Genomic DNA, 288,358 nt, shown 5'->3' with positions numbered 1-288,358 from the left:
CTGCATGCAGACAGAAAGACTTTCATGAAAGCCAAAGTGTCAGAAAGAATTCAGTGAGACTTAAGATAGGAGTAAGGCAATCTGAAACCACTTTCAATTGGGAGATATGTTTTGTTTTATAAGAGAGAGGGGCTTAAAGAATGGGGAGGTCTGAGGAAGATTATTAGTAAAGATGAAAAAATAATCGTTGGACAACATGGGAACCAGACTGTTTTGATTGGTTTGATTTGTTATTGTCACATGAACCAAGATACAATGAAAAGTTTTGTTTTGCACACAGTACAGGTAGAGATCATACCATGCAAAATGCATAGGGGTAATAGACCAGAGTGAAGAATACAATATTACGACTGCAGAGAAGGTGCACAAAGAGTGGCTTATTTGGTATTGATTATAAATTTGCAGAGTCTGAAGGAGAACGAGATGAGAAACCAGGCACATCTTATATCCAAATATTACGCATTTAAAAGATTCAAAGTTTTACAATTGACTGTTGATTCTGGTGGTAAATTGGTCAGCCAAAAGTAAGTGCTAAAGTAAAATATTTACAAGAAGTGGCTAGACAATGGAGAAATGTGGCAATCACAGGTTGAACAGGGAAGGAGAACTGGAAAATATAAAAGGTGGTTGAATGCACTGGATGAGTGGCAGGAGGTTAGACCCAGGATTAAGAACAAAGTACAAAGGTGGAAGGCAAGGAACCTTAGTGTAAGTTCAAAAGTGGGTCAGAGAGCAAACATGGCCCTCAAAAGAGATCATAAACTGTTGAAAAAAACCCAATTAGTAGGAAGGGAAGGTCAAACAGTAGCAGTCCAGAAAGAGAAAAGGCAACATAGAGGGTAAAGTTCATCATAGAGAAGAAATATAATGCAATTCAGGAATTTCTTCCAGCACGAACTATCAGTAGACAGAGGCTGGACTGACTGTCCTGTTAAGGTTTGTCAGCAAACACTCAACACTCAATAGCCAATCGGAGTTCATCCAGCTGAAACGCTGCAGACGGACAGAAGGGCAAGTGAGGAAGTGGGCACATCGAGAAATACAGATGTGCAGCACAGAAACAGACCCTTCAGTCAACACGTCCATGTTGACCGGATATCCTAAATTCATCTAGTCTCATTTGCCAGCATTTGGCCCATTAAAGTGGAGATATCCTGTCACCAACTTTTAAAATCTTAAATCAAAATTTAGCTTCTGTAGCCAGTTGGGGTGAGCCCCTCGATAGCCTGACCTCCCAGAAGGAAACTATATTAAAACTGTTGACGGACTAATATTGGTCTAACTTGTCTTGTCCATTTCAAAATGAAGGTGCAGTGTGACCAGTGCTTCTATTTCCAAGCACATCTGGCCTTTTACTGTTTCGTTTTCCCTCTCCACTGGTCCTTGCACCTAGAACCAAGCAGATACCAGGGAGAGCCTCGAAGCCTGTCTGGAACTGGCCTTTCGGCACAGCCACTGGGAGGCCATCTCTAGACAGTCAAAATATCCACTGTGCCTGAGGAAACTGAGAGGCTTACTGCACTAACCCACATAGTCTCCTTCAGTTGGCTCAAATGCATGCATGCTTAATTTTTTGGATCAGCTTCCTGTCACGATCCACTGGGAGTCCTGCTATTTCCTGTCAACTGCTTACATGAAAGTAGCTCAGGGGAGGGAAAGATAACACATTGGCCAGTGGTGTGTTTTTAATGCCTGCCTGCCTCCATTGTCAAACCCAGTGGGGTCTATAATCAAATCTCGACGTTTGCACTGTGTGGAAATGTGACACTGTTTGAAATTCAGCTGAAGGAAGAGGTACATGCCTTCTGTTAAAGTTAAATGAATCTGGCAAACCAGTAAACATTCTTTCTGGTGTGGAGAAGTGTCTGATTTCATTGAGACAACAGGATTCCAATTGCCGAGCCAACTTCTGATTCATTATCTTCAAAGAGTTCTCATGGGATAGCTTAGTGCAGTGCCACTGAATGTATGCATGAATACAGCATTGTTCAGTGACATCAGGGATCTGTAAAAAATAAGATGGAAATTTTCCTCAATGAATTTGTTCTCTACATTTTACTTATAAAAGCAACAAGAGTGGCCTTAATGCTGAATACATAAGAAATCTGATGTAAAGTACTATAGATCAATAAGCTATGGACAATACCCAGTCAGTCTCTCATTTCATGTGATTTCATGATTCTTCTAATCAGGGAGTTTGGAAAAACAAAAAAAATGGACATAGAAAAAATAATTAGGGAATATGCCAACCCATATGATACAGATCCGTACCAAGTGATTTTGAGAGATGTCCTGGAATTATTTAGTGAGAGCAATGGTAAAATTACTCACATGTCCTCCCCACCAGTTACACAGCAGACCTAACCTCTGCACAATCTTATGCTTGGCCAGCTGACCCTTGCTCCATTTGAGACCCTTCAGTGGCTAATTAATAGCCACTTAAGAGCTGTTCACACAAAAGTTTTCTGAATTATAACAGTTTGGGCAGCAAAATTTAGAACTATTAAAAAATGTCTTTCATTACCAAGTAGAAATTCTGAAACAGTTCAAGGAACAGAGTCATCCTTAATCATAATTTGTTGAGAAATTAGACACATGAATTAACACCACGTTAAATGTAAGATGAAGTTGTAACCATCTAGGAAGCACACTTGATTCTAAGATCTCTGATAAGGTAGAAAAATGGAAGACAACTCAAATTTGTCAGTGCTTTGTTGCACCCTAAGAAGAAAAAAATATATGTGTAAAATACATTCAGTAGCAAATTGGAGGAGGGTGACAGGAAAGAATTAAAGAATCAGGAACGAAGTGTTTACCAACAAGTTGATAGGAGTTATATCTACAGGGCTAAAAAGCCAAGAATGGGAGTGTTTTACTGCAAGTGATGGGCAAAATTGGCTCTCAGCCTCAAACATTTTTATTACACACAGAATATGATTGTCTATTGTATCAAAGGAATGCTTTAAGAATGATAAAAACATTTCAAATGCAAGTAGAATTGCCAGCAGCAGTTTTTATTTCAAAATTGTTGAAATTCTTTGTTTTACAAAATAAGTTGTAGTTTTATGATAAAGTAGCTATGATGATTTCATTGATATCAGCCCACCCAAATAATGCACATGCAGTGGCAATGTAATCCTCAAAGGGCCTGGTGGAAGAAAATTGTAAGCGGACAAATTCCATCATTTGTTTTAAAATAAAAGCAGAAAATATTGGCAATACTCATTGGGTCAAGTAGCATTTGTGTTGAGAGGAACAGTTCTGAGGAAAGGTAATTGACCTGACACAATAATGTAGCGTGCAATCTTCCAATAGGGAGTTAGTAGTCCTTACCTCTGATCAGGGCACCTAGCCAGAGTATCTAGTCCAGCTCATTTAGAAAAGAAAGGGTAAGGCCTTTTCCAAAGGATGCCAGTGGGAAGCTTGCCCATCAGACCTGAGTTACCTGATGTGAGGTTACAGCACAAGTCAACTCCTTTGGTCTTCATTATAGAGACTGGGTCCATTGCAGGAAGAGGAGGAACAATATCCTGTGATCCACCAGAGTAAATAACACTGTCTACTCACTGCAAACAGACCCTCATAGGGACACGCAGTCTAACTATGCTAGTGTAGAGCCATGCCAGATAGGGCAATTACATTTAGGCTTCAGCACCCTATGGATACTGCACACTGACAATGCTGATAGTCTCCTTATGCTGTCAATATTATATCAGTTTCCTCACTGCCACAACTAATATCAAGACTGAGCCAGTTTGGATCTGGTATGGCCATGCTTGCTCAGAAAGTGCTTGTTCATCCTCTACGATCACACTTACCTGCTGGACAAGTTTGTGTACAGCAAGAGGCTGCAGTGGACAGGAGCTGGATCTACAAATTCTCAATGTCTGCTGCAGAGCTAGCAGGAGAACATCATGACTGTAACTGCATTGGCAGAACTAGTAAAGGAAACCAGGGAAGAAGTCTCCAGTCTGGTATTCTCTGATGTGCAAGCAGTGTGAGACAGTGTTTAGAATTTCCAGTTTGTGGGGTTCAATTACCTCCTCTTTACCACAGACATGTAACCCCTTTACACATCATTTTCCATCAAGATAGTCTCAGGGCTGTCCGCTTCTTCCTGGAAAAAAAGGCCTGAACCGTCCTCACCTACCACTGCCCTCCTCTGCCTGGCTGAGCTTGCTCTCACTGTGAGAGCAAGCTCTCACTACCACTGTGAATAAAACATTACCTTCAGAGTACATATTATATACAGAATAATTCTGGCAAGAACATTAATTTCTCCATAGTGCAGTACTTCATTGTTTCTTAAGTTTGTTGATGATTAAGGCATTTTGTTGTATGTTACAGTTCTCCCATACCCCTCTAGTCCAGACTTGATGATCAACAAATAACACTTTCTCTGGCACAAAATCATTTATGTTTCCAAGCAAGTGTATTATTAAATGGATCTTGTTTGATTTTATTATTTGAAATGATCATTTTCAGTTGAAATTTGATTTTGCCCTTTTCTATTATTATCATTTATTTCTCTTTTATTATGGTCAGTTTGATAGTCATGTATTTTTCACCTTCTCTATCCGAAATTCTACGGAATATTTGAATAATTTGGGCTAATTGTCACCGTGAACAGAGTGCAAGCATTCCAAAATCTGTAATCTTCTCGCTAAGACATTGTAGAGCATTAATTATACACACTTTGGAACTGTGATAATCTTGATTGAGAGTGGTTTATCCTTTTACAACTTCATTGTCAATAACTCTTGGAACTGACTTTTTGTACTACCTGTCCCTGAGTTTGACATTGACTCTGCAGCAAGTAAGAGCAGTTATGTGAGACCACTCTACAACACTCTTAAATTGTTATGCACAGTGCGAGGTGATCCATCTAATTTCATTTACATATCCTCCCATTAAAAGTTTATTATTAACTTCAGAATGCATTTACTCAGCACAATTTGGCAAATTAATATGCATGACTACTCAATTGATGATCGATCAGTACTACATCAATGTTTATCAATGAGATATGCAAATAATATTGAAGATACTTGATCAGTATTCTCTAAGAAGTCCTGGATTTGTGATCTCTGCATAGTTTAGGAAACTTGTTTGACTAATAACTCCTGCTGGCGCTTGAAAGATAAATGAGAACAGTGACAATCAGCTTCAGGAACATGTAGTTCCATTATTCATTGTTTACTTATTGGCCTGATTTGATTTTTTGGCCAATAAATTGAGATCTTTATTATTTGATGCATCATCCAGGAATTGTAAACATCATGTTAAAGGTTTGGAATCGATCAAACCAACCATTAATTTACACAAATATAAATTGAGCTACAAACAAATGGAAAAAATAGAGCAAATATCAGCTTTTTAACTCACATTTATATTTTAGGGCATTTTTACATATGGTATGTTTCAAAGGCATAATATTATCATTGTAATAATTTATTTGTAGATGCTGTAAATTAAAAAAAAGCTTGTGATTAAAATCACTAAACTGAGCTTGTCCATTCAATAACATAGAAGATAATTTCTACTCGAGTATTCTTGTCCATTTTACATTCAATTTCTTTTATGTTAAGGAATGGCCCACAAGGGAAAGTGAAAGAATTTCATGCACATTGAAAAATTAAACATTATTGTGCTTAACAAATGGCAGTATATCATTCCATTGCAAAATAATTCAATGGTGTATTTAGGCAGTGTTGGCTTTCTCAATGTATCTCTAACCAATTGACACTTCTGTCTCCGACAATATGAATTGTTGTGATTGTTTAGCATTCTTATATTTGTCCTGATGAACAAGAGATGGAAAACTTCAGCAACACATCTCACTTTTCAGCAATATATAAGCAAAACTTGTATGTTAATATATTTGCGTGTATAAAGGTTTGTGTTGACTGTTTATATGACAGTATAATTACAAATTAACATAGCAGGACATAACAGGACATAGCGAGCAGGGCAGCGGTAGACGTCCGGTACGTGGCCACCGCCATCTGAAGCCTTAAAACGGCGGTGCTCGGACCCGACATAGTGCACCAGTTGGACGACGCTCAGGTGTGCGGTGGGATCCCATCCGCGCTCACCCCGGCCCGGACGGAATTTCACATTGGCCCCAAGGTCCCGTACTTCCCGCGGGAGCCTGTGCCCCACAACCTGAGCCGCCTCCGGAATTTTAATTTTGTTTCTTTCAAGGATATAAAAAGGAAGGCCCTGTATAGACTGCTGCTGCACACCGTCCACTTCTTCTCCCTCATCCACCGTCCGGACACGCCTTGGCGTGCCCATTTGCCACCAGGCGGTGGAGATCCCCAGTGGAGGGCTCTCTACGCAGGAGTCCTCCCCCTTTCTCTCGGGGATCTGGGGTGGAGGGTGCTGCACGCAGCAGTCCCCTGCAACTGCAGATTGCAGTGGTTCACGGACTCCCAGCTCAACTGCTTGTTCTGTGGCGCTGTGGAGTCCGTGGACCATGTATATATTGGGTGTGGGCATTTGCACTCCCTTTTTGATTTTCTTAAAAACCCTCCCCTCTGCTTTTGGCTGCACTTCAGTCCCACGCTCCTGATCTTCGGGCACCCGGTACGGAGGAGGGAGGGTAGGTCCGAAGACCTCCTCGTGGGTCTGCTCCTGGGCCTGGCCAAACTGGCCATCAACAGGTCCAGGCACGGGCTGTGGAGCGGGTCGTTAGGGCCGACTGCCTGCCCCTCTTCCGGGGTTACGTTAGAGCCCGGGTGTCCTTGGAGAAGGAGCACGCGGTGTCCACCAACACCCTGGAGTCGTTCAGGGAGAGGTGGGCGCCGCAGGGAGTGGAGTGCATCATTTCCCCGTCCAACTCTATTTTGATTTAGTCCCTACCCTCCCCTTCACCTTTTTGATCACACAGCATTGCCCTTTGATGTGAAGGGCAGTGCTTGTCACTGGCCACTCAGGTGTTTTTCATATCTTCCTGGTGGTGGAAATTGAATAAAGATTCATGCACTTTGTGTCTCTTACTGTGTCTCACACCTGCACACACACACCATGGGTGCTGGGGGAAAAAAAATAAAAAAAAAATAAAAATAAAAAAAACAAAAGTGTCGGGGCTGGTTCTGCGCAGCGCGGGCACGGGGGTGGTCCTCTCGGCCGACGCCAATGACGTGCTCCTCACTTTCACCGACCCGGCTGACCTGGGGAGGATGCGCGAGTGCCAGGCCGTGTACTCGGCGGCGTCTTCCGCCAGGATCAACTGGGCCAAATGTTCCGGACTACTGGTCGGTCCGTGGCGGGTGGACTCTCTGCCGGAGGAGTTACGGGGGTTCAGCTGGAGTACCACCCATCTCCTCTACCTGGGGGTCTACCTCAGCCCGGCTGAGGAATCCTGGCCGGCCAACTGGCAGGAGCTGGAGGCCAAAGTCTCGGCTCGCCTAGGCCGCTGGACAGGACTGCTCCGAGTGCTATCTTACAGGAGTCGAGTGCTGGTCATAAACCAGCTGGTGGCCGCCATGCAGTGGTACCGGCTGGTCACTTTGGTCCTTCCTCCTGGCTTTGTCGCTGACATCCAGAGAACGTTGGTCGACTTCTTCTGGGACAAAAAGATGCACTGGGTCGCCACGCAGGTTCTGAGTCTCCCTATTGATGAGGGCGGTCAGTCGCTAGTGTGCGTCCGCACCCAGGTCACGACGTTCCGCCTTCAGACCTTGCGGCGATACCTTTACGTCGAGCCTCCTCCTTGGTGGTGCGCCCTGGCGACGTATTTTTTCCGCCAGGTGCATAACCTCAACTACGACACGCAGCTCTTGTTCGTCGACCGCGACGGTTTGGAGGTCGCCCTCAAGGTGCTGCCTGTCTTTTACCAGGACCTGATCACTGTTTGGAACATGGTCAAATCGCGTCGCGCCTACCCTCCGACTGGAGTAGTGGCTGTCGTCAGGGAGTCGTTGCTCAGGAATCCGCACCTCCGTACTCGCGGGTTCGAGTGACTGTTGGAGGGGAGGGCCGTGGCGGCGAGGGCGACCAGAGTCGGGGACGTGCTGGGTGCCGGGGGCCTGGGCTGGATGCTGCCGCAGGACATAGCGAGCAGGGCAGCGGTAGACGTCCGGTACATGGCCACCGCCATCCGATGCCTTAAAACGGCGGTGCTCGGACCCGATGTAGTGCACCAGTTGGGGGACGCTCAGGTGTGCGGTGGGAGCCCGTCCGCGCTCACCCCAGCCCGGACGGAATTTCACATTGGCCCCAAGGTCCCGTACTTCCCGCGGGAGCCTGTGCCCCACAACCTGAGCCGCCTCCGGAATTTTAATTTTGTTCCCTTCCAGGGGGTAAAAAGGCGGGCCCTATATAGACTGCTGCTGCACACAGTCCACTTCTTCTCCCTCATCCACCGTCCGGACACGCCTTGGCGTGCCCATTTGCCACCGGGCGGTGGAGATCCCCAGTGGAGGTCTCTCTACGCAGGAGTCCTCCCCCTTTCTCTTGGGGATCTGGGGTGGAGGGTGCTGCAGGCAGCAGTCCCCTGCAACTGCAGGTTGCGGTGGTTCACGGACTCCCAGCCCAACTGCTCGTTCTGTGGCACTGCGGCGTCCGTGGACCACGTGTATATTGGGTGTGGGTGTTTGCACTCCCTTTTTGATTTTCTCAAAAACCTCCTCCTCTGCTTTTGGTTGCCCTTCAGTCCCACGCTCCTGATCTTCGGGCACCCGGTATGGAGGAGGGAGGCCAGGTCCGAAGACCTCCCTGTGGATCTGCTCCTGGGCCTGGCCAAACTGGCCATCAACAGGTCCAGGCAGTGGGCCGTGGAGGGGGTCGTTAGGGCTGACTGCCTGCCCCTCTTCTACGGTTACATTAGGGCCCGGGTGTCCTTGGAGAAGGAGCACGCGGTGTCCACCAACACCCTGGAGTTGTTCAGGGAGAGGTGGGCGCCGCAGGGAGTGGAGTGCATTATTTCCCCCTCCAACTCTATTTTGATTTCGTCCCTACCCTCCCCTTCACTGTTTTGATCACACAGCATTGCCCTTTGATGTGAAGGGCAGTGCTTGTCACTGGCCACTCGGGCGTTTTCCTATCTTCCTGGTGGTGGAAATCAAATAAAGATTCGTACACCTTGTGTTTCTCACTGTGTCTCACACCTGCACACACACACCATGGGTGCTGGGGAAAAAATAATGATCACTACCGCAGTTAGGCGGTAGTGTGGAGGAAATACAAAACAAAAACATTTTAAAAATAAACAGGTCTGTGTGGAGTGCATTATTTCCCCCTCCAATTAAAAGACAAAAAAAAGGGGAGTATGATCACACAGCATTGCCCTTTGGTGTGAAGGGCAGTGCTTGTCACTGGCCACTTGGGTGTTTTCCTATCTTCCTGGTGGTGGGAATTGAGTAACGATTTGTGCACTTTGTGTCTCACACCTACACACATACACCATGGGTGCTGGGGAAAAAATAAGCACTACCGCAGTTAGGCTATAGTGTGGGGGTTAAAAAAAAAGGTTTGTCACACAGAAAAAAAAAACAAACACGAGTGTAAAATACAAACAAGTCACCTGGACCTTCCAGACAAGAGGAAATTTTGCATGAGACTGATGCAATTAAGTCTGCAAATCTCTTGAGTGAGGAAGGAAATCCAATAAAGAGAGAGAGGTCTGCATTTAACCAGTGTTCTAAGATCAATTCAGATCCGTTAAAGACCAATGAATGCCAACTGTGCAGGATGGATAGGAAAGAGTGTTGTCAAGTTGCATCTAAAAATAATCTTACCCATCACCAAAAGTCACTTAAGTTCCAGAGCCATGAAAAATCAAAATCTTTACATAAGGTCCAAGGTATCTTCTCTAGAAAAGATAAGAAATCTACTGATGTCCAGCAGATAAAAATGTCCAATAAAGACCAATCCAAGAAGACGTCATCACTGGAAAGTGTTTTTACATCCTCTCGTGTGATTCAGGAAAATCCTCATTCAGCAAAGGACACTCAAGGAAATGGTCAAAAGCAACTAAACAAAGCTGTGGGCATAACTAAACACGATAAATCAGCCAGCAAGGTGCAGAAAAGTTCTTCAAAGGACAAAGAAATTAGAGTGTCGGACAAATCGCACGGCATGTCACGAATGACTAAGAAGAGCACAAAGTCTGCAAAATGGAAGATGTTTGTGATTTTGAAACTGAAGAGTTTGAAAAACCAACAATGTCTTTTGAATCGTACTTAAACTATGAGGAACCAAAACAGATATTTTCTGATGCTTCATCAGTTGAGAATATTTTTATAATGCATGTACTTTGTAAATTAATAATTTAGCTGAACATTATACATTTGGCAAGATGTCTGCTTTTGAAAAGAATATAGATGGTAAAAGACTTGTTTGAGCCCAAGCTGAAACTGAAATTCCAGCTTCTGGAATGTTCTTTCAGACTGAACTGCAATATTAATCTTGCTGTCTAACTTCCACTTTTCTTCCCCCAATTGCTTTAAAAGCCCACATCTATTTATGACATCCATAACTCTGGCTGTTATAATTATGTATCAAGTTCCATTAAATTTGTTCCCTGAATAAGTTTGTTTTTGTACCAAAATTTTCTTGATAACAAAGTCTGTTTATTTCTGTTTGCCAAACACTAAAACTCACCTTCTGTAAAGTTGGAATATTTTCAAAATAAATTCTGAAATGTTCAATCAAAAAAAAACAAGAGTGTGCCCATTTGCCACCAGGCGGTGGAGATCCCCGGGTGGAGGGCTCTCTACGTGGGAGTCCTTCCCCTTTCTCTCGGGGATCTGGGGTGGAGGGTGCTGCACGCAGCAGTCCCCTGCAACTGCAGATTGCGGTGGTTCATGGACTCCCGGCCCAACTGCTTGTTCTGTGGCGCTGTGGAGTCCGTGGACCATGTATATATTGGGTGTGGGCGTTTGCACTCCCTTTTTGATTTTCTTAAAAACCTCCTCCTATGCTTTTGGTTGCACTTCAGTCCCACGCTCCTGATCTTCGGGCACCCGGTACGGAGGAGGGAGGGCAGGTCCGAAGACCTCCTCGTGGGTCTGCTCCTGGGCCTGGCCAAACTGGCCATATCCAACGAGCAGCGAAATCGACGTTTCGGGCAAAAGCCATTCATCAGGAATAAAGGGATGCTGCCTGAACTGCTGTGCTCTTCCAGCACCACTAATCCAATATTTGGTTTTCAGCATCTGCAGTCATTGTTTTTACCAAACTGGCCATAAGCAGGTCCAGGCAGCGGGTCATGGAGGGTGTCGTTAGAGCCGACTGCCTGCCCCTCTTCCGCGGTTACGTTAGAGTCTGGGTGTCTCTGGAGAAGGAGCACGTGGTGTCCACCAACACCCTGGAGTTGTTCAGGGAGAGGTGGGTGCCGCAGGGAGTGGAGTGCATTATTTCCCCCTCCAACTCTATTTTGATTTAACCCCTGCCCTCCCCTTCACTGTTTGATCACACAGCATTGCCCTTTGATGTGAAGGGCACTGCTTGTCACTGGCCACTCGGGTGTTTCCTTTCTTCCTGGTGGTGGAAATTTGAATAAAGATTCGTGCACCTTGTGTCTTTCACTGTGTCTCACACCTGCACACACACAACGTGGGTGCTGGGGAAAAAATAAGCACTACCGTAGTGTGGGGGGAAAAAGGGGAGAAAAGCAAAAAAAAAAACAGGAGTGTCAGGGGTCCTGTTCACTCTGAGGGCTGGCTCAAAAGCCAAGGACTGTTCATCCACAAACAAAGGATGATTTGGTGACGGGATACCAGCCTCTGTGAAGTTAATTCACACACCGGTGAACCACAGGGATCAGTGCTGGGCCCCTTATCGTAAAAAAAAACAAACAAGAGTGTCAGGACTTCTGCTCACTCTAGGAGCCGGCTGTGATCTAGCTGGGTCAGTGTCATGTACTATGCACAGATAAATAAAGGGTGAGTTGCTGATGGTACTCACCTTTGTGGCATTATTTAAGAATAATGCACCAAAACTGGCATTTATATAGGAAATTGATACTTAAACAAGATGGCATTTGTGTGGCAGGTACAAAGAGTTATTGTCTACTATAGAATTGGGAACGATAAAATCATAGAGCCTCGTTTATAATGACTATTCTGCATTATTTGTCATTAACCTTTCATAAGCAAAAGGCTAGATTTTCCTGACCCATTGTGGGACTAAGTTGTACTAAGGCAGCTTCGAAAATAGCAAGCAGGGCCTGAATATGACGTTTTACCAATATTCCTAGCACCAGCAACTCTTCAGTGAATGAAAAAGCAGGACAGGAGGCTGCACACTGATGCCCAAACATTATTGGAACCATTGCAAAGTGGTATTTTTGGAATTTTCAAAGTTATGCTGAAATTTACCTGGTGTGATTCAGATCAGCATGAAGATGTCATGAACCATGACCATACCATACTTTGGAGTTAGGAACCATGTGAAGTTTACAACTTCATATCTCACAATGAAATGCTTTTCCATAAGTTAACACAGTAAATGGTTTTACTATCCAAAGGGAAATAACAATGAATTCATCTGGTTATCAGGTTGGCACTTTTGTCATCTGGCAAGCTGTCAAGACAAGGAACACACTATGAAGGCAGAAAGTGTTCAGATGCATTAATCACATTATCCATTAGATAAAATGCTGTTCAGCATCGTGCAATAAGGAGTTCAGGTTGAAGGGAGTACAGAGGTAGAGGGGCTTGGGGTACAAATGCATAATTCTCTGAAGGTGGGGAGATAATTTGGAATAGTTGTTAAGAAAACATATAAGATCTATGAGTTTATAGAGGCATTGAGAATAAAAGCAAGGAAATGATGTTCAAATCAGGAGTCAGGCCACATTTGAAGTATTGTGTTCTGTTCTGGAATTGTTCTTTCAGGAAGAATCTTAAAGGCCTGGAGAGAGTGCAAAGGAAATTTACTGGAATGAATCCAAGAATCAGGGATTTTAGAAACAATGAAAGATGAAAGACATAGTCTTCTCTGTTCCAAGGACAACAAGCCAAAGAGGTGACCTTATTAAGGTATAAAAAAATGAACAATTTTGACAGGGCAAAGAAGGATATTTTGTTTCCATGAACTGGTCTGTCAATAACTAGCAGTGGCCTGAGGCAGGAATCAAACCTGGCTCTCTGGCACTGTGCGACAGCAATGCTAACCACTGACCACCATGCCGCTGTATTTTTCTTTCTGTGTGATTCAGTGAATGTGACATGTGTTCTCACAGAATGAGGGAGTCTATATTTATAATGGGAAGGTCTGGATTGGCAACTTACATGTAATGTGCAGCAAAAATGCAAGGCACATCCATCTCAAACAAAACACAGTTAAATCCATGTTGGTGTGACATTCAATGGCATTACAACAATTGAATCCAATCACCAACATCTTGAAGGTTACCATCAATTGAATTGAACTAGCCTTTACAAAAACTGTGGCTATAAAAGCAGATCAGAGACTGGAAATCTTGCAGTGAATAACTCAACTTCCATTTCCACAAAGCTGACCAACCATCTATAGGAATCTACAAGTCAGCCTCCATTGGACTGAATGAATGCAGTCCAACACTAAAGAAGATTTATGTTGCCCAGGGTATAGATTTCTGCCTGATCATCTCTTTATATAGCTCTGTATATTATTTTTGCTCATCAAAAGACAAAGTTCCAAGAATGGAGTTCTGTGCTGAGACCATGCTGCATTATCTGAAAGCAAGAGAAACAATGCACATGTAGGGCTATGGGTGATGCTAACACCTTTGGCCAGCCTTGTGCAAAATTACTGCTCTTTCATAACCTCTGTGCCCAAGAGTATCAAATTCAATGAGTTGTTCAGCAATGCTTGTTGGAGGAAGGTGTAACATACATGCATTAGAAGGAGTAAGGCATTAGAATCGGCAAGGAATAGGGACCTTTCAGCCCTGTGTCTTGTATTATCCATGAGGTTGTGTGCAAATTTCTTTCCATTCAAAAGCCTTAACATTGGATCCTGCAAACTTCTCCCTCCCATGTCGAGTCACTCAGTCAGCCCAATCCAATTTCATTCACAACCAATGTTTTCCTCATTGCATACATTTGATTTCCAACATAATGGAAGGCACCGATAAGTACTCCTTTGGCAGTGGCTTAGCTGATGAAGGGCTCTTGTCCGAAACATCGATTTTCCTGCTTCTCGGATGCTGCCTGACCTGCTGTGCTTTTCCAGCACCACTCCGATCTAAACTCTGGTTTCCAGCATCTGCAGTCCTCACTTTTGCCTCGTTGATTTTAACCTTACTGTGAATCCTCTTGCAATGGATGCCTACCTTGAAGAAATTCTCCTCCTCTCTCCACAAGAATCTCAGTGAGTCTCTGTCTTACCGCAACCCCCAGGTCACTTCCTCTGCCCTGAAGCTCTTCAACCTATTCCTGTTGAAGGGCTTTTGCCCGAAACGTTGATTTTCCTGCTCCTCGGATGCTGCCTGACCTGCTGTGCTTTTCCAGCACCACTCTGATCGAAACTCTGGTTTCCAGCATCTGCAGTCCTCACTTTTGCCAAAATATACAAATCCCATTCCTGCTATGCCTTCCTACACACCACAGAGACTTCCACAGGTCTCCCACCCAGTCTGTCTGGATGAGCATGAATATGACCAACTTTCACCCACAGCTTCTGGCACATGAGGTGCTGCAATTGGTGTAGTCATTCACTTCCTCCTATCCTCAATCCCGAAGTCAGGGTACACCTGACTATAAACAATATCCCCCCCCAACATGACCCCTTCCCAATCATGCTTTCCTGTAACCCTCTCCCCTGCAGTTACTACTGTTGACCCCTTCAAAGTTGTCGTTCCCCTTTCCTCACAGCTTGATGTCCCCTGTCACAAAGTCTCATTCCATGGCTTTGGTGACCCTTATTGGACCAGGGTCAGGGGACTTTCAGATTGTGTTGTGGTCTCTTGGGTGATTGAAGACTGTTGGATCAGGTTGGGGTGGCATAACTGAGTGGCTGGAAAGCTAGCTGAGTGATGGGGTTTGGTTGGTTGTTTGGAACTGGGTGGTTGGGTCAGATCGAGGGATAGACAGAGTCTGAAGGGTAGTTGGGACTTCAGGGTGTACCCATGTTTGGGCTTGGGTGGTGGTTAGTGTCGGGGTAGTTACAGAGTCAGGAATGTAGTCAGAGAGTCAGGAATAGCTCAGGATTGGAGGCATGGCCAGGTCAAGTTGACGGGGGTGAGGGTGGTATTAGTTAAGGGATTAAGTGATAGTTGGAAAGTGACAGTAGTTGAGTAATTTTATAGAACTAACATTTCCTGGGTAAGTGGGGAAAGTGAAAACTGCAGATGCTGGAGATCAGAGTCAAAAGGTATGGCTCTGGAAATGCACAGCAGGTCAGGCAGCATCCAAGTAGCAGAAGAGTCAATGTTTTGAGCACAAGCCCTTCATCAGGAATGTGGGATGGCCCAAGGAGACTGAGAGATAATTAGGCCAGGGGTGGGGTTTTGAGGGGGTTGGGGGTGAAGGTAACTGGGAAGGCAATAGGTGGATGCAGGTAGGGGGTGATGGTGATAGGTCAGAGTGAAGGATAGAGCGGATAGGTAAGTATTTCTTGGGCAAGTGAGTAAAATCAAACAGGAGAAAGTGAGGACTGCAGATGCTGGAGATCTGAGCTGAAAAATGTGTTGCTGGAAAAGTGCAGCAGGTCAGGCAGCATCCAAGGAGCAGTAGAATCGACGTTTCGGGCATAAGCCCTTCCTCAGGAATGAGGAGGTTGTGCCAAGCAGGCGAAGATAAAAGGTAGGGAGGAGGGACTTGGGGGAGGGGTGTTGGGAATACGATAGGTGGAAGGAGGTCAAGGTGAGGGTGATAGGCCAGAGAGGGGGTGGGGGCAGAGAGGTTGGGAAGAAGATTGCAGGTCAAGAAGGCGGTGCTGAGTCCGAGGGTTGGGACTGAGATAAGGAAGGGGTAGGGGAACTGAGGAAGCTGGAGAAATCTGCATTCATCACTTGTGGTTGGAGGGTTCCTAGGCGGAAGATGAGGTGCTCTTCCTCCAGGTGTCGTGTTGCCATGGTCTAGCGATGGAGGAGGCCAAGGACCTGCATGTCCTTGGCGGAGTGGGAGGGGGAGTTGAAGTGTTGAGCTACGGGGTGGTTGGGTTGGTTGGTGCGGGTGTCCCAGAGGTGTTCTCTGAAACGCTCCGCAAGTAGGCGGCCTGTCTCCCCAATATAGAGGAGGCCATATCGGGTGCAGTGGATGCAGTAAATGATGTGTGTGGAGGTGCAGGTGAATTTGTGACGGATATGGAAGGATCCCTTGAGGCCTTGGAAGGAAGTGAGTGGGGAGGTGTGAGCGCAAGTTTTGCATTTCTTGCAGTTGCAGGGGAAGGTGCCTGGAGTGGAGGTTGGGTTGGTGGGGGGTGTGGACCTGACGAGGGAGTTGCGGAGGGAGTGGTCTTTCCGGAATGCTGATAGGGGAGGGGAGGGAAATATATCCTTGGTGGTGGGGTCTGTTTGGAGGTGGCAGAAATGACGAAGGATGATACGATGTATCTGGAGGTTGGTGGGGTGGTAGGTGAGGACCAGTGGGGTTCTGTTCTGGTGGCGATTGGAGGGGCAGGGTTTAAGGGTGGAGGAGCGGGAAGTGGAGGAGATGCGGTGGAGAGCATCGTCAACCATGTCTGAGGGGAAATTGCGGTCTTTGAAGGAGGAGGCCATCTGGGTTGTTCGGTTTTGGAATTGGTCCTCCTGGGAGCAGATGCAGTGGAGGCGAAGGAATTGGGAATATGGGATGGCATTTTTACAGGGGGCAGGGTGGGAGGAGGTGTAATCCTTCATCATTTGCGCCACCTCCAAACAGACCCCACCACTAAGGATGTATTTCCCTCCCCTTCCCTATCAGCATTCCGGAAAGACCAGTCCCTCCGCGACTCTCTCATCAGGTACACACCCCCCACCAACCCAACCTCCACTCCCGGCACCTTCCCCTGCAACCGCAAGAAATGCAAAACTTGCGCCCACACCTCCCCCTTCATTTCCCTCCAAGGCCCCAAGGGATCCTTCCATATCCATCACAAATTCACCTGCACCTCCACACACATCATTTACTGCATCCGCTGCACCCGATGTGGCCTCCTTTACATTGGGGAGACAGGCCGCCTACTTGCGGAGCGTTTCAGAGAACACCTCTGGGACAGCCGCACCAACCAACCCAACCCCCCCTGTTGCTGAACACTTTAACTTCCCCTCCCACTCCGCCAAGGACATGCAGGCCCTTGGCCTCCTCCATTGCCAGACCATGACCACACGACGCCTGGAGGAAGAGCACCTCATCTTCCGCCTCGGAACCCTCCAACCACAAGGGATGAATGCAGATTTCTCCAGCTTCCTCATTTCCCCTCCCCCCACCTTATCTCAGTTTTAACCCTCGAACTCAGCCCCGCCTTCTTGACCTGCAATCTTCTTCCCAACTTCTCCGCCCCCACCCTCTCTCTGGCCTATCACCCTCACCTTAACCTCCTTCTGCCTATCGTATTCCCAACACCCCTCCCCCAAGTCCCTCCTCCCTATCTTTTATCTTAGCCTGCTTGGCACACCCTGCTCATTCCTGAAGAAGGGCTTATGCCCAAAACGTCAATTTTCCTGCTCCTTGGATGCTGCCTGACCTGCTGCGCTTTTCCAGCAACACATTTTTCAGCAAGTGGGTAAAATCCAACAAAATCTAAGATGAAGTCAGAATTTGAAACTTGTTCAGAGGTTTGCAGATAGAGTAATTAGTCATCAGACGAATCAACTTTGGGAGAAATTCCCAAGGAGTCAGTGCTTTGGGAGTTCAGAGAAGTTCCAACCTTTGGGGATACATTCAGTCTCAGATTTTCGAGTTTCTGCACTTGTTTGAATGGTAGGAACTAGAGAAGGGAAAAAATAAATCATTTGACATTTTTAAAATTAATCTCTATTCTCTCAGGAAAAGCATGTACACAACCATCCAGTTAAAATGGGATCAGAGTTACTTGTCATGTCCTATATTGTTGTATAGTTTAGCAGCACTCAATGGGCTGTGCCATCAGGTGATGCTCAGTTAAAAATTGGAAGGAAGATAAACTCATTGGTATCCTGTTCACTTTTCAAAATCTTCCACTTTCTCAGGACATAGCACAGATATCTAACTAAACTGGGGAGGTCCTTCAGATAGACTTTGATGATGAGATTGGAGCCCAAAGGCCATTCTCACTAAAGGTTGAATGGAGAAATTATTGATCTGAATTTTACAGCCACTCCATGCAACATTTCAGAGGGGAGGAAAGGGTATTTCAAATACGTTGGATTGCTATCAGCAACCCATCTGCCACTTTTCACAAAATAATTAACAGCCAATTGAGCTTGATAACAAGCCAGTTCACTGGAATAATACGCTGCCTGCAGCTTAAAATGTTTCAGCATTGACAGCTGAATGAGATACAGAAGATGACTCTTACAAAAATAACTTTATGGAAAAAATAGGCAAGAACAGGATGCATTTTTATCCAAAAGATGGAAAACTATAGGCCGATTAGCCTATCCTCAGTTGTTGGTAAAATTCTAAAATCTGTTGTTAAGGATGAGGCTTCTACATTCTTGGAAGTGCAGGGTCGGATTAGAACAAGTCAGCATGGATTTAGTAAGGGGAGGTCATGCCTGACAAACCTGTTAGAATTTTTTGACGAGGTAACAAGTTGGTTAGACCAGGGAAACCCAGTTGATGTTACCTATTTAGACTTCCAAAAGGCCTTTGATAAGGTGCCTCACGGCGCGTTACAGATGCTCACCCTCCGAGCTTTGTTTCTGGAGAGCACACAATGCAATCAATCAACTGCAATATCTATTTAAAGCCATATTACTACAATGACAAAGCAATAAATTCTTACCCCAAAGTCCAGGAAGAAGTAAAGATGGCTTGGTATAAGCCTGTTATATGTGAATTGGTACCTGAAGTGACAGCTTTCTCAGTTGGGTACAACTGAACTGGGAAGGCCCACATAATTCCAGAGAGTTGTCCCTTTAAGAGATGTCAATACATCCAGCTAAACTTCTCAACCTTTGCAGTCTGGAAAGTCAAGCTGCCTTTTTTTAATTTGCTGTAGTACTTCCAGTATATACAAAACAAAAGAATGAGAGGCTACTGTTAGTATACCCCAAGAGCCTGCACTTATTGAGATAAGCCTCACAAGTACTAGTTCCATGCACAGTCCCTGGAGTAATGCTATAAATTTACTGGTAACAAGAAATGACCCTGCCAAATAAAATGTTAGCTGCATTCATGCGTCTGCGGTGGTTTAAGAAGAGGAAATGAACCACTCGACCTTTGTTAATGCCAGACTTTAATTCTGAGCAACAGAAGCATGGAGATGTAAAATTTTGAGATGACTGCCATCGATCATCTTTAAACGGATGCAAGAATAAAATTCTAATGAAGTAATTTGCTAAACTGAAGGAGCATTATTTCTTAAAGCAGGACAAAATTCCCACCAGCAGTCCAGGAATCCTGCCTATCAGATCGTAGTGTGATTGACTCCACCAAAGATTCTACATCAGCCTCATTTTTACAATGAAGGCAAGCATCTTACATTGCTGACAAGAATGAGAAGCTGTAAGCATGAGGAGAGATGTGAGAGGAACGGAATCCTTGTCAAACAAATAAGGTAAGTTCAGAAGAGATTTGATGGAAGTATTCAAATTATGAGTTAGTGAATACAGCACAACATTTAAAATCATCAGATGAAGAAAAGGATGTTGGGAGATATTCTTTTACAAACCAGTGGGGCAGTAAAGATCATACCAGCTTTTGACATAAAATGGATCAATATTCAAGAAATAAATATATTATGAACATAGCACAGAGAAAAACTATGGATAGCTGTTTCAGAATGTACAACACAGTGAGTGTATTAATCAAAATTTAATTGGGAACATAAAGCTGATGGGATTAGTTTATAATTGACTTTAAGTGAAAGGAAAATTGTACAGAGTCTATAATCAAAGCCACTCTGCCTCTTGCTGTTTTATACTCTTCTGTTGAATTTTACCTTTAGATTTCATTGGGAAGTTGTCCATTTGGGGTCAGCATATTGCTGGATGATTTAAATGTCTTCAGAAGATAAAACAGCGATTGTAAGTGAACCTAGAACCAGCTTGAGATTGGGACTGCGTGTTTGCAGCTGAGAAATATTTACTCGTTTTGAAAAAGGGTAACCGAGACGATAGAGAGGCAGAAGGAAGGCTTTCTATAGTTGGGAAATATCCATCAGATATTCATCTATTGTATATTTATCGTAACCAAACAGATTTTCTTAACCGAAGAAAGAACATTGAGTTCTGAATATACAACCATTAAATTCCTACACACATACAACAGACAAGACAAATATTATGGATGGACAAAAAAATAGTCATGGAAACACAAGTTCTGTACCATCAGCCCAGATCATACAATCCTTTTGATTCTTCAATGATAACATGATATTATTTGCACAGCAGTGATCAGTTTTTACATCACTGGTTGATTGCTTGGACTGGGGTCTTCCTTTTCCCTTTAGATTTTACAATTATTTCTCTCAGCCATCGAGCACATAGAACATTAGAACATTACAGTGCAGTACATCCCTTCGGCCCTCAATGTTGCGCCACCCTATGAAACCAATTTGAAGCCCATCTAACCTATACTATTCCATTCTCTTTCATATTCCTATCCAATGACCATTTAAATGCCCATAAAGTTGGCGAGTCTACAACTGTTGCAGACAGTGCATTCATGCCCCTACTACTCTCTGAGTAAAGAAACTACCTCTGACATCTGTCCTATATCTATCACCCTCAATTTAATGCTATGTCCCCTTGTGCTAGCCATCACTATCCGAGGAAAAAGGCTCTCCCTGTCCACCCTATCTAACCCTCTGATTATCTTGTATGTCTCAATTAAGACACCTCTTAACCTTTGTCTCTCTAACGAAAATGGTCTCAAGTCTGTAAACTTTTCCTCATGAGACTTTCCCTCCATACCAGGCAACATCCTAATAAATCTCCTCTGAACCCTTCCTAAGCTTCCACATCCTTCCTACATTGTGGTGACCAGAACTGCATGCAATACTCCAAGTGCAGCCGCACCAGAGTTTTGTACAGCTGCAGCATGACCACATTGTTCCAAAACTCAATCCCTCTACTAATAAAAACTAACATACCATATGCTGTCTTAACAGCCCTGTCAACCTGGGTGGCAACTTTGCAGGATATATGTACATGGACACTGAGATCTCCCTGCTCATCTACACTAACAAGAATCTTACCATTCGCCCAGTACTCTGCAATCCTGTTATGCCTTCTAAAGTGAATCACCTCACACTTTTCTGCATTAAACTCCATTTGCCATCTCTCAGCCCAGGTCTGCAGCTTATCTATAGAGAACTGGAGAATGTAACTTTCTGGAGAATGGGATGAAGTTGATGCAGCAAGCTTCAGCAGGTTTCCCCAAGCTTCTGTTTGCATTTCCTTCACAGGATCTGGAATAAGCAGCAGTCAGACTGATTGGCGTTGTTACCATGCTGTGTTGTTCTGAACCCACAAGAGACAAAGCCAATTTGAACTCAAATCCTTCAAATGTGCATTGGTAAGCTCCCGTTCTTTTTCCCACCTGCAAACAACTGCATTTCCTCATTTTCAGTCCAGAGTCCAAAGATTAAAAAATGTCATCTTTATGCTTTCAGGGGTAAAAGCATTGCAGAGGAGTCCTCTTCCTTTCCTGCAGCCTGTACATATCTTCCTTTAAGACGTCTCTCTGTCTACAAAAAAATTATTCTTCTGATCCTCAGAGTTTTCCTTCAGTTGGGTCAGCCACCTCTTCCTGTTGCCTCTTTAGTAACATTAGATCTCAGTGACTGGCACTGGAAGGTCCCCAACTGACAGTGGGAATCCCTACATGCATGAGCTTAAACAGGGATGAGTTGGTCAGGGATCAGTCTAGTGATGTCAGAAGGACATATGGAAGTCCCACAGTAAAAATCTTATTGCTAGGGTGAAAAACACAGGTGGCTCAGTGCTGCCTCACAGCACCAGAGTCCCAAGTCCAGCTTTGGGCGATTGTGCAATCTCCACGCACATTCTCCCTGTGTCTGTGTGGGTTTCCTTTAGATCCTCCAGTTTCCTCCAACAGTTGAAAGATGTGCAGGTAGGTGGATTGGCCACGAAAAATGCAGGGATGGGGTGGGTCTGGGTGGGATGCTTCTCAGAAGGTCAGTGTGGACCTGATGAGCCAAATGGCCTGTTTCCACACTGGAGAAATTCTGTGATCCACACTTCTATAACCTCAGGCTAATATCATTTGTTGGATGTAATATTAAGCAAATCTCATAGTGAAATATTTCCCAGTTTCTATCTCACAGTCACCCAATTAATAGCACAGTGTTTCCAAAAGTAATTTTTAAATACATATAATTAGATGGAGGGTCTTTAAAATTGATAACATTCTAACTTACACTTGAATTTAAGAAACTGAAACAATCATTGTGAGTACAAAAGGACTGCAGCTTCTTTATTGGGATAGAAATCTAAAGCTCTAGACAAATAATCTGGGGAATTTGCCTTTATGACTTTTTAAGTATTTTAATTCAATTTTTAAAATAGCTGGAAATAAAAAAGATGGTAGAGGTCATAGTTAAATGACTGGCTTGCCATGAAATCCTATTATTTCTCTTTGAAAGAAAGAAACCTGATGTCTTTTATGACTCCAATTGGTCTAGCAAGCCCCACTGCACTAGTTGGAGCACCTGGACTGGAGTGGTTCGAGAAAGTGACCACCATTTTCAAAGGGAAATTAAGGACCATCCCACATGAGCAATTAATCACTTTTTAAAAATTAAGAATGATACTGATATTCTAATTAGGTGCTGTTAGTGAGGGGAAATTCTGAATCTAAAACAGGTTCATTAGGGCAATTGTAAGCACTATTACACTCCAAATTTGATAGATTTTTAAATGTAATAATATCAGGACCAGTCTATTTCTATGCTGTATAACTCTATGACTCTAATTTAGGCTTACAACTAGATCATCACAAATCCAAAAATTACACTAGCAAACACCCTGCCACATCCAAACTGAGCACCCAATGCACTGATCTGCTTGATCCCAGTGGGGCCTGGTTCATTGAGATAATGGATTACAACTGACTCTCCATTTTTTAATACTCTGCAAGCAGGGCACTCTACCCTTCTCCAACTCTCCCAGTTTATGTTGACATTCTGGTCCTTGTCCCCTCAAGTCAACTGACAGTCATGAAGTCTGCAATGCAGTTTCAGCCCACCTCTGTCTCCTTCGTTGTTGATTATTACACACTGTTCAGCTCCTTTAGGAATTGCTCGGCAGTAGGTTTCTGCAGCAAATGAGCTGAAGTGAGGCAGAAACAGATGTTACAAGTGGTCTTTGTGATGGAGCTGATTTGATGTCAGCAGCTCATCTCTGGGATCAAGCACAACAAACAGACTGGTTTATTGTGTAAGGCAGTAAGTACCTAAAGGGTTAACTGACATGATGAGTAAGCTCTCCTGGAAGGAATCTCACCATGACAGATGACAAAATGTGAATTCAATAAAATTTTAAAATAGTAAACTTAGTCTCATGTTGACCATGTAACCACTGTTGGATGTCTGGTTCACAAATGTATTTTAGGGAAGGAAATCTGCCATCCTTACTTGGTGTGGTCTACATGTGGCTCGCACTGCCTCTTCGCTGTCCTCTGGGATAAGGACAAGCAATAAATGCTTGCCTAGCCAGAGACTACAACATGCCAGAAAAGTTACGAGAAAGGGGAATGCAATTCGTAGAAACAGCAGATATGTCTTCTTTCCAAGGAAGAGATTGTTCGCAACCTGCTGTGCAAGGATTATAAATTCGGGACTATCAGACTCGTCTGAATGTAACAATGTAGTAATTGAATATACTAAATGAAGCCAGTTGTAAGTCCTGATAAGACAGAAGCAGAAATAAAAGGACAATGCTTCTTTATACTCTCGTAATGTTTGTGCTTCCCACTGGGTGTAGTATCTTACCATTTGTTTTCTGAGACATATTTTCAAATTATACAGGCATCCTGAGAATTTTGTAAACATCTGTTTAATGTTTCCAATATACGAAAAAGAACATACTCCTTTAGACATTTACTGACATGAGAATAAAACTAGGCACCCAGACTCTGTACTCGTATCACGTTAAATATAGGAACAAATTAAATGTGATGCCTTGCTCTTTCTTTGCCCGATTCATTAATATCTATAGAGTTTGTGATTTTACAGGAACAAGCAATAGATGTCAAATGGTTTTCCTGGGCATGTAAAGGAATCTTGAGCGAGCCCAGCACAGACCTCACATGGGCCCACTACAGAGGCGTGTGGAACAAAAACAGAAATCGCTGAAAAAGCTCAGCAGGTCTGGCAGTATTTATGGAGAAAAATCAGAGTTAATGTCGCAGGTCGAGTGACTCTTCCTCAGAACTTACTGTTCCCTTTCCTGTTCTAAGGAAGGGTCACTCAACCTGAATCATTAACTCTAATTTCACTCCACAGATGCTGCCAGACCTGCGGAGCTTTTCCAGCAATCACTGTTAACTCTGCCAATTATCTTAAATCTGTATCTTCTAGTAACTGACTCTCCTGCTTGTAGAAACCTTTTGCCATTAGATATCCTGTCAAAGCTCTAAATCTCCTGTTAATATTCTCTGCTCTAAGGAGAACAATCACGATTTTCCAGTCTGTCCACATGACTGAAGTTCTTCACTCCAATCAAGGAATGTGTGTGTCACAGATAGACTGCAGGGTTGAAATCAAATTTTTTTAAAGTTTGTTTTGAAGAGTCAAAGTGTTCAAGTTTGAGCACTATACTTGGTCAAATATTCAGCTAAACACCAGAGGGGGAACTAGAACATTTTTATTTTAAAACAAAAATCACTGGCTAACTGTATCATTTGTAACAACCTGGGAATTTTCCTGTCGATAAATAATTATTGTGTACAAAAACATATTGCAGGCAGGGTAACAGCTGGTTCCAGCATGCAAAAACAAAGATTTATACCAATTCTTTGTATAAATAAAAATACTTTATCCTTGCACACCCTAGATTAAAAAATCATTCTGTTGCTGAAGAAGAGAATACAGTAAATAAAAACTACTTTCATTTTTACACCTCTCTGTGGAATGGAAGGATTGCTCAAATTGCCAGTTGATCAGATCAGGGCCAACAGCACTGAATTTGATACTCTCTCCACCTGGATTCAGGACCTTTCTGACCTTTCTTCCTCACCTTTCCCTCAGTGAGCCTCACAGTACTCCGGCTCAGATCAGGCTTTGGGCAGAGAACTGAAGAAGGAGAAAGTTGAAGGCCGAGAACTGATCCCTATCATACTCTATCAGTGACAGTTTGCCAGCTTAAAAATATGTGACCCAAATATCCTAACTCCGTGTCTCCTGTTAATCAGTTCTCTAGTCGTGCAAATATATCTCCCCAACATTAAACTCTCTTATCTTGTGGAATTAACTTCTATATTGATCCTTTAAATCCCTTTTTGGAAATTCACACACTTACTGGTTCTTTTTCATTAAACTATTATAATAACATCTATAAGGATTGTAAGTTCAGGGAGGAGCCTCAGCATCACCTTCTCAGGGCAAGAAGGTGAGAGAGATTGGAACTTTGTACTTCATCTAACTTCTGAGAATTAATTAAAAAAAGAGTTTTTGCATTATGACAGAAGTCAGATATATAATTCTGAGTAATTAGCTAGCCTCTTGCTCTCAGAGTGTTACAGATTCGAACTCCAGAGACTTTCCATAGACGGAAGAACATGATCAAGGCTTCAAAGTGTTATCAAGGGAATTTTTGGAGGTGCCAGCTTACCAGTAGAGCTTCCACCAGCCTCCATGAGAATCTGAAAGACTCTGCCATGTTATTCAAAGAAGAGCAGACGAATTTGTCCACATTTGTCCCTCAATCAACATTTAAAACATGTAATACAGTCATTCATTTCAGTGATATTTGTAAGAACCTTTTGCGTGCTTCACAGCAGTGTTACCGGATAAAATTTGACATATGAGCAACTGGGACAGATGAACAAAATCTTGGTGAAGGCGATTCATTTTAAGGTAAAACAAAGGAGAAGAGAAAGGAAGAAAGATAAAAATGGTTAGTGAAGGAATTCCAGATCTTCTTTAAATTTGTTCATGAGATGTGAGCATCACTGAGAGTCCATTTGCCTTCGGCACAGTCACAATGCTTTTAGGGAAGGAGTTCCAAGATTTCCGGAGAGGAATTCGCAAGTCGCCTAGACAATTGAAAACATGACCGCCAAAAGTAGAGTGACAGAACTTGGGGATGTGCCAGCAACCTGGATTAAAGTAGTGCAGAGATCATGCAGGATTGTGGGACTGGAGGAGATCAACAAGATAGAAAATTTTAAAATAGAACTTTTGCTGGATTAGGCAGCAGTGTAACCCAGGCAGGGAAGGGTGGAAGGGAGTTAGTGAGAATAGGGCAGAATAGTTTCAGATGAATATTAAATATATGAAGGGCTATTGGTGGCTGGCCAGCCAGGTGAACACAGATGAGACTGAAGCTAACAGTCACAGTTAACCTTTCTGCTCCTTCTGTTGTTCATTATTTGTCTGAACATATTCCTATTAGAAAGGATAAGGGACTGGCATTTATGAAGCCTCACTTGTCACCTCAAAGCTCTTGAAGTATTTAGTTACGCTTGAAGCTGATTTATCTGACAAGTTCTGCTCCTCCTTGGAATGACACATTGTTGGCTGTGCTTTTAGCTGCTTAGGCTCTGCAATATTTCCTTTCTAAGGCTTCCTGCCTTTCTCTCCACCTTTAACACACTTCTTAAAAGCTTTTTATTTCTGACCTAATAACTTGTATCAGTTTTTTTAAACATTCTTGTGAAACCTTGTGGAATATTTTAGTGCATTAAAGGGATTACATAAATATGAGCTGTTCTAATAACTGGGATTATAGTCTCCACATACTGAGTGGGCATTGATTCTCAGTAGAGAATCTCTTACCTATCTCTTACCTATTGTATGCCAAGGACAGTTCTGGCTATGAGAGCCAGGATTCTGGTCTGGGAGTAGTCAAACTTGTTCAATGCATTAGACCTTAGTCTAAGTGATTTAAATTCAATTTTAATGAGAAGCAAAATTGGATGCAGTATTTGGGCTATTGATTCATCCCACTTTTTTTTGCATTATTGCTCTGGCTTCACTGGCTGCCCAGCAACTCCCTAGCTGCTCTCGAGAATGTGGTGGTGAGCTGCCTACTTGAATTACTACAGTCCAAGCGTTGTAGGCTGATTCACAAAGCCCTCAGAGAGGGAATTCCGGGATTTTGGCCCAGCGACAATGAAGGAATGGCGATATATTTCCAAGTCAGAATGGTGAATGGCTTGGATGGGAAGTTGCAGGTGACAGTATTCCCTTGCCTTTATCCTTCTCGTTGGAAGTGCTCGTGGGTTTGGAATGTGCTGTCTGCGGATCTTTGGTGAATTTCTGCAGTGCATATAGTACATATTGTTGCTGCTCAGCATCAATGGTGAATGGAGCAGATGCTTATGGATGTGGTGCAGTTAAGTGGGCTGCTATGTCCTGGATGGGGTGAAGCTTCTTAAGTGTTTTTGGAGCTGCACCCATTCAAGCAAGGGGGTGCAGTATTCCATTACAATCTTCACTTGTGCCTTGTAGGTGATAGACAGACTTTGGAGAGTCTGGAGGTGAGTTACTCGCTGCAGTATTCCTAGCCTTTTACTTGCTTTGCAGCCACTCTGGCAAATTCAGTTGAATTTCTGGTGAATGGTAACCCTGAAGCTGTTGATAATGAGGAATTCAGTAATAGTAATATAAGTTAATGTCAAGAGGCAATGTACAGATTATCTCTTATTGAAGATGGTCATTGCCTGGCACTTGTTGTGTGTTGTTGTGTTGTGTCTATGTGCTCGAGGATGCAAATATGTGGAAATTTTTTTTTAAAAAATGCTGGAGAAATCTTAGTGAGTCAGGGAACATTTTGGAGAGAACCAGAGTTCAAGATGAGTGTTTTTTCCTCAGAATTAGGGTGAAATGTCACTTAACCTGAAACACCAGGTGGAATCTTCCAGTCCTGGAGGTGATGGGTCTGGACCAGTCTCTCTAAGTATATAGTATCCTGAATCTCACCATCTTTACAGAAATTAGGTTCCTGAATGTGAAGGCCTAAGCTTCACCCTACTGTCAATTAATATCCTCAATTAATGGCCACTTCAGGGCCTATTCCGGCCTGGGCTGCAATTATGCAGCTCCAGGCAGAGTGAAAAAGAGTTAAATCACCCAACTGGTAAACCAGAATGTATACACCAGTTCAGAGATGTCATTTCCACGTACTTCTGAGGTATGTACTTAAACTCCAGTCTTGTGGCTCAGGGGTAGAGACTGCCACTGCGCCAAAGAGCTCTTCTCAAAACTCATTAGCTCTACCAGTACTTGTATGTTATCAGCTGGACAGGGATTTCTTAATTAGCACTAATTTGCACACAATTTGTGGACTGGACATAGGGCAGTTTAGTAGCTACTAAGAGACCCCTTGGCCTTGCTTCTGGCTCCTTTGCCACAAACTCTAGTACAAAGAATAAAGAAAATTTACAGCCCAGGAACAGGCCCTTCAAGCCTGAGCTGATCCAAATCCACGGTCTAAACTTATCCTAAGGATTTGTATCCCTCTGCTCCCCACCTACTCATGCATCTGTCCAGACACACCTTAAATTAATCTACCGTGCCTGCCTCCAATAATCCACTTCACCTCTTCCTCCTCTATGAAGCACTTACTTGGTACATTAGGTCTCATGACCTTCACTGTGTAGTCAGCAGCAGTCCTTGCTAGTCCAGTCCCTCCGCCTTTTGTGGACCTGATTTCAGAGAAAGGCCCACTGCTGCCCTCCAAACTGCCTGATTGGAGAATGATAAGGCAGAGCACGGCTCTGAATAATCAGGTTGGCTCTGGGATGAGCTTTTCAGTAAATAAATGTGACAGCTGATGCAAACAGAAGATTCTGCTCGTGGACTCTTTTCTTTCCACAGATGCTTCCAGCATCTGCAGTACTCTGCTCTTGTATTAGTGTGTGAAAAATGAAAGTTAATGTGAGAAATAAGCTTGGAGGAAGATTTTGGAACTCCACTCTCTCCCACCACTTCCATTGTCAGCATTTCCGGAATCTTCAGAGTCTCACAAAGGAATTCAGCAATCAATGCTGAGAACACCCACTCCTACCACATCATTGGTAACAGGGCTGGGAAAAAATAACTATCATGCAGTCAAACGATAAGATGGCCATGCATTGTAACACAGGATCTAAGAGATGTTTCTGACTCAAATCTCTGAACTAGCAGCAACTAAACATGAGCTGGTGAATATATAGCATGTAGATACCTTATGAGACAACATGCTTGGTGTTTGCCACTTTTCTTGGTTTCAGGACAATAACATTTTTCGGCTACAGTGCACAGTGGCCTCGTAGAACCTGGATGTCCTTGGAAATTGGAAAGTGGATGAATAGTTGCTAGAGAACGTTGCATTGACCCTGAATGACAATCACAAGATATGGACATGAAATACTATAAAGATATTTAAAATATATTAATCAATTATGAAATGTTTCTGCATATTGTGACAAGATGCGTTTTTAACAGGGATTTGCTCTTTCTGTTTCTTGAAGAAGAGTGTTGTAAACCTGGTGGCAAGGTGTCTGCTCCAGGGAGAATAGAGTAAATAGCTTTGGATTTTTTAAAAAGTAGACAAAAGAATTATGACTGGGTGGAGTCAGGCTCACACAAACCAGGATTTTAGTTTTTGCTTTCAGTTGCTGAAGTTGGAGTTTTTGGATTTGATATCTTTCTCTCAATGTCTCTGTCTCCCTCTCTCTCTCTCTCCCTGTCTGTCTGTCTGTCTCTCTCTCTCGCTGTCTGTCTCTTTCTTCTCTCTCTGTCTCTTTCTTCTCTCTCTCTGTCTCTGTCTGTCTGTCTGTCTCTCTCTGCTGCTGCTCCAACATTTGAGTTCTGTCTTGGCTGCCAGAATTATTCTGTTGGTGTTCCTTCTCCTGGGTTGGAGGAGATAGCAAGTGAGGGAATCTGTTTTGCTGAATTTGCCTTTGCCAAGAGTGTGTTTATGGGATGCTGCTTTTTTGGAACAGTTAATGAATCGTAGTTAAATAATATATTATTTTGTTCAAGTGTTTAGATAGAGTTAAAGTTATGCCAATTTTTCTTTGTTTGTATTTTAACTGTGGTGTAAGAATAAAGTGTGTTTTGCTTAAAACCTGGCAGAATCAGGAGCTGGAGAAGTCAATGTTCTGGGTATTAAACCTTCTTCAGTTAATACCCAAAATGTTGACTTCTCCACTTCCTGATGCTGCCTAGCTTGCTGTGTTCTTCCAGTCCCCTGCTTGTCAACGTTGGATTTCAGCATCTGCAATGTTTTATCTGTTTGCTTAAAGCCCTGGTAGTTTGAGCAATGGAATCACATATGGAATCCAGTGCCTTACATTTAACTTTAATCTTATTTATAAATAAGGTCTATGCTATCTCCTTGATACATTTTGAGGTGGTTTGGTCTACTCCATAACAATATACATACTTTAGTACTGACCCACTTTGTTATTTCTATCAACATTGCTCAGATAGTTCTGCTTATTCTTCCAAGAGTGCTCAACACCAAGATTTGCTCCTTGAAACCTCCATGTCACTTTGCAATTGCAAAGTCTGTTATTTTCCAAAAATAGAGTTGGTTCTGTAGTTTGTGACCAAGAGATGTTGGGCCTCAACCTTTCAGTTTCTGATTCCTTTCAATGTAGACCAGAAATGTCAATAATTTGTTTAAATCAATCTCTCTTCTTTAAAGCATGAGGATAGCAATGTGCACTATAGCTGCATGCAATCCCAAATGAACAATGCTCAAGTGTCTTTATGCTAGGATTGAATTATTAGCCTTTTTATTGCAATACCAGTGAACCTTGAAGCATTCACCTTGATAGGATTGTTTTTACTACTTTTTATTTGAAGGCTCTTATTTGATCAAAATTTATGAAATGTGATAAAATATGCCCATATATAACAGTATTTGAGATAATACATTAAAGTAGGTAATCATTCATTACTAATGACTGTGACAATAAAAGATAGATAGGATAGCCTATAGCTACTTTGCAGCAGTAAACTATATACGTTACAATGATAAACATCCTACTGATTACCCAAGTGGGCGTGAGCTAACATCTCCTGGAACCCTAGAGTTATAAAGCCCAAGGCCAGGCACTGTTTACTTAGTGTACACATTTGAGAGCAGCTGCTTTTGCACCAATCTGTTTCTCAGCATGAATCTGATACAAGACCATTGTGGAGCAACAATGAGGAATACTGCTCACAGCCCATTATTCCTATTCACTGTGCCACTGAAGCAGAACTTCATGATGTCACCTGAGGGGGTGCTCTTTACAACTCAGCAGCTTCCAAGCTGCCTCAAACCAGCAGCTGTAAAGCAGAGGATGTAATAATAAGAGGTGAATGAGACACAGCTTTCTACCTTGCATTTAATACGTAACAAGTTCAAGGAATATTCCTCACTTAATCCATTGAGATTTGTCTATTTATGCTGCTTAGATCTAGCAAGAGGTAGGCACTCAAACTGGTCATAAAGTTGAAATATAAAGTTCTCAAAAGCTTGTCATTGTTCAAAGATCCTGGAACATGCCCTTGGCCATATTAAGTCTTTTTCTGCTAACCTATTTATGGCTAAAGTAAGAATTCCCATAATCTATCCACTGTATCAGTATGGCTTATGCAGCAATTTAAGTTGATTTATCCATCTTGCAATGTACATTATTAGCTTAGCAACAGGTAATGGCCTATTATGATTCTCTATGCTAGCAACAGGGAATGATTGTTATGGCACCATTAATTTAGTAACTGTATGCTTCATGATAGACTAGTACTAGACTAATTTCATATTTAATTTGCTTTTAACTCTTTTTACTGCTCAACTTGTACATTTTGTAATAGTGTTGTAATCCTGCATTTCCCATGGCTAATCCATCTGACCTACACATCCCTGGACACTATGGGCAATTTAGCATAGCCAATCCACCCATCTTTGGACTGTGGGAGGAAACCAGAGCATCCTGAGGAAACCCACACAGACACAGGGAGAATGTGCAAACTTCACACAGACAGTTGCCCAAGGCTGGAATTGAACCCAGGTCGCTGAGGGCAGCAGTGCTGACCACTGAACCACCACAATACCCGCAACTTAATGTCACAAAGTAAACAAGCAATTAGCAGATATTTCTTCACAACAACAATAACTTTCAATTTAGTTTTTAAATGATCTTCTTATCATGGAATGTGACTAAGTTCTTTACCAGAGGTGGGTTTGATGGGTGCTCTTGTGGGTTAGTCATTCAGGCCAAAAAAAACACATGAAGTTGGAAGAAGTGAATTGGAAAATAGACAAGGAGTGGGACTTTGTGGAGGTTTGTGTTCTTGTGTAGAATGGGCGAAGTTTCTCAAATTATGGTGTCATGGTGATGGAGTGACAATGTCAGTGTATTGGAAATCTGGAGTTCCAGGGATCGTGGATTTGAATCCCACCATAGTAAATTTGAATTTAATAAAATCTACAAATGAAAATAAAAGTAGTAACCAGGTAACCATTAGCAATTGTTGTAGAGGCAAAAAGATCCTACTTGGTTCACTAATGTCCTTCAGGGAAGAAAATATGTATACATGCAATTCCAGACCCACAGTAAGATGATTGACTCTTAAAGTCAAATGTAAGAAGAAGGTATACAGGAAATGCCAGGATCACCAGGGGGATCTTGGGATACAAATCCATAGCTCACTGAAAGTGGCAACACAAGTGGATAAGGTGATAAAAAAGGCGTACAGATACATGCCTTCATCAGTCAGGGTGGGAGACAGTGAGGACTGCAGATGCTGGAGGTCAGCGTCGAGAGTGTGGTGCTGGAAAAGCACAGCAGGCCAGGTGGCATCTGAGGAATAGGAGAATCGACGATTCGGGCATTAGCCCTTCATCAGGATTCCTGACGAAGGGCTAATGCCTGAAACGTTGATTCTCCTGTTCCTCAGATATTGCCTGACCTGCTGTGCTTTTCCAGCAGCACACTCTTGACTAACATGCAGTCAGGGTACTGAGTATAAAAGTTGTCAAGTCATGGTGCAGCTGTAAAAAAAAATGGAATTAGGCCACATTAAGATTATTGTGTGCAGTTCTGGTTGCCACATTATAGGAAGGATTTGGAGGCTTTGGAGAAAGTTCAAAAGGGGTTTACCAGGATATTACCTGGATTGAACTGTAGAAACATATAAAATTATGAAGGGAGTAGACAAGATGGAGGTAGGGAGGTTGCTTCCACTATCTGGTGAATCCAGAACTAGGGGGCACAGCCTCAAAATAAGGGGGAGCAGATTCAGGAATGAGTTTGGGAGAAACTTCTTCTCCCATAGGATTGTGAATCTGTGGAATTCCCTGCCCAGTGAAGCAGTTGAGTCTACCTCATTGAATGTTTTTAAGGCAAAAATAGATTTTTGAACAGTAAAGGAATTAAGGTGAGCGAGCAGGTAAGTGGAGCTGAGTCCACAAAATGATCAGCCATGATCTTATTGAATGGTGGAACAGGCTCAATGGACCAGATGCTCCTGCTCCTATTTCTTATATTCTTATATATTTTTAGGTATGAGGAGAAGATGAGCAAACTTGAATTGTTTTTGCTAATGCATCGGAGACTGAAGGGTCAACCTGATAGAAGTATATAAAATTATGAAGGATTTGGATGAACGGATAGACAGAGACTTTCCCAAAGTGGAATGTCAAATACTTTAAGATTGAGAAGTGGAAAGTTTAAACGAGATATGAGAGACAAGTTTTTTTCACACAGAGGGTGCTAAATGCCTGGCATGCGCTGCCAGAAGCAGAGACAAGAGCAACGTTTCAGAAGCATTCATACAGACACATACAGGCAGAGAAAAGAGGGATACAGACCTTATGCAGGCAGATGGGATTAACTTAGAATAGCACAATGGTTGGTGGGCTGAAGGGCCTCTTCCTATACAGTACTGTTCTATGTAATTAAGCATATTTGACATTTTAAAAATATCTTAAAGAGATGAGGATTCAAAAACTCAGCATACTAAGAAAGTAATGACCAGTAAAGATCAGTGAACACATGTTAGGAGCCCATTAATGAATAGTAAATGTCAGTTCTAGGGTTCCACACATGGAAGATTTGAGTTTGACAACTTGACTAGACCATCAATTTGCAGAGTGGTAAGTACAATCAAACCATGGGAAATGAAAGTGTTTTGATGGCAAGAAGACTGAGGTGGAGGTGTAAAAATAGCCCATTTAATGATACAATACTTGTATGGTTTGAATCTTAACTAGGGGTCAAGCAGTACACCAATGTTAAGTATTCATACTCCCAGCCTGACTGAGCAGTCCCGTGAAAGAGAATAAGTGTCTTCACTTTAAAGTTTCCAGCAGCAACTGGGAATAACATCAACTTTACAGATAATTTAAAAATTAAAATATAAATAGCAAATACAGGAGATAACGAGTCCACACTTGAAATGCCAATGTTTTGGTTCTTTATCTTTTGACTATTTTCAGCAGTTCTGGATTAGTCTTGATGATTTTGAACTAATCATGCCAACAATATAATAAATTACACCAAATATCTAATGTGTAACTTTTGCTGACAGTAATTCATGGAGAAAAACATAATTGGTCCAGTTTCTCATATTGGCAGCATCAACACGAAAGTATATTCTGGTGCTGCTGGTTAGGATCAGCACATTATAACTGAATGCCTTCTGTTAGCTGTGAAGCAACACCATCTTGTGAAGCTTATTTTACAAGCAGGATATGGTAACTGTAGTTGAACCAGGAAGAAAGATTACAGCTCACTTCCACCAGACAAATTAATATCCCCAGGATATCCTGCATAAATTTGAGGGAAGGAAAGAAAGGAAGAATGCTGAAGTTGAAAATGTTGCACTGGTTATGTTGCTCAAATGGTGACTGTGATAACAGAGTGCTTCTATAAACACTGATAATGTGTGTGGAAAAGCTAGCATTCCAGGCATAAGGAAAGTCAACACCATGTTGACACAGATGTGCTGGTGGTATATGTGCGTGTGATGGTAGAACCTATTGGTGTTGTAAATTCCTCTGAGCTACTTCAGTCTCTCAAACCACCCAAAGTCTACCAGCTGAACTGTTGAATTTACACTGATCTCCCTTGGTGTGGCTTTGTACTAAACAACTGCTGGCAAGCATAGATTTATCTGTAGAAAATGTATTTATGGGAATTGATAGGGCAATTATGGTTTTGGAAGACAGCTGTCAGATTACTGTTTTTATTTCTTGTTGTCATGAGACTAATTCCCTGTTCTAAAGTTATAGCAGCACCTGAATCCAGAAAATAGGCTTGACAACATCTTGAATTATTAAAACAGATGCAGAAGTTCAGTCTGCAATTTACAGAAACCTGGATCTGCACCACACTGTTATCAGTCACCTAGCACTTAATTAGAATTGCATTTAGTACATGTTAACTAATGTGACTAAGCTATAGTGCTCATAAGTCATAGAATCATACAGCATAGCAGAGGTCATTCAGCCCATTGAGTCTATACTGCCAAAAATACACAGCAACTTACAATAGTTCCACTTTCCCGCACAAGACCCATAGCCTTGAATATGATGACACTTAAGGTCATAGAGTCATAGAAATATACAGCATGGAAACAGACCCTTCGGTCCAACCTGTCCATGCCAACCAGATATCCCAACCCAATCTAGTCCCACCTGCCAGCACCTGGCCCATATCCCTCCAAACCCTTCCTATTCATATACCCATCCAAATGCCTTTTAAATGTTGCAATTGCACCAGACTCCACCAGTTCCTCTGGCAGTTCATTCCATACTCGTACCACCCTCTGCGTGAAAACGTTGCCCTTTAGGTCCCTTTTATATCTTTCCCCTCTCACCCTAAACCTATGCCCTCTAGTTTTGACTCCCTGACCCCAGAGAAAAGTCTTTGTCTATTATCCTATCCATGCCACTCATAATTTTGTAAACCTCTATAAGGTCACCCCTCAGCCTCCGATGCTCCAGGGAAAACAGCCCCAGCTTGGTCAACCTCTCCCTATAGCTCAAATCCTCCAACCCTGGCAACATCCTTGCAAATCTTTTCTGAACCCTTTCAAGTTTCACATCTTTTCGATAGGAAGGAAACCAGAATTGCACGCAATATTCCAACAGTGGCCTAACCAAAGTCCTGTACAGCCACAACATGACCTCCCAACTCCTGTACTCAATATTCTGACCAATGAAGGAAAGCATACCAAACGCCTTCTTCACTATCCTATCTACCTGCGACTCCACTTTCAAGGAGCTATGAACCTGCACTCCAAGGTCTCTTTATTCAACAATACTCCTTAGGACCTTACCATTAAGTGTATAAGTCCTGCTAAGATTTGCTTTCCCAAAATGCAGCACCTCACATTTATCTGAATTAAACTCCATCTGCCACTTCTCAGCCCACCGGCCCGTCTAGTCCAGATCCTGTTGTAATCTGAAATAACTGTGTTTGCTGTCCACTACATCTCCAATTTTGGTGTCATCTGCAAACTTACTAACTACACCTCTTATGCTCACATCCAAATCATTTATATAAATGATGAAAATTAGAGAACCCAGTCTAGGTGACATCTTCAGTGCTTGGGAGCCTTCTATGAAGCGCTTCTGTGATCTTTCCTTCAGCATTTGTAGTGGTTTGGATCTGCTGCTGACAACCGGGAGCGGCAGATTCAAACCAGTACAAATGCCGGAGGAAAGATCACAGAAGCGCTTCACAGGAGGCTCCCAAGCACTGAGAATGTCACCTAGACAGGGGATGAAACGTCTGCAACACAAATTCCCAGCTCAGCGAACAGAACCACAACAACGAGCACACGAACTACAAATCTTCTCACAAACTTTGAATTCGAGAACCCAGCATCAATCCTTGTGGCACTCCACTGGTCACAGACCTCCAGTCTGAAAAATAACCCTCCACCACCACCCCCTCTCTTCTACCTTTGAGCCAGTTCAGTATCCAAATGGCTAGTTCTCCCTGCATTCCGTGAGATCTAACCTTGCTAACCAGTCTCCCATGGGGAATCTTGTCGAACACCTTACTGGAGTCCATATAGATCATATTTACCACTCTGCCCTCATCAATCCTCTTTGTTACTTCTTCAAAAAGTCAACCAAGTTTGTGAGATATGATTTCCCAAGCACAAAGCCATGTTGACTACTCCTAATCAGTCCTTGCCTTTCCAAATGCATGTATATCCTGTCCCTCAGGATTCTGTCCAATAACTTGCCCACCACCGAGGTCAGGCTCACTGGTCTAAAGTTCCCTCGTTTGTCCTTACCATCCTTCTTAAACAGTGGCACCATGTTTGCCAACCTCCTGTCTTCCGGCACCTCACCTGTGACTATTGATGATACAAATATCTCAGCAAGATGCCCAGCAATCACTTCTGTAGCTTCCCACAGAGTTCTAGGGTACACTGATCAGGTCCTGGGGATTTATCCACCTTTAAGCACTTCAAGACATCCAGCACTTCCTCCTCTGTAATATGGACATTTTTCAAGATGTCATCTATTTCCCAACATTCAATATCTTCCATGTCCTTTTCCACAGTAAATACTGATGCAAAATACTCATTTAGTATCTCCCCCATTTTCTGCGGCTCCACACAAAGGCCAGCTTGCTGATCTTTGAGGGGCCCTATTCTCTCCCTGGTTACCCTTTTGTCCTTAATGTATTTGTAAAACCCCTTTGGATTCTCCTTAATTCTATTTGCCAAAGTTATCTCATGTCCCCTTTTTGCTCTTCTGATTTCCCTCTTAAATATACTCCTACTGCCTTTACACTCTTCTAAGGATTCACTCGATCAATCCTGTCTATACCTGACATATGCTTCTTTCTTTTTCTTCACCAAACCCTCAATTTGTTTCGTCAACCAGCATTCTCTATACCTACCAGCTTTCCTTTCACCCTGACAGGAATATATTTTCTCTGGATTCTCGTTATCTTATTTCTGAAGGCTTCCCATTTTCCAACCATCCCTTTACCTGCGAACATCTACCCCCTGTCAGCTTTTGAAAATTATTCTGGATTAGTGGTGCTGGAAGAGCACAGCAGTTCAGACAGCATCCAAGAAGCTCCTTGGATGCTGCCTGAACTGCTGTGCTCTTCTAGCACCACTAATCCAGAATCTCGTTTCCAGCATCTGCAGTCATTGATTTTACCTTTTTTGAAAGTTATTGCCTAACACCATGGGCGGCACGGTGGCACAGTGGTTAGCACTGCTCCCTCACAGCACCAGAGACTCGGGTTCATTTCCCGCCTCAGGCAACTGTCTGTGTGGAGTTTGCACATTCTCTCCATGTCTGCGTGGGTTTCCTTTGGGTGCCCCGGTTTCCTCCCACAGTCCAAAAAATGTGCAGGTTAGGTGAATTGGCCATGCTAAATTGCCCGTAGTGTTAGGTGAAGGGGTAAATGTAGGGGAATGGGTCTGGGTGGGTTGCTCTTCGGAGGGTCGGTGTGGACTGTAAGTAATCTAATCTAAACTGTCAAAATTGGTCTTTCTCCAATTTAGAACTTCAACTTTTAGATCGGATCTATCCTCTTTCATCACCATTATAAATCTAATAGGATTATGGTCGCTGGCCCCAAAGTGCTCCCCACTGACACCCCTTAGTCATCTCCTCTGCCTTATTTCTCAAGAGTAGGTCAAGTTTTGCACCTTCTGTGGTAGGTACATCCACATACTGAATCAGAAAATTGTCTTGTACACACTTAAATTCCTCTCCATCCAAACCCTTAACATTATGGCAGTCCCAGTCTATGTTCGGAAAGTTAAAATCCCCTACCATAACCACCCTATTATTTTTATAGATAACTGAGATCTCTTTACAAATTTGTTTCTCAATTTCCCTCTGACTATTAGGGGGTCTACAATAAGATGATCATCCCTTTCTTATTTCTCAGTTCCACGTAAATAACTTCCCTGGATGTATTTCCGGGAATATCCTCCCTCAGCACAGCTGTAATGTTAACCACTACAAAAACGCCACTGTTCATCCAAGTATCTTTTTAAGAGTTTATGAGGTTTCCTGCCTCAGCTAATGTCTCAAACAGTGCATCACAGATTCCCTCCACCTCTGAGTGAAAATTGTTTCCCTCAAATCCCATCTAAACCTCCTGCCTTTCACTTTAAAAGTATGCTCCCTTGTTCTTGACCCTTTGACCAAGGGGAACTGCTGCTTTCTATCCACCTTGTCCATGCTCCTCATAATTGTACACACCTCAGTTAGGTTTCCCCTCAACCTTCTCTGCTCCAATGAAAAGAACATGATCTAATCCGGCCTCTCGTCATTGCTGAAATGCTTCATCCCAGGCAACATCCTGGTGAATCTCCTTTGCACCCTCTCCAGTGCAAGTGCACCTTTCCTACAATGTGGTGACCAGAACTGTACACAATACTCCAGCCGTGGCCTCAACAAAATTTTTGCTTGATTATGGACACATGGCTGCATGGTGATCAGGGATGGAAACTGAATAACAAGGGTATTCAGTTTTCAGAAAGGACAGAGAAAAAGGAAAATATTGTGGGGTAGCTCTCCTGGTTAAAGAGTCACTAACACTATAGTGAGCAACAATATTAACTCTGGTGAAATGAAATCTGTACGTGTCAGAAAATGATAGGGGGTTGTATATAGACTCCAAATGTAGTGGTAAAGTTGGGGGGAAGCATTAAACAGGAAATTAGAGATACAACCAATAAAGGATCATCTGTAATTATGGATGACTTTACTGTGCACACAGATGGAGCAAATCAAATTAATATGAATGTAGTAGAGGAGTAATTTGTGGAATGTGTACTGGATGGTTTTCTGGATTAATGCATTGATTCTTCAATTGGAGAAAAGTTATTTGTGACCAGGTATTTTGACACTAGAAAAGGATAGGTGGCAATCTAGATGAGGCCTCTTGGTGAAGAGTGACCATAATATAACAAAATTCTTCATGAAGAGTGTGAGTAGAGAGTTGATTCTGAGACTAGGGTCCTGAATCTAAATAAAGGAAACTGCAACTGTGTTTAATGTCCTTTTGGCTGTTCACAACAAGTAGAGTATAGACTGTACTCAACCAGTCTGCTGTTACAAAATCCAAAATAAAGCATCCTCTATTAGCTGTGATTCAATGATTGAACAGCAGTTGATTAATAATTCTAAGGGTACAAATATCTACACTAATGACCATTTGTGTTAAACTTATGATGTGATTCTTTTACACTTGCTAGAAACAAATTACATCCTCATACAGGGATTTGTTCTCCACAGGCAAAAGGAATATGTTCAATCCTTGAACGTATTTTAAACTATCAGTGAGCTAAGAAAGTAAATGTTGATTGAGACTTTTAATTTTTCCATGGTCATGCATCAGCTAATCAGTGTCAACTTACCAACCATTCAACAAACTTTTATCTCCTGAAATGTAAGTTATCTTCAACATTGAAGTTTTCATTTATCCTGTTGAGTGCAATACAAAATTACAGCTGCATCAATTCTCTTAAGTTCCTAACCTTATTATTTCCTGCATAGGAACATCGAAGATAGAAGCAGGAGTAGGCCATTTGACTCCTTGAACTTCGTCCTCCATTCATTACGATCATGGCTGATCATTGAGCTCAATACCTCCAATCCCGCTCTCCCTGAGTTATCCTCTGTTTCTGGTATATAGTTGGTGACTTATAGGATGAAAACAGGTCTAAAATGTTTATTTAACAACTCTTGCGTCTCCTCATTCTTCTTTATAATTTCTCTTGTATCTGCATTTAAGAAACGATGTTTAATTTAACTATTTTCTACTAATATTCTTGTAAAAGCTCTTACAATCCATTTTTATATTACTGACAAGTTGAATTTGTTCTATTTTCTCTCTTGGTTGGCCTTTGTAAATTTCTACAACATTTCTGATCCACAGATTTTCTCTACAACATTATAAGCCTCTTCTTGTATTCTAATAGTGTTCCTAACTTCTCTCGTAAGCTATTGATTAAATTTTTGTTTCTTTAATGGGATATATTTTTGGTCAACATTTTAAAATGTTTCTCACTGTTTGCTGACATAACTTTTAGCCTACTTAGGCAATTAACTTTAGTCAGTTCTTCCCTCATAACTATGTAACTGGGAGTTGTTTACATATAGATTCTTATTTGTGATTAGAATATGTCATTTTCAGACTTAACATGGGACTAGCAATGCTTTCCATAAACTCCTACGTATTGCACTTACAGAACACCATTTACCCTGTCATATCTCCTTAATCTAATTTATTTGATAATGAGATGTCAAATACTTAACTGTAATCACAAGTTATAGTATTATGTTTTGGATACAAAAGAATATTTATCATCTACTGGAGGTAAACAAAAAGGATAAAAAACAGCATTATGTTCCCACATCCGCACTGAATTACAATTTGCACCAACTTCTCAACTTTGACAATTAGTGTCCAAAGAATTCTGTTCCCTGATCACTCTATACTTCACATCAGTGTCAGTGTTGTTTTATTGCCATGGGGTCCATTAAAACTCACACATGTTGACCTTTACTAAGATGTGCATGTTTCTAAAGTGATAACTCTGTTGGTCAGTCAACAAAAGGATCTGAAGTAGACAAGCTATTTGGTCTTTATATGTTGAATATTACTCCATTTGCACATGGTTACACAGGACGTTTGAAACATCAATTAATTTATTCATGATCAAAAGCAAACTAAAAGCTGTACAATATTTGAAAGAATCAGTAAAAGTCAATATCAAAATTTTGCTTAATGGTTTTTGAATTGCTTAAAATGTTACAAGTTATGATTTTATTTTGTTGTTGCTGAGGTATGTCTACTTCTGGTGAGGTAATTCTACATTTATCACCTTGGCCAAAACAAATTCATGGTCATGAATGCTAGATATAGGAAAAAGAGATTTGATTTCTCCTTGAGGCAGTTCTTGGGAATGTTTATTCACAAGGTACATACAGAAGAAACAGTGGAGAGGCCAATGATATGAAGACAAGGATTCTTTTTCCATGGCCTGGTGGGGCTGGAGATATACTCGTTCCTGCACCAAATTCACAACTTAGCCCAGTTTCCTGGGTCAGATTCAAATACTTGCCTAGCTTACACCATGATTCCTTTCACCATTTGGAAGCTCACAATTTCTCGGCTACAATTTCCAGTGGTACTGTAGCAGGACTACCATTGCAGCACCAAAACAAACAATGGATCATGATCTCTTTGAATGTCAGAGCAAATGCAGTGGGCCAAATGGTCTAATTCTACTCCTATATTTTATGGTCTTATGGGGCAGTTGAAGGGTCAAAAGAGTCCTGATAATCAGAAATTTAAGGTCTTGGAAAGGTGATGATGAAAATTGCCAGTTTGGCAGTAAGGATGATGGACTTTGGTTATGTCCAAAAATAAGAGAAGCTTAGAAATGTTCTACCTACAATAGAGAAGGTAACAGAAGATTGAATAGACATGCTGAAAATTATAGAGGTTTTAAAAATGTAAAACTGTTTTCACTGCCAAGAAAGACAAAAGGACAGAGGCTTAATTCTCAAAAGAAGAAACGGGAAATATTGAAAAATTGTTTCACACTGCACCAATACCTTTAGCTTCTCTGTGAACTTGACACCAACTATATGATCCAACTACTTCTTCTACACCAAGACCTGACAGCTCCCTTCTAACCCCAGGACCTTTCACCATTCCCCTCATCCCTGGGACCTAATCCCCAGATAGGCTTAGGAGGAGACCTTACAGCTGCTGACATTGTACAACAGCCAAAAAGCACCAAAGCCTGTGATCACTGCTGCTACAGCAGCCTCTTAGATTGGCTTTGTCTTTCCTCTTGCATGTTAAGGTGCAACACTTTATCATAGGTTCGACTTATTCAGGGGAAAGTCAGGATGGTGAAACTAACTTGAAGAACAGAAATAGGTGTGTTCAGGTTAGGTTAGTATTTTCACGTTAGCTTGGCAAGCACAGGAAGAAAATTTGTTTGACAATCTTTATCCCAACAAAGCCTTTGAAAGACATTTCATTGCAAATCCTTATGAGCTATCTGACAGAGGTGATCAGTTTCCCATCAAATTGTGAACAGTTCTGTTCCATAGCTTGTCATGACTAAAAAGGGACTGGATAGGGTCGATCCAAATTAATCTGGGACCTTTATATGAGTGGACAAAAGAGACTTTCGTGATTGTAGGCTGACTCAGTCTCAGATCCCAGCCCAAAATGAGGGATGAAACCTACCTGTGTTACCCAATCTCAGCCAAAGCTTTTAATTTTCCATCATTAGTGCTAAAAATGAAAAATATATCCCAGAAGGAGCTATCTTTAGAAAACTGTAAAGCTATTGTTCTCAGAGAAACCAATCAAAAACCAAGCTGATGAATTGGCTGTCAAAATCTATTCTGCTTCTTGTTCAATTTCAATTTTTTGTTTTGCACTGGATTGTTACTACACTGATATAATTTGTTCATAAATCTTTTAGTGATAAATATTATAGTGGATTTCATATAGCAGAATAACTGATATAGCAATTTGCAGTTTTTTACAACACAATTTTTTTCAAAGTGAGACAAATAATGAATTTGAATTTAAAATGTAGGACTTCTCCAGCTCACAATAATATGGTTAGTATTAGAAATTGAGCAATAACTGCATATTTTACCTAGAGGCGTAAACTACAGAGAACTTGGATGATGAAAGTTGTTTCCTGCAGTCCTGAAACACTCCTGTAAGGTGGGGCTAAAGTTCATATTTGTGGTCCAAATTTGGTTGCTAATCCCAAACTCATTTAGCATGCCTACCTTACCCTAGAGGGTCACAGTCATTTCATTGGCTTTCTTATATGGAATGTAAATGATTATTTTTCAAATTTCAAGTCAAGTCATGTTAATAATGAGAAATTAGAATCCTGACAAGAGCAAGACTATTTTTTTTCTCTCCTGGCTGCCCAACCTATGATTATGTATCTACCCTCGCCAAGACAGTGACTAAGCCAACAAAATTTGTCTTCCAGGATAGTTTTTGAACCAAAACCTAGCTCTTACATCATATATACTTTCATGCCACCTTTCAAAAATGAGATTTTAATTTGCTTCATATCTATAAATTTTAGGATTTAATTGAGTTTTTTTAAACAGAGAATATTTAGGGTACATTTCCACCCCCCCCCTTACTAAATTAAAACAGGAGTGTGTAGGACTGACAGGGATGGGATAGGAAATATAGGAGAGTGGAATTTGAAATGTTATATACTGTTTTCTGAGGCATTCAACTGTCACTAGGCTCAACGGGATTATTGTCTTTTTCTTGTTGGTTGTACTTCATTGTCCAATGAGCTTATGTCTAACCCCAAGTGTTGAGTCAAAGCTCAAACCTGTTGCTAAACTAGCAATTTCATTTTGAACTGGCCACAAGGATGATTGGATTGGAAGGTGGTGTTATTATACTTGTAGGATAAGCTCTTCTGAAATTCAGGTTAAGATATGTTGCTCTGAGTATTGTATCTACTTGCAAAAGCAGAATGAAATTAATAGGTATGAACTCCAATTTACAACATAATTAATGTGCTATATTAATCATATGCAGCTGCTTTTCTTCCTTGAGCTTGCCTGTTTGTTTGAAGAGAAGCTCCGGCTTTCATTACAATAACCTCCTGCTCAAAACTCAATCAGATATTGTGTTCACTTTTTGTTACAATCATTAGACAGTGAGGAATAGGAACAGGAGTAGGCTGTTCAGCCCATCAAGCCTGCTCCATCATTCAATAGGAACATGGCTGATCTGACATTTCTCATATCCACTTTTCTGCATTTTTCCCATAACATTTAATTGCCCGATCAAGAATTTATCTGTTTTAGCTATAAATAAACACAAGGACTTTGCCCCACAGCTGTTTGTGGCAATGAGTTCCAAAGATGCACAACCCTCTGTGGAAAAAAAAATCCTCTCATATCAGTTTAAATTGATGCCCCTTTATTCTGAGACTGCCCTCTGGTCCTAGATTCTCCCATCAGGGGAAACATATTTTCAGCATTTACCCCGTTAATCCCTTCAAGAAGGTATGTTTCAGTGAGATCACACCTAACACTTCTAAACTCCAATGAGGAGAATCCCAACCTGTTTAGCCTTTGCTCATAAGACACTCTCTCCACAGCAAGGATCAACCAACTGAATCTTCTCTGAACTGCTTCCAATGAAATGATATCTCTCCCGAAAAATGGGGACCAAAACTGCTTTAAGTATCCAGATGTGGTTTCACCAGCAACTTATACAGTTGCAGTAAGATTTCCCTACTCTTATATTCCCAACCTTTGAAAAGAGGACCAACATTTCATTTGCCTTCCTGATTAACTGCTGCACCTGTGTGCGAGCTTTCTGTGTTTCAATCAGACATACCTCCAAGTACCTTTGTGTTGCAGCTTTCTGCCGTTTTTCACCATTTAAATAATACACTGTTCTTTTGTACTTCCTTCCAAAATAAACAACTTCAAATTTTCCCACATTACACTCCATTTGCCAACTTTTTGCCCATTTATTCAACCTGTCAAGATCTCACGTTAAACTGTTTGTATTCTGCCTTTCCACTTATTTTTGTGTCATCTTCAAATGTGGCCACAGTACATTCACTTCCTTCCTCCAAGTCATTCATACAAATTGTGAACAGTTATGCTCCTGTGGAACCTCATGGGTCACCAACCTGAAAAATAACTCCTTTTCCCTGTTTGCTGTTTCCTGACCATTAGCCAATTCTATATCCATGTGAGATTACTCCTCCGACAGTGTGAGCTCTTATCTGATGAACTAAACTTTCGTCACATACCTTGTTGAATGGCTTCTGCAAGTCCAAATAGGACCCACCTATTGGTTCCCCTCTAACCAATCTGATTGATACTTCCTCAAAAAAATTCTTATAAATTAGTCAGTTGTGATTCCATGAGGTCATGCTGACTCTGATTAAATTCCAATTTCCAAATGGTCTGCCATTACCTTCTTAAGAATTGTTTCCAATACTTTTCCAACAATTGATGTTGCACTAATCAGCCCATTTGGGTTACCCCTCAGATTCCCATCCTTCTGACCAGTTTAAACTCACCCAAAAATCTCTCTATGAGGATATCAGTCCCTGTCCTGTTAGGATGTAATCTATTAAGTTTATACATGACCTGTTGTCTCAGAAATCTAATGCTCTCCCTCCTACCAATTCCCTAGCCAGGTGATACATCGAATAATCCTCCTATTCTTATGCTCACTAGCACATGACTCTGGAATGTAATCCTAATATTTTTTTAAATTTTCTTTAATTTAATTAAACCTCAGTTTTCTGGATCTCATCCCCCTCCCTATCTTTGTCATTGTTTCCAATGTTAACGATAACTTCTGGTTGGTACCCCTTATCTAGAAAAATATCCTGCAGCCATTCCGTAACATCCTTGATCCTGGCTGCAGGGAGGAATTGCACCACCCTAGGTCATGTTTAATACTGCGGAGATGCCTGTCCAGTCTTCAAACTATGGAGTTCCAGATCACCCTTGCTTCTCTATTCTTTATCCTCTTCTACACCATCCCACAGCTCAGACACTTGTCGTGCTATGGATTTGGTTACGGCTGCATTTACTTGCTTCCAAGTGGAACAGACTCAGCAGACTCCTGTATTTCCTTCCTGCTGCTCCTATGTTGTCTGGCAGCCACCCACTGCCTCCCTGCCTGCATGCTTCTAACCTGAATGTGACCACCTCCCTATAAAGTGCAATCAATGCAGTCGTCTGCCTTGCCAATGTACAACACTGTCTCCGGTCACTGCTCAAGTTCCAAACACTCAGAGCTCAAGCTTGTGCTGTTGCTGACACTTCCTGCAGACCTGTTTATCTGGAACATATGGTATGTCCATGACTTCACACAAACCTCAGGATGTACACTCTACTTGGCCCAGCAATTCTGCCTTCCTGTAAGTCTTTAAAACTATTTTTTACCCTTAGAATAAGTATAAACTTACAAAAAAATTCACTAGTAATTTAATTTTACTTCACTTACATTGGCTTTATTTTATCTTGTTAGTATAGTTACTTTGCCTAGATTTAACTTTGCTTCCATTTTGGTAATGTTCCTCATTTAAACTCAGTAAGGTGCCTCTTTGTACAAATGATACGATTTTCTCATTTTAGCTACTTAACTCACTGCCAAACGCCAGGCTCTTACCAACAAATATACTTACAATCGTTCTTTAATGTCACATTTGGGATTTTTGGCCACACTCAGTCCAGCTGCCGAGCTGCCTCATTAGAGGTGGCCTCCACAGGAACAGTTGTCTCTCCTTGCAGAAGGTGAGTGAAGATCCCTAGCCTCAGCCTGTCTTTAGCTAATACCTGAGTAGAAGTGTCTCTCATAGACTTGGCTGCCTCTGCTCCCAAAACTTTTCAGGTGTCCAGGTTTACCTCTTGTTTTGAAGCGTGTGTTTAGAAGCCAGTGACTCTCTCCAGGTCCTCTTCCTTTTCTGCTGCAGTAAGATGAATCCTTACCACAGCCCCTCATAGTGTGTGATCCACGTGATAGTTTCTGCCACCATCATCTCTCCTGGCAGGAATCTCTAGGATAAAGCAAACATCTGCAGATTCAGGAGATCTGAAACAAAAACAGAAATTGCTGGAGATACTCAAAGGTCCGGCAGCATCTGTGGGAAGAAACCAGCATTAATGTTTGACGTTTGGGTTTGATGAAGAATCACTGGATTCAAAACATTAACTCTGCTTTCTTCCCACAGATGCTGCCAGACCGGCTGAGTTTCTCCAGCAATTTCTGTTTTTGTTTTGGAATGTCCAGGATCTGCTTGACCTAATGTGATAGTAGAAATGGTTCAGAGAAGAGACTCTTCTCTTAAACAGGATGAAATAAGTGGTTGTGTTGAGAATTTATTACTTTACTTTCATTTTTCTCATTTTTGGTTTAGAACTGTGATGTGAATTTGAGAATGAATCTTTGAACTTTGAACAGCAGCTTATTTTAAAAAGGAGAGACCAAATAAACCGATGTTTGTTTATGGGAACTGTCCTGGAAAGACAATTTTAATTAGGATATTGTCCAAAGAAGACTAGACATATTTTTGTACAGAAATGTTCAGGATTGGTAACAGAAAATTGGTTAATCAGGAGTGGATATTTGCTGACCAAACAATCAGAAAGATGTTGGTAAAAGAGAGGAATAAAAGAGTGAACCAGTTCTGGCTGGGTCTTCAATGCCATGAGTTTGTTCTGGACAGTGCTTCTGTCTTTTGCTCTCTCTTTGGTTTTCAGTGTAGTTGTTGGCTTGTTGGTTGTTTTGATAAGAAAATATCTTGCTGTAAGAAATAGCTAAATAATCCTGGAAGACTACTGGCCCTGTTGCATGAATCAATGATTTTAGAATTCAAACAAGACCTACAGTTTATTTCCCAGTGAACAACTCCATTAACAAGTATTTCTGAAGGCCTAGTTCTCAATGTGAGTCAGTTGAACTGATAAATTAGAATTCTTTTTGTCCTTTTAACTTATCCCTTAATTGTGTCTGCTTGTCGGTGTGTGAATGCAGGTTCTGGTTAAAGTAGACTGGACTTAGATCATAGGTATTAAGTAGATTGCCATTTTTAAAATCTATGTTCTGATAAAGTTACATAATTAATAATATGTTGCTCATTTCTATTTATGGTATAAACCTTGTGTCTGATATCTGTTATTTGTAGACCATAAGGTATAGGAGTATAACTAGGCCATTCAGCCTATCGAGTCTGCTCCACCATTTGATCATTACTCATTCCCAATATCCTGACTTCCCCCCCTTACTAATCAAAAACCTATCTATTTTTGACTTAAATACACTCAATGATTTGGCCTGCACAGACTTCAGTGACAATGATTTCCACAGATTGACCACCCTCAGGCTGAAAAAATTCCTTCTCATCTCAATTCTGTAGGGTATAAAGCCTTCACTCTGAGGCTATGCATTCAGATCCTAGTCTCTCCTACTAATGGAAACATCTTCACCACGTCCTCTCTATCCAGCTATCTCAGTAGTTCATAAGTCTCAGTCATAATCTCCTCATATTCTAAACTCCATTGATTACAGACCATGGTCCTCATCTGCTCCTCAGATGACACGCCTTTCATCCCTGGGATCATTGAACAAGCTCATTTATGTGAACTAGTACATGTTCCATATCACAAAAACAATAAAAGATTATTTTATGTTGTGACTTTAAAAAAAATCCATTATGTTTGGATTGGATTACATCACAACCACCAAGCGTTTTGCGAATTCCTCTGGGCCATGCAGTCAGGCTAAACAGATACACTGACGTCACACTCCTCCGCACCATATTGCTCCCCAAAATATAGCGACTTCCCCTTCACCAATAATTGCTGAATTTTCACCCCCACCCCCTCATCTCCATCTTGCAATTCCAGCAAATGCAGAGGAGCAGTTGAGGACTCTGGTCTGTATTCAATGGAGTTTAGAACACGGGAGATTCTGATTGGAATCTGCATCTCCACTCCCACCCTGTGTAGATAGTGGACAGCTTTTGGGGAGAAAGGACATGACTTACTTGCATCAAAGTTCCCAGCCTCTGATTTGCTTTTATCATTTTAGGGTATGTGTAAAATAACCAGATTAGGGCTTGGAAAGACCAGGCAACAAAGACAAATCTAGTAAAATGGTTATTGCATCACAAAGGCCAACTGCAATGTCAAAGAGAAGTCCAGAACTGACTAGACTCAGAACTTTATGCAGAGTTTATAAGCCGCTCTTCCAGCACAAAATTGGTGGCTAAATACTTCAGGATAATTAGGGATCCATCAGTGATGTAATATTTGACAGGCAACATTTCAGCTCACATTGCAGCACAAGCAACTTCCACAAAACAGACTTCAACTATTATGGCTGTTCATGGAGATTTGGAATATGTAACACCAGTCCAGCATCCTATCCTTAAACTGATCGTTAGGATTGCTGAGGCTTTGGCCCAGCAGATTGGCAGTGACTCACTGAGGCATAAATTTGTTATCCCTTCTCAAGTGGTGTTGTGATCCCACCACTCCTGCTCTTTACTGTTACCTGGCAATCAGCCAGCTACCCATATCCATATGATATAGTCTGACAAGGTCTTGTAATCTCAGAGCTGCTCGAGTATCCTCCTAGAATATCTTCAGTGTCTCCCACTGAAAGACAGCACAATCAGCTCTGCTGTAGCCATTGGGCTAGGACTGCTTAAGGGATGAGGACAAGTATGATATGCAAAAGGCTGTCAGTAGGACATTGTGAAATTTAATTAGTTTAACTCTTCATTCAATATGGCACGATTTAATTCTTGAATTTGATTTGGAATCTCTATTTTGTATTGGCCTTTATTTTTGCATAATGGTGAAAAGGACAATGTGATGATCAATGACAGAGGGAAGGTAAGGAGTGTGGGAAAGTTGGAGAATGTGAAATTAGAATTGAAATAGTTTTTCACAAGCAGCCCAGGCAGTCTCAGCATCTTGCTCTTACTTCTTGTCTGATAAGCACTGACAATTACTCTTCAACTGATCCAGCCTACCAGCACAAAGTCAATTATTACTGGGCTTGTTGAAAACAGTTCAGTCAGCAAAATCATTGCTTCAGCTTGCTCATGGTCTGTTCTACCACATTCCTTGTGGCAGCCTGGCTCTCAGTGTATACATGCAGCACAGTTCTGCGTGAATTGTAAACCCGAGTCATTGACAGAAATCGGAATGCAACACTTGAATTGTGACAGACAGGAAAGAACTGTGATGGAAAGGAAATGTGCACTGGATGCATGTTCAATTTCAAAATATGCACTTTTTATTAGTGGCAGTGAACAAGTTACCATCTAGGTATGATTCTATGGGGACTAATAGCTACTCATTGAAGTGTCAGCTTTCTGACCATGAGTCATATCACATTGAACACGTCCATAATCTGATGCTCTGTAGATATATTTTCCTGAAAGACTCCCAAAGAGCATCAGAACCATAGGGTGAGTGGAAAAATTCAAAACTGTTGTTGGGTTGGGATTCCCACAAAACTATCCATTGTTCCAGCATTCTTGAGGGTGGGATTGAAGGAAAGTACACAGACAGGAAAGGCTATTGAAGTTGCAGAGCGTTCTCCCGTTGCTCTTCCTTCTCAGCTTCTCATTGCACTGACAAGCTTCCGCCATAACCTGGAGGCTGCAGGTCAAGATATTTCTTCTCTCAACAAGTGCTAGCACTACTTGGCATATCATTGTCAATGTAATGGAAGGCACTTCACAGGCCGACCACTTTATTCACCTTCAGCTGTACTTGCTGCTGACAGTCTGTAGCACAGCCTGTGCTGCTCTACTTCCACCTCCTGCTGAGAGTTAAAAAGCACAGGCTATACCACCAACACCTCCAGCAGGAATGCCTGCCCCTCCATGGATGGCATAGAGACTCAACCCACAGAGCAGGGTTTACAGGAAGACAACCAGCTTTCTCAACATGTCTGAACACTGATGTCTCAGGAGCTTAGGAATTCATAGCAATACATTGCTGATGGCTGGAGTTTCCTGAAACAAGACCTCTTTCACAAAGGAGCAGGTAAACAGACATTATCAATGGACTATCACTGGACAGTGCCACCTCTCCCAGCCGGGTCACTGCACTCTTGTATATTATATATCAGTAAACCAGCTTCCTCTACTGAAAATGGAATCATTATTCTTGAAGGGAGTCAGCTGAGAAGATTATACCCACACACTCTTTTTTTTCTTTTCCCTTCTGTAATTCAGTGCCTTGAGGCTAATTTTAATGCATCTACTGCTAAAATGACTGAAATCAGTTGCAATTAAATTCCATGTATTTACACAAGATGGAAGGAAAACATACTCCTACTATTTAGTGGAAGAAGGGAAGAATGACTAAATACTTTTGGAAGCTATTAGCAATAGATTATATTGGCCCTACATAATTATCTACACCTACGAGAGCTGCAATGCATTTGATTCACTAGGGAGTCAGAGACACATGACCAAGGAGTTAGTGTAACTGAATTTTGGGGAGACCGGGTGCTGTCAGCAAATTTGACATTTTAATAGTCACCATAAACCTTTTCTTTTACTTTGATTTGATCTGCACCAACACCGATGCTGATATGGAGAATGTCAGTTGCTTTACACTACTGCGTGAACGCAGTTATTAGAGCATTGTTTGTATGAAAATGCTTTTGCGTAATTTTCCATATGAACAAAGCAGAACATCCACTTCTCACTCATTGTACCCACATTCCATTCAGCCACTGTCTTGTGTCCAATTGGCTGACTTGGTCCAACTTATTTCTGGGCTCCCAAACTTCACCTTCAAGCATGTTGATGGTCAATGATACAGCTGGTTTTCTTATGGCTTTTATTGTACCACTATAATTGGGTTCCTTTCAGATGTCATAATGTTCCCTTAACTCTGAGAATCCACTTGATAAATCTGCTTTGAAGGAAGCTGGTCAGGCTGCAGGCTAAAACCGTTGAAGCATCTGACCAGGAATGTTGTGTGCACCTACTTAAAAGTCCTTTTGTGGTTGTGTGCCTGCTTTATATTGATAGAGTGAAAGCCCTTGTGGTTGTTACTTATCTGGTGGTTTCTTAATTGGCACATACATGCAGTCAATAACCCCTGCATCTGTGAGAATCCCATTTCTTTTGATTAGCATTAGAAAAACACAGCAAATGGGGGCAGGTAGACAATTCACTCCTCGAGCCATTCAATAAAATTTTGGCTGCCTCAATGCCACCTTTCAGACTGTCCTTGGTATCCTGGATTGGCTTCATATCATTAAAATCTGTTGATCTCTCTTTGAATATTATCCAAGGACTGAACATCCATAACTTGCTAGGATTAGATTAGATTTCCCTACAGTGTGGAAACAGGCCAAACAAGTCCACACCAACTCTTTGAAGAGGAACCCACCCAGACCTATTTCCCTCTGACTAATGCACCTAACATAATGGGCAATTTAGCATGGCCAATCCACCTAACCTGCCCATCTTTGAACTGTGGGAAGAAACCGGACCACCCAGAGAAAACCCATGCTGACACGGGAAGAATGTGCAAACTCCACACAGACAGTTGCCCAAAGCTGGAATCAAACCCAGGTCCCTGGCACTGTGAGGCAGCAGTGCTAACCACTGAGCCTTCCATAGATTGGAGTAAAAGAAAATTCCTTTTATTAGTCATAAGTGATCAGGCCCTTTCCGTGTTGCCATGGTCTGGCAATGGAGGAGGCCCCGTGGCTGAAATCCCCCCTTACTTCCCTCCAAGGCCCCAAGGGATCCTTCAACATCCATCAGAAATTCACCTGCACCTCCACACACATCATTTACTGCATCCGCTGCACCCGATGTGGCCTCCTATACATTGGGGAGACAGGCTGCCTACTTGCGGAACGTTTCAGAGAACACCTCTGGGACACCCGCACCAACCAACCCAACCGCCCCGTGGCTGAACACTTTAATTCCCCCTCCCACTCCGCCAAGGACATGCAGTTCCTTGGCCTCCTCCATCGCCAGACCATGGCAACACGATTCCTGGAGGAAGAGCGACTCATCTTCCGCCTAGGAACCCTCCAGCCACAGGGAATGAATGCAGATTTCTCCAGCTTCCTCATTTCCCCTCCCCCCACCTTTTCTCAGTCCCAACACGGACTCAGCACCGTCTTTTTGTCCTGCAATCTTCTTCCCAACTTCTCCGCCCCCGGCCCCTCTCCAGCCTATCACCCTCACCTTGACCTCCTTCCACCTATCACATTCCCAATCCTCCCATCCCTCCCCAAGTCCCTCCTCCCTACCTTTTACCTTAGCCTGCTTGGCACACCCTCCTCATTCCTGAAGAAGGGCTTATGCCCGAAACGTCGATTCTCCTGCTCCTTTGATGCTGCCTGACCTGCTGTGCTTTTCCAGCATCACATTTTTAAACTATGATATAAAGCCATGTTCCCTCTAAACTACATGGGTCCAAAGCCAGGCGTCAGTCAGAAAACAGATCCCTTTAAGATTTGCACGTTTCTATCAATTGGTCAATCAGTGCAACAATCAATTTAGTGCAACAAATAGACTGCGCGTAGTAAATAAAAATTAGAAAGAACATTAATCCAAAAACAGGCATAGATGGAAGTAGCGATTTTGACAGTCTACTTGACAACAGACCTTGCTACAGCGGGCTGCAAATGTATGCCACCATTTAATCTAAACCTGACCCTGCTGAGATGCTGATTTTCTGAAATGCCAGGAATGCTTATCCTGCACAGGTTTTGTCCTAAGTATTGCTTTTTAAATACATGTTAGATTAACGTTTTCTTTATAAATCTGCTATACTGGGGGAAGTAATGTAGATGTGAGGTGATGTCATTGGACTAGCAATCTAGAGGTCCAGGGAAATGGGTTTAAATTCTACCATGGTAACTTGTGGAATTTAAATCAACCCTAAATTTGGAAGTTTACTGCAACAGTGGTGACCAAGAAGCAATAATCATTGTTGTAAACAAAAATCTACTTCACTAATGTCCTCAGGGAAAGAAACCTGACATCCTTTTATGATCTGGACAATGTGTAACTTCAGATCTACAATGATATGGTTGACTCTGAACTGCCCACTAAAATGAAGTAGCAAGCAACTCAGTTCAAGGGCAATTTGGTATTGGTAACTAACAGTGGCCTTGGCAGTAATACCCACAAACCGAGAGTGAATAACGGAAGGAAATAACATTTAAGACTCAATATTCAGGTGAGGGTAGGAATACAGAATCCAAAATGCAAAACTCCTCTACACAACTCACAATGGTGATGTGGAATATGCATCTAACTGTTATATATTTTTTTTTTGGAACAGTTGGTGAGAGGAACCTTGCCTGTTAAAATTCCTCTCAGTTACCTTCCACTGCAGCCTACTGCTCCTCTCAAGCAAGAAAGCCCTTCATGGCCTTCCAGCTTTGTGAGCCTGATTACCATCCTTAACTGGACAGGCAATCTCTGACCATGCTAAGTAATGGTCCACCTCCTGAAGAGACATTATTTCCACACCTCCACCTTCCCACTCCACCCCTATTCTCTTTCCCACTCCCTCCCACCTCCTGAGATGGTGTGTTCAGGACCAAGAAGTAATAGTGTTTCAGGTTTCTACCTCTGAAAGTGAAAATTCAGCCCAAAATGTCTACTAAGCCCTTTGATTTGAACACAATGTTAGAAGTAAGAACATGGCTATGGTCTCTAACACTGATCTTTAAATCATCCAGGCCCTCTCCATACTCCCTTACAATATCCTTCAGAGATCATTCAATCCAACTTGTCCATGACAACCAGGTATCATGAACTGAACTAGATCTATTTGCCTACATTTGGCCCATATACCTCAAAATCTTTCTTGTCTACCTGCCCAAATGTTTTTTAAATGTTAATTATATCTACCTCTATTACTTCCTTTGGCAGTTAATTACATATATGTACCACTCTCTGTGTGAAAATGTTGCCCCTCAGGTCCCTTTTAAGTCTTACCCTTTTCATCTTCAATTTATACCACTGTTTTTAGCACTTTAATCAGGGACTTTAATTAAAGATGTCGCCCATTCATCCAACCTGCTATCCACCACAGTAGGCATCATTTATGCAGATATATAGTCTGATTTGTTTTAAGGTTAATTTTGTTTATATTTTTAATCAACTTTTTCATCTTCCTAAAAGGTATACAACATATTGATTCATTGTCTCTTTCAAAACACAACACCTCCAACTTTCCCTCAGTCTCACATAGTGACAGTCTAGATTGAAAACCAAAACTTCTTGAGTGAGAATTAACAATACAATCTCTCAAGTCATGTTATCTATCATTCAACTAGTTATTTAAATGCAATATTTTATGGCTTCATTTGCACAGGTTTTTATGAGTTTTAAGATAAAGTGGCTTGATATAAAAATGTTTTGAATAGTTTTAATGTTTACTTTTAACATCTGCTTTGAAAGGGCTTGCAGATCAGCTTTTGAAGTTAGTATCATTTGATTTAATTGCCTCATATGATGTCTTATAATATTCCAAATTATTGAATAATAACAGATTAAACTCATTGAAGGACAACACCATAACATGCTACAATATTCATTATTTTTGTTTGGCTCAACAATAAGTTAATGTCTATACCAAAGAAATCTGTTCAAATCCATTACTGGCCAAGAGTTTTTGATGCAGCTTAGAGTGTGAGGCTATAATATTTGATCTACTATCTAATCTGATATTGAACTCACGAAGTCTTCACAAAATGTATAATAATACCTTGTTTCCTTCGAGGTTTTGTTGTCAACTCAATGTATGTTTGTGGCTAAAGGTCCTGGACTTGCAGATTCTCCTGTTCGGATGGAGGTGAACCCTCCTCAGCTTGATCTACCACACGGCTAAAGTTACTTGATTCCTCTCACGGTAAAACAGTACTTTCTATTAGTTTTCCTGATTACTTGTTGTACCTGCATACTAAACTTCTGAGAATCATGCATGGGAACACCCAAATCTCTCTGTATCTCAGAGCTCTGTAACTTCTCGACATTTAGATAATATGATTCTTTTTTATTCTTTCTGACAAAATGGGCAATTTCACATTTTACTACTTTATACTCCATTTGCCAGATCTTTGCCCAGTATCTAAAATCCTTTGCAGACATATGAGCTGCACTCACCCAAGCAAGATTTCGAAGGAAACAAGGTATTATTATACATTTTGTGAAGACTTCGTGAGTTCAATATCAGATTAGATAGTAGATCAAATATTATAGCCTCACACTCTAAGCTGCATCAAAAATTCTTGGCCAGTAATGGATTTGAACAGATTTCTTTGGTATAGACATTAACTTATTGTTGAGCCAATCAAAAATAATGAATATTGTAGTATGTTATGGTGTTGTCCTTCAATGAGTTTAATCTGTAAAAGTATTCCATCATACTCCTGACTTGTGACTTGTAGATGGTGGACAGGCTTTGGGAAGTCAGGAGGTGAGTTGCCCATTGCCGAATTTCAAGCTTCTGACATCCTCATGTAGTATTTATATGATTGGTATAGTTTAGTTTTTGGTCCAGGAAATTGATAGTAAGGGATCCAGTGATAGTTAAGCCAGTAAATATCAGGAGGTGATGGTTCAATGCTCTCATTGGGGATGGCCACTCTCTGGCATTTGAGTGCCATGAATATTATCTACTTTCAGTCCAAACCTATTTGCTTCAATAGCTGAGAAATCGCAAATGGTGCTAAACATTGTACAATCATCGGTGAACACCTCCATTTCTGACTGTTTGATGGAGACAGTATATGGTAACGATTGGCAGGTTTCCTTGCCCGTGTTTTAACTGATGCCGTGAGACTTCATGAGATCTGGAGTCAGAGTTGAGGACTCCTAGAACAGCTCCCTCCCTACCACTGTACCATCACCTCTGTCTGTCTGTTCTGCTGGTGTGGTCCTAGTCTCTTCTATCAAGGAAAACATCTTCCCAACATCCATTCTGTCCAGGCCATTCAGTATTCTGTAGGTTTCAACTAGATCCTCCCTCATCCTTCTCAACTCCATCAAGTATAGACTCAGAGTCCTCAAACATTCCTCAAATGTTCAGCCTTTCATTCCAGGGATCATTCTTGTAATCCTCCTCTGGACCTGCTCCTGGGTCAGTACATCCTTCCTAGGGCATGAGGTCCAAAATTGCTCACAATACTCTGGTCTGATCAGAGCTTTATAAAGCCTCAGGGGTACATCCCTGCTTTTATATTTCAATCCTCTCAAAATGAATGCAAACATTGTATTTGCCTTCCTAACCATCAACTCAAATCTGCAAGAGAATCCTGGACTAGAACTCTGAAGTCCCTTTGCACTTCAAATTTCTGAATTTTCACTCCACTTAAAAAAGTAGTCCATGCCTCTATTCTTCTTACCAAAATGTGAAGAATAGAAGCATAGATTATTTTCTAAATGGAGAGAAAATTCAGAAATCTGAAGGACTTGGGAGTTCTAGTCCAGGAATAAGGTCACCTCTCATTCTCTAAAATTGGAATGAGTACAAGCCCAACCTACTTAATCTCTCATTTTAAAAAATCTCTCCATACCCAGGATCAACCTAGTTAACCTTCTGGGAAATGTCTCTAATGTCTCTTTCCTTCAACGAGGGGATCAAAATTGTTCACAATATTCCAGCTGTGGTCTACTAGTATTTTGTGTAATTTTAGCAGGACCTCCCTATTTTTATTCACCAGTCTCTTTGAAATAAAGACTAACATTTCATTTGTCTTTCCTATTAGATGCTGAACATGGTTGCATTTTTTATGATTGATGAATGAGGACTCCCAAATTCCTAAGAGCTATACCTTCCTGCAGTCTTACCCTATTAAAATAATATTCAGCTCCTCTGTTCTTATTGCCAAGAAGCTTGGTCTCACATTTTCCCACAATATATTCAATCCCCTACTCACTTAACCTGTCTAAATCTCTCTGTGGACTCAAGTATCATATTCACTATTCGCCTTCCCACTTTTTTTTATCATCCACAAACCTAGCTATAGTACATTCACTTCCATCATCCCAGTCATTAATACATATTGTAAGTAACTGTGGCCCCAGCACCAATCCATGTTGCACACCATTAGATACTGATTGCCATTATGACAATATCCCTTTTACACAAACCTTCTGTCTTCTATTAGTTAGCTAATCCTCTATCCATGCATATGTATTAGTCCCAACACCATGGGTTCTGAGCTTATTAAGTAGCCTTTAGTGTGATATCTTATCAACTACCTTTTGGAAATCCAAACATACTACATTTATTGGTTTCCATTTACTTATGTTGCATCTTACCTCCTCAAAGAACCTTGATGAATTTGTCAGGCTTAGGATGTATCCCATCGGATTCAGGGGCCTTATCGGTCTTTATCCCATTAGTTTTCCTTATACTATTTCATTAGTGATTATGTTTATTTCCACCTCCCCCTCGATTTGGTACTTTTACAATGCTATTAGTATCCTCTACCATGAAGATGAATGCAAAGGATTTGTTCAACTCCTTTGCGATTTCCTGGTTCCCCATTGTTATTTCCTCAGCCTCGTTCTTGAAGGAGACTTTGTTTGGTATTGAACTGTTCAGTGTTCAACAAAGCCACCCTACCACCTTTCCCTTCCTGCCTGTATTTTCAAAAGTTCACTTAGAGGAATAGAGGGATCTTGGGGTGCTCGTCAGGTAGATAAGAAGGCATACAGGATTCTTGCCTTTAGCAGTCAAGGCATAGATTATAAGAGCAGGGAGGTAATGCTGGAGATGGATAGGCTGGATAACCTTGGGTTGTATTCTTTGGAATAGAGAAGGTTGTATGGGGTTGGAATCTGATCAATGTGTTTAAGATTATGAGGGACATGGACAGGGTGGATAGAAAGCAGCTGTTCCCCTTACGTAAAAGGTTAATAACAAAGGGCACATTTTTAAAGCAAAAGGCTTTCAGTTTAGAGGGGATTTGAGGACAAGGTTTTTCTGCCAGAGGGTTGTGGAATCTCGAATGCACTGGCTGGGAGGGTAGTTGAACAAAAACCTCATAACCTTTAAAACGTACTTGGATGAACACTTGAAGTGTCATAACATGCAAGGCTATAGGCCCAGTGGTTAAGTGGGACTTGTGGAGGTAGAAGTGAAGTTTTGGCAGTACAAACTTGATGGGCCAAAGGGTCTCGTCGGTACTATATATTTCTATGATACTGGATATTCAGTTCCCAACTTTTATCTCCTTGGAACCATGTCTTTAAACCACCAGCAGTCTAACAATCCACTCCCTTAAAACCCACCTTCAATTGCATGATACTGACATTGTGAAAAACAGATTTGTTGTTTCTCTACACTAAATTTCTCTAGAAACTTCTCTAAAAGCAACCTCTCAATATTAAAATCAACATCTGGGAGCATTCCTTGGATATTCTGTAATTTCATCGAACTCAGAATCTCAACCTGTCTGTTCCACAATCATATAAAAAAAAAGTTTTTTCTTTAGCCTTCCTTAGTCTTTGTGCATTGCTCCAATATTTAGCTCCTCAGCAAGACTGGCATCTTAACAATATGGGCCTCAAATATTCAGTGCACAGAAGTCCCACCTCACCATCCTTCTGCCCCATCCAAAGTCATTGCAAGCTTTGTAAGTTGCTCTTACTTGCACAATCACTTCGCATGTTAAATAAATAATATTTAATACGTTTTGACTTCTTCCTCATGTAAAACTCACATTTCACTGCCAAGTATAGAAAATAGATTCATTTAGATAAAATTGGGTAATCAAGTTTTAATAGCCTCTGAGGCCTGATTACCCTTTTCTGATTCACAAGCCTAACTGCCCAGTCTTGGTCTGCTCCTGTCCCACTGAACTCTTCTCCACAAACCTTGATATTGTCCTATCCCTCCTAGTCCAGGAACTCCCCATTTATGTTCGGGATACCACCCACACCCTCCACATCCTCCAACACTTTTGTTTCCCTGGTCCTCAATGCCTCATCTTCAGCATGGACATCCAGTCCCTATACACCTCTATCCGCCATGACCAGGGCTTCCAAGCCTCTGTTTCTTCCTCTCCCGGCGTCCCCATCAGTACCCCTCCACTGACACTCGCATTCGTTTGGGTAAACTGGCCACCTTCAATAATTTCTCCTTTGAATCCTCCCACTTCCTCCAGACAAAAGGGGTAGCAACGGGCACCCCATGGGCCCCAACTATGCCTGTCTCTTTGTCAGTTACATAGAACAGTCCATCTTCTGCAGTTACAGTGGCACCACTCACCCCCTTTTCCACGAGGCGGTTGAACACTTCATCAGCTTCACCAACACATTCCACCCCGACCATAAGCTCACCTGGACCATCTCAGAACCTCCCTCCACTTGCTGGACCACTCCATCTCCGTGACCGACTCAACACTGACATCCACAGAGGATTACGAAGAAGGAAATACACAGAGAAAAAATGAGGTATGAAGGTAAACTGACCAAAAATATAAAGGAGGATAGTAAAAGCTTTTTTAGGTATGTGCAAGGCAAAAAAATGGTTAAGACTAAAATTGGGCCCTTGAAGACAGAAACAGGGGAACAAAGAAATGGCAGAAGAATTGAATTGGTACTTCAGATCTGTGTTCACTGGGGAAGACACAAGCAATCTCCCTGAGGTAACAGTGGCTGAAGGACCTGAACTTAAGGGAATTTATATTTGCCAGGAATTGGTGTTGGAGAGACTGTTCAATCTGAAAGTTGATAAGTTCCCGAGGTCTGATGGTCTACATCCCAGGGTACTGAAGGAGGTGGCTCGAGAAATCGTGGATGCGTTGGTGATTATTTTCCAGAGTTCAATAGATTCGGGATCAGTTCCTGCGGATTGGAGGGTGGCTAATGTTGTACCACTTTTTAAAAAAAAGTGGGAGAGAGAAAGCAGGAAATTATAGACCAGTTAGTCTGACCTCAGTGGTGGGAAAGACACTGCAGTCTATTATAAAGGATGAAATTACGACACATCTGGATAGTAGTAACAGGATAGGTCAGAGTCAGCATGGATTTATGAAGTGGAAATCATGCTTGACTAATCTTCTGGAATTTTTTGAGGATGTAACTCTGAAGATGGACGAGGGTGATCCAGTAGATGTAGTGTACATGGACTTTCAGAAAGCTTTTGATAAAGTCCCACATAGGAGATTAGTGAGCAAAATTAGGGCGCATGGTATTGGGGGCAAAGTACTAACTTGGATTGAAAGTTGGTTGGCTGACAGGAAACAAAGAGTACTGATAAATGGCTCCATTTCGGAATGGCAGGAAGTGACCAGTGGGGTGCCGCAGGGATCAGTGCTGGGACCGCAGCTTTTTACCATATATGTTAATGATATAGAAGATGGTATCAGTAATAACATTAGCAAATTTGCTGATGATACTAAGCTGGGTGGCAGGGTGAAATGTGATGAGGATGTTAGGAGATTACAGGGTGACCTGGACAGGTTAGGTGAGTGGTCAGATGCATGGCAGATGCAGTTTAATGTGGATAAATGTATGGTTATCCACTTTGGTGGCAAGAACAGGAAGGCAGATTACTACCTAAATGGAATCAATTTAGGTAAAGGGGCAGTACACAGAGATCTGGGTGTTCTTGTACACCAGTCAATGAAGGTAAGCATGCAGATACAGCAGGTAGTGAAGAAGGCTAATAGCATGCTGGCCTTCATAACAAGAAGGGATTGAGTATAGAAGCGAAGAGGTTCTTCGGCAGCTGTACAGGGCCCTGGTGAGACCGCACCTGGAGTACTGTGCGCAATTCTGGTCTCCAAATTTGAGGAAAGACATTCTGGCAAATTGAGGGAGTGTAGCATAGGTTCACGAGGTCAATTCCTGGAATGGCGGGACTACCTTACGCTGAAAGACTGGAGCGACTGGGCTTGTATACCCTTGAGTTTAGAAGACTGAGAGGGCATCTGATTGAGACATATAAGATTATTAAAGGATTGGACATTCTGGAGGCAGGAAATATGTTTCAGCTGATGGGTGAGTGCCGAACCAGAGGACACAGCTTAAAAATATGGGGTAGACCATTTAGGACAGAGATGAGGAGAAACTTCTTCATCCAGAGAGTGGTGGCTGTGTGGAATGCTCTACCCCAGAGGGCAGTGGAGGTCCAGTCTCTGGATTCGTTTAAGAAAGAGTTGGATAGAGCTCTCAAGGATAGTGGAATCAAGGGTTATGGCGATAAGGCAGGAACAGGATACTGATTAAGGATGATCAGCCATGATCATATTGAATGGTGGTGCAGCCTTGAAGGGCAGAATGGCCTACTCCTGCACCTATTGTCTATTGTCACTACAAACCCACCAACTCCCACAGCTACCTAGACTGCACCTCCTCCCACCCTGCCTCCTGCAAAAACACTATCCCTTCTTCACAATTCTTTCGCCTCCACTGCATCTGCTCCCAGGAGAACCAATTCCACCACAGAACACATCAGATGGCCTCCTTCTTCAGAGACTGCAATTTCCCCTCCCACATGGTCAATGATGCCCTCCAATGCATCTCATCACTCCCTACACCTCTGCCCTTGAACCCCACCTCTTCAACCACAACAAGGACAGAACACCCCGGTCCTCACCTTCCACTCCACCAACCTCCGTATACATCATCCTCCGCCATTTCTGCCAACTACAAATGGACCCCACCACCAGAGATGTGTTTCCCTATCCACTCCTATGTGCTTTCCATAAGCATACGTTATCAACATGTGTGACCATGGGATGTGTGCTTCTATAACTCTTTCAGCCTGGTACCTTGACCTTCCATCATTTCCACATGATAGCTGTTCGCAAACCCGGCCAGAAGACATAGGAGCAGAAGTACACCATTCAGCCCATTGAGCTTTCCGTAAAGACCGTTCCCTCCACCACTCTCTTGTCAGGTTCACACCCCACAACAACCCACCCTCCCCTCCCGACACCTTCCCCTGCCGTAGCAGGAGTTGCAAAACCTCTCCTCTCACCTCCATCCAAGACCCCAATGGAGCCTTCCACATCCATCAGTTTTACCTGCACTTTCACACGTCATTTACTGTATCCGTTGCTCCTGATGCGGTCTCCTCTACATGGGAGAGGCAGGACCTACTTGCAGAGAACATCTCCGGGATGGCCGCACCAACGACCCATTGCTCCGTGGCTGAACACTTCAACTCCACCTCCCAATCCGCCAAGGACGTGCAGATCCTGGCCCTCCTCCATTGCCACACCCTAACCACCCGACGCCTGGAGGAAGAATGCCTCATCTTCCACCTTGGACCCCTCCAACCCTCGGCATCAATGTGGACTTCACCAGTTTCCTCACTTCCCCTCCCCACACCTTATCCCAGTTTCAACCTTCCAATTCGACACCACCTTCATGACCTGGACTATCTGTCCACCTTCCTTCCCACCTATCTGCTTCACCTCCTCTCTGACCTATCACCATTCCTCCCACATCTGTCTACCTATTGCACTCTCAGCTACCTTCCCCCAGCCCTACCCCCTTCTCATTTATCTCTCCACCATCTGGGCTCACGAGCCTCATTCTGGATGAAGGGGTCTTGCCTGAAACGTCGATTCTCCTGCTCCTCAGATGCTGCCTGACCTGCTATGCTTTTCCAGAACCACACTCTTGACTCTGATCTCCAGCATCTGCAGTCCTCACTTTCTCCGATCATTTGAACCTCCTCTAACTGAAAAAAGAGATGACTAAATGTGGTCACTTTTTCCAAGGGACTGAAATTCAGTTTTCATTATTTGGTGTGATTCCAGTCCAACTAATTCACAAGAATTATATTTTATTGTGACTGATCTGGAGTCCATATTTCCCAACTATTTGTTGCCCTATTTATGTTTCTCTTGAATTTGTTGTAGTGACCTGTATGAAACAAGCTTGAATTACCAAACAATCTAATCAAAGTATCTTTTGCTGTTTTGTAAGAATGTACTCTTTTTGAGTACATTCACAGTACTAAGAAGAGTCAGGACCCCGTTTATTAAAGAAAATATAGATAATTAATGTTTTCCTAATGTCATATGCAAGACAATAAAATCAAACCATTGTGAGGCCTGCAAAACCACATGGTCAGCTGCTTCATTGATTTAGAATTCTCCAAAATATTATTTCCCCAATCTGTCCTTCATTTTCTAAAAACAGAAAACATATTCAGCCAATAAGCATTTGTGGAGAGGACAGATAAGTTAATGATTCACTTCAATGTAAGTGACATAATGGGCTAAATAGCCTTCTTCTCTGCCACAAATGATTTTATGACTTAAGATGCTGTTAAAAAGTACATTTATCTTTTATTCATGAATGTCTTATTGATTATTGAGTGTCACATGGGTGCGTGCTTGACTTATACCAGGTAAGCGGTTTGGTCTGGAAACAAAAATGAATGCTGGAAAAACTCAGCAGGTCAGACTGCATCTATAGAGAAACTGAGTTAGCATTTCAGTTCGATGATATCAGTAAAGACTTTGGTCTGTTCAATGTGGAATAAGCAATGATAATAAATATATATTAATCTGTTTTTACCCTTTTGCATGAGGAAACTTTAAAACAAATATTAGCTCAGATCTTCTGATCTCCAAATAGTCAGAGACTGTCAGGGACTCCCTATTGCCCCCACCAAGTAGAGCTATGGAACCTTGCTCACCAGCATGTGAAACAAGATTATTACGTAAATATTTTAGTGATTTACATGAATCCAAACAATTTTTGGCAGTTAGTTATCAAAAATCCATAAGCACAGGTTATTAACATGTGTGACCATGGCGTGAGTGCTTCTATAACTCTCTTAACCTGGTACCTTGACCTTCCCCTCATTATTGGTGTGATTTCAGTCCAACTAATTCACAGGAATTATATTTTATTGTGACTGATCTGGAGTCCATATTTCCACACGATAGCTCTTAGCAAACTCGGCCAGAAGACATAGGAGCAGAAGTACACCATTCAGCCCATTGAGTCTGCTCTACTATTCAATGAGATCATAACTGATCTGATAATTCTCACCTCCACTTTCCTGCTTTATCCCGTAACCCTTGAATCTCTCACTGCTTAGACATTTGCTGATCTCGGCCTTGAATATACTTAACAACCCAACCTCTCCAGCCCTCTGTAGTAAAAAAAATTCCACAGATTCAATACCTTCTAAAAGAAACAAATTCTCCTCATTTCTGTCATATATGGATCACTAGTTACACTAGGATTAGGCCCTCTGGTCATAAATTTTCATCCAACTGGGGAAATGATCTTTCCACACCTAACTTGCAGGGAAATTTACTAGAGCTGCTCTAAAGGATTTAAACTAGTAAGGTGGTGGGGTGGTGGGACCCAGGGAGATAGTGAGGAAAGAGATCAATCTGAGACTGGTACAGTTGAGAACAGAAGCCTGTCAAATAGTCGGGGCAAGCAGGGATAAGATAGGACTAATAAATTAAACTGCATTTGTTTCAATGCAAGGGCTGAATAGGGAAGGCAGATGAACTCAGAGCATGGTTAGGAACATGTGATTGGGATATCATAGCAATTACAGAAACATGGCTCAGGGATGGGCAGGACTGGCAGCTTAATGTTCCAGGATACAAATGTTACAGGAAGGAAAAAAAGGGAGGGAAGAGAGGAGAGAGAGTGGCATTTTTGATAAGGGATAGCATTACAGCTGTGCTGAGGGAGGATATTCCCGGAAATACATCCAGGTAAGTTATTTGGGTGGAACTGAGCAATAAGGGATGATAATCTTATTGGGATTGTATTATAGACCCCCTAATAGTCAGAGGGAAATTGACAAACAAACTTGCAAGGAGATCTCAGCTATCTGTAAGAATAATAAGGTAATTATGGTAGGGGTTTTTAACTTTCCAAACATAGATTGGGACTGTCAAGATGTTTAGGCTTTTGATGGAGCGGAATTTGTTAAGTGTGCACAGGACAATTTTCTGATTCAGTATGTGGATGTATCTGCTAGAGAAGGTGCAAAACTTGACCTACTCTTGGGAAATAAGGCAGGGCAGGTGACTGAGGTATCAGTGGGGGAGCACTTTGGGGCCAGTGACCATAATTCTATTAGATTTAAAAAAATGATGGAAAAGGATAGACCAGATCTAAAAGTTGAAGTTCTAAATTGGAGAAAGGCCAATTTTGACGGTATTAGGCAAGAACTTTCGAAAGCTGATTGGAGGCAGAGGTTCACAGGTAAAGGGACGGCTGGAAATTGGGAAGCCTTCAGAAATGAGATAACGAGAATCTAGAGAAAGTATATTCCAGTTATGGTGAAAGGAAAGGCCGGTAGGTATAGGGAATGCTGGATGGCGAAAGAAATTGAGGGTTTGGTTAAAAAAAAGGAAGCATATGTCAGGTTAGATAGATAGACAGGATAGATAGACAGGATAGATGGAGTGAATCCTTAGAGTATAAAGGAAGTAGGAGTATACTTAAGAGGGAAATCAGAAGGGCAAAAAGGGGACATGAGAAAGCTTTGGCAAATAGAATTAAGGAGAATCCAAAGAGTTTTTACAAATACATTAAGGACAAAAGGGTAACTAGGGAGAGAATATGGCCCCTCAAAGATCAGCAAGGCGACCTTTGTGTGGAGCCACAGAAAATGGGGGAGATACTAAATGGGTATTTTGCATCAGTATTTACTGTGGAAAAGGATATGGAAGATATAGACTGTATGGAAATAGATGGTGACATCTTGCAAAATGTCCAGATTACAGAGGAGGAAGTGCTGGATGTCTTGAAACAGGTAAAGGTGGATAAATCCCCAGGACCTGATCAGGTTTACCTGAGAACTCTGTGGGATGCTAGAGAAGTGATTGCTGGGCCTCTTGCTGAGGTATTTGTATCATCGATAGTCACAGTTGAGGTGCTGGAAGACTGGAGGTTGGCTAACGTCGTGCCACTGTATAAGAAGGGTGGTAAGGACAAGCCAGGGAACTACAGACCAGTGAGCCTGACCTCGGTGGTGGACAAGTTGTGGGAGGGAATCCTGAGGGACAGGATGTACATGTATTTGGAAAGGCAAAGACTGATTAGGGATAGTCAACATGGCTTTGTGCGTGGGAAATCATGTCTCACAAATTTGATTGAGTATTTTGAGGAAGTAACAAAGGTACTGAGGGCAGAGTGGTAGATGTGATCTATATGAACTTCAGTAAGGTGTTTGACAAGGTTCCCCATGGGAGTCTGATTAGTAAGGTTAGATCTCACGGAATACAGGGAGAACTAGTCATTTGGATACAGAACTGGCTCAAAGGTAGAAGACAGAGTGTGGTGGTGGAGGATTGTTTTTCAGACTGGAGGCCTGTGACCAGTGGAGTGCCACAACGATCGGTGCTGCGTTCTCTACTTTTTGTCATTTACATAAATGATTTGGATGCGAGCCTAAGAGGTACAGTTAGTAAGTTTGCAGATGACACCAAAATTGGAGGTGTAGTGGACAGTGAAAAGGGTTACCTCAGATTACAACAGGATCTTGACCAGATGGGCTAATGGGCTGAGAAGTGGCAGATGGAGTTTAATTTAGATAAATGCGAGGTGCTGCATTTTGGGAAAGCAAATCTTAGCAGGACTTCTACACTTAATGGTAAGGTCCTAGGGAGTGTTGCGAAACAAAAAAACCTTGGAGTGCAGGTTCATAGCTCCTTGAAATTGGAGTCGCACGTAGTCAGGATAGTGAAGAAGGCATTTGGTATGCTTTCCTTCATCGGTCAGGGTATTGAGTACAGGAGTTGGGAAGTCATGTTGCAGCTGTACAGGACATTGGTTAGGCCATTGTTGGAATATTGCGTGCAATTCTGGTTTCCTTCCAATCGGAAAGATGTTGTGAAACTTGAAAGGGTTCAGAAAAGATTTACGAGGATATTGCCAGGATTGGAGGATTTGAACTATAGGGACAGGCTGAACAGGCTGGGGCTGTTTTCCCTGGAGCATTGGAGGCTGAAGGGTGACCATATAGAGGTTTACAAAATTATGAGGGGCATGGATAGGGTAAATAAACAAAGTCTTTTCCCTGGGGTCAGGGAGTCCAGAACTAGAGGGTGACGGTGAGAGGGGAAAGATATAAAAGAGACCTACAGGGCAACTTTTTCACACAGAGGGTGGTACATGTATGGAATGAGCTGCCAGAGGAAGTGGTGGAGGCTGGTACAATTGCAAGATTTAAGAGGCATTTGGATGGGTATATGAATAGGAAGGTTTTGGAGGGATATGGGCCAGGTGCTGGCAGGTGGGACAAGATTGGCTTGGGATATCTGATCGGCATGGACGGGTTGGACCGAAGGGTCTGTTTCCATGCTGTACATCTCTATGACTCTATGAACTTGCCAAGCACCCTAAGAATCATATATGTTTCAATATGATCTCTTCTTTTTTTAAAACGTAAAGGAATACAAACTCTCCACGTAAGAAAATCACTTCATACCCAGGATCAACCTTCATTACTTCTTGATTCAACTACTGCAATGACTGGTCTCTTTCCCATAGTCTGCCCTCCATGAATTTAAATTCATCCAAAACCGTACTGCTCATGTTTGAACCCACAGCTCAATATCGCTCTTTTGTTTGCTTGACTGGGGAACCAGCGAAAGCCAGCAATGTCTTGATTTTAAGATTTTCACGTCTGCCTTCAAATCCCTCCACTGACTTGCTCTTTCTGGCTTTTCTTCAAACCCACAATCCTCTGAAATATTTGACCTTGCAAATAATAAATGATTCACCATTGCCAGCTGTGTGTTAATTTGACAAGGTGCCTGAACTCACAAATTCCCTCCCAAATCTCTTCACCTCACTTTCTTCCATTAGTTCTTCAAGTTTACCACTTTGACCAGACTATCAATGGTCTGATCCAATATCTCTTTATCTGGTGTAATCGTTTGCATTATCATAGCCGTAGACAGCACCTTGGGATATATCATTATGTTCAGGGTGCTCTCTAAATAATTGATGTTGCTGCTATGTAAATGTGGCAAAGGAGTTGCTTTTGCAGAGAATCAGCAGACATGGGCAGGATGGTCTCCTTTAGCACTGAGGCAAAAATGGGTACTGCAGATGCTGGGGGTTAGAGTAGTGCTGGAAAAGCACAGCAGGTCAAGTAGCATTGAGGAGCAGCAAACTCAACATTTCAGGCAAAAGCTCCTTTTTCAGATTCCTGCTTTTCCAGCACTACTCTAATCTTGAGTTCTTTGGCACTAACACTATTCTATGATCTAAGTCATTTGTTTTTCCTGGATAAAGTGCTTTCATCCCTTCATCAGGGCTCTGTGTAAAAAAAACAATTTTCTTGTGGAACTACTGACAAGTGGAGTCAGCTACTAAGCAACCTTGCCCTTCCCTCTTCCTCTAAAGACCTGCATGTGCCACAGCAATTTAGTTAAACTTTATGACAGTATGGAAACAGTCTAACTTCAAAGCTTGCGCAGTGAGCTGCCAAGAATTTTCACTGCTGCCAGGTTTGTTGCAACACTGTGTACAGTTGGAAAATAGGAAAAGTGGAGTACTGTGGGAAGTCTGATGAGTAGCACAGCAGAAGGCTGGGCCTCAATTGCTGAAGGATGTAATCGTCATGGAAAGGGCATCCTTTTTGGACAATTTTTGTGGGCGTTTCGTCTCTGAGGGACACATGTGGAGGGGGCTATTGCAAAAAAAAATTAAGCTCGGTCAGTTCCCTGTAGTCTATTCAACTATAAACTCGGGCAAAAAAAAAGTCTGGCATTGACACTTCACAGAACACAATCCAATGTTTTTCCACATCCTCCGAGAACGAACGGAAATTGGATTTGGATAGAGCAGGTAATTGCCAGTAAATACAAACTTGATAAGGATTTTCCGGTTACGAAACATGCCAGTATGCATCGTGCATTTCAAAATCAGCTGAGACCATTGGAAATGCAAAAGTAGTAACATTTAAAAAGACTTTACCGCAATTAAGATTTTCAAGAGGAAGTTATGATTTCGAGAGGCCATGTTTTGGGGGGGGGGGGGGGGTGGTGGAGAAAGAGAACTGGCGACGAGAATGAAAGTCTTAAACCAGATTTAAATTTGCAAAAGTTCACGCTTCGGGTATAATTAACCCAAGAGAAAACATACTCCCGAGGTCCATGTGGACAAAAAGCTCCCAAGCAAAAATCAGCACGATCCAGGACAGCTGGAAAAGCTATGTTGCAAGGGAGAACATTTTTTTTTACAAAAAAAGCAGAAATAGGAAGCGAGCCAGTGTCGCTGAGTAGACAACTCCGGGAGTCGCCTCCAGCCACACAACCTTTGTTTTGAAGAGCCCAGCGACGTCGACTACCGCCTGCCTTTATATGGCGTCACAAAGGCCGGGCCGCCGGGCGGGGGTAGGGGGAAAAGGATCGCCCACATTCCAGGCACCCCGCCATAAAAGGAGCGCCTGCCTTTATATGGCCGCAACAAAGGAAGCGGCCGGACTTTCAAGGGGAAACACCCCCGCATTCTTTCTCCTGGTTAGGTCAGACGCTCCTTTTATGGCGTCACAAAGGCAGCGGCTGTTGTGCTCACCCCTCCCCCCTCCCCCCACAAGGAGGGGGGCGTGTCCGTTTGGAATTGAGAATGAGAACGCGGTGACTCGGCCTTCCATTCCCATTATGGACCGAACACCCATGTAGGGGGTGCGCGCGGGGCAGACGGAGACAGGGGAACGCCCTGCTCCCGCCTATTCCGTCCGACGATGGCAATCAGAGGAGTTCACCGGCGCTGAGGACCGTCCCCCCGGTATCCCCATATTAGGAGTGTGTGACCTTTTTTGCCGCACCGAGGCGCGCCCTCATTGTAAACAGATAAAGGCTTCTCTTATAATGTACATAACTTCCGTTTCAATGTAACAGTAGCGAAGCGAGGCAGTATGGCGGAGCGTGGTCAGCCACCCGCAAAACGGCTCTGCTGCAGGCCCGGCTTTAACCCTTCCAAAGCGCCGCAGAGGGCGGCCCCGACCGGCAAAAGCTACAAGCCGGAGTCGCTGCTGGACATTAGTGCCAGGAAAGTAGCGGAGAAGTGGCCTTTCCAGCAAGTGGAAGAGCGTTTCACCCGCATCCCGGAGCCCGTTCAGAGGCGAATCGTCTACTGGTCGTTCCCCAGGAATGAACGGGAAATTTGCATGTATTCCTCATTCAATTATTCGGCCGAGGACGGAGGGGACGACGAGAGCAGATTGCCTTTTAAACGGGGCATCGCGCTGCTGGAAAGCGGCTGCGTGGACAATGTCCTTCAAGTCGGTAAGTATTCCCCCCCCCCCCCCCCCCCGCACTCCCCTCACCCCCCTCACCACCTCCCACACACATCCCTCCTCCCTTTTCCCCCCTCGGGCTCTTTAACTAGACCTGAAGCCCAGAGGAGAATGCATTCTGTGCCCACGTCAGGAATTTAAAGAGCAAGCCAGGTGAAGAAGTGTGCACAATACACCCTTTCTTTTAAAGGGACAGCATTCCGTCTGATGACTCGGGACAGCGTTGGATTTTAACCCTGTCGACTCACAGCCTGGTGTTTCTTTCAGATACGGCACGGAGTTGGTGTAGATTGTTTGAAATGCTCGCTGCCACAAAGAATTCCCCCCACCCCTCCCCAAAAAAAACACTCCTGATCTTTCAAAAAAGATGGCGTCCTGTTTTGCAGCACTCTTCTTTTTTTATTATTTGTAAAGATATGTTGTTTTGAAATGTTTGCGAGGATGTGTCACGCTGCTGGACAGGGGGCAATCAAAATGTTTGCTTCAGGAGGGAACTCCAAAATTCCTCTCGTCCCACAGAAAGACGGCAGTCTCGGTAACCTTGCAGATCTTAAAAAAACCAGGATCTGGATTCTGGAGTTCAAATGAAAAGGATTGACAATGGGGTGACGGTGGAGGAGCAATGTAGAATATAATATGCACATATATTTCATTTTCACTTTTATTTCCTCTGAAATGCTTGAGGATGATATGAGGAGGGGGAGTAGCTTTTGTTGGATCCTGGTTGTTATATTTGTCAATTGCGCATATCGAATAGCCTTCAGGCTTTGCCTTCGCACCGCCTCGTTACTTTGTTCCCATTTTCATGTTTATTATTTGTCCTTTTCTGTTTCTATCACCCTCCACCGTCGGACAATGGAGCTTTCTTCACTGCCTTGTTAAAGTCACTGGGGGGAGAAATGTGTGCAGGCTAGTGACAGACTGGCTGCACAGATCCTTTCATACCACGAAGAATTGAGAGGGGGATCCATCCAGGGTGCAGGCGATCGGCTGACCAAACCAGATTTAAGTTTGTTTCCCCCAAGCAACCCACCCCATTTTTCGTCACCAATCTCAATAGTCAGGCTTGTTGTCTCTTCTCTTCTCCCCCCCCCCGCCCCGGTCCATGGTTAATTGGAATTCAAAAGCAATCTGCAAACGTGATTTTCTGCATGATCATTTATTTTCTAGTGGCTCATTGGGCGCAGTGCCCTTCCGCCTAAAGGGCTTTTAGCCCAGTATGTATTTGGCATTCTTCGCCCCCTTTCTTTTTGAAATACTAGCTTTCACATTGGCTCAGCTTTTATCTTTCGCCATCCCTTTTAAAATAGATCAGTTTTGTTCACGCTGTTCTTTCTCTCTATATGTATATATTACACACACGAAATTAAAAATGAAGTGGTGGCCGGTTCTGTTGGGCTTTTGAGCTTTTTTTGCGCTTGATTCTCCGCATGCAACCGATCAAGAATGACAGCAGCGCGTACAGGGAGGGTTCTTGGCTGATTGCATTTAGCCAGGAATTTGCTGTGAAAATAAGCCAAGGGGCGATAAATAAAAGATGCAATCTTCCAGGAGACACAGACGAGCTTTAGTAGCTTTCAGCAGGAACGATGTCAAGGGTTTTAAAGAATTTTCAGAGAGAGGAGGAACCTCTGCAGGATCTGGGCAGCTTTTTTATTTTCCGTGGCTCTGTTAGAGGGAATATTTGGTCCGAGCTCAGTAAATCTTTTAAGATGGAACTTATTTTTTGAGTGAGACAAGTACCTTAGTTTTCTTTCTCCCCCCCCCCCCCAAAATTTGATTGCATAGTTTTGACACAGTATTGTCTCACTCTAGTGACAGGCCTCCCTCAGACATTTAACATTTAAGCTGACTTTCTTTTTGATGTCCTCTTTCTTCAGTCCTGCACATACGTAAACATCTTCCCACCTGGATCTGTTTCATATTGCTCAATACATTGTCAGGATTATCTGAGATGGGCTTTGAATGTAATCAGCTGGAGGCTTGAGGTATTTAAAGGAAAGACAGGTACTTTATGGGAATTGAAGGGGTGAACCCAAAGGAAACATTTCAGATTTGCTTCAAGTAGCAATACAATATTTGGCATGACCATAGTTTTGAGAAGCCATCAATCTTAGTCAAACTTATGGCAAATGTCTTTGGTGGCAATGTGAAGGAAAAATATTTTACGTAGAATCATATATAGATTAATGAAGGTATATACCTGGATATGTGGGTTTTTAATTTTTGTTTTCATGAAAATATTTAGAACTTTCTGCTCTCAGGAGACAGAAATATTATTGAGGCTAATTTTGGGTGTGACTGGTCAGACTGCAGTTTTGTTATAAACCTGTATCAACATGGTAGTTTGTGCAATGCTTGTAAAATATGTAATTATTGTCAAGGTCATCAAGTGAGTAAAACCACTCCTGAGGCTTTTCTTAGTGTAAAGGTAAAAGCTAAGCTGGCAATCATTATCATAATCATATGAAAAATCAAATTATTACTTTTTTGACTTCATTATCGTAGCCTTGTGATAACTCTGACAGTGTGTTCCACTGGCTGGTGTTAGCTGACAATGATGTACAGCATTTATAACTTTGAGAAATGTTTCTTATGGGTTCATCAGTCTCTGTAATGGAGGTGATAATGGGCTGCTGAAAGTGTTAAATACAGCATTTGCTATTCTTTTGAGTTTTATCTGTTTGAATAGGTAGTGTATATATTGGATTTTGGTTACTGCCACACTGCTTTTAACTGGTAGCTCAGGGCCAACTTTATCTATGGCTGTGCTACTTCAGAGCAAATGAAGAGCACAGTTAGCTGCTGGACAGTTAATAGTTGCCTTTTTTAATGTCATAAATTGTTATATCTCTCACTTCATTGTATGGCACATTGAATTAGCAGTATCCCTCACTGTAGGCTTGTGTTGAAGTTAGAGTTTAATGTACTATGCAAGTGTTTGGCTCATTGTAGTCCATGTGGTTTAAACCACATTCCTTATGTTTTGAAGGTATTTGTACCTGCCCACGTCTCCCTGCACATACAATTTAAAGCCCTTGACACTTCTAATACATGCCCACTTAAGCTAGATCCTGTTTTTCAGATGATCACCGTGAAAGTTAGCTTGTGTCGTATTTATTGTTTTGGCACATGTACATATTATTTTCAATAAGCCTTTCTTATACATACATTTCAACACAAAGTAGAAAATTATTTTCAGCTGCTCAGCATTTAAGAATGTAGTTATTTTGTAATCTTGGCCCATGGTTTTTATCTTTAGCACAAACATCTGTACTATTGACTACCAAAAACCAGTTGATTAAAATGTTAAATTTCGAAAACTAACTATTGTTTAAGTTGATGAACCTGTTATGAGATCAATAAAATGTAATTCCATTTGAATTCGCATGCTCTTGAGTATCCAATATTCCTTTCTGCTGTGAAGAATTTGCTCTCTGCTGTTTATAGGAGTTATTACTTAAGTGTATCTGACTGGGTTTATCCAGTAGAATGAAATGCTAGCTTCCCATACTGACTTATTTTTAATTAGTATAATAACAAATTAAAGAACATATCAAAAACAGTTCTTTTAATGTAATTACTCCGGTAGTAGGAAAGAGCGGCAATTATCTTTTATTGTTGTCTTTCCCCAAATTGCTATTATCAAATTACTTGTTTGATGTTAGCCTTTTGTGATCTATTTTTTTCTCCAGTGATTGGTTGAAGTACATATTGTGTAGTGAATTGTAAAAATTTAGTGTGTTTTGATCCATCTTGGTACAATTAATAAAATATAAGATCCTTTTAACTGTTCAACTAAGTTGTACGCTACTATCATATCCCAAATGCAACACTAAGGACCCCTCCCGAGTCTTGGCATACATGAAATGGACTTAAAATGCAAAATTGCAATAAATTTGAATTTACAGACCAAGTATAAATAAGATCTTCATATTATATGCATATTTATATTTGCTAGAAAGCATTAAGTCTGAGTATTCCTGGTAAGGAATATTATCTAATATTGCCAAGCCAGAACAGGAGCTCTTCACTACTTTTTTGGAAATGGAAGCTATGGAAATAAAATGCTTTGTCATGAGATTGTAAAAGCAGCTGTATGGGTATTGCACTGATTGCGATCCTGGTAAAATAATTATCCTTTAGCACCTAAATATCATGGCGAACAATGGTAACCCCTCTAATTGACAGGAAATGAGTGATGTGTGCCAGTTTTTAGGAGAACTGAATCTAAAGGGTTTGAAAGTTCTGTATTATGTTTGGATGAATTTACAATTACAGCAGACTCCCTTCCAAATTTAGCATTTGCAGGGGTTTATAAAAATTTGTTTGCGTTACCATAGGTTAACTCACGTGAACATTTTTATTTTCTCTCCTGTAGCGTTTGTTAATGGGAATAGCATGGAATACAGTGTGACATTTTTGTGTATGTAAGATTTGAGAAATTGTCAATTTGATCATTGATTTGCAATTGTTATGAAAATGTGACTTCAATTAGATGCATATCAAACTGATAAGCGGTAGTCATGTTATGCACTACTGAAATGTGCAATTGCACCTTTCTGTATCTGAGGAGAAAAAGGCACTTTTTAAATCTGTTTTGAGGGTTTTTTGTTGCACAATTTCAGTTGAGAACGCAAAGTCATCTGTTTCTGACTGTCTTTGAGCTATATTGGGCAAATTAGAGAAAGCTGAATTCTCAGTGGGAGAAAAGTGGGAAATATTTGCATTACTTTGACCTTGTTTCCAACTGAGAGCTTTCTGGGGTATGGGGCAGGTGAGGTCTAAAAAGAATTATATATTACAAGTTCTAACAGTGCTACATCAACTTTGTAGACATTCATTCATGAAAAATTCTGTTGAACAATGAATTTTGTGCTATTTGATTTGATATGGAGCTTTCATTTTAGTTTGTGACCAATTCCTGGGAGTCAATTAAGAAGACAGACCCGAAGTCATCCACTCAACTATTTATGTGACTAAAGTTGATTCCTGTGCACAAATAATTCTTTTTTGCATTATATTAATTATCTATAATTTGGAGTGCATATGCATAGTTAAAATACAGTCACAAATGACATTGTAGTTGACATATTGTTTTGCATTAATCTTATTGCAATACAAATCTTAAAAATTTAGTACAGACGCTGGTAGCACATTTTGGATAGAGTAGCTGAAAGAAATTATGTAATATGAATTTTGAAATTGATAAATGATTTTAGCAAAAGTGTTTTTCACATTGCTTTGAAGAAGTCTGACTATAAAGAACATCTTTTATCATTTTTTTAATATGCCTTTAGTATAGTGCGCACAAAAAAATCAATTCTATCTCTTCAAGCTTGTCTGGCTGCAGTCTAAGGTCAACCAAGGTCAGGTTCAGAGTCAGATATGATTGGCAGTCAATCACTTACAATACTGAGCCAATCATAATAGAGGGCTCAAGGTCAGATGTTGGTATCTTCCTGTTGATTCAAGGCATATGGGATCTACCTTTCCCTATAACCACTTTTTTTTCTGCCCCACCCACCCCTCCATAAATGCACGCACACAACAACAAGTAATAATTTTGATAAATTGAACAATGCCTGCCCAATGCTACCACTCAAAACAAGAAATTAACTTGAAGGCTATGTTTCTTAATTATTACTGGTGGACTTATTGAAGTAGATGTCAGCCTTGACTTTTGGATTCAAAAGGTTGGTAACTCACTGCTTCCTCCAGAGATAGAATATAGAATGTTACAGCAAAGTACAGGCCCTTTTCAATGTGTAATCCAGATTGACAGGTAATGTAGTTAGACATAATCTTAAACTAAGTAAAGAAGAGAAGCAGTACACTGCAAGGTTTGTGAAGGTTTGTAGCTCAGGTTGAGGTTTAGGGTGTAGGTTTGCTCGCTGAGCTGTAGGTTTGATATCCAGACATTACCTAGCCAGGTAATGAAACATCAGTGGCGACCTCCAAGTGAAGCGAAGCTGTTGTCTCCTGCTTTCTATTTACATGTTTGTCCTGGATGGGGTTTGTGGTGATGTCATTTCCTGTTTGTTTTCTGAGGGGTTGATAGATGGTATCTAGATCTATGTGTTTGTGTTTGTTTATGGCGTTGTGGTTGGAGTGCCAGGCCTCTAGGAATTCTCTGGCATGTCTTTGCTTAGCCTGTCCCAGGAGAGATATGTTGTCCCAGTTGAATTCGACCGGGACAGCACATCTCTCCTGGGACAGGCTAAGCAAAGACATGCCAGAGAATTCCTAGAGGCCTGGCACTCCAACCACAACGCCATAAACAAACACAAACACATAGATCTAGATGTCATCTGTCAACCCCTCAGAAAACAAACAGGAAATGACATCACCACAAACCCCATCCAGGACAAACATGTAAATAGAAAGCAGGAGACAACAGCTTCGCTTCACTTGGAGGTCGCCACTGATGTTTCATTACCTGGCTGGGTAACGTCTGGATATCAAACCTACAGCTCAGCGAGCAAACCTACATCCTAAGCAGTACACTTTCTGATGTCCTGACTGACAATGATCCCTTGGTCAACATTCCTAAAAGAATTATTACAAATATTGATAACATTGCAGTTATGTGGTCTTTCTGTGCACAACCAAGAGATTCTGCCTTGCAGGATAACTGAACTTGCAGCATTTCACAGCCTGTGGCATATCCGAGGACCTGGAAAAAGGCAATATTTAAATGGAAAATTGCAGAAACTTCAGTTTTGCTGAAGGATTAGGTATTTCTAAATCTTCACTTGTTTTTACTTTTCTGTAGTGGAAAAGAAGGAAGGCCTTGTTGATTCAATTTATTACCTATTGTTGTGACCATCAGGTTCAATCCACAATGCCACAAATTATTATTTTACCCTTGGCTTATATTGACATCACTTACTCCTACATTAGTATGCATGGCATTTGCAGAATAAATCATTCTCTGAAATGTGGCTTGAGATAGCACTAGAGGACCACCCTTTAGCACATTGCTTTTTTGTATTCTATGCAGAAACCTTACTGTTTCACTCTTGTCAATTTTTACTCACTGTGTAGAAATTTTACATGGCCTGTTTTTAGAAATATTTCTGTATGATGCATGGTGTTTGGTAAACTCTACATTTGCAGTGTCGGAGCATTGCTATAATCAAATCTGAATTAGATTTGTTGGTCTGTTCAGTCTTGGATATAACCTAACTTTATTTATATTTTTTCCTGCTTCCTGACCTTAACAGTAAAAGGTCAAGGGCTATATTCTGTGTGAATGGATTTGGTGAAAAAGTATTTTGGTATATTGGCAACCATCTCAAAGACTGCAGCCATGTTACAACCATTTAATAAATATTTTCTTAACTGTGAACCGGTAAGAATGTACATATTTTCTTGATTCTAACAAGAAAGTAGTTTGTTTTTTGTACAATAAAATATTGTGCCCTTCGGAGCAAAGGTTTTGGGCAGAAATTTAAAACTGTGGCAGGTTTTTTTTAAAAGAAGTTACATTTTATTGTTTAACAATTTCTTGTTGAAGGCTTGCCCAAGAACTTGTTGTCATTGTTCTGCTGTGACTTTTGTCCTAAATAATAATTATTCATTTAAACTTGAAATCTCATCAAATGTCTTCAGGGATGCCTGAAATCTGCAGTGAGGCAGCTACCATGGTGTTTTAAGTTGGCTTTGTTGGGGCGCATTAGATTTAAGTGTTTATATGTAGAATTTTCTCCTTCCTAGAAGTGGCAAGGCAGGTGATAAGGGTTAATTTGTTTGACAATTCAGCACCGGCAGGGTACTGCTTCACATCCCATCACCTCAGCAGCCTAGTTTGTAGGCAATTTACAATGCTAAGGCCGCAATGCATCTGTCAAGAAGACAGGTGTAAAATATGGCTACTTTCCCTCCAGAGAAACCAAGGCAGCCTACCTGCTGGATTTTTGTAGGTTGGGGGGCATCTGTTTACCTGAATCTGGGCTAATTGTGGGCATCGATTTGGGAGTGGTGAGCGGGTGGTGACTAATGATAGCTACATCCATATCGTCCACCTGTGCCCCCATTCCTGCTCCCTCGGATTCTCACCTTGCAATTCCTATTTCTTTTAAAATAAATTCACTTACCTTTGCAGCCTTTTATGACTGGCTACAGGAAAGTAGAGTTGGGTTAGAAAAGCAGCCACAGCCACATTGAATAGGAGGCAAACTTTGAGGGGCTTTATGGCCTACTCTCTGATGTTTTTTATGCTTTTATAATTTGTGTATTGTATTCTCATAGCTTAGATTAGCACCTCCAAACTAAATGAGGAATGGAAGTAAGGATTTTATAGTAGTTTTTTTGAAGAACAGGATTGTATAAGACCTTTCAAGATGTTTCAAAGTGGTTTACAGCAAATGAAGTATCTGTTGTGATATAGGAGGAGTTGGCATTCTGGTGGCATGCAGTCAACTCTCTATAATAGCAGTTGTGATCATGACCGGGTAACCTTTTTGTAGGTGTGTTGTTGAGGGTTAAGTGCTCAGAACACTGGAGAAACTCCCCTGTTGACTTTGAAAATTGTGTTGAGATACCTTTTTTTAAAACTCATCGGAAATGTTCAATATCTTAGCTCAGATTACACACTTGCACCCAAGATTTTGTGCTGCAGTCTTTGAGATGGGTCTTGAAGTCAAAGATTTCTGACTTTATATGAGACAGCTCTGGTTCAACTGGTGGCAAATGCAGGGAGTGACTGCCAATCAAGTCCTTCCTTAATCTTGGGGATCTTGAAACCGTGAAGGTAGGAGCAGGGTTAGGTTATCTAACCCCTCAAGCCTACTCTGCCACACATTATGATCACGGTTGATTATTGAGCTCAGTACCATATCCAACCTGTACCTGCATATGAACCAACTGGATGGTAGAACAGGATAAATTCTAGTCTTTAACCAATGTATGCAGTTCTCTGTCCTGATTAAAATAGATTTGGGCAAATGGGATAACTGGTTTTGGAAACAGGTGAAAAGTTAAACTAATGGAGGGTGCTATTTTGAGATAGGAGCTGAGGTACTTGGTACCTACTTTGCATCTTGCTGTACAAGTACTTGATGATCTTCATGCTTGATGCTGAAACTGAAGCCTTAAACAGGAAGATTTAATTCTCCAGTGTGAAAATCTCTTGTGTTCGGATCAAATTTATGCATAATTAACCATTTTCATTGAATTTTCCTATCCCAACCCAATCTAGTCCCACCTGCCAGCATTCAACCCATATCCCTCCAAACCATTCCTATTCATATACCCATCCAAATGCCTCTTAAATGTTGCAATTGTACCAGCCTCCACCACTTCCTCTGGCAGCTGATTCCATACATGTACCACCCTTTGTGTGTGTAAAAGTTGCCCCTTACGTCTCTTTTTTTTTATATCTTTCCTCTCTCACCCTAAACCTATGCCCTCTAGTTCTGGACTCCCCCAACACAATGAAAAGGCTGTCTATTTATCCTATCCATGCCTCTCATAATCTGCCCCTCAGCCTCCGATGCTCCAGGGAAAACAGCCCCAGCCTGTTCAGCCTCTCCCTATAGCTCAAATCCTCCAACCCTAGCAACATCCTTGTAAATCTTTTCTGAACCTTTTCAAGTTTCACAACATTTTTCCGATAGGAAGGAGACAGAATATTGCGTGCAATTCTGAACAGTGGTCTAACTAATGTCCTGTACAGCCGTAACATGACCTCCCAACTCCTGTACTCAATACTCTGACCAATAAAAGGAAGCATACCAAACGCTGCCTTTACTAGTCCAAGAAAAATTTAAATTCACTTTACTGTATTGGCATGGTTATGGCATGGTTATGTCTTGCTTTTCTTCCCTATTGTTGCCCCAGAATCACAATCTTTTTCCAGACAGGAGATTGTTGAGCCCATAATATCATTTGGAGAGCCAACCGATAACCTGTCATTTTTTGCCTTTCTCTAGCCTTCCCATGGAACCCAGAAATTGTTCCTGAAAATTCCTCAAAGAAAACTACCGTCAAACTCTCAGCTATTGCTGGACGCCATCTCATTGCCATGTGGAAAATGTTTTCCTTAAAATTACTTCTATACAAGTTGAAGTATGTGCCTTTTTTCCATGATCCTTTTTATGAATGGGAACATTGTCCTCCTCTTTGTTATGACTCTGATTTTGAAAGCTTCTAACAGATAACCTCTTAGCCTCCTTCTGTCCAAGTTGAATAATCCAAACTTCTCCGATTCTCTTCCTCCTTGGAGATATTTTCATAAACTTGCTCTTCACGTGCATTCACATCCTTTTTCAAATGTGGTGCCCACACAGGACATCGACTCTAGTATGCCAGCTGCGGCTAATGTGTTCAACATAAGTTTCTAGCTCTTGTGTTCGGTGTCCCTCTTTTTAATTTAAAACAAAAACCTCAGACACAGTATATTTTGTTAACTGCTCTCAACATTTCTAACCACCATTCTGAGACTTGTGGTTAAACATTTACTCTCTGCTTCTACACCTCTTTAGAAGTGGGCCCTTTATTTTAAACTCTTTCCATGTTCTTCCCAAAAAAATGGAATGCCTCCCACTTCTCTGACCTCTATCTGTCATCTGCCCATCCAATCCACCAGCTTGTCTGTTTTTTCAGAAGTTCTGCACCATCTTCCTATTAACAATGCTTCCAAGTTAATTCCATTTACAAATTTTGAAATTGTCCTATAAGCCAAGGTCTCGATCAATATATTATCAGGAAAAGCAGGATCCCAACATTGGGGAACTCCGCACGAATCTTTCCTTGCTGTTACAAATCATCTTCCAGCCTGGGGAAAAAACCCATTAACCATTACACTTTTTCAGTTCATTCCAAATTTTGTATCATTGTTGCTACTGTCTGTCTTTTATTCCATGAGCTCTTTACTTCCTACCACCGTATCTAACATATTTTGGAATGCCATCCACCCCATTACCATGAATGAACCCTTTCTATTATCTCAAAAAAAAATCCAGTAAGAAAGTAAAGCATGATTTTGCCCTTGTGGGGAGTCAGGCTGGATTTCATAATTAACCCCTGTTTATTTGTTTGATTATTGACTTTGTCCTGAACTCTCTTTTCAAAGCTTCTCAACCACCAAAGTTATATTGATTTGTCTGTCATTGCTTTGCTTATTCTTGCATTTTTTTTGAACAAGTACTCAGTATTGCAGTTCTCCAGTCCTTTATTGCCATCATGAGTCTAAGTAAAACTGAAAAGTTGTCACTGCCTTTGCAATTTCCATTCTCATTTCCCTTGGTGTCCATGAATGCATCTTGTCAAGCGCAACCCACCTATCCAATCACCACCATCTTATCAATTTTAAACTCTTAAGACTGAATTCCTTCTCTATGGCCATGCCCTGGGTAGAATAGTTTCCTTTGGCAAGGAAGATACAAAGAAGTCAGTTAGTACATTGGCCATGTTCTCTATATTTAAATCACCGTTTTTCCCAAATCCACCTTCTTTGTAATAAACTTTGAGATTCCCTTTCATGTTAGCTGTCAGTCTCTTTTGTTATTTCCACCTGTGCTTTTTCAATATCCCTCTGAACCTTCTGTATTCGGCCTGACTCTCTCCTGTATTTTCTACCTGATACCTGCCCTAAACATGTTCTTTGTCTATTTCTACCTCACCTGTTATCCAGTGAGCTTTGAATTTGTTTGCTCCGCTGTTTCCTCTGAGAGTACATACCTTGCCTGTGTCCAGACAATCACTTCTTTGAAGGGTATCCATTCCTTGGCAAACCTTTTTTTCCCCCTGCCAACCTTTAACTCCAATTTATTCCCAAATCAGATTGTTCTTTGTTGAAATTGACTTTCCACCAGTTAATGTGTGTTGTCCTGGTTTCAGTTATTCTTTCCCATAGTCCTGCCTGCACCTTTTATAAAAGTGATCATTGCCCTAAATACACTCAAAATGATACTTGATTTACTTGGTACGTTTCTTTCCTAAGAATTAGTAGTGCCTTCTTTCTCCTTGGACTGAAAATATTGTGTAGAACATTCCCCTGTACATATTTAAAGAACTCTTGCCATTTCTATTGTCTTGCATGCTTACTGTCCCAAGCAATTCTGATAACTAAACCCCTATTATAATCTATCATTTTCGCACCTCACTGTAATTTCCTTACATACTTATTCCTTCACATCCTTCTCATTAGTTGGTGGCCTTTAGATTATACTGAACAATGTCATTGCACTTTTTTTGTTCCTTAGTTCCAGTGGGATTGATTCTTCTGGACATCCTCTTTCTCCAGCAGTGGAAGGTTCTCCTTAATTCCCATTCATCTCTTATTTTCATGCTTGTTTATGTTACATACATTCCTTTTCTCTAGCAATGTTTAACATCCAGTCCTGCCTCTCAAGCCAGTATCTGTTTTAGCCACAGTATTGTATTTCCACTTGCCAATCACTTTTATCACACCCTGCATTAACATAAGTGCACAGTAACCCTGACTGAGAATGTTATTAATTTTCTTCCAATTCTGACTTCACCTATGAACTTGCTATTCTATTTCCATATTCTGTGCACTTGTGTATTCCTTGCTGACATTATCTCATGGTTTCTAAACTCTTGTTTTTTTTTTCTGAACCATCCTTAACAGAACAGTCATAGTGCTGTATGAGGAACTTGGATTCAACTCTGGTTCAGGTGCAAACTATCTGTCCATGTAGGACCCATCTTCCCCAAAGATGGGCCCAATGTCTCAATCTATATCTTTTCTGTTTGCACCAGTTTTCCAACCATGTAATTGTCTGTTTTATCATCTTGCTTCTAAACTCTACTCCCATTACCACCAGCAGCAATCTTGAGGTCACCTTTGGAAGTTCTACTCCATTTTCTGTTTGGTAAATTTTGATACAGTACCACACGTTCCTTTTTCTTCCAATGTAATTGGTCCAGTGTGGATCAAAGCTACTGGCTGTTTGCTCCTATCCTCTGCAGATGCTCTGCAGCCATTTAGCAATGGCCTTGAGTTTGGCACAAGAGAGGCAATACACCATCCTTGAATCATCTTTCATTATGGTTCTTCCTTGTAACCCACTGTGCAGCTGAGCCACCTGTGATGCCATGAATGCGGTATTGTCTACCCTCCCCAGATGAATCATCATTTTCATCATTTATGTGGAACTTGATCCTGGTTGGAGAGTAGGATGCACTTTAATGACTCCTGTACTACTTACCTACTTGATTTAGCTGTTTGGTGATAGTTCATTCCCTCTTAAAGCATACTTTTTAGCTGCAGAGTTACCACATCTAAACGTGTTCTCCATATAGCTTTCACCCTTACTGAAGGCAATGATCCCAGCTACTGGGTAAGTTTTGGAGCTCAAGCTACTGCAGTGTTTCCTGCACAAGTTGCTTTTCAGGACACGCATTTGCCTTGAATTCCCACAAAGCAGAGGACGTGCATTTTCGAAACTGAAACAGCATGCCATTCCTTTAGTTATTATCACTATTGTTATTTTCAAAAATAACTTAAGACTGACAAACCTCCAACCATTAATGATAAAATTACCAGTACTGCTAAATGCAGCTCATACTTAAACTCTTCTAGGTGCAGTAAATCTTAAGGCACTCTTTTCACCATAAGTAGAGTCAAAATTTGGGAATGTTTACATTATCTGGGTGAACTTTTATTATTCTATAGGTGCTTCCTGTCTATCGTGAAGAGTAGAATAAGACCATAAGGCATAGGAGTGGAAGTAAGGCCATCCGGCCCATCGAGTCCACTCCACCATTCAATCATGGCTGCTGGGCACTTCAACTCCACTTACCCGCATTCTCCCCGTAGCCCTTAATTCCCCGAGACAACAAGAATCTATCAATCTCTGCCTTGAAGACATTTAGCGTCCCGGCTTCCACTGCACTCTGCGGCAATGAATTCCACAGGCCCACCACTCTCTGGCTGAAGAAATGTCTCCGCATTTCTGTTCTGAATTTACCCCCTCTAATTCTAAGGATGTGTCCACGGGTCCTAGTCTCGTCACCTAATGGAAACAATTTCCTAGCATCCACCCTTTCCAAGCCATGTATTATCTTGTACGTCTCTATTAATTCTCCCCTTAATCTTCTAAACTCCAATGAATACAATCCCTGGATCCTCAGCCATTCCTCATATGTTAGACCTAAATGTTCATTAACTGCTTCAAAATACTGTTATGATGAAATTTTTCAAACTTCAATAATATTCTGCTACAGGAATTGAAGGCTAGAGGCTGAATTATTCTGTTTCTTCAGCTACAGTAATCTTAGGTGAAAAGATACACCTTAAAGTAATGTTTGTTGCACCTAGAAGAATTTAAATCGGAGTTGCACTTAGCAGTACTGGTAATTTTTTCAATAATGGTTGAAAGGTTTGTTAGTAAGTTTTTTTCAAAAAAAATAACATTAGTGCTAGTTGCCATATCAGTTTTTTTTCCAAAATAAAAGGAAGGCTGGAGTTGCATGATCCGAATTTATACTTCAATAGTATTTGAAATTTTAATTTAGCATTTGCTGATTTTAAAAAGTAATCCCTGTGCAATGTTAATTTGCCTGGGGAAAATCGTGCATGCCTTTTTAACACGTACTGTCATACAATAAAATGTTAATCCATAGGCCCTAAATATTAAGGGAAAAGTTCATACAATGGCGTAATCATTTTAGTATAGAAAGCTAATGCTATTGCTTTACCTGAACAGTGCACACGTACAAAGTTGTATTCTTGATAGCCTTTTAAAATCCCAAAGGATCTGTTGGGTGTTGGGAGGGGACATAACGAATGGTGGTCTGGATTTTGTGGTTCGTGGCCAAGCAGTTGTATTCCCTGCTGCCCTCCTGGAAATCTGCCCATGAAGTTTGACTAATCTTCTTGACCTGAATTTCTCCTTTTCCAACTAAACTTCAGTCAGGTAAAGGGCCAGGTGTCCAGCAGATATGATGCAAGGTAAACAGTGTTTTTAAAAAGAAAACTGCCTGCAAGTCCAGTCAGTAAAATGCACTGATTATCCTTAGTTTTTGGAGTAGAATTCGATTGTGATGTGCAGTGTAACAACTTAAATAAAAGTGAAAATAAATTACCAAAGGAAAATATAATATTGCACAAAAATAACATTTTGTTTTCTTGGTTCAGAGAGCATAGCTATGAATTCTAACATAGCTTCAACTCCAAGTTTTTAGGAGATTTTAATTTCAAATTTATCAACCTCAATGTTTTGGTTTTGGAGAAAGCTTGGAGGTTATGTAGCAGCACAAACTGTAGAGGAACAAAGAATCACTAATCTTCTGATTTCCACATTTAAGTTTATGTTGACACCAGAAATTACTGTCTGTTTCAAGTGGCACTTCCTGTGTACTCTGTGTTGTCTTCGTTTAGTTGTCTGCATTTTATGAACAGAGTTGTAGCAGGTTGCTACAACCAGTTCAGAGTTTTCCAAACATACCGTGAAGGATTACTTCACATTGAAAACTATATAGAAGACCTGCTTATTAATAACAATGTTGTGCATAGGTGCCTGACCCCCCCCGATTATTGCAAGTTTTTTCACTAATGTGCTGCTCCAGGAAGCTATTGATATTCATACTTGTCGCTGTAATAGAATTCCAGACATGCTGCCATTTTGTGAATTTATATTTGTTGAATTTATGAATTTAGCAAATTTGTTTTTTAATTACTGTGTACACATAGATGCTGTTGTTATGGGAGCCTCTTTAGAGCAGTTTCTTACTAAGATTTTTGTCTATTTTCATGAGAAACACTTGGGATGACCGCTTACCACCTCCCCTTGCATATTTCTGATGTGGAGGTGCTGATGTTGGACTGGGGCGGACCAAGTCAGAAATCATGTGACATCATGTTTATAGCTGAAAATGTGTTGCTGGAAAAGCGCAGCAGGTCAGGCAGCATCCAAGGAACAGGAGAATCGACGTTTCGGGCATCAGCCCTTCATCATGTTTATAGTCCAATAGGTTTGTTTGAAATCTTGAGCTTTCGGACCGTAGTCCCTTTGTCAGGTGAATTAAGGGGTAAGGACACAACACAGAATTTATGGGCAGAGAAATCAAGAGTAGAGAGATCAAAAGATTGTGGAAATGGTGAGTGATTTTTTTTTGGATCTCTGCCCTTGATCTCTTGACCCATAAATCTTTTTGTTTTGTGTCCTTCCGCACCTGATGAAAGGGTTCTGCACCCAAAGCTTGTGATTTTCAAATAAAGCTGTTGGGCTATAACCTGGTCTGTGATTTCTGGCTTTGCATATTTCTAACAGTAGATGATACCATGGCTGTATTTAAATCTGCTTGTAAGGTGCACAAGGAAATTCTTGAGCTTCTATCCCATGCTAAAATTTACTTTAAAATGGAATAGTCTAATAAAACTGCTTTATTTGATCTCCTAGTTGAAAAATCTGCAAATAAGTTCTCTCATTGTCCACTGCAAACCCACCATGCAATGAGATTCCTATGGATTTATGTGCTATAAGATTGGTCTTGTCAATAAATGCTGCATAAGACATTTGCTAAACATTTAAACTTGATGTTGAAATTCTGTGCTTAAAAACTGTCCTATGGGATAATGACCAACTTGATCATTACTAACTGTCTTAAGTAAACTCCCCTTTTGGCACTTAATAGTGTACTGTCTACCTCCTATTACCCTCAATTTTGAGCAATGGATGAAGTTTCATGCTACTGCTATAATACAAGTAGTATTATGTCTGCTAATGAATTGTTGCTTTCAAGTCAGGAAGGCAATCCATTTACCACAAGTGAGTAATGTAGTATCTGTTTGTGTAATGCCAGTCCATAGACCATACGTTCCAAAGACTGGTAGATTGTATCAAATATCATGTCTCCCAACTATTCACAATAAGCAGTGCTGATCATATTCAATCAAAATTCAAAACATGATGTCGTCTTGACAATGTAGGTGGACAGAACCTGTTCAAAAATCTCAAATGTGCTAAGAATGATCCATAATGGTCTTTTTAAGATGATCTGTTTCACAACAAGGTTCTCTTAGTTTGCTGAGTGCTGTATATATTCATACTCTGTCTCCTCCTGCAGACGAGACCCATATAGTTTATCCAGGCGTTGTGCTTTTCAATTAAGCAATAGTGTGAGGTAACTGCATTCCTCTGTGCATTTTCCGTGACAGTGCCTTGACCAGTTAGAGTCCACTTATCAGCAGTAGTTCCTTGTTATTGTCCTGATGAGTAGCAAGCAAAACAGCTTTTGATAGTAGGAAATGTCTACTTTTTTCTTTCTGTCATACTTAAGTTGACTTTTTTGATTAAAAACAAAGTTGTTGAAGCTGATTTCATAAAGGACAATTGGGACTGCCTTACTTGAGGATGGGGACAAAGTGAGTTCCAGTAACTGGAGTTGTAACATCCCAGTGCTCATTGCATTGAATTCATGCAGTGAGCTGACTTCTTGTCATGTTCTGAAATGTTCAGAGAACCATTATTTCATGCAGAACTTGCAGTGAACAGCATATTCTTCCAATGTCACTTGCTAGATATTTTCTAATCAACTGGTTGAGTTGTTATAATGTTCTTCAGGAGCAGGTGGAACTTGAACCCAAACCTCCAGGTTCAGAGATAGGGACACTATCATTGTGTCAAAAGGGCCCTTGTGTTACTTTTCAGAATAACATCTTTGTAAATGAGAGGATATTATACTGTAATTAGTTGCTTGATAAGAGACCATCAACCCATAATAAGCATTTCTTAATCAAACACAGCAATATTCATTCAGTTTGTGCTTACCTTTACAACTTAGAAATCACTTGCTATGCAATATGTTTTCCTGTTTCTCAACCTTTTTAGAATGCCCTTTCATTTACAGATTGATTCAAATGTCCATTTTTGTTCATCTTCCATCTTGATACATAATTGATACATACCTTGTGCATATGAATCTTGGCCTCAGCAAACAAGAATGTTAAGTTGCCCTTTTGAGTCAATTTAAAGTCATAGAGATGTCCACCACGGAAACAGAACCTTTGGTCCAACTTGTCCATGCCGACCAGATATACTGACCTAATCTAGTTCCATTTGCTAGCATTTTGCCCATATCCCTCTAAATTCTGCCTATTCATATACTCCTCCAGATGTCTTTTTAAATGCTGTAATTATACCAGCCTCCATCACTTCCTCTGACAGCTCATTCCATACACGTACCACCACCTGTGTGGAAAAACTGCCTCTTTAATCGCTTTTATATCTTTCCTTTCTCATCCTCAACCTATGCCCCCTAATTCTGGGCTCCCCCACCTTGTGGAAAAGACCTTGTCTATTTATCATATCCACGCCTCTCATGATTTTGTAAGCATCTTTAAGTATAGTTACCCCATAACTTCTGATGCTCCATTCGGCCTCTTCCATTGGCTCAAATCCTTCAACCCTGGTAAGATCCTTGTAAATCTTTTCTGAACCTTTTCAAGTTTCATTACATCCTTCCTATAGGAGGGAGACCAGAATTACACACAATATTCCAAAAGTGGCCAAACCAACATCCCATACAGCTGCAACATGACCTCCCAACTCCTGTACTCACCGTTATGACCAATACCAAACACCGCCTTCACTACCCTATCTACCTGTGATTCCACTTTCAAGATCTTTGTTCAGCAACACTCCCTTTGGCCTTACCATTAAGTGTATAAGTCCTGCTAAGATGTGCTTTCCCAAAATGCAGCACCTCACATTTTATCTAAATTCCATCTGCCACTCCTCCGCATGTTGGCCCATCTGATCCAGATCCTGTTGTACACTGAAGTAACCCTCTTCGCTGTCCACTACACCTCCAATTTTGGTGTCATGTTCAAACTTACTAAATATACCTCCTCTGTTCACATCCAAATCATTTATATAAATGACGAAAGGTAGTGGGCCCAGCACCAATCCTTGTGGCACACTGCTGGACACAGGCCTCCAGTCTGGAAAGCAACCCTTCGCCACTAACTTCTGTGTTCTACCATCAGGTTAGTTCTGTATTGAAATGGCTATTTCTCCTTGTCTTCCATGCTAAACCAGTCTCCCGTGAGCCTTGTTGAATGCCTCACTGACGTCCATATAGATCATGCCCACTGCTCTACTCTCATATTAGTCCTCTTTGTTACTACTTCCAAAAAAACTCGATCAAGTTTGTGAGACATGACCTCCCACGCACAAAGCCATGCTGACTATCCCTAATCCGTCCTTGCCTTTCCAAATCCTGTCCCTCAAAATGTGTTCTTAATATGGAAATTGCCAAAGTACTACAGGTTTTTTAAATCTAACTTCAAATGGCGAATGCTACAAGTAGTGCAGTGAGTAATTGTAAGAGTTAAAAGTGGAATGCACTCTCGCATTGCAGTCTTGGTATGGCACATTACTGTCCCCTTTTTTCTAGGAATTGGATTACAGGCATTTGACTGCAACTAAATTATAGATTTAAGAGCCAAAAAAAACCATTGGAAACAAACATGTGTTCATGGTTTCCAAAGTTATAATGCCAATGATGAGTTAAAGTATTTTATTAATTATAAATTCACCGCAAGAAAAGGCAGAATTGCCATCTAAAATAGTCTTGTCCTTTCATCAGCAAGAAGATTCAAATCTCATCGAAATCACTTTCCCCAAATGGATTAAACTTGATTTATTCTGTGGCTAAATTGGTATATGTGTACAACTAATTGCCCCAAAACTATACACTGAGTTCTGGCCTTGAGTCAGAAAGCTGTTTGCGTCAAATGTCTTTGGTACCTTGCCAATCTAATTTTTATTTATCCTCCTCGTGCTATGTACACTTTTAGTTTGAGGGAGTGTCAAAAACTGTTTATGGCCAGACACATGTCAGTACAGTCCAAAGTCAACCATGTTCTGATTATTTCCTTGCAGAACTTTCAAATGCCTTCCTGTTTCAAGAAGATCGAAATGGAGGAGATGTAATGATGGTTGATTTTCTGAAAGACTGTTTGTTTTTATCTCAGTGATTAAATTAACGTGGAGAGGAATTTTGAGAATGGGTACGTGGAATTTTACAACAAGATTGGATGTTCCTCTGGCCAGATTTGTCCTATCCAAGATCTCCTTATGTTATGTTTTGCAATGTGAATAGCCAAGCAAGTATTGCAAAATACTTGTATCAGAAAAAAGTTAGTATAGATTTGCTGTGAATTCTTCTTGGTAACCAGCTTCTGACTTTTTTTCCCTGATGTGACTGAAAGATGCAATGAGTAGTGCTGAATGTATGTGCTTATTGGCAGGTTATGGTGTTCTTGGTAGTGATGGAGGGGAAACATGGTACAGCAAGTGGGGTGTGGAGTTTGAAATATGCTTTATCTTTCTAGTTAGCAACAAAATGCATGTTTCTTTTCTGTAGAAATTATTTAATTAGAATAAACATTTTTCATCCTCCATATGTTTATGGAATGAATTTGTCATGGCCAATTTTGAAGTGTCAAAAGGAAGAGAGTAGCCTCATTCTTCACACCCACATACAGTGCAGTAAACATGAATCTTGCAGAAGGTGAAAGACTTTGACAGGTTTTGAGATAGCTGAAACTTTATTTTGCCATTAGAAGTGCATGGGGAAAGCTTGACTGGTTCTGACATTAATTGAAAGTATGCAGTGGAGCCTGTCAGCATATCTTAAACCCTCACCAGAGCCAACTGATAGATAAAGCAGAAGTTCATTTACTGAATTAATGTGCTGAAAATTCAGGCAATTTTGCCTTTTGTCTTGGTGTGTTTATCGTCTGCCTATTTACAAAGACTGTTTCATTGTTAATTCAGATCCAGTTTTGAGTTCTGAAATTGTGATTATATTCTACAATATGTAATTCGTCTATGGGGAATAAACAATTTCTGTCCAAAGGCAGTGACTGCAAGTGGTTTTTTGTTATGTTCAGCTGAATGACTGCATATTCATGACATAAATCAGTTTACCATTTACTTTTTAAGGAACATGTCCTTGTTTATTTAATGAGATGCAGACTATGAACTGAACAGAATTAACTGTTTTCTACTATTAATTTCCTTCTCAAATCTAATAAATAGCAAGGCCTATTATTACTTACCGTTGTAAGTTTTAGATGCAACAAAACTTGATGAACGAGGTACTGGTTACATACGTGATGTTTTTGATGCTATTGAATGTTTTTTCTTTGCCAAGCTATTTCATAACATTTACTATGGGAACTATGTACTCCCTTGTTGTTTGCCTGCTACCTGTGCAAGTTTTCAATCAATGCTTCAGTTTGGTATGTTTCATATGATAGCCTCATGCTTGACCTCAAATATTTCTTTTAAAGAATCTACAGTCCACTTTAGTGTATTAGGATATATAGCAGTGCTTCTGGGAAACATTTTCAGGAAATTGTGCATTTTCTTTGCACACCAAATAATCTCTTCATTGAATATAAATCTTTTATTCAGTGCTAACCTAAGGTATGCAGCATCTGGAAGTATGTTATGAAGTCCTGTTTTACTGGTCTGTAAACATACCATAACTAAATATTGCTTCCTAATCTTTGAGGATGATTTTGCTTTTTTAAGTTTCTAGACTTAAGAGTTACAAGAGGTTTGTTTTCTGCAGTCTGACTTCATCTTGGTGGTTTTCATTCATTCCATACAATTAAAATTAACCTTGACAGTGAAAAATGTGGTAGTTTGGAATGAGTAGTTCTCACTGTTTTTATAGACATACAGCATGGAAACAGACCCTTTGGTCAAACCAGTCCATGCTAAATATAATCCAAATTGAACTAGTCTCACCTGCTAGCTCCTGGCCCATATTCCTCCAAACCTTTCCTACTCCTGTGCTTATCCAAATGTCTGAAGTATCTGATGTAGCCACATCCACCAGTTCTTGAGGAAGCTTATTCCACATGCGAACTACCTCTGTCAAAGAAAATGTTTGCTCCTTCATCCTTTTTAAATCTGTCTTTCCACCTTAAAAATGTGCCCCTCATCTTGAAATGCCCCATCCTTGGGAAAAGACAACTACCATTAACTCTATCTCTACCTCTCATTATTTTATAAACTTTTCTATTAGGTTGCCTCTCAACCTTTTTATGCTGCAGTGAAGTCCTGATGGTCTTGCGTGAGAAATGTTGTCTCTCCTGCTCCTCAGATACTGCCTGACCTGCTGTGCTTTTCCAGTGCCACACTTTTCAACTCTGACTCGCCAGCATCTGCAGTCTTCACTTTCTCTTGAAAGAAGTCCCAGCCTTTGTTTATAACTCAAACCTTCCATATCTGGCAACATCCTGATAAGTTTCTTCTGAAACCTCTCCAGCTTAATAATATCCTTCCTATTACTGGGTGTTTTAAGAGGAAACAAAGTACTCATTTTATTTAAGCCATTCAAAGAACATAATTTTGGACTGAGAAGGCAGAGTAAAAGAAATATCTTGCATTATAAACCCCCTTTAAAGATTTTGGGATTTTTCATAGCAAATGAGTTACTTGTGAAATATTATCACCTTTGTTTAGGAGTACATACAATGATGGAAAACATGTTCACCAAAAGGTGCCATAATTTGTAGGTGATTGTAGGCTCAATGAATAAAGTTTGGCATTTGACAAATAAATGCTAGCTCGGGTAATTTTGGAAGAGGCTAATTGCTTGTTTTTCCAGTTTGATAGTGCTCCATTTTGGGAGGAGAGTGTCGTGGTAGTTTCACTGGACTAGTCATCCAGAGGTCCTGGATAATCATTTGGGCCATAGGTTCAAATACCATCTGGTGACATTTAAATGTAATTAATTTATAAGTTTTGAGTCTAATCTCCGTAATAGTGGCCTTGAAACGATCATTGATCATTATAAATACCAAGTTCACTAAAGTTTTTTGGGAAGAAAATTTTGCTAACCGTACCTCATCTGTCCTATGAGACTTCAGACCCACTATCGTGTTGATTCTCAACTTCCCTTTGAAATGACCTGGGAAGCTACTGAGTTCAGGGAAATTGGGAATGGGTGACAAATGCTAGTCTTGGCTACATTGGATATGGGCAATGAAAAAGTTTAAAAACACAATCCTTGGCTTTTATTTGGAAATGTATTGGTTCTTCGGGATGTGGGTGAAACTTGCAAGACCACATGTATGACTATTATTGGTTTCCCTGAGGGCATTGACTCAATTGCATCATCTGGCCAAGGAGTCATAAATGGACCACTAGATTATGGTGGTAGTTTCCCTTCTGAAAAGCACATTAGTTAAATAATTTGTGTTTTTATAAAACTCAAGCTTTAATTGCCATTTTTATTGCATTTTATTGAAATTATAATAAATAACTTTGCGGTAGGTTTTGATCTCTCTCTCTCTGAAATCCTGCATCAGTTTATCTGTCCAGAATATGAAAGGTGTGAATAATGTTTATTATACAAAGCAAGCTATTGGAAGGTTTCCGAAATGTTATGGATGCAGTGTAGTTTGTTTTGGGATGCATATTTATTTTTCTGCAGGTGATTGTGTTCATCTGTTCACGTTAATGATAACGCTTTGCCTGCAGTTTCCTCTGGTGGCATCCCATGATCAAATCATCACCAAAAACATATTGACTATGTTCACAGTGAAATCTAGTTACTTTCTTGGCCATTTCTGTAATTCTACCTCCACCTGCAAGTCTGTTATTGTATTGTTTTAAAAAAAAAGTTTTTATTCTTCGCTAATTCAGTCAAAGTAGTATTTGTTGACCCATCTGTTTGCTGTGTGAAAATGATAATGGATCATCTTGAACTGCTTCAGTCATAGTCATAGAGATGTACAGCAGGGAAACAGACCCTTCAGTCTACCCCGTCCATGCCGACCAGTTATCCCAACCCAATCTGGTCCCACCTACCAGCACTCAGCCCATATCCCTCGAAACCCTTCCTATTTAAATGTTGCAATTGCAGCAACTCACCAAGGTGGCTGTGACACCACCTAATAGACCCTTCGGTCCAACCCGTCCAGATATCCCAACCAAATCTAGTCCCACCTGCCAGCACTCCAAACCATATCCCTCCAAACCCTTCCTAATCATATACCCGTCCAGATGCCTTCTAAATCTTGTAATTGTACCAGCCTCCACCACTTCCTCTGGCAGCTCATTCCATACACGTACCACCCTCTGTGTGAAAAGGTTGCCCCTTAGGTCCCTTTTTATATCTTTCCCCTCTCACCCTAAACCTATGCCCTCTAGTTCTGGACTCCCCCAACCCAAGGAAAAGACTTTGTCTATTTATCCTATCCATGTCCCTCATAATTTTGTAAACCTCTATAAGGTCTCCCCTCAGCCTCCGATGCTCCAGGGAAAACAGCCCCAACCTGTTCAGCCTCTCCCTATAGCTCAAATCTTCCTACCCTGGCAACATCCTTGTAAATCTTTTCTGAACTCTTTCAAGCTTTACACCATCTTTCTGATAGGAAGGAGACCAGAATTGCACACAATATTCCAATAGTGGCCTAACCAATGTCCTGTATAGCCGCAACATGACCTCCCAACTCCTGTTCTCAATACTCTGACCAATAAAGGAAAGCATACCAAATGCCGCCTTCACTATCCTATCTACTTGCGACTCCACTTTCAAGGAGCTATGAACCTGCACTCCAAGGGCTCTTTGTTCAGCAACACCCCCCAGGACCTTACCATTAAGTGTATAAGTCCTGCTAAGATTTGCTTTCCCAAAATGCAGCATCTCTCATTTATCTGAATTAAATTCCATCTTCCATTTCTCCGCTCATTGGCCCATCTGGTCCAGATCCTGTTGTAGCCTGAGGTGACCTTTGCTGTCCACTACACCTCCAATTTTGGTGTCATCTACCACATATGCTCAGATCCTGGGAATTTATCCACCCTTATGCATTTGAAGACATCCAGCACTTCCTCCTCTGTAATATGGACATTTTTCAAGATGTCACTATCTATTTCCCTACATTTTATATCTTTCATGTCCTTTTCCACAGTAGATAGTCTTTTGCATCAGTATCTCCCCCATTTTCTGCAGCTCCACACAAATGCTGCCTTGCTGATCTTTGAGGGGCTTATTCTCTCCCTAGTTACCCTTTTGTCCTTAACGTATTTGTAAAAACCTTTTGGATTCTCCTTAATTCTATTTGCCAAAGCTATGTCATGTCCCCTTCTTGCCCTCCTAATTTCCCTCTGAAGTATACTCACTCCTACTGCCTTTATACTCTTCTTAGGATTCATTCGATCTATCCTGTCCAGGAGTGACATATGTTTCCTTCTTCTTCTTAACCAAACCCTCAATTTCTTTAGTCATCCAGCATTCCCTATACCTACCAGCCTTTCCTTTAACCCAACAGGCATATACTTTCTCTGGACTCTCGTTATCTCATTTCTGAAAGCTTCCCATTTTCTAGCCATCCCTTTACCTGCAAACATCTGCCTCAAATCAGCTTTTGAAAGTTCTTGCCTAATACCGTCAAAATTGGCCTTTTTCCAATTTAGAACTTCAACTTTTAGATCTGGTCGATCCTTTCTCGTCACATTTTAAATTCTTGTGAAGATGATGTTGGAGAGGCCGAACAGGCTCGGGCTGTTTTCCCTGGAGTGTCGGAGGCTGAGGGGTGAGCTCATAGAGGTTTACAAAATTGAGGGGCATGGATAGGTTAAATCGGCAAGGTCTTTTCCCTAGGATGGGGTAGTCCAGAACTAGAGGGCATAGGTTTAGGGTGAGAGGGGAAAGATATAAAAGAGACTTAAGGGGCAACTTTTTCATGCAGAGGGTGGTACATGTATGGAATGAGCTGCCAGAGGAAGTGGTGGAGGCTGGTACAATTACAAGATTTAGAAGGCATCTGGACGGGTATATGATTAGGAAGGGTTTGGAGGGATATGGTTTGGAGTGCTGGCAGGTGGGACTAGATTTGGTTGGGATATCTGGACGGGTTGGACCGAAGGGTCTATTAGGTGGTGTCACAGCCACCTTGGTGAGTTGCTGCAGTGCATTCTAAAATTATGATTTTAGATCTCTACAGCATGCTTGATTGATGAATATATCTAATAGAGTTTAGTGTTAATATCACTGGTTTAATAATTCAGCACCCCAGTTCTGAGCGCATGTGTTTGAATCCTTAGTTTAAATCTTGTTGTGTGGTTCTGAGCATCAAAACCTGGATATCCAAACTTCACTTCTGTACTAGTCTGTTGCATTTATGTAGAGCCTTTCAGCCAATGAAATACTTCAAAAGTAATGCAAGAAACCTGCCTCCCATTCGTACGTTGGAAATTCAGGTTTGCCCAATCAAGCTCCTTGCTGGCTTCATTATTGGATCTTCCACATCAATTGATGAGTTCACTGAAAAGTAACACTACTGGTCTTATGATAGAGGAAAACTCACTGATAAAGGAAACAATGGTGAGGGTCACATGGAGCCCTTTGTTATGGATAATATGATTGGCCATTAACAACTACCCATTGGAGGGCTTTTCCTCTGTTTTCTGTTGATCGAAGTTCTGCTAGATTGCCTTGATTTTTTTCAATAATTGAATGATGCCTTGATATTTGAAAACAGCTGTCTAGCCCCTTTCCTTTTGGATATGGTATCTACTGTTACAGAATGAACATCTAGGCAGTTGTAGTTTCAAATCCCACTTTGGAAAGTAAAGGTATTAAATTCAGTTCATCTGATTATATGTGGACTGACATCTGAAATAGAGTATGACATATGGTGGATTGTTACTAAAGAGCCAACTGGTTTACTAAAGTGCTTTGGAAAGGAAAACTGGAACCCGTATTTTGTTAATGTGATACCTTGCTCCAGTGCCACCTAGTTGATCCTTGATTTGCTGTCTTTGTTGGCCAGCTACCTAGATGTAAAGTAATTACTCCAGCTTATTTTTTAGCCTATGTCTTAAATGTTCTGAAAGTAACTTAATACTGGAAAAATACAATTCACAAGGTGAGAGTGACCCTCTAGTGTATCAACAAAGTCCATCTCAAAGGTACTTGGTGCCTGATCAAGCAACCCAACATTAGGAAAGGAGCCCTCATCAACTCTGCTCTGGTCTGGGTTCCAGGAATGATCTTCTCCTTGGGTGGATGTAATATCATCAGTGGTGCTGCTGGTCAGTAGAGCTGTTGGTTAGCTTATCAGCAAGTAAAACAATCAGGATCCTGATCTTGCAGATGGCATGTTAATGTCCAGTTAAGATGCAGTTATGTGGTGCATCTTCCTTGTAGGGCTCTTCAGCTTGGGATCATTGTCATCTCCAAAGGATTCCGCTCAATTGACTGTTTCTGAATAATCTCTGTTTTAGTAGGCAAATATGGCTGTCCAGTCAGATGAATAGCATTTTGTGTCCTTGGGGAGATGAATAGATGGAATATGGGCTTGTATTCAGTGTGTTGGGAATGTTTCATGTACAAGTGAAGTGGTAGCTAGGACTCTGGTTAATGCCCCCTGCAAAATTGCAACAGGGCACTTCTACTGCACTGAAGACTTAATCTAGATTCGTTGCCAAAATCTAGAAACAGACATTCAAACTGTAATCTTCTGATACCAGGAATGCTATCCACTGAGGCAAAATGAGATTCCAACAATGTACAGTTTGTCAAGTTCTTCTAATACTCCAATGTAAAATTGCATGCTGCACTCACTGTTAATATCCATCCAATCCAGTAAATATGAATCCATAATATCCACTAACCTTTTTTAAAACACATTGGGCTTATAATTCTACCTGAAGCCAAAGGGATGCTATGATTTTTTTTAAGAGGATAATTTTCAAGTGCTGCTTCAAGTGATGCAAAGGTTCTCTTTGCACTGAATGTTAATGAGCTGAGCAGTCTTTCTAAACAGTAGCTGTGCTTCGGATGTGCAATCATGGCATACTAAAAATGTGCCACAGTTTGTTTAGAAATGAGCACTCTCACTCCACTTTATGCAGGATTTGCTTAATTGTCTGAAAAATGGTTTCTAAACAAATTGAGAGATCCATTAAAATAACTGAACATTTCATTTTAATTGAGTTTTGCTAGTGTTTAGTGATGGGCCTATCATTTGTTTTAATCTCTAAAACCTGGGGCCCTGTGAGAATAAGCACATTTGAAAAGCATTGGGTCTTCCTGTGAGGCTTAAAATGATGACCTTCTGACTGAGAAGCCAGAGTCATACCATTGACTTAGAGTTTTTTGTGTTACCCACATTTTTGGAGATATTTTAAAAGAATTTTTTGGAGAATTTTCTCCCTTAGTCCTGCTTTTTGGATGGCATTCAATGTTTTGCCCATGTTATGAAATGTAAATGTGTTTGGGTTGTTAAGAGTACATAAATAACCTTCTTTTCCAAGACTAATCTTGGCAGAAATGCCCTGTAAATGTAGTCATTGGATGGACCATGTTATATGCAAAAGAGTCTTCATTTCAGTTTTCCAGTGGGAGAGGCTAGAGTTGGTAAACTTCCAAGATGTTGAATAATAGAAGATGACACTTAATTCATGAACTGGTTATAGACAAGAGATTAGAAGTCCATTTACAAACCTCTATTGATATCACTCTACTTGTGCAAAAAAAGGAAAGACCGAGAGAGACTATCTTTCTAACCTATACTCTAATTCCGCGCTAACTCCAATTCCACGCATTTTACTCCTCGCTACTAATTTTTCCTTAGTCTTTGATGCTAATAGTTTCTCATTTCCTGGGGAAATGTGAACATGTGAGGCCACTGTCTCATGCTGCATGGTACGTTCGCATTCTGAATGAACTGAATCAACATGTCACCCTCTGAAATTTCTATAAAACATTTCATTTTCATTTTCACTTCTGTTTTGCACCTCTCCCCCTCCACTTCCATTTTATCTCAAACTATATATCCTTCCCCCAACAAGGTGCTTTGAACTATTGGGTTTTGTTTCCTTTTTGTGTACACGTATACCTCTGGAAGTTAACCTTTGAAATATACTGGAGTCCTCAATGAGTTGGATATTTAACTTTCCTTATGTTAAAAATGTCACACTATGCTGGTTTCTGTTTGTGGTTTCAATTTTAAAACAAATAATATGAAATGCTGTCTACAGAATCTGACTTGAGCATTTGTTCAATGTTGACAGTGAGTTGAAAGTGACTAATACTTACAGGTTTGTGGACTGTTGGGTTTTAGACTTGCCAGCTACCTGAGCTTGATATTCACAAAACAAAATTGTATTTAAAGTAGTGACCAGGTTACTAAATACTTCAGGAGGCCAGGCATTCTAACACATTTCGTTTCCTTGGGCGGATATTGTGTGTTAGCAGTTCAGCAGTTCATAGGTTTCAAAACATTCCTTTTAGTTAAGATCTTTGAAACCCGATCATCTCTTCAATGATTAATAGTGCAGGTTGCTTTTCCTGTTTTATTCTGAAATTATCTAATTTTCTCTTAGTAATGGGAGCTAAGATGGAGCCAACTAAGTCGATTTATTGCTTCCCTTCAGACTAGGTGATTTGGAATACTCAGTGTTGATTGGATAGTTTAATTTTCTGAACATATACAAAAATGTGTTTCTAGAGAAGCCTGCTATTTTCTGGCCTTCATTGATACGTGTTAGTCAGTAGAAATGTGAAGCTTTTCACACGAAAGCTTTACAGATGTTTCTCACTAACACACTGTGCTTTCAGACCACCTCCTGGCGTGCTTTGGGAACCAAATCAAACAAAATGTGAAAATGTGTGCAACACATTGGGGAGGAACTGAGTTGGGGGTAGGGCAAGATGAGTGGAGAACTATTTGCACCTGGTTTAATACTTCAACCTTCCTTTTAATACTGAACAGCTTTGCATACACCTCTAAATATATATTAAAACTGTGATTGTAATATTTAATATGTTGGATACTTGTAATTATAGAAGGTTTTGTTTAATTATTAGAAAAGGGTTTTCTGTTTCCTGTTTTTCAGGCAATGACAATTTGGAAGTGTCCTGTCCTCTGAGCTGGCTGTTCAAGGATAGTTGTTCTGTAGGAGGTTCTCATACTATGGAAAAGCACAGTACTGTGATCATTTGTTGTGCTACTAAAATACAAAGGGAATATTTTGTGTCGCATTTCACCAATAACACTGGCACCGTTTGTTTGCAGACAGTGTTTGCTGTATTGTTATACAAGCAATTTCAGTTTTTCATGCTTTTACTTTGTTAATGCACTTTTTTCTAGCAGTGTACTTTTTAATCTCCTTTATACAACATGCTGTAAGTAAATGGCATTTGCTTTGATTTTAAATGTGGGACAAACATGATTCAAAATAAAGATTTGGGTGCACAGCTACAAGTAGTTGTGTACCATGTCCTCCCTGTCTGTTTTCTGCTACAACACCCTTGGCTTTGGAGACATGTACAGTGGATTCCCTGCAATCCATTGAGTTCCCTATGTTAGCTATATTATTATGTAAAAGCTTGAACTACATGGTTTCCCTAGAGGAAGAAAGAAGGCTAAAGGGGGATGGTTGATTTAATGATGACTGGTGTTAGTATCCAAGCACTAATGGCAGATGTGTAAGAGTTACCTGCCCGGCTAATAGCAGAAAATGGAACATTTGCAAGAAAAATAAGTGAGCAAAGGTAAAGAGACCCAGAAAATTCAGCTTTCATGGTGTGTATAATGTACTGATGGTTGTATCTTTAAGCATAGAATCTTTTCTAAAGAATAGACAGATGCAATGCAATTTATTTTTTTCCTATTTTGAAAAGTAAGAAACACACCACTAATGTGTTGAATGTTATGCCTCTATGCCCCATACTGAATGATCAAGCTGCACCATAAAGTTATTGGGGTTTTTTGCATATTGGATGATTCATTTATTTAACTTTTCAACCAAATTATAAGTAATCCTGGGAAATTACTTGCTTTCCATTTGGTCTTGCATTAAAATTGGAAGTGAGAAATTTATTTATCAGGCAATGTTATCATTTAATTCACTTTATTTTGTCACCTTTCTTTTTTCAGTTTATGCTGGTGCCCTGCAAAAGTAATCCATCTAGTCTCACTCCTTCTCCCATAACCCTGTAACTTTATTCTTTTTTAAGCCCTTTTGGTAGCCTTTGGAAAGCATTGATTTGAATATGCCTCTTCCCTTCAGACAGTGTATTCCAGATCATAACTAGCCACCGGAATTTTTTTAAAAAGGTTTTCCTCCTAATGTCCACTTGCCAGTCACCTTAATCAGTGTCTTGTTGTTCCAGACCAGTACTGCTTAAACTTTTCTGGTTGGATGACTTTTTTTAATGTCATTTAAAATAATGTATAAAATCCATTTAATAACTGTACCTGATACAAATGTACTTGCATGCAAAGAGTGTTTTAGTAATAATTTAAGGCAAGTTATTTGTCCACACTGGATTGATGTGTATGCTTCTCCCAGTATAATTTATCTGTCATTTAGTCTGATGTATGACAGTGACAGTCCTACATCATTTTCCACTTCCAGTCTAGACATGTGTTTTGTGTTCAGCATTGCCATAGCAGAAAATGATGTTCCAGAAATGTATATTGTTGAGAAAGGTTGTAATGTTTTGATTATTTTGTTTTTACTTAAGTGTGGATTCTCTGCAGCAACAGGTGGCCAGAGCTGAAACTTAATTTTCAGTGAGCAGCCACAGGATGGTTTCATGCGCTCCTCATCTGTTTTCTATTTGGGCAGCAAAGGACAGGAGTTTTGGCCCTGCATTGTCTCATCACCCAATGGTGATTTGCTTGAAGTTGAGGAAAAGAAAAAAAATATCCTTGGGGCGCTGACCCTTCTGGGTTGTCATTGGCAGTTTGTTTCCATGCATTGGCCAGGACTTGGCTGCCAATTGGTTGGAGGAGATCCAAGTGCTCACTAAAAATTTCATTTAGTAGGCCCTTGCACTTTGCCTGAATTAGCAAACTGTTGCTTGTGGCTGGTTAGCTGTCACCCCCTTCCCCATAACCATCCAGTTTTGAAATAGCCCATTAGTTTGAACTTTTTTTAAAACTCACTCGTGGAACATCGGTGTCGCTGGCTCAGCCAGCATTTATTGACTGTCCTTCATTGCCCTTGGTTAGGTGGTGATGAGCTGCTTTCATGACCTGTTACAGTCCATAAGCTATAAGTTGACCCACCCTGCCTTCAGGGTGGGAATTTCAGGATTTTGACTCCGTAATAGTGAAGAGATGGTGATATGTTTCTAAGTCAGGATGGTGAGTAGCTTGGCGGTGAGCTTGCAGGTTGTGGTATTCTCATGTATTTGCTGCCCTTGTCCTTCTAGATGGAAATGGTTGTGGTTTAGGTGTTCTCTAAGGATCTTTGACTTTTGCACACTGCTGCAACTGAGTGTTGGTGCTGGAGCAAGTGAATGTGGTACCAGTCTATGGGCTGCTTTGTCCAAAATGCTGTCGAGCTTCTTGAATGTGGAGCTGCATCAAGCTGACAAGCAGGGAGTATTCCATCACATTCATGACTTGTACTTTTTAGATGGTGGGCAGACTTTGGGGACTCTGGAGGAAAGATACTTGCTGTAGTATTTTGAGCCACTATATTGATATGGCAAGTCCAGTTGAATTTCTCATCAATGGTGACCCCTCAAGATGCTGGTAGTGAGGGATTTAGTGATGATAACACCATTGGATGTTAAGGGTTGATGATCTGAGTGGAGGTGATCATTGCCTGCATTTGTGTGGTGTGAATGTTACTTGCCACTTATCAGGTCAAACTTGATACTTTCCAGACCTTTTGCATTAGAACAAGAATCTAAGCGTTTACAAATGGTGCTGAACATTGCACAATCAACAAATGTCCCACTTTGACTTTACAATTGACAGAGGTAATGGAAGCAACTAAAGGTTGGACGTAGGACACTACTGTGAGGAACTCCTGCAAACATGTCCTGGAGCTGAGATGACTGACCCTGAACACTGACAGCCATCTTCCTATGTGCCAGGTATGACTCAGTTTGTCCCTTGATCCCCATTGATACCCACTTTTGGTCTGGTGTCTTGATGCTACACTGTCACATGGCCTTGATGCCAAGGACTGTCACTCTCCTCTTTATCTTTGGAATTCAGCTCTTTTGTCCATGTTTGAACTGAAGCTGAGTGGCCCTGGTGGAACCCAGACTGGGCATCACTGAGCAGGTACTGCTTTATAACACTGTCAATGACACCTTCCATCACTTTACCGATGATAGAATGTGATATGATGGTAATTGTCGAGGTTGGATTGATCCTGCTTTTTGTGCTCCGGGCAATTGCTGGGTAGATGCCAGTGTTGTATGTTGGCAAACTGGTCCCTCTCAGCTCTCATTTTTATTGCTGTCCAGTTGCAAATCTCAAATTTTGCCCAATGTATCTAGGAAATGTTGAAACTGGATCTGAACCCAGCTCTACTTCACTTGTTTGTTTACATTATACAAATAAGAAAGAACAACCAACAGTGCAGCACAGGAACAGGCCTTTTGACCCACCAAGCCTGCACCAAAATATGACTCCTTTTTAAACTAAAGCCTTTTTGCGTCCAAGCAGTCTCGATCTCTCTAATCCCTGCATATTTATGTATCAGTCAAGATTGGCTTGAATTGTGCCCCTTATCCCTACTGCTATCACCACCTCTGGCAGCACATTCCAGGCACTTAGCACTCACTGCTTTTTTTTTAAAGAAAACTTCTCTCTCTACTTTAAACTTCTCCCTTTTTATCTTAAATCTATATTCCTTAGTAATATTTCTACCTTGGGAAAATGGCTGACGACCCATTCTATCCATTCTTGTCATCACTTTGTAAACTTCTATCAGGTCATCCCTTAGCCTGTTAAGTGCAACTGAAAACAAACCAAATTTGTCCAATCTCTCCTCAAAAATAGCACCCTCCAAACAAGAAGACATCTTGGTAAACCTTTTCTGTACCCCCTCCCAATACACCTTTCTGGTAGTGTGACAAACAGAACTGCACAAAATATTCCAAATGTAGCCTAACTAAAGTTCTTTACAGTTGCAACATGACTTGACAATCTTAATGCTCTGTGTTGATTGATGGAGGCAGGCATACCATAGCTGCCTTGACCACCACCTGAAAAACACTGCAGTCTTATGTTAACGGAATGATAAAAATGTGATCGAGTTAGGGCCAGAGGCAGAAATGTTCTGAAGCTGAAAGTGCGTCATCTTTGCGATGAAGAGGACATATTAAATTCTTTATTGTGTTGCCACTTTCAGGGAACTGTGGGCCTCTGTTAATGCTTCTAAGGATAGTGCCATTTACTGCATACTTCTCTCCTGCATTATACCTTCTAAAATATATCCCCTCTTGTTCTTTTGGATTTAATTCCATCATCCATTTTTCTGACCACTTCTGCAGCTGTATCCTCTGGCAATCTTTCTCACCATCCACAGCTCTCCCAATCTTTCATGTCAGACCACCTGTATTCTACTCCAAATCGTTTATATATTACAAACAACTGGGGCCCCTGCACTGATCCCTGCAGAACCCCAGTGGCCACAGCCCTCCAGTCATAGAGATGTGTACAGCATGGAAACAGACCCTTCGGTCCAACTCATCCATGCCGACCAGATATCCCAACCCAATCTAGTCCCACCTGCTAGCACCCGGCTCATATCCCTCCAAACCCTTCCTGTTTATATATCCATCCAAATGCCTCTTAACTGTTGCAATTGTACCAGCCTCCTTGACTTCCTCTGGCAGCTCATTCCATACACGTACCACCCTCTGTGTGAAAAGGTTGCCCCTTAGGTCTCTTTTATATCTTTCCCCCCTCACCCTAAACCTATGCCCTCTAGTTCTGGACTCCCTGACCCCAGGGAAAAGATCTATTTATCCTATCTATGCCCCTCATAATTTTGTAAACCTCTATAAAGTCACCCCTCAGCCTCCGATGCACCAGGGAAAACTGCCCCAGCCTGTTCAGCCCCTCCCTATAGCTCACACCTTCCTCCATCCAAGCCTCCCCCATCCTTATTTCTTCCTCAGCACCAATACACGGGCACGCACACTTTTTCATGAGCATAGATTTTCCCAGTTACTATCTGATGAAGAGTCACTGAATTCAAAAACTATAACTCTAGTTTCTTTCCACTGGCACTGCCAGATCTGTTGAGTTTTGACAGCAATTTGTTTTTGTTTCAGATCTCCAGCACCTGCAGTTCTTTGTTTTTATTTCAAAATAGCAATATTACCTCTTAAGTATTGAGATCATGTCACTCACTTTTTTTTTGAGTTTGGTAAGTGTGATGAAGAAGGTGCTATTGAGGACATTGGTCAATTAGAGTCATAGAAATGTACAGCATGCAAACAGACCCTTCGGTCCAACTCATCCATGCCAAACAGCTATCCCACCCTAATATAGTTCCATTTGCCAGCACCTGGCCCATATCCCTCCAAGCCCTTAATATTCATATACCCATCCAAATGCCTTTTAAATGTTGCAATTGTACCAGCTTCCACCACTTCCTCAGGCAGCTCATTCCATACACACACCACCCTCTGGGTGAAAAAGTTGCCCGATAGGTCCCTTTTATATCTTAACCCTCTAATCCTCAACCTATGCTCTCTCGTTCTGGACTCCCTCACCCAGGGAGCCATGCCCTCATGATTTTCTAACCACTATAAGGTCACCTCTCCGCCTCCGACGGGAAAACAGCCCCAGCCTATTCAACCTGTCCCCATAGCTCAAATCCTCCAACCCTGGCAACATCCTTGTAAATCTTTTTGGAACCCTTTCAAGTTTCATAACATCCTTCCGATAGGAAGGAGACCAGAATTGCACGCAATATTCCAACAGTGGCCTAACCAATGTCCTGTACAGCTGCAATATGACCGCCCAACTCCTATAGTCGATACTCTGACTAATAAAGGAAAGGATAACCAAACACCTTCACTATCCTATCTACCTGTGACTCCACTTTCAAGGAGCTATGAACCTGCACTCCAAGGTCTCTTTGTTCAGCAACGCTCCCCAGGACCTTACCATTAAGTGTACAGGTCGTGTTCTGATTTGCTTTTCCAAAATGCAGCACCTCTCATTTATCTGAATTAAACTCCATCTGCCACTCCTCAGCCCGTTGGCCCATCTGATCAAGATCCCGTTGTAATCTGAGGTAACTTCCTTCGCTGTCCACTACATCTCCAATTCTGGTGTCATCTACAAACTTACTAACTATGCCTCCTATGTTCACATCCAAACCATTTATATAGATGACAGAAAGTAGTGGACCCAGCACTGATCCTTGTGGTGCTCCACTGGTCACAGGCCTCCAGTCTGAAAAGCAACCTTCCACCACCACCCTCTGTCTTCTACCATCAAGCCAGTTCTGTATCCAATGTTTCTCCACACACCTTGTCAATTTTCTGCTGATTATGGCACTTATTTTGTAGATCTGAGAGAATCTATGCAAAGCTCGATGGGTCTGTATCCTGTACCTTGGCAACCAAATTTTCTATACCTCTTTTTTTTGTTAACGAGACCAGCTTTATTACTGTTCTGTCTTCCTTTGCCCTGAATCCTCATGGCTTTAACTGTCTCTGTCAAGTTACCCCTTCATGTTCTCTGGCGTCAAGAGAACAACCACAGTTTCTCTGATTTGGATCACCAAGGTATCCACCCTTGACTCAGTTTAAATCTTACTTTGTAACAGCAGAAGGAGGCTCATGTGGTTAATCAAGCCGCCTTCATTCAATAAGATCGTGGCTGATCTGTGTATGTTGTGAATTCCACATTGCTATCCACCTTAGATTCTTGTTAAGCAAGGGAGTTCATCAACCTGTGCTAAAAATGTTCAATGACTGTCCCCACTGTCTGCTGATGTGAAGAGTTCCAAAGTGCATGAACCCTCGGGCTGGGGGCAGGAGAAGAAAAATCCTCCTCTGTCCTGTGACTCTTAACATGAAAACAGCCCCCCACCCCCAGTTCTGGACTCACTCACAAGAGGAAGCATCCTTTCAATGTATGTCTAAGGATCATTCAAGACCTTATACTTAATCAAGTCACCTTCACTCTTCTTAGCTCCAGTGGAAACAAGGTAATCTGTTCAACCTTTCCTCAAAAGACACCACACATATTACAGGTATTATTTTGGTACACCTTTGCTGTATTTATGTTCTGCCTTAAATAGGAGACCCAAACTGCGCACAGTATTTGAGACATTGGTGAGATAATGTCCAAGTCAGGTGAAGTAGAATATCATTTTGTGTTCAATTCCTTACTAAGGCTAGCATTCTGCTAGGCTTATTTTTAAATTACTTGTACCTGCCTAACTTTGACTCCAGCACATGGCCATCTAAATCCCTCTGCATCCAAAAGTTTGCAGTTGTTTTCTGCTTAAGTAGTAGTTTTTAAAGTGCCAAAATGTATTTCACATTTTCCCAAATTATAACTGTTTGCCAGATTTTTGCTCGCTCACTGACCTGTCTATATCCATCTGCAACCTCCTGTCCCCTTCACAATCTGTGTTCCTACCTGTATGTTGATTTCCGATTTAGCCACTGTGCTGTCATTGCATGCAAACACCTCCTTGTGATGACTCCTCATTTCATGACATTTGGAAGAAGATACCTTTTGTGCCAACTGTTTTCTGTCAGCCAACTACACTTATATCCATGTTAGTATATGGTTCTAATTAGCTTCTTGATTGGTCTTGGCCCTTCTTTATACTCTGACCTGCCACTGATCTTTGCACAATTATATGCTTCTTGTTTAAATTGGATAGTTATATTTAACCACAGATGGTGAATCCCCCCCTTGCAGTTTTTCTTTCTACTGACAGCGTGCATATTGTGAAATATCTGCCACTGCACCTCTATTATTTACCTCCGAGCTCAGTATCCCAATTGACTTCAGCTGCCTCAGCTTTCATGCAATATGCCATGCTTACTTGAGTTGAAAATACTAGTCTTAGACCACTCTGTTCCCTTTCCAAACGGAATGTGAAATTCAATCGCGTTATTTATTAATCCTATTTCATGACACCATGGCACACCTAGTATAGTGTGTTCTATGAACTCTTCATCCAGACTACCATTCAGTCTGGTCTTTCCAATTTATTTGTAGATTGATATCAGCAATAATACTTATTACTGTTCTGTTTTTCGCACGCACCCACTAGTTAGTCATAATGTTATGTAGCACTGAAATAGACCTTTTTAGTCCCAACTCAACCTTGCCCACCAGATATTTGAAACTGATTGAGCCACATTTGCCAGCATTTAGCCCATATCCATCTGAACCCTTCTATTCATATACAGATGTCTTTTAAATACTGTAAATGTACTTGTTTCCTTCACTTCGTCTGGCAGCTTGTTCTATACATGCACCACCTTCTGCATGACGAAGTTGTTCCTGAGGTCCCTTTTTAAATCTTCCCCTCTCACCATAAACCTGTGACCTCTAGTTTTAGACTCCCTCAACTCAGAAAAGACCTTGACTATTTACCCTATCCATGACCCTCATGATTTTATACATCTCTGTGTAAGGTCATCTGTCAGCTTCTGATACTCACAGGGATAAAAAGCCCAGCCTATTCAAACTTTCCCTATTGCTCAACCCCTCTAATCCCAACACAGTCCTTGTAAATCTTTTCTGAACCCTTTCAAGTTTAACAACATCTTTCCCATACCACAGAGACCAGAACTGAATATGGTATTCCTAAAGTGGCCTCACCAATGTCCTGTACAGACACAATGTGGTGACCCAATTCCTATACTCAGTATCCTGACCAATGAAGGCAAGCATGCTAAACACCTTCATCAGCAGACCACTCTCATTCGTGACTTCTTTCCATGACTATTGCACAATTCCACTTCAAATTATTCTACATCTTCATTTTCTGAACCAAGGTAGTCTCTATTAGTTGCACCTATAACATCTTCGATTAAACTTTTTGCTGCTATTCCTTTACCAAGCTTCTGCTCTTCTTGAATGTCATAGACTCACTATTTAGGACCCAATCCTTGTCCTCCTGCGGCCACTTCTTCACAATGACTGTCAAATCAGTGTGCACTGACTATTGGTTTAATTCTTTGAATGCTGTGTCTATTCAGATATAGAATCTTAATTTTTGTCATTTTGTTATCATGGTAGCATTTCATCTTGTGTTGCTGTATTATGAGGTTGTTTTCCCTCTGTCGTTGCCATTCTGACTTTCATTTTCCATATTACAATGTTGCTCTTCTGTTTGATTTCTACATTTACCTAAACTGTTTTGTTGTTCATATAGTAATCCAGAATTCACTACCTATTTGAGGTTCTGCTTCACATACTCCCTCAAATCTCTTTGCTCCTCCTAGTCTTTGCCTTTGCTACTGAAGTGGACCACAATCACTGGATCTTCCCCCTCCACTGCAACCAGCTCAGACCAGCTGTCCTGAATCTGGTGGCACAGTAGTTAGCACTGCAGCCTCACAATACCAGTGACCTGGAATTTGATTCTAGCCTTGGATGACTGTGTGGTTTGCATGTTCTCCCTGTGTCTGTGTAGATTTCTGCTAGGTGCTCTGGCTCCCACCCATAGTCCAAAGATGTGCAGGCTAGGTGGATTGGCCATGGGAAATGTGGGGTTATGGGGGCTATTGCTGTTCCCTTCATGGATCACAATACTTTCAAGCTTTGTTTCATTTGCAAATTTTAAATTGTCCTGTAGACTCGTCATTAAAACGTATCAAAAAATGATTATTTTGATGAAGGGTTTGAAACACTAATTCTGTGTCTCTCTACAGATGCTGCCAGACTTGCTGGGTTTCTCCAGCACTTTGTTTGTAGTCATCCTGCAACTCTCCCCTAGGGAACCCATTATGCTGTCTTCCAGACCAAAAAACAAACAAATCCCTTCGAGAACCATCCTTCCTTCCTTCCTTCCTTCCTTCCTTCCTTTCTTTGTTGCTAAACAGTTGATATATCTGGTTATACTCTCGTAAAAGTCATCAAGTGAGAGAGTCCCCAGTTTGAGTTTTGGCATAAGATCCCCATTTGTGATCTACAGGGATAAGTCAGGAAGCCTGTATATGGTCAATATGTATATCTGATGTTGACTTGAGTTAACAATTTTTTAAACTCTAAATCAAGCCAACAACTTCCTAGCAATCACGACTGTCTGCTTTTAACTGACAGCACAGTTCTTGCTTTAAGTCTTTGTGAATATCCTTCCTGACGTGGAGCAAAACTGGGAATAGTAATTTGTGATTTGATATGTTGGCTATATTCTCTCTTTTTTTTTGAAAAAGAAAAGAGAATTTATGGAACTACTGTCAACAGTTATGGCTGATCAGTTTATGCTTCTTTGCAAGTGCTCATTCAGCATGTTTGTGTGGTGTAAACTGAATCATTTCACATTTGAATTTTTTGAGAAAAAGTACTGTACAAAACTTGTGCTCCCTGGTTTGCAGCTGCTGTCATTGAGAACAGCTGAAAAATCCCATGCATGAGGTTTTCAGTCAACAGCCTGTGCTGGTCAGTTGGGAGACACAAAGGCTTTTGGTGTAAAAGTATCCTGAATATCATTGGGGGGGGGGGGGAAGAACAGCCAAATGTGGAAACAGCTGGGAAAACAGCAGAATGACACCAAGGACCTCCGTTTTCAACTCTTTTTTTTGTGTGTGGGATGGGTGATCAGTGAATTGTGTGGAATTAAAAATTAAATTTCATACAGGCAGCTGTGGACGTACAAGTTCATAAATTCTGTCTCCAAAATAATGGACTTCATTGGGCATGCTGATCAACATGCTTTTGACCTTGATGTCAGGTTATTCATAGATTTTTGTTTGGAAGACTATTGCATGTTGTTACAGGTATCTCAAATTGCTGAAGAATTTTCAGAGGCAAGTATTTACCAAAAGCAAAAAAGTTGTGTTTTGAAATGTTTAGGGATTTGAGGCGTGTTGTTTTCTTCTCAAAGCAAGTTATATCCAATGATCGAAACATCAATAGAAATTCTGTTTTGGGGAGCACTGCTGCCTCACAGCACCAGGGACTCTGGTTCGATTCTAACCTTGGGCGACTGTGTGGAGTTTCCACATTGTCACCATGTCTGTGTGCATTTCCTCCCATAATCCAAAGAGGTGCACGTCAGGTGAATTGGCCATGCTAAATTGCCCATAGTGTTAGGTGCATTAGTCAGAGGAAAATGGGTCTGGGTGGGTTACTCTTTGGAGGGTCGGTGTGGACTTGGTGGGCCAAAGGGTCTGTTTCCACACTCTAGGGAATCTAACCTAATCTTAACTTTTTCTCTTGCGTGCGTGCTATCTCGCTGTCACTCCTTTCGATTCATTGTATTCATATGTGCAAGTCTTGAAAAATAAGTGATTTGGGGCAGGTAGTATGGATAAGTATGTTCCTTTTGTATCAGTACAATTTCTAATGGTTCAAAATTCTTGGTTCCATAGTTGCCCCAAAGGTTTTCATTTCGGATTTCTGTAGGTCACCTAGAAGGGTGTACAATATCATCCTGATCGTTGGCATCTGTGGTTTGTATTCTGCAATGATGAACAAGCAACTTCAGTGCCTGTGCATTTTCCAATGAAAATTAATGGGCCACCTCTGATGATTGGAAGAGATTGTGGGACAGATAGTAGAAGTATGGACCGTCTTGTCAGCCAAGCATTCAGCTGATCTTGCATGTTGTCTTCCTGCTGTCATGGTAACCAGTCTACATGCCAGAATGTGCCTTTTTTTTGGAATTGATGTAGGGCTTTGTCTGATGTACCTAAAAGTAAGCAACAGAATAAATTTTTTAAAAATTGTGATAATGTCCTGATTATTAGTCAATGAATAATTGAATGTTTATTCTTTCTAGCTCTGCATTTATTCTTTGGATCTGCAGCTTGCAAATCTTGTATGTTTACTTATAGATTATGGTATGTACTTCATATTGTGCAGGTTTGCTTGATAAAGGCTGAGCTGCTTTTAACTTTCTAAACATCATATTGGATCACTATCCTGTCACCTTGCATTGTCAAAGGAGTTCTGAAGAAGCAGGCAATCTTCAAGCTTTTGATAGGATCACCTTAATGGAATTGTTTTTGAATTCAAGGTGTACAATTGCCTTTTGCCTTGAATGCACATTTTGACGTCAATGACATGAAATCTTAGTCAGATTGTTCCTTGGCCCAACTTCAATGTGGGAGTAAAACCTTGAGGATGGTCTGAAATATCATCGAATTTTAATTGAATTTGGTATTTGGTAAAGTATTTACCAAAGTATTTGGTAAAAGGTCATGTGGACAAACTTCACAGCCAACTCAATTTCAGTTTGTTGTGTTCTGGATTTGCCATCTGATGGGTTTGAGCTGATTCTCTAATTCCTTGAATTGTATTGCTTTCTGGTGAATGACTCATAGTGGCATGTGGACAGACACTAAGGCTGCTCTATTCTGAATTAATGCATGAATATCAACATTACCTGGCTCATTCCCCAACTAATGCCTGATGAAAACAGAGGTTCCTTTTGTGTTCACGGTTTACGGTCAGTGCTTCTCATTTTTGAGTATGTTTATTATTTCTGGTATTTTAACACTACAGTCAGTAATTGTGGTTAGATCAGATTTTCAATGCAGCTGTATTGTTGACATTTCCTTCTCCACTCCCCACCACTAAGATTTCATTTAAAGTGTGAGTAATACAGGTGTGAAATGTCTGTGCTGCGTCCTGCTTGAGTTGCTACATAAACTATAATATGCTAATTAAGTCATGTGACAACACAAGTTAGTTCACAACAGAGTAAAGGCATTGAGAGCAGTTGTGCTCTTATAGCAAGAGCTGTGCATGCACTGAAAGCAACACTACTTTAAAAAAAAACACCTGCACTGGTTAGATATTGTCTGAGGGATGGCACAGTGGCTCAGTTGTTAGCACTACTACCTCACAACGCCAGGAATCTGAATTCAATCCCACCCTTGGGCAACTGTCTGTGTGGAGTTTGCACATTCTCCCCGTGTCTGCGTGGGTTTCCTCCGGTTTCCTCCCACAATCCAAAGATGTGCAGGTCAGGTGAATTGGCCATGCTAAATTGCCTATAGTGCTAGGTGCATAGTCAGAGGGAAATGGGTCTGGGTGGGTTACTCTTCAGAGGGTTGGTGTGGACTTGTTGGGCTGAAGAGCATGTTTCCAGACTGTCTGGATCTAATCTAAAAAAGCTGGTCTTGATGTGTATTTGCTTTGCTCGTTGTCCAAATTCTTGTAATTTTCTGAGCTGCTTTTTGCCATTGGATTGGTTCTCCAACAAAAAAATTCCAAGTACCTCGTTCATCCGTGATTGCTCTCATTTGCTACCTTACAATTAGCTAAGTTTGTTTGAAAACTTTTAACATTTATTCTGACCAATCTTGTTCATAACTTTGTTCTAGTTGTCAGTATTAATCTGGGTTAAGTTTGGAGCAACCTAGTCTTGGATTTAAAGCGAGGATTAGAATGAAACTTGGATATAATCTGAGTGGATATAATCTGAGTAACTCTAATCCAAGTTCACATTTTGGCCCAAGTCTTCCATTATGGAAGACAGCAGTTGCAGGAGCAGTACAGAGCTGTGGAGGCCCACCTACCCCCTACTCGCATCCCGATGCCCCAACCCATCCAGAAATTGTTTGTGAAGTTGAAACTTCTGATTGAAGTCTCCAGAAAAGTCTCCAACGCTAAAACCAGGTTCCGATGTGCTTTCTTGGGAAGGTTTATAGAAACCTCCTTTTTCATTCTGGGTAAGTTTTTAAAACTTCTCTTGTACATTCGTCTCCATTGCCCCAACTTCCACCTGGTATCTCTGCACCAATGCCCCCTTTGCACCTCCCCCATACCCGCTCACCTAATTACCTGCCTACCCAGTCTTCTCTGTCCCTTTTCCTCATCTCTCCGACTAAATTACCTGCTACTGTCATTACCACCAACTTCACTGAATATGGCAGTGAGTGCTCTAATAAAGGGTTGTACTTTTGCCTACCCATATGATTCAGCTGGAATGAAGTTCCACAGATCAATTCTGAAGATGCAGCAGTGGCACGCTGGTACTGAAACTAATGCAGTTTTATGGGAAAAAAGTAGGTGTGACAGCAGAAATCTAGCTTTCAAGGTTAAAGATTTGGGCCTTTATGGCTTAAGAATCCAAAATCTGACAGCACAGAAAGGGGACATAGAATCAACAGTACTGGCATTTTGAAGACTTGTTCAATATGGTCCCTGATCTCAGTTTGTTCCCCATTAATGTGCATCCTAGTTTTCTTATGTCAAATTACCTTTTCAAAACACTCAGCAAATTTAATTCAACCAGTCTTTCAGGAATTGTGTTCTGGGTTACAATAACATTCAAACTTTTTTTTCTCATTTGCAGTCTTTAATTTGCTAATAATTTTAATTCTGAGCAACTTGGAAGAGGAAATGAGCCAGACAAGTAAATAGCTAGCAAAGCTACAATGATGGTACATATGTGGAGACTAGTCTTTATAACAGCATCCTGAGCACAGTAGAGACGGATGACTGAATAATGATTTAGGATAGGAGATCGTGCCATTCATGTCCCCCCACTACCACCACCCCACTCTCCTCATGCTTAGTTGTGGTGTGGTTTAACTGCCTCCCTTGTTGATATCAGTTCACAGCACAACATGGCTCCATAGCTCTGCACCATACCTTTTTAATGTATATTTACCCATTGTGCAAGATTTCCAACCTGCAATCTTATTGATATTGCAGCTCTCTCAATTATTAACAAGAATAGAGGGCCTTTTGCACTTTTTGTGGTCAATATGTGATTATATAATTGCTTCTACTAACTAAGCCCATTCCAAAACTGTAGTCTCTACTGCTTTTGGAGGACCTCCAGGTGAGCTCCGTCACCTGCTAGTAAATGGTACAATTTAGACAAACACAAAGCAGCACTGTGGGAGTACCTTCATTATATAAACTGCAGTGTTTCTAAATGTGACTTGCTGTTGTTTTTCTTTGTTTGAGAGTAACTGGGCATGACGAGTAAATGCTGGCCTTACTACCAAAGTTCATATCAAATGAATGAAGATGTTATAAATTTGAGTTTTTAAACAAATGTGTTGATCAGCTGTAAAAGTGTTGCTACAGTTTATCCTGAGATGGCTAAAAGTACAATAGAACAAAGTAACAGTCAGGGATATGTTTCAAGGGTGAGGAGTATACTAATCGAGGTGGCTCTATCAGCTTAAGAAAAATCTCGTGTGGCAGTTAAGAATTTTGCTTCTCAAGCTTGAGTTCATAAAGGAGGTAATATTATTCAACATTATTTAAGGTAAGGAGCAGGAGGTTTGGAGAGGATTTAAGGAAAATGTTTCTTGCCCAGAGAGTTGTCAGGGACTGGAACTTGCTGGCTGAAAGGGGAGAACATTCTACAAAACAGGCCTTTGGCCAATCATTGTAACCAAGTGTTGTAGCTTTAAAATAAGCTTCATGCATGTTTGTTTGAATCCAACTGACACAAATTATCTGCAATCTACCTCCTAGGAGAGCCAGCAGTTCTGATCACGCATATTTTAAGATGTGTCCTGTGACCACCTGCTTTTGTGCACCCAGTGCCAAGTATTTAAAAGTTTTATCTGTCTACATTCCAGTGAATTATGAATTGGCAGCAAGGGCACTCTGCTTTTTAAAGGATATAGCACTATATTTTTGTTTATTTGCCATTATTTTCTGTTTTGACTAGGCAGTTCTCGAAAGCAATGGTAAGTTGCCAGGATTAATTGTTTCTTGCATCGCAAGTTGGTCCCAAAGAATAATTCATTCCAGGACTTAAGAAAGCAAACCTTAAATTTCATGCAAGATGTGACTTCCTTTGGTCTAAAACTAAATGACGCAGAACCTTCCCAAGAGTCCTTTAAATAGTCTACTTTCCATACTACCAAGCACCATTTTATTCTTTGTCTGTGAAATTTCTGAAAAGTTTGTCTTTCTGCTCTTGTAGAAGTTAAAGTCTGATACACCTCATACATTGCAGTAAAATTTGCATTTGATCTAGTACCCTAATTGAAGTGGTTTGACGGATTAAGCATTATAACCACCTAAAACTTGACTGTCTTTCCATATGTTGTATATTTGGTTCAGCTTGTTATTGAACTTGCAACTAAATTTTCCCTAACTACACATGTCAAGATCATCAAACCTCTCAATAAGAATTCTATTGTGACACACTGATGCTGTTCCTACTCCTAGACATAGGTTCAGGTCCCACCTGCTCTAGAGGTATGTAATAACATCTCTGAACAGGTTAATTAGAAGAGTAGGTTACAAATAGAAAGAGAGCCATGAATGATCTTTTGAGTACTGGGGTAGGTTTCTTGATTGGGCAGATGAAATTTAATGGTAGAAAATGATGCACTGAAAAGCAGAATAAACAGAGGAAATTCACACTGATCTACCGCTTTACAAGGTTCAGTGAAGAAATGTTGGAGAACAATGCATAAATATTTGACAGGAAAGGCAAGGTTCTCAGCCATATGTCTGATGGTTTTTCTCCATATCAAAACACAATATTAAAAATAAAAAAAAATCTCACTAAATAAGAGCTGAGGAAGGTTTCCGAATAGTAACACCAGGCAAACATGTTCAATAGTTAAGGTTCTAGCTAGAAAGAAGCAAGGAACAAGTATCAAGGTTGAAAACTTAGACTATTAGACGAGGACAGATTAAGCTTAGATGGGAAAATTACTGCAGGAAAGTGTATTGAAGCAGGATCAAAATAGGTTAAAACTGCATTGGAAGCTAAAAGATATAACTAGACCTGAGTTACTGAAAGATGTGAAAAGCTATAAGATTAGAGCACTGGAACTGAAACAGTAGTAGATGCGAAAAACTGACAGGTCAGTAGCTTTCGATCTGCCCAAGAAAGCAAGTGCACAAGCTTACCCAAAGCACCATATGTTAAGTGTAATCAGTCATGCACCTACACTAATACTTGGCATCATCAGGCACAGATATCTGCCTCTCTGAACTGAAGTGGCAGAGGAGCAGTTTGGTTTCCCCCTTGGAAACAGTACTATTGTTCATGATGCTGTATTTGTGCTCTGAAAACCCATGGAGAAATAGTAAAATAAGCATGAAGCTCAGCTTTTGCTGTCTCTCATTGCTTTCCCAGGACATGAGATACTGTGTTCTAGGTTCAGCCATCTTCAATTGCTTTGTTGATTACTTTCCCTTTTATAAGGTCAGAAATGGGGATATTTGCAGATTGCGCAATGTTCAGCACCATTTGCTGCTATTCAGATACTGAAGCAGTTCGTGTCCAGGTTGCAGCAAGATCTGAACAACAAGTCTTGGACTGACAAGCGACAAAAAACATTTGTGACGCACAAGTGCCAGGCAATGACCCATTTTCCATAACGTCCAACTTTCACTGCCTTGACATCCAGTAGCATTGCTATGGTGTATCCCCCACTGTCAACATGCTGATCTTGCCATTGACCAGAAACTAAATTGGACACCCTCACAAACACTCCAGCTACACCTTGTAGGTCAGAGGCAAGGACTGGTGACAAGTAACTTGCTTCCTGTCTCCTCAATACCAGGGCACTACCTGCTAGGCAGAGGTTAAAAATGTGGTGGAATACTCTTCGCTAATGCTATAATGCTCAAAACCATGCAAGATAATTGTCTTGCTTGACTGGAATAGCATCTCTTTTACCAATGATGCACAGTGTGCCCTCCAAGATGCACTGCAGCCACTTTACTAAGGCTTCTGAAACAACATCTTTTCAAGCCTGCGATGTCTTCCATCTGCAAGGACAAGGGGAGCACATGCATGGAAACAACATTGGCTTCCTCTCCAAATCACTCATCATCCTGACTTCCAACTACATGAGTACTTCATCCGTATCACTTCTAAACAGCACTGTGGGAGTCCCTGCACCCCTAGGACTGCAGTGGCTCAAGAAGACAGCTCACCACCACCTTTCTCTATGGCAGTTAGGAATGGGCAGTAACTTGCAAGCTATGTCCACACTGCATGCTTTTGACCCTGTCCTGCATATGCTTTCCTTTATTTTGTGTGGCTATTAGAAGATGCATCAAATTTGATGATGGGCACTTGCACCAATTCCAGTTTGAGAGGGGAGTCAAGCAAGGTAATCTTCATTCATGCTGTGTGATGTTGTAGAAAATATGGTGCAGGCTAAGTTCCTGGAGAGATGTGGCTGCATTGTTGGAGTTTAACTTTTGGACTCTCTAGTAGGTAGACAACATTTATACTCTGTGTTGGAATGAAGGAAGAGCCAGAGATTTTGGCATGTCTAGTCTAAATATTTATCATAAAGACCAAAGCTATGGATCTAAATAGGAATGGAATGTGAAAATTGGAAGCACAAATTTAGGTAAATTCAGGTAACTTAACTCAATGTTAACATCGAAGTTGTGTCCCCAAGAACAAAGTCCATGTTAGATTTAGCTACTGCTAGTGACTTTAAATAGAGGTAGTGGAATTGAAGTTCAGTGATCCAAAAGAGTTGCTTGAGGAAGTTAGGGGGGAGAGAGAGAAAAATAACCCACCGTGGGCGGCATGGTGGCACAGTGGTTAGCACTGTTGCCTCACAGCGCCAGAGATCCGGGTTCAATTCCCGCCTCAGGCGACTAACTGTGTGGAGTTTGCACGTTCTCCCCGTGTCTGCGTGGGTTTTCTCCGGGTGCTCCGGTTTCCTCCCACAGTCCAAAGATGTGCAGGTCAGGTGAATTGGCCATGCTAAATTGCCCGTAGTGTTAGATAAGGAGTAAATGTAGGGGTATGGGTGGGTTGCGCTTCGGCGGGGCGGTGTGGACTTGTTGGGCCGAAGGGCCTGTTTCCACACTGTAAGTAATCTAATCTAATCTAATCTAATAACTAAGTATAAGCATTGAAAATACAGACCAGTCCTGGCAACAATTAAAGGAATAATTGAGGATAAAAACAAGAGGGGGACAAAATGAGTAGGTGGATAACATTAAATGATGGACTGAAGAAAGCTTGTAAAAAAAACCAGAGAAGAAACAACAGCTAAAATGAGCTAGCAACAAAACCAAATAGAAGTGGTAAACTATTGATTTTCACTGTCTACTTGGAGTTTTGAGCAGGGGCAGGGACAAAGTCAAGGGACTTTACTGCTGTTCCTGCCCTGTGTCCCTGACTTGAGGACAGCAGGCCGCCTAGAAGTTTTGGTACAATTATTGGCTTAATGTACTTTTCTGATCCAGGTGCTGGTTTTGATGGGAATGGGGCTAAGCGGATAGCTTTATCAGAAGAGCAATACAGATGTCTGGTAGTTGAGTAACACTAAAGTATTATTAATGAAATAACTTTGAGGTCCTTAGCTGGAGCATCAACTGTATCATTATTTACCTTTCCAAACGAAATCTTCTATTGCTCTCAAATGCATCATTGGCCAATCAATAGGAATTTGACCTTTTTAGTAATCTTAAATTATGAAGAATGATTAATAACTTGCCTCACTTGGAGGGAAATTTAAAACCTTCATAGCCTAGCTAATGCGAGGTTTTGGTTTCTATGGACGTCAGGCATCCTCCTAGAATTGAATGATGTCAGGTTTTGAGATGAGAAATTTCTTCTTTTTAAATGGTTCTGTCTCTTTGGAGTTCTTTTATAAAGCCATGAATGCTTAATTGGCAAACATATTCATGAAAAGAGGTTGATACCCTTTTGGTATTAAGGGAATTAAATGATATGAGGATGATGCAGGAAGGTTGATTTAAGGTAGAAGATCAGCCATTATCTTATTGAATGCTGGACTAAGTCCAAAGTGCCTATTCTGTGCACGTTCCTGTTATGCTTATATTCGTCATTAGCTGGAAGATTTGCACTTACATGTATGTACATTGCATTAGAATTGAGACCTTTTCATTGTTTGGTGAAACTTCTAAAACAGTACCTTCAAATAAGAAGAGACAAAGTTTACTATAGTATGGTACAGCTGAGTCTGAGGCATTTTTTTTCACTTTTGCCTTATGTCAGTGTCCATTAGATGGCTGATTGTGACCTTTTCATGGCTGGTTCCAATGGCAGTTCCAGTTTGGTTTGACTGATGTGATTTGTACTTGTTGATGACAGTTATTCTTGGTGGATGTTTCTTTGTCATGAATCTTGTTATGTTCATAGACGAATGAGCCTTTCCCTGTTGAAGATGGATGAGTTTTTAAGTAGGTATTTCTGATTTACAAAATACTTTAGGAAACTTTTACTTCAGTGTAAGATGTATGTTCAGATTTGACGATAGAAGGTAAATTAATAATTTGATTATTTTAATATTTGAAATTAATAGGTTGATTAAGCTGTGAACCTCTAGTAGTTGCTATTGATGATATTAATACTTGTGTGAAATAGTGTATATATATATATATTATAATCGAATAGAGGAGACCAATTAAAGGATGTAATAGCAGAGCATTTAGAAATGCGTAATATAACCAAGTAAGGTCAGTATGGCTTCATTAAGGGGAAATCATGGCTGGCAATTTTACTGGAATTCTTTTGAGGACGTAACTTGCAGCTTAGATTAAAGGGGAGCCTGTGAATGTAATGTATTTGGATTTCTAAAAGGCATTCACGTAGGTACCACATACTAGGCTATTTAATAAAATAAATATACTAATGACTTGAATGAGGGAAGTGACTATACGTTTGCTGTGTTTGATGCAAAAATATATTAGGTTGTAGAGGGAGTGGGCAAAAACTTGACAGATGGAAAATGTGGGAAAATGTTAGATTATGCACTTTGACAGGCAGAATAGAAGACGTTATTTAAGTGGAGAAAAGTGTGTGGAAAGCTGCAGCACAGTGAGATTTGGGGGTTAAAGTGCATGAATCACAAAGAGCTAGCGTAGAAATTCAAGTAGTAGGGAATGTGTAGAATATTGACTTTTTTTTTGAAAGACCATGTTTAAAAAAGGGCGGTTTTGCTAAAATATACAAGGCACTAATTTGATCATGTCTAGAATACTTTGAGCAGTTTTGGTTCCCTCAGCTAAGGGACAAACTACTGGCATTGGGGACAGTCCAGAGAAAGTCACTAGGGTTTTCTGGGGAATGGAGGGACTGCCTTAAAGAAGCGATTGAGTGAGTAGGTTGGGCCTGTAATCATTGGATCTCCAGAAGAATGAGGGGTGACCATATTGAAACACACAGGATTCTTGGGGGACTTGACAGAATAGATGTGGAAAGGTTGTTTGTCTTGTGGGAGGTCTTGGCCAGTGGGCATAATCTGAGTAAGAGGTTGAGACTGATTTAGGAGGAATTTCTTCTCTTGGGATATTGAATTTGTGGAATTCTTTTCAGAGGGCCATAGGGGCTGCATCTTTCAGTCCATTCAAGGCTGAGAGACTGATCCTAATCAGTCAGGGAATTGAGAGAAAAAGAGCAGGAAAGTGGGTTTGGGGAATAAGATCAGTAGTGATTGAATTGAATGGTGAAGCAGACCTGATGGAAATAATGGCCTACTTTTGCTCCCATGTCTCGTGGTCACACTGTGTGCAATTTTTAAAAAATTGCTAATATTGCTATAGAGTCATAGCTATGTTTAGAATTTTGACATAACATGCAAATAGTGAATTATCTTAAAAATCATTCATGCAGATAGTAGAACCAACATTAGGTAGCTTGACAACGGTGAAATAATTTTCACAAGCATTATTTTTCAGTCTTTTTTTTTTCTCAATCCATCATAGCCGAGTTAGGGGCTGAGAATGAACTTGGCTGTGATTCTACATTCTACTGCAAAAGCTGCCAAATATTCATTATCCCCTACACACCGTCGTATTAAATCACGATTTTATGTCCTCACTATCTATGTGAAAAAACTGATCACTGTTTTGACTTGCAGAGTCTTTAGAACAATCTGTATTATGCAGTGAGGTGGTCCTTGTGCAAATGATGCAACTGTGATGACAAATGGTGTTTGTTTAGTTAGGCTGACACTTCAGTCTAGTCTGTGAATGCAGACTTTTAACTGCATTGATCTCTGCTCTTTCAGCCAATGAGCATGTAGGAATTTAATAATGCATGCATTCAGTACCCCAGTACTCAATGTTTTAGTTTTCTGGTGGTGTCTAAATCTCCAGGATTTCTACATATTAGCAGCTTCTGAACAAAACACCTTTTCAAAAAGTTGCCTATGACCTACCAACTGCTGTAATGGCATCCTAGTATAAATGACTAAACCTTGGCAAATGTTTGCAATGTGAATAGAACAAACATGCCTGCATATGGAGTTTATTGTAAGATCCGTGCAAGAGTTAGGGAAGCAAGCTCTTCAAAATTGAATGCCTGTTAGGAGTTTATTACTTTCTGAATTATAGTTTGCTATTTAAATACTTTGGGCACAGGAGGCAAAAATACAATTTACCTTGCATGTTCCTTAAAACAAAGCAATTGATTTGATAGGAGGAATATGGAAATACGTGATTTTGATTTTCTGCCTCATTTTTCTAGTTATGCTTCTCTTTTTGTTTGTATCATACCATTGATGAGCTGGCAATTTGCTGTTGGAATAACAACTTTTCAGCTGCTTGCTAGAAGGTATGTGACAGAATCTTTGAGGGAACCCGCCAGATTTGAACTGTTTGTGTTGGGGAAATATGTGGCTTTTCACTTCTCTATTCTTTTCTCTAAATAATGCAGCCAATCTTGGAAACATGCTGTATGGAAAATTATAGGGGGGAGTCTGTGTTTAATACTTGAAGGGCAGACTGACTTAGAATTCCAAAATACTGTGCTGATAACTAACCAGTTGAAGTGACTACTGCAAGAATCTGCGCAGAGAAGACTGAGCTTTTTAATCTTAGTTTAAGGAATGCATCCTTAAGAGGGAGTGCTGCATTGCTGAGGTGCTGTTTACAGGAAATGATGCAAAAACAGGTCTATGTCTGCTCCCTAAGACAAAGATGCAAAGCACTCATTTAAATGAGCAAAGGTGGTCTTTTCCAGCATTTATCCTTCTGCCAATACCAGAACACAATGCCATTTTGTTTTTAGTACCAGACTATGAACTATGTGACCAGGGAATGTAATTTGTGCATTGATTACAGTTTGAGTCGTGGAGTCATAAAGACATAGAACACAGAAAAAGACACTTTGGTCCAACTTATCCATGCTCACCAGATATCCTAATGTAATCTAGCCAGCACTTGGCCCATATCCCTCAAAATCCTTCCTATTTGTATACCCATCCAGATGCCTTTTTAAATGTTGTAATTGTACCAGCCTCCACTGCTTCCTCTGGCAGCTCATTCTATACACTCACCACCCTCTGCATGAAAAAGTTACCTCTTCGGTCCCTTTTTAAATTCTTTCCCTCTCACCCAAACCTATGCCCTCTCGTTCTGGACTCACCCACCTCAAGGAAAAGACTTTGTCTATTTACCCTATCCATGTCCCTGATGATTTTATCGGCCTCTACGATCACCCCTGAGCCTCAGATGCTCCAGGGAAAACAGCCCCAGCCTATTTAACCTCTCCCTATAGCTCAAACCTACCAACCGTGGCAAGATCCTTGTAAATCTTTTCTGAACCCTTTCAAGTTTTGAAATATTTAATTGTCAAGTGCTTTCACCTTATTAGTACATGTAGGTATGAAAGACGTGGTCAGTTCAAGACCTTGAGTGTTGATTTTGGCCAGCAAGTTTCATTCTGTGAAGTGAGTTGCTAATGGATCAGTGCTGGGTAGGCCTAAAGTTGTATTCAGTATTTAAATTAAACTGAGAGCTATGGACAGTAAGAGGATCTCCTGCAAGGTGGCTGGAGTTTCAGATAGATGTCGTGAAGGTGCTGGGAGGAAACTAATTATGGGAGGGTGATGGAAGTTGTGATTTGTGATTGGGGGATGGATTGAGAAGGGGAAGGCAAGGACAATATAATATTGCTGCAATCAGTTCTGAAAATGTTAACTCTGCTTTCTCTGTATAGTTGCTGCCAGATCTGCTGAGTTCTGTCAACAATTTCTGTTTCTGATTTTCAGCATCACCGTTCTTTAGTTTTTTTTTGACAAGGTAACATTGATCTGCAGAAATGGAAAAAACACTATACATCTCCTACCTCTACATCCAGCCACAGTGTTTTTTTTAATTAGGAACCTGCCTTTTATTGGAGGTTTGCACAGGCCCAGATTTGGCTGCATGTAGGCATATTTACATTGAATGCAGGAGGCCAGTTTTTAAAAGAAGCTCTGAAATATTTGAGATCTCCCTCTTCACATACAATAGACTCCAGTACTTGCTTTATACATGGACAGGATATCTACCTATACTGCAATACCAATAGGGTAGGCATACAATATGCATAGCCTATTGGTATTACTGTATAGGTGGATATCCTGTCCCTGTATAAAGCAAGCTGACTGTGTCAATGTCAGATGTGGTATTCTATACCAGTAAAACAGGTGCTGTGTCAAATAATTCATAGGCATTTGTGTTTTCAACCATGAATACACAAGATCAAATTACAGTAAATCTGAATTAATGATATTTTCTTTAAAAATTCCCTTGTCCAGCAAGCTGCTTCAAACAAAAATCATGTGTGGTTTATTAACTAGTTCACTACATTCACCACTGCAGCTGTGATTTTGAGGTTTCTGGTTTTCATAGACTGCCTTCCTTGGAATCAAGAGAAATGATAAGTGATAGTGCTTTCGACTGGAGGAAAGCTTTACTGTAATGAGATTGCTTAAGTGGCATTAGGACCCCTTGCTTTTCTTTATCCATGTTAATAACTTGGACATACAGGGCACATTTGTAGATGACACCGTACTTGGGAAGTATTGTGAACTGAAGACAACCATGTTAAACTTCAAAAAGATCTAAGGGTGGGTAAATGGCAGATTAAATCTGATATAGGGAAGTGTGAGCTGATTCAATTGTTTTTTGGGAAGGGTGAGGAAAGGCAATAAAATTCAAGGTTCCAAAGGCTGCAGGAGCAGAAAGGTTTGTATGTACAAATCATTAAAGGTAGTAGGCAAGTTGTGTGAAAGAGTGGGTCATAAAATACACAACATCATGTACTTTACAAGAGTGGCATAGAGTACAAAAGTAAGAAAGCTATGATATACATGTATAAAACATTGGTTTCACCCCAGCCAGTGGAGTATGGCTGCATTTTATCAAGAATGTGAACTCATGAGAGATTGAGAATATTTCTAAAAAGGAAGAACTTCAGATATTGCTGAAAAGTGTGGTGTTTGTTTGTCATTTAAAAAAGCCTGGTCCCGATTACTCTGAAAGAATAAGATGTTTAAGTAAAGGTAAAGCTTGCTGTTTGAAGTTGGTATAATGCAATAACATGATCGGGTGCTACCATCAAGGCAAAAGGTTATCCTGCCTATCACATGATGTATAATGTGATAACTGAATTTCTGTGCTGGTGTGATGCCAGATATGTAGCCCTTCAGTCCCAAAGACTGGTGGATTGTATCAAAACAGCATGTGCTTTTCACTGTTCACAACAAGCAACATACTGACTACCCAATTAGCTTGTGCTCACAAAATTTGCAATATTATGTCTAACATTAGTTGTGATTTGCACTTGGACCACATTTGCTGGATAGTCATGAATGTATGAAAAACTATGCGGGCAATCAATTTAGGATTGCCATTTGAGCTCAATGTGGTGTACCCGTTTGTATGGGCAGCTAGATACATTACTGTTCTTTGATAGAGCGTCTACGTACCCTGTGCCCATTTTTAGTTCAACAAAATAGGTGCCAGTCATCTGTCTCTCAGGGCAATGCTCTGACTGAGGGGTTGGTTAGCTCAGCTGATAAGATGTCGCCATGTTCTTACCAGTCATAGGGCTGCTCTCTCATTTAGAGAGACAATGAGTGGTTTAATCTGAGGCTGAGGCTGTCAGTGCCTCAGGTGGGGAGAGATGTCCAGTCCGTCATGGTAACCTCAGCTAATGCAGGAATTGAACACACATGGCATCATTCTGTATCCACAAAGAAAACTCATCTTCTCAACCCCTCTCCTTGCCTGAGGCAAGAAAGAGCAGTCCTATGGCCTGGTCAGTATATGGCAGTTATACCTTTGCTCTGACTAATCAGAATTGACCTGCCTGTTTTAAAATTTAAACAAAGCCTGGCTGTTAGCTGTCAGTTATCATTAATGGGTTTGCTTTTCGTGGAAATGCCTTTCCAACCAGAGTCATTTGCCTAACAATCAGCAATCTTTTCCAATATAATTTTGGTTTTCCCCTTGAGTTGACAAATGTCCTGATGAATGCAAGTGGGGATCTAAAATCTGGATTTAGGCTGTTGTCAGGAGCAACAAATCTATGCATGCTTTTATTTACCACAAAATGGCTTTTCAATATAAAGTAACATAACAAAGTGGCTTCAGGTTAATACTGTGCTAAAATGGTTGGAAGCTGCATTCTTGCTTTGAGCTAGTTGAATTAAAAGATAAAGCAGACAATGGAGTCTTCATAATATATAATAAGACGTTAACTGACGACCCTGACTAACCTTGAACCACAAATATGAGGCAATATTGTGCGCAATACCATTTGGATTAACCTGCTGCCCATTATGTCACCTTACTCCATTTCCTTGGTTTTCCTTTGTAATAAGGTTGTACAGCCTCTTAAAGGCATTTTATATGTTTCTTATTGTTTAAGTTCAATTGTGCAGTTTCTTCAAAGAACACAGAAGCTGTTAAACTTTGTGTTGCTGGACACCCTGTGCCCAGCATTGTAATAATCTGTAAAACCTTGCTGAAGCAGACCGTACTCCCAGTGATTCTTCTGACCTATTGCGGAACCGGGAGGCCCCTCCTAAGGGTCTAGATTTTTCACAAGATGAAAAGCTTTTGGTAAAATGTCATCTTTTCAGCAACACCAAAGTTCTGTGCCACCAAATCAGTACTCCAGTTATGTGGCGAGGTTGAAAATATGGCTGATTTCCTTAAAATAAGGTTGAGATGAGTTTTGATTTTTTTAAAATCATGGGAGGTGTGGTTAGGAATAACCTTTTCCCATTGGTAGAACGATTGGCAACCAGAGACACCAGTTTATATTGAATAGCAAAAGAAGCAATGGTGGCATGACAAAAATCTTTTTACAGTGCGTAGTCAGCGTATGGAATGCATTATCAAAGAGTTTGTTGGAGGCAGGTTTAGTTATGCCGTATTCTTTTGGAAGCCACAAGAGTTATGAGGGAAAGATAGCTGAATTGGACAAGGTCACTTGCTTTTGTAGTGAGCTGTCATAGACTTAGGCATAATGGCCTGTTCCTGTATTGTAAGCTTTCTGTGATTCTAATTAAAACAATGAGGGTTTGGTGTCTGAGCTATCTCTTATCAATAAGCTATTGCAAAACATGAGCTGCTATGCAGTTTGGGTTAGGTTGCTGCTTCTTTATCTGTGTGACATGTATTTCAGTCTTTCTTTTGATGAAAATAGTTTCTCTGAGAATGATACGTTAAATGTGAACAAACATTGCAGTTCATAGCAGCTAGAAATGTACTCATGATACTGCTTACTGCTCGATGTCCATGCACGACAAATAGTATTTGCAGCATTAGAAGGGTCGCTCGCACAAGAAAATGCGTGGAGTGTTGGAAGTTGCAACCTGAATTCCTGAAGTGTTGTTTGCATCCTATGATCTCATTGAAATGTATAAGTGGTATTTGAAATTCCTGTTCTAGTGGTATAGAAATTTTGTATTGTGGAAAATGTCTTTCTGATTCGCAATATTTTGGGACATTGTGAAACAAAAGTGATGTAAAGGGAATGACAAAAACAATAACAGCAGTTGGTAAAGTGGTGAGATGTAAACATAATCTTTCATGGGGGAGGACGATCAGTCTAGGATACAGAGGGGGTTGCCCTTGGGAGGTCCATGTTTTATGGAATTCACAAGGGTTGCATCATCTTATATAGTGTAATGGTACAAAACAAACATTTTAAATTCCTACTCTTTGGGGACTTATTTTGATGTGTTTCAGCTTTGATCAGATTATTCAGGCTGCCTTTCACCTTTCTGCAGAAATCATTCAAGAAAAATGTTTGAATTCCCTAGGTGGGGATCGAAAGGTAAACTTTCTGGGCCTCTTTGCTGCGCCACTGAATTGAACTGCAGCCAGGAACCACACAATTTTAGCATTTGTGATCAACTTTTCATACAATTTGGCAGCTGCTGAAATTCTGTGTTCCACATACTGTCTTCTCTTGACTTAAGCCTGTATTGCAGGACGGGACGAAGGCATAACTTGATGCAGCGAGACACAATGAACAAGAGAACAATGAGTTGATAAATTTAATGTCAGATATTGTAGATGATAGATATTCAGGCAATACGCTAGGAGGGCAAGAAACCAAAAGGCTTCTCTTTGCTTAATCTGTGCTCCAGTTCTTATCATGAAACTCCATATTTATGCATATTATTTATTTACATGGAAAGTCTATGCATGACGGAATGTCCAGCTGCCACCTGTGGTTAGGATTTACATCATTTATAGTACTCAGTGCTTGACCAATACATTTCTTCTATTTCTTTGTTTCTCTGGGATACTCATTGCAGAAATGGTGATAGTGTATTCTGATTTTCTTACTGCCTGGCTCGAAGATAATTGCTCAGTTACACTATCACAGCAATGCTCGCTCACTTATACTTGGGTCATGTCATGTGTTTTTGAGCAAGGTCAACCAGCTATTCCACCACTTCCTATCAATCCTTGACTTGATGTTGACATGTATACTTCCTAATGAAGTCTTCTAGATCGTGGGAAAAATAGTGAGTGCCATAATCATTCTTTCCTTCTCCTCACATCATAAATCAAAAAATGATTCTATTGCAGCATTAGCATTGTTGCCCTCACTGAAATCATTGACTGTAGAGGTGGTGACAAAACACTATCTGATACAGCTCAGTACATTAGCATATGGAACCAAAGGGATTGAGTTTATTCCCAAACGTGAAAAATTATCTTCCAAATATACTGCAAGTACTTTGGGCCTTAAATGCCTTAGAATTGTTGTTACTCCTAGCTTGTCAAATTTATTGTAATCTGAGAACGAGGCTGTTAACTTGGATTTTAGCAGAATATAAGAATAACCCATGGATCTTGTGGTACTGTTTCAAGTCCTACATGCTCAGGTGGTGTGTCAAAGCATGGTCGGATTGATTGATTGATTGATTAATATAAGCTGTAAGGCAAACTCAAAACTGTTTACCTGCTTTGAACGTTTCAAGGAAAACTTCCAAACAAATTTAGGTTTTTTTTACTTAACAGGTACACTTCATTAGATTGTTCTTCCAACTTAGGAATTAACCAATCCTGGTAAAGCAACTCTGACTCCTATTCAGGAAATGGAGCAGTTCGTAAATACAACAATTGGGCTTCCAGGGCATCTGTAATTGATGTGCAGGAGCTATTTTAAGTCTGTGTTTTCTGTTGATGATAAGCAACAGTATTGTAATGATCACATTTTACAAGTTTAGCTTTCCATTTCTAAAACTGACTCAGATTTTGAGAAATGAAAATTCAAAAAGCAAAATAACTGATAATAGATATGGTCTATTAAACCTCGCTGCTATTTTAAGAGAACTATTCTGATCAGTAAAACAGTGAATTGAAATATTTCAGACACACGCATTCACCCATTCTACAACAGTGAAATGTTATTTAATGGCTTCTGAAATTGGACAATTTCATTAATTACTTCGTGTATCCATCCAATATTCAATTCAATTCCATAATCAAACCTGACAAAATCAACTTTTTATTTTCCCCATAACCATACCCTAACACCTTCTTTTTTTTTACAAAGGTCTTCCCTGCAGCAAGGCATCCAGGAGCAGGCTGCCATGACCTTCCCTTCCCTTCCCTTCCCTTCCCCCCCTCCCCCCACCCCTCCTCCCCCCTCCTTCCTTTCCCTTCCTTTCCCTTCCTTTCCCTCCTTCCCCCCCCCCTCACCCCCCGGACTGCTTGGAGAATCCTACCCTGAGGTGCAGCCCGATACTGTGTGTTGCAACTCTATTCCGAGATTCCAGTAACTCCTAATAAGTAGGTTACCACTGGAATTTATCATCCTGTCTTTTCAGAAGTGTAAATGGAAATCTGCAGTGTAGGAGAAGGTAGGTTATAGCTTAACAGTTGAGGTCTATACCATTTTTAAATATGTAACATGAATCAAATCCTACTGTGGTATGTCAAATAATGAACAAATGTGCATTTTCAAATCAGGATGACATAGTTTCATAAATTAAAAACTTTAGGTCAATAATATTATTAAATCTTGATTTGTGATGTTTTATGTAGTTGAATTTCATGAATAAAATATTCTTTTAGCTAATCTATCTGGATGGTAATGTATGTGATCTCATGATCCCTGTTTGTTATAAAGCCTGAAAAGAGCCAAAATATTATTTGAATTAACTTCAGAAATTGAATTTTCATGTTCAGTCTGAAAGAGCATGACTCCACCCTCCTGAATTACCACCTTTTAAAAAATGGGTTCATTAACCCTGTGTTATTTTTTTTTGTGTGAGGAGATGCCATATCTTCAATGTTTGTTATACTCGCCCCCGTGCCTTCCAAACAGTGATTCTAGTTCCATTCCCAGACATCACACTTTATCTTCAAGCTTATGGCCATGCTAATCTCTGGAAATGTCCAATCTCCTCTGATCTCGGAAGCTAATTGGACTTGTCCCTGGTTAGTTATTGGATGGTAGACCGGCTGGCAATACTGGGGTCCTGCAACACAGTGACCTACCTTGTAGCCAGAAGTCCCAGGTTCAAACCTAGTCTGTAACACCATGTCTAAAAAGGCTGTTTAAAAGTAGATAAACACCACCTCCCTATCCCAGAGACCCAATGAATGGTATTAGATAGATATCCCCAATTCTATTTGTTTATTTCTTAGAGTCCAATACTAATTGGGATTAGAAATGGAGGAAACTCATGAACTACCTAGTGTGCTGGGCAGTGAAGGGAGGAGAAAGTACAGATGTTTTGCAGGTACATTGAATGACAATTATTGGTGATAAAAGTCTTTGTGGGTCACAGTGTGTAGGGCGACAATGTATCTGTATGTTTGTCGTTAGGGCTGTTGCAGAATTAGGAATAGCAGTGGAGGTTCAAATGTTTAGCCAATGAATTCAGTAAAGTTTTTTGATTTGGCACTAGGTTTTGAAGGGTAATTTTCCAGTTCCATTTCACATTTTGTGCTACTTTTAAGTTCAAACTGTGTTTCTGAGTTAAGTACATGAAACCTAGAATCCAGAGTTGTAATTTTCATCTTTGCTGATAGCATTCCAATTTTAAAAAAATTTTGGCCTCTGTTCGCTACATGACTACTCTGATGCTATTGTGTATTTTAAAAACTGGATGATGGTAAATGTTTGAAGATTGTCTGGATGATGAGCACATGCTCGTTCTGTTATCTCTTTGTCTTGTTTTCTTTAAATATATCAAACTGATCAGCCTGGAAGGAACAAAAATCAAGAATGAATTTGCATTTATAAAGCACCTTTGCCAACTCTTAAGTTCCAAAAGGTCTTGAGTAATCCTTTAGTCATATGTGCACAGGAGGGTCCCATGAACAGGGCAGAGAAATGACTGACTGAGTAATTTGCTTATTTTTTGCTGGTGTGGAGGGCTTACTGTTGGTTTGAAGTGAACTCTTTCACTTTGGTGTCATTGGATCATTTGGCAAGCAGCATTCGTCCTGCACTGCACTGAACTATCAGTCAAGATGAGTTATTTTAATCAACCTGTTTGAACATGTTTTGACACATCTCTGGCAAATGGGACTTGGACCTGGGCCTACTTAGCCAAGATTATGTGCTTAAATCTTTGGAGCGAGGTTTGGATGTACAACCTCGTTGGTTGAAGACAGCCATGCTGTTGTTCAGCAGAACAGTGTGCTTCTGGCTAAAAATAAAATTGTGCATGTAGTTTGGATTTCAAATCAGTTTTTTTTTAGAAACGAAAAGCATTCACCTTAATGCTGAGTACACTGTAAAAGTTTACTGAGATGCCTCCGTGAGCAAGGGGTTAACTGCTAAAGTGCATTTTATTTTCTCCCATGTGTATCCAATTAAAAAGGCGTCTCTTCCTGGAAGTGTTCAGAGCTGGGCGGTTACATTTTGGTTAATGCAGCCGCATGTTCTTTGGCTCTCCCCAACGTCTCAATTCCAGAGCAGCGCAAGGGGTTAAATTTAGATTTGGTAGAGGCATTATGCAAGCTGTTAAAGTAAAAGGAAGTGCGTTACAAAATGCTTAGCTCAGTAGTCTGGCTCTGAGCCAAGGCTTTGCTTTCTTCACTACAGCTGAGGGCTTTCTAAGCTTCCCACCAGTGGGTTTGTCTGATATGTTTAGGAATGCTGGTTGAGTTGTCGGCTGATGTCAGCACAGGCAGTTCAGCTGAGGGCCAGACTGGATCAGCAGTACAGCTGGGAGTGGCTTCGTAGAGGTGGTGGCACACTCTGCGTGTTAGACTGCTGTACAGCAGGGGGAGGGATGATGGCTATTCCATGAATCGCCATGCAAATACAATAACAATGAGAAATTCCAGAACCGGTGATGAACTGAACCAGCTTGTATAAGATATAACGAGATTTGTAGTGCAGTTCTGTGTATAGGAGAATATTAAAATCTTCATTTTCTAGTTCAGTGCAATTTGTCTGGTTCAATATAAAAAATATAAAACTAGTAGTTGTGTGGATAGTATCTAATAACAGACACCCTGTTGCACTATTAGTTCATGTTTGTGTGTGCTGGCAGGGGCTAAATTCAACTATTCGACTCAGATGTACGGCATGGAAACAGACCCTTCGGTCCAACCCGTCCATGCCGACCAGATATCCCAACCCAATCCAGTCCCACCTCCAGCACCTGGCCCATCACACCCCAAACCCTTCCTGTTCATATCCCCATCCAAATGCCTCTGAAATGTTGCAATTGTACCAGCCTCCTCCTCTTCCTCTAGCAGCTCATTCTATATGTGTACCACCCTCTGTGTGAAAAAGTTGCCCCTTAGGTCTCTTTTATATCTTTCCCCTCTCACCCTAAACCTATGCCCTCTAGTTCTGGACTCCCCCAACCCAGAGAAAAGACTTTTGTCTATTTACCTTATCCATGCCTCTCATAATTTTGTAAACCTCTAAGGTCACACCTCTGCCTCTGACGCTCCAGGGAAAACAGCCCCAGCCTGTTCAGCCTCTCCCTATAGCTCAAATCCTCCATACCTGGCAACATCCTTGTAAATCTTTTCTGAACCCTTTCAAGTTTCACAACATCTTTCCTGATAGGAAGGAGACCAGAATTGCATGCAATATTCTAACCAATGTCCTATACAGCCACAACTTGACCTCCCAACTCCTGTACTCAATACTCTGACCAATAAAAGAAAGCATACCAAACGCTGCCTTCACTATTCTATCTACCTGCAACTCCACTTTATTACTGCAAGTTTACTGATGCAATAGACAGCAAATTGATAAATATAAAGTGAGAATGCTAAAATCTCATCAAATTGGAAGCATGTTTTGTGAATTAAAGTTCATGTAACTTTATTTTGATTTTTGCTTTACACATTTATTATTTGGACCGTTTGGGGCACTGACTTCATTGCATACAATTTGTCTCAGAAAAAAGTCTTACTTTATCGTTAATATAAGCTGAGCTTCCAGGATTTCAAGTTTGTTTAGCAGGTAGCTTGTTTTGACTACTACTTTATTCAAAGAACCGTGTAGCGGAAAGGCAGACATCATGTAACTCTCTAGTGATACTCAATCTCAGTTGATCAGTTTCATTTTAGAAAAGCCGCCTTTTGAAAGTTTGCTTTAATGGTATAGTAATACTCAAAATGAGTAATAGATATAGCTGAAACATAGGTGATTTTACTTTAAATATAGCATACCTATTAGCTTAAATTTGAAGTGTATTTTTGAATGGTTACCTGGTAATTGCAACAAGTGTTGTTTTTTTGAAGATGAACCTGTTTTGAGCCTTGACCTGAATAGATTTTATGGAAAGTAGACAACTAAATTTTCATGTACCTTTATTGCACCTTCAACTACTCTTTCATTTTTGTGTTTATATTTTCACTGTTCTGAAATGGATTTTATAAAGTTTGTGAATTACTTTGCGTATCTGGAATCTATTGGGCCCTTCCACATGGAGGCTAGTTACATTCTCTTGTGGTGAACTGAGTATCCTTTTGAAGATGTTTCTCTTGATTGAGTGCATGGTCTTCTGCTAGGATGTGTATGTGTTTGTGTGTTGTTTCTTGACTTTTGATGGCTTTCACAAAAATGCTGGTTTTAGAATTGATTTTCTATTATTCGTGTTGTTTGTACTTTTATCCAGTTTTGCTCAGTGATAACAACTTGCCAAGATCAGAATGGGTGGAACATGGGGAGCTGCATTTTAAAAAAAAAACTTACAGGCAATAATGTCCCATATGCTGGCAGGAATACTGTCTGGATATTGTAGAAGTTAGTTTATAATGACAAGAATATAAAAGCAAATTTAACAATAGGTGTTATTTGATTAGTAAGGATGATCCAGTTGGGATTCTTTTTCCGGTTATGAAATTTGTGCTGGGTCAGACCAGCTATTTGGTTTGATTTTTATCAACACAATGTAGTTATAGAAATTGTTGCAGAACATTCTAACGTTATCAATTTTATTTTAGTTTTCTGTTCGAGACCTGCAATTGTTAATGTTAAGTGGGCAATCAGTTTAATAATTTCTGAACCTTGGATCCATACCACAGATATAGTTTGGTTGAAAAATAGTAGCTGCAAGTAAAATAGATTTTAGTTTCCTTAGAATAATGGTAAATATTTGGAAGGTTAAAATTTATTTTAAAAGTTTAGCCAATATTTGGTAAAAGCTAGATCTCAGTAATGTTTCCTACTGTCAATTTATTTTAAAATAGCGGTAAATATTGATTTACATAAAGATGCAATTGATGTGAAGTAGAATATACTCTCTCCAGTTTCCATGAAAACCACAGTGCCTAACTGGTCACATGGATGTTAGTTCTGTACAGCACGGAGCATCTATCATGTCTGTATGCATATAATGCAATCTATTCTAGTTTGCTCAATGGAACAGGTGTTTGGCTGTCCAGGTAAAGTCTGAATAATGGTCCAACAGTTGAGGACAAACAAGTAATAGAGATGAACGAAGCTTGCCAGCTGGTCTTGCTAGTCTTTCCTGGTTTATTAATGAATGGTTTTATTGTAGCGACCTGGAGAAAATCAGTTGTTTAGATGTCCTAATGAGTAGCCGAGATTGTTTTGGAAATTTGCTAACCCTCTGATCACTGAATTGTTCTTGAGTCGAAGTTTTGAAGTGGAGATTGAGGGGATGGATGAAGTGTTTTCCTTGGATGTTATGCTCAATTTTGTAAATCACTGCAGCTACACTTTTAATTTGTAGCATTTTCAAAAAAATTCAATGTTGTTCAATCCTATAGACTTGTAAAAATTGAAACATTACTCTCAGCATTGATTCTTTACGTGATAACAAGAAAATTTTTCAAATTTAAGATTGTTTCTTTAATCTTAAGTAAACACATGCTGCGGTAACTGTAGTTCATTTTACATTTACAAAGCCTCTACCGACTTGGGCAGTAAGTCTATTCGTTGCCTGAATGAATATTTCTATTCGTGCAAGCATTCTTAGGCACCTGAGTTTTCAAACACTTGTTAACCATCTCTCTGTTTTGTCTGTTAGTCTGATCTCATGATTCTTGAGGCATTTGGTGTGTCTTGCAGAGCATAGAACCTATGAGAATGCTGAATGACTGGTGAATTGGAAAATTAGAACATAGCATTGCCAAAACTGAGAAATATAGTACAGTAAGTGTGTCTCAGTAACTAGTAGTTCAGACTGTGATTCTGTAGAAATGAAACTAGCAAAATTTCCCCTATCCAGAGTCTGAATGGGCAAATTATTTTTTCAGCACAGGTGTTCCTTTTGATTTAGTTTGAAAATGTTTTGGTCAAAATATAAATTCATTTTTAACAAAGTGAAAAACTTGCATTTATGTCCTGCATTTTACAATATAAAGGTGTTTTGAAATAATTTACAACTAACATACTTCTAAAATGCAGTTCTTACTGTTACGTAGAGAAACATAGCTGCCAGCTCATGTATAGTATGTTCTCTATTAGCAGTGAGGCACTGGCCAAATAATTGGTTTTAAGATAGGTAGAGGGATAACTTGGGCAACTGAAAGAAATTGCCTGCTCTTCTTTGAGAGCACGATTGGATTTTTTTACTGCTACCTTGAAGGAGAGAAGTGGGCTTGGGTTAGCATGTCTTCTGAAGCATTGCAGCTCTGACAGTGGAATATTACAGGAGCTCTGCATTGATACATCAGTTCAGATTTGGTATTTGGATCTCTGGACTGCAACTTAAGACTTTTGACTTGGGCATGTGCGCTATGGTTGAGTCTGACTTTAAGATCGCTGCTGCTCTATCTTTTAATGTTAACTGTGTCAGTGCACCCTTCTGGTGCTAGCTGGCATGATGTGATTTAGTTGCTCAAAAATGCTTGCATTCTTTGGAGAAGGTCCTGAGAACAGCTGACTTTGCGAGCCAGAAAACATCCAAGAGCCTGATAACTTGAAGCAATGACATCAACGATCGGTTGTCCCACAGCCTCCCTCTTTCTGTTCTATTGCACTCTGTAGTGACTGGGCAGGAATTGATAGAAGACTCCTTGAGTTTTCATTAACTTTGAGTGCAGGATCAATTGGCCTTGCTAATTGCTTCTTTGCCTTTAGTGTAAATGCACCCAGAGTTCAACACTTATCCATTTACTCCAACCTTTTCTTTGGATGTGCCATTTGTACTAACCTGTTTGATGGTTTGATCATGGTTTCTGATATCTGACATCTGGAGCTGCTGATTTTCCTCTATAGCAAAATTGTTGATTTTTTTTTGTACTGAAACTATCTTCTCTCCTTGTTCTGTGTTCCCAGCTGTGCATGGGGCATTGTGAAAGAATCAAAAACCCAGTTTGGAGTTACCTTGGGTCTGTTGTCCACATACTCTTGAAGAGGGAATTGTTCTATTACCTGTTTAAAATTGTGGAGTGTAACTGACTGGTTGGTTTATAATGTTATGGCTGTTAGACGTTTCTATTGGAGGGCTTTAGAAGTGGACAATTTATACCGAATGTGTGACAGTATAACTTGAGAAAATTAGTAATAGGAGTAAAAAATCTGCTTGAATAACTTTGAAATGGTGGCAATGAATCAAGCTATGCCACATAGTTGCAGAAATCTCTAATGTGAGTGTTGTAAGGCATTTCAACCGATTTGAGTACCTTCCCAAAGCTGAGTTTGCCAGAGACTGGGAAGAGACACTGGAGGTCAGACATATTTGCGGGATGCGACAGAACAGCCCAGCACTTGACCTTGTTTGGCTGCTGAAGTGAAGACTGTATAGCATTAGGTGGATTCAATAATAATTTATCTCTCTGCCATTCGTCAACAGTAATATTTGTGGATCTGCATTGACACATACCCTGAAGCAGGTGGTTTATGACTTAGTTAACTATTGCAATTGCTATATCAGCACACCTGTACTTTAAGCTAATTGCAATATCAGACTGTCTGCTGACAGAAACCTATATAAAATATTTGTCACGATTACAACTGTGCTTACGGAAATGGTTAGTGGCATTTTTGATCTATCATGATTGGGATGACGTGGTTAGACAAGAATTCACTTGCCTTTATGCCATCAGACTTGCTGTACCAGCAAAAGGAGTAAAAAGAACTTGGGTTTTAATTCTCTGGTTATATGGAGGAGAAATACTGTAGCAGTGTCAGGTAATCTAACATTCTTGCTGTGAAATAATGCTGTCAATGAAATAACTTATTAAATTCTTTTTTACCTCAAAATTAATAGAATACTTAACTTCTCAACTGCAAAACACACAGTGCACACACTTAAATTTTTAGTTCTGCAAATGAGGTACTAAATTTCTTTTAAACCCAGTTGCTGAAGTCTGCATTTGCATTGCTGCTCACAAGGGGGAATGTGAGCTGCTGGGTGTTGTAATGCAAGTGTACCCACAATGTGGTGTCTATTGGCAGCTTGAGTCATATTGTATGACCTCAATGGCAGTTAAGAAACAGGTGTCTACATGCAGAATTATAGGAAGCCTCTTTTGCAACTAGAACTGTAATGGTATCTCTGTCTGACTTTAACCTCTGGGAGGCTTATTTCAAAACCAGGTGCCTTGTGGAACTGAAGGGATCTGAATTGGAGCTGTACAAACATGAATCATGTACAGCTGTACTTTACAGCCATGTGCTCAGATACAACAGACCAACTGCCACAATACTCCCAGCTTTCAAAGGCAGGGAGGACTGCACGAAGACCACACACGCGTAATATTGTATATAATGTTTGTTTTTTGAGAATGTACGAGGGTTATTTTAAAGATCTGTCAGTGGCAAATTTGGAATTGTGGTAAGATATAGAATTTTTACTTAATTCTAATTAGTTCAACTGGTTATTTAACTCTGAAGCTAAAACCTTATAGCTTGTTTGTACTATTGTAAGATCTTAGGTTTGAATTTGTGAAAGAAGAATATTTCTAATAGATTGTGGTCAAATGGTGATGTGTATATGCTGTCTTTTAAAACGTTGATACATAAGTGTGAAACTTTTATAAAACTGACTTTCCATTATCGATAATATGGCAATATTATTTTGTAGATAGGTGTATGTAGGAGACTCATGTTATGAAACAAGACTGTGGATGCTGGAAATCTGAAACGGAAACAAAAACCAAGTTCTGGAGAAACAACACAGCAGATCTGACAGCATCCATAGAGAATGCAGAATTAATGTTTTGAATCTGGGGGCGCTTTGTCAGAAAGTTTTCAGGTTGTTCCCTTTTTCGAATTGAGAAAGCTAAATAAAGGATAAGATCATTGTGCAAAAATCCAAAATCGATGAGTAGGAAGACAAGAAAAGACCCATTCATTGTTTAATAATAAAACTGAAAGAACGACAGATGCTGTAAATCAGAAACTAAAACAAAAGTTGCTGGAAGTGCTCAGCAGGTCTGGAGCATCTGTGAAGAGAAATCAAAGTTAAAGATTCGGGTCCACTGACCCTTCCTCAGAACTGTTCTACACCACATCTAAAGCATTAACTTTGATTTCTCTTCAGAGACCTAAGGGGCACCTTTTTTCACACAGAGCATGGTACGTGTATGGAATGAGCTGCCAGAGGATGTGGTGGAGGCTGGTACAATTGCAACATTTAGAAGGCATTTGGATGAGTATATGAATAGGAAGAAAGCAAATTACTGTGGATGCTGGGATCTGAAACCAAAAGAGAAAATGCTGGAAAATCTCAGCAGGTCTGGCAGCATCTGTAAAGAGAGAAAAAAGCTGATGTTTCGATTCGAGCTGTCGAATCAGTTAGACTCAAAACATCAGCTCTTTTCTCTCCTTACAGATGCTGCCAGACTTGCTGAGATTTTCCAGCATTTTCTCTTTTGGATTTGAACAGGAAAGATTTGGAGGGGTATGGGCCGGGTGCTGGCAGGTGGAACTAGATTGGGTTGGGATATCTGGTTGGCATTGACAGGTTGGACCAAAGGGTCTGTTTCCATGCTGTACATCTATGACTCTCTATCACTATGACTCTTCAGATGCTGCCAGACCTGCTGAGCATTTCCAGCAACGTTTTGTTTATGATTCTCTTTGTTTTTGTTGATGTTAGGCATAAACTATTTGAATTGATTTGCATCTACAGGTAGGTAATCAATTTTTAATGTTACTAAAGTTTGTTTTGCTGAAGAAATATTTTAAAATATAGATTTGAGATAAGCGAATTTTGAGAAAACTTATAGTTCATGTTGAGGTTCTGGATGTAGGTTCGTTCCCTGAGCTGGAAGGTTTGTTTTCTCGTGGAAAACAAACCTTCCTGCTCAGCAAGTGAACCTACACCCAGAGATTTGAGGGGGCAAGAGTTTTGAATGGGATGTGAGGAAATTTCTTTCACCCAGAGGGTGGTAGGAATCTAGAACTCACGGTCTGTATAAGGGTCTTAGAGGCAGAAACCCTCACAGCATTTGAGAAGTATTTAGATGTGTGCCTGCAATGTCAAGGTATACAAGGCTAAGGGCCAAGAGCTCGAAAATGGGATTCGAATAATTAGATGGTTGAATCTGCAATTACAAACTATGGACTGAAGGGCCTCTTTCTGTGCAGTAGACTTCTGTGACTCTATATGCCTCTGTTCAAATTGATTGCAGCTTCTGGTTCTATTTATTGCCATTTAAAAAAAATTATTTCTGTCGTTGTGGTTGATACAGAACGATAGATCAAGTTTGTGTTCTTCTGACTAGGCAGTTATTGGGTTTAAACAGATAAAGGCAGTTTGTTTTTAATTTGGGATTATGATGAACTGTTTAAACAATAATACTCAAGAATATGCAGCATATGTAGATTGCATAGTGCAACTAATACTTAGTGTTATGTGTAATATTGGCAAAGTTACAGCTTTTAATTAGATCCATAATGCTAGCTTTTAAAAGGGAACTCTAATCTCCCTATACCATCAGGGCATTGTCTCACGGTCAGTGGGTTGCTCAGTAATATTGCAGGTTTACTCACATTGTAATCATTTAAGTGTGTATTTTACACAAAAGTTTTGTTAGTTGTGTACGTGATGCATATCTAGTTATCTGGGGTGGGAATAAAGGCAATTGATTTTATGTAGTTGCAAATTGTATCAAATGCAAATAGTTTAAATCTCCTGCTGCAAACGTACACAAGGACTGAAAACTTCACTTTGAATTTAAAAATGAAATTGTTGAGCGGAGATTAAACCAATTACCACTAATTAGCCAGAACAGGGTTTTTAATTATAGTATAATTGTGTGATGAATACTGTATGTAGCATAACATAAAGGCACTTAGCCCTGTACAAAATGAATTTAGTGAAGAGTTAGTAATTAGAACTTTCAATTGTAGGTGCAGCTGGTGATGGCCAAGCATAACCTTAGAAACATACTGGCACAGCAATTGCTTTTAATCAGGTGAAAACAAATCAAGCACAAATTTTGAAGCAAAACAGAGTTGAATCACTCTTAAGTTAGACAGGTATGCAAAGTAGTGAAGAAGGCAATGGGTGTATGCCCTTATTGATTAGTGCATTGAATATGGGAGTTGGGATATCTTGTGGCTGTGCAGGACGTTGGTTAGGCCACTTTTGGAATACTGTGTGCAAATCTGACCTCCCTGCTCCAGAAAAGATGTTAAACTTGCAAGGGTGCAGAAAATATTTACAGGAATATTGCCAGAATTGGAGGATTTGGGCGAGAGGGACGGGCTGAATAGGCTGGACTATTTTCCTCGGAGTGTCAGAGACTGAGTGTTATCGAGGCTTTACAAGGGGCATGGATAGGGTGACTAGCTAAGGTCTTTTCCCCAGGTAGGATAGTCCAGAACTAGAGAGCATAGGTTTAGGGTGAGAGGGCAAAGATTTAAAAGGGACTGAAGGAACAACATTTTCATGCAGAGGGTGGTACGTGTATGGAAAGATCTGCTAGAGGAAGTGATGGGGGCTGTTACAGTTAAAACATTTTAAATGCATCTGGATGGGTACATGAGTAAGAAGGGTTTAGAGGGATATCGGTCAAATGGATTAATTTAGAATATCTGGTTGTCATGGACGCATTGGACCAAAGGGTCTATTTCCGTGCTATACAACTCTTTGAATCTAAACTAGTGTAAATAGGAGTTCTAAATGGTGTGGTGGGACTAGTATGAATAGGCAAGTAACGACATGTCTCCTGAATCAACCAGACTGAAAGCTTATGAAATAAGTAGTGTAAAGGACCAAGAAGAAATAAAAATTAGAATTGTGAGCTTGATGTTGCAATTTAGTGAGTTAAGCAAGAAGAGAGGAAAAAGGGGCATTGTTTTGCTTTTCTTTTCTCAAAGTTCAAAGAGCATTCCAGACTTCCACCGTTTTAAAGCTGATGAATTGAAACCCTAAGCTTGTACAATAATTTTTGTTTCTGATTATTCTTCAATAATTAAGGCTGATCCCTCTGGTAGCGTTCTTGGACAGTAAAATATAAGTCCTTGATTTTTGCGGTCAGTTTGCATTATATAGGTGCAGGGACTTCACACTGTTCAATGTCTGAATGTACAATATGGTGCTTTCATTTTTGGGAAAGTGTCAGGAGAGCAAAACTATATTGGATAACTTCCAGATTTTCATGTTTTACCTCCCATTTTTCCCTTGCCTGGTGCTGAGATTTTATCATGAATAAAAGTGAGTTGCTCCTTTATTATTTTGATATTAAATTATGCCCCAACGTGAGTAGAATTTCCATCTCATCCAAAATAGAAAATCTTGTCTTTTTATAAAGAAGTTGAAGTTTAAATAAACTACAGTTTAAAGTTTTGACCACAGCTGTTGCAGAAATGTATACATGGTTACTGTTTGTCAAAACAGTCCTGTAACCAGATGGTTATAATATTTGAAATCATAGAGGGGATGGTTGGCAATAATAACTTTGAAATATCCTGTGTTTCACTGTACACTGAGATGCTTTCAAATCATCCCATATGTAGGATTATCAGTGTGCGGGCAATTCTGAATTAGATTAGATTACTTCGTGTGGAAACAGGCCCTTCGGCCCAACAAGTCCACACCGCCCTGCCAAAACGCAACCCACCCATACCCCTACACTTACCCCTTACCTAACAGTACGGGCAATTTAGCATGGCCAATTCACCTGACCTGCACATCTTTGGACTGTGGGAGGAAACCCACGCAGACACTGGGAGAACGTGCAAATTCCACACAGTCAGTCGCCTGAGGCGAGAAATGACCCCGGGTCTCTGGCGCTGTGAGGCAGCAGTGCTAACCACTGGGCCACCGTGAATGTTTTAACAGGATAAATGGATAAGGATTACCTAACGCCTAGATAATGTAGCACTTTGTAATCAGACAGTTCCTTTTGCATTTATATTTCCAGTGTTTTGTCACATTCATTTGCCATTGATTGTTTTTAAGTTGTTACCTTGATCCAAAATTACAGAATCGCAGAATTGTTACTGCACAGAAGTGGGCTACTCGGCCTGTCATGTCCACGTTGGTTCTCCAAATGAGCATAATGTAGTGCAAATCACCTGCCTTTTCCCAATACTCCTTTTGTTTCTATTCAAATAACTATCTAAAACCCTCTTGAATGCCTCCAGTGAACCTGCCACCACTACACTTCCAAACTTGACCTACTTGTTGTGTGCATCTTTTCTAGTTGCAAATGACACTAAATCTGTGCCCTCTGGTTCTCGAACCTTATGAGCTGGAGAGTTTCTTCCTAACTACTCTATCCAGTTTCCTCATGGCTTTGAAGACTTGTAATAAATCTGCGTTTTATCTTCTCTCCAAGGAGAGAAGTCCTAATTTAACGAACCTATGTTCATGACAAAAATATCTCATCCTGGAACCATTCTTGTCAATATCCTTAATGTGTTCACATCTTTCCTGTGGTTTAGCACTTAGACCTGTACACTATACTGAAATCTAATTAGTGTCTCATACCAGTTCATGATAGCCTCCTTGTTGTATTATAGCCCCTATTAATAATTCCTAGAATGTTACTTACTTCTGCCTGCCATCCTTGATGATTTATACACATGTACATGTTCCTGCACCCCCTTTAGAATTGTCCCTCTTGTGTTTGATTCTCATGTGCTCATGTTGTAGAAGGAACCTTGCACTTCTCTGCACTGAACTTTATCAGCCACCTAACTGCCCATTCCACCAACCTGTCTGTGTCCCTCTGAAATTCTGTACTGTCCTCCTCTCAATTTATAATGTTTAAGTTTTTGTCATCAAAAATCTTTGAAGTTGTCACCTGCACAGAAAGACCTAGATTAATATATTGCAGGAAAAACAGAGGTGCCAATTTTTACATTTATGTTGCTATTGTTCCTTTTATTCCATGATTTGTGTATCTCTTAATTTTCTGCTTTTTGTACTGCTCACTTGAACAAAGTTCAAATATTGCTTGAAAGTCATTAAACAATGTTATCAAAATATTTTCTTTTCTGGATCTGCGACAGCAATTTTGAAAATTGGGGCTACATTGAACATCTACACCTTGAAAGCATCAATAAGTAACATTATTCCATGTCTTTCTTTGGCAAGAAAAGGTTAAGTTCTGTTGTTGAAATTATGATGATTTTAGTTCACTCAGGCTAGAGCAATAGTAGAGGCTCCAACTTTTTCTGTTTCATAGCTGACCAATCATCTCTGCAGCTTGAAATGCCTGACTTTCTTGAAAGGATTTGCAGGTTGATACTCTAGCTATTTGGCTGCATCACGAGCGTTCCTTCACTGACCATTAAGCCCTGAGGTGGGACATGAAATCAGCGTTTCTGGTCCATTGCCCCAAGATGTCCTCTTGATCTAGATGATACAACATAAAGGTTGAAAGATGAATTTTGATACATTATAGTTGGTGATGATGGGTATTGTCTTTTGTATCTTGCCTTTTGGGATGTTTGAAGTTCTAACAAGCAAGTTTTATTAACATCTACAAGTATTCTAAGGATAACTGTTTTTGTTAATGCATCACTTTTTGATCTAATTAATGACCCTGTTATATATGATTTAAAAAACAGGTTTGAGCTAATACATCTTGTGTCTGTTAGTTTCTGTGGAATAAATGTCAAGCAAACCAATCCTGAGGGCTGTTCTGTTTAAACCACTGTTCCATCTGCATTTTGAAGAACTTGTCAGTGACTATGTAACATGAAAATAATGCTTGGGAATAAGGCTGTATTCATGTTATTAAAATTGCTGATTTTAAAATGTACACTACTGTAAATTTAGCAAATGTGATTTGGCATGCTAATTTCTGAAACTGGTGTACGTTATATTGTAACCTTTTGGATGTTGAATTTTCTAGAAATGCATGTGTACTAAACGTGTTTGAGTAATAAACAGTAATGGAGGTGAAAATAAAAAGGATTACTTTAAAAATGCAACTTGGTCCCCTGATTGTGGGACTAATGAGAGGAATGAGCTTAAAGTGTGGATTGCCTTTTCTCATCCTGTTTTTAACAATTAGACTGAAGTTTTACCAAAATGGCGAAGGACTCTGACATTATGTTCTATTTTGCTGCTTCAATCGTTTGTCCACATGTTTTCCTTAAATATCTTTCCAGTTTGGAATAAAACAGCTTATATAACATCTATCTTAATTTGTCTGTTCCAAATTGCTTCAGAGTCCATGAAGTACTTTAAATGGTGGCTACTGTGGTTGTGTGCGAAAATACACTGCAAAATCGACCATGAAATAAGTGTGCATATTACCTGTGTTTCTGATGATTGACTGATTTGACCAGGAGAGCCCACATTTCTTCTGGGAGTTGGGTTATGGGATATTTTACAGTCACCCTTTAGATTAGAAGACTGCATTGATTAATCTCCCACCTGGAAGGTAGCATCTTACTTAATACTTTACTGAAGTGTAAACCAAGATTATATGCATAATTCTCTGGAGGACGGCTCCAAGCCCACAGCCTTTTGACTCCATTGAGTGAGTGGTTAAGAAGGCATTTAGCACCCTTGCCTTTGTTGCTCTGACCTTTCGAGTATAGGAGTTGGGACGTCATGTTGGAGTTTATACAAGATGTTGGTGAGGCTTCTTCTGGAGTACTGTGTGCAATTCTGGTTGCCTTGTCATGGGAAGGATGTTATTAAATGGGAGAGGGTTCAGAAAAGATTTATCTGGATAGTGCTAGGAATGGGGAGGGGGGAGGGGAGTGGCTTGAGATACAAAAATAGATGGGAAAGGCTGGGGCATTTTTCACTGGAGCATAAGAGGTTGAGTGGTGACCTGACGGAAATTGATAAAATCACGTGTGACACAGATTAGGTGAATGATTTTTTTTCCCTAGGATGGGGGAATTCAAACCTAGGGGTCATTTTTTTTAAGGTGAGAGGAGAAAGATTTTAAAAAGACATGAAGTGCAATTTTTTTTTGTAAGTAGTTGATAACTACCAGAGAAAGTGGTGGGTGCACTTTCGACATTTAGAAGACATCTGGATAAATACGTGAATAGCAAAGGTTTGTACGGATGTGGCCCAAGTGCAGGCAGGTAGAATTAGTTTAGTTTGGCATGGAACGATTGAAGCGAAGAGTCTGTTTCCATGCTGTGTGACTCTATGGAACTGCGAAAACAAGGCTGATGTTGATTGTAAATCAGTCTCACTCATTGTTAAGAATGTGTTTTGTAAGCTATCGTGTTTATCACCGACATTGAGCAGTAATGAGCTGCTGGGTAAGCTGTGAGTGAGATCTGTACAATTCTGTTCTTTTTTTTGGTTCAGGTCAATAAAATTTTAATTTTAAAGCAATAAAGGATGAATCATGATGTGGCTCATGCAGGAGTAGTTTAGAGATTATTGTAGTGCATCATAAGTGGGTGTATGTGTATACAGTGTTTTTTTTAACTCCTACAATCTCAGTAAATATTGCTGAATTTGGGTAAAGTTTCAGTGTATTAACACAAATTGAGGTTGGGGAGAACAAAAAAAGCCTACAAAAATTTCTTCATCTCTTCAATTTGAGTATCAGTCATCATGTATCATTAACCTGCGTTTTTGGTTTCAGTAACTAACTTTTATTTCCTTGAAGTTCCAATTCTGTGGGAGGGGAGAGAAATCGTGCGAGTTAATAACTCTAAAATTAAGCTTTCACCTGAGCTTGACTTTGTTAAATGAAGGTCTTCTGTACAGAGTTACTGAAATGGAAATATTTGGTGTAGTGATTGTGTCCATTTAGTTATTAATCTTTTTCTGTGGTGTGACATTAAAATGTAAATGCAACTAAGCATGATGCATGTGAAAAATTGATATGAAGTGTTAAAGTCTGAGTTCACTGCTCTATTATATTCCTTTATTCATTTGGTTGTGTAAACTCTTATCTATATTCACACCCCCACCCCCACCCCCACCCACACCCACAACCTTGTGTGGGGTATGGCCATGCATATCCTGTCATGCTATTTGCCAGCGCCTTCCCAACCTTTCCCCTGTACACCTAGAATGAGGAGAGTGCAGCAGATTTATTGGGAATAACACCACTTGCAAGTTCTCCTCCAAACGACACAGTTCCCAGTCATGAGATTATCTCACCCTGCCTTCATTATCACTGTCACCTGGTCGAAATTCTGAACCTCCCTTGTTAACAGTACTGTGGGTGTCTCCTACATCGTAAGGACTGCAGTGGTTAGAGCAGATACCTCACTCCCACCACCACCTTTCAAAGATAATTAGGAATGGGCAATGTGTTGGCATGGCCAGCGATGCCCACATTGGAATCTGGTCGTTAACTTGCTGTTTAAAACTCTATTAGAGCGGTCTCATGATAAAACATTGGGGAAGCACCTGATATTTGGTGCATCCCCAGCACATGACGGCTCAAATTAGGAGCTCATTATGTTTTTATGAAGCCAATAAAGCCACTTTGCTGTGACTTAACACATTGGTACAGAAGTGCATTGAAACTGTTCAAATCTTCCACTTGTCAGATGAGGCAAGGAGGGAGTATACCACTTAAAGCAGGTGCATAAAAATTGTACTACACATTTATTTAATGATTAATATCTAGCAAATGTCAAATGTTTCCTTGGTGTTGAAATTTTACTTGACTGGTTCCTATATTGCTGGAGTAAGGCCTTCCAGTTGAGTTGACTGCTGTTGGGAAAGTGGGATCACATTTTACTCTTCAGGATATTATTTTATTGTGATTCACAATTTGCACTGAGGGAAGCTTTGGAGTGGTCTTTGAAAGGCCAAGCACTGAGTTTATGGGAAGCTGTAGGGAAGGAATATGTTTGTCTCTGCTAATAAGACCAGAAGACACAGGTGAAATAGGTCATTCAACCCATCAAGTCTACTTTGTCATTCACTGAGATCATGATTGATTTGATAATCTTCAACTACATTTTTCCTGCCTTTACCCATAATCCTTGACTCCCTTACTGATTTTAAAAGTCCATCTTTCTCAGCTTTAAATATACTTAATGAATTAGCCTTGATAGCCATCTGTGGTAAAGTTGTCTGCAGACTCACTCCCCTCTGACAGAAGTAAATTCATCTTCATCTCTATCTTTGGGTGACCCCTTATTTTGAGATTATGTTCTCTGGTCTCAACTTTTCCACAAAGCAGAAGTCTTCATCTGTCGAAGGAAATTTGCAAATTGGATTTAGAAAGAGCTGAATGCCAGGAAGCAGAGGGTGGTGATTGAGGGGCATTCTGTGACTGGAAACCTGTGTCCAGCGGAGTTCTGCAGGGATCAGAGTTGATGCTCTTGCTGTTTGCTCTATACATAAAACATTTAGACTTGAATGTAGGAGTGTTGATCAGTAAGTTTGCAGATGGTATAAAAATTGTTGAGGTAGTAAATAGTAGCAAGATAGCATTAGTCTACAAGAAGATATAAACAGATTAGTTAGGTGGGTTAATCAATTGCAAATATAATTAGGTTTGGATAAACAGATGATACACTTGAGCAGGACAAACATGGCAAAGGAATATGTGAAGAATGGTAGAACCCAGGGAATCACTAAGGATCAGAGGGACAGGTAGATCAAATGGATAAGAAAGCATGCAGGATTCTTGTCTCTATTCACTGAGGCATTGAATGTAACAGCAGGGAGGTGATGTAAGAATTATATAAAATGTTGGTTCGGCGCAGCTAGAATTTTGCATTTCTGAATTCCACCTAACAGGAGGGATTGGTTGCACTGAAGAGAGTGCAAAGGAGATTTGCCAGGATGTTGCCTGGGCTGGAAATTTTCAGTTAATTAGATTAGGATTGTTTTTCCTTGGAGCAAAGGCAATTGAGGAGGGGCATGTTTTGACGTGTACAAAATTGAGGAGCAACAGACAAGATAAATGGGAAGAAACTTCCCTCTTTGTAGAGTAATCAATAACCTCTGGCTACACTTAAGGGGCAGGAAGTATAGAGGGTATGTGATGAAAAGTTCCCTCATTCAGTGATAGAAATCGGAAGCTCGTTGCCTGAGGCAGAAACTCTAATATTAAACAAGTATTTTTATGTATGCTTGCAATCCTGTAGCATACAAGGCTGGAAAAAGGGGTTAGAATAGTTTGATGGTTATTTTTGACTGGTGCAGACTCCATGGGCCAAATAGCCTTTTTTTTTTGTGCTATAGCCCTCTATGATCCTGTTGAGTTTCCTAGCAATCTTGTATGTATCAATAAGGTTGCCACTCTGCACTGCCCCCAGCACCATTAAATCTTGTCTTAGGGGGATGCAAAACTCTTCTTGGTATTCAGGCTGGGTTCTGACTCATGCCTTGTAGTTTTAGCAAAAGTTTGCTACTTTCATACTCCATTCCATTTGAACTGAAGATCAACACTTCCTTTGCCCTCCTCATTATCCATTGAATGTTGATGCTAGTTTTGTGATTCATGCATGCAAGACTCTCCAGTCCCCCTCTTCCATTGTTTTCTGCAGTCTTTCTCCATTTAAATAATATCTAGCTCATCCTCTTCTGCCAGCGTGTATAACCTCACGTTTCCCCACATTATATTGCACCTGTCAAGTTTTTACCCACATGCTTAACATGTCTACATCCCAGGACAGATTCTGTGTTAACTCACCACTTGCCTTCCTATTAATTATGTCATGAATTTTGCAAACGTAGCTATTGAATCTTCACTTGTGAACATGAGGAATAGAACGTGAGGTAGGCTAATCTGATTGTGGCCTCAACTTCACTTTCCTATTGATCAAGGCCCAGGAGGTGGTGAATGCGTTGAGTGCTAATCACCAGAGTCCATACTTTAAGAGGGGCCAAGGCTTGGACAGCGTTGCCTCTTTCTCAATGTATTTGCAAATCTGTGCACAGTGGATGCTCCCCTCTCAGACCAAATTCTGGTTCAAGATCTGATTGTTCTACCAAATTAGTGGCTGTGGGGTCTCCGGTTCTGACTTCAAAACAGAGTGCAGCCAAGATCAGACTACAAGATCCAGAATGCATCTGAAGTAGCAATTGTCCCAATGCCCCACGAAGGGCAGCAGCAATTACAAACTATCTGGTTGCCTGCACGACCCCACTTAAGGTATAAGAACATTTGGGCACTGGGGCAGCCAATAAAAGAAAAGTCACAACAGTGAGCCACTCATCAGTAGAGTCAATGGAGAAGAGCCACCCTCTTATTGGAGGAGCAGTGCAGAGCTAGGGAAGGGAATGCTGGCAGTGAGGGAGTAGCTGGGGGTAGCTACCTTCTCCTAGGGTGTGGGAGCCACATTTTGGATATCACTGGACATTTACTAGGTTTAGGAGAGCAGCAGGAATCCACAAAATGGGTGGGAGGAGTGAGGGAGAGTGCAAAAAAAAATTTAAATGTGTCAACGAAAGGAATATTCAGCTAACTGGGAATCAGGATTAAGACTGAATGTTCATCTCTAGTAGGTGCTGTTTTAATGAACATTGTAAATTGGAGTCAGAGTCCGATAGCACGGCGACAGACTCTTTGGCCCAAACTGATCCATGCCAACCAAAATGTCTATCCATGCTCACCCCATTTCCCTACATTTGCCCATATCCTTCTAAACCCTTCCTATCCATGGATTTGTCCAAATGCCTTTTAAATGTTCATGTACCCACTTCAGCTGGCAGCTCATTCCATATGCGTACCATGCTCTGTGTTTTTTTAAAAAAAATTTTTAAAAATTGCCAACGTCTTTGTTTCACTGCACTCCTTAAAACCCTGCCATTTGCTATGAAACTCCTACCTTGGTTTGACTTTACAAAATGCAAGACCTCACACTTATCTATATTAACCTCCATGTACCATTTCTCAGCCCAGTGCCCCAGCTGATCAAGATCCTGTTGCAATTTGAGAACCTTCCTCACTGTCCACGATACTGCCTGTTTTAGCATTATCTGCAAACTTAGCAATATGTCTTGTACATTCTCACCCAAACCATTGGTATAAATAACAAACAGCAATGGGCCCCTGAGGCACTCCACTAATCACAGACCTCTGGTCTGACAAGCATCCTTCTGCTATGACCCTCTGCGTCCCACCATCAAGCCAATTCTGTATTCAATTTGCCAGCTCAATCTGGATTCCATGCAGTCTAACCTTTTTCGGGCGGCCCACCATGTGAAAACTTACCAAGGACCTTACTGAAATCCATATAGCCTACATCTACCCTCATCAACCTTCCTGGTCACTTCTTCAAAAATTCTCAAGTTTGTGAGGCATGATCTCCCATGCACAAGGCCATGCTGACTACTGCTCATCAAATCCTGTCTTTCCAAATGCATTTATATCCTGTCTCTCAGAATCTTCTCAGGTAACTTACCTACCACAGATGTTAGGCTTACTGGCCTATAGTTCCCCGACTTTTCTACGCAGCCCTAAATCTTGAGATTAAGGTCCGGCACAATTTTTGTGTGGGGGAAGAAATATACAAGCTGCCCAGATTAAAATCTTCCAGCTTTGCACATAGGAGCAAAGATGAATGGGTTTGTGCTAGTTTACTGGAAGCTTACTGACATTTTTAAACTTAGAAGTGAAATCAAAAATTGAGACAATATTACTGTTGTCGCTGTTGGTCCAAAATATTATTTGCACATGGGGTTATTTGTCTTGAGATTCGAGCCTTTTGGATGTTGTCACTGTCCGAATATTGATTTAAGACTGTGTTTGAAAGAGTAATGCTGTTTGCATTATATGTAGGGAAAAAACTGAGTGATTGCCTGACAAAGCCCCGTTGTAAAGACTAAAATATAAGTTTAAATGAGTATAAAGTAGAGAAGCCAGCAAACTTTGCCAAACTTGTTTGGAACAGTTTCATTGTAACTATGGATCCTAATTCTGGGCACTCAAAGGTTTGAAGGGATGGGTTAAATGGTGGTAGAGAGTTGGTGGTCATGGGTAATAAGAACAAAGTCCCATGACTTTTCTGCCTGGTCCTACCGATTCCCACCATATCTTTCATTCCCTTGTCAATCAAAAATCTGTTTAACTTGGCTTATGAAAGATATTCAATGACCCAACCTTCCAGCTATCGGGGGAAGAGTACACTCAGACTGAACAAACATCTGGGAGAAATGATGTTCTTCTCAACTCTATCTTAAAAGGAAAATCCCCTTATTTTTAAAGTGTCCTCTAGTTCTGGTCTCTGCCACAAGTGGAAACATTTTCCCAGCATCTACTTTGACAGTTCCTCTCAGGATCCTGCATGGTTCAACATGATCACCTCCTTTTCTTCTAAAAGTCTAACCTGTATGACAGCAGACAAAATATTTTAAGAGCGACTTAATCAATTTTGACAGTTTCTTTGATAACCTGACACTTGAAATTTGTGTAACATACTCATGGAAAATTGTTAAAAGATTGTCATTGTCAATTGAACATACTTTTAGTTATGGGGGATCATGTGGCCTATGTGCGGAATCCTACAGTAGTATTCAGACATGAAATGAAGCTTGACTTTATGGTGAAATTCATGGTTTCAATGTTTTGTTCTCTAATCCTCTTCCTTCCCTTCTGACAGGAAGGTCCAAAAATAACTACTTTTAGTACATTGAATGGTCAAATGGAACACATGAATTTTAAATCAGTTTAGGTTATTGTCCCTTTTCATTACATACACATTCAACAGAAATAGTGCTAAGATACACGGTATTAGTATAATAGTTATATTATATTGATAATAGTAGATATCCATTTAGTGAATAATTGGCTTCTTTGTTCTGAGTGAAGATATAGTAGGTTATTAAATGGCAAAATAGGCTTATGGTTATATAATGCTTTCTATAACCAATGGATGTCTTAAAAGTGCTGTATAATTGATGTACTTGAAGTGTAGCCACTGTTGTGACCAATACAGCTAATTTTTGTATAGCAAAAACACTCAAAATAGCAATGTGATAATTGCCAAATAATCTATTTTGATTAAGGGATAAGTATTGCTCAGGACACTGGGGGTGGCTGAACAGCTATTCTTCAAAAACTATGCGCTATGATCTTTTTGCATTTGAGCAGGCAGATGGAGTTCATTCAGAAGACATTTCCAACAACGCAGTGCTCTCTCAGACAGCACTGGAGTGTCAGCTTTGATCTTTGGCTTGAGTTAAACTTTTTTGATTCCGGCAAGAGTGCTACCAGTTGAGCCGTGGTGGTTACAGACTGAAATATGTTTGTGATGCTAGAACTATTAAGATTCATTTTGTGCATCATGATTGGACAATTGCTTAGCACGTTCAAGGAGCGCATCTTTCTTCTTTGTGAAACTGAGAGTGACACTTAGCTAGTGTTTTTCCATGAGGCTGAGTTCCATATCTTACCAGTGCTTAGTAACTACCTTCAGTGTCCTCTTCACTTGATTCTGGGCCCATTCTTGCTCTCACAATATCCAGAACAACTCAGCACTGCAGCGATATCCTGGAATGCAGTCAGCTCCCTGGTGTTGACACCGTCATCTTGAGAGATCTGCACCTGGATAAGCTTGGTCAGTCCAGTGCTGGCTGATACCACATCTGATAATGGCACTGGACGTGGAAGAGAAGGGAACATGAGCACCCCACTTTGTCAACAGGGATGTGGAAGTCCTGGTGGATGGAGTGGTACAGAAAAGGGACATCCACTGCCCTCTGGTCTGACAGTGTCTGGTGTTATGGCCTCCAATGTCAACCTGGTCAGTACTGAAAGTGGATCGTTGTGGTACCCATGGTCCGGAAGAGCACCAACAATGCCACAAGAAGGTTTATGATTTTGTACTCCACAGGAACTACAATCTTCTCTCTGCTGTCACACTGTCTAACTCTCCCATTGTATTCACCTCCCACCAAGGATCCTTGTCTATCATTTTTCAATGTGGCATGCAACATTTCCCTTCAATGCCTCTCCTCTAATCCAGTCTGTTTTCTCTCTTCCCCCACCCCCAACCAATGCACGCACAGACTATAGGTATGATGTTGATGTAACATGGTGCAGCCACATGTCCATCCCTTGACTGATTATTGACACCTATGACTAGCTTCTGTCTGCAGTAAAAGACAAGATAAGGCAAGGGGGAGATGATAAAGTAAGTGCAAAGTGAGCAAGTGCTAAAGAAATGAGTGAAATGGCCTGAAATGCACTTTGTACTAATGACTGAGGTGGGTGCCTGCCACTTTGTACAAAGTAACCTGACAACAGAATTACAATGCACATGTGCAGTATTGAAGGTCGATTAAAGTTAGTCCAAGAAAAGCCATCGGAGATTTGTTAGGATTTGCAATGTGGTGGAGGCAGATTCCATAGGTTTGCAAAGAGCTTGATCTATATTTGAGTAATGAGTTTAAAGAGCTAAGTAGATAGAGCTACCCAGCTAGTCCCATTCTCCAGCCCTATCAGGAGCCAGTACGGTGCAGACACGATCAATCAAATGGCCTCCTTCTGTATTGTATAATTGTATGATGATACAGTGAGGCTAATGTTTTGCTGATGCTGACTTCTGTGGACAGAGGGTACAGGTGGCCACTGCTGGAGAGTGCTGGCCATCATGGAGGCCTGGACCTGACACTGGTGAAATGCAGCTAACAGCAATCCCTCTGACTTCCAAGTCAGAAATTGACACCGTCTCGCTTCTCTCAAGTACCTGGGGAATAGCAACCTGCATATAAATGAGACAAGATCAGGTAATAAGATGCTGATACATGCAAATAGGCCCCTTGTGGCTCCCTAGTGAGATTTTCATCTTGCCGTTAAAATGTTAAGTGAAAAATCAGACCACCACCCACCATCTCTCCCCCCACCCCCATCCCCCCACTGAAAATCTCATTTTATCACACTGTATTTTCTCAACCTATTGGCTATTGCGCATGCCATTTGGAGGCTGGAAAATTTCCATATTTTCCTGCATCTTTTACCCTTGTAAAGCTGTTTATATTGGTTTGAACTGGTGCGTGAGCAATTTTCAATGCCTTAGAGTGCTTCTGATTTTGAAACGGTGCTTCAGTGATTCTTCGTTCTATCCTTTTCCGTAAGTCGTATTCTGCCTATGATTTGGTGCAAAGCATTGTGTCCAAACCATTGACCTGCACAACTTTGAGACTTAGTAAGACTAAAATGAATGAAACCTGGCTCTGCATGTTTCAAATACATGATGAAAAATTGAGCTGTTTTAATTTTTAATGAACTAAAGATTCAAATTGAAGGAAACAGTGAAGCAAAGTGATGACAATATGACAGCATAAACCTGTAAATTAATCTTTCATTTAAATAATATACATGGTTTAAGACCTTTTACAACAAATTTAATGCAATTTTAAAAAGCAGCTTTTCAGTGTGAGTACTGGGTGACCCTACAAGTTACTCCGAGCAGATTTCCTTAATTAAGATGAGCTGTGGCCTTAAAATAGGAGTCTAGTTCAACATTTGCTGATGAATAATCTACAAATGCAGGACTATTCTTGTAGGTACTTATTTGTAATTTTTTTCTTGAACAAATTACAACCTTATAGTTGAATTGCATACACAAGGAGAAATACAATTATTTTGCAATTTGAAAGTTTCATTAGCTTTTAATGTAAATTTTGAAGCACTTAGTCAGCGTTACCACCCATCCTTCCACTTTAGCGGCTGAGGGCACAACTCTCTGATACATGCTTGTGGCTGAATGGTCTATTCTTGATTGTGTTCCCATTGCTGTTTCTGGGACGGTTATTCATACTTCACCCAGGAGATCTCCCTCCAGGAGGTTAGCAGTAGTTAGCTTTTATTCCTTCCCATTTGTTTCCAGCTCATCTCAGACGTTGTGTGTATTACCAATTGACCTTATTTGGTAGTATGTCCACCTCTGAGTCAGAAGACTGAGTTTAACTCCCATTCCAGGCATTTGACCACAAATTATGCTGACACTTTGGAGTCCTGTAGTGTCAGGGACTGCTGCCTTTTCAGATGAGGCATTGAACTGAAACTAACTGGGAATTTTTCAGTTTCACTGGATATCTTGCCTGCTGAAAAGGTGGGAAGGCAACTGACCTGACTTCTGGGGATAGGCCTGCTCTGCCTTCCTCCAATCAGGTTGTTTTGAAGACAGTGGTGAGTCTTTCTCTGAAATCCCACCCAGTGACGGCTGACAGCTCTTGCATTTGGCAGAACCAACCTGAAGGTTTTGCTACTGTCACAAGGAGACCAGAACATCCCAGAAGGGGGTGAGGAAAAACAAAAAATTGTGGGCACTGTAAATCAGAAACAAAAGCAGAAATTGATGGAAAACTCTCAGCCAGTCTGGAGAGAAAACAGAATTATGTTTTGAGTCCAGTGACCATTCTTCAGAACTACTACCTCGAAACATTAACACTGATTTCTCTTGACTGATGTTGCTAGTCCAGCTGGGTTTATCCAGCAATTTTTGTTCCAGACAGGGGAGAAAGAAAACAAACTTGTGAATGACCTACTGGTCTGACTTGTGCACCTCAAAATGGAGCTCTAATATATTCATTTACAAGTATGTATTTTTCATTTTCTCCTCCTGGGATATTGACATCTAAAGTTGGAGGCAAAAGATTATTTCGTTTGAATGGAAAGGTGTGTCTCCTGCAAATGGTGACATGCAGATTCGGTGTGGGGAATGGTCCTTAGCAACCAACACCCGTACTATGTCCAGTTGCTTGATGATAAGTAAATTAAGTGAAGGTAAAGGGAGCACCCTACCCCTCTGTCTGACTCCCTGTCCACCCACATGTATGCTGATCAGGCAGCTGGATCTTGTGCATCATATGTGCAGTGAATAATTGATCACTGTGGAAGGCAAAGAGCTTGTAGTGGACATGGGAGTATAGTCTGTGGGTCTCGTGTCACCTGCTGGAAGCCCAACTTATTGATTGGGTTTTCATTCTATCTTTTGATGCACTGCAATATTTGGTTTTATCAAAACTAAGTTCAGTACATTTTAAACTTTCCAAGTTGCTTATTTATTTATCTTTTCAGCAAAAAGTCTTTTCTTTCTGGTTTACAATCTTGTTGCATTTTGAGCACAGTGCAGAAATATAAATGACTGCATTCAAGCAGCATCTGAGAAATGTTGATGGCATCGACACAGGAGCCAGTATGGTCTTAAACAGAACTAGGGAAAAAGAACATTACTTCATCTTTACAACACCAGGATAGTCCTTTGAAGAACTAAACTGCCTTGTGGAAGTGGCTAGATGCTTCAGTTGTAGAAAGGTAATTTAATCAAAGAAAATTAACGCGAGAAGTCGATATCCAAGAACAATTCGGCTAATTTTATAGACTTTTATCCCTCTTTTGTGTGCTTATCTAGTTCCTTTTTGAAAACCATCACGCTTTTGAGTTACTCCATTCTGGGCCCAAACTGTTTACTTGATTGAATAAAAGCTTTTCCTCATTTTACTGTTGGCTCTTTTGCAAGCCACTTTGTGGTTCTTGAGCCTTCTGCTAATGGGAACAGTTTCTCTCTATCTACTGTGTAGCCCCTTCATGATTTTGAACACCTCTACTAAATCTCCCCTCTACCTTCTCTCAGGAGAACCACCAGCTTTGCCTGTCTGTCCATCCAGCTGAAGTCCTTCATCCCTGGAATCATTTTTGTAAATCTTTTCTGGGCTCTTTTTTTTCCCCCTGAAACCTAATTAGCCACATTTTGACCATTTTAAGAATCATTTCAGAAATGAGAATTTTTCATTTTATAAAGGTGAATTCACTAATTCACGCCCTCCCAATTGAAAGTGGTGTTTGGAAGTAAATTAACATTGTGACATTAAAATGCCAATGTGCACTCTGTTTTTGACCAAGGTTTCCTGCTGGAAGCACAGTAATAGTGCCTTACCTTTTTAATGTATTGATATCCCACAGTCGAGCAGCAATTTAGTGTTTTTGAGATTTTGTTTTCTGACTGTTATTGGTGTGAATGAAATCCAAGCGCTCTTCACGAATTCTTCTAACCATTTGTCTAACATCAAGATTTTTCTTTTTCAAAAAAAAAACCTTTAACTTTGGGTCGTTCAGCATCTTTTGTGGATTTAATTCTCATGCAAGTGGCTAACAGAGCAGAATGCTAAGTGCGGTGACCTGATCTTGAGCTGCTCTACAGAGATCTAGTGGGAGCAACCACAGTTTGCACATAATTGCCTTGTGAATGAAATTGTCAGTTTTTTGAATGGAGTATTTTAAATTTGAGCCAACTGTGGTGTTTCTCAGGGTTTCGATGTATTGTAAATCCTAGGGGCCTGTAAATCTGAACTGTGCACAGAAAGAGCTGGAATAGTTTGTTATAATTGAGTAGCAAGACATTTGGCAGGGCAAGCTAAGCAGGTTAGCTTATTGATTTAATCTCTCCTCTTTGCTACCTTTTGTGTCTTTCTGAGCTTTAGCGCTCCAAAGCTTTCTCAACTGGAAAGGAAGTGACAGGTATTAATATACTGCTCTTTCTAGGTAGTTGTTAAAAGAACAAGTTATGTCCCCCCCCCCCCCACTGCTGTTTTTCATGGAGATAAAATGCTCATTGGTACGCTCAAAATACTATGCTGCAGAGTGGTCAGATTTACTGTTTCAGTGGATGCCTGGAGATATTTGCCTTTTGAAACTGTGAAGATAAATTGCCAAGTAAGAAACACACCTTTTCAGAGTTTGGATCAAGTGCTATTAGAAGCAATTTGTAAGCAGGTTGTTGGGTTGCATCTGAGAGAGAGAATAGAAAAAAGAAACTTTGTACATTTTTCAGTATATGCATAACAGGAATGTATATGTTGCTCAGTATTTACCCCTCAGAATGTTATTGCTGAAGTGCAGTATGTAAGAACCTCCTGGTCCTCACCTTCTACCCCACCAACCTCTGCATACAATGCATCATCCTCCGCCACCTCCAAATGGAGCCCACTACCAGAAATATATTTCCCTCCCCACCCCTATCAGTGTTCCAAAAAGACCATTCCCTTCATGACTCCCTCATGAGGTCCACACCCTACTCTTGGGACCTTTCCCTGCCACCGCAGGAAGTGCAAAATCTGTGCCCACACTATTCCCCTCCCCTCCATCCAAGGCCTCAAGGGATCCTTCCACATTCATCAGAAATTTACCTGTACCTCTACCAATGTTATCTGCTCCATCCGTTACACCCCGTTGTGGTCCCCTCTGCTTTGGGGAGACAAGACGCCGCCTTATAGATCGTTTCAGAGAACATCTCTGGGACACCTGCACCCACCAACCCCACTTCCCCATGGCATGAATGCTTCAACTCCCCCCTCCCATTCAATCAAGGACACGCAGGTCGTGGGCTGGCTCCACTGCTAAATCGTGACCACCTGACACCTGGAGGAGGAATGCCTCATTCTGCCTTGAGACCCTGTAAACACATGGAATAAATGTTGATTTCAACAGCTTCCTCATTATCCCAGTCCCAAACCCCCAACTCGGCACCGCCCTCCCGACCCGTCCATCGCTTCCCCCTCTGACCTTTCATCTTCTCCCCCACTTTATCCACCTATCGCTTTCTCAGCTATCTCCATGCCCTCCCATTTATCTCTCAGCCCCGACCCACAAGCCTCATTCCTGATGCAGGGCTTATGCCCAAAATGTCGATTCTCCTGTTCCTCGGATGCTGCCTGATCTGTGCTTCTCCAGCACTACACTCTCAACTGTCGTAATAATCAGTTTCTCTCCCTTGCCAGTTTCAATGACGTGTCTTTGGTGGGTTTATTTGATGAATGCCTCCAGGAGCATGGAGGACTGGAGCAGGTGACCCATGTAAATGGCCATGGTCGGTGGCAGAAACGATGGTTGGGGTGAGGGGTTTGGTCAACAAAAACAGCAGTCCACCCATAGAGGTGCCCTGACCGGAAAATGTTTCCATTAGGAATGAGAATGATGTGGATGGGGTTACCAAGATTATGAATTGCTTAAAACTGTGATGCTATATTTGATGCTTATTTTCCAAAAGCTATGGCTTTGTGCTAAAAATGAAGATTCTTTGGATTTAAGTGAGAAAGTTTTAGCAAAAAGTTCAAATAAGTTTAACCTAAGACGTCTGTGTTGATTTTAATGAGAGTAGTAATGGTTTGTCCTCAGATTTTACACAGTGCTGTTCCAATGGATATAGACCATAAAGAGAGGGCAATTACAATGTTGCAATGAAGCTTGACTCCAGAGCAAAATCGGTAGTTAGGAAGCTTTCTTCGGTAATTGATGTTGAAATTATGTCAAGTAGATTTCGAGGAAATTCTTTGAATGAGTTTAAACCGATCAAATGTAACCCTGTCGTTTCCGCTCTGGAGAAAGCAGCTCCCAATTAAACTTTCCCACTTTCCTTGACTCTAACCAAGTCACCAGGCCAGATTCTTGACAAGTTTTTAAAAAATACATTTCTTAACCTGTTTGCTTGCAAGCAGCTTTAAGTAACTTTGCCCAGAATGAACAGTTGCATACTGGTAAGAAGTTTGGTGTCTAATCTTGTACTTTAGAAGTGCCCTTTCTATAAAAGTACTAATATTACTGCAAATTATTTGCGGGTCTCTGTTTTAAGCAATGAGTTTTACAGGATCGCATCATTGCCTGATGGGTCAATAATGAGAAGAGACAGAATTAACCTGGCTGATATTAGAATCAGAAGTGGCCTTAATTAATATTTTCTTGCAAGAAATGGTTAGGATTTTGAATACACTGATTGTATTGTGAAAGTAGATTCAATATAGCTTTCAAAAGGAAATAGGACATATGTTTTATTTAAGAACCAGGGAGTGAGATTAATTGGATTATTTATCTAAAGAGCTAGTGCAATCTGAATGAGAAGATCAGCCACCTTCTGCGCTGTAGGGTTCTATGATTTGATGAAGTTGCTCCTCTGGTGTACCATCTAATTGGTCAGGCCAGTATTCATTTCCTTTAACAAGACCATACTGAAGTAACTTTCTCTCACTTCCATCCTGTCATATGAATTTATTTTGAGCTGCTATTTTTTTGATGATTTCATGGTAATTCAGCATTTTCCTCGTGTATGTGATGATTAATATTTTATGCATGTTGTAATAGACCCCAGATTTGAAAGTAAACAAGGTTTATTAAGCAATATATTGTGTTGTATTTGGGTTAGTAATTAAGCACTTTCTTGATTCTCATATTTGTCACCACCTAAAGGGCAACTGCCTCAAAGAATGAGTTTTGCAAGATAACATCCTTGATTTAATTTAGGACTTGGCATCCATAGAGGATTTTTCTTCTGTATTTCTGGTGCCAGTACATTCCATCCCTTTCCACAACTTTACATTTGTTCTTGAGAAAGCAGTGTTAAAACACATGATGATGGTTGGAGTTGTTGATCAGTTCGCTAAGCTGGTTGATTTATTTGCAAACGTTTCATCTCCATTCTGGATGACCTCTTCAGTGCTGTGTAGACTCTAGATGAAGTGCTGTTGTTGTGATCTGCCCTGAATTTATACGGTTCTGTCTGTCGTGGTGGGTGGTTCAATTTCCAGTTTTGTACTGTAGTGGTCTGTAGAGGGGGTCTTCTTCAGCATGTTTGTTTATGGCAGCAGTGGATGAATACTAAGCCTCTGGGAATTCCTGAGCTTGTCTTTATTTTGCCTGTCCCAGTTGAATTGGTGTCCTTCCTTGTCAGTGTGTATTGACATGAGGGAGAGATGGTCATGTTGGTTTGTTGCAAGCTGACGCTCATGTATTTTGGTGGTGAGTTTCTTGCCCATTTGTCCTATGTATTGTTTTTCACAGTAGCATGGTATTTTGTATATCACATTCGTCCTGCATGTTGTGGGTATGGGGTTTTTTTGGTCTTGGATAGTAGTTGGCGAAGTGTGGCTGTTGGTTTGTGTGCTGTCATTATTCCCAGAGGACATAGGGGTCTTTGTAGTCAGTTCTGAGATGTCCCTAATATAGGGTAAGGTGGTCAGTGAGTTAGGGTGCACTGTGTCAAGTTAGTGTTGTTTGTATGTTAGGCACCAGTGCATGAAGCTGTGGTATATGCAAGTGTTGTGTATATAGGATGCATTGACCTATCATCATCTCTATCTCCCAGAAAACACAGTAATCAGAATGTCACGAGGTATTGGCATTGTAGCTACGAGTTCACACCAGTGCAGTGTGGTACTGACTGTCTGATTTCTGGCTCAATTGTACAGCCACTTAAAGTGAAACCTGTATTAATATTCTACTTCATCTTTGGTCACTTTTGTAAAAAGGATTGTCATTGAATATGGCTAAATGTTGAAGTTTGAAATTTTAGCTTTTCTTTGTGTTAATTTTATGGGTCAATAATGTTCATGAATGTATTATGAATGAAGATTCTTAGCAGATGTGAATCTAAAGCAAAATGTGGCTGCGAATTTGGGTGAAAAAGTCATAAGCGTGACAGGTTTTGATGAATGGAGTTGTCAAAATGGTGTAGCTGCGATTACTGGCCTTAAATATAGAGATTAAAGTAGACTTCTGGAGTAAATTGGGTATCTCGTCCAAGTTCTTGATTTTGACATAAATGCAACTCCAGACCCATGGCAACGTGGTTGACTTTTAAATGTCCTCTGAATTGGTGTAGCAAGCCACTCAGTTCAGAGGAAGCATTGCTGTCTTGCCAGTGGTGTACATCCCATGAAAGAATAAAGCCTTGTCAGCACAAAATATTTTTAGTCCTTTTCTTCCTTGTCTTTATCCAGGTTTTGCTTTAACTGTACCATTCACCTCTGTGATAGCATTTAAACATTTCAATCGCACTACGACCAGTACATTTCACCTGAAATCTTTTTGATGGATTTAATCTATGTACATCTCCATGTCTACCCTGTCATAGCAATATTAGCCGAAAGGAATGAAAGCAGCGTTTATTTTCTGCATGTCTCAATAAAAAGTTGAAACCTACCAACAATTTTATTGATTTTTGTGACCACGTGGTTAGAACAGAATCTGACAAGTGCATCATTCTACCAGTGGTGCAAACTGCAATTGAAATAGGAAATACTGAAAGGACTACATTTAACGACATTGGAGAAGCTGATGTTTCAATGTTTTCTGTTTTACGAACAATGTGGTATTTAAAAATTGCATTTGTTTAGAGCTAGTGCTGAAATAAAAGCTAAATCAGTGTTTCAAGCAAAATGTTAAAGATGTATGATTTGCTTTTGTCCAGATAAAACTGTACCAGTATGTACCAATGTTGTCATATCAATCATCAGTTGCATATTAGTTGATGGCTCATTAGGAGTGCCCCTCTTGGGGATACTACTTCTACCAGTGAAATTTAAACTTTCACTTCAGGCTCATTGTGTGATTGTGTTGAATGAATTAATGGTAAGGTGAGTGAATGGGTATTTGAAATATTAGTTCAGCAGGAATTTCTTATTTGGCCATTTTATTTGGAGTGTGAAGTTATCCACTTTAATAGGAAAAATAGAAAACTAGTTTTAAATGGTGAAAGAATGGGAAATGTGTTGAACAGGACCTGGGTGTCCTTTTCGTACACATCATAGAAACTAATCATGCAGGTAAAGCAGGCAAATGGTAAGTTGCCTCTTATTACAAAGTGATTGGAGTACAAATGTAAGCAAGTCTTAATGCAATTTCAGACATTGGTGAGACCACACCTGGAGTCTTGGTCTCCTTATTATAGGAAGGATCTAATTGCATTAGAGAGTCTTCTGCAACTGGGTCTTAGGATGAGGGCGATTGTCCTGTGAGGAAGCTTAAGTAGCATCTGCATGTTTGCAGAAGAGTAAAGATGATTGTTATATATTTGGTTTCTTCAACTATGCAGAAATGCAACTTTATTCTGTGTACCAGATTGCGGGAGGTTCTTTCCACATGGGTTGGTCTGGTAACACACTGACATCAGTTTCCAGATGCGCTGACCTAGAACATCCGGAAGACAGAATGTTTTTCAATGTGATTTAAATGTGCCAGCTCCATACCTACAGTGCTTTGCTGTGAGAAGCTTCTACATTTTGTTTCCTTTCTTGGAGACCAAGCCTAAGTTTAAACAAACTCTCATAATCGAATACTGTACAAAACAATTGAACATTACTCCTAGTGCTAGAGATCACATTCCATAAGAGTCAGTCATTTAGGACACTCAGAAGAAACTTCTGTACTTAGGATGTGAATCTTCAAAATTGTCTTATCACAACGGGTTTAGTTGCTGTGTTTATTTGACAGATCACTGGATAGATTTCAAAGGTTATGTGGATAGATGGGGAACGTGTAGCTGAGTTAGAACATCAGCCATGTCCTTATCGGATGCAACAACTAGTTAGAGAAGCAGAATGTTTACCCCTGCTGCCATTTCTTATGTTTAAGTTCTTGTTGCAATAGAATTTTTTTTTGCCAGAGAAAACATTGTTTGGAAAAAAATTGATTTGAGTTAGTATCCTATGGTATTGCTGGTTAGAAAATAATTAAACCAACAGTTTGAGTGATGAAACAGGATATTTAGGAATATTTAAGAATGTAAACCATCATGCATCACAACAAGGAGTTTTTGATGGTCTTTAAAACTGTCTATCCCATAGTTTATAATCATTTCTTGGAACAATGTCTTTTGGCATGCATCCTTTTTGTTCTCAAATATACCAGAGTCTGCCAGTGTGAGGAATGATCACTTAAATTTAAGCACTGATATAAAAATAGGGGAGGCGATGGCTGGAGTGTTAATCCAGAGACCTAGGTAATGATCTGCAGATCTAGGTTCAAATGACGGTGGAATTTGAAATCAATGAAAATCTGGAATTAATGACAGCCATGAAACTGTTAGTCGATTTTTCAGAAAAAAACCCATCTGATTCACGAATGTCTTTTTTTGGGGCAAGAAAACTACCATCTTTACCTTGTCTGAAGTAGATATAGCTCTTTATATACTGCTCTAGGATGGGCAATAATTGCTGGCCTGTGAATGAATACAAGAAATTTGATAAACTTATCACTTGCTGATTATCAAATAAACATTTGCATGTGAACAAGTTAGTGTTTTTATTAAGGGTTTTTAAGTGCAGTTGAACATACCATAGGACTGCAAACTTGGCTCTTAGAAACACAACAGCATTTTGATTTACAAAATATTAGGAATTAAAATTTAAAATGAAATCACTTGACATGTTGGGAATTGGTTCTGCCTGTAAAAGTGGTTATGCATGTCCGGTGTGAAAAAATGTTTGCGTCGGAAATTGAGCACGTTTTAAAAAAAATCCCTCAGCTGTAAACAAATGTATTTAGAACTTGCTGCTTGGATTTAAAATAAAAGTACTGTACTTGGAAAATGGCACTATATAAAACACTACACATTAATAAATTCAGCTTTAAAATAGTTTTGTAAAATCAGGTAATTCTAAGTAATGCAATCAAAGTACCAAGCAGGATTGTAGCCTTTTCTTAAATCATTTCAGTAAAGTAGGAACACTATCACATGCAAGTTTGCCTCCAAGCCACTCACTATCCTGATAAGGAAATATATTGCCATTCCTTCACGGTTGCTGGCTCAAAATCCTGGAGTTCCCTCCCTAACTGTATTGAGTCTATCTACACCAAATGGCTGCAGTGGTTCAGGAAGGTAGCCTTCTAAAGGGTAACCAGAGACTGGCAATAAATACAGACCCAGCCTGCACACCAATGTCCTACAAATGAATCAAGAATTTTTTTGAAAATATCATAAAATATCATAATGGTTTACATTTTTGTGTCAGAAAGATCTTGTGGTTTTTGCTGGCTACTAATTGCCTAGCTCACCATTTTGGAATCATTACAAGCTGCCAATTGGAAGAAATGGGTCTTTGAGAAACATGCGATCCATCAGCTCAGTCCATGTGACGAAACTGGCTCAATCTGCCCATCCCAATTCCTAGAAGGTACCACACCATGAAAACCTTGAATAATGTTGAGATTCTTTTTGGACAAATTCCAAGCTTTTCTAGTTATGAGATAAATGTAAAATGACACACTTGAAATAAAAATGGTCCTTCTTAACACAAAAGATATATTCCATATATTGCCTTATGTCTTACTACAAAATACTTTATGATTGTGTATTTGAAACTTTCCATTAGGATAAAGTACAATAATAGCCCCTTCATGAATGATTATTTGGCACTGGTGTTGCTTCACATACTTGCAAATGAACAGTCTGGACAGACTGCTGTTACACTATTGGCTCTGCATTGTTCCCTGGTTAGGTTATTAGAACACTGTGCTTACCTGTTCATATCTGTGCGAAGAACTGTTACCAGAATCTAAGTATGGTTAAATTTGTACCCAATGTAGAAAACCTGCTGTTCGCTAACACTGAAAAGTTCCTGGGCATTTCACCTTAAAATTGAAACTTTTGTATGTCATTTGTCAGAATGTGACATGTATTTTAGAGCAGCAACTTCATTCTCTAATGCAGTGCAGTTGTTGTGACATTGTTTTCACATTGTACTGACAGAAAAATTACTGAGTACCTGGGGCATAACATTGACGCACTTTCTCCTCCCTGCCATCAAATTAGGACAGCAATTTACAATTTCGAAAGATCAACTCAAGCAGGGAAATAAAATGTGTATCTCCAATTCATTTATTTTTTGCAACTCTGCTATTTATGATAACTTTCAGGTTTTGTGTTTTTTTAGGTTTGAAAAAGTGATTAAGTGAGGAACCTCCCTTAATATGAAATGCAATGCTTTAGTGAATAGTTGAGACCATTGAGTCACGATTGTTTAAGTTTCTGCAGTTTGCTTTAGTGTGTGATGTGTAATTGTACACTCCGAGTACATTGTGTAAAAATGTTGTCAGTGCAACTTATGGATTTTGGTGTTTAGTTTTTTTTTGTCATGATGCCACAAGAACGTCTGTGTAGCTAAGATATTTCTGGTCCTTTCAAAATTGGCTTTCACCCAGTTGCATAAAATATTTTTCCATTCTTGCTCCCTTATCTTCTGCTTTTTAATGAATCTGGGAATGTTGCTGAAAGAAGTACAGTAGGATGTGTTAGAAACATTTTTGAGGGTGCATTACTCTATTGAAATAATTCCATGAAATGCTGCACTAGAGGAGACAACCTGAAGAGGCACATATTAGGGGGCTGCATTTTCCAGGAATTGGGTTAACTATAGAGACATTTCAAAATGGCAGCAGGACTTGTTTCCAGGTCTAGGAGAAAGAGGACTGCAGATGCTAGAGATCAGAGTCGTCAAATGTGCTGAGAAAGCACAGCAGGTCAGGTAGCATCCAAAGAGCAGCAGAGTTGACCTTTTCAGTCAGTAGCCTTTCATCAGGAATAATCAGATTCCAGGTTTTCCAGCAACACTTGGGTTTCTTGCTGTGTGGCATTTGCAGCCCACACTCCAGTCACGACTGATTCCAATTCAGGGTGGGCATCTTGTGCCCCCTCTCTCTTTCTGTGGATTTGGGCCAGCTGGAGAAATAGAAATCCATTGATACAGCTCACTAATGGTTGCCTTATGAGTGCATGGCTGAGCTCTGGGGCTTGTTGATTGATTATCTCAGGAGTGCTTTTTCTTTGGTGAAAGAATGCACTGTTTTCTTTTACATCTTTTGAGATTGTAATTTGACTTTATTACTGTCACATATTGAGATATAGTGAACGTATTGTTTTTCATGCTAATTGGACAAATCAGAACTTGCATAAGTAAAAAGTGAATTTGTACTTGCAGAATTACTTTTTTTTGCTCAATAACTGCATGAGCCAATGTAAGCTTCTGTAAATCCCTTTAATTAGAAATAGAATCAGTCTGAACATTGAAGCATAGACAGCCTCACACAGGGCATCTCACACCTTCAATGCGTCATCTGGGCCAACATGGCATCTATTGTTAAAGTTCACTCGAGAATGTAACTTTAAGAACGAACTGAAACCAATATGCTCTTTCTAAAAGATGAAAGACTTAACAAACAACCAAGGTCTTTTTCAATACATAATTTCAGTTACATCACACTGTAAATTTTTGCTATAAATTATGGCCTACAATCTTATTCTCCACAACCACCTGATGAAGGAGCAGTGCTGAGAAAGCTAGTGCTTCCAAATAAACCTGTTGGACTATAACCTGGTGTTGTGTGGTTTTTAATTTTATACACCCCAGTTCAACACCAGTATCTTTAAATCATTACATAAGTACATCAGGGTAGTCGAACAGAATGCAGAATGTAATGTTACACAGACTGATCAGGTTTGGAGAAATTTACTCTTTGAACTGTTTCTGTTTAATGAACAAAATTGAGGTGTGGAATGAAATGCTGTTTCTATTAATGAAACTATAATGGATTTCTTTGCATGTGAAAGATTGTAAGAGTAGTAGTGTTTTTTCACAAGAACTTTGAGTGGTTGTTTGCAAGTGCTGTTTAAGATTTGCCTTTGATATAACTAATTGATTCTGCAGTGCATACTGGGTGAGTGGCTTGGGGATGCAGGAGAGCTATGGGTGTGTCATGGGAGTGGCTGGGGATGAAATGGTGTTGAGGCGTAGACTGATTTAGAGCCTCTAATATGATTTATGATTAGGCCTAGACTAGGAGCAGCAATAAACCATTTGGCCAATTTTGAGTCTGAGTGCCACCGTCCAGTAAGGTTATGACTGATGGCCTCAAACCCACACTCCTGCCTTTTCCTCATAACCCTCCATTCCTTTCTTCTTTAAGAATGTCTATCCCACCCATGGATACATGTCATGCTTCAGCCTCAACAGCCCTCTGCAGTAAAGAATCCCATGATTCACTACTCTGAAGAAGAAATTCCTCCTCTTCACTGTTCTAAACATAAACTAGCCCCTTATTCTCTCTGATCCTCGACTCTCCGACCAAGAGGGAAATAACCTTACTATAAGGATCTTTTTTATATTTCAATGCCTCTCATCCTTCTAAATTTCAATGAGTGCAATTGGGACAAAATTCCTCAACACTTGAGGTAGGCTTCTGAGAAACTTACTTCAGCACTTGCCTCACTCCGTGGAGTCTGCAGATCCAACTCTGTTCCATTCATCCCTCTTCTTGGATTGAAAGTAGCCCATGAAGGGACCATTTCTACATAGATGTTCTGTTGGGTCAGATAATTTCCCTACTTTCTTACCATGTCAAATCCAAGTAGGGAAGTAAATGTAACCATGGGGGTCTTGCTCAAGTGGACAGTTTAGGAGATGACCAATTTTTCACGCAGAGAGTGGCAAGCCTATTGAATCCTTCGCCACACAGAACTGTTGAGCATCGAGTTCTTGGGGCTAAAAGGATCACTGGGTATTGGGCGAAAGCAGGAATGTGTACTGAGTCAAATGATCAACAATATCTTATAGATTAGCAGAGCTGCCTTCAAGAGCTAAATGGTGTACACCTTCTATTTTACTTGTTTCTGTGTAGCACCTCCCATCTTGATCGTGAAACTCCAGTCACAGGTATCCAGCTGAGGATGAATGAATAATTTTGAGGGAGACTTTTTAAATTGCATACATGGAGATGGGATCTTTTGCAATTGAGGGCACTTTTCCTCTCATTTAGGACACCAAAACGCTTTGATATCAGGTGTCTATTCATGTACATCAGTTTTCCTAGGTAATGTGAACCTGCTTTGACATCAAATTGGAAAAAGGTATTGTCATGACATCATGTCAACATTTGTCATCAAGAGTTCCAACCACTGTTGCTCAAAACAACAAGATGCGTATGAAACAATATTTCTGAAGAAGTATCATCCAACCATTGGGGACAGGTCACGAAGACTAAATCTTCTCAACAATGTTGATGTAGATGTAATACCATTTTATGGGTTGGCATTCCTACCACATAGGAAACTAGTAAAATCTTAAAATTAAAAGCAAACTTAAAATCAGTCCATGACATGCACTCATCCTGAAAATATAGCTTCTCAGAATTTACTCTCCTGATATATGCAACATTTCCATCACTTACCATGCTGTTCTGCTTGTGCAGAGAGATCAAATTGTCTGGTTATATATTAGTGCAATTCCAAGCTATTTTTGGTAAATTATTTTAAACATTGTGACAGTGAGGTAGAGGGTGTTTTTTTGATCCATTCTGTTCTCCCAGCTGATATCCTATTGCCATTCCTTTTTAAGTTTACACCTCTTATCCTTAGTTACTGCTGATGCACACTGCATTTTACTTTCACCAGCTTCCAACAGTTTTAAAGAAAGTAGTAGTTGGATTCCTTTTGGTAGTCCAAATGGTTCCATGGCTGGGAAGTAACAATTGAAATTCTTGGAGTTTGTGACTTTTTAGAATTGTTAAGTGTCATGCGGGTTGAAATTCTGTGGTGGATGGAAATTTTAGGGAGAAATCACTGATGCAGCAGAGTACTATCCTCTTGGAAGGTACTGAGTTTTGTTTGTTCCATTAAACAAGTGGACATTGATCTCAAATCATCTGAGAGAAATGTGAATTTTCAGTATGTGTGGACAAAATATTTATTAAAGATTAAGATTTTGGATACTAATTTGAGCTACAGTCTGTAATATGATCTTTTGTTAGTTTTATTATAAAGAGGTTATTCTGACTGTACAGCTGATGCTTATTAATCTGAGTCGAAGTGCTACATTTGCCAGGATGTCTACATGTAATAGTGCACATTGGGTGAGGATGGTGCCAGGCCTGAATCGTGTGATCTTTAGTTGGATAGTTTGCTCAGGCTTTCCTTTAGAGCAAAGAAAATTGAAGACAATGTAAAAACATGTAGCATATATGTTATATAAATGTCTTTTTTTGAAATCAGTGCAGTGGCATCAGTGATTTTAGTGTGAAAGGTTTTATTTATTTTGTTCGAAGTGGCAGAAGATGTAAATATCGTGCATCTGTCTAACATTGGTTTCTACACAAACCCACACTTTCAAAACCAGTAACAAAGTTGATGGCTATCATAATCGTAGTGAAATAAGTTTCAGTCCATTTCCTTCAAATGTGGTTTGTCTGTTTTTGATATGAAACAAGAACAATTCAGCTTTTTGTACTTGGGTTCTCTCAGCCTTTTTTTTTAACGTGTGTGTGCTTTCCCACCCTACATCAGTTGCCAATGTGCACTCTTACACAACAAACTGTCCACTGGTTAGAGTCCTATCTGGCACATTAGGAGATGGCTGTGGTTACAATACAGTACAATACATCACAGGAAGGCAGCTCAGCACCATCTACTCAAGGACAATAATTGTTGGCCAACCAACAAAACCTACATCTCCAAAAAGAAAAAAACACTTGCAAGAAAATTGTATATACAATAAAGCAAACCACCATTGTCACCTGTACAATACTGTAGACTGTTACACTGTGAATGCCAGTTACTAGTAGTACTCTGTTCTTTCAACCATGTTAAAAGATACAGCCTATTCTGGCAGAAGTTGAAATGTTTTTCTGTATAATCCCAGGTCCTGTTATGAAATGCACTTCTTTCAGTACACTGAACACACTTTGAACTCCTGAGAATTCCCATTTATCACCTAACATAGATTCTCCTCTTCAGTGGTTTGCTAACAACAATCTGCTTCCTCCACCCCCATTCATTCTCTCTCCCATCTCTCTTTTTCTCACCCCTCTCTTTCTGTCTCTCCCAACGCTCAACCCAATGTCATTAGCATATACAACCCTTTCCTAGCTGCTTCTGATTCTGAAATAGGGTCACTGAACTTGAAATGTTGACTTTTCTCCTCAGCAGATATGGCAGCATCTGTGGAATTTCTCCAAGTTGAAAGTCTCTCAACACCAGTTGTAATCCAACAGGTTTAATTTATTTGGAAGCACTAGCTTTTCAGAGTGCTACTCCTTCAGGTGCCAGTCCAATACTGGCATGTCCAGCAAGTTGTTTGTTTCTTTTAGATCTCCAGCATTTGCAGTTTTTGTTTTATGTTCTATGTTCTCATGAACGTCGCTTCATTCTGATCCCATTCCTAAAGGCATAACATGTTTTAAACTGAGTTAATCAGACCAGGATGACCTATGCTGTTGAGGATCTTATTTGGCTGACTTGGGGAGAGGGGGAAGGTTACAATTGCCTACAATCAGCACTCTGAGCCATCATAGGAAGGGCAAAATCCTCAAAGGTTTACATGTCTGATCATAATCCAGTGAGCGTAGCTGGAATGTTTGCATGTGCGAACACCACTTAACTGTGATGATCTGTGGTTGAGAGGCTGCCTGACTTGTTGCACCCATGGTTATCAGATTTGTCTTCAAGCACGTAGTGAAGTTCTGTTTATTAACTTCAACCACCCTTTGAAATTGTTTATGTAGGTTCCTAACACGCTGGAACCCTGAGTTATTAACATATAAAATTTGTCTCATGGTGATGGACTCTGACTCTGACATAAGGAGTTCTAATTTGTTCTGCATGTGGATGTTCGTCCCAAACTACTCCTTACTTTTGTAATTTACGATTTTGAACGTTAGCTGATTGGAAAAGTGTTCTCATAAATATTCATGCGTTGTACAGAACAGCATGGTGGATTTTACATGTGGTAGGATCCTGAGTTTAATGCTGCCAGCTGGTTCCTTTTGCTCATTGTGTGGTTCCAGATCTTTATAAACGTTAATAGGTTTCCTATCACAAAGTGGTTTCTTACTGGTATGTCCCAGATCTGTTGGCACAGGGTGGGGGGAGCAGGAGAGGAAACGTGTTAATAATGGAAAGAAAGCTTGGCCACTTTTTTTGCATATTTTGCTGGCTTCTCATCAGTGGCTTTGGTGCAACGTGTGGTAGGGCACTTCCATGGTTGATGTGCCATTTTATTACAGCTTGATTCGAGACAAAATTATTTCAGTCTAGCAGAGTGTGGACCCCCACTGCATTCTTTTCATAATTATCCATTTAATTGTATGTTTACACGCTTGGGCTACAAGCAAAACAAGTAAATACATAAAATCTGGGTTTTACTTCACCAAGGGGTTATTCTGTTTCTGGATGATTTAAAAAAAAAAAAAAAAAATCCTGCTTTTCAGATTTTAAAAGGTGACTTCTATAAACCTGCTTTTGATGTTCTTCCAATAGCATGTTTGGCAAGGAGAATCTACAATGGAACAGAGGCAGACTTAAAATTTATCTTTTAGAAATTTAGGAGAGTTTTGGATTCAGCACTGACTCTGCTTTTGTGGCAAAATTTCTGCACCATTATTCAAGTTTTTTTATTTTTTTTGCTTTGTATCTTCAGTTATTAGAAGTCCTGGAAATGGAAATATTACCTGCAGACTTGCTGTAAATAGCTGTAGGAAGTAAGAGGAAAGGGAGCAGTCATCAGGAACATTTTAACATGAGAGCTGCATGGATGCCCTTGCCTGATTGAAGGTGACTTCATCAGAGATATGACACTAATAAATTTTCTTTGAGAGGAAGGGAGTGAACTAAGTCCATCAGAGAACTGATATTGATGTTGCACTGATGATGACGATGAAATGCCCACTAGAGACTTCATTTTCTTGGTATTTCAGTCTAACCTGGGAGAAGGGTTTTGTAGACCGCTTTGATTAGGTTTCAAAAGTAGAGGTAGAAATTACCCAGATTTGTTTCATTGCTGTTTGTAAGCAGTTCCAACTCTGAGAGGGCATTTTCCATAGCAACGGCATCTACACAATGCCTTAGTATCAGGTGCAATGATGTAACTAACAAATATTGAACACTGCTTGTTTTTTGTGATGCTGTAATGCAGTACAACTATGTACAAAACATAATTCAATCCAGTTTTAGACTCCAGTCCAAAATCTACAACAATCTGCACCTGAAATGTGATTTAAATGTTTTAATACGTATAGTTTTATTTACTGTAAAGAATGAACTTTGCACGTTACCTTGAATAGTAGTGTGCAACATAGTTTTCACAGCACATTGAGAAATCTATGGTTTTTAATCAAGTTCAAGATTTAGGCTCAAGAAATAAACTCTTGCCTCTGAATTTTGAGACGGTACCAGATTGAGTGATGTTGCCTTTTTCCACCCCTCTGTGGTATTTGAGTGGTTACCTCCTTTTAAAAGTTTGCCATGGGAAATTGTTCTGATTTTTATTGTTACTTTCCTCAATGGGCACCTCAAATAATGTGTGAACAACGTTTTCAGTACTTTGTGCTTCCTGTATACCGTTGCTTCTCAGTGGTCCTCATTTTATCTCAACATGTTTGTGTTTTTGTGTTTATGGCCCCAGGAATGAAAAGCTGAACATATGAGGAATGTTTGAGGACTCTGGGCCTCGACTCGATGGAGTTTAGAAGGATGGGGGGTATCTAATTGAAACATACAGAATACTGAATGGCCTGGACAGAGTGGATGTTGGGGAGATGTTTCCATTGATAGGAGAGACTAGGACTCGAGGGCACAACCTTAAAGTAAAGAGAAGACCTTTCAGAATAGAGATAAGGAGAAACTACTTCAGTCAGAGTGGTGAATATATGGAATTCATTGCCACAGAAGGCTGTGGAGGCCAAGTCATTGAATATATTTGAGAGAGAGAGAGAGAGAGAGAGAGAGAGAGGTTCTTGAGTACCAAGGCGATAACGGTGACAGGGAGAAAATGGGAAAATAGAGTTGAGAAACTTATCAGCCATAATTGAAAGGTGGAGCAGACTCAATGGGCTGAATGGTCTAACTTCTGCTTCTATGTCTTATGGTCTTAGAATGTCTTGATGTGTGTGGTGACTTTTTATTCTGATTTCTTGCTGAGAAAGCTGAAGAAATAAGCATTGCAAATATCTAGACAACATTTATATTCCTCAGGGGCTGCCTTGTAATAACTGGTAGCACCTGACTTATTTAGCGGTGAGGTGCAGCTGTAAATGCTGAGAGTGAAGTAACATCACAGTATAAAGTGGGATTCATTATTTTGTTCTTCATTTGTACAAACTGGGATTCTATAGAGTTGACCAGGAGCAAATCTGGACTCAAGTTTTTGTTTTCATAAATGCTTGGCCACAGTCTTGCAATTTTAAATCTGAAAAGATACATATGCTGTCTTCCTCTTAGCAATGTACCTTAACCTCGAAAGCAGCCATCATGGAACGAGATTGAATTTAGCTTTTTTCTGCTGCTAATCTTGATGGTATCTATTTTCTCTAAAAGCCTTCCTCTTTCCTGAAATACTGAAAGTTGTGCTGAGATGAGGTTCCATGCGCTATGGTCTCAGTCATAAAGTCAGAGGTTGACAGCACAGAAAACAGTCCTTCAGCCCATTGAGTCTGCAGCAGTCAAAAACTATCATCGAACTATTCTGACCATGTTTTCAGACACTTGATGCATAGCTTTTGTATGCCTTGTCTCCCACACTCTGGATGAATAATTTTTTCTCCTCTAAACCTCCTGCCCCGATCTTAAATTTGTGTCCCAAAGTCATTGATCCCTCCACAAGGAAAGGTTTCTTCCTGTCCACTCTATCGATGAGTTTGTACTGCCAAAAAAATTCCACTACTGACACTAGTCCCACTTTGATACACTTGGCTCATAACCTTGAATGTTACTGCGTTTCATAGAACATTACAGTGCATTACAGGCCCTTTGGCCCTCTGTTGCGCCGACTTGTCATACCAATCTGAAGCCCATCTAATCTCCACTATTCCATGTACGTCCATATGCTCGTCCAGTGACTATTTAAATGTACTTAAATCAACTTAAAGTTTCATGTTCAAAGTACATATTAAAGGCTCCCTGTTTCAACTACCTTCCCACTTTGGAGTTATGTTAAATTGTTTAATGATTTTCTGTGCCTGGTATCTGCTGTGTGCAGGTAAACCAGAGTATGAAAAAGGGAAACTAAATTGTAGACAAGTAGCTGTATGCACGATAAAGCATTGATAAAACTCCTGCATGTGAGCACAACTTGATATGTCACCTCTGTGTATCTCAGTAGAATATAACAGAAATCTTGCCTTCTGGACTCCTTGCGTTTTAAAGTTTTAAAAAAAAAGTGCTAACCGAGGGATGGATTTTTAATAAAATCCCATGGAATATTAATTTCACTGGCATTTGTTTCTCAAAGCTGCTGTTGGAAGAAGTTCCAGGACTTTGACCTGGTGACATATGGTAAAGAATTAGGAGCAAGGCCATTCGACCCCTCAAGCCTGCTCCACAGCTCTAGCTTAGTGGCTCATCTACTCCAGTCCTCAAAACCTCTTTCGTGCCAGTTTCACATGGAACATAACATTACATTACAGCACAGTGCCGGCTCTTCAGCCCTCTATGTTGCACTGACCTGTGAAACCAATCTTAACCCCATTTAACCTACACTATTCCATTATCACCCATATGTCTACCCAATGACCATTTAAATGCCCTTAAAGTTGGTGAGTCTACTACTGTTGCAGGCAAGACGTTCCACGCCCTTAATACTCTGAGTAAAGAACCTGTTTCTGACATCTGTCCTGTCTCTATCACGCCTCAATTTAAAGCTGTCACCTCGTGCTAGGCATCACTATCTGAGGAAAAAGACTGTGTCCACCCTATCCAATCCTCTGATCATCTTGTAAGTCTCGAAGTTACTGCTCAACCTATTCTCTAACTAAAACAGCCTCCAATTCCTCAGCCTTTCCTCATAAGATCTTCCCTCCATACCAGGTAACATCCCGGTAAATCTCCTCTGCACAATTTCCAATACTTCCACATCCTTCCTATTATGCAGCAACCAGAACTATACACAATATTCCAAGTGCGGCCACACCAGAGTTATGTATAACTGCAACACCCACCTCATGGCTCCAAAACTAAATCCCTCTATCAATAAAAGCTAACATACTATACACCTTAACGACCCTATCAACCTGAGTGGCACCTTTCAGGGAACTGTGTACATGGACACAGATCTCTCTCTGCTCATCCACACTACCAAGAATCCTGCCATTAGTTCAGTATTCTGTATTCCTGTTACTCCTCTCAAAGTGAATCGCCCCACACTTTTCCACATTTTAAACTCCATTTGCCACATCACAGCCAGCTCTGCAGCTTATCTATGACCCTCTCTGAGCTGCAACATCATTCAGCACTATCAACAACTCCACCGACTTTAATGTCATCTAAAGATTTGCTATCCTACTTTATATACCCTCATCCAGGTCATTTATACAAATGATAAACAGCAGTGGCCCAAAACAGATCCTTGTGGTATATTATTAGTAACTGAACTCCAGGATGAATTTTCCATCAACCACCACCCTCTGTCTCCTTACAACTAGCAAATTTCTGATCCAAACTGCTAAATCACCCTCAATCACATGCCTTCGTATTTTCTGCAATAGCCTACCATATGGAACCTGACCAAATGCTTTACTGAAATCCATAAACACCAAGTCAACAGTTTTACCCTCGTCCACCCATGTGGTCACTTTCTCAAAGAACTCTTCACAAAACAGTGTTGACTATCCTGAATTAAATTATTCCTTTCTAAATGACTATCAATTCTTTTTCTAATCTTTTCCAACATTTTACCCACAACTGAAGTAAGGCTCCACTGGTCTATAAATACCAGAGTTGTCTGTACGCCCCTCCTTGAACAAGGAGACAACATTTGCTATCCTCTAGTCTTGTACTATTCCTGTGGAAAAAGACGGCATAAAGATCAAAGCCAAAGGCTCCCTAGCTTCCCAGAGAGTCCTGGATAAATCTCATCCAGCCCAGGGGATTTATCTTTTTTCATACTTTCCAGAATTGCTAACACCACTTTATGAATGCCAATCCTATCTAGTTTAATAGCCTGTACCTCAATGCTCCTTGACAACATTGTCTTTTTTCTGTGTGAAGACTGACAAAAAATATGCATTTAGCGCCTCTCCTATCTCCCCTGACTCCATACACAATTTCCCACTACTGTCCTTGACTGGCCCTAATCTTACTCTAGTCATTCTTTTATCCTTTATATACCTGTAGAAAGCTTTAGGGTTTTCCTTGATCCTGTCTGCCAAAGACTTTTCATATCCCCTCCTGGATCTTCTTGGCTATCTTCTTGGTCCTTCCTGGCTAACTTGTAACTCTCAAGCACCCTAACTGAGCCTTCATGTCTCATCTTTGCATAAGCCACTTCCTTTCTTTTGACGAGATTCAACTTCTTTAGTAAACCACGGTTCCCTCACTCGCCACTTATCAAGGACACTCAGTAGCTGTTCCTTGCAAAAGCTCCACATTTTAATCATGCCCATCCCCTGCAGTTTCCTTTCCTATCCTATTAATCCTAAATCCTGCCTAGTTGCATCCTAATTGCCTTGCCTTCCCTCCCCTCCCCCAGGATATTGGTAACTCTCTGGTTCAGGTGTAGACAATCCCATTTGTAGAGGTCCCACCTACTCCAAAATGAGCCCCAGATTCTCAACACCTCAATATTTCAAAAATCTATCGAACTCAGCTACAAATTCTTTGTGATCGTACTTCTCTATCTCTGAGGTAGACAATTCTAGGCATTCATTATCCTCTAAGGAGAAGACTTTTTTTGGATCTCTGTTTAAAATGAGTGTCCCCTTATAACTCTGTAACCTATATTGAAATTTTCCCCAATGAGTGAGAGCATATGACAAGTAGCAGCAGGAGTGGACCATTTGGCCCCTTGTCCTGCAGCACGATTCAGTAGGGTTATGACTGATCCGACACGCTTAAAATCAGTTATAAAGCATGGATACAGGCCCTTCGGCCCAACTCTTCCATGTCGACCAGGTTTCCTAAACTGAAGTAGTTCAATTTGCCTGCATTTGGCCCGCATTGCTCTAAACCTTTCCTATCCATGTACCTGTCCAAAAGTTTTTAAGTGTTTACGTGCCTCTGCCACTTCCTCTGGCAGCTGGTTCCATATGTGCACCATCCTCTCTCAAATGTTGCCCCTCCTGTTCCTTTTAAATCTTTCCCCTGTTACCTTACACCTCTGGCCTCTAGTTTGGATTTCCCTGGAGAAAAAGACCGTGGCAATTCACCTTATCTATGACCGTCGACCTTTATAAACCTCTAAGGTCACCCCTCAGCCTCCAACTGTCTCAGTAAAAAAAAAAGAAAATCCCAACCTATTCAGCATCTCTCTTTTTTTTTGTAAAAGCTAACCTTCTAGTCTCTCTCATATCCTTGTAAATTTTTTGTATTTTCTTTCCCAGTTTAATAACATCCTTCCTGTTGCAGGATGACTAGAATTGTCCACAGTAGTCCAAATGTGGCCTTATGCATGTCTTGTACAGTGGTAACATGTCCAAACTCCTATACTTTGCAATTTTAAGCAACTACATACCTGTGCACTGAGGTCTATCTGTTCATCAATACTTCCTGGGGCCCTAGCATTAACTCTGCAAGTCCAGCCCTGGTTTCACTTACCAAAATACATAATCTGAATTAAACTCAATGTGCCATTTCTCAGCCCACTGGCCCAATTGATAAAGATTTTGTTGTACTCTTAGATAACCACCTTTGCTGTTCACTACGCCATCAATTTTAGAGTCCTCTGCAAGCTTACTATCAATTATGATAATGCTGTGAAAAGGGTGGTCATTTGATTTTCCCTTGTTGGAGATTGTCAATGTATAATATTCATTTGGCAGAAATGCTATTTGTCAATTAATACTTGCCAGGATGATGTTCATGTCTTGATGCATGTGGGAGTGGACTGCTCCAATATAGAAGGACTTTGTATTAGTATCTGCTGAGTTGATTAGCTAAGGAATATTATTGGTTCTTCTGCTATTATGTTTGTATTTAACTTAATAGAAGCTTGGAATTGAATAAAGGATCTCTATGAATGTATCCTTTTAAATTTAGTATCTTGTTGAGCTAATAAGCCTGTGCAATTCTTGCTTTTTTAAGGTTGAGTTGAATTGTGCTGTGGACATGCAGCTGAGTGAAATTGCCAAATGTAGTAACTAACTGAGGAAAATGTTGATCCCTTTATCCTCAATTTTATCTTAGTTCAATTTGCCAACCTGCCCTGATATCTAACGTCTTGATGTAGTTCCATCTTGCATTGGATTCTTGGAAGTGTTCTAAAATTGTGCGATTTTGTTTTTTCTTCTTCCAACTCCTTGCAAACATTGTAAATTGATGGCATTGTTGTCCCTTGTGGCCGGGGTCATAATAAATAATAGATCCATGTTCTGGGGCATTAGGCAGAACCGCAACACCTTGGAGCCACCTCACAAATGACTAAATGGAAATTCTAATTCTCTCTTTATATCTGCTTTTAATATTCCATTGAGATTCCTAGAATTGAAAGATTCTTAGACTAATGAAGCTTTTAATGAGGTTTTAAAATTGTTTGCCTTGAAGTTCGTTTCTTTTTGCCATTTTTCTCAAGATGCATTTTACTACAGGTTCAGTAGTTGCACGTTAAACCACGATAGCTCTTTGCAAAGCCTTTGGTACCAAACGTCAGCTTTAATTTCCTTGTATTCCAGTATAGTTAAGATCAATATTGGTTTACTATTTTGACTTTGGGTGTAATGCAGCTTTTAGTTTACTGTTTTTTGTTTTTGGTAATGTAACCTTGATGGATGGAAAACCACTCTAAATTTTACTTGTGCTTGCATGAAATGTCTGTATTTTGTCTTCAGAGTTCCAATTACCATGACAAATGATCAAAAAATGCTGAAAAATTATGTCTAAATGCAGTGGTTTGCCAACTTATTTCACATACACTTTTCAAAATAGTCCTTTGAGATTTATCACTCCTCTCCACATCGTTTTTAGGGGAAAAAAATGAACTTAAGCGTTAAACCTGGCTAAGCTTGTTTCTGTACAGAAACATTTTCGATTGTTTTTTGGCTTAATTCCCACATTAGATTACTTCCAGTAAATCCTGTTTGTTCCAGAACAATGTAATACGCAGGAACTCAGCTTGCAGTAAATCTCACCTGTGAGTAAGCAGCACAGCTATTATGGCGCGATCACTGGAAACTGCAAAAACTTCCACTCCTTCGACAAGTTGCAGCAACTCTATCCTGCCTAGCCTCCACTATGCTAGATTGAAGCAAAAGGGTGGGGAGGGGGCATAGCTATGGCTTGGGACTGGTTTAACTTGCTTGGCAAATAATTTGTTTGATGAAAGGTGAAAAATGCAACATTTTATATTTCTTGAGTGCTGAAGTTATTTAGAAGTTTTCCTCCCTCAATAGTATTTCATAAAATATGGTTAAAATCATCACCTCTTTCTCTGCTGTAAAGCAAAGCAGTTTTTTTTTCATTCTCTTTAATGATCTATGCTTTAATTGTTGATGCATTTTGTATTATGAAAACAAATTTGCATTTCTGTGTGTTTGTAATTGCCAGTGTATGGCAGGATGAGTGTTTTATTGCATTGATAAATGCTTTCCTCTTTTTTTTCAGGATTCCACTTAAGTGGCACAGTAACTGAACCTGCCACACAGTCGGAACCGGAAACTGTTTGCAATGTTGCTATCAGCTTTGATCGTTGCAAAATTACCTCAGTGACCTGTGGCTGCGGAAACAAAGACATCTTTTATTGCGCGCATGTTGTAGCACTCTCGCTTTACCGGATTCGCAAACCCGATCAGGTCAAGTTGCATCTTCCCATTTCAGAGACACTTTTTCAGATGAACAGAGACCAATTGCAGAAATTTGTTCAGTATTTGATCACAGTACATCACACAGAAGTTCTGCCTACTGCCCAAAAACTAGCCGATGAAATTCTCTCTCTCAACTCCGAAATCAACCAAGTACACGGTAGGTTCAGCATGAAGACCTGGCATTAAACTTACTCTTTATTCACTGAATCTGAACTTTTATAATGTATTATTATAACATTTTAAGCACACGATTGTAGACTGCGGTTCAGTATTCATTTATTTATTAAAACTGAAATAAATATATTGAGCATGCTGATCTAAACCAGTAGAGAGTGATTGTGTTTTTCATGATGATCTTCCATTCTGCAAAACATGAAATGTGTACTACTGACAAATAAATCTATAGGAAATGTCTGTGGTCTGAATTTAGTGACCTTTTTGCTGACATTTTTTGATTTCATGAAATTCCTGGGTGAACATTTAGTGTCTTTTGTTTCGACATTGTGACACATTAGTTGGTATGGCCAGAAGATTTATATACTTGAAAATATTCTATTTTTTAACTTGCTAATTGTTTCCTCCTCGCGTATTCTGTTATTTCTTTGGTCATTCAGGCATCATTCATGCATTCCAAAGAATCATCATACTGGACTCCAAACAAAAAATCAGTTGCTTTCTTTCTATAGCTGCTGAGTTTCTCCAAAACTTCAAATTTAAAAGTTACTTCTGTTTTTTTTCTCTTGAATAATTTTTTTTTCTATTTGTGTATTTTGATTCTGAAGTTAATTTATCTCCAATCCTTCCGTTTCCTACTGTTTGGTTCTTCTTTTGGTTCCTGTCATGATATGAATTAACAATATGACATTGAGAAAAGCACCAAAGCAATTTGCTAAGAATCCCTGGTGTCAGGCTCCTTTCTTCTGATTTGCTATTGCTCAGCAGAAAAGACCAAGGCTTGGATGAATCTTTCAATGTTTTGCAGTTGACTCCATGGCATTTTTCCAAGGATGTTGTCAGTTGCATGCAGCATTCTTGCCATTTTTGGCAATTTGTTTTGTTTGCTTTTCAGGAATGTGAAATTTGTTTTTCAGAGATGAAGACACAATAAACTCCTATTCCCCAGTTGCTCCCTTCTTCTCTTTTTCCATTGCTTTGCCTTTCCGACAGAAAGATTGGATTATTTTACATCCGCGTGATGAAACTTGGCCCTGTTTCCCTCCCAAATAGGATTTGTGTGCCCCATTTGCAAAACGTCTAACCAACTTGCTGCATTCTTGCACGAAGGGCAGGCATAGAGAAATCAGTCTCCAAGCCCTGTGACTAAGTAGTCCACCTGATGTTAATGCTAGAATTACTAGTTGATATTACCTTTTTACCCACCACACACTCCCCTGAAAGCCATCTATTTCTTTCACTCTGTTAATATTAGAACTGAATTTAATTTGATACAGATTTAAAAGTTTTCTTCTTTGGATGAAGGTGCCCCTGACCCAACAGCAGGAGCCAGCATTGATGATGAAAACTGTTGGCACTTGGATGAGGAACAGGTTCAGGAACAGGTTAAACTCTTCCTTTCCCAGGGTGGTTACCATGGATCTGGAAAACAGCTGAACTTGTTGTTTGCAAAGGTATGGATTTTTAACTTGTCATTCACCCTGTAGATGTGTATGTATGACCAGATCAATACCAAAACTGACAGCTCACAAGAAGTTAATCAAACTGTCGACATGATGAGGTGAAGGAGTAAAATAATCTGAGCCGAAAATATTAACGTGATCAACTGTACCAGACACATTGATAATTTGTTATTCTCATTTGACTTGTTTCTCTTAACGTCTTTTGTAAGGTTTATTTTAAAGGTGTCTTGGAACTCGGTTATTGAGTTTTAACAAAACGGATTTGGCTTGTTGAAATGCTCAGAGGCAAATCCTTTGCACGTGAATCTATAAAATGCTGTAGACTATGTAAAAACAACTCTTAAAGTCATTGCAGACTGTTTAATAAAATAACTCCTATTGTTTGTTTTAATGGATTGTATCTCTTGGTCTGTGAAAAATGCTATCTTATATCAGTGTCAATTTCTCTGCAAGCAATAGAAGCAAATAGCTTATCATGGAGTTTCATAAGTCCATATTTTTAATGCAGCGACACTGTAGTGCAGGAATTTGAACAGGACAGTATAACCAGCTTAAACTGAATCAGGTATTTCCATGCACATTGTATTTAAAATTCATCACCCCAAATGACAAAGTCTACACACCTTGTCAGTTTCTGAAATATAAATGGCGTTATAACTTGCTATCCTATATTTTGTTTGCATGTCGTCAAAGCAGGGAATCATGTTCAAATGGAATGCAGATCAGAATGAAGAAATGAAGCAGTTGTCAACTTATTTTCATGCATCTACAGCTATAAATGAGCATAACTGTCCACCAGAAATTAGGATTATTGAATTCTCCCTTGCATTTTGACTGTTGTCTTGGAAATGGGCCTCAATGAATCTTTCTTTTGGAGGAGAAATATCTAATGGGAAGTTTAAGCAATTAGATTAATGATTTAAGTTAAAATTCAAAATAAATGTTGATGTCTGCCACATTTGTCTCCACGTACCATGATCTTCTCCACAGCTGTAATGTTTGGCTAAAATGGATACATTGCAAAATCTTTCACAGATAGAAGGCATTAGAAATTGTGAACTTAGCACATTGGAATGGTGGAGTTTGACTTAGCAATGTAATTTTTCCCCTGGGCCCACCCATATGCTGAGTTTTTGTCTCAGCTGTGCTGACAATGGTGAAGTGTCAAGTGAAAGAAAAGCTGGTCCTACCGTAGAACAGGAAATGGCAAGATAATCTCTCTTTACCTTTCTGTTAGCAGAATCCTGACTTCACATTGGTTACTAATCCTCCTTCTGGGTTTTAAAATAGATCCATGGTGACAGTTACAAGGAAGAAAAGCTGTCATTTATTTATTATTTGTTTCATAAGTAATATGCTTCATGCTCAAATCAGTTTGCAATCATATGGTGTACTTTACATTTTCCCCTCTTGTTGAAGCCCTGAGGGTACGTGCAGCAGCTGTCCTCTTCAGTCAAATGGTGAATGTTGATTGGCTAATTAGCTGTGGGAATGTTGACGCTCATCTGAAGTATATGTAGAAATATATAGCAGACAATACTTGCCAGCAAACAATACATGCCAGGATTTACTTTTTATGTCAAGAAAACATTCCAATCACATTTAACCATCCTACCGCCTTATCCTTGCGATCTGTTTCCTTCACCCACCTGTTTAACATAAGCTGAAATGTTGACCTAATTTGTTATACCCACCAGTGCCCAAGGATGCCCAAAAACGGCATTTTTTAATTCTTGCCTGAATGTTTGTTTGAGTATTAGGCGGCTGTTATTGTGATAGTTTCCTGGCCCTGACCCCAAAGAGTTTTGGTAATAGACAATTAGTAGGTTGCTTTCATGTTCACTGTCCAAATAGATATCGCAGGTTGGCTGTGGAAGTAGGAATCAACGTAGAGGCTGTCACTGGGGCTGTAGTGGGAGCCTGGCAGCGATGCAGAGATTCAAGAGGGAGGGCTACATGGAGAACCTGAAAGGGACTGGAATCACTATCCGCAGCATACTCTGAGTCTGCTGCAGTGACAGAGGCCACTGTCTATTTGGCTTGTTCTTATTTTCTGGTTATTTTCCAAATGTGTCAATCTGGAGCTGCTGGTTCTTCTTGCTGTGCACTCACTCCTTGTAAGCAGGCGAGTCATGAACACTGCAGAGGTCCTGGGTGCCTCTAAGAAAATTGCGGCTTCATCACCAAAATCATCTCCATATTAAAACGCAGAACTTGAAGATGCTGGAGAAATTCAGCAGGTCTGGCAGCAGCTGTGGAGAGAAAGCAGAGTTAATGTTTCAAGTGCTAATTCAACATTCTCACTCCCCTGTTGAGTTTCTCATAGAATCATAGAGATGTAAAGTACTGCAAACAGACCCTTTTGGTCCAACTCATCCATGCTAATCAGATATCTTAAATAAATCTGGTCCCATTTGGCCCATAAACCCTTCCTATTCTTATACCCATCCAGATACCCTTTCAAATGTTGTAATTGTGCCAGTCTCCTCCAATTCTTCAGGCAACTCACTCCTTATATGCACCACCCTCTGCGTGAAAAGGTTGCCTCTTAGGGCCATTTTAAATTTTTTCCCTCTCACCTTAAATCGAAGCCCTTTAGTTTTGGACTCCCTGACCCTGGGGAATTGACCTTGACTATTCACCCTATCCATGCCCCTCCTGATTTTAATAAACCTCTGTAAGGTCATCCCTCAACTTTAGATGCTCCAGAGAAAATAGCCCCAGTCTATTCAGCCTCTCCCCATAGTTCAAACCCTCCAACTCTGGGGTAACATCCTTATAAATGTTTTCTGAACCCTTTCAAGTTTCACAACATCTTTCCTATAGCAGGAAGACCTGAATTGAACACTATTCTAAAAGTGGCCTAACCAACGTTCTATACAGCTGTAACACGACATTCTAACTCTTATATTCAATGCACTGACCAATCAAGGTAAGCAAGCCAAATGACCTTCAGCACCCTGTCTGCCTGCGACTTCACTTTCAGGGAACAATGCCCCTGCACCCTTGGGCCCCTTTGTATTCCCCAGGGCCCTACCGTTAGCTGTATGAATTTTGCGCTGATTTGACTTGCCAAAAAACAACTCAAATTTGTTTAAATTAACTCCATCTGCCACTTCTTCCAAGGTTCTGTTCTACTCTCTGGTAACCTTCAGTGTCCACTCTGCCACCAATTTTGGTCTAGATTAGAGTGGTGCTGGAAAAGCACAGCAGGTCAGGCAGCATCTGAGCAGCAAAATCGACATTTTGGGCAAAAGCCCTTCAGGAATGAGGACTTTTGCCCGAAACGTCGCTTTTCCTGCTCCTTGGATGCTACCTGACATGTTGTGCTTTTCCAGCATCACTATAATCTTGACTCTGATCTCCAGCAACTGCAGTCCTCAATTTCGCCACCAATTTTGGTGTCATCTGCAAGCTTACTAACTATACCTCCTATGTTCTCATCCAAATCATTTACATTAAATGAGCAAAAGCAGCGGACCGAACACAGATCCTTGCGGCACACTGGTCGCAGACCTCCAGTCCAAAAAACAATCCTCTACTGCCACCCTCTGTCTTCTACCTTCAAACCAGTTTTGTAACCAATAGCTCGCTCTCCCTGGATCCCATGCGATCCAATTGTACTAACCATGCAGAACCTTATTGAATGCCTAGCTGAAGTCCATTTGGACAATGTCTACTGCTCTGCCTTTTCCAGCAACTTGTTTTTGCACCAGCTCACCTCCCTTCATGACAGGCAGCATTTCTCTGTTCTAAATATCTTCCTTTTAGATATTTTTATTCAACCTGTTCAGATATGTTATGAAACCTTGGAAAGGAACTTGATGCCTGTGCATCTACTACCTCTCCTTTTGGACCACTCCACTACTAGGAGCTGCCTTTATAAAATTATGAATGGATGAAACCGAATATATAATGCCCTTCTCAAGGGCTGTTGGGGATGAGTAATAAATACTGGCCCACCACTGATGTCATATAACCTAAAAGGAAACTAACCAAATTGTGTTGGGTCATTCTATAATTTGTTGTAATTTAAAACAAAAATACTCTAGTCTCTGTCTTTCCCACTACAGCATCTTAATGAATCTGTACCGACCCTTTCTAAAACCTTCATACCTTTGCTATAATGTTTTTAGGCTGATATTGCACCCAGCATTCTAAGTGCAAGTTTTGTTCATATTTAACATGAGCTCATTATTCATGGCTTAGCTTTTATATTCTGTATCGAGAGATAAAAATTACATTTCTTATTCTATGCCCTTATCTAGTTGGGATACTGTCTTCAGTACTTGATGCACCTTCCAAATTATACTGCTGTCTTACAGCATCTTACTTTCATTAATTAACTGCCTTTTTGCACCAAAATGCTTCACACCAGCTGATTGCCTTCATTAAGCTCTTGCCTTGAAAGTATCCCTTATCAAGTTATTTTCAATCGTAGTGTTTTGTGCATGTTTGACGCCATTCCTTCTGGAACTGCATCTAAATCCTTTGGGTGCAGTGAACAGAAAACAACTGTTACGAGAGACCACTATCCACTCATGACTGCTCTTAAAAATTGTCTTTAACTCCTTTCTATCTTGACCAAGTTTTAATCTGGCTTTCTCTCCTTGCCTAATTCTATTTCACTTTAATCTCTCCTAATCTTCCAAATGCTACCTTGTCTAAGTCTTTCCTAAAGTTCACTGCGTCTACCATATTTTCCAAAATATATCATCTCTGCTATCTTTCAAGAATTCTGAGCACAATTATCCTGTAAAATCCTTGCTGATTGTGTCAATTTTCTTATTAAATATATGGTGGTTACATCCTAAAACAAGACTCGAAAGAGAAGTAGGTTAGCTGTTGTGCAAATCCTTAGATTAAGTCAGTCACCCTTTTTTCAAAAAAAAAACTTGTACAACATTGGCCATTCTCAAATTTTCTGGTGGGCATCCACAGTCGTTTGAACCTAGAAATGTAGTGTATAATTGTCCCTTTCAGCCCTTTTTTCAGAATCATAATTCATTTAAAGTTTTTCTAGAATAGTCATTTCTCATCTCACTCTCAACACATTTCAGCTGGGGTCAGTGACCAGTGGTTGGGTGTGGCTTTTGGGAATGGGGAGGTAGATAATTGACTGACAGCATCTCTTAATCATTCTATTTCAGCCAACAAACCCTTTGAGCAGGTACTCATTTGCAAAACATTTCAAATATTCTTGTAAATAACCATATCTTACCTGATGAATTAAGCAGCCATGTATACTCCTGCATCTTTTTGTCCAATCCAAATTTTTTTTTAATGCTCGTGTACTTATAGAGGACTATTTCTTTGTGTCTAATGATCTTGATGATCTGCAGCATGAAATGGATGAAAAAATATTCAACCTTGAAAGCACCCACACCCAGGGTAATTTCTTTAGCCGTCCCTTTGGACCAAGATTGATTATCATCCACTCCAGCATAGTGGGCTTGTCCACGTCTGACATTTTGAATATCAGTGCACCAGTAGTGCCAATGTCATGGTGAAACTAAGATACATCTGAGCCTCGATTATTTGAGCCTCGATTATCTGAGCCTCATCACCAAGGTCTCGAAGCTTGGCTAAACTGTGTTATCCAGCATTCAATTATCCGAACAAAATACTCCCCGCCCGTGTCATTCAGATAATCAAGGATCTTCTGTAGGTGCCAATGTTAGATGAGTGATTAATAACTATTGAGGAAATAACTGGTGAAAGATCATTTTATTTTGGCGCTCACTTTAAATAATTGTGGCCACTGAAACAATTGAGCAATTAAATTGACAGGGATTTTTGTCTTCCATGGTTGAAACTCTTTACCAGACCTGATGGCCCATGGAGAAAATTGTCTCTGCAAATTCATGTTCAACAAATGCATACCTTGGAAGAGAATTAATAAATGGTTCATGATGTCTGCACCTTGTGCTTTAATAAATTGTCTTGTTTTGGCAGGTGCGGGAGATGTTAAAAATGAGGGATTCAAATGGTGCTCGAATGTTAACATTAATAACAGAACAATTTATGGCAGACCCCCGTCTGTCTTTGTGGAGGCAACAAGGAACAGCCATGACTGACAAGTATAGACAACTCTGGGATGAACTAGGTAAATAAGTTATGTCGAAGGAAAAATGTTTCATAAATTTTCAAAAGGATTAAGCAGTGAAGGTGTTCTTATCATTTTTGCTTTCTGCCATATTTAGAAACATAATAGATACTCGAATAGTTAAAATTTAGGTCTGTTGGTGATCAAAGTGCAAATTGTTGTCCTGTCTCTGAAGAAATTAGGTAGTAGTAAGCGTTCAATTAACACTGACTTTTGTTAGGTTAAAATCATAATCTTGTGGTGTCTTTGCTGTCTATTGTCTATTAAGTGGGCTGTAAATTCTGAGTACTGTCTGCCAAGTGAAGCAATGAAACTCCAGAATGCTTATTACTACACACATGCTGTTCGTTGGAAAAATACACCTGACTGGTTGGTTACAAATATTTCCAGCTGAAATCTTGCTGTGATAACCAGGTTTGGTTAAACCTGGTTAACTTAAAAACTCTCTTCTCTGTTTTGTTAATAAATTAGCTTATCAGAAAGTATTGCATGGTGCTGCTTGCTATGAATGTCTGAACTCTGGTTGTGGCCTGAGTTTTATTGTAGATTAAGAATGAGAAAGAAATCTATTGTTGCATTGCAAATTACAAGTATTACTTTATACAGAGATAAACAGCCTTGAACGAAGAGATTAAAATAATGTGTAAATGCTTTCAATTTTAAGTAAAAAGTTTTTCAAAAGAGCAATTTTTTCAAGTGTTGGCCTCTCCCCTCAAAGATTGTCAAGAACTTGTGATCATCTTAGGGACTCAATTATATTGATAATTTAATTGAGGATGCCTTTCTGTTTGCAGACACCTTTTAATCAGTGTTCTGATGCAGCAGTGTCATTTACAAAAAAGTGAAGTCACCTGATGCTCATATTTTGCTTCATTTGGTTGATTTGGTTTAAATGTGTTTTTGGTGTTGGTTAATCTCAATTTAAAGTGAAGATCAGGAGTGTTTAGAGGAGCACAGTGGACGTGGATCTAAGGGGTTAGCATATAGTGACAGGTTACAAAAGCTCGATTAAAATGATTAAGGCATTCAACTGGCTATATTTGTTGGAGAAATCAGGAAGAAGGGGCTTGATCATAAAGTTTAGATCTAGGTCATCTCAGAATGACTTCAAGTGATGCGCGTTTTGGCAAAAAGGGTATTGGGAATCTCTGACAATCTTTCACAAAATGTAGTGGTTATCAGTTAATTTGAAATCTAATACTATAATCTGTAGCTTTTAGATCAGTAAGTATATTGAGAAAAGTGAATTAAAGGTAACTAAAAAGACCAGGGTACAAATCAGTGATAAGCCAATTGAATACCTAATTCCTATTCTTAAATTCCTACCTACTTAGTGGATGGAGGAAAGAAACATTTGCTAGCTTGAACTGAAATTTGCATTTTATTCTTTACCAGCTGATTTAGAAAAATGATGAGCTTGAATAAAATAAGAGATTAAAACGCTTGCCATTGACTGAAGTATCATTTCCATTAAAACTTTATAAATAGAAGTGGCTGTGGGCAATATGAGTTAACTCCTTGGTTAATCCCTAATTTATCTGAGGTTATGTACAGTTCAGACATCACCGCCTTTGGGAGATTTACAGATTTATTGTGATGGCTTGCATTTCCTTCCTGTTTTTACATCTTTGATAGACTTTCTCTATGGATCTCTATTATGTTTCACAATTTATTATTGTTTTTGAAGTAGAATTTGAAACTAGTTTTCATTGTTTAAAGTGAAGTGTTATGTGTATTAATTTTTTTTGTTCACTCACTACACACTGGCATTGCAGACTGGCCAGCATTTGCTGTTTGTCCCTAGAAGCCCTTGAGAAGGTGGTGGTCAGCTGCCACCTTGAACTGCTGAGTCCATGTGCTGTAGGTAGACGCACTGTGGTTGGGGAGGGAATTCAAGGATTTTATGTCACCAGTGTATTTCCATGTCAGAACAGTGTATGGTTTAGAGGAGAATGTTTTGTTAATGGTGTTCCCATGGATCTGCTGACCTTGTCTTTCTAGATGGGAGTGGTTTTTGGTTTGGAAGGTGCTTTCTGAGGAACTTTGAATTTCTGCAGTCCATCTTGCAGATGATACTGCTGCTAATGAGCTCTGGTGGTGGAGGGTGTTGCCATATGCAGGTATGGTGCCAAAATGTGGACTGGTTTATTCTGGAAGGTGTGAAGCTTCTTGAGTGCTGTTGGAGCTGCACCATCTAGGCAAGTTGGGAGGATTCCATCACATTCCCAACTTATAGCCTGTAGATGGTGACTGGCTTTGTGGATCCAGAAAGTGAGTTACTCTTCACATCATCCCTAGCATTTTGCCCAGCTGTTGTAGCCACGGTTTATGTTGATTTCCAGTTGAGTTTCTGGGTGATGGTAATGACCAGAATGTTGATAGTGGGATATTCAATGATGGTCACACCATTGAATGTAAAGGGGCAATGGTTGGACTATCTCTTGGTGACGGTCATGGACTAGCATTTGTTGGGGGTGTATGTTACTTGTCAGCCCGAGCCTGAATATTTTCAAGGTATTGCATGTGCTTATCTAAATGTCTTTTACCCCTATCATTTCTGCCTCCACCACCATCCATGGCAGTATGATCCACACTCTACCACTCTGTTTTGAAACAAAAATCTTGTCCCCACGCCACCTCTGAACACCCCACCCCACTCCACCACCCCTATAGACCTCTATCAAGTCTCCCTTCAGCCTCCACTGCTCCAGAGATGAAAACCTGAGGTTTTTCTAGCTTCTGCTATAGCTCATAACTTCTAATCCAGGCAGCATCCTGTTAAATCTCTTCTGCACACTCTGCAAGACTTCCACATCCTTTCTGTAATGTGGCGACCAGAATTGAATATAATACTGTGTGGTAAAAACAATGACTGCAGATGCTGGAAACCAGATTCTGGATTAGTGGTGCTGGAAGAGCACAGCAGTTCAGGCAGCATCGCTACTTGGATGCTGCCTGAACTGCTGTGCTCTTCCAGCACCACTAATGCTCTGTGTGGCCTAACCAAAGACTTTTAAAGCTGCAACATGACATCCCGACTGTTGTACTCAGTTCCCTGATTAGAAGAGGCAAGCACGGCATATGCCCTCTTTTCTACCTTATCTACTGGTGTGACCACTTTGAGGGAGCTATTGACTTGAGCCCCAAGATCCTGCTACATCAATGCTGTTCAGGGTGTTGCCATTAATTGTATACTTTTCCTTACCATTTAATCTCCCAAAGTGCAATACCTGACACTTGCCTGGATTAAACCCCATCTGCCATTTGAGCACCTATAACTAATCCATATCCTGCTGTATCCTTGCACAACCTCCTACACAATCCATGGATTGTTATGTTGTCTGAAAACTTACTAACCCATTCATCTACATTTTCATCCAAGTCATTTATATACATAACAAACAGCAGAGATCTCAGTACGGAGCCTTGTGGAACACCACTAGTCACTGATCACTAGCCTGAAAAACACCCTTCCACCACTACCCTCTGTCTTGTATGGGCAAGCCAATTCTGAATGCACATTGCCAAGTCACTGTGGATCCCGTGCATCTTAATCTTCTGGATGAGCCTATCATGAGGGATCTTGCCAGAAGTCTTACTAAAATCCAAGTAGGTAACATCCACTGCTCTACCCTCATTGATCACTTCTGTCGCCTTCTTGAAAAATTCAGTTAGGTTACTAAGACATGACCTGGCTGCACAAAGCTGTGCTGACTCTCCCTAATTAAGCCATGTTTTTCCAAATCGGTGTAAATCCTATCTCTTAAAAATTATCTCTGTAACTTCCCAACCATTGGTGTGAGACTCGCTGATCTATAATTTCCTGGATTATGTCTATTTTCCTTCTTGAACAGAGGAACAACATTAGCTACTTGCCAGTGCTCTGGGACCTCTCCAGAGGCTAGTGAGGATATAAAGGTCTTGGTTAAGGCCCCAGCAATCTCTTTTGCCTCTTTCAATAAGCTGGAATTGATCCCATTGGGCCCTGGGGACTTTATCCACCTTTAATACATTTCAAAACATCCAATATCACTCTTGATCTCAAAATGCAGTAGCATATGAGCATGCTCCACACAAATCTCCGTATTCTCCATATCCTTCTCCTCTGTGATTACTGTCATAAAGTACTCATTTATCCTTGAGTGGTCCTATCTTCTCCCTAGTTATCCTCTTGTTTATAATATATGTATAGAATGCCTTGGGTTTCTTCTTAACCCTACTTGCCAAGGTCCTTTCATGGCCCCCTCTTGCTCTCCTAATTCCCTGCTTGAGTTTCTTCCTGCTTTCTTGATATTCCTCATAAGCCCTGTCAAACTTTATGTTCATAAGCCATACGTAACAGCTCCTCCCAATTAACACTCCAGAGCTCCTACCTAATACTGACATAATTTGCCCTCCCTTGATTTGGGACCTTGCCACAAGGTCCTGATTTATCCTTTACATAGCTATCTTAAACTTAAGGAGTTGTGATCACTGTTTCCAAAATACTTTCCCACTGGAAGGAATCACCTGGCAAGGCTCAGTAGCAAGTACAAGGTTCAGTATGGCCCCTCCTCTAGTTGGACTATCCACATACTCTTTTAAGAGGAGTCCTGATTGTTGCTGAATATTGTGCAATCATCAATGAGCATCCCCACTTCCCACCTTATGATGAAGGGAAGGTCATTGATGCAGCTGAAGATGGTTTGGCTTAGGACACTACCCTGAGGAGCTCCTGAAAGAGATGTCCTGGAGCTAAGATGACTTCCCTCTAACAACAACAACCATCTTCCTCTGTGCCAGATATGACTCCAAGCATCAGAAAATTGTGTAGCACCTTTATTCAGAAAGGGAAGGAAACCTAAAACTGATAATTATCGACTAGTTAGCTTAATAGCTGTCATTGAAACAGTAGTGGCACCTATTATAAAGGATGTTATAGCAGAGTATTTAGCAGCACAGTTTAATCAAGCAGAGTTATAACTGCTTCATGAAGGATAAATCATGCCTGACAAATTTTAGTTTTTGAGAAGGTAACAACAAACAAGTAGACAAAAGGACCCTTTAGCTGTAATATAGGGACCTGAGGGGCAATGTTTGCACATTCAAGGGTGGTTAGTATGTGGAATGAACTGCCAGCAAAAGTAGTAAATGCAGTTAGTTACAACTTTTAAAAAGACATTTGGACAGGAACATAGACGGGAAAGGTTTAGGTGCATATAGATCAAACACAGGCAAGTGGGACTCGTTTAGTTTGGGAAAGTTGGTTGGCAAGGACGAGTTGGACTGAAGGTTCTTTTTCTGTTCTGAGAGACTCTGGCTCTATAAAAGGCTTTTGGTGAGGTACAGCATAAAAGGCTACTATTTAAGATAACAACAGGAGCCTGTGGTGTTAGGGGTATTAAACTAGCACAAATGAAAGATTGGCTAACTAATTGAAGATAGAGTTGGGATAAAGAGGGCATTTTATAGATGGAAAACTTTCAGTGCTGGGACCAGAATTATTTGTAATAATGTCTCAGATGATGGAAATGAATGTACTGTTGCCAGATATGCAGAAGGCACAAAGTAAATGGGAAGGCAAGTTATGAGGATGACACAAGGGGTATGTAGAGGGATATAAGCAGATTAAATGAGAAGGCAAAAACTTAGCAGGTGAAATATAACATTGGGGAGAAAGTGAGGTTATGCATTTTGGCAGGAAGAATACAACTTCTGAGCATTATTAAAATGAAAAAAGACTGCAGAAAATGGATTTTGTGGTTATGGTATATGAATTGCACAAAGCTAGCACCTAAGTTCAGTAATAAGGACTGCAAATGGACTGTTGGCCTTTATTTTAAAGTGAATGGATTATAAAAACAGGCAAATCTTTGTAAAATTATACGAGGCACTAGTCCAACTTCAGCTAGAATCCAATCAACTGTTCTGGTCCCCTTATCTAAGGAACATTATATACCAGCATTGGAGGCAGTCCAGAGAAAATTAACTAGGTTGATCCTGGGTATTGAACAATTTTGTAATGAGGGGAGGTTGAGTCGGTTGGGCTTGTATTGTTTAGAGTTTAGGAGAATGACTGGAGACCTCATTGAAACATAAGTTTCAGAGGGAGCTCAACCAGATAGATGTATTGAGATCCTTATGGGACGAGCTAGGACCAGAAGACACAATTTCAGAAGACGTTCCCCTTTTAAGACACATGAGGAATTCTTTGAGTAGTGAATCTGTGGAATACTTTACCATGGAGCTGTGGATCACTGAGTATATTCAACGTTGAGACAGATTTCATTCAGGGGATCATGGGTTATTGGAATAAAACAAGAAAATGGAGTTGAGGATTATCGCATTAGCAATGATTGTCGCATTGACGAACAGACTTGATGGTCTAAATGGCTTACTTCCCCTCTGTCTTAGTTTAATGGATTATTACTGTGCCACAAGATCCTATAGTTCACGTGGAGGCTCAGGGACAGAGGGTGAGTCATTAGTGGGTGTGGGAGGGTCTTGGGTGTGAATGTGGCCAAAATCGGTATGAAAGAAACATTGAAGGCGTGACAGGCTAAGGTAGAGGGCATGGAGGAGCGAGCTGGGAAGGGCCTGGTCTTCTGGGTGTGTTTAGGATAGTCAAGAAAAAAGCTTAAAAACAGTGACAGTACTGTTTGTATACGTTGATTCATCCCAGGGTGTAGGCTGGCAGACTCCTTGCAGGGCTTTGAACTCCCCTTCAACATTAACCCCATGGTGAGTGATCCTGGACAATTATTCATAGGAGGAGCCAGCTGAGCTTGCAAGTTGAACCATGTCCCACAGAGTGGCATATATATGAATATCGATTAAAATGTTAAAGCAAAAACAGTCTTATTTGTTTCCACAATGAAGGTAGTGTGTTTAACTCCTGTAAGTGTGCCAACTATGAGGCATGCTGGTACATCTAGCTCTGAGTAAGTTAGTATCAGCAAATAACAATGATGTACATGTTACTATTTCATCCGAATAATCTAAACTAAATGTATGTTAAGAACATTTGGAGTTGGGCAGGAAAGTTGTGGCTGAGATGGAGAGACTCCCTGTTTGTTCCAGAGCCACATTTTAGACCACCCATAGTAACAGCAGGTTTCCCCACTGTGTGATTGATTTTTGTCTCCTGTGTACATTGCTGGCATTTGAAATTTTAATTGGAATCATGTGACAGCCAATGAAGAAACGAGATCAGTGGCGCTCACTTCATCTTCTGACCTAAGTGTGCCACGGTTAAAATAACACTCGAGATTATTAGGATGATGATGGTGAAGCTAAGAGATTTTTTAAATTGTCCATAACTATCAAATCTTTAGCCTACCTTGATGAACATTTAAAAACCTCATCTCCTTTCTACTGGGAGGCCACTGTCCCTCTTTAAATTTGAACAGATTTGGACAGGAAAGTTGTGGCTGAGATGGAGAGAACTTCGTGTTTGTTCCAGAGGCTCTTCTAGACCACCCATACCTGCAGCTGACAGCAGGTTTCCCCACTGTGTGATTGACCTGTCTCCTGCGTATATTGTACCTCATTTCCTTTCTACTGGGAGACTACTGTCCCTTTCTCGTTTTGAACAGAGGTAATCTTTTTAAAAATTTGAGCTAGCAACATTGATCTGCAAGTAAAGGACTTGACCAGTTTTTGACCTTGGTCAGAAGGAACAATGTTTTGGTCAAGCAATACATCCATTGATGTGGTGAGATACACTGAGCTCATGTGCTTATACACAAAGCCAAACTACCATTGGAATGGAGTGAGATGGCTCATAATCTTTGTCTTTAATAAAGTCATTTCAAGAATTCATTCTTTAGGCATTGTTCAACCTTGGTATGCCTTTTGAAATGGCTGAAGGAGAATATGCACTTAAGGTAATGATCATTTAGTGGGTGTGATTTTTATCGGAGTTGACATGTCATATGTCTAAATAATAGGCAAACCTTTTACAGGAGTTACGAAATTCCAGCTGAGACAATGGTCAATACTTTTCCAGGGACATTTGAACCTCTCCATTAGACACAAATGGGATTCAGAAGCTTGCATATATTTTCTGATCATCCTGTCCAGTGATGTCATTAGACACCTCTGGATCAGGTGGGACTTGACCCCAGGCTTTCTGGCTCAGAGGTAAGGACACTGCAGCTGCACCACCTGAGCCCTTCTGAAGCTTGTGTGGGGGGAACAGTCACTTGCCTGTCTTTTTTCCAAGTTGGTCAATGAGTGGCCAGAGCTTTGGCGTGCTGTCCAATTAAGGATGATGAGCAGGCTCTCAAAAAGTGGAGTGGGTGGGGGAACCAATTAGGACATCTTCCAGCTCAAAAGGAGCAACAAGATGTTGCAGGTGTGAGAGAAGGAGAGCAGCCTAAAATGAAAACGCTTCTCTTAAACTTTGGAGTAAAGAAGGCCTTGAGACCTTGCATCCCAGTCCTCACCTGTGGTTGGGTATGTGGGAGAGGGGTGGGGATGTTATTGGCAGTATGTGGTGGTTGTTGCTCCTTCTGGTCAGGAGGGTCTTGGAGCATGCGAGAGGTACTGGGACGTGGGGACCTGGGGGCTGATTGAAAAATTCTGGTCAGCCACTTTGAAGATTGGAGTCCTGTTTCCCAAACCAACTGCAATCATTCTGTTCCCTCACCACCTCCCCAATCCCATGCTGCCACCTCACTGTTAAAGATGAAGAGTTGAGTGATTGCTGCTTGGCCAGTTACATCTCTTTTCATCACTGAATTGCTCTTTTAAAGTTCTTGAAAACTTATTCGATGTCAGTCATTTGGCACTGACTTAGAATCATGGACATGCTGAAGGAAATTCAGGTGATTGCGTGTTCGAGTGCCAATATCACTTAAAGCTAGTCTGTCTTAAGCAGATCTCCACCTTGCAAAATGTGTTTCTTTTTCAAGTTTCCAGTTAGTCACTGTTAGGATATTCCTCCCTTGCAGCATTGAGTGCAACCTGGAAGCTAGTTATGGGAATAGGGAGGGGGAAGTTAGGCTGGGTAGGATGCTTTCGGAGGGTAGGTATGGATGGGCCTGTGGCTTTGCTTTTACGCTGTAGGGGTTCTATATTCTTGCCTATACAGTTAGTCTATCTAAATTCCCTTGCAGCTGCTCTGAATCCTTTTCACAATTCTCACTCCCACCTAGTTTTGTCATCCACAAGCTTGCAAGTATTGCATTTGAACCACATCTAAATCATTGTTATAGATTTTGAATAATAAGAATGAAAGCACTGACTCTTCTCGTACTCCACTATTTAAACTCTGCTAATTTAAGAATAACTTATTGAATCCTACTGTTCTGTCTACCATCCAGTACTCACTCCATATTGTCACAATTCCCATATGCTTTAAAGTTTGCTCCCCAACATCCTGATGGGGACCTTATCAAATGTCTGTTGAAAATCCAATAAATAATCATATTTATTGGGTTCCCCATTACCAATTCCTCAAAAACTCTTAAACTTGTCAAACATGATCTACCTTTCATAAATCAATGACTGTACTTAATCCTAGCAATATTTTCTAAGTTTCCAGTTATGCATCTTTTATAAGCGATTTGAGCATTTTCTTTACTCATGATGTCATTACTAAGTGGGCTGTCTTTTCTCTCTCCCGCCTTTCTGAAACAGTGGAGTGACATTTGCAGGAGCCATTCTAAAATCTAGACAACTTTGGAAGATGACCACTAATGTACCTAATATCTCTATAGTCATTCAGTCAATACTCTTGGATGTAGATCATCAGATCCAGAATTTATCCACTTTTAGTCCCATTAATTTTGCCAGTAACTTATTTTACAAAACTAATTTATTTCAGTTCCTCGTTGGTCCCTTGGTACTCTTGTACTATATTCCTGAGAGATTTGTTTGTATCGTGAGGCATATAAAGTATTTAATACCGTTGTCATTTCCTTATTCTCCAGGTAAATGCTCTTTTTTTTTCTGCTTGAAGGTGTGGTACATTTGGCTTTGCTCATCTCTTCCTTCACACATGTCTGTAGAATGCCTATTTTCATATCCTATTTTGTCTTTCAGTTTTTTGGTTCTCTTTTGCTGAATTCTAGAGTGCTGTCAATCCTCAGGCTTACTCATTTATTTTTTGGCAGTTTCTTAAGCATCTTCTAAAAGCAAAGTACTGCTGATGTTGGAAATCTGAAATAAAATCTCAGTGGATGGCAAACTCTGTGGTCTTACAGCATCTGTGGAGAGAGAGAGTTAATGTTTATGGTTCAGAATGATTTCTAAAGAAGTTTTTTTCTACAGATGCTGCCAACGTGAGTTTGTCTAGCATTTCCTGTGTTTTATTTATTGTAAGCTTTTTTTCCTTTGCAATATAATCTTTTAACTTTTGTATGTTAACCATGGCTGGATCATCTTTCTTCTTTGCTTTTGTTCTTAAAAGAATACAAATTTCTTATGAAATATGTTATTTCAATGCCAGCCCCCCTCAATGTCTTGATAAAAGTTTCCCAACTGAACACAGACGTTTTGGCCCTCATACACTTGTAGTTTGCTTTCTTTAGATTGAAGATACTATAAGATCATAAGACTTGGGATCTGAAGTAGGCCATTCATCCCATCAAGTCCGCTCCACATTCTGTTAGATTATGGCTGATACCCTAATCCTCAATCCCACTTTCTTCCCTTTTACCCATAACTCTTGATTCTCTTACTGATTTAAAAACCGGTCTTCTCAGGCTTGATTATACTTGATGATCCAATCTCTACAACCCTCCATGGCAAAGAATACTGCAGATGCGCTATCTCTGAGGGGGGTGGGGGGAGTGGAGAATCCTCCTCTTGTATCTCTTAAATGGGCAGCCCCTTTTTCTGACATTATGCCCTTTTGTCCTAGAATCTGCTGCAAGGAGAAAGAGCATTTCGGCATCCACCCTGTCAGGTCTCTTAAATTTGTATGTTTCAATAGGTTGCCCCTCATTCTTCCGAACTCAATTGAATGTAAGCCCAACCTACTCAACCTCCTCTCATAAAATAGTCCCTCCATACCTTGCATGGACCTGGTGAACCTTCTGCCTTGCCTCCAATGCTAGTATATCTTGCCTTGGCTAAGGGGCTCAAACCTGTTCAGTGTTTCAGCTGTGGTCTTGCTAATGTCTTGTGTAATTCTAACAAAACCAGCTTACTTTTATACTCTATCCCCTTTTTTAAATTCATGGTCAACATTCCATTTACCCTCCCTATTGCTTGCTGAATTTGTGTGCTCACTTTTTGTGGTTTATGTATGAGGTATCTCAAATCCATCTGCTGCAGATTTCTGCAGTCTTTCTCCATTTAAGTAATATTCAGTTCCTGTATTCTTCCTGTCAAAGTGAATAACCTCAGATTTTTCTGCACTTTGTATTCCATCAACTAATGTCTTGCCTGCTTAACCCTTGGTCTGATTGAACTACAACGCTTTCAAAATTGCAAAATTCTATTGTGTTGTAGTCACTCTTCCTTAGAGACTCCTTTTATGACAAATTATTAATTAGCAACATTTCTTTTACAAAGCCCTTTAATAGCAGTTTTGACCTGGAGGCCCAAATGTTTCGTTCTCAAATGAGTAATGTTGTCTGTTTCTTTTTTCACTTTTAGAAGCTACTTTCAAAACAACCACCAAATACTAGTTGTGACTGTTATTGCAGGTTTGTGAATAGAAGAAGTTTTCATTGTCCTCTTTGAGGGAAGCTAATCTAAGTACGTGGTTTTTGTGAAGCTAAATTGTTTTTTTGGGGGGATATGAATTCAGACTTCCAAGCATATTTAGACAATAAAAAGTTCTCTCACATTTTCCACTATGCCAATTCTGATCTGTGCTATGTTGATCTTGATAACATGAGATCGCTATTTGGAATATATATCGCTATTTGGCTGTTATAGCTGCAGGTTTTTTTATTTGAGATTTTGACAAGTCCTCAAGTGTTGTGTTTGCAACTGATGTTAATATTAGAAAAGTAAAATTCTAGAGTTAAACCTGCATTGATGGACCATAAGCTGTCTTTTTGCAATTTGTTCACTATGATGGTCAATCACTAAACATATAACAGCCTGCCAATGTACAGAGGAACCTTGATTAGCTGACATTCGATTAAACGAGTTTCAGATTATCCGAGCTAGATCGAAAGGTCCCGATACTTGGCTAACTGTTAGCTGGCATTCGACTAACCGAGTGAAATACTCCCTGCCATGTCCTTTGGATAATTGAGGTTCCTCTGTACTTAAATGTTGATAATTTAGTAATTGCACACAAGGGAAACAAACTCTTAAACTATACAAGAACTATTTGCGATGCATAATTATTAATATCAGAAATAAGATCCAACACTTCTATTTTAACAGCCTTAGAGACACAAACCTTAATGGAGGGCCACTCTGTTTCATATGAAACAGGAGTGGATTTTGTTCCTTGTTTTGTGTGCATGGCTCTGTATTTTCTGGCAAACTTCTACGTTCACTTAATGCTATTTTTTCTGTTTAATGTGTTAAGAAAAAAATCTGTGTGAGCAGTCAGTAAGAGCTCATAAATTTAGCAGCCTTGTAGGTTTCTTTCTGCTTGACTTAGAAAGCTTTCTATGTCAGGTGTTTCTCTCCATTTCAAAATCATTCAGGGTCTCTTCTTTCCTGACTGTGACGCTACAGTACTGATATTAGAGTCCTTATCTCCAAATAATCTGCTTCTCTCTGAAAGAAACCTGCACACACTCTGACCTGGATGGTTTTCTCTTTCTAAAATTAATATTTTTCTGACTCCATCTTCTTATGTCATAAGGCACCCATAACAGCCCTTTTTCCCTCTTTTGTTTTCCAGACTGCTGAGCAATTCTTAAGCTTTTTTAAAGGCATTTTTAAATGTGTGTAAACCAGTTTTCCAGACAATCCATTATAGTCACAGAACTCAAAAATAAAGCAAAACTGTCTTCCTTTCTCAACACATATCGAAATATTAATCAAACTTAAAATTATTCCTGGTTCAATCCATTTTATGTATGAATACAAGTCGTAGCAGCAAAAGTTAACCATCCATCCCCTTGAGCCTGCTGTGCCATTCAGTAAGATCAAAGCTGATCTTTTGAGTTTTGAATTCCACATTCCTATCTACCACTGATAATCCTTGATTACTTCTGCCCAACAATAATCCATCAACCTCTATCTTAAATATTCAATGGCCCATCACCTCCACTCTGAGGCAGTCACCCAACCCTCAAGGAGAAAAATAGTCCCTTCCTTTATGTCCCAAAAGAGTGACCCCTAATATTAAAGCAGTGCCCCCTAGTTCTGGACTGACCCACAAGAGAAAAGATTGTTTCCATGTCCACCTGGTCAAGCCAATTATACATATCATCTACACTTCCATAAAGTCGCCAATCAATGTCAGTCAAGATGGTAGATGAGAATATGGAATTTGAAGCACAAGAGATCTGATATCTTATTGCATGATGAAGCAGGTTCAAAAGGCCAGGTGGTCAATTTTTTTGCTTTTTTTTTGTGTTTGTATTTAAAATGGACTGAACCAAATATAATTTTAAAGTTTAATTTGTATTTACATATTGTCAGAAGGAGAAACTGTTTTAGTTTTTACTTTTCTTTGAGTTTGAAATTGGTAGAGTGTTGTCTGGAAATGTTGTTTGCATGCATGTAAATGAGCCTTCAGTCATACACTGCTAAACTCTTGGGGAAACAAAACAAATCCAGTGTGTCCAATCTATCATCTTAAAACAACACATTCATTTCAGTTAGCAAATTATTAAACTTCCTCTGAGCCACCTGCAATGCATTTATGTCCCACAGTGGTACTTGTAATGCCACTGGACTAGCAATCCAGAACCCTGGGTTAACTAACATTCTTGAGATGTAGGTTCAAATCCCACCAGAGCAAATCAATAAAATTTGAATTCACTAAAAATCCAGAATGAAAAGACAATAGTGTAGCCAATCCAGATTGACAGGAAAACCATCTTGTTCATTAGCTTCCTTTTTTTTAGGGAAGGGAAACTGCTACCTTTAGTCGACCTGGTCTACATGTGATTCCAGATCCACAGTAGTATGATTACCCAGAAGACAGTTAAGAGACAATTAGGAGTGGGTGATAAGTGCTGTCCTTGGCAGCGATACACCTATCCTCCTTTGAAGTATGGAACCAAAACTGCATGTGGTATTCACCAACACACTGTATAGTTGAAGCGTAAACATCCTTACTTTTTATGTTCAATTCTTATCTCATTAGCCACCTTTTACTATGGTGCTGTACCTGCGTAAGATTGCTTTTGTGTCTCATGCACTTGGAACTCCGCGATCCCTCTGAAACTCTGAATTCTGTATTTGTTTTCCACTTGAGTATTTTCTTGCATTGCAGTTGATCTACCAGACTTTCCCCCTCTACTGAGCCTAATAATATCTGTCTGCAACCTCCTTATGTTTTCTTCACAACCTACTTTCCTACTAATCTTGGGTCATCTGTAAATTTAGCTACAATTCCTTCTCTTTCCTGGTCAGAGTCATTGATGTAAATTGTAAATGTTTTTGAGGCTCCTACACAGGTCTCTGGAACTAGATTTATCACATCCTGCCAATCAGACAGCCATTTAGCATACTTTGTTTTCCAACAGCCAACAAATCTCCTATCCATGCCAACATACTCCCTACACTGACATTTTACTTTCTGCAGTAGCCCATGTAACAACTTAGCAAGCCACGTCTGGAAATCCAAGTACAGTACATATAGGGTACCCTTTGTCAAACAGTTCCAATAAATTGGTATGACTTGATTTCCCTTTGATAAAACCATGTTGACTGTTTCCAATTAAATGAGCTTTAAATGTGCAAGTATACTCCCCTTTTAATGATTGATTACAACATCTTCCCCATAACAGACATCAAGCTAACTGGCCTATAGTTTCCTGTTTTCTGCCTCCCTCTTTGATGACTCCTGAGGCTGATGGAAGGAAATTTGGAAAATTAACACCAACAAATCTATTAGCTCACTAGCAAACCCTAAGATGAAATCCATCTGAGGACATGTAAGCATGCAGCTCTTGTCTCTTTGCTGAGTGTCACTTGCTTGCGATTGTGATTTCATCAAGCTCTTCCCTCCTTTCCACCTCTTGATTTACAGTTTCTGCCGTGTTTTTATGCAGAATTGGCACTCCTCCTTTGCGCAATTATACACTTTTTTTTTCTTGAGTTATATGTGTTCTGTAACTTGTTTAGTTATCCAAAGGAGAGAGTCCTCACTTCTTTATGGTGGGAATATGCTTATTCTGAAATATCCCCTTAAATGTCTGTCACTGTGATTCTAATGGTCTTTCTCCTAACCTGGTTATGTCAGCCAACTCAACTTTCCATTCTACGCTGGGCACAGCTGAACGGGGTCATTAATCATGAAATATTACATAATACCAAGTTACACATAACTTGCTCCCTGGTTGATTCCAGAATGTGGTTTAAGAATCTGCTGGAAGGAACTATTTCTGAAGCCTTCTATGAGCTCTTCACCCAGGCTTCTGCTACCCTTATGATTTTTTTCCAGTTTATATGTTGATGAGACTGAACCATAATTATTGCTATTTCTTTTGCATAATTGTCCAATGCTTGAATACTTCGCCCCATATTGTGATAAGTGTCAGGGAGCCTTTAGGACACCTTTCAATAGTGATTTATTTCCCCAATTATTTTTCATAGCTACCCAAATGGATTCTCCCTCCTGATCTCTTGAACCAAGGTCATCAACTATTACAAATGCCATTCCTGATTTAATAGAGCTACTTATTCACCTTTCAAAAAGCTAGATGAGGTTTTAATACCCCTGACATCCAAGACCCTTGTTGCCCTGCAACCAGCTTTATATAATGGATATAGGATTGTACTTATTGACCTGAATGTGTGTTATCAATTTCTTCACTTGTTTATGATGCTATGTGTATTCACATACAGAGCCTATGGTTTTATTGTCTTGTCTCTGGAATATCTAGTTTTGATTGTTAATGTATCTCTAGGATTTTTCCCACACTGCCCTTTTGCTTTCATTCTATGTCCCTTGGTTCTGTTCTCTTTTCTCTCCTTACCTTTCTTCTTTGAAAGAGCACATAGTCACACAAAATGGAAACACACGCTTTGGTCCAACTCATCCATGCTGACCAGGTTTCCTAAACTGAGCTAGTCTCATTTGCTGGTGTTTTATCCGTTCTCTAAATCTTTCCTATTGCTATACCTGTCCAAGTGTCTTGTAAATGTTGAAATCATACTCCTTTCTACTATTTCCTCTGGCAGCTCGTTCCATATATGCACCACCCTCTGTGTGACCCAGTTTCCCCTCCGGTTCCTTTTCAAATCTTTCCCCTCCCACCTTAAACCAATGCCCTCTAGTTTGGAATCCCCTACTGTGGGGGAAAGACCTTACCTTTACTATGCATCTCATGATTCTAAAAAGCTTGAGGTGACCAGTCACCTCCCGAATCTATGAAATAAAAACCGAAAGAACTGTGGATGTTGTAAATCAGTAACAAAGGCAGAAGTTGCTGGAAAAGCTCCGCAGTCTGACAACATCTGTGGAGAGAAATCAAAGTTAGTGTTTCTGGTCCGATGACACTCCCTCAGAACACCAGAGGAAGGGTTACCGGACCCGAAATGCTAACTTTGATTTCTCTGCATAGCTGCTGCCCGACCTGCTGAGGTTTTCCAGCAACCTCTGTTTTTGCTCCCAAATCTATTTGCCTGCCTTATGTCGGTGAAGAAACTTGATAGTTATTATAGAGATGCTGCATAAAAATGCTTTGTTAAATAATTTAATAAACGATACATTGATAATAGGAAAGAACTTGCATTTATGTACCTCCTGACACGAGCTCAAGCTGTGACGAAAGCATTTTACAGTCAAACTGCTACTTGAAGTAGTCATTATTGCAATCCAGGAAACACAGCTGCCACAGTACACACACAGGTTCCACTTGTAGCAGCGAGACAAGGACTAGATCAGGGCTTTTCAAAGTTGGGGCCAGGACCCCAAGTGAGATAATGAACTGAAATATTGGGATGATATGCTCTGAGAAAGCAATGGCCACCATAGGACACTGCCTAAATTGAAATACATTCAACCCTGCTGGATCCAATCAGTCGCCAGTCCCTCTTCTCAATTCTTCCTGAAGAGCTGCAACAATGTTCAAGCATCTTTCCACATTTGATCTCTTGCTCCAAACTTCCAAATAATAGTAATAATCATCATATCATAAACCTTCATCATTAAAGGATGCAGTGCACTGACTATTTCTAAATAGTTATAGCATTTCCAAAAATATTTTGGTGTTGATTAGCAGAGTCAAATTTGTTGTGCATCTCCACAGAATACTATGTCCATCTTCATGGCGAAGATTCATAAAATTCTCAGCTTGCGATTGTGCTTGGCAATTGGGGAATATGCTCTGTATCCTCCTTCGCCATTCTCAACATACCTCCTGAACACTTAAAGTTCAGCATTAGTGTTAGTCTGGGAGCAAGCCTGAGGAGTAGTACTTGCTTGAAAACAAAGAATGCAAAAGGGATAACTTTAAATTACGAAGCTGGCAGGGATGAAGGTACTTAGATCTTACAATTGACTCATAAATAATAATTATAATTATGCACAAGTGTTACTTTTCCCAGACGTAAAATGCTATGATGTTTTAATAGCAGTGACAATCTTGTTGTAATGTTCCCCCCTCAATAATTGTTCTGAGGTTATTTGGGCAAAATCTCTGAAAGGATAAAGCAATTGACCTTAATCCCAGTGCAAAGTGCATTGAAATCTTCTGTTGTGAATTGAATAGGTTCTTGCCTACGGTGGTTATATCTGCTGATCCCTTAAAGCTCTCATTGCCTCCTGGTCTATATGTATGGGCTCTATGAATTGGCTTTGAAATGAAGGGAACCTGTTCCGATACCTTCTCATTGACTTGAGGCTTGATAAAGTTGGTGCTCATGACCGAGGTTATGATTTTGAACAATAACGAAAGGTGACATGTAGAATGCTGAAGTGAATAGGGTTTCCATGTAAGCCAAATGGTTCAGTTAACTCTGCGCTAGTGACAGCATCACATTGCTTCAAGGCTCTGCTTTGGAATTAAATGCTGAGCACTGCTAGATACTAGGCATTGCAGTGAAGCTGATTTTTTTTTGTCAGCAAATGGGATCTGCAAGTTAATTGGTGTTTCTGCAGGCTTCTGGCTGTGAAATGAAATTGGAAGCCCTTTAGCCACATGGAAACGCAGGACCTGAATACAAATGTCACGAGTTACTGTCTGAAGCTGACTGTGAGCTGAACGCTTTCTCACTCTGAAGATAGTCTGTTTATAGATGATTTGACTATGGGGATTACGTTTGAGGCAGAATTCCCCATTTATCATGAACAAGGGCATGCTACATTCTGATGTCCTTGTGCCAAGATAAATAAAATAATTTAAACCTTTTTTGTTTTGACAAAAATAGACCTTCTGTATAGTGGTAGGTTCAGAATTTTCATGAAGGAACATCTAGTGAAAGAGTTAAATAAAAAATGCATTTAAAATGTTACTGCAAAAGAACTATTTGTTGCTGTAGTGTAGTATGAAAGATTCATTATGTTTGTCATTCCTAAGAGCAGGTCCTGTTACCAAAGCTAGGCCACTCTCATGACTGCCTAATAAAGCTGAAACTCTTAAATTAAATCCCTGATGCTTAATCTGATAAAACCACTGAGGTAGAAGAATATTAGATGAGTGTCTGCTATAGTTCAGAGTGATGGACCCCCAAACAGCTTGTCAACACAGGGATTACAATAACAAATTTAATGGTAGACTAACTCTGCCTCAACAAATATTGGAAACTCCAACCAAGATCCCACCTTCAGGATACATTAGTTAATGTTCCTCAATTTTCACTTGTTTTTTATTTTAACTGTGAACTGACCTCGTTTGAAGAATATTCAATTGTTTTATATTTTAACAGTTCACAGCAGAGACAAACCATAAGCAGTTTTTGATCTGATGTCACACAGTCTGTGTTTGTCAGTTCTCATTTTTCTTCAGCCAAACAGTTGCTTGATAGCTTGGATAAATTGTTTCGATTTGATTTTGCATCGTAGAACAAAGAGCAATTATATTTGTTTTATTTGTGACTCTCCCCCACCTCTTTCTTCCCTCCTTGCGAACCAAGCCCCTAAGTTCATTGGTTCAAACCTAACAAGAAATATTTGTGTGAAAATGTATTTAGATGCTGCATTCAAAAACCTTTCATGAAATCTGTTAATTTACTTCAACTTGGGTTGTTTTTTAATGCAGTATGTAGTCTGCTTTTCAACAAATGAAAGAAGTGTAGTTTGGAAAAGGGCAATGATTCCCACTTGCCTTCGATAGCCCAGGTAATCTATTGCATTAATCAGGCAGCCACTGTAAAATGCACAGGGAGTGATTAAAGTATCATACACAATACAATCAGCTTGAAGCAGATGTCAAGACCAATACATCAAAGTTTAATTCAATAATGGAGTGAATTAGGACAAAAAATCAAACATTCAGTCATCTGAGGACCCTGAGTCCATACCATGACACTCTTCTGAGAGAAGGCTGTATGCTGAGGGCTTGCCTGCTGCACATGATCAAGCTTTGTTTTTGAAGAAAATGTAAATTGTATAATTACCCGTAATGGTGACCTATTGTTAGTGGGCAACGTTTGCAGTATTTCAACTATGCTGTTGTTGTGTGAGTGGATAGTTACCCTGAAGCCTTTTTTCAATAAATTTGTACATCCTTTTTGATATCAAGTTGCTGTCAGAATTATTGGTAACTGAAATGCTGCAAATGCTGCTATTAGGCTCGTGGATTCCTGAATTAGACCACATTACTGCATGGTATTATTATCACTGTTCTTACAGTTGAAACTTCTCTATTCATAAATGGAATTTTAACTCAAAATACAAGAGAAGCTCATTGCCCAGTTCACGCTGCCTGTTATGTGATGCTATGTGACATGATCAACACCAAGATGCATCTGATTCCAAATCCTCTACACCACTGAGATGACGCTCAGTGGTTAGTGCTGCTGCCTTAGCACCAGGGTCCCAGGTTCAATTCCAGCCTCTGGCAACTGTCTGTGTGGAGTTTGCATGTTCTCCTGTGTCGGCGTGGGTTTCTTCCGGGTGCTCTGGTTTCCTCCCACAGTCCAAAGATGTGCAGATCAGGTGAATTGGCCATGCTAAATTGCCCATAGTGTTAGGTACATTAGTCAGAGGAAATTGGGCCCAGGTGGGTTACTCTTGGGAGGGTTGGTGTGGACTTGTTGGGATGAAGGGCCTGTTTCCACACTGCAGGGAATCTAATCACATTGCCTATCTTTGCCATTTGTGATTAAACTATTGAAATATTTTTATAGGGGAATCTCGATTATCTGAATGTGATGGGTGGGCACTATTTCGTTCAGATAATCGATTATTCAGTTAATCGATTTAAATGCCTCTCCTCTAGGGCTTTGAGTTTTTAAAGTCTGCTTCCTGTTCAGGGGACTGCAGCAGCACACAGTGCTCGAAACCCTGCCCCGGATGCCCCCCCCCCCCCCCCCAACAAACCCTGTCCAACACTGCCCTCCTGCCAGCTCCCCAACCCTGCGCACCCCTGCCCCCTCTCCAAGGCAGCCAGACTGTACACCAACAACAAGACTGCTGCTGCTGCTGTTGCTTTTGTGGGGTAAGTTGCCAAATAGCGCATGCGTACACAAACATTTTACTGCAACTTTTTGACCGGTTCCACCTTTGCCCTGTACAGGACAGTGTTGGAGAGACTATCTAGGGAAGGGGGGTTTAGGGTGCATGCCTGTGTAGAACTCCAGGGAAAGTGTAGAGAGAGAGAGGCAGGAGGTCAGTCATTTGGAGACAGTGCCTGTTTAATCACTGTAAATAAAAGATGCGATCACTGTTGGAAACATGTCTTTGATGTAATGTTTCCATCGGGACCTGGAGATCTCCTTCGGATAATTGGTATTCGGATAATAGAGGTTCCTCTGTATTTGCTTGTTACTTCCAAGACTGACTCGAAGTCACTCCAGACAGTTTCCAGCTCATTCAAGCTCTGCCTGTGTCTCATCCCAAACCAAACCAAGTCTCTCGTACATGTCCTTGCTGATCTGCATTTATCACTTGCCTTATTATTTTAAGCACCAGGACCAGGCCTGCAACAGCAAAATACAGCTAGTGGTACAGGAGAGCTTGTCAATTCAGGTAATAGTTTCAAATGTGTGACTGGTTGTAACTAAGCAATTGACAAATCGCACAATTTTGATCTGCTTGTAAACTTTATTGGAATTAATTATTGTTGAAATGGGTTATCATCTTTTTAAAACATTTTTAGCAGCATGTTTGTTTTTTGTCTCTTTTCCTCTGGTAACAGAAGCTGAACTAACATTTCTCTGGAGCTTTCCTATACATCAGTTGTAATTTATTCGTACTGTTTCCCCAATGGCATGAATATGAAATTGCATAGCGCTGTGTGAGTTAGTATCCAGTTATTTAATGGGAAACATGATATTTGCATACTTACACTAAAGAATCTCTTATGTACCAGTCAAACACAATTTGAATTCTTTATAAATTATCCTGGGTATAAAACTAAATGGTGTCATTAGACTGAGTTCAACTGTATGGTTCAAAGTAGCCAATCATGTTATGACTGTGAATCAAATGGAAGTTTGTTTTCCACCAGAATTATACTTTTTGTATTGGATGATCAAAATCTGTTTGCTCTATTTCGTCATGAATCCATTAAGACCATGATGCAGTGAAGAAGTTGTGCTTCTCCCTCATACCCCCCAGTTTCTGTTTAGGCAAGACAAGTGCATTTTAGCCACACACACAGGCTGCAGTAGTAATTGGTATGTGGTTGTGACAGTCTATCTAAATTTGTGGCAGTTGTAGCCTTAAATAGGTGTGCATTAGCAGTGTGTGATCTGCACATTGTCAAGCATGGATTAATTATTTAGAAGCATGCGTGCTGTAGTGAGTGGGGGAAGGGGTATGAGCCAAGAGCTGCACAATCCATCTCCCTGTCTCTCAAAATTGACACTTGTGCATTTTATTTCATTACTTTTGATTTGCAAGCCTGAATTGAGCTGCAGGCTCCAAAATCATTCTGCAGTAGATGAATGTAATGCTTTTATTCATAAAAGTTTGTTTGCTGAGGCCCACAGTTTTGCACACCTGTGCAAACACTCATTGCTAACCAGGCAACAATTAATGAAGAGTGTGTAAAAATGATTAATTTAGACCTTGTTCGGAGCCATTTATTGTGAGGCTGACCAATGGCTCAAAAATTGATATTTATTGTTCATTGTAATAGCAAATTATTCTGACTACATGTTATCTTTGTTCCTGCGCAAGACCGCTTCATGGTATTTAGTTTGGAATTATATTATGTCCAACACTTTCTGCCCTGATGGCTTCATGTTGTGATAAGGTGGGCATTGGACAGGAGCTAAGTTGTGAAAACCACATCTGACACTTAGTACCAGCGTTTCTGTGGTCTGACCAAAACATTTTTTTTCATTCACTACCAGGTTTCGCTGGCTAGGTAAGCCTTCTTCCATAGTTGCTCTTGACGAGGTGGTGGTGAGCTGCTGCCTTGACCAACTGCAGTCCATGTGCTGTGTAAGGGCACCCATGTTACTGTTAGTGTTTGACCTGGTGAAGCTGAAGAAGTAGCTGTGTATTTCCAATTTGGAATTATGTGTGGCTTGCAAGGAACTTGTAGATAATGCTGTTGCCATGTATCTGCTGATCTTGTCCTTCTAGACGGAAGGTTTGGAAGGTGTTGTCTTACGAATCTTGGGACTTCCTGCAATGTATCTTGTGAATGATGCACAACCTGTTACTGTATGTCAGAGAAGAGAATAAATGTTAAAGGTAGTGGATATGGTACCAATCAAGCAGGCTGCTTGAGTATTTGGACCGTGTTTGCAATGAGGTCAGGAGCTGAATGATCATGGCAGAGTCCATGTTGAACACTTCCAAGGCAAGTTTTTTTAAAAATTCATTCATGTGACGTAGGTATTGCTGTCTGGCCAACATTTATTGTCTGTCCCTAGTTGCCCTTGAGAAGGTGGTGGTTAGCTAGCACCTTGAGGCACTGCAGTCCATGTATTGTAGGTTTTTCCCATCATGCCATTAAGGATAGAATTCCAGGATTTTGACCCAGGCACAGTGAAGGGATGTTGATACATTTCCAAGCCAGGATGGTGAGTAGCTTGGAGGGGAACTTGCAGCTTGTGATATTACTCTTGCCCTTCTAGATGGAAGTGGTCATGGGTTTGGAAGATTGAGATCTTTGGATTTTTTTTTGCAGTTAATCTTATAGATAGGTCACACTACTGTTGAGTGTTGGTGGTGGCGGATTGGTGCTTGTGGATGTCGTAAAGGTACAACTATGTAAACAGATTATGGAAAGACTTAGAGCAAGAGGGTGGTGGTGATAGGAGAATTGAATTTTCCCAACATTGACTGGGATTTACTTAGTGTTGGAGGTCTAGATAGAGTAGAATTTGTAATGAGAATCCAGGAGGGTTTCCTCGAGCGGTATGTAATTACACCAATTTGGGAAGGGCCATACTGAACCTGCTGTTGGGGAATGAGCCTAGCCAGGTGGTTGAAGTTTCAGTAGGGGATTGCTTTGGGCATAGTGATCACAATTCCATAAATTTTAGAATACTCATGGACAAAGATGCGAGTGGTCTTAAAGAAAAAGTGCTAAATTGGGGGGAAAGCTATGTTCCTGTGAAAATGAGGGATAGAAATGGCAAGGTTAGGGAACGATGAATGACAGGTGAAATTGAGACTAGCTAAGTGGAAAAATGAAGTGTGCATGTGGACAAAGGCAAGTTATGCATGGAGTCAGAAAATGGATGAGATTCTGAGAGTTATCTGCATCGGTATTCACCAAGGAGAGGGACATGACTGATGTTGAGGTTAGGGATAGATATTGATTAGGTTAAGTTGGCATAAGAAGGGAGGAAGTGTTGGGTATTCTAAAAGGCATTAAGGTGGACAAGTCCCCAGGTCCAGATGGGATCTATCCCAGGTTACTGAGGGAAGCGAGAAAGAAAACAGCTGGCCCTTAACAGAGCCTTTGCAGTATCCTTGAACACTCAGGTCTCTGAGGACTGCTAATTACAAATGTCGTCCCCTTGTTTAAGAAGGGTAGCAGGGATAATCTAGATGGTAATAGACTGGTGGGCCTGACATCAGTGATTGGGAAGCCGTTGCAGAAGATACTGAGGAATAGAATCTATTCCCATTTGGAAGAAAATGGGTTTATTAGTGATAACCAAAATGATTTTGTGCGGAGAAGGTCATGTTGTACCAACTTAATTGAATTCTTTTGAAGTGCCAAAGTTGGTTGGTTGAGGAAAGGGCTGTAGATATCATTTACATGGACTTCAGTAAGGCATTTGACGCCATGCGACTTCACCTTCTCCGTGGAAGGCTGCTAAAGAAGGTGAAGTTGCATGGGATCTAGAGTGTTCTAGCTAGATGGATGGAGAATTGGCTGGGCAACAGGAGATAGAGTAGTCGTGTAAGGGAGTTTCTCAAAATGGAGACCTGTGACCAGAGGTGTTCCACAGGGTTTTGCGCTAGGACCATTGTTGTTTGTGATATGCATAAATGATTTTGGAGGAAGCTAGAAGTTGTCCAATTCGCATGTTTGCAATGACACTAAGATTGGTGGAATAGCAGATAGTGAAGGTGACTGTCAGAATACTGCCTAATATAAATAGATTGGAAAATTGGGTAGAAAAATGGCAGATGGAGTTCAATCTGAGCAAATGCGAGGTGATGCAGTTCGGAAGATTCAATTCAAGAGCAAACTAAACAGTAAATGGAAAAGCCCTGGGGAAAATTGATGTACAGTGATCTGGGTGTTTGGGTCCATTATTCACTGAAGGTGGCAACACAGGTCAATAGAGTGGTCAGGAAGGCATACACCATGCTTTCCTTCATCGGATGGAGTATTGAATATAAGAGTTGAAAGGTCATGTTACAGTTGTATCAGACTTTGATTTGGCCACATTTGAAATACCATGTACAATTCTAGTCACCACATATCCAAAAGAAATGTGACTGCTTTGGAGAGGGTGCAGAGGAGGTTCACCAGGATGTTGCCTGGTATGGAGGGTGCTAGCTATGAAAAGAGGATGAGTAGATTAGGATTATTTTCATTGGAAAGATGGAGGTTGGGTGGGGGAGGACCTGATTTAAGGTCTACAAAATCATGAGCAGTATAGACAGGGTGGATAGCAAGAAGTTTTTTCCCCCAGAGTAGGGGATTCCATTATTAGGGGTCACTGGTTCAAAGTGAGGGGGGAAAGTTTAAGTGAAATATGTGTGGAAAGTTCTTGACGCAGAGGGTGGTGGGTGCCTGGAATACATTGCCAGCAGAGGTGTTAGATGCAAGCACGATCGTATTGTTAACGCAGTTGTTAGGCAGATACATGAATGGGCAGGGAGCAAGAGTATAGACATCCTTAGAAAATAGGTGACAGGTTTAGATGGAAGATCTGGATCAGTGCAAGCTTGGAGGGCTGAAGGGCCTGTTCCTGTGCTGTAACTTTGTTCTTTGTGTCCATCAAGTAAACTGTTTTGCGCTGGGTAGTGTCAAGTGCCTGTTTGTTGGACTGTTTGCCTGTAAATAACACTTCAAGCTGTTTAACTGCTTTCAACAGAGTGTGGTCTACATAGAGTATTGCTCAAGAACTAATGGTTTTTGATGATGAGATGGATCCATATTCTGCAATCCTGTTTTTAAAAGGATCCATTGACATTGGGAGATGAGACAAATTCACTTTATTTTCGAACCCTGTGGAATTTCTCAGTTGCTGTGGTGTTGCTTGTCACAGCTGTCAAAATTTGATCAGAGTTTTCTAAGCAGATTGGGTGATTGGTCTGAAGTTTATTCCGATAGGAATTCTTAATTACAAAGCTAAGAAAAGCTTTATTATAGAACATCAACCAGGCACACACATGTCACATCCTTATCACTGAATTGCATAATTAATTATGTAAAAATAAGCTCGAAGTACATTGTTTAATTTCTGGTGAATACAGTGTGGTGAATATATATGCTGTGTGCCCCCTCTTAACTTTCAGAAGCTTTGCGCACTGAGATTTCTGTCACCCTTGTGTTTATTTAGCATATTTGCTCTGTAAAAATGATATTCTAATAGCTGGTTAAATTCCAGTTATGAGACACTTTATCATGAGTTAATTTCAATTGAGAAATGAAAAATGCCAAATACTAAAAGGCCTTTTTGCTATTTATGTAAATTGGCACTATGACTGGAGACTATTTGCTCTCAATATTTATTAATGCTGATGAAAATTTAAATTTCCAGTTTGTTTCAAAATTGAGATTTTGTTGGCATCATTTTAATGTCTGTCTGTTTTTGGTTTCTTAGGTGCTCTGTGGATGTGTATAGTCTTAAATCCCCATTGCAAGCCTGAACAGAAAGCAGGTTGGCTAAAGCAGCTCAAAAAATGGAACTGTGTTGATGTTTGTCCCTGGGAGGATGGAAACCATGGCAATGAGCTGCCCAATTTAACCAATGCTTTGCCTCAGGGTGCAAATGCTAACCAAGGTGAGGAATAATTTAAGGACTTACTCTCCAGTCAATTATAATGCATTAGTGCTCTTTCTGGTTGTTCTGCAACCTCGCGTTGTTTGGTGCTGATGGTAGGAATCGAGATGCAAATGGAATGGTCTGACTTCTCAAGGGCAGTTAGAAAGCTACATCAAATGCTGTCCTTGACAATGGTACTTGCATATTATGAAGCAATATATTTATAATGTTGTGTGTCAAGCTAGGACTCCTTCCCCTAGTATACAAAAGCCAATGCAAAGGCACATAACTGTTGGAGAATTTTGCTAATGTAAATAAAGGAAGCAATGTTTTCATGGGCTAATAAGTAGCTGGAGGACATGAGTGTAAAGTTATTACCAAAAGGGTGCAGGTGGAATTATTTATTATGTATTTACTTAGAGGAAATGGAATGCATCCTAGAAATGTGGGTGGAAACAAACACCAAATTATTGTTTAAATGCACAGTGGATACATATTTTTTTTAAAAATGAAGTTGATGGAGGCGTAAGGGGAAAAATGTTTGAGTAAGAAACTACAGATATCGATTTTTAAACTCAAAACTACGAACAAGTTTTCATATCTCTTCTGGAGGTTCAAGTTTAAACTTTGGTACAACTGAGATAAACAGACCATGTCTATCTCAAATTTAATTAGAGCTGAAGGAAAATAATTTTATTGAAGTAATTTTCCATTTTGGTAATGACTAAATCTGGAATGATTGTAATTTGTGATATCTGATTGTTGAGTTTAGAGTTTTTAGAATGTGTGGAAAATCCAGCACTTAGAAATTTGGTTTTGTTTTATGTGAAGTGACTTTCACATCATTATGTTTCATAGACCATGAAAAGATTTTTTGCAACTAGGCGCAGGAGATCTCTGATTCAGTGGAGCTCCTGGTAATGTGCAATCTGCTCGATTTGCAGAAGAGTGCAAATGCCATAGTACCAGCAGCTGCAGAAAAAAAAATTCAAGTTGTCATTTTCAGCATTTATTTTTCCTGAATGCTAGGAAAACCAGTGTGTAAGAGTATAAAACACAGCAACTAGAAGAGGCCATTCAGCTGCTGGAGTCATTCTGTTTGTGCTTAATCTAATCTCAACTTCAGAGTCATTTCCCAACTTGTTCTGCAGCCCTTGGTATATTTAGCTAGAGGACGATGTCTCCCTAGATCTTGAAATTCTCAAGGATCTCTGCATCCTTGCCTTTGGAAGACTCCAATTTCATATTTGTGGGGCTGAGAAAATGCTCTTGATTTCTCACCAGAATGGCCTACCTGAACCTGAATATTCTGTTCCTTCCTTGATTGTCCCAACGATGGCAATCGTTACTCTATTGTTGCTGTGTTGATTTCTCTTTAACCTTTTTGAACTTCTCTCGACTGGAATGGCTCTGTACAGCTGAAGAAGCTCTTTCCATTTTTTAATCCAGCCTCCTTAGAATTAGGCCTAGTGTTTCAGCAGTTTCTTTGATTACTCTTATTTTTTTTAAAACCTATGGACCAAATTCTGAGACTTGTATGCATAGGCACCCTTGCTCCTCCACAGCTCCTGTTCTTTGTTAAGCACGTATCTTCGATTTCTTTCAATCTACTTAGTGGATGACCTTTTCACTTTCTTGCATTGAGTATTATCTCCCACTTTAGCCCACTCACTTGATCTATGTATCTTTGTAACTTACTGTTTCCATCTTCACCAACCTCTTCTAACCTAGATAAAAAACTTGATTCTCGACAGAGCTGTCTCTTGCACATTACATTATAGTGCTGATTACAGGCTGCAGCAGCTAGTGGGCTACATATGCTTACTTGCATCTGTCAGGTTGCCCCAAGCCTACTTCGTGTCCATGAATTATGGCTTAATGTATAAAATTCTGGTGGAATTGCTTGGCATGCACATATTATTCTGTCTATGTTCATAATGCAGTTTGACATGTTGTTAAGAGAAAGGCATAGAGACCACAGTGATTTACACAGAAGTGAATTCTGTTAGCTGCTGTTTGTGTTTTTCTTTTAACAATGGAAACAATTGACATATCTTTCTCAAATCACTGACAGATACTGCAAATAGGCCTCATCGGACTGTGTTCACACGTGCCATTGAGGCATGTGATCTCCACTGGCAGGACAACCATTTACAGCACATTATCAGCAGTGACCTCTACACAAACTACTGTTACCATGGTGATGGTGAAAATTCACTATTTGACTCTCATGGTTGGCCCCTATGGCATGGTAAGTGGCTAAACCAGAAATACATTTGCATGCCTTGTGATTTTGTCCAGTTTTTGTGTTACTTGAGGCCTGACTGTGAATACAATGCCTGCTTTTAACTGCGGCTCCATTAATATGGAGCTTCTGCCAGGATCTGAATTGTTGTCAGATGGAGTCATTGCACTATTATTTTTTTCTCTTTTACAATTCCCTGCACTCCCTTGGAATTATAGAGCACGTCCCTACAGCTTGTGCTCGGGTAGATGCATTGCGGTCTCATGGATATCCCAGAGAAGCGTTGAGACTAGCCATAGCAATTGTCAATACACTGAGGCGACAGCAACAAAAACAGCTCGAAATTTTTCAGGCACAGAGGAAAGGTAAGCAGAGTAACATTGTAACTTCCGTATTTCAAATATCCACTTTGATCACAATTTCATGTTTTCAGTTCAGGTGTGACTGTAGCCTTGGTAAACTCGCCCCTCCTTGTCCTTCTCAATAGTGTTTGATCTGATTGACCACACCATCCTCATTTCAGTGCATGTTCATTCTCTATGAATGGTCTGATGCTGAAGCAGACTGATTGCAGCCTTGGTATCATATTTCACTTTCAGCCATGTACACTTCTGTCAGCGGGTCTGTGAATTCCAACTCTGTAACATCACCCAACTCAACCCCTGCATTACTTCCACTATCACTGAATTCCTTATTCATGCCTTCAGTACCACTCAACTTGCCTACTCTAGTACTTTGCCGGTCAGCCTGTGTAAACTTGACTTTATTCAAGAAACTGATATTGGCTCATGCCTAGTCCTCTTCTACTCTCACCAGTGCTTTCTGACCTGCAGTGACTCCTGGTCTGATAATACTTCAATTTTAAAATGTTTACCCTTGTTTTCAGATCCCACTATGGTCTCATGTCCTCACTCTTGCTGTCTCCGTCATCTCCGCAAACCTTACAGCTTGCTTAGATCTCTGTGTTCCTCTAATGTTAGCAACGTGGAATGTGAATTCTAATCTCTCCATCATTGGCAATTGTGCCAAAGAATTCCAGAGATTAAGACTATCACTAAACCTCTCCATCTTACTACCCCTGTCTCTTAGGTTTATGGTGATTTCCATAATATTCCCTCAAGTGGCTCAGTGTCAGATGGTGTTTTATGCTCCAACTGAATACTTGGAGTGCTTTTTCACATTAAAGGCACTTTTGAATGGCTTGTCATTTTGAGAAGGGGTTCAATTTTATTATTTATATTATTGAATTTAAGTGGATTTGAAGAAGGCTGTCTTTTCCACTGATCCCCTGCAGATGCTAAAGCAGACAAATTAGAGACAGTTCTTTTGTCATCTATTTTAGTAATATGAACTCTCAGTTCTGATTTATAGTACAATTCAAGTGCAGGAACCTAGAAAAGATGCATTGATGATCTATCAATGTTTGTAGTTAGAAAGTGGCTAGTTATTACAGTCTCGCAATGGATTGCTTCCACATAAACACTTGAGTCTTTTCACAAAGGAATCACGACAATAACCAACCTTGAAGGCTGGGTAGGTCATCCGCTGGACCCTATTGGCTGTCTCTTCAGCACGCTCATGGATGCTTGCAGAGTGGATGATGAAAGTTCTGGATTTTCTGAATTTACAGGTATGTGAGACCCAGACAGCATGGTTCAAAGTATTAATGAAAGAGCACTTTATTTTTGTCGTATGTTTTTGTCATGCAATACAAAGATAATAGTCAAACTATTGCCCATGACTAGTCTGATTTTCATGCAGTAGCAGGGTTTTAGTGTAGTGAAGTTGAAGAAGCACAATATGTAATTTCACTTGTAATTTTGAGTTGCAGTGTGAAGAACATGAACTGCAGGAGTATGCCATGTAGCTGATTGGGCCAGTTTTTGTATTCAATAAAATCATTGAACATTCACTTGTCAACTCCACTTTCTGAAACTCTTAAATCTCCATCTCTAAAGTTTTCAGTCTCAGTCATTTAAATGCGCAGATTGACTGAATATCTGTAATTCCTGGCGGTAGTGAATTCCAAAGGTTCACAACCATCTGAGCAGACACTCTATTAGTTAGATTGCAATTCCATTAAAGTTCTGTTTATCCATCTTTGCTGTTTTCTGTCCAATCACCTATACTGTATTCAGATTTGCTATCCTATGCATATGACCATTGGTTAAATGAAGGTCAAAAACCCATGCATCTGCTGTCTTGACAGCCATCCCTTCTCAGATCTAAGGTGCAGCCCATCAGGTCTAGACATTCATCAGATTTTTTTTGTTTTCTTTATTCTTCTTGGGATGTGGATATATCCAGTTATGGTAGCATTTATTGCCTATCCGTAATTGCCCTTCAACTGAGCTGACTAGACTATTTCAGAGGGAGGTAAATCTTAAAGTGAATGTTATTTTGTGCATATCTTTCAATGCCCAATTTTATTAATTGCATTTAAATCACACCAGCTGAAGGCAGTGATTCAGATCCATGCCGTCAGAGCCTGTACTTCCGGAGTACTCATTCAGTGTCATTACAACTTTTGGTTCCTCACTTTCATATTCCCCATAAAATCTAATCAGTGTTGTACAACACCGAACCAAACCCTTTGGCCCAACCAGTTCATGCTGACCATAATCAAAATCTAAACCAGTCCTGCCTGTCTGCACTTGGTCCATATACCTCCAAAAGTTTTGTTGTTCATGTACTTACCTAAATGTCTTTTATTCATTGTAACTGCACCTGCATCGACCTCTACCTCTCTAAGTTTATTCCACACGCACTGTTGTGTTTAAAAACAAATGCCCCATGTCTTTTTAAAATCTATCTTCTTTCAGCTTAAAACAAAAGTCCCCTAGTCTTGAAATCCCCCACTCTGGGGAAAGGCCACCTGTCATTCATCTTATCTGTACCCCTCCTTATTTTGTAAACCTCTGAGGTCACCTCTTAACCGCCTATGCTCCGGTAGCGGGGGGGTGGAGAGGAGAGGAGGGGCAAAAAGCAAGCTACTCTATCCGACCTCTCTCAACTTAACCCTCTATTCCTGTTCTGTGTTTATCTTCACAGTTTTAAACAAACGTATATGTTTAATTCTTCTGCTGTTTCCTTATTCCTCCGCATAATTCCTTCTGTCATCACCTATGAGCAAATAGACTGCTCCATCATTCAATAAGATCATGACTGATCTGATTACTTCATATTCCCTAACCCAATCATCTTTCACCCCATTGCTTTTATCAATAATCTATCGACTTCTGCCTCAAAAATATTCAAGGACTCTGCTAATGCAAGACTTGTCCTTTGTTTAAATTTAAGAAGTTGTTTGGCATTCCTGTCTTCATTGCTCAGCCCATTGAGGATGTCACATTGTGTAAAATGTTGGTGAGGCATCTTCTGGAGTATTGTGTGCAGCCCTGCTATAGGAACCATACCATTAAATGTGGAGAGAGTTCAGAAAAGATTTGAGGATGTTGCCAGGAATGAAAGTTTGAGTTTTAAGGGGAGGCTATATAGTCGGGACCTTTTTCCCCTTGGAGCATGGGAGGTGGAGCAGTGACTTTATAGAGGCTTATTATAAGGGGCATAGATAATGTGAATAGTCAAGGTCTTTCCCCAAGGTAGGGGAGTACAAAGCTGCAAGTCATATTTTTAACATGAGGAAAGATTTAAAAGGGACATGAGGAGCAACTTTTTCATGCAGCGGGTGGCTCATATGTGGAATGAACTGCCAGAGAAAGTAGTGGATGCAGGTACAATTACAACATTTTTTTAAAAATTGAACAGGTACATGAATAGGAAAGGTTTCAAGGGATATAGGACTAGTTTAGTTTGGGAAACTTGGCTGAGTTGGACTGGAAGCTGTTTCCTTGCTATATAACTCTGACTCTATGATTAAGAACTTAACCAGATGCTTGAATTTATTCCTATCTGAATCCTCTCCACCCTTGTCTTATTAACTTAAGGTTGAGAATGTGTTGCTGGAAAAGCATAGCAGGTCAACCAGCAACCAAGGAGCAGGAAACTCAACGTTTTGGGCCGGCGCCCTAACACTGATTTTCCTGCTCCTCTGATGCTGCCTGACCTGTGCTTTTCCAGCAACACACTCAACTGTGATCTCCAGCATCTGCATACCTCACTGTCTCCTTATTAACTTAAAGTCCGATTTCTGACTTAACTAAACTAGTTGTTTAATTTGCCAGGGCAGTGTTTCCTGCCCAATTTAGTTAGTGTCAGTTTCCAGTTTGCTCTGTACCAGTATTCGTGGTCCAGGAAACAAGTCTTGTCTTGTAGCTCTTGGCTATCGCCATGCATCTAATCCCCTGATCTGTTTTTCTCTCTAGCAATTTGTGCTTGGCCCAGGTAGTAATCCAGAGAATGTTACTTTCGAGCTGTAATAAATCTTCAAACTCCTGCAGCTCCTACATCGGACATAACAATGGATTCTTTTCCCCCTCCAAAATCTTTCTCCAGCAGTGAGGAGCTGCCCTTAACTCTGACACAGGGCAGGCAGCACAGCTTTTAGAACTCCTGTTCACAACTGGACATTTCCCTGCCACAATCCCATTTCTTTCTACTTCTCCCATTGAATCACCTCCTGTAACATTATGCCACAATCCACTTGTTCATCCTCCAGTTATGGAAACTTGAGCTGAAATATTGGTTGGAATAATCACTGTGGTACATCCATGAGGCTGAGGGACTACTTGGATAGTGCATTGGGAGCAGTGATCACACAGGAGAAATTATGAGGGATAAAGAAACAGCAGAGTCATTAACCAAAGCATTTGCTTTTTCTTTAAACTTTGAAGAGACAAACTTACAGATTCTCCACAAAATCTAAAAATTGAGGAATTTGAATTGGCGATTTCATTGAACAAGTACTCCAGAAGCACAGGCTTTGGCATGGATTCAAAGTCAAGATTAGCAGTGCTGGAAAGGCACAGCAGGTCAGGCAGCATCTGAGAAGCAAGAACATCAATGTTTCGGGAAAAGGCCCTTCATCAGGAAATTGTTTCCTACTGTGCTTTTCCTCCGCCACTTATCTTGACTCTGACTCTGATCTCCAGCATCTGCAGTCCTCACTTTCACCTGGCATGGATTCAAACCCCAACAAAGAGCTGGTGGAATTTAAAATGCTATGGATCAGTCCCTGGAACGTGGATTTAGAATGAACAGCTAGTTTATTTTAGAAATTTTTCTTTCTTGTCTAGTGTAGACACAATTGCCTCTTTCTGTGCCATACCTTTTCTACAATCCAACTTGCTCATGCCACCTCTTCCTGATGCACTGTGTTGTCTGCACTTTGATCTCTAGCTCGACCATTTTAAGGCTCTGAGCTGAAGTGTGACAGACACTTGTTGCAGTATGGCTCCTGCAATGCTATCTCTAGATATTTTCTAAGCAACCTTGTCAGAGATGTCACAACAACCTCTGTAGCAAGTGGGACCACCAGGGGTCAGTGTTTCCACCACAGTGATTCACAGTATTATATTAGATTGCTTACATACGTTAACAATCTGGGCAAAGGAACTGAACTCACTGTTGCTAAGTTTGCAGATAATTACAAGTGGAGGGGCAGGTAATGTTGAGCAAGTGGAAAGGCTGTAGAAGAATTTGGACAAGCTAGGAGAGTGGGCACAGAAGTGACAGCTGAAATGCAGTGTGGCAAAGTGTGAGGTTATGCACTTTGAAGGCATGGACTATTTTTGAAATTGGAAAGGCTTTGCAAATCTGAAGCACAAGTCCTACTTCAGGATTCTCTTAAGGTTGACATGCAGGTTTAGTTGGCTGTTGGGAAGGCAAATGCAGTGATTGCATTCATTTCTAGAGGGCTAGAATGCATATGCAGAAATGTACTGCTGAGGCCGTATAAAGCTCTGGTCAGACCATATTTGCAGCATGACGAGCAGTTTTGGGCAAATATCTAAGGAAGGATGTGCTGACATTGGAGGAGGTCTGGTGGAGGTTTACAAGAATGATTCTGGGGATGAAAAGCTTGTCATAGGAGCATTTGAAGACCCTGGGGCTGTTCTTTCAAACAAAAACCACAAAGTTGCTGGCAGCATCTGTGAAGAGAAATCAAAGTTAACATTTCAGGTTGGGTGACCCTTCTGTTCTTGATTGAGTTTAGAAGGATATAGGGGGATCTGACTGAAGCTTACAGAATACTGAGGGGCCAAGGTCGAGTGAATGTGGAGAAGATGCTTGCAGTAGTAGGAGAGTCTAAGGTCCAAAGGCATAGCCTCAGGGTGAAGGGATGACCCTTTTAAAACTGAGATGAGGAATTTCTTCAACCAGAGAGAGGGTGCTGAATCTGTGGAACTCATTGCCACAGAAAGCTGTGGAGGCCAAGTCATTGAGTGTATTTGAGATTGATTCTCGATTAGTAAGGGCGTGGATCAAGGGTTACCCATAGAAGATAGGAGGATGGGGTTGAGATACATATCAGCCATGATTTGAATGGCAGAGCAGACTAGATGGGCTGAATGGCCTATTTCTGTTTCTCTATCTTATAGTCAGTGGATGTTTCTCAGACTATAAGAAGATTTATAGTGTATTAGGACCCTTGCTTTTCCTGATCAATGTTAATAATCTGATCTTTGTTGTAAGTAGACAATTTCAAAGTTTGCAGCTGACACTTAACTGGGAAGAACTGTGAAGAATGGTGTGGAGCTCCCAAAGGACATTGACGGGTTAGTGTAGTTGGCAGATGAGGTTCACTGCTCGAAAGTGTGTTGTACTTTGGTTACAAGTACGTTGAAAGGATATAAAATAGAGGATACAATTCGGGATAGCATGCAATAGCAGAATGACCTGTCTAAGTGCACAGATTATTGAAGGTAGCAGGACTGGTCGAGAGAGCAGTTAATACAATGTTATCATCTTTATTAATGGGTTTATGGAGTACATAGCATAAAGTATGAGCAGGAGAAGATTATTCAGCCCTTTTTGAGCCAGCTTTGCCATTCGTTATGTTGGATGATTGTCCAAGCTCAGTACCCTGTTCCTGCTTTCTCCCTGTACCCTTAGATTGCTTTCGTCCCAAAAGCTATATCTAATTCCTTGAAAGCATTTGGATGTTTTGCCCTCGGCTGCTTTGCCACACAACCACTTTCTATGGCAGAGAATTCCACAGTCCCCACTCTCTAGTGAAGACATTTCTCCTCACCATGGTATTAAATGGCTCACCCTATTGTACATGTGGGTGATGTTGGACTTGTACAAGACACTTGTTGGACCTGAGCTGGCATATTTGTGTAAAGCTGTGGGTGCTACTTTGAAGGAATGATGAGAATGTGTCGGAGAGAGCACAAGTGATTTACAAAGATAATTCTAAGAATAAAAAAAAACTCAGTTGAGGGTGGATTAAAGAAATTGGTACTGTTCTCCTTGGAGCGAAGGTTGACCAGGGATTTGAGAGTTTTTCAAACTTGCGTGGACTGGAGAGACTATACAGGGAGAAGCTGTTCCTGCTTATAAAAACAAAAAATGAGAGGGCATAAGTTTTTAAAGTGATGTGCAACAAACCAAGAGTGATGTGAGGGGGGAAAAAAACAACTTCGCACAGCAAGTAGTTAGGGCATGGAATTCACTGTTTGAAAGTGTGGTCAAGGCAGGTTCATTTGGAGAATTCGAGGGCTTTGGGTGATTTATTTGTACAGAAATAATGTACAGCTATGTGGGGCAAAGGGAGGAGATTGGCACTAGGTAACAGTTTTTTAAAAAATGAGCTAAATGCCTGTGTAAGTCTCAAACATAGTTTGCATGTGTAGTCCTTGAAGTTACTTAAAACAAGTCTGGGACTGGCAAGAGCTAACTTCATTCAGAGCTCCTGGGGGGGGCGTGGCATGTGGGATGGCAGAGAATTGGTCTGATCTATCGAATACTGTGAAGCACATTTTGTTACAGTTTGACAAGTGGGTCATAAGTTCCTTGGACAGAAGTGTGTGCTTATTTTTTTTTATTCACCCGGTGAGATCCCTCTAGTGGTCTGATCCAAAAATGACTAAGCCTGATTTGACAGTGGTTTTCAGATCTGAATGACTGCCCAGCCTGTGCTTGAATATCCCATGGAGAGAGATGCTTTGACAATTCCGTTCTCCGATTATACAATGCTTTCTCATTGTCAGTTTTATTCAATCACGCTATGAACTGGGATTGTTAATAAATGATCTAAAGTTATTTCGTTCCTTGTTTCATGGTAGTAGCTGATGAAGTTTGTTCGTGACTAAACAAGCAGACTGTCACTCCATATTTTTCAGGCAAAAGTGTTAATCAATATTTGAATAAAATGTAAATGCGCAACTTTGAATAATGCCAGAAAGCCAAATGTTTTGGTATATGGATTTTTAAGAAAAGCTTAATATTTGACAAACCTATTCTTCCCCCACCCTTTTTCCTTCTCTGTGCTGTTTTCCCATCAGCCACTAACTATTTCCTTTGCTTCAATGAGCTGCTTTCAGGTTTTGAAACAACTTATAGGTGATGTGCAGACTTGTTTGGCTGAATGAGCCTCAATTATCCTAAAACTTGTTTTTTGAGAAAGCACCATTTCATTTTACATGATGGTTATATTTTTAAAATGTGATCTGATTAGCATTTATTGCTGGTTTCCCTCAATTGTGCTTGGTATAAAACCATGGACTTTGAGGCCAACAATTCTGGTCATCTTGGCTGTGATCAATCAGCTTAACATAGGTAGGGGTTAGGTCCATACAGTAGTTTTGTTTACCATTTCGAAGCGTGGTGTGGTTGGATTTTTGAATGGAGGTTAGTTGATTCCATGAATCTAATGCAGTCACATGATTTATTTCTCTCAGAAACGATGGGGCAGTTGAAACTGCTGGAGTATCAGCATCTACCAGCCCACAAGTTCCTGGAAGATGGGGAATCTTATTTAACACTAGCTGTTGAAATAGCATTGATTGGATTGGGTCAGCAACGAATAATGCCCGATGGCTTGTATGCCCAGGAGAAAGTCTGTCGCAATGAAGAGCAACTGATTGCAAAGCTGCAAGAGATAGAATTAGATGACATTCTGGTGAAAATTTTCCGAAAACAAGCAGTCTTCCTGTTAGAAGGTAATTTAACGTTAGTCAGTTTCATCTTTATTATAATAGCGGAGGCTTTGTTGTATCTTTATTGACTGTTTTCCTAAGTTCCTTGACCCTATACAGCATAATCTTTTGGGGATTTTTTATTTAGTTTGGGCATGTGATGCAGGGTAATTAATGGAAGGAAAAGCAAATCTACCCTTTGTAGCATGATGGGATATTCTGATTGTTGAACGAACTTAGAGTACTAACTGATTACATTGTAGTGGGATGGATTACTATTCTTTTACTCATGAGAAAGATTGTGTAATTTTATTAATGGTTTTAAATTTGTAATTTGATTTGTTGCATTCTCAATTATTTTCAATTTACCACATCAAAAGTTCTTTCAGAAGGGAGTTTATTCAGAGGAATTTTTAGTGCAGAAGATAATAAACAATTTGCACAATACGTTCCCTTAAATTCCAGTCATTGTTTAACTGGAGCTTGAATCATTTAATTAATCTACTGTTCCTTACTTGATCAAAAATTCTCTAAGTGTTTCAAAACACACTTTTTCTTTTCTAAATGTAACCTGCTTATGTTCAAATATACATGTCATTCTGTGCCATCAGGCATGTGCATCTGCGACATATTTATGACTGTGCCAAGGAAGCATTTGGGGCCTGGTATGCTCAGGAAATGAGATAACTGAAGACTTGTAGCTTGGAGGAGCAAAGAGCTCATGGTCAGGAAACTAGTTAAAATGGTTCAGGCTCCAGTTCAACAGCAACTGGAATTTAGAGAAAATATTTTAGTGGTGGAACAAACATTTAACTTTTTAATGTACAGAACTATGTCCTGAGGAGGTGTTATGAAGTAGGCATAGGAACTGATCACCCTGCTGCTTCAGGCATGGCATGGTCTCTGAACTGGTGGGTGGGAGAATTGGAGTAGATAAATGTTGATGTTAACCTTAGAGGCATGCACTAGAGAAAATTAAATTTTATTAACGTAGCACCTTTCACTTCCTTTGGAAGTCTTGAGTGCTTTGCAATTTTATGTTATGATAATGTGAAAAACATGGCAACTATTTAGTTCACAGCAAGATTCCACAGATCGCAATTAAATAATGTTGTGGGATAAATATTTGGCTTGAACAATGGGAGAACACTTTTTTGTTCTTGTGTTAATTAGTGCCATGGGATCCTGAAATATTTCATCTGCAACACTGGTTTAACATCTCATCTGAAAGTTTGAGTGTTCTACTGTACAGTACTTGACTATCGACCTAGATTGAGCTCAAAGCTCTAGAATATTACCTGTAATAAATGGAAACAGCGTATGAATAAATTTTCCTCTGTGGAAGCTATTTAAATTAAATAAAATAGCAACAGTGCTCATTTTGTATGAAATGGATATTATACTTCAGGAAAGTGACACTTTTTGAATCATCCTCTTGCCCTCTCTAAGTATTTGTCAGTTGAAATTGGGATTTGGTTGGTTTGATAAAAGTGCAATTATTTGTACTTGCTATCATACCTGGTTGTTTACTAACAATTTTCCAGTCATAACCTTGGATAAACAAGCTGTCATGTTTGCTACTTTCTTGAGTTTCTCTCCAGTGTTTGTTTGAGAAATACTTTATAGTGGTGGGTCAAGCATTTAACTTTTTTTTTAATGTATAGAACTGTGTCCTAGAAATGGCAGAGGTAAGCACACATGAGGTTAATGCAAGTCATATAAACAAGTCAGAAGCAAATGCAAGTTGTTGAGATGAATATTTGCTTTCCTGTGCAGGTGGGCCTTATAGCGGCCTGGGTGAAATAATCTACCGAGAGAGTGTCCCAATGCACACCTTTGCCAAGTATCTCTTCACGTCTCTCCTACCTCATGATGCTGAGTTGGCATACAAGATTGCACTGAGAGCAATGCGGTGAGTATTGGCCATTGCTGCAGCATCACTTTTAACAGTGCTGACATATTGACTTAATTAATTGAATGATCCTTTAAACTGCTTATGTGTCCATGACACAGTCCAGCAAATGGCTGCAGTAAGGGAAAGAGAGAATGCTGTACTTGCATCTCTCAAATCCAGTCTGCCTGTCAGGACTGATGCCGCTATTATGGAATCTGACCATGTTTGAGTGGCAGTTTCAAGAAGTATTTAATCACGAACTGGCCTTAAACAAACCTTGTTTAATTATTCATAGACTGAAATCTCATTTTCAGTAAGCCTCTGAATAATAAATATGCTTTTACAGCTTTGATCTAGACCTTTAGAATAGTGATGATCACAACAATTGCCTTTGTTTGGACCCCCTTACTCCACTCCCAACTGCTTTCCCTATCATTCTGCTTGAAAGACAATTGATTACTGTTTATATTCACTGTGCTCCTCAGTAGTGGTGAAAAATTGTTAATCACCTGCACTGTGACCTGCTTAACAGGATATAAAGGAAGGTTTTTCCCACTACTACTACTTATTTGAGGGTCTGCACCTTAAAAGTTCAAGATGTGGTGCTGATTCAGTCATCTGATTAATTTGGTTAATTTCGAACAGAAACTACAGTGGCCCTGAATTTGGGGGGATAAAAGTAGTGATGTGTACAAGTGTTGTAATTTTCTTAGTCAGGCAATCATTTCTTTTTGCGATTGCAGGCCTAGAAATTAAGTACTTTTTGAAGAAGAAAAAAGAACTTTTTTTTTAGTCATATGCATTTTGTTTTCTGATTTAAATACAGATTCAAATTCTTGTTGCATGAAACAATTAACAATTTATGGATACCTAATTGGACTTTTGCTCTGTTAATTTTGGGGTTTTCTGGATAATATCCATCAAATTGCGTCACTGTCACTTGATTTTAGGTAGCTTTGAGTATGGAATGGCATATTTTATTCATTTTAAGAGTGAAGGTATCTCTGGCATTTATTGCTCATCCCTAATTGCCAAGAGTGGGAGTTAGGAGACTGGAGTTACTGTATGTCTGGAGTTACATGTAGGCCAGACCAGGTAAGGATGGCAGATTTCTTTCCGTAATGGATATTTACAAACCATATGGATTCTTATAACAATCAACAGTGATCACTATTGGATCTTTCTGTTGAATTCAAATTTCAGCATCTGTCCTGCTGCAATTTGAAACCATGTACCCTGGGTGTTCGTCTGAGGTTCTAGGTTACTAGTCCAGTGATATCACCACTACATCACCTATGATTTGGAAGGTTACAATTTTCCCTTTGCTGCATCAGGAAAAATGTTGGCAGTCTCTGTGCGGGATGTAAGCTTTTCATCGAAGAATTTGACCCAAAGCTGTTTGATTCATCGTTGTTGTGTTAGCAAAGCAGCTGAGAGATTTGGGTTGGAGGTGGTGGTTCTGGTGAATGGACAAAAGGATTTTCGGGTCTAATCAAATCTAAAATTGCTGTGATGACAGAGATAGAGGTTAAAGCGAAGCAGACGAAGTGTGCCAGTGACTGACGTCAGGTGGATAATTCAATGGAGAGTCAGGCCAAATGTAGAAATTTAGGAGGGGAACTAAAATATCAAATTTCTAAAAAATAAAGTGGCACTTGATCTAAAAAGGAATCTAGATGTTACCTTTGACACATCAACAGTAGAAGGGTAATAAAAGGCTGAGGGGGTGAGTTGGGAATTAAGAGGAGGGTTAATGCATGGAGGCAGGTGGAATGTTTGAAATGTTTTTCTTAGTGTTTCATGGAACTTGGATATTGCTGGCTAGGTCAATGTCTATTGCCACATTCCGAATTGCTTTTGAGCTAGTAATGAGTAGCTGCCTTGAACCACTGCACCCTGCTGTGGTCTTAGGAAGACAGTCCAAGGATTTGACCTAATGACATTGAAGGAACAATGATATATTTGAGTCAGGGTGGTGTATGGCTTGGAGGGAAACTCAGTTTGTGGTGTTCCCATGCTTTTGCTGTCTTTTGAGCTTCTATGGTAAAGGTCCCAGGTTTTGGAGGGGTTGATGAGGAAGTTGGTGAGTCCGTTGCTGCAGTGCATCTTGTATATGGCACACACTGCTTCACATATAAGGGGCAGTAATGTTTAAGGTGGTGAAGTGGGCAGTCTTCTCTTGGATGGTGTCAAACTTTTTGAGTGTTGTTGGAGCTGCACCCAGCTGGCAACTCCTATCTTATCCCTTGTTGATGGTGGACAGGCTTCATGGAGTTACTCACTGCAGTATTCTTGGTCAGTTTTAGGTTGATGCTGGGTTATGATCCTGGGTTATTGATGGTGGGGATTCAGTGATGCAAATATCATTGAAAGTGAAATATCAGTAGTTAGATTCTCTCTTGTTGGACATGGTCACAGAAGTCCAGTGGCTCAGTGGTTCGCACTGCTGCCTCAGTGCCAGGGACCCAGGTTCAATTCCAACCTCCAGTGACTGACTGTGCAAACTCCGCACAACATTCTCCCAGTGTCTGTGTGGGTTTCCTCTGGGCGCTCTGGTTTCCTCCTGCAGTCCAAAGATGTGCAGGTTAGGTGAATTGGTCATGCTAAATTGCCCAAAGTGTTCAAGGATGTGTAAGCTAGGTGCATTAGTCAGGGGAATTGTAGAGTGATTGGGGTAGGGGAATAGGTCCGGGTGGGATGCTGTTCGGAGGGTCAGTGTGGACTTGTTGGGCCTACTGTCATGCCTGGGGCTGGATAAGCTCAGCAGGTCAGGCAGCATCTGAGGAGCAGGAAAATTGCAGGAAACGTCACTTTTCCTGCTCCTCTGTTGCCTGACCTGTGCTTTTCCAGCACCACACTCTTGACTCTAATCTCCAGCATCTGCAGTACTCACTCTTGCCTCATTGGGCCTAATGGCCTATTTCTACATTGTAGGGATTTTGTGATTCCATGAAGTGCCATACAAGGACACGAATGTTACTTGCCATTTATCAACTTTTTGGCCTGAATGTTGTCCAAGTGCTGCTGCGTTTAGGACACAGACCGCTTGAGTATCTTTTAGCTGCAATAGGTGCCGCACATCCATGAAATCCCCACTTCTGACCTGTATGATACAGGGAAGGTCATTGAACCAGCTGAAGATGGTTGGGTCATAGATACTCCCCTGAGGAACTTGTGCAGAGATTTCCTGGGACTGAGATGACTGGTCCCTCTCCTCTTCCCCAACTGCTGGGTATGACTCCAGTTAGTTGAAAGGTTTTCCCTGATTCCCATTGTCTCCAGTTTGGCTGGTGCTCCATGATGCCACACTGTCAAATACTGTTTTGGTGTCAAGGACACTTATCCTCACTTCCTCTCAAGTTCAGCTCTTTTGTCCATGTTTGTATCACTGTTCTAATGAGTTATGGAGCTGAATGGCCCAAACAGAACCCAAACTGAGTATCAGTTAGCAAGTAATTGTTGTGTACGTACTGCTTGATTATGTGTTTAATATTTTGCGCTTGCCTTGATCAAGGAAGATGCCATCCAAATCATACAGGAGAAGGAGGTTCTCCTGCTTGAAGAGTTGAGAATTGTAAAATGGGCTATAGGATAGGTTGTCTGTATTTGAAAATGTCATTCCACTGTTCAGTAAAGGATGTTAAGATAAGATAAATCCAGCAATTACGGACCAAACTGTTAACCTTGGCGGTGGAGATGCTCTGAGAAACTGTTTCAGAACAAAAGTAATAGTCACATCGGCATATGCAGGAAAACCAGGATGAATTTGAGGGAAACTGCCTTTAATTAACTAAAGTATTTTGATGAGCTGGAAAGAGTTAGTGAGGATAATGCTGTTGATGTGGTGTACATGGACTTCTAGAAGGCATTTGATAAAGATGTAATTCATGGTATAAAAGGAACAGCAGCAGCCTGAATATGGAATTGACTCAGTGACCGGAAGTAGCAGTAGTTTTTCGAACTGGAGTTATCCAGGAGTCAGTGTTAGGACCCCTGCTCTTCCTGATATGTGCAATAACTAGCTCAACTTCATCTGGAATTCTGTGTCCAGTTCCAGCCACTATATTTTAGTAAAAATATCTGTTTTAAAGAGTGCAGAAAAGATTCATGGAAGTGATTCCAGGGATGAGGAGCCTCTGTGACTTAGTAAAATTGGAGATTTTGGGACTGTTCACAAAATCCTGAGGGGTCTGGACAGAGTAGTTAAGAAATGCTGTTCCACTGGTGGATGGGTCATAAAGATGTGGGCATAGATGTGACTGTAATTGAGAAAGGAGACTGTGGTGTGCATTTTTTTTTAAATGAAGCAAATGGTTATGATCTGAAATATACTGCCTGAGTGGTAAATGCAGGGTCAACACAGGTACTCAAAAGAGAATTGGATCGTTGTGAGAAGAAAACATATATGCAGGGGATTGAAAGTGGCATTAGATGAATGGGTTCCTTCAGAAAGGCAGCAAAAGATGTGATGGGCTGAATGAACTTTCTTTTGTACTGTAAATGTTCTAAAAAGTCTCAAAGAATGTTAGACTTTAGCTTCATGTTACACTGCTTATGTTAAAGGGGTGCTGCTCCAAATGTACAGAACACTGGTCAGGTGTCATATGGGATATTCAGTTGAGTTTTGGCCACCTCTCAAACCTTTGGAAAGTTCAGCAACAGCTTGCTTATGCACCACTTTTTGACATGAAAAGGCACCAAAGCACTTCATAAGAGGATGATTGATGAGGCATTGAAGGAGATATTAGAATAACTGATCAAAAGCCTGGACAAGGCTTTGCTTTTAGGCATTTTTTAAAGAGAAAAGTTTTGAGAGGTATGTAAGCAAGGGCAAGAATTTTAAAGTTGATTATTGGCTACCTGCAAGGCAGTTCACGTCACTGGACATGATGTAGTGGATGAACAGGAATTAATGCAAGTTAAGGTATGAACAGCAGAGCTTTGAATGATATGATATTATGTTTTGGCCGGCCGTATCTGCATCAGTCAATGTATAGAGATATTAAAGACATGGATAAGTATTTCTGCAGCACACAAGCTGAGCCAGCTGCAAAGTTGAGCAATGTTATGGACATGAGAATAGGTACTTGTATAGGTGATGCCACTGATTATATTCAATGAATATAAGCTCAAATACAGCACCTAGGCTGCAACAGCCTGATTTAACCTCTGAGAATTGCCAAAAAGAATGAATATGTCTGTGGTCACGAAATGAGTTCGTAGTATAGTCAAAGGTAATGGTTCTGATCTTCCTGTTATTTAGCTTGCAGGTAGCCAATAATCAATTCTTGTCCTTGACTGTAAAAATCAACAATGCCTATAATCAATATAACACACAGTGTCTGATAAGTTTTTGAATAACAACATTGATCAGCACTGCACAGGAGTGGGGCACAGGGATCGGTACTTGATGAACACCAAAAGTGACAATCTGAGAACCTGTTATGGTGATTAGAGATATAAGAATGGAACCAGGTGAGGCAGTCCCACCCAGTCAATTGAGGATTGGGAGGTTTTTGAGTTGGATAGTGTAGTCAACCTTGTTAAAGGCTGCAGTCACATTGTAAAAGGAATACATTCCCTTGTCACAGTCCAGAGTGATATTTGGGACATGTGTATTGAGGTATAGTGAGAGACCTGAGCTGTATTCCCTGAGAGGAGATAAAGTGTGATCTAACCATCAAGCTTGAAAATAATTGTTATATATAGATTATGCATTCTCTCATCTTTAAGCATATAGATGTTTTACATTTGTTGAGAATTGTGACAATTCAATGAATATAAGTACACCATAATACCTGTTATGTGGTACTTGTATTTTATGTTTGTCATGAATCCTGAGCATTTTTAAAAGAAAAACCTGTCGCCTTTAAGGAAAGGTTTAAGGGATAGGCACTTATTGTTTAAAAAAAGATATGTGATTTGATGTCTACCAGTGCTTTTTTTAAAAAACAGGAAATACTCAAATATTTGATCACCTAAACTGGTGCTGTTATGTAAAGTTCACTGATTGCTAGATCTGTAGTGATTTAGAATTTAGAATTGGGTTTGCTGTCCCATGTACTTTAATTACAAAACAACAGGAGTACAGTGAAAAGTGTACAATGTTGCCAACATAACGCCATCTTAGATGCAAAGTACCTAGGTATAAATCTTAGTACAAAAAATAGAGAAAATAAAGCAAAACATTACATGACATTACTGATAAAGTTAGGAAAATAAGAAGTAAAGCTAAAAAGATGGACATTGCGGCCTTTTCTGGAAGGGCTTCCATGTTGTCTGACTGGCTCCCAACCACCAGCCCCACTCTGCCTTAGGCCCGCTGTCCCCCAGCCCCGCTCTGCATTGGGCCTGCTGTCCCCCAGCCCCGCTCTGCATTGGGCCCGCTGGCCGCCGAGGATGAAGAAGGGGGAAAAAAAATGTATGGACAGAGCTTTCTACTCTGTTGCGATCTTGTCTGATATTCTTGCAACATCCGGTTAGATTTAAACTAGAATTGTTGTGTTTTATTATTTTAATAAAAATGTTGCTGAATTGTAGTTGTGGAAATAGTCATTTTTTAAAAAACCCTTTAATTTTGAAGGATGCAGATGGGTATTTTCACCTTTCTGCATTTTTCTGGTACATGTTACCACTGGGGGAAAACTCCACTGCAAATGGAGTGGCATTGAGTTTGTAAATAAACTCAAGAAGGTATTAGAATGACTATTGGCACTGTCAAATCATGCATATTTTGAAGGTTAGTTGACTAAATTGCATCTTGATGGCATTAACTCCTTTGCCTTTAGTTTTTGCTAAGAGCTGGACTTTAAAACATTTGCAATTTTTGTTTAGAAAAAGGGATGAACTATTTTCAGACTACAGAAGCAGGTCGTCAGAGACCTATCAAGCATCGAATTTCTTCTTGCTGTCAAACTGTCCAGATTCTGGTCCTGGCATTTTTCAAAATAAAATGAATTCCTTGGAAGACTGTTACTTCACCTTCTTCCTAGAGCTGTTTTTCTTGCATTGAAGTAGTGTCCTATCCTTGTTAAAGGTTATCATAATAGTGGATTGTGCAACAAAAGTTCAAACTTAATTATCAACCATAAAATATAGCTATTGCTTTAACTTTGTTCTGTATATTCTGTCATTCTATTTTCTACACTGAATTGTATATAATATTTGTATCTTTATTATGTTGTTTTGCTTGAAATATACTTTAAGGGAATAAGAAATTTCAAATGTCATCATTGCTTAACCAACACCTTCATTCTGTTTACCTAAAGAAACAAATAGAATAGTGGAGTGCCTCAGTAAATATGCTAATGAAAATTGAGAGACCTTAAAAGATTTAGCTAATTAGGTAGTAAACCTATTGGTGTTAATTTTTCAAAATTCACTGGATCTGTAAAGATTTTGTAAGACTGAAAAGTGGTGAAAATAATGCCTCAATTCAAGAAAGAGATGGAGGCAGAAAACCAGCAACTGTATGTCAGTCAGCTTCAAATCAGTCATAGGAAAGGCTTTACAATTGGTCGTCATTAAGGAGATTTTAGCTGGGCATTTAAAAAAAAAGGTATCCAGGAAGAGCTGGCATGGCTTTGTGAAACAGAAATCATGTTTAACTAATTTATTGGAGCTCTTTCCAGGAGTCATGTGCTGCAGATGAAGGTGAACCTGTTGGTGTAGATAAGTGGATGTTCAGAGAGTATTTGAGAAGGTGCCATATAAACAACCAGTGAGCGAAGTAGGAGCTGGTGTCAGGGTAACCTCTCAGCATGGAAAGAAGATTGGCTGCCCAGTCGAAAACAATGAATAAATAGGAACATAAACATTAAATTACATAAACATACATAACTCCGGTCTCTCAGCATGTATGGGAAGAAAGCCGTGTTAATATTTCCAGTCTGATGACACGTTTTAAGGCTTACCTCTGCTTTCTTCCCAGAGATGCAGTCAGAATTGCTGAGTTTTTTTCCAGTTATTTGTTGTTGTTTCACATCTCCAGTCTCAGCAGTTCTTTGCTTTGTTTTTGGTGAAGTTAACGCTTTTCTGATTTGCAGGATGTAATGAAGGGAGGGAGTCCACAGGGGCCTTCAATAAGAACATAAATATGAGCAGAAGTAGATCATTTCAATAACATCATGGCTGATCTTTTCGTCAAATCAGCTCGACTTACCATGGCACAGTGGCTCAGAACTTGGCACTGTTGCCTCATAGCACCAGGGACTCCGGTTCAATTCCAGCCTTGAGTGACTGTGGAGTTTACATGTTCTTCTTGTGTCTGCATGGGTTTCTTCCAGGTGCTCTGGTTTCCTCCCACAATCCAAAGATGTGCAGGGTGAATTGGCCATGCTAAATTGCCTACAGTGTTCAGGGATGTGTAGGTTAAGTACATTAGTCAGTGCTAATGGAGACTAATAGGGGAGGGGAATGGGTTTGGGTGGGATACTCTTCGGTGGGTCAGTATGGACTTGTTGGGCCGAAGGGCCTGTTTCCATACTCTAGGGATTCTGTGATTCTACCTGCCTGCTTGTTTTGCAATTGTTATCAATCACTTTAACTGAGGGGAATGAAAGCATGATTGCTAAATTTGCACAAAGGTCAATACAAGCCTTGTGAAGACATAAGGAGTTGACGAATAGACGTAGATAGGTTAAACAAATGGGAAAGATCCTAAACAAAATTTGTAATAGGACGTCTGAAGTTGTTCTCTTTGGCAAAAAAAATAAGAAAGCATATTTTAATTCAAATGAAGAGTTACTAATGAGTTCTAATGTGCAGAGGAATTTTTGTAGCACAAGAAAATATGGATTTTGCAAGAGAAACAGATCCGCTTTGACCTTGTTGAATCGCAGAGCGAGGGCTGACTGGCCTACCTCTGTTTTGACTTTTATGATTAGAAAATTGGTTTTAAAGGGATTGTGTCCCACATCATCTTTTACAATCAAAATGAAACTAATGTGCAGAAAGTTACTCAAACATTGGAGTTCTAATGAAAATTGTTGATTTGTTAATTGAAAGAGTGAGCTCTATATCCAGACCATTGTTGAGAATAGGCAGATAGAAATACATACAGTAGCACCATTTAAGACGCATCTTGGCAGATATGTGAATAGACAGAGTAGAGGAATGTGGATTGTTTGGGCAAAATGTTTTTAGTTTAGAAAGGCATCAGGCTTGGTGGCCCGAAGGACCTGGCCCTGTGCTGTAGTGTTTGTTCTTTCTTTGTTTTCTATGTGCCTTTGAGTGCTGTCAAATTTTACAATCAGAATGTTTTACAGTCTGTAGGTGATGGATTGAGCAAGTTGTGTTCTTGTTTACCATGATGAGATGTAGTCATCTTAAAACAGAAACATATCCCTAACTCTCCACTGCTTGGTGGTCATAAAAATTCTACGTCCATGCAAACAGCAATGTGCTCGTTTTATTGCTGAAAAATGTGTGCTCAATGCAGACTAGTAGTTTATCTTGATTGTCTACAAGGTTTAATTTGTGCAGTGAGGCATTTGAATTATGTCCTTGAACCTAAGGATATGTCACTGTGAAATGCAAGCCCTCTAATATGGCTTGCAACTTTATATAATACTAATTACTTAGCTTTATAGATTCCTGAGTACACCTCTACCCCACAGGAGCTAAAATATTAATTTCATTGCAAGCATGCAAGACTAACTCTGGAATAGAATATTTCTTCTGACCTCTCGCTTATACATGACCTCAATGCTCCAACAGTCCTAAATGTATCTTTGACTATACCCATTTATTTCACTCCTGCATTTTCTATGTTAATTCATCTCCTTTGGGATCTGTGCAATTTTTGTGATAACAGCCTATGGCCAACTTGAGACTTGTGTTGAATTTAAAGTATTGCTCTCCCGTTCCTTGCTGCCCCCTGCAATTTCACCCACACGTGGGTTGTCAAGACTTCATGGGTCGTGAGCAAGAGAGGAGGAAGAAATGACTAGTTTCTGGAAACAACACTGAGAACTGGAAAGTAGCAACAGTGTAATGTCATACAGTTTTGGCTAATACCAAGAAGTGTTCTCATCCAAAGTGAAGGGTGTGCGCTGCTTGTGAAGGTCATTTCAATGCCCAAGTTACATCTTGGGGCTTAAAAGAGAATTTATTCATTTCAATCAATGTATTTTTAGGTCCAAATCTTGAGAATTTGTAGCATTTATAGTAGATGAGGTGAAGAAAGAAACTTCAAAGTAAAGCATTTGGATAAAAGGATCATCATATTTTGAAAACCAGGCTTGATCAGGATTTGAATTTTCAGAGTTGGAATGTGTGACTTGAGTAACTTTTTGAATTTGACTTGTAGAACATTAGAAAGGTCAAAGGCTATTGTATGTCTAATGAGGTTGAAAATCCAGACCAAGTCTGAAATTTTGTTTCAGAAAATACGCTACTGAGAAATATGATTTTGAATTTCATGACATTTGTGAAGAGGCCTGATTTTTAAACAATTGTTATGCTGTTCACCTACTGAAAAGAAAGCTTTGGGTTAGTGAAATAGGCATCTTGAAAAACTAGCATTAAGAGTGAGTGTTATATATGAAACATCAATATGAATTCTCTGCATCAAGTTTTGGTGTAGCATTACATCTTTCTGGTGATATCCTGCATTTTGACACTCCACTCTGGATATATTCTAAATTCATTCAGAAGGTTTCACAGATTAGCTGAAATCTGCCCTTGATTTTATAGTGTCCTTTTTTCCTTTGCCCCGGCCCATGATTTTTATGTTTATAATTTTGGATATATTAGTTACCCTTCTCTGGATCAAAAGGTTGCTTCCTAGGAGGATAGGCTTAGGAAGCCTCTAATTTAATAGTTGTGCATTTATTAAATAAAAACCTTTTTTATTCAACTTTGATACCTAGCTGTTTTTGACAGCTAATTGTTGCAATCTTCAATTGTTCATGTCGTTAAAAATATGAAAATCTAATTGTACCTGGAGGAATCAAAATCTCTTATTTTATTAATTTACAGGCTGCCCGTATTGGAATCCACAGCACCAACAGGAGATGTTTCACGACCCCATCACATTGCCTCTGTTGTTCCAAACCGTTATCCACGCTGGTTCACTTTAAGCCACATTGAGTCTCAGCAATGTGAGCTGGCTTCTACAATGTTAACAGCTGCTAAAGGTAACTTCAATTCAGGAGTAATTTAAAAGTAATTTAACCGATGAAAGGGAATTCTTGTACCTTCTCAAAAGTTTGTTTTGTTTTCAGTTCAAATGTTTTGATTTGTATTTACAGCTTCCCCAAGTTCTTTTGGCCCATTTCTGATATTAGAGGACACTATAAATAGATGGAACAGTCACGTTAAAGTTTCGGTACATCAAGTGTCTGGATGGGCATTCACATTCTGAGCTCTCTGATAGGCACTGCTGAGCTATATGTTGCTCATAACAGTGACAATCTGAGACAGTCTCCCAGTGTAGGGTGCCCATATTTAGCAGAAGTATGAGTGCTGGTTTCAGAGACTACATCTACCGTTATCAGCCAAGCCAATGCAGGGGAATCCATTAACTAACATCTTGAAAGACCAAGATTTTTTTTTCATACATTTGATAAATGTAACATATTGTATTGACTGCAGGTATATTTTCAATGTAGTAAATTTAAATGTAACTTGTTATAGTTAGAAGTGGTTGTAAAGGTAGCAGGAAAATTGGCTCTGCCACCCTGCTGCTACAGCAGTAGTAAGTCCAGATCAAAAATACAGAAAATTTTGGAAATACAAAATGGGAGTTAGTGTATGCAGAAAGAGCCTGTTAATACTTGGGGTAGAACACTTCTTCCAAGCTGAAAAGAAATGCTGTATAAGCATACAGCAGGTATGAAAGGAGGGGAGAGATGTTTAATGGTTCGATCATAGGAGATTAATGAGGTGTGTAGCCTTTTGAGCTGCTTCAATAAAGGTTGTACAATGACACAATAGAGAAACTCGGGCAGGCGTTTACGAAGCAACAAAAATCCATGAACAAAAGTGTAAAAGAAAGGGATAACTTTGAGAGAAGCAGAAACAAGGCATGATAGGCATGGAGTTGACATTAAGACTGAAATGTGAAAATACAGGCACAGGATGTCAGCTTGACTCTGACAGTGCTGCTTCTTGTGTCATTGTCCCTAGTTTCAAACCTTTTGCAAGCACTGGGCTTCAGGACTCAAGGTCACATTGGATTGGCTGAGGTGCCGGCTTAAACATCTGTGAATGAGCCTCTTACTTGATTGCGTCTGTGTTTGCCGTGTTTAGTATGGCTGCAAGTGGGATCCTGATGCTGTCAGTCCAACCCAATCCAAAAGGTTGGCACCTCTGCAGTTTTAGTGGGAAAGTTGGGTGCTGCTGAGTTTGGGAATATGCGAGAGTGCTGTAGTTTGGAGGTGCTCAGTCCTGGCTTAGAGTTGCAGAAACGAACAAAATAAAGGCTGGCAGGTGAACATAAATGGTCATAACTGTGCACAAACCATTCCAGATCGCAATCATTTATGTACAAGGCCACTCTCCTTGTGGTATGGAACCTGTAACTTTTAACAGTTTCTCCTGCGGCTGGGAGGCCTCCTCTATTGAGCAGGTAGTCTCAAAATGTGGCAGGTTACGATTGCTATTGGCAAAATGTTGGCACAAAACTTAACTGTGACCTTAATGTGTGATTAATTGACTGCCCACCTCCAGAATGAAAGCCAGTCCCAGGAAACTCCCCTATTGGCAGAATTGCATCAAGTGCCCTCTCAGCATGGAGGTTTCTGCTGGTCTCCCTGCGCCCCTTTAGTTTCTGGCCTTTGCTCCACTTAGACCGCCATCAAGAAACCAAGAGCATTCAGTCCAGTATCTCTTGTCTGAGGATGTCAGCCCTATAGTTTAAACAATGAATTCAGAACTCTGAATTTTGTGTATTTTACCCCATTTTCCTTTAGTGCAAGGAGTAATGTGATCTTGTGCCATGTTGTTTACATAGATTCTGGCATGTTCAATCACATGTCCTTTTGGCTTAAGTGTTCCACCCCACATTGACCATGCAACAAATCCATTCTCCAGCACATCACTGACCTAGACTGTGAGAGAGCAAATAACCTTTTTATTATTGATTGTTCAAAAATTTCCTCCTTTTATTTATAAATAAATAGCAAAAAATTCAAAAAATGAAGAATACATTTTCATTATTCTAATGTGTTTCTTCTTTCATGGATTACTACCAGCAGTGTCCTGGAGCTTCGTCCTTATTTTCTGAATATTATGGGGCAATCATGCAAGATTGGAATTTCTGATATTAGAACCAGTAGTAGCCCTGTGGAAGAGGAGTTCCCACTCTATAGTTACAAGTGTTTTATTTTTGATGGAGGATTGATGCACCCAGTGTGCCTCTGGCATTTCTGTTTTCAGTTCAGATTCACATCTGTAGACTTCCTGTTTTTTTTTGTTTTCTTGTGTGTCATTGGGTTTCTTGTCTTAACTGTGGGCTATTTTGTTTGTTTTCCTGTCTGACCTGATCATTCATATCAATTGTCTGCTTTTCCATTTAAGGATGTTGCAAATTATTCAACACATTACCTTATCTTGATTGAACAGACTGCTTATCCCCTTGCTGTTCCTTGCTTACCTCCTAGTTTTGCAGTTCTTCTGGCCCACAAATTAATTTGTCTTTGCTCACTGAATTGTACTTTCTAGGAGTCTTTAATTTCATTTGATTTGTTGTACTGGTTATTTTTCTATTTTATTCTTTATCAAGAAGTCTGGGGTACAAACAAAAGCAGAAAGACATAACTTTTACGGTTAAGGCAAAAGACAATAAGCAGAGCATTAAATTTGATAACTGGATTATTCAATGGAGCAAATGTCCTTTTAGATCACTGCCTGGGGTTATGGTGCTATTCAAGTTGCATTGGCCTTATCCCTTGAAACCGGGTCGTGACATTGTGACACGTTTTCGACACAGCATGTAACTAGTAAAGGGAACTAGATTTAGTGGGGTGTGTTAGTTGGTCCCTCTGCCCCAGATATTCCAACTGCTGGTGATTTTTATAATGAAGGATGCAATTCCTCACCATTTATTGAGCCTTTCTCCTAAATCTCACAAGTGGGCTGTAACTGGGGCTCTTTCAAAGAGATCTTTATGCCCTTGGCAATCAAATTAAATTGTCACCAATTGCTTGAGCCTTCGTCTTTTGTCTAACAACATTATGCTCCTATTACAAAGCTTAAAATGGGATTGCAAACAAAGCTAGTAGCTACTAGTCTGCATTTTCCTTTCAATGGCTGCTCAGTGTTCTAGGTCAGATCCAGGTGATGCCTTGCTGCCTGCTGAATAGTGACAGTTTCAGGGAGCTCTATGAAATCCCAAAGTTGATGCTGACTTTGATTATACATTACGCTCACCTCTGTGACCCCCTTTCCACAAAATAACTCTCATCACTTTGTGAAGAGGTAACTATCTCTCAGTTGTTGACATCCCAGCTTTACAGTGAGTGAATAGCTTATATTTTCCTACACTGGCCTTTTGCATAAAACATGTAATAGCAACTATGTATGGAGGATCACCGATTCGATCTGTGTACCTATCATCATTATTCTGATTCGAGGGGGGTCTTGCAATGCAATATTGTCACCTCTACCTCTGAGCCTGAAGGTGTGAATAGAAGTCCTGTCTGCACAGATGTGTTTTATAACATGTCCAGCAGGTTAAATTATTTTTTTTTCTCTCATTCCATTCACCGTTGTCTGACAGATGTCTAAGGGCTTTCAAGCCTGCAAGTATGGCTAAAACCGAGAAAGTTAAATGATGTTGATTGACGAGGTAGTGAAATTGATCTAGCAAGTGGAAAACTTAGTCATAGAATTTTACCACATTGGAAACAGACTCCTCAGTCCAACTTGTCCATGTGGGCCAGGTATTGTAAACTGATCTAGTCCCATTTGCCAGCATTTGGTCCATATCCCCCTCAACCTTTCCTATTCATATACGCATACAGATGCCTTTTAAATGTTGTAATTGTAACTGCCTCCACCAGTTCCTTTGGCAGCTTGTTCCATATATGCCCAACCCTCTGTGTGAAAAGTTTGCCCCTCAAGTCCTTTTTCTTAAAAATCTTTCCCCTCTCACCTTAAACATATGCCTTCTAGTTTTGAACTCTTCAACCCTAGGAAAAGGACCTTGGTTATTCATCCCATCGGTGCCCCTCATGATGTTTATAAACCTCTGTTAAGTTACTTGGGCTCTGCACCAGAGGACAACACCCCAGCCTTTTCGGTCTTTCCCTTTTAACGCAACAAGGATGTTGCCAGGACTTCAGGGTGTAAGTCTTTTCTGCACCGTCTCAATTATAACAAGTCCTTCCTAAAGAAGGATGACCAGAATTATATACAGTATTCTAAAAGTGGCCCCACCAATTCCCTTTACAGCCGTAGCATGACATCCCAACTCCTATACTTGCTTTCATTAGTCAGAACATTAAGTATGTCAAATGCTGCCTTCACCAACCTATCTACCTGCGACTCAGTTTCCAAGGAATTATGCACCTGCAACTCTAGGTCTCTTTGTTCAGAAACAATTCCCAGTACTCTTCTATTAAGTGTGTAAGTCCCTGATTTACCTTAACAAAATATGACACCTCAGATTAGTCTAAATTAAACTCCATTTGCCACTCCTTGGCCCATTGTCCAATGTACAAACCAAAAAGCATACATTTATTAAGGAGTTGGAGATGCTGTGTTGAGTTTGTCAACCATTCTAAAACACAGTGAACATTTTGGAGCAGTTGGATAAGCAGACCTCCTCTGCAGCAGAACTAAGAGAAGAACAGCTGCCTATCCTAATATTGAAGATGTTCTGCTAAACGTGGTTCAAGGCCACTTGAGTAAAGAATGTTCCCAACTGAAGGACCAAGGCCATAATAAGGAGTTCACCTTCAGCAATAGATGGCTTACCCCACCTTGCTTCCCTAGCTGAAGAGATGCTCTGGGATTTTGCACTGTAACACAAAAGCATAGAAAACATGGTTAATAGCATGGTGCATTGTACTATACTTATCTGAAGGCAGCACTTTAAGTAGAAAATATTCACTGGATTTTTTTGGTTCTATCTGCCAACATTTTTCAACGCCTTTTTCTTGTATGAGGTCAGGCTATTGTAAGGTGTGAACAAGTTGAAAGTAATGATATTAACTTTTTTTTACTGTTTTCATTTTTGGTTTGTTTTTTGGACAGTATTGTAGACAAATAGGGGAGGAGGCACCAGAGTAACCCAATCTCGAAGCTCTGAGACATTTACTTGTCAGTAGATACCTCAGGATTTGACTCCTCAAGAGTTTACTGTAGTTAGGCTAACTAAGTACAGTTTTGTCTTCTAAGTTGATGCCTCAGAGATCTCCCCTATAACAGCTCTATATTGAGCTCATTTCTTTTGAGTCTCTCACTGCTAGTGCCTGGACTCTGTTGCTGTGGCCATGCCTTATCTTTAAAAAGTTAAGCTCACACCACCAAACCACAATGTATGTTAGTGCAACTCTAATGAATCATCACTGGGTCTTCTAAATACCGTCTCATCACTGGAGATCTATAAGTCTTTTCTGGGGCTAACATAACTCTCTCTCTTACTGGGACCTTTTAAATGTTGTTAAATTTGCTAGTATTTTGTCAAATTAGACACTTTTGCTGAGTCTGAATGATAAAGCAGAGATGGTTGTTCCTGTGGTTTTCCTGGCTTGAAAACCCCTATTTCACTAGTTTAATTGTAGTATAAGCGATGCTAGTCTGAAACCTAGATTTATGTCATGCAGAGATGAACAGCCTCTGAGACGAAAATGTCAGATGAGCCCAGGCAAACACACATTTCCCTTTTTTTTGCACAATAGGTGGACTTGTTTTGCATTTTCATTAATTAAAATTACTTTAGCCTCTAGATGATTAAGGACTGAGACTTGGCTAGGACTGTTCTAGTTGCTTATGTAGCTTTCTGTCACTATGATGGTTTATATTGATGGGCTAGAACACCAGTGAACACTCATACAAGTGGCCTGGAGACCCATTAGCACTTGAATGAACACTGAGTTTTTCCTGAGTCATGAAGCTGTCAACTGGACTTCTTTTATAACCAAATGTACAGGATAACAGTAATTATTTAAATTTTGATAGACTGGGAAATGTTGACGTAGAAAGGATGCGTGCAGCTTCAATACCAGTCAAAGCTTGATACCATCCAGGATGAAAGAGCTCCACATCCGCATCGTTCACTCCCTCTATGACTAATACATAGTGGTCATAATGTATACCATATGCGAGATGCACTGCAGCAACTTACGAAAGGCTCCTTCATTGTCATCTTCCAAACTCATGACCGCCACTATCTAGAAGGACAAAGGGCAGCAGATACATGGGAACACCATCACCTCTTCGTTTTCCTTCAAGCCGGTCACTGTCCTCACTTGAAATATCTCACCTTTCCTTCAGTGTCAATGGACCAAACTATTGGAATTCTCTCCAACAGTATTGTTGGTCAACTGGCACCAAATGTACTGTAACAGTTTAAAGAGGCAACCTACCAGCAACAACTTAAGGGCAGCTAGATAATGAATACTGCCCAGCCAGTGAAGCTGACATCCCAGGAATGAATTTTAAAAGGTGTCCTTGTATAGCATCCCTGAAAATAAGTTTGCAGATGCAATAAGTAGTTAGGAGGGCAAAAGGCAGTTTCATTGCAAGATTGTATGAGTACTTCTGCAGCTGTATAGGGGCTTGGTGACTTTACATCTGCACTTATTGTGTCCTTACGCAAGAAAAAAGTGTCCTTTTTAGTTGAGGAAGTGCAGTGAATGTTAACCAGATTGATTTTTAGGATAGCAGGTTTGATGTATGAGGAGAGATTGGGCCTGTATTCACTAGAGTTTAGAAGAATGAAAGAGCGCACACACAATTCTGACAGGCCTGGGCTGTCTGAAAATAGGGATAATGTTTCTCCTGACCAGTGGCCCAGAACAAGCGATCGATGTCAGGATGCGCAGTAAGCCATTTCAGACTGAAATGAGGAGAAATGTATTCACTCCAGGTTGTCAATTTATGGAATTATCTACTACAGAAATCTTTGAAGTGCAAGACTTGGAATCTGTTAAATAAATAGATTCCACAGGCTAAATGTGACCAGATATGGAGAGAGTGCAGGAGTATGGTATTGAGACAGAGGATCAGCCATGATCATGTTGAATAATGGAGTGTGCTCAAAAGGCTAAATGGCCTGTTCCTGCTCAGTTTTCTTATGTTTCTGTTAGGTGATTCTGCAGCTTTCATTGCAGGGGAGTGAGACTATAGTACATCTTCCTGTGTTGTAACATTTAAGCCAGCAAGAAAATCTTTAACCCATAAAAAACTGAATTGACAGATCAGCCAAGATAAGGGGGACAGCTTTAGCAAGGTTTAATGCAGGGAGTGACTGCACAGATCCAATGATAAAACTGCAGAACTCACCAATATAAAAGCAAGTAACTTGCTTTCTTTCCTTGTGAAATATTAATCAATCTTAATTTAGAATGGAAGCAGAAAAAAGTTAATTGGGAGTTGGTTGTATGGAAATCAGATCTTTGAAAAATCATCTTCTGTATCTGTGTCATAGATACACTTAATCCCATGATTTATCATATGTGACCTGTTGCATTTAATCTCTGAATTTTAAGTGGCTTGTCTAATCTCCATATTGTTTTTCCCCAAACATAAATCAATGATATTTTTGAGTTTGGGATTGATGTTTCTCTACAAAACACTGCAAAGCAGACAAATTGTGCAGTGGCAGCTTATCTTTTGCTATGCTGAATCTTCTCACTGAAATTCACAAAATTATAGTTCAAATTGAGTTTGAAATTCTTTTTCCCCAGTTTTACCGCTGTTTTTACTTGATTTTAAATTAGAAAATAATTTGCAATATTTTCCAAGGCAGTGGCAAACGAAAATTGATGTGGTGAAAAAATTGAATTGCTGCAAGTCCATTTTACGCTGCTGACATGGCCAATGTCAGCCCAATTACCCACAGATTTATGTAATAAGATGTTGGCATTAGTCCAGCTAAATTAGGTCAAAACACACTGAAGGAGGTAGCTAAATAGCTATAGGTTAAGCTAACGAACAGCCTGCGAAACATTGGATTGGTGCTAGGTACCCTCTGAATGAAATATTACTGAATTGCTGCCTCTGCAGTATATTGTAAATAGCCGTAATGGTCTTGTGGGCAACTTATGTATAGACCTCCACTGTAATGTGTGCTCACTGTATGCATAACCTTAACTATTGCAGTCTGAACATCAGTACAACTTCTATGTGGTCACTCTATTGTCCAGTTTACATCTAATGGATGTTTCACACTGGATGTAGTGCAGCTTCTCAAGGGGAGAATAATCATGTGAAAATGTACATCTTCTATAAAAAGCTGTATTTAATATTGTCAAAAAAAATTCTAGTTTGTTGTTGGAAACACTGGTTGATTCACACTGCTTCAAAATGTACAATATCTTAGCCTAGTCTTATTTCATTACAATGATAAAGTTTACATCAGATTATCTTTTTTAACATAACTGCATATTTAGTTATATTGGTCTGGAAATAACTGAGCAAAAATGCATATTTTCAAATAATTGCAGGAGATGTAATGAGGCTGGAAACAGTGTTAGAATCCATACAAAAGAACATTCACTCCTCATCTCATATCTTCAAGCTCGCCCAGGATGCATTTAAAATAGCAACTCCTATGGACAGTTTGCCCGATATTACCCTTCTCAAAGTGTCCCTGGAGCTGGGTCTTCAGGTAAGTCCACAGTTGTATACTGAGATTAATGCTTTTTTAAAAATCCAATTTTGGCGGTTGAGTTATATACAAATAGGTTCTTATGACAGACTTGTTGGGTCATCCTAGGAAGATATTCCTAAATTATTGATCAAGTAATATGTTTCAATCTTTCTCTCTCCCAGACTGGCCAAAAAAGTGGTTTGCTTTGATATGCCATATAAATATTGCTCCAATGTAGCGTACCTATTAATAATAACTTGAGATCATATCGTGACAATCACAAATCATGTTAATTCCTTAGAAGTTAATTGAGTTTTTAAAAATCAAAATTTTATGGGTATGAGCTCCTTTTGGTAAAATATGTAGTAATGGCATGTGTTCACTTTCCATAAAGTGATTGTCAAATGTGTTACTGACTGGCGGGGAGTGGGGACATGTGATATTAAATGAACCCATTCACATGAGCCTTGCCCTCTGACATGTGGGTTTAACTAAGTGGGAGAGGATAACTTGTTACAGGCTTTAATCACCCAATGAGTCATATGGTAACTCCAATATGTATCACTCTCCTGGCCTTTTCATGGCATGTTCTCCTGCTTTTGAGTTGTTTACTTTGCTGAACTTTCCCAGTTGCAATCTTCTGAATGGAGTTTTGTTATCTGGAGATACATACTCTCCATTTGCACTGAAAACCTTCCCTGCCCTTGTATCTCCTGTTATGTGTGCAACAGACTTTGCTTTATTCATTCTAGTTTATGGTGAAGTTATCTCCCTTTTTAGGGAGGTGTGTCATAAACTGATGCAAAATCCATTCTGTGACTGTTTTTGCCACTTGGTCTCTTGCAGATGGCTGCTCCCTCCATTTATATTCTCTATCACAAATAGCATTCAAAATTAATTGAGTACATTAAGGACCAAGAGCTGAGGTTGACCTAAATCTGATTTTTAATAAATTAATTAACCATCCTTTCTTTGAAGTTTCCCTTCCTGCTGACATTTTCCAGCATCTTGTTCATTCTTTATAGTCCACCATGTTTTACATCCTGCTCCTACTGGAGTTCCATTCCGAAATCCATACCATCTCCCTCTGCTTTCAACATCTTACTATCTCCTTATTAAATCCTCTTACATTTTTTGCTTTATCTCCTAAAGTTATCCTTTGCTTTGTTTATTATCAGTGAACATTAATTTATCCAGTTTGTAAAATGAGCTGTGATGTATTTCCAAAGCTATCAAATTGCATTTTTGACCACCCCATGAGATAAATTCAAGTCAGTTTTGTTGGGGATATGCTTCTAGATCAAAGTGGCACTTAGTTTGGAATTATATCGGCCACTGACTCTAACCAGTGAATGGAAAGCTTGGTGCTGGAAATAAGAGTTATATTGGTGCAATAGGTTGCAGTTTCTGAGGTTAGGATTGTGTATGCTGTATCTCTACTCTGTTATATGTGACTTGAAAGCACTTCTTACTAATGCTGAAAGCAAGAAATTGTGCTAATAACCCAGTATCAACACCCCATGTGATGTTGAGCACAACTTAATTGTTTTTTTAAAGTAGCTGATCTTTACTATCCCTGAGCAAAATGCAGAAATCATCCTTCAAGAAAGAATATCTGAATATAAACAATCTTCCAGTTACTCTTCATTAGTAACTTTGAGAAACCTAAACTGCCATTTTAATACTGTTCTATTGCAGGTTATGCGAATGACATTATCAACGTTAAACTGGCGCCGTCGTGAGATGGTGCGATGGTTGGTAACATGTGCTACAGAAGTAGGTGAGTCAAAAATTGTAATTCACTGTGAACAGCTATATTAAAGAGAGAGGCTGTGAACAAAACCGATATAGATGCAACAGAAAGCAGTGACTTTAGACAAAGGATTGAAGTGTAAAAGCAAGAAATGCTGACATCTGAATTTAAAAACAAACATCCAATAGTTCAGGCAACATCTGCCTAGTTTGTGATCTTGTTTTTCTAGTTTCCTATTTCTAATTAATATGATTCTGTCGAGAGCCTCCCAGTTAACCATTGTGGTGTTGATGGATGATCCAAGGAGATACTGGAGGGATAGTATAAACGTTGGGGCTGCTGTTGATAATATTTGATGGGGAGAGCCTTATTCTGTAGGGTTAATGATTCCATTTGAATTACATAATGTAAATCGTGGTTTCCAAAAGGAGTCTAAATTGATGTGGTAGAATTAGATTGTAACAAGCATGTTAGGAAACCAGTTTAAAGCTACTTGGTGATTTGCCTGCATAGCAAATTCCCAGACATCAAGGGAGGTAGCAAGTAGGTACTTCCTCATGAAGGGAAGACTGTAGGGCAAACAAAACCAACCTTGTCTTGCACATCTTCAAGTAGTAGAACTACAAAGGCTTTGCTTCAGGCCTTGCCAAAACTGTGCCTGATCTGTTGCAAAGACATGATACAATAAGGACAAAACTGCAAAAAAAAAAGTTGCGAGCAGTATCATACAAAAGTTGTGACTAGCTTTAAATTTAATAATTCTCACTACTGTTACCAGTATTTATGCTAAAGCTATGCTCGTGTGCAGCCTGTCAATATTTTGGGGTTACCGTTGACCAGAGTCGCAACGAGACTAGTCATCTTAAATACTGTGGATATAGCAGCAGGTCAAGGCTAGGAATACTGAAATTTGATTCACTTCCTAACTGCCCAGTGCCAGTCCACAATTTCCAAATCAGGAGCATGAAAGAATTCACTCCACTTGCCTACATGTATGCAGCTCCAGCAATACTCAAGAAACTTGACACCCTCCAGAACAAAATAGCTCATTTGATTGGCACCTCACGCAACATTTTAAACAATCACTTCCCCCACCAGAGACAAACAGTGGCCACTGTGTGTACCTTCTACAAGATGCACTACAGCAAGTCACCAACTTTCCCCTCTCAGCACTTTTCAAACTCTCACCTCTGGCACCGAGAAAGTCAGGAGCAGAATGTCTTAGTCTTTTATGCCACAGATTTCTTTGTAATGTTGGGACAATACATACAATGCCAGGAGTGCCTTCAAGCCACCCAAAACCAGAACTGAATTGTTTCAGTCAATAGATTAATTTCCTGGAGCTTGCTCCCTATCAGCACTATAGCGTACCAACCCACTATGAACTGCATCACCACCACCCCCAAGACAGTTGGGAATGGGCTTTAATTACTAGCTGAACAAATGAAACCCATGTGTCATGAATTATTAAAAGTTTAACAAACCTAAATGTATTTCATATGCCAGTTCAAAACTGAACTGTTTAAGATAGTACATATATTGCAGTTATACAAAAACAAAGGAGGGAATTGCATTTTGGAAGAAATGGGCATTGCATATCATGGAAAATATAGAGATCATTGGTGGCTTATGATCACATGTAGTGTCACAATTTATAAATTTGACTTGTAAATTTGTTAGAATAGGTTTAATAACTTGTTGTATACTCTCATATACATGCTTTACAATTACAAAACAACCTCTGTTATCTGAACGAGATGGCCGGGGGGAGTATTTTGCTCAGCTAACTGGATAATGGGTAACATTTTTACGGGACTTTGAGATCTTGTTTGGATAATCCAACATTCGAGTAATTGACGTTTGGATAATCAAGGTTGTTCTGTATATGTATGCATGTTGTCTTTTCCTTTCCTTCTATCTGTTTTGTTTTTGCTTTCTTTTACTGTGCTCCTGTCTTTTGTCCATTTGCAACTTCTCCCGACTCCCATGCGGTGTCTCCTTTTACTCTGCCTGTAGCACTACCACATGCCATGACTTGTTACTGTGTGTTCATGAACACCTGGCATTGTAACAGTTCATTGGTTTGTGTGGATTGTTCCAGCATTACAAAGATATCTGTGGCATAAAAGACCAAAATAAAAAGCACCTGGCTATCAGGAAGCAGCCAAGATTAATGGAAGGGTTGCTGTGAAAGGCCATTTTGTGAGCCAGTTTCATGTTCTGTCTCCTCTTCAAACTTGTGAAATCCTGCCAGAGTGAAGAAATGAAAACGTCCGTCAGCCAGTTGTAATGTTCCGACTCAATGACTAATACATTTCTATTCATTAGTAATATGCTGCACTAAACTTTTCCAAATTTAACTGTGTTGATTAAGAAACTACAGCATGTTTCACTTGGCATTCTTATAATATTTCCCAGGTCTAGCTTCTGTGTGTGTTTTGCACTGATTGGTAAATTATGTTGACGCACACTGATTGATCTGGATCTTTACTTCTGATCCTTGTATCCACTTGACATTTCCACTCAGTCTCACTCGGGCATGATCATTCCTTCTCATCCATAGCTCTGTGCCCCACAAGGCCTTTTATCTTCCTCTCTAGTTTCTGCCTTTTGGCATGTCACTATTATTTCTTCCAGCTCTGTCACCAAATGCTAAACCCAGATCTGTTTTTTCCCACCAGATGTCACGTATGATTAAATTCTTGTTCAATTAGGTTGATGAATATAATGCAGTAAATAGTGTGCACGGCCCAGGTTCAAATCCCATCTGCTTCACAGGTGTGCAATAGCATCTGTGAACAGGTTGACCAGAAAATATCTGCAGTATATTAGGATTTTCAGGAGGCATTCAACAAGATGTTTCCTAAGTTAGAAATATTAAGGCATATAGTATGTAAGAAAATATGGCAGCTTGATAGAGAGTTAGCAGGTGGATAGGTAAAAGTAAATTAATTCTGCTCTGATTGGAAGTACTGCACCTAAGGGTGTCAGTACTAGTTCGACTTTCTTTTGTGCTTCGCAGGCAATTTCAATTTGCTGATGACACAAAACTATGTGTGAACTAGGAGAAGGAAGCTACTCTGTTCATTAAGATGATAATCTGAAAATGGCTTCAACTCTATATTCCCATCTTCCCAGATAACCTTCGATTATTGATTGTCAGTGGAGTCAATCATCTCAACCCTTTAAAAATATCCAGTGACTATGCCTGCACCATTCTCTGGTGAAGAACATTCCAAAGAATCATAACTCCTGAGACAAACATTTTCTCCTCATCTTGATCTTGCGTGGAAGGCTCTTTGTTGTTATACCATGTTCTCTAATTCTAGTCTCTCCCACAATGGGAATTGTGGTATCCATTTTTGTATCCATCTTGTCAAGTTCTCTCAGTATCTTATACATCTCAGAATGATCATCTGAGTCTTCTGAGCTCCAGTAGATGAAGGCACATTTTCTCATGAGATATCAATTACCACCATCGCCCTACCCCCAAGCCGTGCTATCGGGGGCGAAGATTCGCAGTACTTGGTTTTACAGAAAACAGTGAAGATTGCAATAGTCTATGGGGAAAAGTATGGAATGGGCAAATGCAGCAGCTGCACTTTGTGGATAAGTGTGAGACAACCAATTTGGGGGAAGGGAGAGGCAGAGGAGGTGGAATGTTGTGGGGGTAGGGGGGAGAAGCACAGAGGGGGTGGAATGTTGGGGAGGTGGAAAAGGAACAACCACTTAATGAAAGATGCTGAAGGGCGTGGATGATCTGAAGCCTCAAATACATTATTGCAAATGCTTGTAATAAATAAGACTGAATGATTTGGACACTTTAGTTGAAAGCTGGATCTGCTTGAGAAAGAAGATATTCCTACACAGAATGTGTATGTATGTCACTGGACTGGTAATCTAGAGGTGTTGGTGGATAATCTTAAAAATAAACTGATATGGATAAAAGGTAACCATGATCCTGTGGGATTGTCCCAATCTGAACTGGTTCATTAATTCCAATTCGGGAAGGAAATCTGCAATCCTTACCCATTCTAGCCTATATCTAGCTCTAATTAGCAGCTACTCAAGTGGTTTAGTAAAACAGTTGGCGGTGTCACTACCCTCTCAATGCATCTAGAGATTGTGATTAAATGCCAGTATGACATGGGGAGAATTTGTTTTAACAGTGGATGTGGTGCAGAGCTAAGAATTTAGTTACTGATTACTGTAGCAAAAATCTAGGTAAAATGCAATTGGCTGTCTTTTGTGTTCTAAGCTTCTATAATACCATTTGAATTGTTATAAAGCCAAATCTAGTGAAAGTACTAGTGGGCGGCACGGTGGCACAGTGGTTAGCACTGCTGCCTCACAGCACCAGAGACCTGGGTTCAATTCCTGCCTCAGGCGACTGACTGTGTGGAGTTTGCACATTCTCCCCGTGTCTGCGTGGGTTTCCTCCGGGTGCTCCGGTTTCCTCCCACAGTCCAAAGATGTGCAGGGCAGGTGAATTGGCCATGCTAAAATTGTCCGTAGCCTTTGGTAAGGGGTAGATGTAGGGGTATAGGTGGGTTGCGCTTCGGCGGGGCGGTGTGGACTTGTTGGGCCGAAGGGCCTGTTTCCACACTGTAAGTAATCTAATCTAATCTAATCTAATCTAATCTAAAAAGGCCCTTTTCCTCTGCCCTTACCTCAAAAGAATACCCCTGATTTGACAATGTGACATTTTTTTCTATTTCTGTCCGAAGTATAGTTGAATTCCCTTAGAATCATAAGATAGCAATAACCCAGATGGGGACTATTCAGCCTGTTGCGTCCCTTTCCTTAGGGTAGGGGAGTTCAAAACTAGGGCATATTTTTAAGGTGAGCGGAGAGAATTTTTAAAAGGACATGGCAGGGGCGGGGGCAGCATTTTATACAAATTACTTTGTGTGGAATGAACTGTCAGAGGAAATGGTATATGCAGTTAGAGTTACAACATTTAAAAGACATTTGGAGAAGTACATGAATAGGAAGGGTTTCGAAGAATATGGGCCAAGCTCAGGCAGTTGGCTCTAAAAAATCTGTTTGGAAACGTGGTTGACATGGACTGGCTGGACCGAGTGGTCTGCTTTGGTCCTGTATGATTATGCCACCACTCTGGAAGTAACCTGGCTACTCTCACTCCTGCAAATATTTTCAGTTCAGAAAATTGTGCAGCCCTTATTAAAAGCTTCAATAAATCTGTCTCCTTCACACTCAGGCAATGCTTTCTAGGTCCTGCAAAAAGAGCGTTTCAGCTTTTATTTTCACCTCTGATTTTGTCAATCACTTTAAATTGGTAACCCCTGGTTTTCAATCTTCCCCCGTCTTCTGTCCTGAATCCCCTCTTGATTTTGGACCTCTTTATCAAATCTCCCCATGGCCAACTTTTCTCTAAGAACAGCAGCTCCACCTTTTCCACTTTGTCCATATAAATGAAGGCTGCTCATTTTGAGGCATCCTCCTGTTCTCCTACCTGTCTCAGCAGTGTCTACTGGTGGAGCTGTCAGTCAGTAGCATTACGATTCCACCATCAGATATAGGAAGGGGGGGGAAACACAAACATGGCCACTTAGGACAGTGCTGTAGATCCAGCTTTGCTGCCAGCATATGCAAGCTGGTGAGCCCCTAGAAGCTGGCATTAGGGCCCTGAAACTCATGGGAATATCCAGTTCAGTCAATAAAGTAGGTGGCACAGAGCTTTTTCAAACACTTAGTTATAGTTGTATGAGTACTGAATGAAGATGGCTAAGTTCCGCACCTTTCGAAAGTCTGCTTTTCCTATGTTTGACGGGCAGAATGGATTTCCGTGCAGACTGAAACCAAAGTGCTGTTATAAAAGGAAAACTGATTTGTTAACGTAGAATTTAAAGTTGCTCAGAGTTTTAGGCCAAATTGGTTAAATAACTGGGAAACTTATTTATTTCATGATATTTTTGTCATGATACCTCTCCTTCAGCAATTATAGAATTGCATTTGAGGGAGAGGGGCTTTGCCTGTTACATTAACTTCTGGTGTTCCTACGGTCTTTTATGTTTTCCCTTTCCCTCGCTTTCCAGTGCCCCTACCAAAGAAAGCATTTGCAGCTATTTGAAACAGGTAGAAATTCCTGAAGATATGGGTGTACTTGTATTTATTGGAAGCTGCAGAGTTTGTACATTACCCTGAAGCCTGATCTGCACACAGGATCACAATTCTTCGATGGTAATTGTTCAAGAAATAAAATAGCTGAACCTTTTTCTTTTGTCTTTTCAGGTGTTTATGCATTGGACAGCATTATGCAAAGTTGGTTTACATTATTCACCCCAACTGAAGCTACCAGTATTGTTGCCACTACAGTAATGTCTCATAGCACAGTTGTTAGATTGAACCTGGACTATAACCAACGGGAGAAACTAGCCAGCAGTGCAAGGACGCTTGCACTGCAGTGTGCAATGAAGGATCCTCAGAACTGTGCCCTCTCTGCTCTAACCCTGTGTGAAAAGGACCATATAGCTTTTGAGACTGCTTACCAAATAGTTCTAGATGCTGCCACGACTGGTATGAGTTATACACAGCTCTTCACAATTGCTCGATACATGGAGCACCGTGGTTACCCAATGCGGGCCTATAAGCTAGCCACCTTGGCAATGACGCATCTCAACCTGGGTTACAATCAGGATACACACCCTGCCATTAATGATGTCCTATGGGCATGTGCACTTAGCCATTCCCTTGGGAAGAATGAGCTAGCAGCTATAATACCTCTGGTGGTTAAAAGTGTTCAGTGTGCCACAGTACTTTCTGACATTCTGCGCCGGTGCACTTTGACCACACCAGGAATGGTGGGACTACATGGACGGAGGAACTCTGGGAAATTAATGTCACTGGACAAAGCACCACTCCGACAGCTCCTGGATGCCACTATTGGGGCCTATATAAATACAACACATTCACGGCTTACGCACATTAGTCCACGGCACTATAGTGAGTTTATAGAGTTCCTCAGCAAGGCTCGAGAGACCTTCTTGATGGCTCACGATGGACACATCCAGTTTACACAGTTTATTGACAACCTGAAGCAAATTTACAAAGGCAAAAAGAAACTCATGATGTTAGTGCGAGAGCGATTTGGTTGATCAGCACGCTGTCATATCTTTTTATTGAGCCTGCCTTTGTACCCTTTTTAACCTAAACCAGAGCCACACCGGTATTATATGTGTATAGTAATGAACAGTTCACAAACTTTAACCCTGTTGATTGTGAGATTTATGTGTGTTTTTTTTGTATGAGAGAAGAAAAGAATCAGTTTACACTGAGTACATGTTGTCAAGTGGCAAAAGTCCACGTCGCTCCTGTCCTTTGTATGTACATTCACAGCCTAAGAGTATGGCTTTAAACCAAACAGACACCTCCATCCTCAGTGATAAGTACCTCGTATGGATTCAGCTTTACTCCTTCGTCACTCATCCTTACATTTCAGTGTATTAAAAATACAAGGCTGACCACGTGGCTTTGCAGTGCTGTTCATCCAGAAGCATGGCACACGTTGCTCGTGCATGTGTAATTAGCGACTGTCAACATACATTCTCAGGGATTTATCGAAGAAAGAATGAGAGCATTTATTGTACTGTATATATTATAGTATATGTCTGAATATTGAAAAAATATACGTAACATTTTAATTTATAAAATATTCTATGTAATGCAAAATACTTGAAGCTGCAGTAGCTTGGTATAAAAACATATCAGAAGGACTAAAGTGCGCCTTGCTTCAGGTTGGCTCAGGTGGAGAATTGTGTGCTGGGCATCTATGCAGAGCCACCACCTCTGTTGCATGATTGGACTGATAATTAGTCTGAGAAAACATAAATTTTAATAAAGAAAAAATCTGCTTGTAACAAACACCATAGTTAAAAGGGGCAAAAAAAACAAATTACAGCCAGAGCAGTAAGCCTTAGCATTAAAAGTATTTGCCAGAATTGGGCTTTGTGCCTCCTAGTCTAGAACTGAACTACAACAATTTAAGACATCCTTGAAAAGGTTGAACTATGTGTTTTACAATAAAAAAGATGTTACAGTAGGCCTTTGCAGTGGTATAGTGAAATGCTACTTATGTGCTCAATAACATATATTAATCTGCATTGGGAACTGACTTTGTGCAGGACAGGAAGTTGCTGTGTAGTAAGACTGTTCTACTTTTTTTTCCTCCTATAGAATTCCTCGAGAGAGAACAGCCTTCTATCTTGCCTTGTCTTAATGCTTTAAAAAAAATAACCAAACTGGACATCTAACTACCAAACTGTTCATTAAAAATGACTTTGGTTTCTATTTTGAGTCTTTAATTTAGCAGAACTGTTCTGTATCTTGTGCTTTATAAAAGAGTTTTTACGTTGGGTGCAAAATGTTACTAGTGTCACTTGTTCCTTCCACTAGGGAAAATGCTAGAGGTATGTTCTGTAGCTTTTTTTGCTGTTTAGGAAAAGAAGATTATAATTTCTTGCTCACCATTTTATTTATTATAGTAGGTGAAAGATTGTACTTCATCGCCCGTGTAAACATGCTCTTGAAGTTTAAAAGTAATTAAGATTTGATACACTGATATCAATTTATTTATGTAACTAAATCACTGTTTTATAAACTTGTTAATGATTCAACAATTTTTTTGTTTTGATTAAAATTAGTTTTTTGAAAGTTAATGATGTCTCTGTGTATAATATAATTTACTTCGAGCTGTGAGCATGCAAAACAGAGTTGTGAACAGCCCTGTGAAAATATAACTTCATTTTGTTTTGAAGTGCATGCTTATTCACTATAGAACTGAAAGGGCCTCACTAGCACTCTGGATTGGATGGCTGTTTCTAGAACATAACTGATTTAAGGTTGTAAATGCAAATTATAGAGGAATGCCACAAGCGTGTGTTAACAGATATAATCAATCTGATTGAATTTTCAGCCCCGTATTAATTGCTGCTTCTAAATTTCACCTTTATTTAAAAACTATCTGGGGAGAAAGATCAATAACGTGAATGGCAGAGTGGCTAATAGCTTGTCACTAATTACCTTTTCTGTCTATAATTTGGTTACTTTAATAACTGCAGTAAATGTTTCAATGGGCTTTTATTTCTTTTGCATCTTGCTCTGTTTTTAAGTCACTGCAGGACAGTCTCTGGTGGTTTGCACACTCTACATAAACTTACCTGAAATGCGAGAAAATGGGTGTGTGGAAATCGGCAAGTTAAAGGAATTCCAACTGCAACATTGAACAGGAGGATCTCTGTTCCTAATCGACTGGACTGCAGCTTCAGTATCAGCAATAGGGCCATCAAATATTTTGAAATGATTGTGATGCAATACAAACTTAGAACCTTTTGCAAATTTTAGTTTCTGTCAACCAAACATTTTTGACAATAAAATATTTACTGATGGTTGCTTTATTCTTTGTATTTGCAAAAATATTACGGTTCCTGCATTAGTTTCTGTCCAGTTTCATCCATTGAGTCTTGATATAGTGATGAGAGTTAAAATAAGTTCTAAACAAAGTTATTAATATAGGTTTCAATAGCTAATTTGCTGACACTAGAGTCTGTTCTGATTTACACAAATACAAAAACTGATTCACGATAAAATTCAACCATTAACTGCAAGAAAAATGGTGCTTAAGAAACTGCCTTACAAAGCAGGTTGGTTTGTGTAAAGATTTTAATTCATAACTGAGTTGTTTCCAACTGCACTCCCCCTCACCCAACCCAATCCATCAGAGGCTAATCCATAACCGCCATCTATTTTAATTGTTCTGTTTAAAATACTTTATCCAACTGAACTGTTGACATGTATTATATTCAAAAAATACTTAAGTTTCAGAACCTCTTATTCAGAGCCAAGATAAGCAAACCTTTAAATTTCTGGAATTGAGTTTTTTTTAATATTTCAACTTAAATTATATTTAATGACTTTGGAATTCTAATCTGCCAGTATAGTAGTTAAAAGTGAAATACCATCTAAAAACAGTCGTTTAATACAGGTATGTAATTAAAGAGCAGTAATGTTCCTCACATTTTGGGTCCTGTTTTACGTGGATGAAATTAAGGCACAATTTCTATTCCTTATATAATTTATCGAGGTCTGATTCAATAGACTCACTGAATGCTTACATTAACAGGTAATTGAGCAAGATTCATTAATAACCTGTCTTGTGTTTTTAAAATGTACAGGTGATATGAAATCCTTGTAGATTTGCTCCATGGTACATTCTAAAGAACACAGTCGTTCATTTTTAATGACTTGGAGGTGCCAGTGTTGGACTAAAGTGTACAAAGTTTAAAAATCCCACAACACCAGGTTATAGTCCAACAGGTTTATTGGAAGCACTAGCTTTCAGAGCGCTGCTCCTTAATCAGGTGGTCGTTGTGACAGTCTGAAGGAGCAGTGCTCTGAAAGCTAGTGCTTCCAATAAACCTGTTGGACTATAACCTGGTGTTATGATTTCTAACTATATTTTTAAAGATTAATTTCCAGAACATATGTACTGCTGACAAAGCCGCTTTCTTTCTTTTGTTCATCCCTAGTTGCTCTGAGGAAGTGGCACTGGACTACTACCTCGAATTTTGCAGTTGTTGTTATGATGGTTAGCCCCTTGAGAGATTAAGTAAATTGTGGAATCAAACAATGTAATCTTAGTCTAGTGGACAGTTTTCAGATTAGTATGTGATGGAGATTTTAAGGATGCAGTTTGCACAAGAGTGCAATTGGGTCGGGTCATTGTCCAACATGTAAGATGAGCTGTGCAATTTTCCTGAAGAGGACCTTGCATACTGGTAGAAAAAGACGCATTTTGTCGAGCTGTTTCATCTTGCGCACACCAGGAAAATTCCCAAAAAAGCCAATGTAAAGGTAAAGCACTTGTACTATGTGTGAGTAGAATGCTGGTTGGTTGGCAAATGCACTGTGGTAAATGCATGAATCCAATGGAGAATACTGTAGTTTGATTGACTTGGCACTTAACTATTAACCTGCCTGGATTATAATTTGAAGACTTCGTTGTCAATCATCTAACCTGTACATCGTCCACAGCAACACTTCTACCAATCAGTGTCTAACTACCAACCAATCAGTGCACTCCTTTCATATAACATAATGTTTTATTTTTACAGCAGTAATTCTTGTTGTTCTGGTGGGCAAGCTTCACCAAAGGTGTTCCCTCTTAGCAATACTAAAGAGCATCTTTGTTAACTTGTGACTTTTCTTTCTCTGGTATATGGTGAATGTTGGTAAGTATCTCTGGATATAATTGTTGTTCAAGAATCGCTCCAGTCTACTTGGTGTGCATTCACTGTATACCTGCATATTTGTTATGGGAAAGGGAGCAGAAACCAGTGCTCTTGCTTGCTGTAACAAGTTGATTTATTTTTCAGTGAACAGGCCCAGCAAAGTTGAGGCTAGGCCAGTAGTAATTCTGAGGTTCTTTTCTGTAATTTGCCTTCAAACCAGGATAACTACATTTGAGAACTTGGCCAAATTCACTTCTGACTGCAACCTTTCCGATCGCTGTTGCCTGAGATTGGATAGAATTTGTGAAGTCATTTGTTGTTTAATTTGTGATCTCTCTGGTGTTAAAGAGCAAGTTTGCTTCTACACCTATCTTCAGTTAATCTTCACTACCTAGAGTTGTAGAAGAGTTTGTACCCGACATTCTGAAAGGTTCTACCCATTAGATGTAAAGAACTGTTTCTCTGGAGTTTCTAAGGAATCCTCAGTGTTTTTGTATCATTGTCCAGTGTGTACTGTTGTGTGAACCATAATGTTTGTTTGTTTTCAGCAGCTGTAATATCCACTTGTAAGTTAAGCCTGATGTCTGACAAGAAACCATTGTGCATCTCCGTTTTATTGTAACTAGCTATTAAGTAATCGGTAGTGAGTCTATTTCATTTCGATTGACCATATTTTATACCAAAAACAAGATTTGATCATCTTTTTCCACATAATATCGAACAGTGGCTGAGACAAATATACATGAGAATACTTCATGGCAGTGAAACTATCCAGTGTTTCTGAGCCGCACCTTTTCCAATATAGTGAACAGCAGTGAGGAATTGCCAATTACAAACTTAGCAGCCAGAGTATACTCCATCCTCTAATTGTTATTGGCTCCCAATTCCTGATGAAGACCTTTTGCTTGAAATGTTAACTGTCCTGCTCCTTGGATGCTGCCTGACTGGCTGTGCTTTTCCAGCACCACACTCTTCCACTCTGATCTCCAGCATCTGCAACCTCACTTTATCCTTTGGCTCCCAATCTCAGGTACTGCTCCTAGCTATTTATTTTAAAAAAGTGATATTGAATGTAGTCAGCATATACAATCCTGCCCCCCAAAAAAACAACAAATCTGGATGCTGGAAATTCGAAAAAAATTGCTGGAGAAACTCAGCAGGTCTGGTAGTATCTGCGGAGAGAAAACAGTCAATGTTTCAGGTCCAGTGACCGTTCTTCAGAACTATATTCATCTAGATACTGCCAGACCTGTTGAGTTTCTGCAGCAATTTGTTTTTGTTACACATCTGAAATGTTGACATTGATTCCCAAGACTCCACTTTTACTTCCCAAATGTAACCAGTACCTTCAAAGTAAGCATTTGTTTTAAGGTTCAAAATACCATACTATAAATGCTGTGTCATTTGCTAATGTCTTTGATTTATAGATTTTTTTTTTGTAATTAAGTAAGGCTATCATGGGATTTGGAACAAAGCTGGTTAAATGGAGTTGAGGTATAGATCAGTCATGATTTAACTAAATGACTGAACAGATTTAAAAAGCCTAATCCTGTCTGTGTTGCTTCAGTTTAATTAGTGTTGTTTCTCTGTTCCTACGTAAGCTGACTGCTCACTCAGTAATGTATCTTCTCCACCCCATAGTTCTAAACTGTGTCTCCATGTTTTGAAATTATTTCAATTTCCATTACAGAACAATACAGAAAACAAAAAAGCTTTGTTTTAAACTTGTATTTGTTGTAGGTTTAAAATCTTCTGGAGTCCGAACAGTAACTTCTCATCTAACACTCTTAATGCAAGTTTGATGGTATCCACTAGACACAACAGTTGTCATCTCTGCAAATAAAACTAGTTTATTCCTGTTTTGTAGTTGTAAGATTATTGTGGTCGTAATGATCTCTCAAGAAGCCAGTGATGACGGTAATGTAAATGTGGTACTATTTTAAATTAGTGGCCATTCACTTCAGGAGTATATCTGCTTCCTCATTCCGGAAATACAGGTGGTAAAAATCGGCTGTTGACAGCAACTCCCTAAATGTGGTAGTGAGCTTTGATCTTTCATTGGGAAAGAATCACATTTCGGCAAACCTTTAAAGGCATTCAGTGGTTTCCATAATTTATAGCAGCAAGCACCTCTTACAATCTCTTCACTGCCAATATTGAATTGTTTTTAATTTTGCTGACCCAAAATGTTAGCTTATTTGTAAGTAAGGACAGAACAGTGAAAGGTATTGTTTCATCCCTTGAACACTGTCCAATTGCTTAACACTGTAAAAGACATGGAAGAATTCCAGTGTTCGCCTGACTGGTCTTCCACTTTCCATCTACCTAAGTCCATGCCCATAAACCATGTTGCAACAAGTCCATTCAGCCATCATATTTATGTTCACAACCCTATATTGATTCCTGACCCTGCAATTTCAAAAGCACTTATGCTGGTTTTCAAATTCTCCACATCCTTAATCTTCTCCTTGCTGTCTTCCAACTCCAGAACCCCCTCCCTTCTCTGCATTCCATCCTAGTTGCTTGCACATCCCTGTTGACATTGACAGTTTTGCTTTTGACTACTTAATCCAGAAGTTTAAAGTGCAAGTTCATGTGGCTCTGTCTAATTTTGATGCTTTAATGTAGAAACATTTTTGTCTGTGTTATTACAGTAAAGTTGCTGTATCAATGCACGTTATTCATGAGTCTTATTTCTATTGTCTTAACCTCTGCCTTTCAGTCAATGGAAATGTCACTGGAGTTACAAAAACTTAACAGATTTTGAAATATTGGAAATGCATAACTTTTGTGGCCTGTATTATCACAAAGGTTATTGTACTGTTGTGCTCATTTCGCAGTATTTGATAACGAATGTAACCCGTCTTTCCAGCATGAAGTTAGAGCCCACCTTATTGTAAAAGTCGAAGATAAAGAAGAGTCAACATATTTTGCCATTTTAAGCATTACAATGCTATCTTAAAATCTAGAGAAGAGAGAAGCATGAACACTTGGATGTTTATATTAGAGAGGGAAGACCCATTAGTCAAGAGTGTTTGTTTTTTTTATTCATTCATAGGATGTGGCTGTCACTGACTAGGCCAGCATTCATTGGCCATCCCTAATTGCCCAGACCGCAGTTGAGTGTCGACCACGTTGCTGTGTGTCTGGAGTTAGATGTAGGCCAGATCAGGTGAGGATGGCAGATTTCCTTCTCTGAAGTGTATTAGTCAGATGTTGTTTTCTGACAATTGACAATGGTTTCAAGATCATCTATAGATTCTTAATTCCAGATATTTTTAAACTGATCTCAAATTCCACCATCTGCTATGGCAAAATTTGAACCCAGGTCCTTGGAACATCAGGATTAATAGTCCATGATAATACCATGAGGCCAATATTTCCCTTTAATGTCAACTCATGAGAATCCAAAACTACCCTTGCTGTCCTACTATTTCCCCACTGCTTTCACATACATCAACCTAGACATAAGAGTCAGAAATAGGACATTTAACCCATGAGATCATGGCTGATCTGATCCTCAACAATACGTTCCAAATTTTTCTCCCATACCCCTTCAAAATCTGTCTTTCTCACCTTCTGCAGCCCTCTGATAAAGACTTCCATAGATTCACACCAATCAGAGAAGAAATTGCTCTTCATATCTTATAATTGATCAACTCTTTACTCTGAGATCATGCCCTATCGTTCTAGATTCTTGTGAAAGGTGAAACAAACTTTCTACACTGCCCTGTCAAGTCCTCTAAGAATCTTATGTTTCAATAACTTCACATCTTATTCTTCAAATTCTGACGATATAGGCCTAATCTACACTCTCTCCCCGCATAAGTCAGTCCCTGCATAGCCAGGATAAGCCAAGGTGAGACTCCTCTGGGCAGGAGTCTCTAATGCCAGTAATCTTTTCTTAGATCAGGATCCTCAAAGTTCTTCACAGTATTCTAGCTGTAGTCTGACTAGTGCATATATAGTTTTGGCAAAACCTCCCACTTTTATAGTCTATTCCTTTTGAAATAAAGACAACATTACCTCCTGAATTTGGATGCTAGCTTTTTGCAATTAATGGACAAGCTCTCCCAAATCCCTCTGTCGATTTCTACAATCTTTCTCCATTTAAATAACATTCATCTCTACTTTTCTTGCCAAAGTGCATGGCTTCACATTTCTGTTATATTCCATCTGGCAAGTTTTTGCCCACTCACTTAACCTGTCATTATCTCTCTGCAGACTGATGGTCATCCTCACCGTTCGCCTTCTCAAACTTTCATGTCAACCACAAATGTGGTTAAAGTATGTTCACTTTCCACATCAAAGTCATTAATTGATATTGTAAATAAACAATTGAAGCCCAGTACTGATCTCTGGTGCACTTAGTTACAGGTTGCCATTCTGAAAATGCCCTTTTTTTTCTACCACCCAATTTTGCCTTCTATTAGTTAACCATGTTAATGTGTTAGCTTCAAAACAGTGGACTCTTATTAAGTAATCTGATCTATGACACTTTATATATTAGATTTTTAAAAGGTATTTGATAATATCCACTGCTTCCATATTTTCTGTGCTGTATGTGACCTCTTGAAAGAATTCCATTCAATTTGCCACACACATTTCCCTGATGAAGCTCTGGCAGTTCTGCTTCATCACATGATAGCCAGAGACAATGAAAAGTTAACACTAGAGAAATCAATGGGGCTGAAATGTGAAGAATCCTCAGGACCTGATCTACTTTCCAGAGCTATACAGATTGGCCTTCCAAATTTCTATAGGTTGTGAAATGATTCCTGTGGTCTAGATGGACCTTTTGGCTGTTCAGAATATATGGTAATGATTTAGCTGAGGTAACTAAATTTAATATCTCAATTTGCAGATGAAACAAAGCTGGTGAAAGGATGAGCACTGAGGAGGACTCATGTTGCAGTAAGATTTAGACAGGTTGAATGAGTGGGCAAATGCATGGCAGATGTAATGATGTGAGGTTATCTACAGTGTTAGCAAAAATAGGACAGATTATCATTTTGATGGTTGTAAGTTGAGAGGGGTAGTGTTCAACAAGGCCTGGGTATCCTCATCCACCAGTCACTCAAGGTAAATGTGCAGATGCAGCAAGCAGTAATGAAGGCAAGTGCTATGTTGATCTTCACAGTGAGAGGATTCAAGTAGAGGAACAAGGGTGTATTACTTAGTTCTGTAGGCCATTGGCTACACCTAGAATATTGTATGTAGTTTTGGTCTCCTTATCTCCTTATCTGAGGAAGGATGTTTTGAAAATGTTACTAACAATATCAATAAAGGATGGCAGATGGATCTAGTACATACAGATTTTCAGAAGATATTTGTTAATTACTTCCTATCTCATGGGCTTTAACTTTTCTTAAACAGCCTCTTGGCGTAATCTAGTGGCATGGATTGTTTATTGGCTAACAGACAGAAACTAGAGAAGGAATAAATGGGCCATTCTCACATTAGCAGACTGATTACTTGAGTACCACAAGGATCAATACTTGGATAATGACTTGGCTAATGGGGAAACCGAGCAAAGGCTATGACAACGGATGAATGGGCACCACACAACAATCAACAGAGAGGAGGGTTCCCTCCCAGTTGGGGAGCACTTCAGTGGTCTAGGGCCTTCAGCCTCAGACCTTCGGGTGACCATCCTCCGGTGGACTTCGGGACAGGCAGCAGAGGAAAGTGGCCGAGCAGAGGCTGCTAGCTAAGTTCGGTACCCATACGGAAGGCCTCAACTGGGACCTTGGGTTCCTATCACATTATAGGTGATCACCATTGCACTATACACACACACACACACACACTCCCACACACACACTCTCATAAACATAGACACAGGTACATACACACACACACACACACACACTCCCACACATGTACCCCCTCACAGATTTAAGACACGTGCGTGCGCACGCACGCGCGCACACACACACACACACACACACACACACACACACACATTCTCACACTCTCAACCTCCACCCCAGCTAGAGAGACACACAGACAGACAGACAAAGACCCACATGCGCACACATATTTTGTGTGGTGAATTTGTACTTGCAGAGTTACATTGCACTTTGCTCAAAAACTGCATACATTCATGTAGAACTCTGATTCTAATCTAAAAAGTGAGATAACAATCTAAACATCAGCTTGTAGACAGAGAACACAGGAGGCTAACACCTTCAACATATTGTCTAGGTATCACCATTGTTAAACAGCTAACCCGAGAATGCAACTTTTTAAAAAAAGGGTTTTGTGATTTACACATGACAGAAGTGAAGCTATCACTGTATTCTAACAGATGAAAGGCTTAACAATCAATTCTTCAATGTATAGTTTCAGTTACATCACACTGCAAATTTTTCCTATAAATTCTGTGTTACGATCGAGCCCTCCACAATCACCTGATGAAGGAGCATCGCTCCGAAAGCGACTGTGCTTCCAATTAAACCTGTTGGGCTATAACCTGGTGTTGTGTGATTTTTAACTTTGTACACCCCAGTCCAACACCCGCATCTCCAAATCATAGATAATGACTATGGGCACAGTGGTTAGCACTGCTGCCTCACAGTGCCTGAGACCCAGGTTCAATGCCCGCCTCAGGTGACTGACTGGAGTTTGTATGTTCTCCCCGTGTCTGCGTGGGTTTCCCCCGGGTGCTCCGGTTTCCTCCCACAGTCCAAAGATGTGCAGGTCAGGTGGATTGGCCATGCTAAATTGCCCGTAGTGTTAGGTAAGGGGCAAATTTAGGGGTATGGGTAGGTTGCGCTTCAGCGGGTCGGTGTGGACTTGTTGGGCCGAAGGGCCTGTTTCCACACTGTAATGTAATCTAATCTAATCTAATCTAATGACTGTTTATAAAATTTATCAATATATATCGATAATCTGGGGTTGGGGACCAAATGTCACATTTCTCAGATAAAGATAATTTCTTGTTATTCAGAAGGTCCTCAATTTTTGGGATTCTCTACCACCAGAGTGTTGTGGGAGAAAAAAAAACACAGGCTTTGAGAATGTTTATGGTAGAGATTGATAGATTTCTGATTACCAATGGTTTACAGGGCTATGGGAATGGATTGTTTGATTAACTATGATTGTATTGAATTGGAATGCAGGCTTGACAAGCTGATTGTACTCCTGTTCTAATGTTCCTAAACTATCCACCAAAAAGCTATCAGTGAAATTACAGAGACTGTTACAGACTCATCAAATGATTAATGCAAATAGGTCAAGAAAAACTTCTTTGACCATTCATGTTGTCTCTAAAATAACATACTTACCTTTGCTGCATTGCATCTGTTTCTCAAACAAGGAAAGGGATTAAGTTACTGATAGCCAATGATGGTATTGAACAAAGATTTAGTATCTAGAGCTTGTGATGGTGCTGAATCTGAATGTATTATAAAGATTATGCATTGATTATCACAAGGTCAACAGGGTAGCAAAGGTGGATTCCTATCCAATTCCTTTACTAAATGTTTGGACACTCCATTTGATCCCAAAAATAAATTGTTAACAGGATATTGGCAAATTTCATTGACTGACAGAGCCAAAGAACTATCAGCTTTTGTACCATTAGGTGGACTCTAGTGTTGATGAAAGAGTACTAATCCAGGCTAATGGGAATGAAAATGTACCAGCAACTTTACAACAATTAACGAACAAAATTTAATGAAGAATTGTTTATACAGAAGACTTGGTTGTGTTCAGCCAGAAGTTGAAAGAACATTTGTGCTACCTGAATGAACTATTTAATTGGTTACAAAGAGCAATTCTTGATATATATCTAGCCAAAAGTGAATTTGCCCAAGCAAAATTGACTTATTTCAACCATACTCTTGGGTTAGGTCAATAGTATCTAAGGAAGTAAACATACACACTATCTTGGATTTTCTCGTCTCTAACACAAAATGAAAAACTCTGATATACTAATGAAATAATATACTAAGGAATCACAAATATGTTCAACACTGTGCAATCATCAGCAAACATCCCCACTTCTGACCATATGGTATAGTAAAGGGTTTCAAACACAACTTTGAAGTTTACTTATTTAAGTATTCTGAAGAGATTGCTTTTTATACAGACCATTATCTGTCAGGTTTTTGTTTCGGAGAGTTTGCATGTCAAAAATTTAAAACTGTTTCTTGGAGTTTAATGCTGCAGCTGTAAATTAGAATTTTATTCATTTGGCTGGCAAGGATGATATATTAATAAACACTTTGAACAAATATGAATGAAGTCAAGATTAGAGTGGTGCTAAAAAAGCATAGCAGGTCAGGCTGCATCAGATGAGCAGGAAAATCCATGTTTCAGGCAAAAGCCCTTCATCAAAATGCTTGCATAGTATTTGATTATTGTTCAAGTCAGTGTACATTTAATGTAAATATATAATTACTGTTTACCACAATGATAATGTTAAAAACTTCATAGATTATGATAGAATCCCTATAGTGTGGAAACGGACCATTTGGCCCAACAAGTCAACACTGACCCTCAGAGTATCCTCCCCTGATCCATTTCCCTACCCTATTACTCTACAGTTCCCCAGACTAATGCACCTAGTCTACACATCCCTGAATACAATGGACAATTTAGCATAGCCAATTCACCTAACCTGCACACTATTGGACAGTGGGAGGAAACCCACACAGACCCTGGGAGAATGTGCAAAATCCACACAGACAGTCACCCGAGGCTGGAATTGAACCTGGGTCCCTGGAGTTATGAGACAGCAGTGCTAACCACTGAGCCAACATGCTGCTGCTTGATAGAAAAATGAAGATTAAGGAGTCCTTTTTCATTTTTCTTTGGGAGAAGGTATGATGAAAGGTACTCAGTACTACAATCTTTTATATTTGGATTTCAAAAATGGAAGCAAATGGCTGTGAATCAGTTTGGAATATTGTCATAATTATCAGTTTGATTAAAAAATGTCAATGCAGTTGAGTGCACAGGAGGACTTCTATGCCCCTAATTAATGAAGTTCTTATACTATTAGGTTTATGATATAAACACTAGTTTTGCCCTTGACTTCTGAAAAAAATGTAAGTTTTGGTTCAGGAGAACTAATACTTTCTTTCAGAACAGAAGTTTATTTCTCAGCAGGAGAACCAGATACTTTCAGATCAGCTTCTGAGGAGTTTCTAAGCCAGGAGGGCTTGGTTAGAAATCATCAAACCATTAGAACAGGCCTTTGGCCTTCAGAATTGTGCAAGGTTCAATTCAAAAGAGAAATTGAAAAACATCAGTTAATAGCTGAAAAGTTTGTTTAGTACTACCATCATGGTGATCAAAATTGTTCAATCTATTGTTGTGGGCCAGCCAGACCCCTCAAAACATTTCCAGAAGGTAGCCCAGACCCTAACTTTGCTCGTTGTTTTAGCAGGTGTAAGTGGATATTCCAGGAGTGACACAGCTAGCCCAACCACTAAGTTTTTTAACAAAACAGAATTTATTTGCAAGATTACTAAATGAACCACAAACAAACAATACAGAATATAGAATAACTTGACTATTTAAAAATCTAATCGATTCTATCTCCACTTAATGATGTTCCAAATACTGGCAATTCCATAAACATGCCCCTCGGCAAAAAAACGTAAAATTGAACACAGGTCCTTATGGGAGAGGTGATGGAGAGAGACAGGATTAGCATGAAACTGCTTCTTTGACCAACAGTGTCAAAAACACTGCTTGCTAAAACCAAACAAAAACAAGCCAGAGAAAAGCTGAGCTAGGAGAACTGGGCACTTCCCTTTTCATTGTACAAGTGTTTTTTTCTAAACTTAAAAGCTTCTCCCAAATCCAGACATGTCAGAACAATTTGTTTACAATCCCTCTTTTTAAAAAAAAACAAGGATAGAATAACCTTGTCAAAGACATAACATTGTCTCACATTGTTCTAATTAAGATATTAATACCCTGTCTATTTTTGGGCACCTAAAACTGCCCTGTTTTGATCTTTTTTTGGGCTGAGGGACCTGTTTCAATCCCATGTGACTTTCTCTTTCTCTGATTTTGAATTTTGGCCTAAACAATATATTCTATAATTTCATCATTATTTATTTTCTTGCATTATTATAATCCATCTTTTTCAAAAAAAAATCAATGTATTTATTTGTTCATGGAATGTGGACATCACTAACTAAGCAAACATTTATTTCCAATTGCTCAGAAGGCAGTTAATAAAGGACATTTAATGAAGCAGATGTAAATTTACTGCAATGCTTATTCGGACACCATTTAGACCAGCTCTCTCTATTAAACTCAAATTTCACCATCTGTCAATGGATTTGATTCCTTTTCCCCACCACATGGCTCTATGTTCCTGGTATCCTAGTTCAGAGATATTACCATTATACCGCTGCCTCTCCTGTAGTTCCTTCATCTGTATTTGAATTTCCTTGCCTTTATCTCGGTGTAAGAAGGAACTAAGGTCAATTGTAGGGGCATATCACCTTTATAGCCACTTTAAAACAGATTAAGAATGGAACTGGGATGGTATTATTTTGTTTGGCTGCACTGTGAATGAAATCACCTGAGCCCTTTTGGAAACTTTTATATTTTTAAGCTCAAACAAATAACTTTTTGGAGCATAGAAATAAGTAGTTTCAAAAGATCTAGTACTACAATCATAAATTAATATTGAATTTATAAATGCTATTTGAAAATGAGATAATAGTCTCTTGCAAAAACAAGAATATTTAATGAAATGTTTTAAGTTGCCTAAAACAGCTTCAGATTTTGATCGTTTTTAAAGTGCTGTCTTAAATTAATAAGGAGTTTCCAATTCAAAAATCTTACATTACCACTCCACACTTTGGCAGTGTTGAATTCAAAAATCACATTCTCACAAACAAATGTATCATTTTTGACCTTTAGAAATATATACAGCCTTTTGTCTGACCTTTTGCTCAGCTGAAAATGTAAACAGAAGTATCTTATTACATTTGGAGTTTTATGTAGTTACAAAACTGTATTGAGGGAAGTTATGGATTATAGCCATGATTTGGAAAGCATAGTCATTTTGATAAAATATAAATACTTGATAGTTTGAGGGATTGTCTATTTAAAGCTCTCCAGTTAGTTATGATGTGTCTTACTAAGTACAGGAGGGAATTGCTTTGTTGGAAAATTAGTCCCTATGATTAGTCACGGATGGTACTGTGGCTATGTGGTTAGCACTGCTACCTCACAGCACCCGGACCCCAGATTCAATTCTAGTCTCAGTGACTGTTTGTTTGGAGTTTGCAGATTCTCTCCATATCTGTGTGGGTTTCTGCTGGGTGCTCTGATTCCCTCTCAGTCTAAAGATATGCAGGCTGCATGGATTGGCCAGGTGGGGATAGGGTAGGGGTCTGTGTGGGATACTCTTCAGAGGCTCAGTGTAGATATAATGTGTCATAATGGCCTTTTTTCCACGTTGTAGGGATTCTAAGATTTTGGCTCAACTACAAGTGTGTGACCTTGCTACGGATGAGGTTTGTCTGTGCAACTGCTCTCTATTATAAATTTAAAATATCTGGTGTATTGCTTATTGTGGAATTGCAATCACTTGACTTTTGTTCAATTAGATTTAACCAACTTAATATTAACTTTCAAATAAAAATAAATAATACTAAATTCTCTAAAATACATAGATTGTGTGGTTGATGGTCTTGCCTATGGAACTGGTTTCAAGAGAGTCACCTAATGCTGGTGTTCGGGTATATATTACAAATGTTCTTGATCTTTTTAAATTATTAGCTAAAGCTATTAATGGAATTGTTCTATTTTAACCTCTCTGGACATGTTACTGTCTAGACTACACATTTAGATTTGGGAAACCTATATGGAGTAAATCAATTTTTAAAATGTTGGGTGTTATGTCATGTAAAATATTCTTCAAATGGTGTGTAGACATTAGTCCATGCTCATGCATTATGTAGTTTTTCCATAGCTCATTATTAAAACTAATTGGTTTAGGTTTTTTGCATTGTATCCTGCCTGGAAGTGTGAAAACGATTTTAAATAAACCTCTAGTTTAAAATAAAGTAGTAATATTTTGTAATTAACTAGTAATTAACTTAGTTTTTCATTCATTGTCACAATGCCACACTTTTGTAGTCTCTCAATTTCATGATTAAAATAGAAAAGAGATTTATTGGATTAGCAGGTGCTGACATGCTTTGATATTTTTTTAAAAAACAAGGAAGAGCAGAGCAATTTAAATGTCAATTTAAACAAATCATCAAAAATGAGCACATAATACAAACAAATCAGAAAAGGTGATTCAAATGTTCACTTTTGTCTTAAGAGGACTGGAATGCAAAGGGAAAGAAGAGATGTTTTAGTTCTACAGAGACTTGTCTAGATTCCATCTGGAGTATTGCATCGTTCGAAGTTTGTGACTTTGAACCTTAAAAGCCTTGAAAAGGGTGAGTGTGATTTCATCAGAATAATACCTGGGGTAAAAGGGTTACATTTTATCAGTGTGTATAAATTTGGCTTCCATTCACTTTAGCTGAGAAGGTCGACAGGTGAGTTGATCCTGAACTTTAACATCATTCAGGATGTGGTGGATTATAATTGAATGAACTATTAATCTTAAATGGAAAATCCAGAAGGCCATATAACAGGAACATTTGGTCCATCGAGTCTGCTCTGCCATTCAGTAATGGCTGATATGTTTCTCATCCCCATTCTCCTGCCTTATCCCTGTAACACTGGATACCCTTATTAATTAAGAACCTATCTATCTCTGTCTTAAATACTCATGGTCTCCACAGTCTTCTGTGACAATGAGTTCCACTGATTTACCACCCTCTGGCTGAAGGAATTCCACCTCCTCTCAGTTCTGAAGGGTCATCCCTTCACTTGAGGCTGTCCCTTCGGGTTCTTGTCTCTCCTACTAGAGGAAACATCACCTTAACATGCACTCTATCCAGGTCTCGGTATTCTGTAAGTTTCAATCAGATCTCTCCCGTCATCCTTCTAAACCCCATCGAGTACAGACCCAGGGTCATCAACCACTCCTCATATGATAAGCCTTTCATTGTCAGGATCTTTCTTGTAAACCCCCTCTGGACCTCTTCTAACTCCAGAACATCCTTCCTTAGACACTGAGCCTGACACTACTCACAATATGCAGTCTAACCATCTCACTAAACAAAAAGAAGAGAAAGACTCAAGATCAGAAATTGCTGGAAAAACTCAGGTCTGGCAGCATTTGTGAAGAGAAAGGTGAACCTTCTGTTCTGGAGAAAGGTCACTGGACTCAAAACGATAACTTTACTTTGTCACCTCAGATGCTGTTAGACCTGCTGAGTTTTTCCAGTAATTTCTGATTCTATTTCTGATTTCCAGCAAAAGAATTTTGGTTTATTAAGCAGGCCTGACTCTGGAATCGGACTTGTCCAACGTTACTGTCAGCTTGGATCAAAGCAGGATCACCACGTACAAATATTACCAACTCATTGGAACCATTCAAAATCAGAAATTTGCATGTTCAAAATCAGTGTATATAATTCAAACTGACAGCTGAGAGAGTCCTGCATTTTGACAGATGTGATTTTCGCTTTTAACATGAAATTGCTTCCTTCATCACCGAGAGATCACCCTGACCAAGATCCTTCCCTCAGCCAACACCAAAAAGATAGACAATAATAAAATGAATAATCAGTTAACTATGCCCAATTTAACTAGTATGATTGCAAAATACCCTTAAATGCATGTAATTAAACCAAGTTAAATTAAATGCATTGTATGTAAAGTCCTTTGGGCTGAATCTTAAACAAACTCATTCTCTTCCAAAATGGAACAGCTTCAACTGTCAGTTTCATCTTGGCCTCATTATTACAATTCTATAGGGTGATTTGACTACTGTTGTTGCAGGAAAGCATTAGTCATTGAAGACCTAGGCAGATTGTACAAATTAACTACAATATTACTTGTCTTATTTGGCCTTTTTCTGCATTTATTTTTATGCAATTCTCCCCTTTAACTCTTGCTGTCAATCATGGCTGATCTGTGTATTAAAATCACTTACTCCACTTTGGTCTATATCCTTGGACACATACCTCACAAAAATCTATTGCAGCCTTAAAAAAGATCCTATTGATTCTGAACCCACAACTTCTGGAGGAAGCAAAAATTACAGCTTTTTAACTGCCCAATGTGCTGAAGTGTTAGTTACTTATTTCTGATGAAGATCAGGTCGTCTTGCTCGGTATAATCTGGGTGAAGGAACGGAGGGCATTGTTGATATGTTTGCAGTTCACACATTTTGCTGGAAATCAGAAATTGTGGAAAAACTCAGCAGGTCTGACAGCATCTGGGGGCGAGAAAGTTAAGTTATCATTTTGAGTCTAGAACAGAAGTTCAGCTTTCTCTTCACAGCTGCTGCCAGACCTGTTTAAAAAAAAATCTAAAATCAATGTCCCCCCATTAGCAAAATTAAAATATAGTATAAACTTTCTTTACAATGCACACTTATTTTCTCTCTCTCAAAATCTTTAGATGTTCGTTCATGACCCAATAACCAGGCAGTCACCAAAGTGAAGAATCCAAACATCTCTCCTTGACATTCACTAAGTGTACCATTCACTCCGTACCCCCTCATCAACATTCTGTGGGTTCCCATTGACCTGAGCCAGCCATATACATACTGTGGCTAAAAGAGTTCAGAGGCCAGGAATCCTCCAGGGAGTAACTCATCTCGTCTCCTGATCCACAAGGTACAAGATATGAGTGTGATGGAATAATCTGGACTCGTCTCTGACAACACTCTAGAAGCTTGAACACTATCCAGAACAAAGCATCGTGCTTGATTGGCACTGCATTCACCATCTTTGACATTCCCTTCCTTCACCATTAATACACAGGAACACTATCATTCACCAAGGCTCTTTCAATGGCACCTTCTAAACTGATGACCTCCACTGTCTGGGAGGACAAGAGCAGCAGATAAATAGGAGTAAGTTCCCCTCTAAACCATTCAGTATTCATCATTCAAACTTTATCACCGTTCTTCACTGTTGGTTGTTTCTACACAATGTGGATTGCAGTGACAATTAGAATCAGTTGGTAAATGCTGGCATTGCCAGCAACATTCATATCGTTCTGTAGTACCACTGTAAAGCACCATCTGACATTTTGTGACAATAGGACGCTACATAAATACAAGCTGTATTTTGTAATGTTTAAATCCCAGTCTGTGTGGAGTTAGCCAAGTCAATACTGAATCTGTGTGAAACCAAGGCTAGAAAGTGCCAATCGTCCAGGCTTTCTTCACTAGACTGTTATTCAATGAGTCCTGCTGGCAAATATTAGATAGCCATATAGGGAGAAACCACAAGAGAATGGACAAACAAAACGTCAGTGTCTCTCTATTGGTAATGTTGCCAAACCCTGCCGACTTGATCGTCAAGTGAAAGGAAATGGTTTATGGTAGTCACTGCCAAAGAGGTTAAAACTTTGCATTAAACGAAAACAGAAAATGCTGGAACTACTCAACATGTCTGACAGCATCTGTGGAGAAACAAATGGAGTTAATGTTTAGATCTGTGACTTGTCACAACACTATTCTCTTTTTACTCCAGATTTCCATCATCTGCAGTTTTTCGCTTCTGTTTTGCCTGGGTGCAGGATGTAAAGAGTCCCTGTAGCAATGTATACAAAGGGACTACTATTTATAAAGCAGAGATGGCCAGAGATTCTATCCTCGAGCTCATCGAGGAACATTTTTGCAATGGTTGAGAATGGTACATCGAGTTCTGACAACTGGGTTTATAGTTATTCCAAAGAATGGTTTCCAAATATACAGCAAAGGCACATCATAATTTTGTATAAGTTTGGAACACTTTGTGAAATCTGGATGAGCCTTTTACTCTCCTGGCCTACACAGTCAAATGGCCTGTTTCCATTCACCATATTGCCTCATACATGAAGAATGCTGCTGGGAGTGCCCCAAGGGCTGATGGCATGTTTAACATGCACCATAATTTACAGGAAGATAGGAAAATGAAGGAGCAAGGATGACGTGTTAACATTTACTTTTTTTGACTTCAACTTTGTAATGGTCAGATATGTAACTATTTCAATTTGAGAACCATTGCCAATTTTGTGTACAATATTTGTGTTTACTATTTGGTTTCAAATAATGCAGTTTACAACTTAATACTGTGAACTATGAATACAAATGAAAAATAGACTTTTTGATGAGAAAATATTTACAAGACTGAATTTAACAATCCAGTAATTGAATAAAGACTCTGCCATGAAACGACTGCTAAATTGTCAAACAGTGGTGGTCTTGCATTGCTTGCCCTTTAAGCATTGTAAGATTCACTGCTAAACTAAACTATTTCCTGTAATAGTGCCAATTAATATATAGGTTAAGATATTGTGTTACAAGCCGTATTGGTGTGTGTATCATTCTTACATAAAATTTTTATTTCTATTCATATAGTGTGACCTTAGGACAAAGTGTTTTGAATGCTGTTGCACTTTTATAACACAGGGAAGAATGTGTTCAAAACAGCTGCTGTAAAAACATAGGGATGCTTCAGATCAAAAAAGGCAGTTGTAAACAATTTGGTTCATATACAGCAAATAGAGTGTGAGGAGTAAGCGATAGGTGGAGATAGAGCCCAAAAAGAGAAGAGCAATTGGACGGACAATGGAGTGGATAGCAATCTGGCTTGGAGGGTGAATAAGCTATTAATGGGGACAGATAGTCGCTAACAGTGGGTGGTGTGTAATAACAGACTGTGGTATGTGGTAATAAGACCTGTTCATGGGTGTTGAGGTAAGGACATGGGAGAGCTCAAGCCCTGAAGTTACTGAACTTGAATTTGAGTTTGGAGGCCTGCAGGGACCCCAAGTGGAAAATAAGGTGCTGTTCTTTCAGCTTGCGCTGCGTGTCACTGAGACAGATATTGGCCAGGGAACAGGGTGGTGTGTTAAAGTGGCAGACAACTGGAAGCTCAGGGTCATTTATGTGAAAAAAACACAAGTATTCTCTGAAGCAGTTCACCCAGTTTATGCTTTATTTCCCCAGTGCAGTGGAGACCATATTGTGAACAGCGAATGCTGTAGACTAAGTTTTGTGAAGTGCAGGTAAAGTGCTGTTTCACCTGGAAAGTATGTTTGGGCCCTTGGACAGTGAGGAGGTAAATGGGGCAAGTGTTATACATTCTACAATTGCAATTGAAGATGCCATGAAGCTGTCTGGGTGATGTTGGGAGTAAGGGAAGAGTGGACCAGGGTATCCCAGAGAGAATGGTCCCTGCGGAAGGCTGACAAGGGGAGGGGAGGGTGATGGTGAGTGGGGACAGTTCAGGCCTTTGCTCCAGGAAGCAGCGGAGAGCCTGAGACCATCCTGGTGGGGGATGGGTGTGTAAAGGGATTGCGTGCCCATGGCAAAGAGGAGGTGACTGGAGCCCACAAACTGGAAATTCTGAAACTCAAATAAAATGTCAGAGGAATAGCAGATGTGAGTGGGCAGGGACTAGACCAGTTTCCTCATTTTCCCCTTCCCCCACCTTACCTCAGTTCCAACCTTCCAGCTCAGCATTGTCCCCATGACCTGTCCTACCTGTCAATCTCCCTTCCCACCTATCCACTCCACCCTCCTCTCTGACCTATCACCTCCATCCCCATCCCCATCCACCCATTGTACTCTTTGCTACCTTCTCCCCAGCCACCCCTCCATTTATCTCTCCACCCTGGAGGCTTCCTGCCTCTGTTTCTGATGAAGGGCTTTTGTCCAAAATGTTGATTTTCCTGGTCCTCAGATGCTGCCTGACCTGCTGTGCTTTTCCAGCACCACTCTGATCTAAACCCTTTGTCTCAAGTGTGTACTGCTAAAAAATATACTGCTACTTATACTAGTCCCACTTTCCCACATTAGGCCCATAGCCTTGAATGTTATGATACTTCACGTGCTCATCGAAGTACTTTTTAAAGGTTGTGAGGTTACCCACCGCAACTATCCTACCACACTCTGGGTGAAAGGTTTTCCCTCAAATATCTCTCTCAACTTCCTGATTTTTATTTAAAATTATTCCTCCTTGTTATTGACCTTTCAATAAGTGGAACAGATGCTTTCTATTCACCCTGTCTATGCCCCTCATAATCTCGCTCTTGCTCTTGCTCTCTCTCTCTCTCCAAAGTGCTCACGAGAATCCTAAAATGCAGTGACCAGATAACCACCTTATTTTTGTGATCTGTACCTGCATACATAAAGCCCAGGGTTCTGTATGCTTCTTTAACCATGTTCTCAGCTTGTTCTGACAGCTTCAATAATGTCTGTATAATGTCCTAGTATAAATACCTCCCTATTTCTCCCTTTTTTTTAGCTTTGACAAAGGGTCAGTTAGACTCAACGTCAGCTCTTTTCTCTCCTTACAGATGCTGCCAGACCTGCTGAGATTTTCCAGCATTTTCTCTTTTTTGTTTTCAGATTCCAGTATCAGCAGTAATTTGCTTTTATTCAGTAATGTCTGTATGGTTATGCCCAGGTTTCTCTATCTGAATTTGAATTTTTCCTTATTTTACTCCTCTGTTCTTTTCTTACCAAAATGTATCATTTCACCCTTCCCTATATTAAATGTAATCCTTCAGCAAGTTTTCATCTGAGCACAGACAACATTATTTAATGCTCTTTAAAACAAATGTTCAAATTCAGCAAGAGGAAATATTCATCAAGATTGCAGAATGGACTGCAAGTTATCCTGCCAACGTTCGACCAGCTGTAAAACCATAGCAAGTGGAAGATTCAGCCCTTTTGTTCTGAGGACTTCACTGTCCCACTGTCAAATGCTACATTTCAAATTGAGTCAACATTTAACTGTGCCTGCACATTGCTCTTTGTGTAGGTTCAGCTTTTATGGCAGTATAATCGCCGATGAGCTGACCCTAGTCTACAGAGGAGGACTCATGGCTAAGTGTTAATGGCTTTCTGTCCATTTTTGTTTTAATCTGACAAAAAACAACAAGAGAGCCTAACGATGAGAGAACTGAGGAGTCTAAGAAATAGATAGCATGGTGATTATTAATAACTAACTAACTATTAATAGGAATTCCAGTGTTTCAGTGTGGAATAAAAGGAGGATACTGAAAGAATGGTTGGCAGCCCAGCTGATGGGAGAACATTGGCTTCCTAACCTGACTCATCTGAATAATTGCAAGTAACTAGTTGGGAGAGTTGAGCTGTGGTAGGATGGTTTTCATTGTGGAATGTGTAACTTGTAAAGTCATGAACGTTTCATATGTTGAACAGGAACACATCTGAACTAAGTGTCACTAGCTGCATAAGCCTGAGCTCTGAGTTACTGAGCTTGAGGACTGGCTGGGCCCACTGTGATGCAGAGGGAGAGGTAGAGATCTGTCCGGATGTGATGTTTCGGGAGGTGGTCACACTGCAGCCTAGAGGTGTACAGGTATGTGAACAGAATGGGTGACCACCAGGAAGTCCCAGAGAACCAGGAAAGCAGTGGAGGAGTCTCCTGACATTTGCAAATTGTTTCCCACTTTGGATAACGTTGAGGGCAATGGGTCATGACGAGCATAGTCAGCCAAGTCAGGGATAAATGGGTGGCTCTGCTGTACAGGAGTGGAAGAGCAGCATGTAGCCTTCCTGGTCCCAGCATCAAGGATGCAGCACATTCTTCTGGGGAGGATGAACAGACAGAGGTCATGCTCCTTGTCAGGAAGGGGGAATGGTGTCCTGGAAGTAGTTTTAGAAAGCTAGAAAGGATACCAAAAAGTAGGATCTCCAAATCAGGATCACTTCCAGTCCCAGACACTAATAAGCATGTAAACAGAAGAATTGAATGACTGAACACATGACTAGAGAACTGGTGGAGGATGAAAGGTGACAGATTTCGGAGGCATTGGGATTTGTATAAGATGGATGGGTTGCATCTTAGCAAGACAGGCAGTAACATCCTCACGGGCTGTTGGAGAGGGGGGTCTATGAGATTGGTAGAGGAATGGAAATCTAAGAGGGAGCTCAGATTCAAGGGAAACAAAACTATGAAAGCCATTCGTAGATTAGTAAGCAGAAACAGCAGACTGACAAAGCAACAGTAAATATCAAATTAAATCAAAATAGGGAAGAGTTGAATTAAAGGCTGAAATAAACACACTTGACCAGAACAGGTATGGCATGACCTGTAGGGCAAGGGGAACAGATAAATGGGAGCTTGCAAATTCCCCTTCAAGCTACTTATCATCCTGACTCGGAAATAAACTACTGTTCCTTTCCTGTCATTCAGTCAGAATCCTGGAATTTCCTCCCTTGTTTCAGGGATTGGCTGTAATTGTACCGAATGGACTGTAATGGTTCAAGAAAGCAGCCCAACTCAAGGGCAATTAAGGATGAATTGGTGGCATGGTGGCTCAGTGCTTCACAGTGCAAAGGATCTGGGTTTGGTTCCCACCTTGGGCAGCATTCTATGTGTTTGTGCATTTTCTGCGTGGGTTTCCTCTGGGTGCTTCAGTTTCCTCCGAAGATGTCCAGGTTAGTTGGATTAGTCATGGGAAATGCAGCATTATGGGGATAGGGTGGGATGCTCTCCAGACGAGCAATACAGAATTGCTGGGCACTGTAGGGATTCTACAATTCTATGAATACACGCTGGGCTAGCTAGTGAAGCCCGTGTCACATTAAATAAGTTTTAGAAAAAATGTTTCCTCACCATCAAAGTTAAACTGAATAGCTTGTTGGCCTATATTTACAACCTTTTTTGAACATATGCTAAATGTTTGCAATTCTCCAGTTATCCAGCGTAACCCCAAGAAATCTAGGAAAATGGAAAGATCATTGTAAATTTTAGTGCTGATTTCCTTCAATATCCTTGGATACAACTCATCCGGACTTAGTTCCTTATCACCTTTAAGACCTGACAGCTATCTAATACCACTTCCGAATTAATTTTAAACCATTCTAGTGACTGCATTCCACTTCTGTCATTATGGTCTGTCATGAAGACTGATCAGAACCTTAAAGTACCATGGACTTTGTTAATATTTAACTTCAGAATGTGCTTTTTAAAGTCTGCTGTCACCAAAAGCTTCATTTACTGTCTGACAAAGTTCCAAGAGGGATACGTGGAATGTTGTGCCTGCAGAGTGATAGAGAAACATTAACCAGGGAGAGAAATAAGAGCTAAGAGGGATGACTATCTCCCCTCTTCCAGCAAAAGGCTACCATTTGGAGGGATATGGGCTGGGTGCTGGAAGGTGGGACTAGATTGGGTTGGGATATCTGGTCAGTATGGACGGGTTGGACCGAAGGGTCTGTTTCCATGCTGTACATCTCTATGACTCTATGACTCAATTTGCAGAATTGCTTGTTTTGGTATTCCAGGAATATACAACAGATTAAAAGCTGACGGTAACACTGTGTTTCAATGGCCTGGTGATCTAGATTGTTGTCCGGCATGCTGTGAAGATTGCAGTTGAATCATTAAATACCTCTGTAATGCAGGTAAAGAGAAAGGGAAAGAAACTCTGTTTCTCTGAGTACTAGAACCCAGATAATCAGCAGTCATTATCAAAAGGATCAAAGGAAGAATGTGGGAAATAGGTACTGAGTTGGATAATCAGCCATACCCGTATTGAATGATGCAGCAGGTTCAAAGGGCCAAATGGCCTAATCCACCTCCTATTTTCTATGTTTCAATGAATCAGAATCGAACAGTTACAATCAAACTACAAAGCCAAGAATCTCTAAATCAACTGTTCAAGCACTGGTTACTGATTACATTCACTGCCAAAGCTGCAAAGTTATACCATCCACTTGGCATGACCAATTCAGAGATGGATCCAAATTTGTAGACTCATTTTGGACACTCGTCTTATTTCTAATCTGTGTATTAAATTACTATTTCTTCCTGAGTTTAGTAATTCCAATGCTTACTATTTCTGTTAATTCAAGGATGTCTGCTTAACTTAGTTTCTTTCAAAACATAAATTAATTTGGGTCTGGGAGAAAGCTATTTATAAGGAAAGCAATCCTTTTAGAATTAACCTTGCTATAACAACTCTTCACCCAGGAGCATAATAGGCATCCTGTCTGGAACCATAATAAATTCAGGAACATCACCCAGGAATTGGTGGTGACAGGATACAACTTAGGAAGGACGGATGTGTTACCCTGTCTGGTGAGTCTAAAATTAGGAATGGGACTCGGGGGAATTAAGGCAGGATATGGGGGAGGACATTTAAAATGGAGATAAGCAGAAATTTAATCTCTCAGATGCTGGTGAATTTTTGAAATTCTCTATCCATGAAGGGTCAATCATTGAGCTTGTTCAAGATAGAAAGCTATAGATTTGTGGAGATTACTGAATTAATGGATATGGACTGTGGAAAAGTCACTGGGGAGATGTTCATCCATCATCTAATTGAATGGCAGGGCAGGCTCAATGGGCTGTATGGCCTACTCCACTATCTACAATCTACGTTCGAGACACCACCCATGCCCTCCACCTCCTCCAAGACTTCCGTTTCCCCGGCCCCCAACGCCTCATCTTCACCATGGATATCCAATCCCTCTACACCTCCAGCCGCCATGACCAGGGCCTCCAAGCCCTCCGTTTTTTCCTCTCCTGATGTCCCCAACAGTACCCTTCCACTGACACTCTCATTCGTTTGGCCGAACTGGTCCTCACCCTTAACAATTTCTCCTTCGAATCCTCCCACTTCCTCCAGACCAAAGGTGTAGCCATGGGCACACGTATGGGCCCCAGCTATGCCTGTCTCTTTGTTGGTTACGTAGAACAGTTGATCTTCCGTAATTACACCGGCACCACTCCCCACCTCTTCCTCCGCTACATTGATGACTGCATTGGCGCCACCTCGTGCTCCCGCGAGGAGGTTGAGCAATTCATCAACTTCACCAACACATTCCACCCTGGCCTTAAATTAACCTGGACCATCTCTGACACCTCCCTCCCCTTCCTGGACCTCTCCATCTCCATTAGTGACGACCGACTTGACACTGACATTTTTTACAAACCCACTGACTCCCACAGCTACCTGGATTACACCTCTTCCTACCCTACCTCCTGCAAAAATGCCATCCCATATTCCCAATTCCTCCGCCTCCACCGTATCTGCTCCCAGGAGGACCAGTTCCACCACAGAACACACCAGATGGCCTCCTTCTTTAGAGACCGCAATTTCCCTTCCCATGTGGTTAAAGATGCCCTCCAATGCATCTCGTCCACATCCCACACCTCCGCCCTCAGAACCCACCCCTCCAACCGTAACAAGGACAGAACGCCCCTGGTGCTCACCTTCTACCCTACCAACCTTTGCATAAACCAAATCATCCGCCGACATTTCCGCCACTTCCAAACGGACCCCACCACCAGGGATATATTTCCCTCCCCACCCCTTTCCACCTTTCGCAAAGACCGTCCCCTCCGTGACTACCTGGTCAGGTCTACGCCCCCCTATAACCCACCCTCCCATCCTGGCACCTTCCCCTGCCACCGCAGGAATTGCAAAACCTGCACCCACACCTCCTCCCTCACCTCCATCCAAGGCCTTAAAGGAGCCTTCCACATCCATCAAAGTTTTACTTGCACATCCACCACTATCATTTATTGTATCCATTGCTCCCAATGCGGTCTCCTCTACATTGGGGAGTCTGGACGCCTCCTAGCAGAGCGCTTTAGGGAACATCTCCGGGACACCCGCACCAATCAACCACACCCCCCTGTGGCCCAACATTTCAATTCCCCCTCCCCACTCTGTCGAGGACATGGAGGTCCTGGGCCTCCTTCACCGCCGGTCCCTCACCACCAGATGCCTGGAGGAAGAACACCTCATCTTCCGCCTCGGAACACTTCAACCCCAGGGCATCAATATGGACTTCAACAGTTTCCTCATTTCCCCTTCCCCCACCTCACCCTAGTTCCAAACTTCCAGCTCAGTACTGTCCCCATGACTTGTCCTACCTGCCTATCTTCTTTTCCACCTATCTACTCCACCCTCCCCCGTCCGACCTATCACCTTCATCCCCTCCCCCACTCACCTATTATACTCTATGCTACTTTCTCCCCACCCCCACCCTCCTCTAACTTATCTCTCCACCCTTCAGGCTCTCTGCCTGTATTCCTGGTGAAGGGCTTTTGCCCGAAAAGTCGATTTTCCTGCTCCTCGGATGCTGCCTGAACTGCTGTGCTCTTCCAGCACCACTAATCTAGACTCTACAATCTATGTTCTTATCAGCTTGGCCTAGTTAGGCATGTATTGATTGTTCTCATCAAAGCATTTATTATTACAGGCAGGAAGGAGAGAGAGAGGAAAGAAAAATGGCCTACCTTGCAGAAATACATCTATGTTTTATTGACCATAGTCATTACTTAACAGCACTTGTTAACTCTACTAAACAAAATATGAAGTTTGGTATGGGAGGGATAATGTATTTGGAGAAGTAATGGCTTTGTGAAAGTCGCTGGCATTATATTTTCTGAACACAATTTTGCATTAAGGATAAATTCAAAACAAATTGGTGTGCTCTGGGAAAGGAACGGGAAAGTAAGTCCAATTGAATAATGCCTTCAAAGTGCTGAGAGGTTGAATAACCTCCTTCTATAATGTCTGTATTCATTCACAAAGCTGGGAAGCCTCACACTGAAAATGAACATGTGAGCTGTTAAAAAAGTAGTGCCAAATGCAGGTGTTCTGACAGAGTAATAGGTGCAGTTTCTGTTTATTTACTTTTGTCATATTGGTTGCCTAAGTACTTTGAAGAGT

The 288,358-nt window shown here is 40.3% G+C and overlaps 1 protein-coding gene across 1 annotated transcript; it reads left to right on the top strand.

The window, feature by feature from the left end:
• The first annotated feature begins 71,309 nt into the window (after positions 1-71,309).
• Positions 71,310-261,022, top strand: LOC140477344 (zinc finger SWIM domain-containing protein 6). The gene is made up of 14 exons (XM_072571040.1): positions 71,310-71,975; positions 183,115-183,471; positions 184,794-184,942; positions 190,907-191,057; positions 217,488-217,667; positions 219,724-219,900; positions 220,113-220,259; positions 221,396-221,524; positions 228,699-228,959; positions 230,712-230,847; positions 241,810-241,967; positions 250,446-250,609; positions 252,290-252,371; positions 258,600-261,022. Exons 1-14 carry the CDS (start codon positions 71,606-71,608, stop codon positions 259,460-259,462), a joined length of 3,324 nt encoding a protein of 1,107 aa, XP_072427141.1. The 5' UTR covers positions 71,310-71,605; the 3' UTR covers positions 259,463-261,022.
• The last annotated feature ends 27,336 nt before the right edge of the window (positions 261,023-288,358 follow it).

Source organism: Chiloscyllium punctatum, chromosome 1 (assembly GCF_047496795.1).
Source record: "Chiloscyllium punctatum isolate Juve2018m chromosome 1, sChiPun1.3, whole genome shotgun sequence".
Classification (NCBI taxonomy): domain Eukaryota; kingdom Metazoa; phylum Chordata; class Chondrichthyes; order Orectolobiformes; family Hemiscylliidae; genus Chiloscyllium; species Chiloscyllium punctatum.
This window is presented reverse-complemented; position numbering and strand designations above follow the sequence as displayed.

Coding starts and splice junctions, on each gene's coding strand:
- LOC140477344 (XM_072571040.1), top strand. CDS start 71,606: ATGGCGGAGCGTGGTCAGCCACCCGCAAAACGGCTCTGCTGCAGGCCC. Junction 217,668..219,723: donor GGGTGCAAATGCTAACCAAG/GTGAGGAATAAT, acceptor AATCACTGACAG/ATACTGCAAATAGGCCTCAT. Junction 230,848..241,809: donor ATTGCACTGAGAGCAATGCG/GTGAGTATTGGC, acceptor ATTAATTTACAG/GCTGCCCGTATTGGAATCCA.